Source organism: Emydura macquarii, unplaced genomic scaffold (assembly GCF_026122565.2).
Source record: "Emydura macquarii macquarii isolate MOO-44397 ecotype Brisbane River unplaced genomic scaffold, CSIRO-AGI_Emac_v2 contig_554, whole genome shotgun sequence".
NCBI classification, from domain to species: Eukaryota; Metazoa; Chordata; order Testudines; family Chelidae; genus Emydura; species Emydura macquarii.
Window position 1 is genome coordinate 5666739 of NW_027130691.1, and position 254635 is coordinate 5921373.

General features: G+C 41.8%; 7 protein-coding genes across 23 annotated transcripts; 4 read left to right on the forward strand and 3 right to left on the reverse strand.

Moving 5' to 3' along the window:
• The first annotated feature begins 309 nt into the window (after positions 1-309).
• On the forward strand, positions 310-98986 carry CLIP1 (CAP-Gly domain containing linker protein 1). 10 transcript variants are annotated; one of them, XR_010918219.1, is made up of 28 exons: positions 1712-2465; positions 26608-26800; positions 28278-28843; positions 40142-40266; positions 40825-41041; positions 47097-47294; positions 48371-48474; positions 51670-51730; positions 52901-52933; positions 57702-57806; positions 60130-61074; positions 62849-62965; positions 64055-64112; positions 64585-64668; positions 66308-66464; positions 67133-67298; positions 67398-67613; positions 68723-70987; positions 72383-72520; positions 75028-75134; positions 78646-78766; positions 85344-85396; positions 91987-92104; positions 92576-92735; positions 93563-93612; positions 95988-96112; positions 97183-98007; positions 98435-98986. XR_010918219.1 is itself a non-coding variant. In XM_067539563.1 (27 exons), exons 2-27 carry the CDS (start codon positions 26707-26709, stop codon positions 97403-97405), a joined length of 6606 nt encoding a protein of 2201 aa, XP_067395664.1. In that variant the 5' UTR covers positions 310-664; positions 26608-26706; the 3' UTR covers positions 97406-98986. The 10 variants fall into 10 exon arrangements, 9 of the variants coding, with proteins under 9 accessions (XP_067395664.1, XP_067395669.1, XP_067395668.1 ...); XM_067539563.1 differs by lacking the exon at positions 1712-2465 and adding an exon at positions 310-664 and having other exon boundaries at positions 97183-98986; XM_067539562.1 differs by having other exon boundaries at positions 97183-98986.
• Positions 98987-102650: 3664 nt separating this feature from the next.
• On the forward strand, positions 102651-119707 carry VPS33A (VPS33A core subunit of CORVET and HOPS complexes). Of its 3 annotated transcripts, XM_067539574.1 has the most exons (14): positions 102739-102808; positions 103035-103153; positions 104657-104722; positions 105066-105193; positions 105954-106143; positions 108396-108512; positions 109973-110147; positions 110967-111160; positions 115836-115962; positions 116166-116233; positions 117648-117785; positions 118365-118502; positions 118658-118826; positions 119255-119707. In XM_067539574.1, the coding sequence occupies exons 4-14, from the start codon at positions 105084-105086 to the stop codon at positions 119446-119448; spliced, it is 1620 nt and encodes a 539-aa protein (XP_067395675.1). In that variant the 5' UTR covers positions 102739-102808; positions 103035-103153; positions 104657-104722; positions 105066-105083; the 3' UTR covers positions 119449-119707. The 3 variants fall into 3 exon arrangements, with proteins under 3 accessions (XP_067395677.1, XP_067395674.1, XP_067395675.1); XM_067539573.1 differs by lacking the exon at positions 103035-103153 and having other exon boundaries at positions 102655-102808; XM_067539576.1 differs by lacking the exons at positions 103035-103153; positions 115836-115962; positions 116166-116233; ... (2 more) ...; positions 118658-118826; positions 119255-119707 and adding an exon at positions 114003-115822 and having other exon boundaries at positions 102651-102808.
• A 247-nt stretch (positions 119708-119954) lies between these two features.
• Positions 119955-124512, forward strand: LOC137147465 (uncharacterized). Its single transcript, XM_067539577.1, has 3 exons — positions 119955-122170; positions 122534-122819; positions 124107-124512. The coding sequence occupies exon 3, from the start codon at positions 124184-124186 to the stop codon at positions 124316-124318; it is 135 nt and encodes a 44-aa protein (XP_067395678.1). The 5' UTR covers positions 119955-122170; positions 122534-122819; positions 124107-124183; the 3' UTR covers positions 124319-124512.
• A 4741-nt stretch (positions 124513-129253) lies between these two features.
• DIABLO (diablo IAP-binding mitochondrial protein) lies at positions 129254-139537 on the forward strand. Of its 2 annotated transcripts, XM_067539585.1 has the most exons (7): positions 129264-129321; positions 130525-130620; positions 131379-131499; positions 134396-134527; positions 135864-135974; positions 136135-136231; positions 137126-139537. In XM_067539585.1, exons 3-7 carry the CDS (start codon positions 131452-131454, stop codon positions 137335-137337), a joined length of 600 nt encoding a protein of 199 aa, XP_067395686.1. In that variant the 5' UTR covers positions 129264-129321; positions 130525-130620; positions 131379-131451; the 3' UTR covers positions 137338-139537. The 2 variants fall into 2 exon arrangements, with proteins under 2 accessions (XP_067395684.1, XP_067395686.1); XM_067539583.1 differs by lacking the exon at positions 130525-130620 and having other exon boundaries at positions 129254-129321.
• Positions 139538-141786: 2249 nt separating this feature from the next.
• On the reverse strand, positions 141787-148409 carry B3GNT4 (UDP-GlcNAc:betaGal beta-1,3-N-acetylglucosaminyltransferase 4). Its single transcript, XM_067539582.1, has 2 exons — positions 146589-148409; positions 141787-143778 (listed from the first exon to the last, which is right to left on the reverse strand). The coding sequence occupies exon 2, from the start codon at positions 143749-143751 to the stop codon at positions 142648-142650; it is 1104 nt and encodes a 367-aa protein (XP_067395683.1). The 5' UTR covers positions 143752-143778; positions 146589-148409; the 3' UTR covers positions 141787-142647.
• Positions 148410-149454: 1045 nt separating this feature from the next.
• Positions 149455-165518, reverse strand: LRRC43 (leucine rich repeat containing 43). 4 transcript variants are annotated; one of them, XM_067539578.1, is made up of 12 exons: positions 165410-165518; positions 164286-164564; positions 162740-162850; positions 162445-162584; positions 160568-160806; positions 158923-159101; positions 158028-158157; positions 154584-154723; positions 154281-154400; positions 153454-153645; positions 152360-152447; positions 149455-149682 (listed from the first exon to the last, which is right to left on the reverse strand). In XM_067539578.1, exons 1-12 carry the CDS (start codon positions 165494-165496, stop codon positions 149555-149557), a joined length of 1833 nt encoding a protein of 610 aa, XP_067395679.1. In that variant the 5' UTR covers positions 165497-165518; the 3' UTR covers positions 149455-149554. The 4 variants fall into 4 exon arrangements, with proteins under 4 accessions (XP_067395679.1, XP_067395680.1, XP_067395682.1 ...); XM_067539579.1 differs by having other exon boundaries at positions 153437-153645; XM_067539581.1 differs by having other exon boundaries at positions 154286-154444.
• A 17810-nt stretch (positions 165519-183328) lies between these two features.
• MLXIP (MLX interacting protein) lies at positions 183329-252005 on the reverse strand. 2 transcript variants are annotated; one of them, XM_067539586.1, is made up of 17 exons: positions 251641-252005; positions 214347-214453; positions 213879-213964; positions 210256-210345; positions 209858-209899; positions 208353-208524; positions 207500-207589; positions 206363-206454; positions 205033-205696; positions 203128-203249; positions 201832-202012; positions 200897-201021; positions 196413-196514; positions 194945-195072; positions 193689-193812; positions 190786-190915; positions 183329-190018 (listed from the first exon to the last, which is right to left on the reverse strand). In XM_067539586.1, the coding sequence occupies exons 1-17, from the start codon at positions 252003-252005 to the stop codon at positions 189897-189899; spliced, it is 2742 nt and encodes a 913-aa protein (XP_067395687.1). In that variant the 3' UTR covers positions 183329-189896. The 2 variants fall into 2 exon arrangements, with proteins under 2 accessions (XP_067395687.1, XP_067395688.1); XM_067539587.1 differs by having other exon boundaries at positions 209864-209899; positions 251641-252003.
• Between the last annotated feature and the right edge of the window lie 2630 nt (positions 252006-254635).

The window sequence follows — 254635 nt, forward strand, 5'->3', positions numbered from 1 at the left end:
CTGCGGGTGTTGCCAGGATCCTGGGGGAGGGGGCTCCAAAACCGTCTCCCGTGGGATCTGCCTGAGGCGGCTGCATGGGTCTTGTCAATTTCAAAGCCAAAGCTGGGGGCGGGGGAAGGTGTGATGCTAACACACAGTCCTGTCCGCGCGCCTGGGAATGAATGACAAGATTCCCCCTCTCATCAGTAAAAGGGGACAGTCCCTGCGTTTTAAGGGATGTGGCATTTCCAGCAGGGTCTGACTCTGAAATTGTCCTTTCGGGCTGGAAAACCTTCTCCTCCCCAATGCTGTCACGCCTTCCATTGACGGGGACGTGTGTCTTCGCTCCTCTCGCAGCAGCAAAGGGGTGGGGGGCAGAGAAATCCCTTCCTTCACCCTCCCACCTGGGCAAGGGGGCCTGCTCCCTGAGGAGACGGCGAAGGAGGCTCCCCGGCTCTCGGTGTGTGAGCGAACAAAGGCGGGGAGGGAAGGAATGGGGGGCGGGGAGACAAAGGGGAAGGAAGAACAGGCGCCCCCCCCCGCTGCTGCAGTCTCCGCCTTGAAGTGCCTGAGGCCGGGCCGGGCGCAGACGTTGTCTGTCTACCCCGCCCCCTCCCGAGCCGGAGAGGCGCCGCCGCAGAGGGCCGGCTGGGTCGGACGGAGCAGCGAGCCGGAGACACCAAAGGTGAGGGGGGCCGCTGGGGCCCTGCCCGCGGCGGAGCCGGGGCGTTGGGACCTGGGCTCGCCGGGAAGGTGTCTGGCGGGGGGGGGTGCGGAGGCAGCTGTCGCCGTCTCTGGTGCGGCCTCCCTGCTGCGGCTTCCCGCCCCCTCCGGTGGCTCCTCAGGACTTGGCGCGCTTCCTGCCTGAGGGGATGGCGGGGGCCCGGGGGTCCGTCCCTGCCCCGTGTAGGCGGCCTGGGGATCCTTGCCCCGCAGCTCCGGCGTTGCCAGGGCGATAAGCAGCCGGTTCCGCTGGTTCTAGCGAGCCCGCCCGGCGTGTGCGATGGCTCCGCCTGAGCCGCTCCGCTGCGGGGGGTGGCGGTGCGTCTCCACAGGCAGCCCGGCTCGGGGCCGGAGCGCGGGCCGCCCTCCATGAACTCGGAGGCGGGCTGCGGCGGGGGGGGTGGCCCGCAGGAATCAACTGGTGGCTGGGTTGGGCTGGGATCGCTTCGGCCCAGGAGATCGGAGGCGGCCTCGTCTCCTACAGGCGGGGGCTGGGGACCTTTGAAGTCCACGCCGAGCCCGCAGAACCGAGGCGGCCTGCAAGGTGCGTCTGCCTGCGAGGCCCGCGCCCAGGAGTCTGCCCCGACTTTGTCCTGGAGGGAGCGGCGCTATGTCGAGCCTGTGGGGATTTGAATGTGGGTTTTTTTTCTCCTGGGGGGGGTTCAAGAGCTTCCGTTGGGACGCTGACTGTTCTCACACACCCCACGTTAGTACTGGCCAGGTGTTGAGACGTTGGTTATTTATCAGTAATCTGCTTTTTAAATTTTTTTTAATGTACCCTGACTTTCGTGATGTCAGCTTTGTTCCCTGCGTCTGCATTATTTTTGGAAATTGCTGATCTGCAGATGAGACGCCCACATGTGCCACCTCCCCGTGCCAGGGAGCTAGTAGTACCAGAACATATTACTGTGTTCCAATCACGCGTCTTCCCCCTTTGGATCTAGCACCACTTGATGGGTTTTGTTGGTCTCTTCCTAAACCAGACAAGGAGAGGAAGCATTGTCTAGTGGCTAAAGCATAGGCCAGCACTAGGAGACTTGAGTTATTTTCTTTTCTTGACTCTGGGAAGGCCACAAACTGTGTTGTGCCTTAGTTACTCCGGCTGTAAAATGGGTGTGGGAAGATGAGGACATTCACAAATTGCTCTGAGATCATTGGGTGGGAAGAGCTAGAGAAGTGTGATGTCTGTGTTGTAAAAACAAGTTATAGTAGGTAATGTTATAAATACCTTTTCGGGAAAGTAAAAGCAAAAAAAAAAGGGCTGCAGGAGAAGAAATGCAGGGAGAGAACTTTAATGGCTGTTGTTCTGTTGCATATTTTATTTAAAGAATCATGAGTGGTATACAACCTTAACTTTTCTGTTGAAACTCAAAGCCAGGGAGTAATTTCTTTCTTGTTCCTCATACAACATGAAACAAAATTGCAAATGAAGTAAAATGGAGAGAAATTGAGCAACATTTTTTTTTCTTTAACAACAAGCTATCTTAGGCTATGTCTTCACTGACAGTGGCAAATTGGCCGCCATCAGATCGATTTCTCTGGATCAACTGAGTGGTCAGTGAAGACCCGCTCTGTCAATCCAGTAATTGACGTATTAAGACCACCTTGTCAAGTGGTGCAGCGCTGCGTCGACAGGAACACGGTTCCTGTCAGCGCAGTGCAGTGAAGACGGTGCGCAGAACAGCAGCTGAGAAGTCGATGGGAATTACGCAAGTTTTTGCAAAGTTTGCGCAACTCCAGTCGACTGCCACTAATTCTACAAGGTAAGTGAAGACAAGCCCTTAGTCTTTGCTATGTGTAAGTGTTTAGTTACTGGCAAGGCTCTGGTTCTTTGCATACTTAAAATACATGATAGTCTAAAGTGCTAACGGAAAAAACAATATAAGGAAGTTATTAGTTCTTCTCTTGTTTAAAATAATCAGCATTACAGTCTTTGTTCCCCTTAATACATAGTGAAGGATTTCCTGTGCTGCATTAAACTTTAGTGTATTTGTGTATATCTCTGCATATATTTTTCTCTAATATAGCATTGTAGATAAATTATTTTTTAATTGTAGTCTTGAGAGTGGACTACCACTAGGATCAGCCTTGCTGATCGATGCATGCTTTTATTTGTATGGTTGTATTTTGTTTATGTGTGTGTATTTTGTCCCGCTCAAAATTTTTCTCTTCCTGGAGGTATAGTACATTTGTCTTTGACTGTGTCAATTGGGTGAGGTATGCTGAGGGAAAAGTACGAAGTTCTCTAGTTTTTTAAATGATCAGGTCTTTGGAACTGGAGGCTAAATCTATTTATACTGAATCAATATAAAATACTACATTTCATATTAATAAAGACTAGTTTAAAATGCTGTCACTGATACATCCCCGTTTCTGTGGTACTCATATAGGGCATTTGGTTTAACTGAATGTGGCTAATACCAATTAACACGAAAACGTTATTGTAGCTGCATTCTTTTTTGTTAAATTTTGCATGTCATTCCTGTGTAGTAATAGAAATTAGAGGGAGAGAAGGTCTCTTAGGTCCCATCTAGTCTATCCCCTTCTCACCCTAGTGCAAGATTGTTTTCCATGATATGCTCTCTAGACCAGTAGTTCTCAACCAGGGATATGTATACCCCTGAGGGTACACAGATGTCTTCCAGGGGGTACATCATCTCCTCTAGATATTTGCCTAGGCTACATAAAAAGCAAAGTCAGTACAAACTAAAATTTCATACAGACAGAATGTGAAAGTAAGCTATTTTTCAGTAATAATGAACTATGGCACACTTTTTTGTATTTTTGTCTGATTTTGTAAGCAAGTAGTTTTTAAGTGAAGTGAAACTTGGGGTACGCAAGACAAATCAGACTCTTGAAAGGGACACAGTAGTCTAGAAAGGTTGAGAACTGCTGCTCTAGACTAGTTTTAGACCTTTGTCTTGCAAACATGCACTGCCTTAAGCTCATACATATAAGTAGTTCCATTGATGTCAATAGGACTACTCACTGTTTAAAGTTAAGCATGTCTGTTAGAGGTTCTTAATATCTCTATTTAAAATGGGGCTTTCAACATTTCTTTCAGGAGATCATTCCATAGCCCTCAATCTCACTCTTAAATTTTTCCTGATATTTAGCCTACATTTTTCCTTGATTAAAGGGATGCTACTCACTTAAAAATATTATATTTAAATAAAATTTCTTTATTCATGTTACCAACAACTGTATATTAAAGGTGAAATAATTTTGCACTAATTTTATTTGTCACTGATTATGCTGTTTCTTTACTTTTTTGCATTTCAGCTTAAAAAATCAAGTAATTTTCAATTGTAGGTTTTTGCTTCAAAGTGTTGCCAACTCTTGTGATGAGCCTTGTGATATGTGGTGCTTTTCTTAAAGCCCCACTTCTTGGAGTGAGATGATTACTTGTGAATCTCAGTTTCCATTTTCTTTTCTTTTTTTTTTTTTTTTTTTTTTAAGTACATTTATAACCCTTATGATTGTGGAGAAAAGCTTGAAAACATGAACCATAATGGCTCAATGACAAGAAGTCAAATAATATTTTTATTTTTTTATTTTTAAAAAAACTTTTTTATGGTTTTTAAGACAATCACATTTTGGGGAATAGAATAATGATATTTGAATGCATATGTTCAGCAATATTGTATTCATAGTGCTAAGATGTTTTGGGTTTCAAACACTGCAAGGGAATGTTCTTTTTTAAATAAAGTGTAAAATAAAACAGTTTTTAATGTGTGGAAATGCTTCTGTTGATCTTAGCTTTCATAAAAGCTTGTTTGTTTGTTTGTTTGTTTTGTTTTTGTTTTTTAAAAGGGGGAGTCCTTGAGTACTTACTTGTGTGAAAACCACAGACTGCCTAGTCACATGGTAAAATAAAACCTTTTTTCCTACTGCAGAGGCAGTTTTAGGAGGAAGAGTGACTAGTACCACTTCCTGGGAGGTGTTCCTTGGGATTTGGGGATCTCCTAGCCAAGTACTGACACAGCCCAAGTCTAATTAGTATATGATTAATGTTGATGTATGTCAACACCTATGGCACCATGACTTTTCTTCCTTGTAGTTTTCACTGGGTAGACCATTTAGTGTCCTCTTCTTTGTTTCCTTAGTTATGTAAAGGTTTTTCGTGGGAGTGATTGAGAATATTTCACCTGAGATCTTCGTTAAGAAAAATCAAGTCATTGTGTTCCAATATAATTTTTCAAATCCCTCTTTCTTCATCTCTTTGTCTAAGAGATTCAGGTCAAATGTTAACTCCGTACCTTATATGCAAACTTTCAGATGTCTGAATTAATGCAGTGGTTTTCAAACTGTGGTATGCATAGCCCATGGGGTACGCGAGCTCTCGGCAGGGGGTACGTGAGAAAACCATATAATGGCAGACAATGCACTTTATTTAGTTAGACTTGGCAATCTAATTATAAGTATATTATGTGACTCTATCTCAGATGGGGGTACGCAATAGACTATATTATTTGGAAAGGGGTGCACAGCCTAAAAGTTTGAAAACCACTGAATTAATGCAACCACTGTTTAGATCTTTGACATTCCTTTAGTGTCGTTTCGCATTGTATTTTCTACATTGACATGTAGAAAAGTGTTGGGATCCTCAATGGTTATTTAATTGGTTATTTTAGCATGTTTAGAAATGCCTCAGTTGGATGCAGTTTTATTATTTGAAATGAAAGGCATGTTTATAGTGCAGGGTTGATGATCTCAGCTCTCCTGAGCTAGGTGCCAGTTCTTGGTGGAGTAACAAGGCACCACTCCTCTCTTTTTAATTACAATATCAGAACCAGCCCTGCAGGTCATGTAGTATCTATGTTCTTAAGCAGATCTTGGCTTGGGGGTCTTGGTGGTAGAAGGAGAGGTAAGGTAGGAAAATAGTGAGCCTACCACATTTCTTCTCTCCTTTCCTCTCCTCCCCCACCAATCTCATGTCAAGCCCCAATTAATAGCTTCAAATTATAATTAACTATATTCCTTGCTCTGCACTCTGAGCAATTCCTCATGTGTTCTGGGCTCTTCCAAAATGACTGCTGGGGAATATTAAATAAGAAACAGAAATTACACATTTTAAGGACTCTGAGTCTCAGTGCTAGAAGATTAAAGGAAAAATTTTCTAGGTAACTGGTTTTACTCTATAGCTGATTGAGACTCCTTGAAATTTGGATCCACTGTGGGAGACAGGTGCCATTTGTGGAAACATGAATGGAGAGACGTAAATAGCGGTCTCTCCCAGGGGCCTGTCCTGGGACCATTACTATTTGACATATTCATAAATGATCTGGAAAAAGGGAAAAATAGTGAGGTGGCAAAATTTGCAGATGATACAAAATTACTCAAGATAAGTCCAAAGCCAACTGCAAAGAGTTAAAAAGGGATCCCACAAAACTGGGTGACTGGGCAACAAAATGGCAGATGAAATTCAATATTGATAAATGCAAAGTAATGCACATTGGAAGACAGAATCCCAGCTATACATATAAAATGAGGGAGCCTAAATTAGCTGTTACCACTTAAGAAAGATCTTGGAGTTGTGGATAGTTCTCTGAAAACATTTGTTCAGTGTGCAGTGGCAGTCAAAAAAGCTAACGGTGTTGGGAATCATTAGGAAAGAGGGAGATGATAATACAGAAAATATCATATTGCCTCTCTATATGTCCATGGTATGCCCACATCTTGAATACTGTGTGCAGATCTGGTCGCCCCATTTCAAAAAAGATATATTGGAATTGGAAAAGGTACAGAAAAGGGCAGCTAAAATTATTAGGGGTATGGAAAAACTTCCATAGGAGGAGAGATTGATAAGACTGGGAATTTTCATCTTGGAAAAGAAATGACTAAGGGGGGATATGATAGAGATCTATAAAGTCATGACTGGTGTGGAGAAAGTAAATAAGGAAATGATTATTTATTCCTTCTAATAGACAAGAACTAGGGGTCACCAAATAAAATTAATAGGCAGCAGGTTTAAAACAAATAAAAGGAAGTGTATTTTTCACACAGTGCACAGTCAACCTGTGGAACGCTTTGCCAGAGGATGTTGTGAAGACCGAGACTATAACAGGGTTCAAAAAAGAACTAGATATGTTCATGGAGGTTAGGTCCATCGATGGTTATTAACCAGGATGGGCAGAGATGCAAAAACATGCCCGAAAGTGTCTCTAGCCTTTGTTTGCCAGAAGCTGGGAATGGGATGGATCACTTTGACTACTGTTCTGTTCATTCTCTTTGAGGCACCGGCATTGGCCACTGTCGGAAGACAGGATACTGGGCTAGATGGACCATTGGTCTGACCCAATATGACTGTTCTTACATTCTAGGAAAACTTCAGACTTTTAACAATTTAGACACTGCTCAAACTGATGCACACCAAAATCTCAGTGTCCATCACAAACTGTATGTGTTTAGCAAGGGTATAAATACTTCAGTCCCAGGAGAAAACCAACCACTGTTGGTAAACAAATGACCTGTTTGTGTCTACACACACACACACACTTGTAAATGTAGGGCCACAGCAAATCTTTGTATTTTAGGGGGGGTCTATACAATCAAAGCTTTTACAGTGTTCACCTTTCCCAGGAAGGTGAAGATATTTCAGGATGCACCTAAGGGATGGTTATTTTAGAGGTTTGTTGTTTTGTAAGTTGAGACCAAAAATTTCCCTTCTTTTTGATCTCTTGTCAGCATTCTGCTCACTGTTTAGTATTTTTCCCAGCAGGACTTAATATCCTACTTATGTTGAAAGGAAATTGTTTTAGTAACTCCACCTACTTATAGGTCAGAGGAGTGAGCCTCTTCTTTATCATGCAGTATCTACATGCAAAGCTATTGAGATTCCTCATTTGGTTCCCTTTGAAAAATTCAGAAGGAAGAAGCAGATGTTAACAAATGACTAATTAAAAGGACTAAGATCAGTGAAAAATTCTTCTGCTTCCCAATCCAAAAGCCTCAGTTGGACAGAATGATGTACGTTTAAAACAAGAGACTCTCTAATCTTTCATACACTAACAACTTGAACCAGAATGTTAGCTTAACACCGTACATTCTGCAAATATAGGCCGTTTGTCAGCTATTTCCCTTGTTAATTAGAGGTGGGAATGTTTTTCTTAAAATCTAGCAACTGTGTTTTGAAATAGCAACATAGCTTTACAAAGAATTACTCATAATGACCTTAGCCAAAAGTCTGTAACACTTCAAAATGACCCCTTATTTATCTTTCCAATACTTGATTATTGAAAGTGAAATGCATAATTCTTCATGGTTCTCTGGTGCATTCCGTCAAGGGATTTTATAGCACTTCAGGAATTTGAATTAAGTACGCTGGTAGATAAGTAACCATCCCTCTTTTACACATGGGTAAACTGAGGTGCAGAGATGAGGTGACTCACCCACAGTCCTGTAGGAGGAAGTCTGTGGCAGAGGCAGGAATAGAACTCAGGCTTATATTCTATGTAAAGATCTTTCTGGGATGCTGGGATAGATAATGTCTGTAAAATTATTTGAGATCTTGGGCCTTCTATTGCACCGTCCATCCAAAGCATCTTCTGGTGCCTTTACTGTGCCTTACCGTATACTTCCTCCCTACAAGCTTCTACTTTCTCCCACAAAAACAAATACAAATCTCTGTAGTTTACCCAGTTTTAAATGAGATGATGTACTACCCAGGGTGAAGAGAAAAGAATGCAAAAAATGGATACAACACGATCAAGAGTATGTTTCAAGTTTACAAACTCAATGAGCCGTAAAGAAGATAGCTAGAAAGATGAAATATATAGAGATATTCATAATTTGTAACATTTTGTTAATACTATATGTGACTGAGAGGTGTAGAATCTATGTAGATTGTTCATTGATAAGTAATGTGATGTGTTTGTTCACAACCTTGGACCTAGTCAGGCCAAGATTGTGGTGCTTTTATATGGTTAGCAAGGAGAATGGTTTTATGTAATCATTATACATTTATATCTGTTTAAACGAGAGATTCTCAGATCTTGGCTCTGCAGCCTCACAAGGCACAGGGCGCGGTCTTGCCTACAGACTGGGCGGCCTCATCATGTCTATGAGTCTGATCAGCATTCTCTTCATTCTCCATCTCTGGTGAGACTGTAGGGAGAGTGTTTTAAAAAAAACGGGACTATTGCTGCTTTGACCTGTCCTTCCAGGCACCAGGGAGAAGAGGTGGGAGAGGAAGGAAGCAATATTATTTCACCTTCCAGTATCCTGGAGACAGGCACAGGTGAGGGAGAGAGACCCTCTTATCGCCTGACTTTTCAGGAACTAAGGCTCCCTGAGTTACAGAGAAACAAGAAATATTCATGGTGCAATATTCTAATATGCTTTGTGATAATGTGGGATGAATTGTGACTATTATGTGTGTGACTACAACTCTATTTGATGAAGCGGCTCTTTGAGGTTGATTACACTGGACACTGGTTTAGACCTGTTACATAACCTGAAGATTTTCAGTATCTCTTCTAGTAATCATATAGATCATATAGATACATAATACAATTTGTAGCATTAAACTTTTGTGAGCATAATCCTTGGCTAGCATTATCATGGTCACCCTAACTGGTTATACTTTCTCTCAAGGTGTGCTGTGTTGGTGGAGAAATATCTTTGAAGGAGAAACTTCTTAACTTAATAGTGAGAATCTTTTGGTTTATATTTTAAAGACTATTTGAAATACAATGTACCCTAAGCAGTCTGTGCATATAATAAAAACCTTATGCAGCAAATGAGTTTCCTGCAATGGTCCTAATAGTGTCCAGTGTTTTGAGGGCAGTTCAGAAGTGCAAAAGATTGAAACAAATTTCATTCAGTTTACTTTAACTAGACATAACTTAAGTTATCAGAGGTGTGCACATCCAGGAATAGGTCCATAAAGAGAGAATATAAATATAAAGAGTATATCTTATCAAATACAGAATGATTCATAATGCTAACCTGGCCTGAATCTTACAAAATAGCAAGAGAGAAAAATCCTGCTTTGTGGTTCAGGCAGGATGGGTATCTAGCTCAGTATGCTTTGCGTGAAGATAGAATTCTTTTCATGCCAGGGATAGTGCATTTCTGGTTGGGATATGGTAAAGTGCAGTTATAGTTAGAAAAGTAGCTATGACAACTTATAGAAAAGTGAAAATGGCAACAGCCGATCTGTTTCTCTGTCTGAGAAAAGTATTTCTGCTTAGTTTACTGTTGAAATGAGGTTTTCATTCCTTGTGATCCTGCAAAGTCCACACAGTTATGGGAGAGTGAACTGGACCCTATTCTACCTTGTGCATCACCAGTTGATTCGTTAAGCAAGCTTCAAATGCAAAATATTTACTGTTGATGCATGAACTACAAAGAGCACAATCACATAGCGGGCTGAGTTTTTGGTGCTGGCAGTTACCAAAACATCTTGTAAACTGAATAAATGTGATCTGGTCTCAAAAAGAAATAAAAATGGAACTGTACAAAGCAAAATATTTAGTGTTACTTTTTATAGTAGAAAAGCTCTATAAGAACATGTCTCAAATCAACATGTAAAAACATTAGGATGATTCATAGTACCAGCATTAAATGACGTAACTGTAAAATGTAGAGAGACAAAACAAGAGAGAAGTCGTCTTCTGATCTTTGGGCTACTCATGACTATCTTTAGTTACCCTGTGTTGAATACAAGTAGCCAAACATGGACCCCAAAATGCCAGCCTATGTAACATGGTCTTGAATTTTATTTATGTATTTTTGATTTAAATAAAAACTAGAGATACTTGTCTAAGGCTCTACGTGTCCTAGTACATCATTAACAATATCATTAACATCTCAGCAGGATTAAAATAGTAAATTCAACAACAATTGATCAGTTTAAAAGTGACCCCTTCTACAAAGGCTGTTGTGTCAGTGCAGGCTGTTGTATTTTAGTTTATTACTTAAGATGCTTACAGCTTTTTTCCTGGCTAGCTTCCACCTTGCACTTGTTACTGTTTTCAGTAAAGGTTTGGAGCTAAAAATACAGACTGAATCTTGCACTCAGTCACATGCCCCTCAAGTACAGAAAAACATATAATTGCTAAGTAGCTAATTGTCTTTAGTGGGTATGTACTTTGAGACCCTGTTGTGATTTTTATAGTTCCAAAACGGTTGTATTTAAATAGTGAGTGGGTAAGAACAGAAAGTGTGTTCTGGATTACCTAGAAACAATTCTGTAAAACTAATATATGCAGACTTCCAAATTCATCTTTTGATTTAATTATCGTAATACTAGCACTGACTTTGAAGCTTAGTGGGATATTGTATACTGAAATATTCTTTCATTGTAAATGTAGGCCAACATTTTCAAAATTGTCTACTGATTTTGTGTGTCTCAATTTTTGGGTGCTCAACTTGAGACTATTTAAAGGGCCTGTTTTTGCAGGGCAGGTGCTTTCTTAAAATCAGGCCCCTTTAAGGTGTCTCAAGTTAGGTGCCTTAAAGAGCAATTACATAAATAATAGTCAAATTGCCACCCCATGCATTAAAAATAATGAATCAGACCCAAAAAATTTGTGAGATTTTAAAAATAATAACTAAGGCCCCCTTTTTATTTGCCTTCTGGTTTTTGAATGTAGGGTTCACATTTTTAAGCTTTTCTCTGCAATCATGTAGGTTAGAAACCTACTTTTTACAGAAGTTGAGGCTTTAAGAAGAACATCAAATATTGAGAGAGCTGGTAATGCAGGTGCCTCTGAGTGACTGATGCTGGTCTCAGCAAAAAGCAGCAGTAGACAGTTGAAAAGTAAAGCATATAGATGCAAAGGGGGGAAAGGAAACATTTTCACAGAGTTTAGTTCCTTACAGAGTAGTTATTGCAAGAAGTAAATACTAAATCGATGCAAAGAAAAATATTTTGTTTAGAATTGAGATTTGATGGCAGTTAGATCATGGGAAACATTTTCAAAGGATCCAAATCCCAAAGACTTTTAATGAGACTTAGATACCAAAGTCACTTGGGGCCCAGGTCCTCTATGGTGGGTCCTAATTTCCATTGATTTCAATACTTAGATACTTTTGAAAATTTTACCCTAGATCTTACGGAATTGTGTTTGTGGTCTCTTAAGGTAGCTACTCTAGGTAGTATAAACAGTAAATCTGAATAGTGCTGAAAACACTTATTCATTGTAAAGTGTTGGCCTTTGGAACTTTATTTTGTTGTTGTATGTAAACATATGTAATCGTACAAAGTATTGCTTTCCTGCGAGGGTTTGAGCTCTGTGTAATGCTTGTGAACCAGAAGATAACTCCTCACTCCTCCCCCCAACTTTCTGACTTCAAGCCAATCTCATGATTATTTGAGGTCTGAGTCATGATTTTTTTTTTTTATTAATTTTTTTTTTTTGAATGCTTGGCATTGGCAATACTGGTTTAATACTTATGTTTTAGAAAACACCACGGATGTGAAACTGAAAGTTAAGAAACTGCGTCCAGGCTGATGTTTTAAAGTACTCTTCTTATGCTGTATCATTTTAACTCAAGAAAAATGGATTTCCTGGTTTTGGTGGGCTGTGTTGAAATGCATTTTTCCATATTTTTACCAGTTTACACCAAATGAAATACTCCCTTATTCTGTAACATGTTGTTATGACTTCTTCACAATATGCTCGGAGTTTCCTTTTAGATATTTGCCATACAACCAGCACCCTGGTTAAATATATAATTCCCCAGTTTTAAAGACTCATGCGCCTAGTCTATTAAATACTCAAAAAGCTTGTGTAAAGTAGGTAGCTTTGTAGGCAACGGTTCTTAAAATTCATATAACTTCTGCAAAGTATTAGTATGTTCAACAAAATTAACAAGCTGAAATGATTTCTTCTTTAGAATTTGGAAATTTGGCATTTAAAGGCGTATGCAAAGGGCATTTAATCTCTTAAATAAGTTAATTATGATAATCTTCTTAATGAATCTTGAATAACTCATGCATGACTTGCTGTGGATGAATGTACACAAAATAATTTTCACACTGTTATTCTACATGTACCTCTTGTATGAGAAATAATGTTCCAGCATGAAAATATGACACAGAGGGTCAAGTATGTGTGTACAGATATATAATTATCGTGAACAGGAGACTGGTTTAGGCAGTGTGCATTTTGAGTTGATTTAAGTGGTAGACTGCTTCATTCTAAAACGTCCTGTTCCCTGTGGCTCTAGCCACATATTATCAATTTCACATTCTCCATGTAAACTCTATTTATCCTGTGGCTTAGTTAGTGAGCTGAAACGTTGGCCTAAAGAGGTTTCTACTTTGAACTGTTACAAAGCCAACAAAGGTGCAAATACAGTAATTACCAGTTAAAACAGTATACAACTGTGATCTGTAAGGAGGGAGAGTCTAGTTGTGGTAGAGTATTGTGTTGCCTTTCAAGTGATGTCACCTATGTTTTTATTAAAAAAAATTATCTATTCTGATCTCTCTTCTTGGCATGACTGTATGGATCTTAAGTGGACTACCCTGAGTATGTAGCTTTTTTAATCCAAGTGTTATACACTTGATCGTGGTGACAGTAGTGGCTGCTAATTTAGAAGTATTGTATATTAAAGAAGACCATGATGAGCAGCCCTTTAACCACAGGACATTTCATCCTTTAATTGGCTCAAAGTAAACTGTTTGAAACAATGTGAGCAGCAATGTTTCTGGATGTTAAATCATCTTATATTGTGGCTTACAATTGAGAGAGCCAATAGCTTAAGTGTCAGCGTTAAATACATATTTTAAGTTTAATTAATTAGCAGCTTATATGAGTGGCTGGAGCTAAGTATGCTTCATCTTCCTCTTTCTTCCTAGTATACTCTGGCTGAAATTTTCAAAAATACTACGGATTTAGATGCCTCAATTTTTGAATGCCCAACTTGAGGTGTCCTGAGGAAGCTGGATTTTTCAGAAAGTAGTGTGCATGTGCCCCTGGAAACTTAGGTTCCTTTAAGGAAGGATGAGTACAAATTGGAGAGAGTCAAGTGGAGGGTAACAAAAATGATTAGGGGGCTGGAGTACATGACTTAAGAGGAGAGGCTGAGGGAACTGGGCTTATTTTGTCTGCAGAAGAGAAGAGTGATGAGGGAGTTGATCACGGCCTTCAACTACCTGAAAGGGGGTTCCAGAGAGGATGGAGTTAGGCCGTTCTCAGTAGTGGCGGATGACAGAAGAAGGAGCAATGGTCTCAAGTTGCAGTGGGGGAGGTGTAAATTGGTATTAGGAAAAAGTTTTTCACGAGGAGGGTGGTGAAGCACTGGAATGAGTTACCTAGGGAGGTGGTGGAATCTCCATCCTTACAGGTTTTTGAGGTGTGGCTTGACAAAGCCCTGACTGGGATGATTTATTTGGAGTTGGTCCCGCTTTGAGAAGGGGGTTGGACTTGATGATCTCCTGAGGTCCCTTCCATCCCTAATCTATGATTCTATGACCAATAAAGATTCTTTTGCACAGGAGTGGAGAGAAATAGAAGTAATAGCAGCTAGTTTCCTTGATTTGGACACTTACATCATTTTAGTTACCACAAGAGATGTGTCAAAATTGATAATTTTCTAGGCCCTAACTGGAAATATTTTAATACACAACTGCTTAAGATCAGTTTGTGCAAAGCAAAACAAAAACATATTTCCACATTCTTCCCAACTCTGCTAGGAGATACTAGTGTGAAAATTAAGGTGCTGGCTCTTTCTAAATGTAGAATCTGCATGTTAGCTGTGAAGATAACACATTTTAGTAAATTGCTGCTGTTAAATTTTTTTAGTGACTTGTTGCATTAAGGTATAATTTCAGTAAAGCTAAATTGCGTAGAGTTAAGTATACAAGTGATTGTGTTACCCTTGACTTTTTGGAGGCTTGTTTATTGAAGAAAACAAATGACACAGCAGATATATAACCCATGACTGCAGAGAATGAGATTAAAATATGAATGAGCAATCTAAGCCAAGAAATACAATATTAGAATGTTCTAGCTCCCGGTCTGCTGAATGTTTGCCAAACTTTATTTGAAAATAACTTTGGGAACTGCCTGTGCAAAACCAAAATGTAACCTCTTAGGGTATTTTATAGAAGTTGGTAGAATAAGATTTTTAGTCCTCTCTTGGCAGAAAATAGACGACAGCTACAAAGTGTAGTGAGGTAATGAAATTAGTTAATGCTAGGAGTAAGTATGGATGCTAGAAGCTTAGCACCTATCAGTTTGCAAGGAAGCAAGGGCTCAGTAACCAGTGGGAAGAAAAGAAGTTTTATGCTTCTGTCAGTCCCTCTGTCGTCTTCCTGATGCGTCAGTGCACTCTGCTCTGGCAACGTGAAAAGGAAGTTTAGGGTTAGATGATACCAAGAGATACTCTCTCTCCCAAGGGAGCAAAGTCTGAGTACATCATGGAGCTTTTTGTATTTTTAAATGCCCCCACATTTCAAATCTTGCTAAAGTCTGTTTTATTATATTTGCTTAATAGTTTTCTACAATTGCAGTTTCCTGCGCAGTGAACACTGTAGAAGAAAAGCACAGATATTTACAGAAGTTAAGTAGCCCTCTAGGAACTCTTCCCCCTCCAAAAAAATAAAATCTAGTATGAAGAATACTGCAGAGCAGCTGTAGTTTGTTGCATTAACATATCTTCATTTTAATCTACAATACAATTAACACAAAAGCCAGTAGTAAGTATCCTCTTCAAATGAACATGTACCTTGGTTTTCTATAGATTTTAAAATATCTATATTTTATATACATTTCTAGTGGAGCCACAGAATGTATTCATGCTAATATCTTCTTAGTTTTATTAAGGAGTGAAGTAATTCTCCTCCCTGTAACCTACATGTCAAATAGTAGCAAATATCTGTCTTCAGAGCCTCAACAATAAATTGTTGCTTTTCAGAATTACATGTATTTATTTAACAAATAAATATTTCAGATTTCAACCAGGCACTGTTATTGTAAAATTGCACCAGACAGGCAAATGTGGCTCTTAATTGGAGAAGATAGGCCGATAGGGTACCTCCATAAAGCTAACACAGTCCTTCGTATAATTCCAGTAGGAGTTCTTATAGACATTCTGGCAATTGACTGCTTACTTGTGACATCAGAGACAGTGAGGTCACAATACAAAGAGGGGAAAAAATAAATGCACACGTTCTTAACTTACATGTTGGTACTGTCTGCATCCTAAGAGCCGAGTTCAGGGATTTTATGCTTGCAAAAGTTGATGCCGTCAGAAGCAGTACAAGGATCTGTACCTTTGGATCCTGTTCTAGGCACTAGTGTTGTGACACATGGGTACAGGAAAGAGACATCTCATATCTTTGCAGGTGAGAAGAGATCAGATTTTCATCTTTTTAAAATATATTTGTAATTTTGTATCAATATGTATATTTAGTTAATTTGGGATCTTAACACTTTTTAAAAAAAGCTCACTTTTAATCACTCACAGCTATTGTATCTCTAAACATTAATATAGTTAATACCACTTCAGATTTATAATTTTCCTAAACACAATACCCACAAGAAATTGGCCAACTAATAATGGAAAGGCTGAAGGTCAGTCATATATAGTTGATGTGTGTTAAAGGGAAAATACATATTAAAGATGTACAATATGTGGTTTGACTGCATTCCTTTTCCCTAACCCTTTGTATGTTGCTTGTTCTCTTAGGCCATGATCTTGCAATCATATATGCTAGTGTGGACTTCTGTACCTCTGGAGAGGCCCACTGACTTCAAGGAGCTTTTGCACAGGTGCATGCGTCCTTGCTAGTGGATTGGATTCCTGGATTGGAGCCCTCATTGGGGCAGGGATTATGTCTTCATGCATGTTTGGGCACTGCTGGAATACAATAAAAAATAACATCTATTTTCCACTACAGAATTTCTCTGTGGAACAGCTGCATACAACACTAAAAAACCAAATATAATTAACATTAAAGGAAAAACAGTTTTTGGAAATTTCAAATAATCTGTGTTAAGTACACTATTAAATAAATACATTTTCAAGAATGTATGAAATTGAACAGTTTCGTACAACAAGAGCATCCATAATGAGGCTGATTAAATGATGGATCTGTTGCCTTCCCCTGCTTTATTCTTTCCTTACTAACAATCAATCTCTGACAAAAGGTAGATCTAGCTAGCCAGACAGGGAAAGACCCCAGAATTCTGAAAATATCACATCTTAGACTGTACTTATGGAATACAGATGTTGTCAAAGAACATTAATAAAACACAAGTGCAAAGTTTTCATGGTTTAAAGACTATAACCCAAAAGATAGTTATGGCATATGTTGTATCTTTATCATCATTAGTAGTCTTAATACACTAAGAAATCAAAAGTCAGGTTTGTTCTTTCAAACATTCTGTTCCAGCTGCTGTCTCAAAATTACTCCTAATGTCGTACAGCATGTTGACTGAAATTAGTACACAATAACTAAACTAAGCTGCTCCACTTTGGTTATTTTGGGGAGCTTCCTTTTGGACAAAAAGGGCAGTTTAGTCTTCATACGTGTCATTTCTCTGGCCCATGTGCTGGAACTAAATAAGGTGCCAGTTGCAGGATATAAGCAATAGGGAATCTGGATCCAAAACCTTGATAGACTGTGCTGTCCTCCTCTGGCCTCATCCCATCTCTCAATTATACACCTCATTGAGAAAACTTACTGCTTCCCTATAGAGATAGTAGACCCAGGACATTTCTGGTGGAGAGATGTCATGCCTAACTCAAGGCACTGATTTAGACATACTTCCTCCAGAGCACTATTATTGCTTTTCTTTCCGTAACTGAAATGGCACTTTTACCTTCTGGGATTAGAAATAACAAGTTTGACATTAAATTCTGATCCAGGCATCATCATTTTATCAGATGTGGAGCTTGCCAAGCCAATTTGTGTCAGCCTCATCATCGAAGGGCAGAGCTCTGAGACCACCAACAAATTTGGTTAGAGGGCAGTTGTCCGTGATGTACGACGCTGTCTGTCTTTGGCCACAGCCATATGTGGGATCCTCTCATTGGCCCAGGTATGAAGGCTGGCTGCACACTGACCTTGGTCCATTCAGAAATCAGTTCAGAAGGGCTCTTGGGTGGCATATCAAATCAAAGTCAGGATCACACATGACCTGGTCATTTATAAGAGATTGGTTTCTGACATCAGCTGCATACCATTCTTTGATGTTGTACTCACATTGACATTGCAAAGAAACATGGGCAGGGCAAGTAGACCCACAATGGATGACTTGACGACCAGAATGCTCTTGGATGGTCGAAGAGGACTGTGCATAGTGATAGGTTTGGGTTTTCACTGATCTTCTCAACCATTCTGGGTGTAGCATCCTCACAATGGATGTATGGAGGAGTGATGTTGGTTAACATGGGGAGCCAGAGCATTGGTGTGAATTTAATTGTCCCAGTTGCAGTGCGTATGGTTGAATATAGTTGTGTGTCAACCGACTCAATGTGAGACAAATGGAGTCAGACTGGAGTATAGTATAGTTCTCATTCTCAGTTCTCAATCATCTCTTCCCATTGTGCCCATCTAGCAACATCCCGTCACTCGATTAGGTTATCAGCAACATCTGCATTACCAGAGGATTCATGCCTGGTAGTGTGCGTTGGTGCCACCAGCCCAGTTTGGACTCCTGCTGGCATTGGTAGCCACTAATGGGCTGGATGTTGAGGAGAAGCATTTTGGGAATCTCCAAGTGATACAAATGATAAAAGTTAGCTGTAGAAAACTATACTAGCCTTATTCAGGTACCAGTAAAAAGGCCTTAGTTTCTTGAACATCTAGCTTGTGGCATTTTCCAACTGAATGACCCTGTTCTTTGGTATGAACCACCTCTTATCTTTGGTTTGAGTCCAGATAAATTCAGAAGTGACTTTGTCATTAATCTCAGGCACTGTTAATTGGTTCAGGAAAAATGAGTTAGTAGGCTCAGTTCAGACCATCTCTGAGATTTGGAGCAAACCACGATGGGGGCCCAGGCTCACGTTAGGCAGTGGCGTACGAAGGGGGCCAGGTCACTGGCCTGTGGGGGGGGGTGCTGGGCTGGCCCTTCACGACGCGCAGGAGACAGGGGATGCAGGAGACTCTGAGGGGCGCTCCTTAGCGCCTCCCCCCTACGTGTCATGTATGGCTGCTCTGTCTGAGCTGGCGCTGGGCTGTGGGGCTGCAGCGGGAAAAGCGGGCGCCATGTGGCAGGTAAGTGCAGGGAGGAGGGGGGTGCGGTGGCGGAGTCAAGCCTGTATTTGTGCCTCCCTGGCCTCACATCGTCGTCCGTCCTCCCCCGTTTCCCCCGCAGGTACAGATCCCTCCTCCCCGGGGCAGCTGAGGGGTGGCACCCAGACCCCTCCTGCCCTGTGGGGGAGAGGGTGTGAGGCCTATGGGGGGCGCAAATGTAGGCTTGGCTCCTGGGCACCGGAGACCCTCGGTACGCCACTGACTTTAGCGTGTTCATGCTTCGGGAAAGGTTCTACAGTGTAGTGTGGAAGTGGGGCCGGTGGCTTCCTTTTTGACTTGCCCTTTATACAGCAGCTGGAGTCCTGTAGTTTGAACTAGAAAGCATATGGAAACTTCCACTTGCCAGGTTGGTGAGCAAAGGGCTGTGAGGATACATTGCCCACACTCTACATTTGGAAAAGGCCACAGGCTCTCTGCTTGTACGTATAGACGCTATTTTAAAGCTGGAGATCTACAAATAACGGTGGGAGGGAAAACGACCACCCTTTAAAGAGCATGCCACAGCAACACATTAATGTATCCGCTTGTTTTCTGGTAAAGAAAATGTGGTGATGGTGCATGCCCGACTCCTTCCACACACTTTCACCTGCTCAGTCCCTCCCAGAATAAATCTTATTTTTCATTGCTGAAATTGGCTCCCTGGAGTTTTGGGGCTTTTTTCCCCTTAGAAGAGATTTTCTCCAGAACAGATTGAAAATGAGACCACAGTGCTGCTGCTTTTAACCTGGATTTAATTAACAGTGCAGATTATTTGGCACATGGTGTGTTTGCCTTGCTAATGGTACTGAAATAATGCAAAGAATTACAATTTATTTTGCCAGCATGAAGATGAACTAAATTATAACCATGAAATGGGCATTGTGACAAGTCTGCTAAGCTTGCCTGACTCCAGGTCAGACAAGGAATAGCTCCAGTAAAGTGTGTGCTGTAATTTTCCTGCCCTACAAGTTATGGGTTTGCTGCTTTTGTTAATTGTCCCCTTGGGAAGAAGGCAGTGAACAGCACCACACTATGCAGCCATTGAGCCAGCTATTGAATCAATGTCTAGTGAAGCGCTTCGACTTTGGAAGGAAGGGGGTGGGGAATATTTTAAATATTCTGCCTTCGTGGGTGGGATTCCTTCTGAAGTTAAGGAGACAAGGGAAGGCATTTAAAAAATGTAACTTCCATTGTGAGGAAATCAACATATTAGGAACATGTCAGTGACACTGAAAAGCTACAGAATTCAGGACCCTGATTATGGAGCTCACCTGCCAACATTTGAATACCATAAACAGGGACATTTGCGCTCCAGGGCCTCTGCAAGCTTGCCTGTGTTTCGAGATTATTTTCAAGATCAGATGTTACATTTAGTCTAGCACCTCTATGCCACACAGATACTGACTTCTTTGTTTTTGTCGGCGTGTGCTCCTCTCCACCCCTTCCACCCAGGCACCCCCCCCCCACCCGCTGCTCCCTCCTTTCTGCCCCCTCCTGCCTTAAGGATGACCAACGGGGGCGGGGGGGGGAATGGAGAGGGGGCCCAGAGGAGTGAGTGGCGAGGCCTTGGGGGAAAGGATCAGAGCATGGATGGGGCCACAGTCCAGGCGCCTGTGGGGGGCCCCCCCACACATCTCGAGAGCTTCCAGCAGCAGTGTGCCAAAGGTATCTGGCCAGTGCGCCTCCAAAGGTATGTGTGCCCCATCCAGCATTTCTTGCCCTATTTGGGGAGGCTTAGCCTCCCAAACCTCTTGTACCTGCCGCCCAAGCAGTGGCTCATGGGTGCTGAGCAACTCCTATTTTTTTTCAGTAGGTGCTTGAGCCTGGAGCACCCACAGGGTCGGCGCCTTTGCTTATGCCATGCCATGCTACCTGAGGTGAGCAGTATGTGTGTGTACTCCATTGACACAGGAGGGGATAGCTGTGTGTTACTTGAAGTGGCTTTTAACAACTGATCCTGAAAACATAAACACAAGCTTGTACAGTAGTATAAATCTGACCTTGGAAGAAAAATAGATGCTGTTTTTAAGTTTAAATGAAGTAAAATGATCTGAAAAAGCTTTTTGGAAATTGGAAAAAAATGGTTTTGTTTTGAGAGCATTCACTCCTTAGTGGGGGTAATTGGCACACTTGCATTTTTGTTACAAACTTTCATCTTAACTAGGCACAAAATACTTTGATTAAATACAAATAGTCAAACAACCCCATTTAAATGAGTTGAAGGTTGAAGCACAAACCAACGAAGGGAAGGAATGTCAAAAAGTCCAAAAGAGATTCAACAACTCTGTGCTTCTAACTTGATTTTCCCTCTTAGGGCATGTCTACACGTGGCTGGCCCATGCCAGATAACTCAGGCTCACGGGGCTCGGGCTAAGGGGCTGTTTAGCTGCGGTGTAGATGTTCGGGCTTGGGCTGGAGCCTGGGCACTGGGTAAGAGGGTCCCAGAGCCCAGGCTCAATCCCGAGCCCAAATGTTTACACTGCGATTGAACAGCCCCTTAACCCAAGCCCTGCAAGCACAAGTCAGCAGGCACAGGCCAACCTGGGGTGTCTGACTGCAGTGTAGACATGCCCTTAGTTCTGTTATTTCCTTGATGACTATGTGTTTGCCTGTCACATTTGTTATTGGGTCCAGTGCTGCTGCTGGTTCTCTGGCTCAGCACAGTAAATGTGGATCAAGTTTGTTTTTATCACTGACTTCAGAAGCATGGCTGCCTTGTCCCCTGACTCTAAGATTTATTTTTAAAATCTTTGCTCATCCATCATCACCTCTGTAGATTTCATAGCAGCAAAACTTTTAACCCTCTACACTTGGCCTCTCTCTTCTGCCTGCCGCTGTTTCTTGTAGATAATCTCACAAAATAATCATCTTGAGGGTTTTCAGGGTATGCTTAGGTCAGGGATTTACACCACTAGCATTATATTAAACAGATTGTGGCTTTTAAATGAATACAGGATACTGTTGCATTGAAAAGACATAACATGCATCTTTCTTTATTCCGCTCCTGTTTACCCTACTCCCCTTCCCCCAAAGGGAAAGTGCTTATCTCTTTTTCTCTCTGCCTGTTTAGTTAATTGCACAGCAAGTCGTCTTCTTTTTTTATTATGTACACGTGGCAAAGAGCAGAAATAGAGGGTTTGGAGATGGGCGATGAAAATGTAGAGAGAGTGAAAAGATTAGGACTGTTCAATTTAGATGGGATGTGAGACCTGCATATGAAATAATAAACGACACAGAGAAAGTAAATCAGGCAGTCCTACTTATTATAATGTAGTAATAAGGGGGCATTCAATATAAATTGAAAGGCAGCTAATTTAAAACAAATACAAGGAAATAACTTTTTCTGTACAAACATATAACAAATCTTTGGAACTCACTTCCACAAGATATCATTGAGTCCAGGTGTTTAGGGAGATTCTAGGAAAGAATTATATAAATCATGAGTGTCCATTTGGATTGGGCAGGAAAGAGTAGGAGGTGTATAAAAGCCCCATGCTTCAGGTCATCAGTCAACTTCTAACTGCCAGAATTTAGGAAGCAACTCTCTCTGTGACCAGGTTATTTAGTAATTGTCCACTATGGGGTTCTTGCACTTTCTTCTTAAAACTTTTTTACTGGCCAGTGACAGAGAGGACACTGAATTAAATGGGCCATTGATCTGATCTAGTATGGCAAGTCCTATGTTCCTGTGTTTGTACTGAATCCTCCCTTATTGAAAACTTGGACTTGAAACCAGCAGAGTCAAACTGGCCATGATTATACAATCAGGTAGAGTGAGAGAATGAAATGTCTGATTACAACAGCTCTGTTAGTCTTCTGCAGTCATTATTGCTGCCTTTCTGCCCTGCTTATTTTTCTTCTATGTTAATTGTAGAGTTATTGCATGTCCTGGAAAGGAATAAAGATGCAGGTTATTGCAAGTGGGAACTGCTTCAGAAGAAGTGCGGTAATATTCCTTGTTCACGCCATGAAATTTTAGTAATGAGATCATTATGCAGAGTTAAATCTAGTGTATGTTTCAAGATACAATATCTCACAAATCTGTGCCTTTGTCAGTGACTGGTATTTCCTCTTTTTCCTCTTGCATTCCTCCCTTGGTCTCAAAGACTTAATGATCCAAAGTATCATGATCACCTTGCTGAGGACCATGTAAGATTCTCTTTCAAGCTAGTTGCTGATACTTGGTCAGAAAGAAGATTGCTTTTTAAGTTGAATTTCTTAATTTAATGCTGTCTGGTCCTTTCCCTCTTCTTCACTTTCCTCCAGGGGTTTTGGCTTTGAGTTTAGGTTTTGGCAAGATCATGTGACAAAGTTCAGGTAGTAATTTGTAGCTTTTCCAAAAAATACCTTTAAATCACAAATTAAAACTTATTTAGGGAGAAGAAAAATGGAGGTAGAAAAGCATATGAGCTGGCTTATTACAGCTAGCCTTGGAACAAGCTACAGGCATAAATCTTGATTTTAAAACATTTGTTTTTAGTGACGAATCAGTTTCCTTCTCTTTGGGCTCAACAGTAGGCTGTCTTATTCAGTATTGATGGGACCGCATCCCCTGTGAGAATACTGAAATGGACTATGATGTTACTGATACAGCTACAATTAATGAAGACTTTTGCAGTTGTAACCTGTAACTTGTGAGAGCAAGCATTGCAATGGTGGCATTGAGAATTCCTGTATTGCTGAAGTTGGCTACAAACCTAATCACTGATGTATTAAACTACAAGCCTTTATTTGAATAACTTTAACTGTCTTTGAAAAATTTAAATGAGCATGTATTCTAGTTGTTTAAGGTGGACCTAAAATGAGTCAGTTGTACTGATGGATAATACAGATTAGGTTTAGTATCTGTCTTGATTCTGTATGAGAAAAGTGCTAAATTATGTTGAAATTATGTCTGAATCTTTCTGAAAACTTTAATGTCAATGGAATTGAAAGTTGAGAACAACATGATTAGCCCCTTGTATCGGAAGAAGTGCAGAATGGGAGGGCACACATCTCCCTTGGCATGGGGGGGAGAGATGGGATACAGAGAACTGCTGACATGAGGGAGAATTAGAAGTGTGGTTGCAGGGAATCCTTGAAATAGAGGGGGATAGGAAGGTGGCAAAGAGGGAATTTGTGGGGGGAATGGATAGACACAAGGAGGCTCTGGTGTATGCAATATGCAACCCTCTAGTTATTTGTGTGTATAAAATGTATGCCTTTCTGTTCTTTCACAGCTTAGTCTGTATTTGTCATTGCTGTGTCTCTGCTTTAATTTCAGAGGGCTCTTTTCTGTTGTTCATGCGTGTGAAAGCTCCTGTTTCAAATTCATGGGTGATTTGTGTATGCCTCACTATAAGACTAGCTCCAGAGACTTTCTCTTCATTAGTCATAACTCTAACTAAGGGGTTGGAGATGTATTTCTAGGATCACTTGATGAAGACCTCCAGAGGGGGTAGCCGTATTAGTCTGTTTTTAGCAAACATCAGACGAAGTGGGTTTCTGTCCCCAGAAGCGTATGCCCAAAAATATTTATTAGTCTTTAAGGTGCCACTCGACTCTCACTGTTTGGATGAAGAAATATTCAGCAATCTGTAGAATGTTACTTTTAGAAACTTCAGAATTTTCTTATTTTTGTGCATAACTTAAACATCAGAGGTGGTAATTACAACTTGTTGATAAAGTGTAAATTTTTAGCATAGCGATTAGAACATGGTTTGAATTTGGCACTGCCAACCTTGAAATAGAACAAGAATGCTTCACTTAGTCACTAAGTCTGCAAGGCAGCGTGACTGATACTTTTTTGTTTCACAGTGAATTGATTTTCAGCAACTCTAGCATGCTGCCCATTAATAATACATGAAGAGTAAAATTTACATTGGTAGGTAAAAGACACTGATGTTGTTCCTCTTTAGTCTTCATTACTGCAGAATGAATTTCTCTCCTTCAATACTGCTTCTCCTGCTTTAGGATTTATCATGTGTGCCAGACTTGGAGGCTTCGGTGTTAGTAGTACTTGAACTGGTAGAACTAAAAGCCACAAGTTTCTAGCCTGTGCACATGCCCAGATTGGTGCCAAAACACTGAGGCTATTACACAGTGACGGCGGCAAATTCACCACCGTCAGATCGATATTCTCTCCCCCCCCCCCCCGATTGGTTGAGCGGCAGTGAAGACATACTCAATCGATCTGAAAGTTGATCTATTAAGACCTCTTCCCCAAAAAGCATAGGGCTGCGTCGATGGGAACGCATTTCCTGTCGGCACAGCGCAATGGAGGTGGCGGGCTAAAGGGAACTCACGAAGTCCACGGGAGTTATGCAAGCTACTCTGTGTAACTTGCGTAACTCCCGTCGGCTGCCGCCGAATTTTTGCCAGCAGTGTAGAGCTGCCCTCAGGCTATAGCTACGCTATAGAGCTTACAGTGACACAGCTGCATTGATACAGCTGTGTTGCTGTAGCACTGCTAGTGCAGACTCTCAAAGTCAACAGGAAATAGTCTCCCCCTGTCATAGCTGTGTCCACACCTGTGCTTAGGTCGGTGTAATTTACGTCGCTCAGGGGGTGGCTTATTCACATTCCTGAGTGACGTAATTTATACTGACATAGGCTATGTGCACACTACAGTTTAAGTAAACAGCAGGGTCAAGACCAGCCTTTCGGTTCTGAGGAAATAGTTGAGCAAGTAGAGTGCGGTTTCTACATATCTAAATTTCTTCTAACCTGTCCCAAATTATGGTTTAGATCCCTAGTGGGTTTTAAAAAAAATTGTCACCAGTGCTGTGTCAGTGTTTCTTTAACCAAAATGCTTTTAACTTAAATGCCTTCTTTGTAAAATTTAGTAAATATCCAAGGTATATTGACCATAGAACAGTGTGTGGTTTTAAAGAAGAAAATAACCAAAACACTGGCTTTAAATTCAAATGATATTTGAAGGAAGCAAATTCTAAAGCTTTTGTAATCAAGAGAAAAGATGCCTTCCTTCTCTTAGAGCAAAAATCTCATGACATGTCTCCCTGGAAAACCTATAGCTGGTCTCTGAGTCAGAGCTGCTCTCTATCCTAGCAACCTAATTCCTCCTCCTCCTAACTCTGGTTCCAAAGGATCGGAGCTGGGGCACTGTATTGGGGATTTTATGGTGAGCTAATGGGTCTCATGATCCTAAATGTTGGATGCCAGGAGAACTGTGGTGGGTGTTTACTTGTTAGCTCTCTGCGTCTAACAGACTCTTATGATCCATCTTCGCTTTTCAGTTCAAACCATTTTAAAAAGCTTTCTGTTTGTCCTGAGTCCCAAGTCCTTTACTGACTTGCAGTTAGCCCTCTTGCTAGTCTAAATTTGTTTTAACTGGGCTATTGCAACACTTGAAAAATACTTGATTTAACTGTAGTGTTCACAGAATGATTCTGTCTGTGTACAGTGTTGTTAAGGGCTTTGTTTTCCATTCTTAAAATAGCGCTTTAGTTTAAAGCTCAAAAGCTGGACCCATCAGTGTTGAATATCATGAATTCAGTGTGTTAGCCTCAGACTCAAGATTTTTTTTAGTAGGAAATAACTTTCTAAAATGTGGGAAGAGCCTAACTCCCTTTGAGAATGTTCATGGTTGTGGTTGTTGGGGGCTTTTATTGCACTGTACTTTCTGTACAGCAGTTTCTTTAAAAATTCTTTAGTCTGTAAAATTTAAAATATGTATTTTATCTTGTCTCTAACTTTTTTATATACAGGCTTAACCCAAAGGCAGAAACATAGAAGCACATACTGCATCCATGTTTGGGGAAAGATAGTTACCACTGACAAAGGGGATAAACATCGACGTAAAAAAGATGAGTATGTTAAAACCAAGTGGGCTTAAGGCTCCTACCAAGATCAGCAAGCCTGGAAATACAGTCCTGAAAACATCTGCATCAGTTGCTGCTGGTAATGAAAATTTTAACATCTTAACACTTTTCTTAAGTATTCTTTTAACAAAAATTAATCTGGAGGCTGTGGTTGAATGCATGTCTAATTCTCATATTTCTGATCTAACTGAACTGGTGTGTACAATATGCAATAAAATCTGACTTTATAAATTGGACATAATTGTGAGTTCATAAGAAAAAATGCCTTTTAAAAAAGTTAAAGGAATTAGTTTTTCTTGAATGTTACTCCATTTACTTAGTGACGTAGTACTCAAAAATTGTATGCTCTAAAGAAGATCATTTTATCTGAGTGTCTGCCATGCTTCCAGACTTGTGAATTGTGGACTGGTCACTCATAACAACAAATGAAGGATACCTTGAAGGCAGCTGACATGTCATGATGTAGCATGTTATTGGTTATGTACGATCTGAGCTGTGTGTTTGCCAGTACAGCCAACTGCTGCTTGTTTGCCCCCCAGTACAGTAATCTCTTAAAGTGATCATGCCATAATACAAGACTTCAAGCCTTTCTGCCAGTAATATACAATTTGACGTTCTAGCTAGTAAATTTAAATGTAGCGCCATAGTATTGTATAGTTTTATTTTTGATCTTTCAGAACGTTCTGGCTATTCAGTAAAAGATGCTTTAGATTCTTAGAAACGAACATTCATTTTTATATATATACAAATATTGTAAAGGCTTGAGGCCTAAAGCTCTAGTCTTCTCAAGGTTATTAAATCTATCCCCTTTTTAAATGATCCAAAGAGGAGTAATGACCTTATGGTTAAAGCATAGATCTGGGAGTCAGACTTCCTGGATTCTAGGCCTGGCTGTATGGACTTTCTGTGTGTGTTCAGTCTTTTTCGTACCTCTTTTTCCACACCTATCAACTGGCTAATACTACCTCAGAGAAGGGTTAGACTGAAGTTGTCAGACTGCTAGAGAGCATCTTGAGATGCTCAAATTAAAGTCAGAACAGAAATATGGCCTGGGATCTTCAGAGGCACCTAAGAAAGTCAGGCACCCATTTTCTGCTGAAAGTCTGCTCTTAGACACCTTGGACAATCCCAGCCCCAAAATGCAATTCTCAGTTATCCAGTTCTGATATGTTTTATAATGGAACAATTTGGTACATATTCAGAATATGCTTAAGCCCAATTCAAAGCACTGGTTCAAACAATTTTTCTTGAAGAATGAGTAAAACATTTTTTCATCATCATGGTAAAGCTGGGCAAGTAGATTTTGTGCTGGGCTGGTAAATGTTCATTAAAACATTGCAAGACTGGATCAAAGGCTATTTAGCTGTTAATCCCTTAAACTGGTCAAGGAAATGTGAGAATACTGCTATCTCAATATAGCAGTGAGAAAACACATGTTTATTTTCTTCCTTCAGAATTACGGACTGTCTATTTCTAAATGGAAATAAGCTCATGATGCATACTGGAATATAAATGTGTTTTGACTGATATTGCTTCCTTTTTGTGTTTGGCTCCAGCAGAAAAAGCAGTGTCCAGTGAAAAGCCATCAAGCACACCCACCTCAGAGGCACATGATGATTTTGTGGATGACTTCAGAGTTGGGGAACGTGTTTGGGTCAATGGAAACAAACCTGGCTTTATTCAGTTTCTTGGAGAAACACAGTTTGCTCCAGGACAGTGGGCAGGGATTGTTTTAGATGAATCCATTGGCAAGAATGATGGTTCTGTAGCTGGAGTTCGGTATTTCCAGTGTGAACCCTTACGGGGAATATTTACAAGGCCATCGAAGTTAACAAGAAAAGTGCTGGCAGAAGATGAAGCCAATGGTACACAGACAGCTAATGCTTCTAGAGCTACTTCACCAACCTCCACATCAGCTGTTAGTATGGTGTCTTCTCCCCCTGCAGCAACTCCCCCTACAGGAATTCCTCAAAAGACTTCTCCGCCAGCAGGCAAGGAACACTCTACTCCTACTCAAATTAGCACTCTTTCAAAAACTGCAAGTGAATCTATATCAAACCTCTCTGAAGCCGGGTCTGTAAAGAAGGGAGAAAGAGAACTCAAAATTGGAGATCGAGTTTTGGTAAGCTCCTCCCACCCTCGTATATCTTTTCAATCTAACAATTTACAACTTTTGGTATTATTAACAAAAAATAGATTTTTACTTCATGCTAAACTATAACCCAGAGTCAGATACAAGCTTTCTGCTCTGTTGAGTTATACAGGCTGGGAAGCAAGAAAGTTATAATGAGGTGGTCCGTGGTGGTGGGGTGGGGATGACTACTGCCCACTACTGCATGGAATCAGAACCTGTGGGTCATATAGGCTCTAAACTACTAACAGGCATAAGGCATTGGCTATTCTCCTTACCTTGTATGATGGGGAGCTGTGCTATTGGAGCAGGAGGACTACAATTATATCATGCCACAGATGTGTGATTCAGATCGCTGTGTAGTGTAGAACAACGTCAGCTATGAAGCTCTAGTGGCTGTGGATTTGTTATATTTCATGGCTTGGGCAGTCTTACAGATAGTAATCTCCAGTTTCCATTTTTGTGTAACATTCAGATTTTATATATGTAATTTGCTACTGTTTGTCTTTTTATGGCCTACCAAATCAGTTTCCATGTTGCTTTAATATTGATTTATAATAATTCATTAGATTCCTCTGATGATGCTGTTACATAATGATACCACTTGTCAACGAGATGGCTGCCTCCATCTGGAATTTCAGAAATGCTGATTTTTAACTGAAGCCTTCAAAATTAAAATACATTTCACTCTTGTTTTCTGTGCTTTGACTGCTGCACTAAGTAAAACTGTTGCAGCTCTCTAGTTTAGCTCATCCCATTATGCCAGAGTATCACAGAACATATGGTGTAGAATTTCTGAACCCTGTGTGGAGATCTCTGAAATACTAAAGCAGACCAGAGTCTGGTTTTGCAGCTTTCATTCTATTGTACTTTGTGAATGTTCAGTAAAACTCTTATTCGTGCTTTAACAAACTATTTATATTTTCATCCTTTTGCTCTAATTTTAAGCAGTATAGTACAGTAATGCTAAATACAAATTGCAGACTTGTCAGAGATTTCCATCCAATCTTCCTTTTACACATTCAGGGCTCAGTGTCTCCAGCGAGCTTCCCAACAGTAGAATGCTTAATGGCTCCCATTAGTTATGATAGGCAGCAACAGAAGCAGTCTCTTAATGCCAGTGATCACCTGGGGATTAGATGTTCTGCCCTGATCTGCAGGTTTAGTTGGATGCCCTTCATAAGTTTCAGAACAGAAAACTTTGTATCATAATTATGATTTTTATTTTTTAAAATAGCTTAAATGAAATGTGAATTTTAAAGTTTTAAAATGCTATGTACTGATTTTTGGCCTTAGTTTAGTTGAGTGCAATGGAACATGGCACCTTTTTTTGATAACCACTTTGATGTGCATGTGCATTATAAAAGACCCTTGGAGAAAGATGTGCACAGCTGTGGAAATGGTATTCAGCTGCTACATGCAGACACCAAGCCTTGGTTGTGGGAAGGCCCCACAAAACTGGCAATTGTGGTTTTACAGTACATTTTTAAAAGCTTCTAAGCACCAAAGTGGTGGATTTAAAATAACACTGAATTAATATTTGAAGGGCAAATCCCACCAGACTTACAACCATTTGATTATAGATCAGATTTTGGGCCTGAACTCCTGAGTGTGTCCCTTGTATTAATCACTCTTGGAGGAGGAGGTTTGGCTTGCTGTAACTTTAGCATTTCAAATATAGCAAATGAAGAGGCATCTTATGTTTGTTTCCATTAGCTAACACAGGGCAGAAATTGGTTCTACTGGCACATACAGCATCTCCGAACATGCTGTGAAAAGCTTGTAAAGAAAATTGCATGGACGTTATTGTTTTACTTGTGCTGATACCATAAATGTAATGATTCTGTGGTGAAAGGTGGGTTGACATTCTAGGATAGAATTTCTAGGAGATTATTAAATGCATCAGGTGAATGGTGAGACTCTTATCTCTCAGCTTGTCTTAGCTACTTAAACACTGACAGTGTAGTTGGTGCTGAAGTCATTCCCTGAGGAGCTTGCAGTTTAATTAGACTGACGACAGCGCAGAAACTTCCTCTGTCTTCCTATATGTTTTATCTTGAAATATATAATGGGATGGTGATAGCGTTTTGCAGACAAGGATTAACATGTTTGTACTTCATGGGGGGGAATGAGTTTTAAGGAGGAATTTGAGAGGAGAGGGTAGTTGCTAGGCATGTCAGAATGGGGAGGGAGCTCTAAGTATAGGGGCAGCATGGAAGAAGGTGTAAAAGATTAATATGAAGTGAGAGGTGAGACTTGATTCACTAGCAGACTGAAGCTGAGATGTTTTTGTTTCTGCAGTGTCAAAAAATAGTGATCCACCATTTAACACCCACATCTATCAGCTCTGATCTTATCATGAGGTTGACTCCTGCCTTGGCTCCTTCAACACTGCCAGCCTTCATTGCCCATTTGTCAGTCCACTTCTCTCTCAAGGACCTTTCTGACTTCCCCTATGCTGTCCCATGCATGGGAGAAAAGCTCCTTGTCAAAACTGTACTCCACTTTGTCTTCCTCAAGACTCTTGTCTGCCATGATCTCTACTGAATGCCACAGGTGGTGAGCTGAGAATGCTGCTTGTTATGCTCATCTTATCATTACCTCATCCTCCCTTCTCCTTCGTTTGCCTTTCATCTTCTTGTTGTTTTGTCAGACTTCTAGATTGTGAGCTCTCTATGGCAGTGAGTTTTTGTCCCTAGCACAATGGGATTTTGATCTTTGATCGGGCCCTACACAGTACTGTAATGCAAATAATTAATAAACTACAATAAAGTACATCATGCAAGAGTAAAATATAGACGTTAAATCATCAATATACTTTTCTACTTTTTTAATGTCTGTGGGTCTTTTGTAGCTGAGCTTCACTATTTGCATTAGTGATGTGTGTGTGTTTTATTTTTAAATCTAACTTCTTGGACTAATCATGTTCTGCACTCTTCTGGTTGCTAGACTGCTTTGCTGATGTCATCCCAAACAATACTTTTAAATATTTAAATCTCCAGACTTGATTTCTTTAGTACAAAAATAAGTAAACTCAGCTGAAAGCTGCAGCTGCAGAAGCCTATTTGGTTTTAAAGGCACTCCTCCCCTCCCATCCCTGTCCAATCTATGCCCAGCAATCTATAACTTTAGAGTTGATAGTCACCAACCGAGAGCTGGAGGCAGTCTTTAGAACTGTCGGTCAGCATCAGTTGCTAGGAAAGATCTGCTGTCACCTACTATAACATGCCTGAATGTTCATTCTCCATTGGGTGTTATGAATGCTGTCAGACGACTTGCGTTTGAGGATAGAGCATTGTTGTCTTACTCACAGCAGGGAGGCTACGCTGACTTCTTGGTGCCATTTATTGTTACACAGTAAGACAAGCTTTGTGGCACAAACGGTTTGTACTCTTGTCCCTTGGAAGAAGAACCACTATACTGTAGCGAGGTGACAACTTAACCTCCTAGACCTATTGAACACTAACATTGAACTAATTGAACATACTAACACACTCCAATTCAACCATGCCATCAGAAACATTTGATAGCTGTCGGAAACTTTTGTAAATGTGGTAGGAATAGTAATGACCTACTGAAAATTATAAGGAATATATCCTGTTCCCATTCCTGAATGGGCAAACACTCAGAATTACAGAACAAAAATGGTGAGCCTTCAGTAAGTGTAGGTTTGTAAAGCACAGGAGCAGTTGAGTTCCATTGCAGAGACTTATGAGGAGAGGCTGAGGGAACTAGGCTTGTTTAGTCTGCAGAAGAGAAGAATGAGGGGAGATTTGATAGCAGCCTTTAACTAGCTGAAAGGGGGTTCCAGGGAGGATGGAGCTAGGCTGTTCTCAGTGGTGGCAGATGACAGAACAAGGAGCAACGGTCTCAAGTTGCAGTGGGGGTGGTCTAGGTTGGATATTAAGAAAAAGTTTTTCACTAGGAGGGTGGTGAAGCACTGGAATGGGTTACCGAGGGAGGTGGTGAAATCTCCATCTTTAGAGATTTTCAAATTGCGGCTTGATAAAGCCTTGGCTGGGATGATTTAGCTGAGGTTAGCCCTGCTTTGAGCAGGGGGTTGGACTAGATGACCTCCTGGGGTCCCTTCCAACTCTAATCTTCTATGATTCTATAAATTGCTCATTTGGAAGTTTTTATGGATGATTTACAAAGGAAACCTAGTTTTTGGAAGGAAATTGAAAATAGCAGTCTTATGGAGATGTGGCTTTCAGCTTGTTAATTAAGATTGCATTCTGAAATGGATTTAAAATGGAGCATGCATTTCTGTTTATATGCAGGTGGTCCTTCAGTGGGAAAGTCTTGCCCCTTTTTATGTCCTTTACGTTTTCTGTGTAATTAATTTTTTTAAATACATTTTTAATGAGCATCGTTTGTAATTGGTCTGTCTGCAATTCATCCTTGACAGTCTTTTTTTGAGAGAGAGAGAGAGAACCCCACTGTTTTCACAAAAAATGGTAAAGAGGTGAATTTTTAGTAGATGGGTACAGTGAGAAAAAGTTTTAGTATTAAGGGTAATTTTTTGCTTTTACAATTGAAAATTTAAGCAGAACAGATGTTCTCTGACATGCACACAACTTTCTCTATCTTGTCTATCAGATTTTATCCTAGATTGGGGAAGGCTTTATATGCGGCTGCTGACAGATGTTGTATATGCCAGAGAAGTACAGTCATAGGTCTATTTCCCATCTGTACCTCATTTAAATATTAAATACACTTAAGAAATTAATATACCTGGTTTTTTGTTGAAGCACAGTTAAGATTATTGCACATACAGCATACCTAACACAAAAGCAAGAAAATGAAAAGTTTAGCCTATTTTATGATATCTACAGTCTGTTCCTTCTTTGCCGCTATTACATATCACATCTGACCCACATCACAACATTAACTCTGCCCTCTCACATTACTAGCCTTCCAGCACCAGTGCTACCAAATTACCCCATCATAACATCAACAGCCAACTGTGTTGGGAGGGGAAATTTGGTAAAAGCATTTAGACATAAGGGCATTTGAGGAAACAGAGTTAAGGTTGCGGTCCATCATCTGTGATACGTGCACTGGTAAATGTATACCTGTGGGTGGAAGACTGGCTTATAAGTTAGTTTTCTGTCTTCTGTGGTCTTGTTTCAGGTATGTTAATTGTTTCCCAACAGTTTTTTGTCTATTAATTTTAGAGTAGAACTTCGTAATGCTGCATGTTGCTATATTTGGATCTCCCAAATACTTCTGGGAAATTAGTCTCTGTCCAAACAAATACAGCTATAGTGATAGAAGTAGCTTCCAATGTACATCAGTCACACAGAGGAAAGGCACCCTGAAGGATCTTATCTTACCTCAGTGTCCATTAAGAAGGCTAGGGATGACAAACCAGATCATAAGTGTTTGGGGCACTCATTCAGAGATACTGCTTGTCAAAGGAAGAGAAATGCTTCTGCCTCCGTCAGGTGGAATTTTGAGGAGATCACCTAGCTATGTTGATAACGGAGGATTATCCGAGAGGACCTCATGCCAAGTTCATGTTGAGAAATATATCTGTGGCGTACCCGTATAAACAAGGAGCACAAGAGGCAAAACTCTTCATTGGAAAGGAGTTTTCTGCTTTTTCAATGGGCGGAGAACATCTTGTCCCCACATAAAAGATTCCGTGAACATCAAAACAAACAGACAATGCTTCAGGGCATGCAAAGTCTCAGCCAACTTGTATTTACATGGATAAGAGCTGTAGGAAAAGCTGTGTGTTTCAGCAGCCAACAGTGGGTTGTTGTTGTTTTTTTTCCCACCTTTTATTTGAGTGGCATGGACTCCAAATCACTAGCACTAGAAGCAAACATCACAACTGGAAAAATAATCTATTATAATTAGCTTTTTCCTTTCTGATACTAGTGTCCAAAGTAATTTAGAAATTAAGGTGGGAGACGCCCATAGTATATCATTCTCTCAGCTGCTTGCTGGCTGTGGTTTCTTTAGATGTATTTGAAATCATTTTGAGGCCCTGATAAGCCAGGATCTAACAATATGTCTTCACTGCCTTGGTGGCAGGCATTGATGCAGTGGCATCGATTGAGGGGTCTGTGTAGACCCACTTAGTCGATTGGAGAGTGCTGTCTGGTTGACTGAATTAATCCACCACCCCAAAAGGCAATACACAAGCTACGTAACATGTATCTCCCTTCGACCACTGCCAGATCACCTCAAAGGGAGCCAGATGCCTTATCTAGCCAGACCCAGCAAGTCTATGCTTAGCTGTCTGGTTGTCTTAAGGAAATTGCAATAATCTTCCAAATTTGTAGCCAGCCAAAGGAAATACAACATATTAGTATATAGATATTTGTTAAATACTGGACAACTAAAGTGACTTTTATAAAAGTTGATGATTTTGGTGTGACTCCTTTTTATTCGGATCTTTTTTTATTGTACTAGTGTTTAACTTTTCAATAAATAATAGTTAAGAAACCAAATGGATGGTTTGATTCCCTTATATTTTAGCACATTGCATCACTAAAACAGATTCTTCTCTTCGGCTTGTTTACACCCTTCAGCTGTAGCTTGCTTACTGCAGCATGAACCCATATTTCCCACTTCTTGATGTCCTATGCTAGTTTTCACAACTAAAGGCTTGATAGAAGAAATAATTATATGGAAAAAAGTTAACCGCCTTATGTACAGATTGCAAGAACTAAATATGAAAGCAAGAGAGATTACAGTGGTTTTGCAATTGTTAAATTTTATAACCATACCCCGTGTATTTACTAAATTTTAAGTAGATCGGTACATTGCAATCAGCCAGTCAAAGGACATTCAGTTGGGAAAAACAAAGCTAACCTTGACTTTGCCAATAACCTTGGTGATTGTCTATGTAAAATATCATTGTACTTTTGAACACACATTAGGGTAAGATGTCTTCCTTCTAATTTGCTTAAAGATAAGCCCCTGTGTTTACCTTGCCTTTTTAATTACCGGCACAGCAAGGTGACTCAAGTTGATTAATTTTAAATTCAGTGCGAGATACCAAGGAGGAATGACAATTAAGCCATATAAGCAATTAACCTTTTATATCCATTTATTGATACTTTAAACTTATTTCCGTATAGAGCCCTAAACTTTTTTTTTGCTAGGGGTGTGGGGGAAGTGGATTTTTTTTCTCCCAGGGGAAAGCTGTCCAGGGAGCACAAGGTCAGAATGACTTGTATTTAGTTTTGCTAGTTTACTTGTTGAATAGTTCAGAGTGTAATTCTTTTGTCTCACCTTGGAGCTTTGTGCTTTTGCAATGGCAAATTTGTATGTGTGAGACTTCTGTACCATGGAATCAGTCCAAGCATTTTCTAGACCATTTCCTCTTCTACAATTCTGTGGAATGTCTTCAGTTACTGACATTTGGATTCCCATGTAGTTGATGAAAGCCACGTTGACAGGAGTTTTTGTTTTGTTTTTTAAGCAAGCTGAACTATGGGCTTAGGTTCTTCGAGAATACTCCAGGCAACTAATCAAGCAAAAAGTGTTAATGTTGTGCCAATATTCAAAAGAGGGCAAGTGGGATGACTCCGTTAACTACAAGTCAGTTAGCCTGACGTCAATCTGGGCAAAATAATTGAACAGTTAATCTGGAATTCAGTTGACAACATTCCTTTCTTTAAAATTTTATTATTAATGCCAGTCAACATAGTTTTATGGAAAATAGGTCTTGTCAAACTTTTTATTTTTTTATAAGATTTATAAATTTCGTAGATAAAGGTAACAGCATTGATGCGATATACTTAGGTTTTTGTGAAGTGTTTCACTTAATACTATACAACATTCTGATTAAAATATTCGCACTATACAATAAAGCACATGTTAAATGGATTAAAAATGAGCCATCTGACATTTCAAAAAGTAGTTATCAATAGAGAATCATCTAATGGGTGTTTCTAGTGGTGGTCTGCAGGGTTGGTACTAGGCCCAATTCTATTCAACATTTTCAGCAATGGTCTGGAAGTAAATAGGAAATCACTGCTGTTAATAATTGCAGATGACACAGATTGGCAGAGTGGTTAGTCATGATGACAGGGCAGTCATAAAGAGTGATCTGGATTGCTGGCCATACCTCCAGAAGGGTGGTTGGGAAATTGCATTGTGGAAAGCAGTAACTCTGAAAAGGATATTGAGGTCATAGTGGACAAGCAACTAAACATGAGCTCCCAGTGTGATGCTGTAGTAAAAAGGGCTAATGTGATCCTTGAATGTACAGCCGAGAGTAGGAGTTGTGTTTTCATCTCTTTTTGTATGGTATTGGTGAGACTAATGCTAGTATACTGTGTCCAGTTCTAGTGTCCACATTTTTTGAAAAGGTGTTGGAAAAATGGGAAAAGGTTCACACAAGAGCCATAAAAATGGTCTGAGGGCTGGAGAAAATGCGTTACAGTGAGAGATTTTTAAAGAGCTCACTCTGTTAGTTTATCAAAAAGAAGACTGAGCATTGACTTGATTAGTGCAGTGGTTCCCAACCTTTTCTCTGGCACCTTAACTAGTCTGTTGTCCTGCTGCAAACTTCCCCGCATCTTCATGCTAGCTGCAGTGATGTCTTACTCTGGAACCTGGATTTGGAAAGAGAATTGTTCCTTCCAAATTTGTTTGTAAAATGACTTAATTTCTCTCTCTAAAGTGCTACCAGAACTTTGCACTTCTAGACAACCTCTCTCCAGGAAAATTTGACTGGCTGGATTGGCAGCGATATGTTGTTGCTTCTGGTGGGCTGTTGATGAGATTTTATCTGAAACAACTGTAATGGTACAAAAAAGCTAATTTGGGCAAACTTGGCTAAAGAAATTAATAAATTAGCACCAGGAATTTCCATAATTTGTTTAGTAAACAATATTGACTTGCAAAGGGACTAAGGTTGAAGTTTTCCAGTCTTGTAAGCCCTTAGATATTTTTGAGCTTATGTTTCGGCACCTGCATCCTCTATGTTTTGTTTTTGTATTATATGTCTTGCCCTTGTTAAATCCTGTGTAAAGCCTTGGGGGAAAAATCCTAAATCCAAAATGAACACTTGTTAACAAAGTAGTTATTGAAGGGACAAAGAGGGGGAGGGTAGGTTGGTGATGCTACTGAGTCAGAGCTAAAGTGATGGGTGCCTTTACTATACCTTTTCTTCTATATGCTTCTTTCCTTGAGGAGTGGTTAGGAGAGTCTAGTAGACTTACATCAAAGTAAAAGTCTAAACTATTTGAGCTTGGAAGACCATCTGTGCCACAGAGACTAGAGCGCTTTAGGAACAGGTCATTAACTTCACTTTTAATGCCTCAACACAGATAACCCTGCAGTTTATCCTGTGGTAATGAAAAAATCTGAAAAGATGTTATTCTAGCCACATGATGCTGTCTGCAGATGACTGAAGCTAAGGTTCATTTTCCTCATTGTAGGACGTGTAGAGTATTACCACACCCCACTCCTCCCCCTGTTTAGAAATGCAGAATTATCAAGATACCTATGTGTATAGTTTGGCTCACTTATACCCACCTGTTTTCTTCAGGAAGTGTTTTAAATGAATGCTTGTAAACCAGAGAGAAACATCTTTCATTCCTTAACATCACACTGTTGTAAATTCATGTGTCTTAGAATTTGACAAGTTCTGTGTAATCACTGTGTTTTCCCACATTTTCAATATAACCCCAGCTGGGTCCCCAGACGGAATTTCTCCATTCCCACAAAGGCCAGCATTCTAGATTAGCCACATTGGTTCATTGTTGTTTTATATTAGCCATCTTGGATGTGTGTGTGTGTGGTGATCAGCTAAAAAAAAGATTTGGCAAGTCTTCTCTTAGCTGCTCAATTCTTTAGTGACCTGCCTCAGTGCGAATGAAGGTCACAAAGTAGCTCTCCATCGCGTTGTAATGTTGCCCTATTATTCATTTAACTTTTAAAAAGTCTTGTATGAGGCTTTTTTTACTTGGTCATTTATACCCCATTGTGAAATAAACATGCATCCAAATACAACGAATCACATATGTTGCACAGCTCTTCTAAATAGTTCTCCAGCAACTCCTTTTCCACATTTTAATGACTTTTGAATTTTGGTTAGGGGTGTGATTATATATATATATTTACTGAAATAGCTATACCAGTAAAAGCCCCATTGTGGACCCAGTTATACCAATATAAGCTGTATCAGTATAAGAGTGCTTATGCTGGTATAACTACATCCACAGTAGGAGGTTTCTAGAGTTTTAACTCTACAGGTATAGCTGAAGTGCTACAACTTTTATGTGTAGACAAGCCCCCAGGTCTTGTGTATCATACAGTTGCAACTCAGATTGTCCCATTAAGACAACCTTTAGTAGCTGTTACTCTTTTTATTTTGTTTTCTACATACCTATTTTAAAACTGTTCATAATATTCTCTAAGTGCTGAGCACTTAACATTCAATATCTAAGGATCTAACTTTCAATTTTTATTTCAGGCAGACGTATCCTTCTATGCAAGACTAGAAATCTGCAAGATTGATACTAGAGATTTAGGGCCAGTATTTCTGTAAAACCAAAGACGTGGTGAAATCTCAGATATTGCGGTGGGGTTAGAAATAGATGGATATTTTACAACAATCTCAAAGGCTAGTTTTTTTAGTTCTCTGACACTTTTGATTGTATCTTGGTTTAAAGTACACATGGTTTTTAATTACAAAAGGTTGGGAGCAGCTTGATGAGTCTGGCATGCACTTTGTGGCTTGATTTTCTTTTTTCTTTAGATTTTGTTTTGAGAACAGCTTACAGTTGTGTGGTTGCTGTTTAGCCCTTGGAAAAAAGTGGGATGAGTAGAGGGAGGAGGAAACAAATTTGGACTTCATGGATAGTTCTTCCAATGAAATACTAAGAATGAAGCATGATTGTTAGACTGGAATGTACAAAAGGCTTTGGGATCCTGGTCTGTCAACTTAGATTTTTTTTTCTTGTTCTTTTAAGAATGAGGACAAATACTGGTTTTTCTATGCCAGAACACCAGATACCAAACATTTTCCTATTACTACATTTATTTGTGTTTTGTTAGCTGTAAATTTAAAGAGTTTTTTCACATGGCAAAAATGACTTGCTATACTAGCATAAAAGCAAAGATATAAAGGTACTCAGCATATTAAATGTTACTTAAAATGACCTATGAAGGGGAAAAATACAGGTCTGCCTCCTTTAGCATGTATAAAGACCACCAGAAAGGCATTTAATGTGGTTATGAATGGATTGTGCTCCCTATTGTTATATCTGATTTCAGGTTTGGTTTGGAAACTTGAAATGATTAAGCTTTTTCCCCCTTCAGGTTGGTGGCACCAAAGCTGGAGCAGTACGTTTTCTGGGGGAAACTGACTTTGCTAAAGGAGAGTGGTGTGGAGTAGAATTAGATGAGCCTCTGGGAAAGAATGACGGAGCAGTGGCTGGAACAAGGTTAGTTTATAACCCTATAATAATAATCTTCAGTAAAACAGAATTGCTTGGGGTTTAAATCTTGGGTTTATGTAACTTTCAGTCTATGAGGTCTTTGGGGTGGAGACCTTCTGTGTTGTTTGTGCATACAGTGTCTGGCACAATGATGCCCCAATCCCTGGCCTCTGTGTGTTATCACAATACAAATCATAATTAATTTAGTGCAACTAACAGAGGATCTTGAAAGGTTTCCTTTTCTCTCAAAGGCATGTCTCCTTGTTTGCTTGGAAGAATGCATGTGACAGAAGGGAAAAGGAGATTTAACTCTGCTAAACCTGAAAGGCATTTCTGTAGGCTAAGGGCTTTCTCCCTGCTGAATTCCCTGCAAGAAAAGTATTAGAACTTCTCAAAAAAGGGGTTGTAAGAATTTTATAATGGGAAGTGCTATCAGCAACCCCTTTTCATTATTTAGGCTGTTGGCTGTAGAATTCCTTAGAAGTTGCCATGCTCTACATGGAAAGGTAACTCTCTACAGTTTTTACTATTTAATGCCTTCATCTGTGTTTGTTTTTTCTAAAGGTATTTTCAGTGTCAGCCAAAATATGGATTGTTTGCTCCTGTCCACAAAGTTACAAAGATTGGATTCCCATCAACCACACCAGCTAAAGCCAAGACAACAGTAAGAAAAGTGGTTGCAACACCATCAAATCTGAAACGCAGTCCAAGTGCATCCTCCCTGAGTTCTCTCAGTTCTGTGGCATCATCAGTAAGCAGCAAGCCAAGCCGTACAGGACTAGTAAGATTCTTTTTCTATTGCATGCTTTACGTTCCCAAGCGGGAACCCGCATGGCACATGCCTATGGTTTGCTTATGTAAACTGAGGATAGACCAGATCTTGGGAAAAGCATAATATATGTTTCATTGTGCTGTTTTATTTTGCACTCAAAGCATGCACGTAGGAAATCTTAACTAGCCCTGAAGAATAGATAAATGATTCTACATTTACCTTTATATATTTAACAGTTAACTCAAACTAACTGAGGTTTTTGCAGTAAGAAAGGGGCTTATGCTACCAGCAAAATGAAGGGCATAATTTATGTATGGGATCCATGGTAGGCCAAAATGCAATGTCTATTTCTTTTTCCATTGACGAGATGGTTGTACGTAATGAGTCAGTTGGGAAATAATGGGGAAATTCAATGTCTCCCTTTGCTGATGAGAGGCCTCTTTCTTTTCCTAATTGATTTTAACTCTGTGAGCTTCTAAGGAGTAGAAACTACAAAGTGCAGCATTGAGATTAATTTTAACATAGTACTAATTCTAGCTAATATACTTTTATGTTCATTTTTTAGATGTTCGTTACATAAATGTCATAGTCTTGGGTCATGTGTAGAAAAAGGAAATGTAGGATTCTTCTTCGCGTGCTTGCTCATGTCCATTCCACTGTAGGTGTGTGCACGCCTCCGTGCACAGTTCCTGGAATGTTTTTTCCCCTTAGTAGATCCCGTAGGGCCAGCTCTGGCACCCCTGGAGCCCGGCGCACATGCCGTGGTATGTGAGGCGCTGCCGGCCCTACGCCCCCTCAGTTCCTTCTTTCTGCCCATGATGGTTGCTGGAACTAGCCTTGCTCGCAATCCCTTGTTTGAACTTGTTTGATATTCTAAGTTAGTTTTAGTTAGTTAAGTAGTTGTTAAGTATAATTAGAGAAGGCAAGTCTCTGCGGGGACTTAGGGTGGCAGGGCCATACCCCAGTCGCCAGGCTTCAAGCCGTGTGCCTCCTGCGGGAAGGCCTTCCTGCTCAGCGACCCCCTCGATCAGTGCCTTGAGTGCCTGGGGGAAGCCAACAGGAAAGAGAAATGTAAGATCTGCAAGGCTTTTAAACCAAGGACTCAGAAGGACCGAGAGATCCGGTTGAAAGCCCTGCTGGTGGAGGCAGTGCTCCGCCCAGCGTCCAAGCCGTCCCACTCCACCTCGGCACCGAGCGTGACCTCAGTGCAGAGCTCACTGCTGGCACCAGCCTCGACTCGGCACCACGCAACATCGCTGGCACCGAAGAGGAAGAAGCAGCATGCAGAGCGTGGACGCTCCCCTGCGCCGTCAGTATAGGCAGGGTCGAGGCGGAGATGCACCAGATCCAGCCCTTTGAGTCGTCTCTGGTGCCTGCATCTCCGGTCAGGGAGCCTCCCCTGACTCCTGGGAGTGGGAGAGTATCCCTGCTGACGCCGTCGACACTGGAGGCTTTTCAGGCGGCAAGTGCCTTGTTGGCCTTGCCTACATCACCTCCACACACACACACCCCCCCAGTTTCCCTCCCCGCTGAGGGAGAAGGGGCTGGTGTCATGGGGGAAACCCGCGTTGGGTCCCCCTGAAGGGCGGTGGAGATCCCTGGTACGGGGAGGAAGAACTCCCACTGGATGGCCTCCAAGCATAGAGCAGAGCCGCTCCCCCAACAATTGCTCCAGGTCAGCGTCGACGAGCTGACCTGCTCCGGCACAGGACGTGGAATCTCCCTCTCAGCGCCGACGTCGATCCCCAGCACCGGAGGCAGCGCATGCCATGAGGCGGCACCAGTCAAGGTGGAAGGCGGCGCTCGGACAGCTCCTGTTCCAGATCCCTGGCACCGAGGAGTTCAGAGCGGCACCAACCTCGGTCACTGAAGGTGTCTGCAGAGCCACAAGACGAGGGTCATTGGAAATCATCAGTACCGAGACGACACTCCGGTACCTCTAGCTCTTCGGAGCGCACCTCCGTTCGTCGACACCGCTTGTGGCGACGGAGGCAGTCCTCATCCTCCTCCAGGTTGGAGGTGTCAAGAGGGCAGTCCCTGGCACGGAAGGGCACCCAGGACCGAGGACAGACATGGCACCACTGGTCCAGTGACTCGGGGTCTCCCGGGGAGACAGTCGTCAGGAGAGCCAACGCCCCCACAAAGCATCACAACCTGTGGCGCAGTCAGCCCTGGGTTGGCCCCAGGGTCAATGGCCACAACAATGGCCTTATTGTGCTCCTTGCGGTATCCAGATGGGGCCAGGGCCCCAATCCCTTATGTCATTGGGGGTGCGGTCCATTCCTCCAGCACAGGAGAAGGCCCATAGACACCACTCCTCGGATGAGGAGTCGGACTCCATGGAGGGACCCTCAATGGGTGCAACCCTTCATTACGAGGGGGCACACCTGCAGGACGCGCCTCGGCAGTCCTCTTGCTCCTCACCGGACGAGGCAGTCTCCCAGGACCACAGCTAGGAGGGTCTCCAAGATTAGGGCCTTGACCTCGGAGCCCCCTTATACAGTATTCTATAAGGATAGGGTGCAGTTGAGACCACATCCAGCCTTCCTGCCCAAGGGGATTTCCCAGTTTCATTGTAATCAAGATATTTTTCTTCCGTGTTTCTTCCCAAATCACACGGTTTGGAGGAGGAGAGGAGATAGCATTTGCTGGATGTGAGACGAGCCCGGGCCTTCTACATCAAGGGTACAAAGCCGTTCTGGAAATCGATGCAGCTCTTCGTCGCAGTGGCTGACTGGATGAAAGGCTCATCTGTCTCCACCCAGCGCGTCTCCTTGTGGATTACATCATGCATCAAGTTCTGCTACCATCAGGCAAGGGTGCCACTTCCGGGAGCCATCACAGCGCTCTCAACCAGAGCTCAAGCCTCGTCTACAGCCTTCCTGGAGAGAGTGACCCTGCAGGACATCTGCAAAGCCGCCATCTGGTCGTTGGTACATACCTTCACGTCCCACTACGCTATCGTTCAGCAGGCGAGAGAGGACGCAGGATTCGGCAGAGCTGTGCTGCAGGCAGCTCACCGGTAACTCCTACGCACCTCCAAGGTATTGCTCGTTAGTCACCTATAGTGGAATGGACATGAGCAAGCACTTGAAGAAAACAAGGTTACTTACCAGTAACTGATGTTCTTCGAGATGTGTTGCTCATGTCCATTCCACAACCCACCCTCGTCCCTGCTTCCGGAGTTGGCAGAAAGTAGGGACTGAGGGGGCATAGGATCGGCAGCGCCTCAGATACTGCGGCATGTGCACCGGAGCTGGCCCTACAGGATCTCCTAAGGGGAAAAAAGGTAACCATGCACGGAGGCGTGCACACACCTATAGTGGAATGGACATGAGCAACACGTCTCGAAGAACATCAGTTACTGGCAAGTAACCTTGTTATCCTCTGGAAAAGCTTGATATCAAACATCTTCCCTAGCAACTAGGCAATTGAGTGTGGAAGTAATTTTGTATTGCACCATTCACCCCAGATGATTCCAAAGCTTTTTTTATAAACCCCAGAAATTGATATACAGATGATTATATAGGGATCATGTCAATTGCTATTTGAAATGCAGCCACCTCTGAAATGAAACTGAGAGCTAGTATATCACTCCACTGAACAGCTAGCTTAGGACAGGGAAGCTATTGTTACCATATTCATCTGAAACTGAAGCAGATTTCACATGGACAGAGGTGATTACCTAAGTCAGCGCTTGGCCAGTACAACAGGGTTAACTCCCTATTATTACAAAAAGCACATAGGATCTTTATTCGCCACAAGTGGATGGCACCTTTTTCTTCCCAGTCTGTTTTGAAAGATTCACTTCTAGCAGCACAGTGCCCCCTAACCTTATAGATGTGCATTGGTTCAGTGCTGATTCACAGGGAAGAAGACCTTTCTTCTCCAGCACCTACTTATTCTCTGGAAGGCTCCCATCAGACACTGACCTGTACCAACCCACTTTATCTTAGTGTTCTTGACAGGATCATAGCACCCGAGGGAATGTAACTATAGGCTATAATAGTCTTTGTAAAGTTACTTATTTTTTCAGTGTTGCCTCCTAGGGACCTTTGGATGTTTTGAGCCACACGTAATGCTTACATAGTTGAAATATTTTTGAAGCTTATGCTTTGGTCTCCCTTCCTTATACTCCATTCTGACTGAATGGTCCAGCCGCAGCAGAGACTCGGCTTGTCAAAATGTTTTGACATTTCCCTCTCTCTAAGGGTAAAATGCTGTTTATTGTGAGAAACCCCAAGTGTCTTGGCTCGTGCTCACATTGTAGTCACAGCAGATCTCTAGTGCTCTGAAATTCTAGACACTGTGTTTTCTGGTAATTTTATATCTTACCTGGAATTAACCAGGCTTCTGCCCATTCTTCTAATTTATCCAGGGCTGCTGTTCTTTTCGTTTGCATATGTAATGAGTGGCCACCACCAAGGTAGATGAGCCTCTAACGTAGTAAAGCTGCCTGTTGCAATTTGAGTCTATCCCCTAATCTGATTCCTTTTGATTAGCGCTGAAACCTCCTAGACCATTAATGAACTGAGGTGCTTTAAAAAGCTGGAGAACTGAAGAGGCGCGAGCCAAGTTTTCGTCATGCTCTTGGGAGCAATGAGGAAATAAGGCAGTGTCATCTAGACTTCAAAAGTCAATTCTTGGCTTTATTAGAAGCTGAAGTAATTCTTCCTAATACTTTTGAATCACTGGGGAAGTACAGTGTTTGCAGCCTTTCCTAGAAAGGTGGGCTGTGAATAGACTATTTGGAAAAGTTTGAATCTGTAGCAATTCCCAAAGGCCAGAAGAGAAGAAGGTGGATTTTTTTCCTAATACAAGAGAATGGAACAAACAATTCTTTTTAATTTAGTACATAGAAAGGGAAGTCTGGACAGTTGTTCTCCAATGCCAGCATTCCCTGTTGGATATAGCAATATTGCCCAATCTTTGGAAAGCCCATGAAAGAGACATGTTTCCACACTTGATCCATGACTATTGTGATAGAGCTTAATACTAATCTACCAAGGGAGAAAGATTGTGATTTTGAATAATTGAGATTTTGATAAGAACTGCAGGAGGTAGGATCAAAAATGCTATATCTATAGTTTTAAGATCTGGGAAGAAAGTTTGGACTACTAGATTTCAGGTCAGTTGTTACATATTATAACAAATTTACTATCTCAATACTTATTGGCCCCACAACTTGTTCAATAACTGTTATTCATAAATAGACATTCCAGTTTTATTTTCAGTTCTGCCTCTATCCCTCCCAGTGCAAAAAGTCTTGATTAAAATGGAGGATAGGGGCACACTACATTTTCATTGAGCATTGTAACAACCAATTCCATTAAGTGGATCAATGGACACATTTGATCAAGCAAAACTTTAGTCTCGTTTTAGAGATTTTACATTTGCCATATTGAGTCACTTATGTTTATATCCTTAAATTTTATTCCTTCCAAAGCGGTTCTTTTCAAAAGCTATTAGTTTAGCTCAACTCCTCAGAGTGATTCTGATCAGATATCAGTTATAATTTTTTAGAATGTACTGATGTGTAGTGACAAGAATTGCAGAACTTGCTCTTCTAGTCAAGGAGAATTCCCACTGGCTTCAATGGGAGATTGTCTCAAATGAAGACAGCAGAATTTGACTCTGAATATTTATCCGTCCTTTATAGACTTTACAGGTGGTAGTGGGACTTCCTAGGGAAGGCTTTTCACATCAATCTAACAAGCTAGCCTTTGACTGAGTCTACAGTACCCATCTTAAACTGAGGCCAGCCTTTTGTTTTCATTTGAACTCGTCTCCTACACACCACCAGATTACTGCCACATAAGTCTTGCTGCACAGTCATGTCCCTTATTAACTTCCAGAGCAACTAATTTGAAATTAGTTTTTATTTCCTGCTTTGAAAATTATTTTCCTCTTTTATTGATTTTAATATGTAATGTGTAGGAGGAGCTGCAGTCAGGTATAAATAGCATTTGCTTAGCTAGCAAGTGCCCCAACTACTTGTACAATAAGATTATATACTTTCTTTTAATTAGAAAATGAGGTATTTAACGTATTTCCTTTTTTGAAGTTAACAGAAACATCATCCCGATATGCAAGAAAAATTTCTGGCACCACAGCCCTCCAGGAGGCTCTGAAGGAGAAGCAGCAGCATATTGAACAGCTCCTGGCAGAGAGGGACCTGGAGAGGGCCGAGGTTGCTAAAGCAACAAGTCATGTAGGGGAAATAGAGCAGGAGCTAGCATTGGCTAGAGACGGACATGATCAGGTAGGAAATAATGCTATTTTGAAATGATGGTTATAGCACAACCGACTTCACACACTGGGTTTTATTATTTGATTGGACACGTTTGGGAGTAATGGGCACTGTTCTAAAATTGAATGTTGTTTGCAGCCACTGCTCTTCCTAGGGGCTCTTGGGATGGTGAATTTGAGACTTTTTTTAAGAAGTTAAATTTATAGTTCATTTTGAATTTTAAGAGGTAGTGTGTTAAAAACACTGTTAAACATTATACAGTGCCCTGAGCAGTTTGGCAGAGGTAGGGGGCACTCTAAAACCCTGTCTACATTTACCTCCGGGATTCAGCGGCAGTTACGCAAGCTACGCAAAAAACTTGCAAGAGGGAAGTACTTTTTCGCACAACACACAACTAGCCTGTGGAACACATTGCTGTGGGATGTTGTAATGACCAGAACTATAACTGGGTTCAAAAAATAACTGGATGAGTTCGTGGAGGAGAGGTCCAGCAATGGCTATTAGCCAACTTGGTCAGGGATGCAATGCAACCCCATGTTCTGTGTGACACTAAATCTCTGACTACCAGAAGCTGGTAGTGGAAGACAGTGGTGGATCGCTCCTTAATTGCCCTGTTGTGTACACTCCATCTGAAGCTCTGGTACATGGCAGTGTCTGAGACTGGATACTGGGCAAGATGGACAATGGTCTGACCCAGTATAAAAGCTTTTACATTCTTATGCGATAGAGCTCGCTTCAGTAAGCCTTAGTCTGATATTTAGCTTACATTTTCCTTTTCATATTTTATTTAATTCCTTCCAGTGAATCCCCTTTATACCACACTTCCCCTTACTGCTTATACCATTGGTATATTTGTAAATGGTTCCCATATCTCTAACCCCGGGTCATCATTTTACCAAGTGCTAAGTATTTTGTTCTTAATCTTTCCATGTATGCCTCCATGAAAAATAGTTGATTGTCCATTTTTCTTGTCCTGCAAACCATGTGGCTTTCTTCACCCTGAAATAGAGCTCTGTTTAAACTTTAAGTAAATATTGATTTGCCTAATCTGTTTGCTTACTAAATTCTATGTTATTCCTGCTGATTAGCATGTACTGGAAATGGAAGCGAAGATGGACCAGTTGCGGGCTATGGTTGAAGCTGCTGATAGGGAGAAAGTTGAGCTTCTCAACCAGCTTGAGGAAGAGAAAAGGTGAATCAAAAACTTCTTATTCAGGATTTCTCTTCATCACAGACAGGGCTTCGTGTTTCAAATGTGGTTTGTCAGTAACAGTCTAATTCCAAATGGGACAAATGTAGAGTGTTGTGGCAGGTGTGAAGTCACCCACATAGTTCATGCTATAGAGTTGTTTAGACCAACATCTTGCAACCTGCAGAGGCGGTAGTATTGAGAGTATTTTAATGTGCTGAATGTCCCTTGTAGCCTGGCTATTAAATGGTATTCAGCACACGTTTCTGAAGTTGTTGGAATTTTACATTAGTTTTCTAGCCATCTTTGAAAGGACTGGAGGGAAACAGGCTTTAGAGACTCTTTCTCTTGACTTAGCCAACACCTGAAGTGCCAACAGATCATTCCTTTAATTAGTGCTGTCTACTACTAAGTCTGTTTTATTTCCACACACAAGAAGTTGTATAGGTCATGTTTGATCTCTTTGAAACAATCTCTTCTCCCAGTTTAAAGTGTAGATTTTTGTATGACCATTTCTTAAGTATGCTGGAAAACTCAGTTTCTAGTGATTAAGTTATTACTATCAGGCATATGCTACTAGGTATAGGCTTCCTTTTCTGGAGAAACACTGAAGCCTTTAAGCTTAGTGCCTTTCCCAAGTGCCACCTGTAACCGTTTGTGAGGCATGAGCTGAGACTGCCATTTGCACCAATCATTGACTGAATAGAGACACTGGATTTATGGCTTATTACAACAATCTAACGCACTAACAAGCCCCACCCACAGCTGCCTCCTCTTCTTTCCTTTCCCCCTTATCACTGGAGGGGTCTTAAAGGGCCACTTCACTTTGAATGGTCACTTGACATAGGTGTTAACTACTTATGCTAAGCAATCTGTACTACCTTGTATTTAGCTGGCACACACTGGGGCCTGGTCTACACTATATGGGAAGGTCAACATAGTTGGGAGTGTCTTCACCTAAATTTGGCTCTCGCCAATGTAAGTGCCTCTGTACACCAATTTAGTAACACCATCTCCCTGAACAGCGTAGAGCCGTGGTAGATGTAATTAGGTCAACACAGTGTCAATGTAGACACAGTGTTGCTTACGTCGACTGTTACTGGCTTTTAGGAGCCATCCCACAATGCCCTACACTGACAATACACTCGATACAAGCACTCCTGGCGAGGATATACAACACCGAGCCAAGGGTGCACACACATATAAGCGATTTAATAACTGCAGTGGCTATAAGTTAGGTTAACATAATTCTGTAGTGTAGACATGGCCTGAGAACGTTTTCCAGATCTGAAGAAGAGATCTGTGTAAGCTTGAAAGCTTGTCTCTCTCACCAACAGAAGTTGGTCCAATAAAAGATATGACCTCATCCAACTCGTCTCTCTAATATCCTGGGACCAACATGGCTACCACAACACTGCAAATGCACAAATGTCCAAGGTTTGGTTGGTGTGTTCTGGTAGGTCTTTGAGTCATGCCATAACCCAAATTTTCTATCTTTGAGCATTCAGAGAACTCTTTGGAATCTCTTGGAAAGCAAGAGCCTATTTAGAGACCAAGGGGCAGATTTTTAGAGGCAGTTAGGCCCCAACTTCTATGGGAGTTAGGGACCTAAATAACTTTATTAATATGATCCCCAGTGAGGAGATTCTCTATCTTAGTGTCCTCCAGTGATGTCATCCAGTGATGACACACATACAGGTGTCAATTTCTGGGATATTGACTATGGAAAAGTGTAGAAAAAATGCCCTTTTAAGAACTGAAAATTCCAGGTGAGTAGATCACAGAAGAAAACCTCAGTCAGTTCCTGTGCAGTTCATGTGGTCCCACTTTACCAATTGCCAACCTGTTTAGATTTTCAGAATGTTTCATAAACTCTACCTGATTATTTTAATATTGTGTGAATCTGTTTCTACAGACACATGGGGCTTAAAATAAAAGCTCTTTCTAGCAGCCTCGCTGTGAGCCAGGGCAGTGGGGACTACTTTAATCCTGGTCCTCGTTGGCCTTGAGCTCACCTTCAGCATGTTGCCAAGCAACATAGTTATTGCTGTACGTGACTGATACACACAAACTGAAGTGGCATTTTGCAGCTTGGGAAATGTTCACAGCTTCAGCTGTGCAGTATTTCTCTCTCTTCCACCTAAATACTCCAGGTTTATTTACTTTGTAAGGTCTCTACACTATGTTAGATGCAGTCTCATGCCGTAACTTGAAATCTAAACACTTTAAATCCTTCACTCCCAAAATCAGGGAGGAGTTGTGTAGACAGCACTGTAATTACCGTTGAGATAAATACAAATTTAAATTTTTATTGTTCCTTTCCTTTACACACATTGTCCGAAAGATCCTGTATCGTTACAAGCCCTGCCTTTGACTGAAGAGACTCAATGTGGTTGTCTCTAGAGTCAGTCAGCAAAACTCCAGCCAGTGAGTGTCACTCCAGGGATATTAGGCACGCTTGTCTCTCCTCTCCATGTTTCTTGTGGAGTTGAGAGAACTGTGGAGCCAGTGCAAGTTGCTCGGAATCTAACTTCAGAAACCTCTTGCATTGGAAAACACCATCTAGTCCAGTGGAGTTCACTTAAAGTTTGACTAGGATAAAAGGGTAGGGTTTAAATCTTATTCGCTAGTGTGTTCTACCTCTGTGTTCTGAAACTTGAGTGTAGGAAAAGGCAAGCTGTGCTTTAGCACGTTAGTTATCCCCACAGGCTTCATCTCCATGAGCCAGCACATGCTAAAGATCAACTTGATTTGCCTATACTAGAATTTTAGAATGTGTATTCTAAAAATATCACCCCAACTTAATTTTTACACATTTTCTAATTTTTAGCATGAATCATAGAAATTAGAGGTGGCAATTGGATCAAGTTATTTGATTGGGTCATTGTTTGAGAGTCTAAAGAAGAAACAAATTAAATGGTGACTAGTTAGTTTAAATAAACAAAATATGTTTAAATTACTGTTTTCTTAGTTAATACTGTATCTTCCAATCTTTAAAGAACTTCAGAAAAGATTTAGGTGTCATGCTTTATTTTTAAAGAATTTTTCAGTGTGTTCTCATTTAAAATCTGAGTTTAACTTTTTCTCCTCGCTTTTTATGGTAACTTGATTAAGTAATTAAAATAGAATGTTGCTGTAGCTTTTAATTTCTAATGAAAAGTAAATACTTTCAAAACTGTCTTCATTTATGCCTCACAGGAAGGTGGAGGATCTCCAGTTCCGTGTAGAGGAAGAGTCCATTACCAAAGGAGACCTAGAGGTAAAACACCGCCAACTTTGTAAAAGTCACATTTGGTAGGATATTGCAATGCAAACAGTTGTAGAGGTTATATTGCTAGAAGTGTGACGACAATGAAAGGAAGAGTTGAAACTGCATGTTGATATTCCAGGAGTACACAGAGCAAATGGAAGGGGATCCCTAAACCTCAAGTATCCAATTCTGCAGTCCTTATGTAAGATTAAATGGTCAGATTGGGCCTTTAAGTGAATTGTATTCTTCAGCATGGCTTCTATAGCTGATTGGCTGTGGTTGTGGCAGAGTAATTTAATTTAGCCTTTGGTAAAATTTCATCCTTTTTGCAATTTTATCATCTTGCTAACACTTTTCAAATTATGTAAAAGAAACCAACAACTAGAAATCTGTTTTAAAGTTATAAAACTGGCAGTTAGTAGTTATGTCCCTGTTGACGTGGGAGCGGAAGACTTAACCACATCTGTCCTCTGAGTGATTCAGACCAAAAAATGAACATGCTTGCACATCTCTCAACGACAACATCAGTGTATATGCTTTAGCGAGAACTCAAAATGAAGCACACCAGTGAAGTGCAAAGTCTGTACTCTCACCATGATTTATCTTCCTACTTTATCTAGCTGGTATGGTGTAGTGAACTCTCTAGTTTAACATTATTAAATAATTCTATACACAGGGTTTTTATTATTAGTAAGAAAGTAATAAATTGAGACCATTTAAACACTGCCAGTTTTTAACCCAAATTTAAAATAAAAATGTTGAATGTCTTCTAGTTTTTTAGCGTTTAATCTGAAAAAGTTAGTTGCCCTTATCCCATTGTAAAGAACAATAGAAATGTAAACTGACTTGTAACCCTATAAACAATTAATGATGAAAGTGCTAGCCTTGTGATCCATTTCATGTGACATTTCCTTTAGTTCTTCTTTGTGTTAGTCTTCCATCCATTTTAAAGTACCTATCTATATTCTGCTCTGTTAGTTGTTCAGTCCATGAAAGTATTTTTTGGATTTGTTTTGTTAAATCATTTCAGGTACTTTAATTGTTTGTTTAACAAGATGCATATCTTCAGGAGTGCCAGCTGAATTCAAATGAATGAAATGCCCCCTTTTGTATTGGAGTGATAGTGTTAAGCATTTAGGTGAAATATATATATATTTTGTTTTTAATTTTTACTGATAGCAAAAGAGGCAGATTTCTGAAGATCCTGAAAATGTAAGAGGGCACTTAAATGTGTGAAGATATCCCACTTTAACAGATTGTGTACAGATAAATTGCTTATTGGTAGATTTAATCACTAACTGCATAATCTGCTATTGAAACATTGACTCTAGTATTTGTATGCATGTTGCTTTCAGAGCAATTACAACACTTTTCACAAGGAATGTATGTAATAACTAAATGCTGTAATCCCCTTTAATAAAAGAGAGGAAGAATATGTCATTAGATTTTAAAATAAAACCGCAAATTTAATACAGTGCATGCAATCAACTGAAAAGTAACAGGAGCTTGCAGGAAACTAGTGTCTTGGGCCCTGAAAAGTCTCTTATTTAAAAAGTAGGCCTCAACTTGCATTCATCACAAAATCCTGTGTATTCTCCCATGAGCTCCCACTACTGTTCAATAGATGGCACTGTACAGCATTTCATGAAATTTCCTTGAGAACAGATTGCGTAGCCTCCTCACCTTTTCTGACATATTGATTACTCTTTTTTTCTTTTTTGTCATGAAATGCTGAAAGGAAAGCATTATTAAAGGAAAAGAGGTGATTAAAAATACAAAAATTATCTCATTATTTACAATGTGCAAAGCTGTGGATTTTTCACTGTAGCATAACAAGATTTCTTCCTGAATCATATAGAGGAATGGTTTAGCATTGGCTAAAAGAAATATATTGCTTTGCAAGTCATTAAAATAAATGCCTTCTACACCTTCCACACTGCAAAGTAGATGAAATACAAAAATGTCCTCTGCTTTTGACTTGGTTCAAGAAGATCTTATAACAGGCTGCCTCCTGCACCCTATCTCCCAACCAGAATAGAAAGCTCTCAAGACTAAAACTGATTTCCTACTATGCATTCTTAGGTGTTCCTTTTGTGAAGCAGCTTCAGTGATCTGGGTGTCTCCTATTCTTCCAAATCAGACATACGGTGTGTTAGAAGTAAATCTGCATGTAAGCTTCCTCCTTCCTATTTTGTGCACTGCTCATTCTCCCGTCTTTATTCCAGATCTCTCTGTTTCTAATTTCTCCCTGAACAGACTTATTTCCCAAGAAAAACCCTTGTTGCTTTCCTTGAGAGTGATGTTGGATTATCTAATGGAGCACTAGATAAGAAACTATTCAGACCACATTCTGTGATGAACATCCCAGCACAGGGGACTGAAGATTTACTTGCCCCAGTCACAGAATCATTAGTCAGCATTATAGCTTCAACGTAGTTGTGCGGATGGATCAGTAGATAGATATAGGTGCAAAACTAAACAGAATATCATTTCAAAGAGCGAGAGCAAGCACAGTGCAATCACTGTACATTGGTAACTGATGACTCTGCATTTGGGACTTAGGGTCTGTCTACACTGCAAAAAAACCCAAAATCCCATGGCACTTGGGCTCATACAATGGAACTAAAAACAGCAATGTAGAAAATCCTGCTTGAGCCGGAGCCTGAGCTCTGAAACCCTGCATGGGCAGGAGTCCCAAATCCTATGCCTGCAGAAATTTGTTAGTCTTTAAGGTGTTCCAGGACTCTCCTTGTTTTTATTGTCTACGCTGTTATTTTTAGTCCCATAGCATGAGCCTGAGTCAGTTGACCTGGGCTCTGAGACTCTCTGCCACAGGTTTTTTTTTTGTTTTTTGCAGGGTAGATGTACCCTTAGTGGAGTTGATGAGGGTGTAAGTCAGCGCAGGATTTGCTTCTCACCCCTCCTCATCTAATTGTAATGCCCCAGAGAGCAGAGAGAGTCTTTCCTATCACTTATACATCTGGGTCAAGCTTTAGCATCAAATTCTAGTCTCCTTTACATTACACCAAAATAAATCTGGAGTAACTTCATTTAATCTTCTGAATTCATTCTGGTGTAAGTGAGAGGGGAATTTGTTCCTTAGACATCTCTCTCTTTGGATAATTGGAAGGGAACTTAGACTGATCCACAGTTCTTCCATGGATATCCCTATTTGGAACTGGAGCCTTTTCTTTGGAAATCAGACTTATTTAAAGAATCAACAAATGAAAACAAAAATAAATTAGCAAAAGTGTTGTTTGGAGATTATCTTTTAGATTGTGCCTCTATTTATATTTAGCTGAGCCTCTTAATGTATTTTCGTTTTAAAGCAGATAATATCTGCGTGGTGGGATATTTTTTGAATAAGTTCTGTTAACTCTGATCTTTGAAGGTTTTAGTATTATTGGATAGCACCTAGATATGTTAGTTATAGCTGCTGTATAAATAAAGGATTAAAAAGAGGTTTTGTGTCTGATGGGTGCTACAGAAAACCTTAAGATAATCTATTTTAGTAAAGATTCATGATGTAAGGAGAATTATGGATATGCCCTTCTGTATAGATCCCCCTCAGGGACTGTGGCAAGGTAAGTATGTTGGTTTATTCCAAATCACTATTTAAAAACCCCCAAAATGTTTCTAGAGCTGTTTAGTGGCTTGAGTTGTTTGTTTACTGGATCTGAAGATCACAGACACTAACTAATCCCACAAAGGCTCTGAATTAGAGCTATTGAATTTAAAACTTTTAGACATTTAAAATTTTTCTTAACATGTCTAATTCCCATCAGACTATCTAACCACATAATGGAAGACTGTTGGTAAAAGAATAGTTCTTATTCTTGTGCAGTCTTGTCAAGGCCCTCTGAAGATCTCCAGAAACAAAGGAGACAGAGAATCTCATAAAAACTTAATTAGCCCAAGTAACTACTGAAGGTTTATCTCTGAAGCACATTTAATACTTTTGGATCCCTGTGTTTTGGGGCCTATTGAATTATGTTGGTAGAAATGGCTTATCATTTTCATCATGATGGATACAGAACTATTTTGGTACAGCACCAGTCAACTGCCAGCTTTTGATATAGATAGAGAAACAACTTGATGCGATCAGAATGAAATACTAAGGTAAAACCATTTTTATATTAATTGATGGGTGGAAGAGAACATGCCTGAAGCAGAACAAAGACTTTTCCCCCATCTCACTTCCTCTCAAAGAGTACTTACGATCTTTATTTGATTGTTGGGGCCGCTTTGGAGAGCGTCACAATCAGCTTATCACTGTTTATATGTAACACTGCTTTACAAGGATTTCAAAATATCTTACTACAGACACTGGCAGTGATGACTGAGATCTACATTACCTTTGCCAGTGCACAGTGTACCCAGAGTGCCTGTGTGTGTACACACCCTGCCAACTGTGGAAACATTACAGTATGGGCATGCGGATGGTGATAGGTGGAATAGGGCCTTAATGGGATTCCACATATCTTACTTCACATTACTCTCTTCTCCCTCATATTCTATGGCTGGCTCTGCAAGCTGAAGACCTGTTTCTTCTAATTAATATTTCTTAGGTTAATTACATCCAGCCACTCTACGTCACACTAAATTAACAGCTGTAGCTAAATTACATAGAAGAACATTGCCCCAGTCTGGCACAGGTAACTTCTGAGAGTGAGAAGCATATCTTGCCATAATAATATTCAGTCTCCTTCAGGTGGTCACCCTGTTGTTGGAATGGTCAGGCCTCTTTCTAGGAAAGGTCATTTAAAAACCAACAGACATGAATATAGCTTTTTAAAAGATGGCATCTTTTAGATTAATGGTGATGCGTGTTCAGATTGACATAATGTACTAAACTGTGCAATTCAGACCTGAGTGTGACATGCAGTTCTTAATTCTGGATGTGTTTTTTCTTTCTCCCCCACTCTCACAGTGATGCAAGTCAAGAATGGAGTAACTTTCCATCTCTCTTAAACTCCATACTTTCTTGCAGACTCTTGGGAAAGTGTCTCCGCTTCTTTGTTGAATATTCAGTAGCTGCATCCTGATATTCCACAGTTCTTTATAAGACCTACCCCTTTGTGGGCAGACGGAATCTGGCTCTGCTTTGTGTGGTTCCTTTTTCTCTTTTGGAACACAATGCCTCTTAGAAGTACAAAGGGCACAAGTCCTCTTACTTCCTCTTCTTTGCTTAAGCAATTTAGACTTGAGTGATGTACCATGGTCATATCAACATTTCAGTTACAGAGCAACCAGTCTATATCAGTCCCATTTGCTCGCCTTCTGGAAAGGTGGGGAAGAGATTTCTGAGTAACTCTGTGTGTATTCACATCATTCATATGATAGCAACAAATGAAACCTTGACATGCCCAGGACTTGCCAGGAAGATTTTTATGGCACAAACTTGAAAACTATAGAGAGATTAAAAATAGTGTTCTACAGAAACTTGAATCAACATCTACGGCCAAATTCAGACCTGCTGTGAGCTGGTCCTGTCCAAGGTATTATTTCACCCACTTACACCAGGTCTGAATTTTGATCCCCTAGTTAATAATTAAATAATTGAAAACCTAACTCAGCTACATCCAAATAAATATACAGTATTAGTTGGGAATGATAGGGGAAGGGGCTTATAGTTTGTTTAAAAAGTATTAACTATTCTAATCTGTGCTGGTAATGTCACATACTGATAAATAACTTCTACTTGGCTGCATGAATCCACTTTACTTTTTGTCCGTATTTCTTCTTGTTTGTGGTTTTTTGTTTTTGTTTTTGTTTTGGTTTTTTACACATCAGTCCATTTACACTTTCAATCCATCTCTCTCATCCATAGAGTTTCCCTGTTCATTTTACCCACTGCATCTTCGCTGCTCATCCTTAGTAGAAGATACTGGCAGCACGGCCTGCATGTGGCTCCCTCTTCTTGTGCTGGCATGTGATGGTGGCACTGTTGTGTTCTCTTCCTTTCCCTTTTTACTAACAGACGCAGACCAAACTGGAGCATGCCCGCATTAAGGAGCTTGAACAGAGCCTGCTCTTTGAAAAGACCAAAGCTGACAAACTCCAGAGGGAGTTAGAAGACACTAGGGTAATGGTTTTCACTATTTAAATGAATGAGACCCTTTTGTAACATGAAGGATTTCTGATGACGCAGTCTGCTGGATATAATGCATATCGAAGGAGAGTGCCTGCCTTCTGCCATGATCAGTATGCTTTATAGAAAGTAGCCAAGAAAGACACTACTAAAACTACTATTAAATTTTGAGCTTTTGTAACATTTTTATTACATATAGTTCTGCCAAGGAATCCAGGTAAGATCTTTTCAAAATGGAAAGGTATCACTGAACGACAGGTCCAAAGCAGTAAACAAGGTTGTGGATCCATTTATGAAAATATTCAACAGTTCACTTGTAGCTGATAGTGAGGTTCTTTATGCTCCAAAAGCAATTCTGACTGCTGCAAATAGACCAATGTTCTCATCTAGATTTACTCTAATTCTAAATATTACCAGAAAGTCAATGACTGTGTGACAAAAGGATATAAAGCTCCCATTACACCATGAGAGTTTAGGTCACATGTTGCAAGATACTGTTGTTTATGAATTTCCTTGTTCCTAAATTCCCCTCATGTGGGTTGAGAATCCCTTACTGATGGCTTCTCTGTTCATGGAATCTAGTAGCTGGAGAAGGCAAATATCATCAACTGAGAGATGAGAATAACGTTAAAATATACTACAACTGTTCAGAATGTAGCATCAAACAAAATATTTGAGAACCTGTAAAACTGATCCAACAGGTGATTGAGTGAGATCAGCTCCCTAGCTGAATAATTCCACCTGGTGTGGAAATGAACCAATTCATGCCAGTTGTATTGTTCCATGCAACACAAAAGAAAATATTTCAAGGCCAATTGGCCTCCTTTAAAGAATCAAGCAGCTGGCAATTATCTTCACCCTGCTTCTCAAACTGAAAAGCCTTAAGAACGCTGGTTTGCTGAGGCTCTGAGGAGCTGTCATTTTTCTGCATGAGAAGATTACTCATTACAGCAGCTACTTTTTTAGCTTTGGGGAGGGCAAGGAATAATGGCTTTTCTTCCTTTCTCTTGCATCTCATCTATGTGGTCCTCTTTTCCTTTGATTAAGTGAACTTTGGTCTAAGAGTGTCACTGAAACAGTTACCTAATATGCTATATATTTTCTTCATTGTTCCTCGGGCAGGATTTTGTTATTTAGATTCTGCAATGATAAGCTTTAATACAGTATGTGAAAGCCAGTCATTTAACTTATTAAAAACTTTCACAAAATATTGCTGCCTTAGTAATATATCTTAGGTAGACTGCAAGGTTATTGGTTGCTCTGTCAAGATAATAACTTCCATTCATCCGGGCTTATTCCACTTGCTCTTTATTAGTAAGCAGCTCTTCTTCATTAGGTCAGGAAAGATCTTTGAAAGCTATGTCCCAGTATAAACTGCAAAATACATTGCTGCTGATGGGATTTGTTGGAAAGGTTTAAAACGCAATATGGTTTTGTTCTTGAGGTCATAGATGGAATAATATAAAACAGAGTGGGAACTATAGAAAATACTTAAAGAACAATTTCAGGTAAGTAATATCTTGAATCTTGATGTTGGTAATACAAGGAGGAAGAGAGACAGTAATTTCCTGATCAGGAACAACTGTTGGTTTTGTGATGCTTTTGAATGCTATAGGATTCATTAAGTCTTTAACCCTTCTTTGGCATTCTGAGAAAGACGTTGGATAGTGTCCGTATAATTTTTAAATACAGTTTGGGGCTAGATGTAATGGAAGTTTCACCCATTGGTACATCTAGATCAAACAAATATATTTGTATTTCTCTGTCAGCTTCAAAACGAATATGAATGGTAAAAGGAAGCAATTATCTGGATAAATGAAGACTGCAAATTCTCCGCTCCTCGTCATTCCACTTTAAATTGGTTCTTAGAAGCATTTTGTTAAACTTTGATAACCTATATACAAGATGCAATTGTAAGCTTTTGCTGAGTAATTTGTCTGTCTTTTAACAACTAACTTCAGAAAGTGAGTTTAAATACATTCCTGCTTAAATAAAAAGTGATAGCGGCGTAAACATAGGTATTGGTACTTTAAAAGAAAGGAAGTAATTTAATAAGTAAACAAAATCATGTATTTTAGATTGTCTTGTATTTTACATGGAAATCTATTATACAGTATTTGTTCTTATTTATGCTCCATTAACTGTATCGGTAGGAGTCAAAATTTGGATTAGACTAGATATTGTCAAAAAGGTTGGTAGGGATATACTAACGAAGTTAGTTTGTAATAGTTGAAGAATTTTCTTGAGATTTAAAAAATCTCTTCGTGCCATATATGTGGCGTAACTATTTCTCTTTTTAAAATGCTGTTGATCATAGGTGGCCACAGTATCAGAAAAATCTCGCATCATGGAACTAGAAAGAGACCTAGCATTACGGGTGAAGGAAGTAGCCGAGCTCCGTGGGAGATTAGAGTCTAGTAAACCAGTCAGTGATGTGGACACTTCTCTCTCACTGCTACAAGAAATAAGTTCTTTGCAAGAAAAAGTGGCAGAAATCAGTAAAGAAAATAAGAATGAAATAAATACACTAAAAGAGAAGTTTGGAATCAGTGAAGAATCTTATCAGAAGGAGATCAAATCACTTTCAACTTTACATGAAAGAATTGCAAAAGAAAATGAGTTGTTGAAAACTAAACTTGATCATGCCAACAAGGAGAATGCAGATGTGATAGAGCTATGGAAATCAAAGCTGGAATCTGCTATTGCTTCACATCAGCAAGCAATGGAAGAACTAAAGGTTTCATTCAGCAAAGGTGCTGGAGCTCAGACTGCTGAATTCGCAGACCTAAAGACCCAGATTGAAAAAATGAGATTAGAGCATCAAAATGAAACGTCAAATTTAAAACTAAAACAAGAAAATGAAAGATCTCATCATATGAAAGAGATTGAAGCTCTGAAAGTGAAGCTGTTGGAAGTCACTGAAGAGAGAGAGCGAAGCCTGGAGAGCCTAAAGACCAAACTAGAAAGTGCAGAAGATCAACATCTAGTAGAAATGGAAGACACTTTAAACAAATTACAGGAAGCTGAAATAAAGGTAAAAGAGCTAGAGGTACTGCAAGCTAAGTGCAATGAACAAACCAAGGTTATTGATAGTTTAACAACACAGATCAAAGCTGCCGAAGAAAAGATTTTGGACCTTGATGCACTTCAGAAAGCCAATTCTGGAGGTAAATTGGAAATCCAGAAACTTAGCAAGCAGCTTAAGGCAGCTGAGGAAAGGATACAAAATTTAGAGACTGAAAAGATTGATGGGAGTAGCAAGGTTTGTATCAACATCTGTCTTTTTACTTTGATTTGTTTTATTTTAATTTACATTTATACTTTTTTTATCTACAGTCATGAACTCATCACAGAGGGGAAGGGAGTCTTAAGAGACAATATTTTTTTTTATCATCTGAAGAGGTTCAGAGAAACTATTCGCCATATCAAATCTGAAAGGCTGTATCTTGTCTTGCATGATTGTGGCTTGGATAGGTGTGTGGTTTGCTTCCTTCCCCCAAATATAAGTTCTTTCTTTCTGTGAACTTATGAACCTTATAACCTCTGCTCTGAGAGCTGGGGGAGGGCACTCATGGTTCCAGTAAGCAAAAAGAATCCACGTATTTATCAATGTGTGATAATTTAAATAGTAGATGTATTGAGATTAAGTGAAGTGTAACTCTTGCCGCTCTGGTAAGCACATTGAGTTGCACAGAGGTTTCCTCATATTCTTTCAAAAGCTTCGGAAGAGCTGTGTACCACTTTGAAGGATGACCCTGTAGTTACAGCACAGGACTGGAAGTCAGGAGATCTGAGTCCTGTTCCTAGTGTTGCCACAAACTTCCTCTGTGACCTTGGGCAAGTCATTTCATCTCTCTGTTTTGAGTTCTGTCTGGGGCAGAGGCAGAATAAGTGGAGTACTTAATGCCTGTGAGACTAGTGCAGGGAGCTATAAATGATCACCTCGTCAGTGTGAAATCCACCAAAGGCCTCTGGGATTCATCTCCCTCTAGGTAGCGGGAGGAGAGATGAAGGAGAGACTCCTTAGCCCTTAATCATCCAGTAGTGGAATAACCATTTTCCCCTCTTAACTCCTAGTAGCCAGGAAGGGAAATAGGCAGGGGAAAAGGTGCTGTATCTAACAGGCTCATGAAGAGCCAGAAAATCATAAGAAGACAGGTTGGTGGGGCAACTGTACAAAATAGTGGTGTTGTGTGAAATAGTATCATCACATGAAATGTCTTGAAGCAAAAATTGCCACACAGCATGTGTCTCAGTGATTTTTCTGGTGCTCAGGTTGTTCACCACATAGAGCCATTTTGTCACTTGAATATCACTGTTATAGAGGTGGAAGATTATTCTGCTACTGTAATTTGGAAAGACAGGGCTGAAATGTAGCATCTGAGCTCCTTCCCCTTCACACAAGATCTGTCAAATCAGCTCTTTGATTGTAAAAGTAGAAGTAATAAGAGATCTCTTTCCTAAACCTCTCCACAAATGGTGCCAAAAAATTGGATTTACATGGACCTTTGGCATGATTTTCAGAGATCATGTTGAGCATCCTCAATTCCCATTCAAGTCAGTGGGTGCTGCGGGTGCTCAATACCTTTGGAAATCATGCCAACAATATGTAATGTTCAATACAGTCTGTTATTATGTGCTTACTGAATATTCCGGTAAGAAACGTTCTATTGATGTAATAAGCACAATTTAAAACACTTGACTTATACCCAAAATGTCTAGCATTAAAGAATGTTTGTGGCATAATTCTGAGAACTAAATTGAGACTACTTTCCAATTACAAGGATTGTCTCAAACTTATTCTGAGATGCAGTTAATATTGTGGTGCAGCCTCCAGTAGAAATCAACTATATTCAGTTAACACATAACATTTTTCCTTCAGCTTTCATTTTTTTTGGTTTTTTTTTTTTTTAATTTTTCTACATATTATGGTTTGAACATTCTCGTTATTTACTTGAAGCCCAAGATTTTATGTTCTTTATTTTTTCATTCATGTTTGTAAATTTTGTTTTATTCCATCTAATCACCCTTGTCAGGCTAGTAATCTGGCCAAAGAACTACAGGGCAAAGAGCAAAAGCTTCTTGACCTTGAGAAAAACTTGGGTGCAGTAAATCAAGTTAAAGATTCTTTGGAAACGGAGCTTCAACTTTTGGTGAGTAATTCTCAGAAATCTTGTTTCTCTACCCATTGGGTTCTCTTTAAGCTTTTTAGAGGGAAATCATCACTAAAATCCAAGGGTCCTTACTCAAACAAAAATCTCAGTTGTTTCAAATGGACTTTTGTCCAAGTAAGGAATGCAGGCTTTGAGTCAAAGTGCTTTATATATCTGATTTCAAAATGAAAAGTACAATAAGCTTAACTTTTATCAAGTTGTTGCATAAACAGAGCTCAGCTGTTACTGGTTTACAAATAAAACATTGAGCTAGATCAAGTACATCATACAACACATTTTTAGAATAGTCATTAAGGTAGGTATAGTCCTTTATCATTGTAACTGCTGTATGAGCTAACAGTACTTCACTGTATTATTTACAGGCAGCTTTTGAATAACAAGTTTTCACTTCTTGTTTTGCAACATAAAAGTTAAATTTTTCAGTGTTCTACAGTGGGCTAGCTCCTGCTAAGATTACACCAGACTAAGGAGGAAGCAAAATGTGTGTGTGTCAGTCTTTCCATGTGGTCTTTCTAAGGCTATAGCTGTGTTTTATGATGTTGATTGAGGAGGCCCCCCCCTGCTTTATCTATCTCTGTATCCTGGCCTTTCCTCAGATGTCCCTAGCTTTCCATCTCTTCCTGCCATTGTGGCTGGAAAAGGCTGGTGTGAGATTGGCCACGAGGCTGCATGGGGCCATTCAAACAGCAAGTCCACTACAGCCTGTGAGCTAAAGTTCATAACTTTTAAATTGAGGTCCAGGCCTGCTAACTGTGGGAGACACAGGAACTATGGCTCGCACATGGCTGCTATATCACTATCCTAGTTTACAAAGAACTTTCCTATGACGTCTAGGGACCCCTTTTAAACTAACGCAGGGGATTTTTTTTACTTTTTCCTGTGTTGCCAAATTCAAAATAGACTAAATTACAAGTCAAAAACTTTTAATACATTTGTGATTAGGAGGGGTCTTGATCAAATCGGGAAATGAAAAAATAGTGACACTGCTTTCAATGAAGTTCATATTTGAATAATAATGTGTCATTATCATATGGTTAAAACTTGTCTTGGGTTTTCATTCCCTTCTAGAAAGGAAAGTTTGCTAGTGCTGCTGAAGAGGCGGAAAGTGTTCAAAAATCTATGCAAGGTATGTTTCCCTAGAGCAGGGGTTCTCAAACTGGGGGTCGTGACCCCTCAAGGGGTCATGAGGTTATTATGGGGGGATCACAAGCTGCCAGCCCCCCCGTGAATGCCAGTAAGGATGGGATGGCATGGGATGGCATGGGGGGGGTGTCGTCAAAGCCTGAAATATTTCCAAAGAGGGTCCCAGCAAAAAAAGTTTGAGAACCCCCACTCTAGAGTCTAAATGAATCCCTTCAAAAACCTGCTAGGGAAAAAATGGTGCAGAAAAAATTGTTTTATGAGCCTAAGGGTCACATTTGGTAATTAATTTAGCAGGATTGGTCTTGGCAACTAGGAATAAAACAGGAATATTTGTCGTCTCCTTGTTTGATCTGAGAGTAATATGCATATCTTGTAAATGGGGTTTGCTTAGAAAAGGTGAGCCACAATAAATGGGGAAGTAACTTTATCTTTTAAATATAATTTTATTTCCATAGAAACTATTAAAAAACTAAACCAAAAAGAAGAGCAATTTGCACTCATGTCCTTGGAACTGGATCAGTTAAAATCTAATTTGACAGGTAAGGAAATGACCAAACTGAATGGTTTGGAATGTGCCATCAGGTTTATGCTTTCATGCCGCCTCCTGCTCTTTTCATCATATGGTGATGACTAATATGCACATAGTGAAAGACGACATGTCTGCAAACTAGCTTTGGGAAGCTAGAAAGTCAGATTCCTATTTGAACCAAAACCAATGCCCTGCCCCGAGCCAAAATATAAACCACATCTTTAGTGTAAAAAAAAAAATATATATATATATTCTCTCTCTCTCTGTGTGCGTGTGTGCAAAGTGATCATGGCATCAGAGAAGTAATGGTAAAGTATTTCCTGGCTCAGCTTGCTTCCTGATTGGACCTTTGTTGCTTGAATCTATACCAGGGAACTGGTTAAAGCTTTTCTTTAGGAATTTATCTGTTTTAACAGCACAAACAAAAACACACTACAAAAATATGTTAATATTGAAACTGATCTGAGTTGATTATTAACGGAGATGCTCTAGGGTGAAGGCTGGAGAATGAGAATGATATGCTCAGGGTACTGCTGATGACAGTGAGTAGGGTATCTGTAGATATATGCCACAGTGAAAACCAGGATGTGACCATGCTGCGTATAGCTACATGCGTCACATGCAGTCTCAGGCAGCAGGATCCTACAATGCTAACATATCAGTGTAAACCGGGGAGGCACAGCTTGCTCGTGTAGAGAGCTGTGTAGGGTACATAGCCTATAGTTTCAGGCATGTGTTTATTTGCTTAAGGAGTGTCACATCGTCTGCACTGCTATGTATAGCCATGCTAGAGGGTGTACATACTGTATACATACTGTACACTCTGCCATAAGGAGTGTGCAGTGGAAAAATACCCTCTGTGTGCCTATAATAGACATGTAAAAAGCATTTGACAACTCATAAAAAGAGTATGAACCCTGTTTACACGTGAAGAATCTTTTTTGGTTTGGTTGTTAACTTTTTCCTAATGTTTGTGACCTTCAAGCTAGCACATCGCCTTTCCCTGTCACATAACCTCTAGTACCATTTCCCGTTAGACACATCCACCAAATCTCCTCTTCCTGCATTCTAAACTGACTGTCTGGTTAGAAAAGGAAGCCTACTAAGCCCCGCTTCCTAGTCTCCTCCATGGAGGTAGTCACTGGGCTTCATGTATGTGGAGCCATTTTCTGCAGTGACGTGATGTAGCTCTCAGTGCTCCTTGTGTTTACACTGCTCTGAAGACCAGTTGGTCTAATATTCTCCCCTTGATAGAGGCATGTAACTTCATTCAGTTAAGTGAGTATGCCCAAATGCACCTGCTGGATTTCTCTCCTGATGTGTAGAACCCAGCATCAACTATTAACAGCCTGACACATAAAGTTAAGTGAAGCATTTACTGAAAGTTGTATTCTTGATTAATTGTTTTTCCTGTGTCTCTCCATGTACAACATGGTATTTCTCTATTGAGAGTTTTGCACCTTTCCATTGCTCCACAGCCTATAGCTTTCAGTCCAAACCCAAACGTGACTTTTAATTTTGGAAGTTCAGTGTGCTGATGTCATCGCACCAGGCTAACACTGATGTTTACTGTCTCTTGTTAGCTTCTAAGTGTATTGTGCATGGCCTGTGGATTAAATTTATTAGAATATTAACTTTTTTATGTTCAGTTATGGAGAAAAAAATGAAAGAGAGGGAAGAAAAAGAACAGCAGTTGACTGAAGCTAAAGCCAAACTCGAGAATGATATAGCAGAAATAATGAAGTCCTCGGGAGATAATTCTTCTCAGCTTACAAAGATGAATGATGAGCTGCGGTTAAAAGAAAGGTATCCCATTGCTATCAGAGCATTCCTGCCATTTGTTCCTATATTTTGTCCTTTTGTAAGCAGCTGTGAAAGCTCATCCTGAAACAAATCTGTTTCACATTGATGTGACAACAGAACTTGTGCCATCAGATTCATTCTGTCATAAATACTCTGTGCATGTTGGATCAAAGAGATGCTTGGTTTAAAAATTATTTAAAAATTTCTCATTTGTGTAACTAATCTTGCACTATTGAAACTAAATGAATATACTTTTTCATGGTTTGCTTATCATTGCATTTAGTTTAGCTTAGACACAGAAAGTAAACTATTAAATTTCTGGTTCTCATGCACTAGTACAATGCATGCAGCCCAAATGCTGCAAGGGAATGTGTATTTTTGTTTTAAACATAAATGTAATGCAAAAAATTGTTTTTGTAAAACCCTGAACTTTAGGGCCAAATTTACCCTGACACCGTTGCTTTTGTGTGCCTTGATCTTGTTGTTTGTCCATTTAATTTGATAGTAGAACATTCTACACAATTTATAGTGATTAAACAAACCTTTTTTTAAACTTTTGTTCTGCACTAAAGATTTAATAGAAGCGTGCTGTAACTTAGAGAGAGTTATGTGTCTGTATGTTAGTTTCATTATCGGCAAAAAGTCATTTTGCTATATTTTAATTTTTTTAGGAAGCTAGAAGAACTACAAATTCAGCTTACAAAATCAAATGAAAAGGCAGCTCAACTACAGGAAAATGTGGAACAGACAACATGTAAAGCTGAACAGAGCCAGCAGGAAACATTTAAGAATCATCAGGCTGAACTGAAGAAAATGCAAGATAAATTACTAGATCTGGTAAGAAGAACTGTAGAAAACTCTAACTGGTTGTGTTGGAAAGGTAGTAAAAAAACCCAAGATTTCTGATTGCATTCAAATTGTTCTAAAATCTGGCAGGAAAAGCAAATTGAGAAAAGCCAAAATCAGTATAAGGACCTGCAGATGATGCATGAAAAAACCAGTTCTGAGATGATTGCTGAGCACAATGCAGCCATGAAAGGGCTTAAACAAAATCTGCTGGATACAGAAGAGATGCTGAAAAGTGCACAAGAGAAAAACAGTGACTTGGAAAAACAGACTGAGGAGCTGAAAAAACAAGCAGAACTTGCCAAAGTACGTATGTTTCTTAAGCAAGTAATTGCTCTATTATCTCTTTTCTCACAATGACTCATTTAGCCTAACTCATCTGTATTAACGTGGATTTTTGTGTCCACCCAGTGAAAACTTATCCAGACTAGATGAGCATGTGCCATTGACTATTAACTAATCTTTTTATCCATATTTCAGTTTAATATAAAGTATGGTCCTTAGTGATTAATTTTATATATCCTCATAGATTTCTGGTCCAGTAGAGTCAGTTGGAATTAAATCTTATTTCTCTTTAATAAGGGATTTTTAAGCATCTGGATTTTAAAAAATTAAATATACTTAGAAATATTTTCTTTATAGGCACCTTACGTTACTGAAATTTTGTTTTGTAAAACAATTCCATGTTGTGTGTAACTATTTTGCCCTTAGCTTGTTTTAAATAACTTTCACTGATTTCTCTGTTTCCTGGACATTGTTGCTTGCTTTCATCTCATTCATTGTTTATTTGCCTTAAGCTTTGTGTTATGTTCTGCTTTAGCAGACTATTCAGTGTATAAATTGACACACGAAAGTTAAATTATCAAACATATTTCTGATGTATTATTTGAATAAATTAACCTTTTTTGTTATAAGGTATCATGGATAGATAACCTATATAGTATAAATGCTAAAGTAATAGAAGTCATCATCTAGTATAGCTCCCTGGATTAATTGTAATGCAACTCATCCAGGTATTGACTAAATCTTGTTGGTCATTCTTGTCTTCTACAATAGCTTTTTAAAATGACTACTTGCTTAATCTATGTATCTGGTACATTTAAATCACTTTGGAGGGAAAAGGAACTGCCTTAACAAAAAGCCAAACTCCAGTGTGGATGAACACACAAACTAGGGCATCTTTTAACATAACTATCATTAATTAGTTCCACTAGGTTGTCTCACTAGCTATTCACTTTTCTGTAATAAAAATGGATTGACGTTTTTCAGCAGTTGAGATTACACAGGGACTTGTGTGTCAGTATATACGCTTTTTTATTTAAACTATAATAGCTCTGTTTGTCCTTAATCCACATTTCTCATTTGTCTGTTTGACTTCATTTTTGTTTCCCTTCTCCCCAACTTTATTTCTTTAGTCTTTAACTTCTGTGTTAGCATCAGCCAAAAAAGAGATGAGGGATTTGATATCAGAGAAGGAGACTCTGGCACAGGAGGGAAATGCTTTAAAGTTAGAGAAAGGTTCACTATTATCAAAACTATTAGAGTTGGAATCCAAGCTTATGTTGTTGCAACAAGACCAGGAAAAGCTTTGGACAATAAATAAAGAACTTGATTCAGAAAATAAAAAGATCTTAAAGGAAAAGCAAGAAGCTGAGACTAAAAGTCAGCAGGAAAGCACAGAAAAGGCAGCATTAATTTCTGAGAAAGGAAAGTTACTTATTGAAATAGGGACGACACAGAAAGATCTTCTGAAAATAAGTAGGGAAAATGATGCTCTACGTTCTTCAGAGTCAGCCCTGCTCCAACGGCTGGAAGAACTTCAGACCAGCAAAGATGCCTTAGTTATGGAATCTCAGAAGCACGTTAAGGAAAGAGAAAAACAGGAGGATAATCAGAAAAAGCTTTCTGAGGAGAACACTGCTCTTCTTAAAGACAAGGATGATGTCATCCAGAAGCTAAAAAGCTCTTATGAGGACTTGGCCAGAGATCAAAAGGAGCTCCTGCAAGAATTATCTACTCTGGCTGCAGAGAGAAATTCAGTCGTGGATAAAAAATTGGCTCTTGAAAGCACATATGCAGCCTTAAAAAATGAAAGGGATAATCTGTTGCAAAGAAGCCAGAACCTACAATCCGAAAAGGAAGCACTCGTTCAAAGTCAAGAAGAGCTGCATGTGAGCTTAGAAACTGCTCTAAATGAGGAAAAGGCACTAAATGTGAAAACTGAAGGACTGCAAGCAGAGCTAGATGCTGTGAATAAAGATCTGAAGAAGGCTACCAACGACAATGTAGAGTTGCAGGCCTCCCATGCTAGTCTCTCTAAACTGCTTGAGGAGATTAAAGCCAGTAGGGAGACAACAGACTCCGAATGTATCCAGTTACTACAAGAGAAGGAAGCTCTCGCTTCGTCTAAGCGGAGGCTTTTGGCCGAAAGGGAGGAACTCGTAAATGAAAATAAGGCAATTGCTGAAAAGCTTGCCAAGACCTCCGAGGATGCCACCCTTGCTGAGATAGCTTTAAATGAGAAAATCAGCCAGCTGAGCAGAGAGAAGGAATTGGCTTCTCAGAAGTCAGTGAAACTTAAAAAGCAGAATGATGCCCTTTTCAAAGAAAAGGACATGTTAGAAACCAAGTGTGCAGAGCTGCTCACTGAAAAACAGTCTTCTGCAAATGCAATGTGTGACTTGAAAAGAAAACATGAGCTGGACATCTCAGCTAAGAGAGCACTGGTTCAAGAGAAGGCCAAACTCCAGAGTGCCACTGAAAGTCTCAAGAAAGAACTGGACAAGAAAACCCAAGAAAATCAAGAACTAGTAGCCTATAACTGTGAACTTTCAAAGTGTCTGAAAGAGGCTCAGAGTGCCAAAACCCTGTTAGGAAATGAACTTGCTGCTGTTTCGCAAGCCAAGCAAGTCCTGATGGTTTCCTTCAAAACCTGTTCCTCCAATAAAGAAATGCTGGTCAAAGAGAGGATTGAATTGAAAGAAGAATGTCAGAAATTAAATGAACAGGTCAAAATTATGCAGGAGAATTTAACAATAGAAAGGGAAGCTAGAAAGCTGGAAAATGATTCATTTTTATTGGAACAAGCAGAACTTCAGAACACCATCAGCTTTTTAGAAAGGGAGACAGAGCAGCTAACAGTTAAAAATAAAGAATTGCTGTCTGAGAAACAACTGCTGGTTCAGGAGAAAGAAAGATCTGAATCCAAAGTAGAGGAAATCATTAAAGAAAAGGAGGTGCTCAGCACAGAGACAGATCAACTTGCCTCCAATATTGAAAAACTAAAGAATGATTTTGCTTCATTGACTAAATCAAAGGCAGAACTCCAGGACTTGCATGCCTGTCTCTCCAAGATCCTAGAAGATCTTCGGCACAGCCATGAGGTGACCGAATCAGAGAGAACGAAGCTGCTCCAAGAAAATGAGAGCCTGCTTGCAGAACAGAAGAATCTGATCATGATAAAGGAAGAAATACTGAAAGAGAAGGAGAAGTTCTCTGAGGACTATTACAAACTGCATGAGGAAGTAATGCTTTTAGCACAAACTAACAGTGACCTTTCAGCCAACCTACTGATGTTGCAGAAGAAAAATCAGATGTTACTCATGGAGAAGGACAAACTTGCTTTGAAACTAAAAGACACTGAGGCTCTTCAGACACATACAGTAACGCAAAAATCTGAGGTATTGAAACACATTGTTAAACCAGTCAAGTACAGTTACTAACACCGAACACTAACTTCAATGGTTTTGATGTCTGCACTTTAATTGCACAACCAGCACTTCATCTTAATGTAGACAGACTGGAATTATCTTCCCTCTTGGTATATTATCCCGTTTGTCTCAAGTTGTCTGTAACAATGAGTGTGAAAGATCTTTTAACACCCATAATATAAAACAATTCTATGTCTAATCATAAGGAACTGTGCTCTCACTGAATGTAGCAAGAAAACAATTGTGAAACTGTGAATAAAAAGGAAAGGTGTTTTTCCCACCACTTCTTCCCCTCCCCCCTCCTCCCCCCCAAAAAATAAAATAAAAATAAATCCTATAGGAGAAATTATACATTAATAGAATAAGTATTTTACAGCTAACAACTAATGGTAAATGAGTACAAATGAACATGATTTTAGACTTGGGGCTCACAGTACCTTTTTATTAAAAAAAAAAAAAAAAAAAATGGAACAAAAAGAGTATTAATTTAAAATTACATGAGATAGAAAACAAAATCTTACTCCAATAAATGTAATTGGACAAAAGGAATTGCAAGACAATCTCCTAGCTGGCTTTTTTTTTTTTTTTTTTTTTTAGAACTTTCAAAGTCTGCTGTAACAATTAAATTGGCATCTCTGTTCTTTTTATTCACAGTAGCGTTTATATTCACCACCAACAAAGCAGTAATAGAACTTTGAGTCAGACCCTTGCTTGGCTTGTAAACTGTAAAACCTCTTAAAGTATAAATTTTGTGGGGCTTTTTTGTCTCCAATATTTTACTCCAATCTAAAGCTTTGTTTATGCTCTCCAAAGATTTAATTTCACATGGGCAAATCATAATTAACAATGTTAAAGTAACATATGTAACGTTAACTCGATAGCTGTATCTTTTTTGTTCTTCTATTTTAACTTTTAGGATCTTCTCACAGCAAATTCAAAACTTCATTACTCTATAATTCCACATCTTTCTAAAAGATCAGTCTGTTGGTAGTGAATATCTATTGAACTACTACGATTGTAAGATGTTTGGGGCATTTAAGAGAAATCACGGTGGATATAATTAAGGCTATTCAGGGATTCAATAAAAAAAAAAATCAATTCCAATGATGACACAAGCATGGGATTGTAATTCATTTCTGCATGGAATTAGAATTTTTTATATTTATTTTATTCTTTATGCAGCTTCAGAATGCAGATAAATTTCCAGTTTTAGTTATGAAAATGAAGATATTTAACATACTTGAATTAATATGGAAAAGAGCTGGCAACTAACTGAATTCTGCATAAAGTATACAGAATATGGTATAATGGCTGGTCTACTGCATTGGAGTGTTCCCCCCAGTAATAATTCTTTCTTGTATCTAGGCTGCTAAAATGGCAGAAGATGCTTTGCAGGTAGTGGAGCAGGTGACCAAAGAGAAAGATGCTCTTCATAAAGAAAAGATCGATACACTGGCCTCCTTGGAGGACTCCAGAAAGACAAATCAGAAGCTGCAAAATGAAGTAATCACTTTTAAATGTTTATATATGAAAAGAGTCACAAAGTTCGTCAGAGACTTACTGGTATTTCTTGAAATGTCCCTATATTGTAATTCATGTGAAATCTACATCCAAATAGTCAAAAGCACCACAATTTATCAGTGAATATGTGCTTTTTGAGCTACCTACATTTTCCATACAATTCTAGTCATATGTTGAATTGTACATATGTTCACTTTCTTCTGCTAGTCTGATCTTTGCAAGTGAGAGGCTGTTTGAACCCCATTTTTCTGTATATAACATATGACCTAAAAAGAAAAAACTGTAAGGGTAGGTTTCGTTTTTACTCTACAGTTCAGAAGTGTGGGTTTTTTCTTTTTTTTTTAAGTGACTAAATCAATACAAGCACAGCACGGGGCAAAAAAGAAGGGATAGGAAAGATGGGGGAGTGGGGAAAAGGAGAAGAATGGGCTGAATAACCTTTGTCACTGCCCCACCACAGAACTCATCATGGCATGGACTACTAGATAAGGTTATACATAGAGAAGCTGTGGGTCCTAATACACCCTTGTGGATTACATGCTTTTACAGCTCTAACTATGGTGTGTCAAGCTATAATTATAAATACTCTATTACATATATGCTCATGGACCCTAGCTTTCCAAGATGCTGGAGAAGCATTTATCTTATACATGATGAGAGATGCAGCATGGTACAGTAGACAAGACACAGATACAGAAGATCTAGGTTCTAAGCCTGGCTTCATCAGTGATTCACTGTGTGGCCTTGGGCAAGTTGCTTATAGTAACTCCTCTGTGTCTGTTTCCTCATCTTAAATATGTGGATAGTTCTTACACTCCAATAAAAAGCACTACAGAAGCGCTAAGTAAGAGTAGCATTAATAATCCACAAAAGTTCTCCTCTCCAAAGCTAGTCTACAAAAATTTTGTTAGCGTCTGTGCGTGGTTATTAAAAAATCCTCTCTATGACCTGCAATTTTACTGCAGCATCTTCATTTCTCCTGTTCTGCTTTATGTATTATTATTTATCATTTACTGTTTATTACGGCCGTGCATAGAGGCCCCTGTCAAGATTTAGGCCCTTTTGTGCTAGGTGCTGTACAAACACACAGGAAGCTGCAATCCCTGCCCTGAAGAGCTTGTAAGCTAAGAAATACCACAGTACCATCAATGATGATGTTGGGTCAAGGAATGCCCCCTCCCCCTGTTTTTCCCCCTTTGTAATACTGAATCTTTTTTTGGTAGTGGTGTCTTCACTAGCACTCTGATCCAATGGTTCCCAAACTTTTCTCTGCTGTGGCACACCTTGATACCTTTAATTATTTTGAGGCACACCACCATATAGTCTCCAAATGAACTCATAAATATTCATGAGCCAATTCAGAACTCTTCAAGTAGGTTTTCAAAAAATTCCATGGCACACCTGTTCAGGCCTGACAGCACCCCCATGTGCCACAGCACATGCTTGGGAAACACTACTCTAATCTTTCTTCCTCATAAGTTGCCCCCAGGCTGCAGAGATCCAAGCATAAACTGACCATTTGAAACAAAAAGATGTGGGGAAACATACTTGAGCGCATTGAGCATTTTGGGTACGGGCTCTGCGGATGATTCTCTAGAATTTTCTGATGTCATTAAGATAATGTTCATTTTTAATAGGTAATGCTTGGCTAAACTAATGCCATAGGCTTCTATCGAAACTTAATTCTCAATGATTTCGAGGCAGTGTTAATTGCTTGAGAGAGATGACATTATTAATGCCAGCAGTTGAATTTCTGGGTTGTTTAAAATAAAAATCCACTGTCCAGTAAATACCATCGAAGTAGCTGGAGATTATCTGTTACATAATATAATGCATTACTGAGTGCTTGTGAACAGAAGAGGTTTACAATCTGATAAGTGCTTGCATGATAGATGCAAGCACAGTAAATATTAGAAGACACTCTATAATTTGTACCAAAACAACAAGATCTCTCAAAAGAATGGATTTCCCATTATTGCAAACACAATATTCAGCCTGCTATTTCTCGCTGATTAAGGTACAGTAAAGCTTAACCATGTGATTAATTATGCATGTTTTTTCCTAATATCAGAAAAAGGCCTTTTTAGCAAATAGCACTCAATCATAACAAATCATACTAAATGAATTTTGCTAAAAGTGTTGAGTTGTAGATAAAGTACTTACAAATATAGGTGTTCTGTGTGAAATCTGGTGGATAGATTTCTAAAGTTCTTCTATTTATTTTATTGTCAGTTAATCTTAAATTAACCTTTGACTTTGCTATGTGGCTGGAATTGCACTGAACACAGGTTTGTTACACTTCTGTTTATCTGTACTGAGAAATATTTGATTGTCTCAGTAAGTGAAGAGTTAAATCAGTCTTTTTGAAGTGCAACAGTTCAAAACTTCAGACCTCTATTTTCACCAATATTTGACTGTTTACAAACATTTCATTTGAAAAGTATATGATTCCATGAATTTTAACAAGATTTCTGCCCCCTCCCCTTAAGCTGGACAAACTTAAACAAAACAACCTGAAAAACGAAGAGGAACTTAACAAATCAAAAGAGCTTCTAAATCTGGAGAACAAGAAAATGGAAGAATTTAGAAAAGAAGTGTAAGTATTTAAATGTTTGTTGTGCCTTTGAACTCTTCCTTATTTATTCTATGTGGCTATATAGCAATTTTTTCATAAATGAGTCTTTTTACCAGGTCATCTACAGTATCCTCATTTATAAAACAGAGGTAGTGTGTTATAATTCACTACTAACTTAGCTTCTGAAATATATAAAACATGAAAACAGAGCACCAATGTGGCTCCCTGAAGGTTATTGAATTATTTGTGGAGATGTTTTAAATTATAGTGTGTTAATTGAAATGATTGGTTTGAAGCTGTATACAGTACTGCCACATGGGGGCACCAATTTATTTAAAAAGCATCAATCCAAACAAATCTTGCAATATGTTTAAAACATGTTTGTGGTTAAAGTTAGTGGTTCAAGTGATTTTGTATGTATGAAATCTTGTCTGATTTTGATCAATGGCTTATTTATCAAATTTGCACGCACTGCTAGGCAAACCATGGTTTTTCTAACTTGTATCAGAGCAAACTCACCATGGTATGTGTAAATCAAGTTATAGTCTGTCTGCTGTCTCCACTCAGGTCCTGTCTAGCATAGGAAAATACATGGTGTTTTAAAATGTGTCAGCTAACGTTGTTAAACACCACTTAGCATCTAGTATAGACAGAGCTCAATGTGATAGCTGATCATGGTCCACTCCTAGTCTTCACAGCCTCAGCATAGATTCTGAAACTGGAATGTAGCTGGCAATGGGTGAAGCAGATTGTGTTGCAGGTTTGGCTCACATTTATCTTGACTCTACAGTGATGATATAATTCTTTGTTTTGTTAATAAACTAAACCAATAGGACGCAAAGAAAATGTGAGGAGTAGATATATATGTAGTAACATTGTCCCAGGGCAGTACTCAATGAAACATACAGTCTCTCTGGGCTAAAGCCCTCTGGCCACAATTTGATTAATGCATGAATAAAACTATTAGCACTTAACGGGCATCCAGCAGCCTACAACTGTGTCCCTCCCAGAACAAAGGCCCAGCATGGCTACTGGCCCCTTAGCGTCCCAAGGTTTAGAGACTTGGCACATAAAACCTCAGGTCTCCAATCCCACCCTGTCTGTGTGGAGAGAATCTGGTGACCTGTTTGGGAGATTCAGAACCTGGAACTTGGACTGAAGGGTGAAGGTGGTTGCTTGAGATTTTCAAAACGGTGCAGGGGATTTTGCTCCACACCTGACCAGTGCTCTGAGATCAAGGCAGTCCAGGCAAGGAGAGGCAGGGCTTCTTGCAGAACACATGCATTAATGCTGTGTTCCAGAACCTGCACAGCGGTATTGATTTTTCTATCCTTTTAAAAACTGAAATGGCTGTCAGAGAAAGGCCCCTTCTGGTGTGACAAGATTTCATTCCATGAGTAATTCCCACCTGCTTCAGTGCTTGTAGAAAATGCCAAGGCAAAGTAATTATTTCCAGACTAGTTGCTCTAATCCTAGAACACCAGGAAGTTATCAGATCTCATTTTTTATTAAAAATTATTCTTCTGTAACTTGTCAAGAAAAAATTATTTGTGGAAATTGCTGTTTAGGCTTCAGAGTAGGGGACTTCTAATTAAAGGACACTGATTTCCCCTCACTTGGTCCTTTTGTGATTCTGTTTTAAGGCAGTTGCCGATTGCTGAACATGGTCTATAATTACCTGTGATTTTGGACTTCATGTTTAGGGGGAAGCTAATCTAATTTGACTGATTATTAAATTAACTTAAATCAATATTCCTATTATAATACTCTGACACATAAACAAAGTAATTAACGTTGGTAAAGGAAGGAGTTCAACTGGCAGCTGCGGCTTTCCTTGAAATCCTCAGCAGTCTGTTTTGCCAGAATGACTTTGGGATGCCCAGTAGATGCTGGTAAACTCTTGCAATTGTGGAGGGGAATCATGCAGGAGAGCCCTTTTAATAGCTAGCTGTGGCTCTGTAGATAGAAAAATCTTTCAGTGGACGTGGTAACTGTTTTTGCAAGAGTGCTTAACATATAAAACTGGGCACCAGAGAAGCAGTGATATTGATCGCTTTTACTTATCCAATTAATAAACAGGTTGTCAAACGCTCTTTTGGACATCAATTAAAATTCTTTTTCAGTGGATTTCTGCAGTTTCACAAAAGTTCACCCCACTATTTGTGTGGCTTTAACATCAGGAATCTGACTTCCTCACACACTAATGCCAAAATCAAAAGTCAAAGCACTATTATGTACTGCAGCACAGCAAACAAGTGAGACTAAAATTAGATGTGTTGCTGCATCAACAGATTCATACCAAGATGATTTAATTCAGTGGTGTGATCCAGTTTAACTAGGCCTTATTAACCTAGAATAAAAGACTGCATAAAAATTGTTTACACTAGAGCCTGATCTTTAATAACTTATGTAGCTACAGCAAAGGATCTAAGGAAAAGGACTGGAAAATCTTTGCTTTGTTTAATACACACAACATCTGATTACTTTTAATGTTGCTTGATAAAATGTCCATCATAAATGTGAAATACTTTTGTTTAAACTGTAATTTAGTGAGTTAGATGATAATGCTTCGTTTTGTGAAGCCTATTACATAATTGTATCCCTCTGGGGCACATCAGCCCTGGGTCATCATCATAATATATTTTAGTATTCTAGTCAGTGTTCGACAGTGAAATGACTATTGAGTCTCCCTTTGGGAAAGTAAAATACAAATGGTAAAAGAACTGCCTAGATGAAATAAAATGCAACTTTTTTTGGAAAGACCCTGCCAACTTCTGTAGGAACCTGCTAAATGGCATATTCACAGAATATGTAACAGGCTTTTGTTTGTTTTTTTAAAATATACATCCGTTAAAAATAATTTTAAAAAATACAGTCTTATCAACAGCAACATGGATTAACAAAACTTCTTAACCCTAATTTGTTTTCACTGTTGGTGTTTATTTTGTGCATTCCATTGCTAGCACAATGAAAATAGACTAGTCATCTTTATATTTTGGCTCACCTGACCTCACATTCTTCGGTGTTTGGGTTGCAAGCCATTCCAGGGAATATTTAAATCTGAACAAATGGGGTTTCCTTGATAATTTTAATTTAATAAACATTTCTCTTTGTCTTAGCTTTGGTTAAAAACTCTGTGGGTGTGTTTGTCCCTATACACGGGCGTGGTAGGCTAGAACTACCTGACTGTCTCTTCAAACTGTATCATAAATTAGCATATTTGTAAATCTGTGGATTTTTAAACTATTGGAGCCATGTAGCAATGGTAATATGACTCTTAATAGACTTTCCTTTTCAGGGGTATCGGAGCATTTAAAGGCAAAGGAAGTAATTGTGTATTGTGCTCCCACTGCTCTCTCTTCAGGGTAAAGCTATCAGTCTGCATCTGAGGTATAGATTGTCACCTTTATCATAGCTCCTATTAGACACGTGACCTAGATTTATTTTTCCAAGCTGTGAAGCTGATTCTCTCCCACAGTCTTTTCTTGCCTGTCTTGTTCCTATGGTAACCATGCACTCCCTGTCCTTGCAGAGAAGCGCTGAGGCTGGCGGCTGCTCAGAAGTCCCAGCAGCTCACCACCCTGCAAGAGGAGAACATTAAACTTGCTGAGGAGCTGGGCAGGAGCAGGGACGAAGTAACAACTCATCAGAAGGTAGGGTGGCTAACCACTTACTGTTCTGTGCTTAGTGGAGGCTGCAATTGGATTGTTTAAAATAATCCATACTATTTCCACTGATGCTTGTGTGACCCTGTAATGCATGGATGATTTAGGGATAGTTCATTTCAGAAGTGGTTTAAATACATTTGCAAACCAACTTCATTAGTCGGTTAGAATCATAGACTGGTGTAGGGTTGTATGACCCATAGAGAACCTTTATAAGAGAGATGTCCATTTGAAGGCTTCATGTAAGTGTCACATAATGAAATAGGCTTTCGCCAACTCTTTATCCAAAGGTCATCATTTCTAGTAGGAGTATTTTTATTTTCCAAACAACTCAATTTGCATATCCTTTCTCCACTATGTTAAGAGAAACTGTAGTTATTTTTAAAAACCCCTCTATACAGAGAAAAAATTTTAAGGTGGTTTGGAGAATACCATTCAAAACCCCTATACTGAACTCTATAAAAACGCTGGTGGAAATGTGCATTTGTGTGTGCTTTAACTTCCACATTGCATGGGATTGATGGCTATTAGAGGGCTGGAATTGATATAAGGTTTTCTGGTGGCAGTGTAAAGTCAGTAAAGCACTTCTGCCTTGTACATGTCACTAGAACCTTAAAATACATTTATTGTGGATGGAGCTTATTACATTGGTACTTGCAAAAAAAGACCAGATTTAGAACTTAAATTTTAAGTGGCTTAATTGAAATTCTAGATCTTCACATAACCAGAATTATTCTGTTGGAACCTCTTCCTGAAGCATACCCATTTTAAATTACTTCTTTTTAAAGTTTGCATTTGAGAACTCTGACAATAGAGTATCTAATTCTAGAACATAACATGCTCAGAGCAGAATGTGAGCCACCCGTCTGCATTGCTTACGGCATGTGCCTTTGGGCAAGCACTTCATGTGTTCTGTGTTTCCAAGCTTCACTGGAAGTCTCCCTTCCAGCCCTGCTGCAGAACCTCAGACTCCACCAAGATTTGAGAGGGCAGACTTTCCCCAAAGCACCTGTTAGAGCTGAAGCCTGAGTAATTTCTAAGTCCTCCTGGATGCTGTGAAAGGAGTAATGCATGGAGTATTTCATCCTATAAAGTGCTTCAAAAGATGATTGAAGAGTGTCCCTGGAACACAGGCTCTGACCCTCCATCTGAGTAGTGGTGTGATGATAGGATGCTTTCTTCTTAAACAACCAATGGAAGCCTTTTTTCCCTTTCAAATTAGGTGAGAGCCTTTGGGCAGTGCTTAATTTGAAATGAAGGAGGTGCTGGGGCTCAAGCAATTTTTTTTACTTTCATAACCGATGCAGCAAGCCCTATGAACTGCCAAACCTAGAGATGCTGGGGCTCAGCCTTGGCAAGCCCTGGCACAAATTAAGCACGGTCTTTGAAGGCAGCCAGCTCCTTTCTTCAGACTTAACCACAACTGGAAAAGGTTTTCTCGGCAGCAGGGCCGTCCGTTGGGTCAAACCTTGCTCTGGGTGTGCAGTCCAATAACCAGGCTTTGGGGAGGTCCGAGGGAGAAGGCTGCAGTAGCCCACAAAGCTCCTGGACTGCCCTCCCAAGGGGATAATGCCTGTCTGGATTCACCTGCCTTGGCTCTGCTCAGCCTGCCCCACTACCAATTCTCCTGCAAACACACATGTTCTTTGACAGCCAGGAGCCCCTGTGGAGCTGTGCTCGTTGTTGCACAGAGGGATTGACCTCCTGTCAGGCTTCTCTAATCCTGCTGTCTGCACAGTGGAAATGGACCAGTTCCATTGTGTCCAGGGCTCAATGCCCACCAGTGAAGGGCAGGATTTGCCCCCACAATTCCAGTACCAAGAAGTCTTCCAAGGGCTTGGAGGAGAAACAGCCTAGATCAGTGTTTCTTAACCTGGGGGTTTAGAGGGGTCGCAAGTGCAGAGCTGGTATTGGGGGTGGCAAGAAAGGCAATTGCCTGGAGCCACAGGGGCACCATGAAACTAAGTTACATGCCTCAGCCCCGTGGGGGTGGGACTCAGGCTTCAGGGGTACAGTAGTTTGGAAAGGTTAAGAACCACTGGCCTAGATGCTTACTGTTGCCGTTCATATATCACTTGAAATTCTCCTTGGTGTGAGGAAAGAACCTTAGAAATAATCTGAGCCCTTGAAACACTGAAATGCTGACTGCTGGATTGCTATATCTGCTGGTCAGACCACATTGCTGCAAGCCATGTAATTCACAGTGCCTATTAGAGTACCAGGAGAAATGACTTCAAGGGTAATCATTTTGTAGAAGAAAGAAGCAAATGTGAACTGGTGCCATGGAAAATGCTGATTGTAGCACCATACAACTCTTTCATGCAGCGCCTCTCAGCTCAGCATTGCTTAGCTCAAGGTTGTGTAATGTGCAGGACCCCTGCTTAGAAAAACTTTTATCTGTTGCTTGCTTCGGATGGAGCCTAGCTACTTAGAATGAAGCCTAATAGTCTAGGGGTTCATAAACTAATAACAAGCCTCCAAAATCCTTCCCTTAAAAATAGTCCGTTCCACACCACTCCTGAGCACCTCTCAGATGTCTAATGCTGAAATCCAAGAAAACCTGTGTTCTCCTCACAGCTGATTCTCCAAATGAAATAGCTGTGAAGTCAACTTGCCTTCTGCAAGGATTCTAGCTCTGAAATCCTGCCCTGTGCTAACACAATCCCACCACCTTCTCCCTCTTACTCTCACTTGTGTAAATGTACCATTACTGTGACACTGCTGCTAGCATATAGGCCTAGTTTCAGCATTCCTTAGTGCAGGTCTCTGCCTTTCTCTGCCAATGGAGGTAATAGTGAAACTGCTTCAGAGCCCGTGCAAGGGGCTAGCTGCTGCTCAATGTGGAGTGCAGAATGTGGTTAACTGAATGAGCAAGTCAGGATAAAACCTCCTATCCTTTCAATCCTCAAGGGGCCCAAGCAGAAGGTGTAGGAAAGCCCTCCGAGTGAGTAACATTTTAAGGTGAACCCATAGAGAATTCACTTTAGAGTACAAAATAAAATTCCATCTTAACTAGGAGGTTAACTAACAGGTTTCATGTAGAGTTGGCCATAGACCCAGTCTGCCTCTTTGTACAGTGGATATTATTAGAAAAATAAGAAAAGACCCAAAATGTAGCAATATTTTGCTCTTTGATTTTTGTGCCTTTTTAAAATACAGTAAGACAGATATCAAACATATGTTGCAAGTATTTTGAGCAGTCACTATGGTAACCATATAAATTCTAGCAAGCGTGTTAGTCGACTGGGTTAGTGAATCTATGGACGCATATCACATTTTGCAAAATTCATGAATATAGTTTCATGAATGATTTATCCTGACATCTAAAGGTTAAAGTGGCTTATGCGGCACACTCTGAGGGGGTTTCATCTATATTGATCCATAAATAATTAGCTGTTTGTAATTAGTTAAAGGATTCCCAGTCAGATACACACTGAGCTTGGGGAGCTTTTCTGTCTTGCAATGTTTTTATGTTGCTGCTCTCGGGCTTCAGACCAACACATGAGTTTTAACTTCAATGGAGAGCTTATGGAAAGACCAGTTAGCTCAACTTATCCACTCATCTCTGTAAGTATGGTGTTGTCTTATTGAGACCGACTGGAGCAGATTATTGGAAGGTGAATGATTTCTGAGTGGAAGAAAGGGCATCTGTCGTGACCCTGGTTTCAGATACCTGCTGCCACCACCAAGCTTCTCACTTGGAAATTTTACCTCAGGACACCCCTCCCTCTGCTTCCTTGCTACAAGGACATTGTCCCCAGAAGCAGGGGTCGCTGACAGGCAGCATAGATGCTCCTCAAAGGCCACTGCAGAAATCCCCAATCACAACAGCTCCACTCCAGACTGAATTAACAGACTTGTAATTCATTATTTATCCTGTTGGAAGACAGGATACTAGGATAGATGGACCATTGATCTAAGCCAGCATGGCCATTCTTATGTTCAATTAAAATCTATGAACTAACTGTATTCTGAACAGCTAGATGTGTCCTCTATCCTTTTCAAGCCCCAGAAAGGCTTATTTCATACTTCAGTTTATGCTTCCTGTTTGTGAGCCAGGGACTCCAGTGTTCTCCCAGCATGGTTTCACCTTCTTGGCATTCAGGACCTCTGTCAGCCCTGATTGACAGGATAGACCCTTCTTGCCAACTTCAGCAAGCCTGCACAACACCCTCTCCAGCTGGTCAGTCTCCAGGCTCTCTCCCAGCAGTCCTCCTCCAATTGCTAACTTTCAAACAAATATTCTGGGGTGATGCTGACCAATGAATCCCTCACAGAATCCTTAGGATTCAAACCCCTCTCTCTCTTCCTCCCACACATTTTACCTTTCACACACTTCAGACCTAAAATAATATAAACCTAAAACACACCCTAACATTCTCCACAGTAATCTTTGTCTCCCTTTCAACCACCAAGCTGCTCCTTAGTCTATACAGAAGACTGCCTGGCTCACTACACCCAGCCAGGTAACGAGAAGGGAGGCCTAAGTTCCCTTCTTGACTTGAAACCCACAACTTCATTTATGTTTTCTTTTCTGTTTCCATCCCATCGTAAAAGCCTTGGGATTTGCAAAGCTAAATAGGAGCAAGGGAAACTTCTGCACCCATGGAACAGTCCAAAAGGCAGCTGAGCTCACAGCCAGGTGGTGGTGTGGCTTGGGGAAAAGATGCACGTTTGGGGGCATTGTGAACATGGCTCAGGGTAAGGTGGCTTGCAGGGATTTTCAAAGTCTGAAGGGAGTAGAGAGCATCAGAGAAGCTAAGCACTGAAAAATTAGGCTATCCCAGGGGGAACCTAAGCAATTGGATGCTGGACTGTGTTGCTTGTTGGTGCCAGGTTAATGCTGCACTGGCAGCCTACTGATGGAGGAAAGTGGGTCAATTACTTCAAGAAAATACAGCGCACGGGTTGTGATCCACAAGTGACTTACCTGAATATGAGGGAAGGATACAAAAGAGGGCAGGGGATTTTAAATACATATCTCTACAAAGAAAAGTGGCTGGCTGGGTGAATGATGGACTTAGAGAGAGCTGAGATTCTAGCCATAGGAGGACAACTGGAGGAAGTTATTCTATGTGATATGCTCAAACACTCATGTATTCAGTCCCCTAGCTGTGAGAGCCCTGGTTAAATATGTAGTTTTTTAAGGACACAATTTCTTTCAGGACTTTCAAATTAAACTCTTTTCCCTTCAGAATTTCACCACTTCCTCTCTTTGTCACCAGCTTATATAAAAGCACAGAATTCAAAGAGGTAACATAGCCTGCCTGTGTGTGGGAGGCAGACAACAAATCCTTAGAAGCAAGGCTGTGCTTTGTTCTGTTAGTGAAATTGCTATTTTTGACTTCCAACATGCTCACAGGAATATGATGGCATATAATCCAAAGCTCCCTGCTATTGAGGTCATTTAGCAGGATCTTGCACAGCTGCTGGCTCTCCCATATGATCAGTCTCCTATAAAGGAGATTTTATCATCTTTTGAGCCTTTAGATAATTCAGGGAGCCTTCGTTCTCTCTCTTGGTTCTACTGTTATTCAAATGAGTACATAAGCAAAGTCGTGTAAAGTTGTACCCCAGTAATAAGAGAACAATGCGTCGTAAAACAGGAAGCTTTACAGTATCAGAAGATGGACAATGAAAATGAATATCCATGTAACCTGTACTTATCCTCAGACCTGAAGACGACAGACAGACCTCCACTCCTTCTATAATTTACTTTGTTCTGGAAGCTCCTTTATCACTCTTCTCTATCTGGGCTGAACCTGAACATCTTTGCTGTGTTTCGGCTATTTGAGTAGCTCAATAGACACCAGTTCCTTCTGTTCCACTGGATTTTAAACATGAAGTTGAAGGTGTGCATGCTGCTTACCCTATGGACAGACATTACGAACTAGGAAAAATCTAGCTAGAGCCTGAATTCAAGATATGGGTGAGGTTGTTACCAGTGTAAGCAATCTCTTTGGGCAACCTCATGTGCCACTGGCATTCCCAGGAGTAATTTAATTTGATAGTATTCCACATCTGGTCTGCACTACACAATGAATAATTGTGGTTTGGTATAAAACAAGGGTCCACTGAAATGATGAAGAATTTCATTAGACTGAAAGTGACTTAATTGCTAACTTTCTAATAAGGTCTCATTTAATCCATGGTACCTTCTCTGTTGATCATTGCTTTCACACCCTGTTCAAATGAACAGCTTTTCCTGTTTGGATGATGGCTTGCCAGTTTACATCACCTATCATGGAGTTAGGTGATGAATTGTATAAATGTGCCTGAACTCTTGCAAACTAGTTGAACCTATTTGCACTCACTGACTTAGGCCACTGAAACCTGTGGAGACAGTTTTCTGTGCAGGGTGTCCCAGTTATGCCTGCAAGTGCTAGCTAACATCCCTGTTCATTAAACAATCTGTGATTATGTTGCCCCTGGAAAAAACTAATTACTTTGCCAAAAATGTTCCATGCTTCAGTAGCCTGTGCAAATGTGGGGAAACTCGGATATGTTAAATTGAACAAACCATTTGATTCTTGGTGTATTCACTCTATGATCTCTCTTGTTTTAGCTGGAAGAGGAGAGATCTGTACTCAATAACCAGTTGCTAGAGATGAAAAAGAGGTAAGCTTTCCCAGGGGTGGGTGTGTGTGTGTTCAGATATACAGTCCTATAGAAATTATGACAAAATGTAATATAAAGCTAGTAGTAGAGAAAAACATAATTCTTTCTTCCTATCCTACAGTAGTGAAATGTACTGGGACTGTTGCACATTTTGGCGTTGAAATAACTTTGCATATGGAATGCTAAAAATACATGTAAACACTATTTTTACTATTTTCAACACTAAAAATTTGGTGAAAATGTAATTGGCTTACTATTAGGACACATTCAGCAGCACTTAACCTAGTATTTACCAGCTTCTATTATTCAATTAGCTGTCTTCTATGTTTTGTTGATGCTAAATTCTCCTAATTTCAGTAACCAAATAATGTAGTGATACTTTTAGTCTACACTGGAGTATTAGATCACTTATACACCTGGCAAGTGAACACAGAGGCACCCCTTACCTTCAACACTGTTTTTACACACTATGAGATTGTTCTGGGTTACTGGGACTCCCCCATTGGAAACCATATCATCCGGTGAATGGTTCCAAAGTACAAAATGTACTCTGGTCCCACTTAATGTAGTGTTTGTAAAGGAAAATCGGAAAGCTCACTTGGACAGGTACCATCATATGAGCTGTGTGTAGGAAAAAAACGTAGATTTTGCTTGAGGAAATTGTATGATGCCTGGGGAAGGATCCTGCTCTTCACAGAACTGATTCTGGCTAACAGAGGGACAATTAAGCTGAACTCTATCAAATAAAACAGCAAAATTATATTTTTTTTGTAATTTTAGTAGCAGGTATAAGATGGAATCTTAATATTCATGCAAAGGCTCTTAGTTATCTTTTTAATATGTTGACCCCATTTTTAATCCCTAACAACTTGATTTCCTTTGGGTGTGCCATACTCTGTTACACTTTGCACTTTTCCAAAGGAAATTATATATTCCACAAGTAAAAGCTATAGATCTGATAGTTATAATAATGCACAGATGCAAGATCATAGCGTTAAGCTGACACTCAGACCTTAACTCATTCTGTTACTAGGATCACCCAGTATCTAGATACATACTCTAGTTTAAGTATAGTTTTTTTAAAAGGGTGGGGATGAGAAGAGAGAAGCTCAAAATATAGGTGGGGACAGATCCTCAGGTAGTGTAAATTATCATAGCTCAACTGAAGTCAATCAAACTGTGACAGTTTAACCCAGCTGAGGATCTGCTCCAGAATGTCTGATACAGAAGAAATGAGAAGGTGCAGGGTGTGTTGGCTTATTTTGAGTTCTTTAAGGTCTATCACTTAAGTACAAATTAAAATATAGATGATGTAAAAGCCTGTTTACAATTTTAAAAAACAATCTAGCTTCAATAGGAATCTGAGGAGGAGAGAGGTAATGGGGCCTCAATCTCTGACATCTCCTTTTGTTCCATAAATAAATGTAAGTTTTAAAACACAGGATCTTCACATAGGTTAAAAAAAAATTATTTAGTATTGCACAGCTCTGCATATTTTGGGTAATGATGATTGTAAATTTAGGAGAGGGGAAAATCAATCTAGACAGTAACCTTATAGGTTCCATATCAGGCTGGAACATACTTCTGATTGTATAGAAGCCCCTGAAAAGAGTTGATAGCGGAAAGGTGAACAGAGCCTGAATGAAAGCAGTATTTCTCCAATTTAAGAATTGGGCCCTTACAAGTCAGTTTTGAAGCAGTGTTATGAATGAATGTGGAGACTCCTAAAACCAACAGGACAAAATACTAGAAAATATACTGTAAGAAACAATTCAGACATTGGCAACTTGGGGAGACTAGGAAAAGCTTGGGGTTGTTATTCAGCTTATATTCTCTGATTTCAGGATTAGGAAAGTAGTAGTCTTTTACTCCTAATAGCTGATATAAAAGTTTGTGAGAAAACTATTACGCATTTAAAAAGTCAACTGAGGGTATGTCTACGCCACAGCAGCACAGCTGTGACACTGCCGCTATGCCATTGTAGCGTAGACACTTGCTGTGGTGACGTACGGGGTTTTTCCATCAGTGTAGTAAATCCATCCCCTCGAGAGCTAGTAGCTAGGCTGACAGAATCATTCTTCCATCGACCTAGCTGCATCTACAATGGGGGGTGAGGTCAAACTATGTCGCATAGGGTGTGAAAGCTTTCACAGCCTTGAGTGATGTAGCTAAGTTTCAGATGTAGACCAGGCGGAGAGAACTTCTTAAAATACACACAACCATTTTGAGTGATGCTTCATTGGCATCAGCCAGGAACCATCAAACGTAACTATTTGAAGCTACAGTTAGGTTTAGGATCCTTTTGCAAAGCTGCACAAGCAAGGATATCATTAGGTCCAATATAATAAAATATAAATGGTTCTCCTCAGATCCACATTGAACTATGCTTTTTTACATTGGTGGATACTCTCTGTATGACAGCTGGCAGAAATGAACACTGACACTTGTACAATCGGTAGGGCTAATTTTAACGTTAGTGTCTGCATTGCCAGATGTATCCACCCTTACATACTTTCAGTCACTTGTCCTAAAATGTCTACATTCAACACCAGTGTGTTAATAGCATATTTGGCAAACATAAATTAGGCTGTGACATGAAGACCAAAATAAGCACTAGAACAAGTCAGCCTGATTCAAACATAGAGCAAGCCACTTGATGCTAAAATATGCTGAAACATGACATTAATTTTATGTTAGAAATGATGTTAGGCTAACAAAGCCTAATTAAATAAAAAATGTCTCTTTCTTCATCCATTAAAAAAAACCACTAAAAATGATGTTGGCTGATGATTTCCCCCTGCCTTCCTTAGACTTTCAGAATGCAGCAGCTGAGACATCTTTTTATTTTAATTTGGCCAAAGACCCAGCTAGGAGCTGGTTCCCCACCTTCCCACCCACAGGAATTCCTTTAAATATCAGCGAACTATCTATGAAATGTTCCCATTAGGAATGACAAATGTTCGATATTTATGAATCTGGAACTAAGAGGGGATTCTATGTTACTTCAGCTCATTAGATTCATTGTGGATTGCTAACTGTCTTACTGTCTTTGAGCTTGCGCTATTTATCAATACTCATTTCACTCCTCTCTCTTCCCTTTCCTACCCTTGCTTCCTTTGCTATATCTGTGTGTCTTTAATGGTAAGACTCAAGAAAGTCTATCCACGTTACAATAAATAAATTTTTTAAATAAAGTTGTTGTACATATTTTTGGCTGCCTTTGTCCCTCAGTGTCTTGCTTTTGTTTTGTAAAATACTCAGCAGTATATATTTTCTATTTTTTACAACAAGAAAACCCTTCAGTGCAAATTTATTTCTTCTTTACTGTATTTTGCATTTCTCTCCCATGTTTCTAACATGTGGTTCTTGTTATCTTGCATTTTTAAAGCTTGCCCAGTAACACTTTAAGGTACTTGCTTCATTATTGAAATTTCTTATTTTTGTAGTAAGGGAAGAATCTGGGTAATTTGAAGTGAAAATCCATATACCATATGATTTTCATGTACTCTGTGCAGAGTGTAACTTAACCTTCCTATAAAGGTGTTTTACTTATAGCACTTGGGATTATTATATTAAACTAATAAAATCCAACATCTATGTGTTACCTAAACTATTTGAGATTTGTTGGTAAATAGACATTTGTGGTATGAAATGATGAATTTTATATGACAGGCCCCATTTTATTAGCAGATGATCATTAGTATTTTCCACCTGCTTTCTCTTGCAAATCATTATATATAGCTAATTCCAACTCAACATGCATCCTTCAAGTGTAACTAACCCTAATGCTACCCCATTTGCAGACGGTATTTAAGATTAGAATATCAAATGAGTGGATTATCTGGTGATGCTGATAAGTGAATGTGATTCAGGCCTAAGTGAAAATGCTGCTTAAAGCAACACACCTACAGTACTTGTAGGTTTTCTTTTTTACACTTTTAAGAATGCCTGAGTGGATCTGTGACAATTCAAGATTTTCTTCCCAAAGACACTGCCCTCTAAATGATAAGGCAATGGTCCATGAAAGGGATCTTTCTCTCCTTCATTCTGTTCCTCTCCTCTTTCTCCCTTGTATTTGTATAATATATAATTATTCACACATATATAGTATTTATGAATGCCTGCAATCTCTGCAATGATTTACCCTCCGTTAAGTCTGACTTCCCCAGTGCCCCCATTATCTCCTTCTTTTACCAATACTAATAAATGGTCTGCTATCCAGTCCTTTATTGATTTTGTACAAACTTTGAGACACACTTTGAGATAAAGATTTGACAAAGTGGAAAGGTTGGACAATATTTTGATGCAAGCTTTTGATGTTTGTCCCTGAGGGCTTCCATCTTCCTTTCCACCACTGCCTTCCAAGAGAAGACAAACCCAATGGTACTGAATCCCAGCACATTAAGGAGTTGGGAGCAGCAGTTCCTCAACATATTTTCCCTTCCTCCAATCTTCCAGGTTTACCATGTGGTCAGGGCTATATGAATGGAAGAAGATCCATGCAACGTATTATCAACCCTCTCCCCTTCTCCAAAATCCATTTGGTGTTTCTCATACAGTCTCACCACTCTGCACAGTGTTCCCAGTTCAGCAAAGCATTTATTTAATTTAGAGCAGTGAATAATCCCATTGAAAGACAATGAGATGCTCACATGCTTAAAATTAAGCACATGCTTAAGTACTTTGCTGAATCAGTGCCAATGAAAGCACCTGAGGGGAGACTCATTAAGTGCTTTTTGTTAATGAAAGTATAGGTTTGTATTAGTAGGAGAGATTCTGCAGTCCACACTTCAATTTGTGTTTCCTTGACATTAACTTTCATTGTAAAAACAGAAACCTTAATTTTGTGAGATGTGTGCATCAATCTCTATAAACCCCAGATTCACCACTTACTGCTTCCATTCATGAATATAAGCATAATCTTAACAATGAAAGAATTACAGCATTTGTACTGTCATTGTTGCTTGAGTTTTCTATTAATCTCTGAGTCGCTGAGAGTATTGCATTTCCTGGGCTGGATGGATATCGTGGGTCTCACTAACTGTAGATATCATGGATATTAAAAATCTCAAATTTGGGCCTGTTAGTTATCCTTATCTAGTGTGCATTGTTCTGTAAGGACATGTAGTGATATTGATCACTTGGATAGTCCTAATAGATTTTAGTTTAATTTGATTATTTGGCTGACAATCATTGACATTCAGTCTCCTTGAAGAATCTGCTCCTTCATGCTTGAAACAACATATTAAGTACTCCGTCAGCTAAATTAGCTGATCAGTTCTCTCAGAAATATCAAAAGAAGAAACAGTGAAGAACTTGGAAAAGGTGGCCATGATTTTCAGAACTGAGATGCCTAATGTTAGGCTCCTAATTCCACATTTAGGCACATAGAAAAGTGGTCTGATTTTCAAAAGCACGGTGCTCCTAGCAGTTCCTATCAAAGGGGATCAATGGAAGCTGATGGAGCATCCGTGCTTTTGAAAATCAGGCCACTTTTCTAGGTGCTTAAATGTGGACATAAGAACCTCACTCTGAGCTCTCAGTTTTGAAAATCATGGCTTGTCATAAAATGGTTACTTTTTAGTTTTGAAAGGGGTTTTGTTTTTGTTTTTCCCCCAGCAGTAGCCCTCAGAGCATAATTTCTCATTATATGGGTACATAAATTCATTGGGAATGCTTATGAATGTTACACTACAAGACCGTCAGACCCTTAACATTTTGGGATGTTATCCCTATTCTGCTTTACAGTTATGGGCCACTCTTTTCCCTTGCTATTGAGAAGAAAACAATTTCCTCAATGCTCAATCCATACACTCAATCAGTGATGTTCTGAGACCTCACCACTGTAGGGTTAATGTTAAATATGGTGCCCACAAGGTATCATTTTACACTACCTGCTAACCCATTGGCCTACTTTTAAAGTAATTTACTCAATGCATGAAAATAAATAGGAGTGGAGCGCTTTTCAGACAGCCTAGTCATTTATGAACTGTGCAATTTGCCATGTTGGGTTTTTCTTTTTAAAAAGTCTACTTCTGGGTAGTAAAAGAACAAATTCTGAATTGACTTCTGCTATGACAGTAGTTATTGCTAAGGCCCAATAGTTCTCAAAATACATCTCTATGGAAAACATGACATTACTGAAATAAGTGAGAACCAGCTGATATTTCCACCGTCATCCATGCTTTGCATGACAATTGTTTAATGAGCTTTGCATGTACTTTTTGTTGCTTGTTAATAGTTATTCCAAGAAGGTTCTGTGGCTCATTCTGTGCAACTCGGTTTTTGATTCTCTATCTCCCCAATCTATTAACTTTTTTCTTTAAATTCAAATGGATGCGATGATATGCAGATTCTGGCATGTATCTACGTAGGTAAATTTTTTGCTTTGTTTCCACAGTAGTAAAATCCAAAATGATTTTGCAAATATAAAATCTCAGTGAAATATAGAACTGAAACATGCTTTTAAGACAAATTTCTAATGGTAGTTTAATATTTTAAATTAACTATGAAACATAATTTTCTTGGTTGATTTAAGTAATGTGAACTGAACTTCAGATGATTTCTGGAACTCTTTGACTTTCTTTTAGAGAATCCGTATTAAAAAAAGAAATAGATGAAGAGAGAGCTTCTTTACAGAAATCCTTCAGTGTTACTAGTGCCTTGATCACAGAGAAAGATGAAGAACTGGAAAAACTCAGAAATGAGGTATTTTTTTAGAACCATAGTACTCAAACTTTAAGGTGTCATTAGCTTTTTAAAATGTTTTATTAATGAATTCTGAAACATACAGATTTTTCCAAACTGCTCCCAAAAGTTGAGCTTCTCAATCACTTCTTAGGTGTCCAAATAAGTGGCTGATATTCAGAGGAGTTCAGCACCTGCAGCATCTATTAGCTTTCTTAGGAGTTACGTGTGCTCTCAGCACTTCTGAAAATTAGGCCACTTGTTTACGTAGGTGTCTAAATAGGGATATAAAATCATGCTTTAAGCACTCACTTGTGAAGAGCTTGTTGCTATTTCTACTTTTTTCATATCAAAGTAGGTTTTAAACATTGGTTTTTGTGCTTCAGTGGTATGTTTACTGGCTTGTGTTTTTGGTGGTAATCTAGTATTTATTCCCTCATTGCTTTTGGTTTTACTCGAAACTGCCTAAGCATCCCCAATTAAATATTGCAGATCACACTGCTCCGTGGAGAAAATGCCTCTGCGAAAACCTTGCAGTCAGTAGTTCAATCACTGGAGTCCGATAAGTTGAAACTTGAGCAAAAGGTGAAGAACCTGGAGCAGAAACTCAAAGAGAGCAAGAAACAGCCTTCTTCTATAACTAGCTCCTCAGGTATCAGAAAGACTGGCCATTTACCCCATCCGTACACCCACTATGGTCTATTCAAGCATTTTCGTACCTTTCTGTTAACTGATGAATATTGTGTACCTGGAAACCTATCCCTTAGCAGGGGTCTTAACATGCTGAACTTCCTCTTACCATTGTTCAACAATCATGTGTAAAACTTTGAATGAAGGAAATGGGACTACATTCAAATCTCAAAAACTGATAATTCTATTGATATTACTAGTTGCTCCTGCTTACAGCAGTGATGAATTTGGCCTGAAATATCTACATGAATTCATTTCAATCTCCTCTCCCTACAAATAATATATTTTTTCCTGTGCAAAAGGGCATTTCTTAATGAAGTCTATTACGAATCCTGAAAATTTGTTCTCTCAAACTAGGAGAAGAAATCAGACGTAGTCTGAACACAGGACTGGGAGCCAGACCCTTGTTGAGTTCTAATCCCAGATTTTGTATGGATTCCCTTCTAACCTTTTTCCAAATCACTTAAAATTTATGCCTCAGTTTCTCCATCTGTAAAATGGAGAGAATACTTACCTCATAGGGAATTTTAAGGGTTAATTATTGCTTGTATATCACTTTGAACGTGTAGCGTATGACATTGAAAGTACTGCTCTATAACATACCAGTGCTCAATGTCAAATATATCAATGTAAGTCAATTATTGATGGCTTCTGCTTACTGGAGAGAAATATATGGACATAAGAGTATCCCAGAGGGTAAAGAACATAGAGGTTTTTGGTTTGTTACTGAATGTTTCATATGAATGAATGAAGGTTGCAGGATTTTTATGTCTTGCTTTTTTTTTAAAGGTGACACTGCTGCTAATCCACTCCAAGAAGAGAAAGCAAAGGAGAGCCAGGTATTGGATCTGAAATATCAGCACTCTAAAGTAGTAACATACCATTAGCAGCCTGGGCTTGAATAAAATCTCTTCCCAAAGATAGCTGCTAGATCCTATCTAAATAGGGTTGTAATGGATTGATTTCTAACACCTTCATTCCTCATTCTCCAAGTAGATGAGGGAGGGGATTAATAGCAAACACAGGAAAGAGATGATGAGGTGTGCGGCAGCTGTGCAAGTGGCTTGGAGATGTGTAGGCAGGAAGGAACCAGGGCAAGAGGGTAGAGGCAGAAGAACAGGATACTTTATGGCAAGTAGAGGGACCCAGAAAGAATGCAGACCAGCTGGCTGGTCAAAGGCAGCAGCAACTCACCAGCCAGCTGAGAACTGGTGGGGAGGGGGCTGAAGGGACATGCCTCTGTGGTAGGAGCTACCAGAAGGGCTGTCGCTTACTGAGTACAGCCAGTATCAAGGAAGGTGTATCTGATGGGCCACATTCATGGCATATCAATTAAAAGCTACAGCCAGAATTTTCAACCCTGGTTGGTAAAGTTAAACTTTTAATCCAATGAGAATTTGTGATGCTTGCTACCTCAGAAAAGCAGGCCACTTCTCTACAGGTATCTACTTCCAGGATCATGCAGTTGAAAACATTGGTCTTTGCATCAACCTAACTGCAGAATTTCACTCAAATTGGGAGGGGCGGGGAATTGCTCAGATATAATGGAATATTCTTGGTAAAAGGCTCATGAAAAACTCTACGAATTATATGATTATTACTTTAGCTAAAGAACCTGTGAAGTAAGTTATGCTACTTAATATGCTGTCCAGTTTACCATCCATGAGGATAGATGCTGCAGGAAACAAAAAAATAGCATGCATGACCATGAAACAATTTCACTTGTTTAAAGAGGTTTGGAATGTAATATGTTTAGTTGGTTAACAGTTAAAGTTATGGAATGGGGAATGCCAATCTGAAGCTCTGTTTCCTAGTAATATGGTGTGTGTATAGATTAGAAGCAGTGGTATTAACATACTAACCACTTTTTTTTTCCTGTTTTCTTGTCCTCACGCCCCTTGCTTTCATCTGCTGCTGGCAACATTTTTCTCCAATCAGCATATGGTTTGTTTCTGCTTTCTACCCTTTTTTATTCCCTGCATTAATTTGCTGTAGTGGCTTTCTATTTAGCTATGGGAAAACTCATGTGGTCTTTTACCAGAATGTTGTAAATGTCTCTGCAATCTTGTCTTGGAGTTCAGACTACATTTTGAGGCCCAAGTTCAGAGATAATGCATGCCCTGTATTGTTTCATTGCTGCCTTCGGAGAAGATTCTGGGAGTGTGCCCATTCACCTGTTATACCCATGGTGCATGACTAATAAGGCAGGTTCAAAGAAAAAGGAGATGAGATTTTGATACACTGTATACAGCCAAACTGCATCATTCTTATAAAAATATTTACATTTCTTCATAAAAATGGGTTAAAAGAATTATTGTAACATTGTCCGAGTAGCTGCCCCCCATCATCAGTTTTTTGGTCTGGACAGAGATGAACACTAATAGATACAGCATTAGTGTCTCGAGCTGTTACATAATTTGGAGGTAACGTGCAGTTCCATTTATTGGAGGAGTGAATGGGGACATGCTGGGTGGTTTGGTGCATGGGAATGGAGAAACATACCATTTATGTTTCCATTATGTTCATGGTCCTGGCCATCCTTGCTTCCATCTACAGTGGGATTATCAGATGTAGAGCAGAGTGCCCTGTTCCGATCCACTTTACTTTTCTTCCCTGGATTGTCAATGATGAATTTGTTCCTTGCCTCACAGTCTTCTCCTCGGATTCAGATTGACAAAACTGGAAACTAATGTTCTGTTTTAGCCACAGGCATGCGTAGTGCAGGCTTCCCTTGATCTGCTCCCGTCTCTGCTAGTACATTTAAGAGACATTCTGGAGGGGATTGATCTAGGGACAAGCCATTTGGGACTCTTCTGAAACTGTCAGTGAGAACACCTGATGTGGCAGTAGCTCTGCAATGTGGGCACTTGTCCACTGGAAACTGAGCTGAGACCCACCAATTTGTTTTGGACCGGCCAGCTGTTGGGTGGAACCATTTTTAGTTGCTGGGCAGAATTCACACAACTCAAAAATGCTCCTTAAAATATTTTTCTTGGTTTGAAAGCTCCCCGTCCCTTAATGTATTTTTCACAATGTGACTGTTTAATGGTAAAAGCTAACAGCTCTTTTCTGTGACATTCAAACGCCATTTCTGTGCTGCATATTGGTGATGCGTGGCAGTCTAGTTTTTGCTGTTTTCTGTAGAAGTATAATGCTAAGGCTTCGGAATATCTTTTTATTCTAAATATATTACTCTTTGTTTCAAACCACCCAGATTGACTTCCTGAATTCAGTAATAGTGGATCTTCAAAGGAAAAATGAAGAATTAAAGTTGAAGGTGGAAATGATGTCTGAAGCAGCTCTCAATGGCAATGAGGAGGAGATAAACAGTTATGACAGGTATTAATATTAAACGAAAAGGTGTTTGGTTTGTGTTCTACTGATTCCACTATAAATCATGTCCATCAGCTTATGCAGCAGCAGCAGGCCAGCCTGACTACCAGCAGAGACCTGAGCCCATGAAGTGCAAACGTAACTTGCCCGTATCTCTAGGGTGGCTGGATCCAGGTTTTTTCTGGTCAATCTCTAACTTCTAGCTGGTAGAACAAGCTGTTCCTCTGCAGCTCTAAAACAAACGTCAGCACATCTGTCTTATCAATTCCCAAAGTGAGGATGCCCCTTTACAAACAAGGAAAACACCCTTTATTTCAGAGGTCCCCAAACTATGGGGCGCATTCCCCTAGGCAGGCGCAGAGGAACATTCGGAGTGTGGGGGGGAGACACATCAGGGCCTGTGTCTGCCCCGAGCTCTGCTCTGGCCCCAATCTCCAGCCATGGTGCTCAGCCCTGAGTGTGGCCCTGCTCCTAGCCACAGCCCCTGGCCCTGACTGTGGCCCCGCTCCTGACCCAGCCACAGCTGGTGTGGTGGAGGGGTGTGGACAGGTATGGGGGGGACATGGGGTAAACGGTTTGGGGACCTCTGCTCTACTCCTAATTGCTGGAATCTGAGTGCAAATCTGAAGGGCCCAGTCAAACAAAACTCAGCTTTCTTTGAAATAATTGTGGCTTCATATCCCCTCTATCAATGAAAAAAAAAAACTGTTTTTATCCATTCACACAATTGCCTTTGAATTAGAGGGTTTGTATTTGTGCAGGTAAAAAAAACCGTAATTTTGTTTAATGGCTAGAGTGGCTATTATCACCATGTGAGGAATCTGAGCAATTGCAGAACTATGGGGAGCCCAGAAGCTTTGCTGGCTTTTTTCCTTTCTTTTTTGCAATGATTCTTTTCGCTGCTTGTGATCCACTGATATGCCCTGCTTTTAGCAGTACAGGACATTGTTATAAACTCTTTTTATAACAAAACAAAAACAACTGGATTTTTTGTAGAAGTTTATAATGATGTCCTTTGGGTTTGTTCTTCTTTAAGAGAATATCCAATCTAGCCTATAACAATTTTGATCTTGCAGTGAGGATGAAAACCAGTCAAAGAAAAAACCTCGCCTCTTTTGTGACATTTGCGACTGCTTTGATCTCCATGAAACTGAAGACTGTCCAACTCAGGCACAGGCAGCAGATGACCCTCCCCATTCAACTTACCATGGCAGCAGAAAAGAAGAGCGTCCCTATTGTGAAATCTGTGAAGTGTTTGGGCACTGGACAGCCAACTGCAATGACGATGAGACCTTCTAATGCAATACAAGGCCAGGAAAGCAAACTTTGTTTGTATGCACTAATTGGACAGTTTATCCCACCAGCATTTGTGTGTACAGACTTCAGGAAAAGGGACAATGATTCTTGACACATACACCCTCCAGTATAAAACCTATAGATATTTTGATCTTCCATTCAGAAATACCTTATTACCCCCTTAATAAACTAAAGTGAAATATAAATAAATTATTTAATAATGACTTTTTGCCATTTATTCCCAACTTCTGGGTTTCTACCATTTCTAACAAGTAATGTCCCCCTATGCCATTAAATTTATCTATAGGAAAAAATGTATAAAGCAAAGCACTATAGTTATGTTATAGATTATTTAAATACCTTAAAATTATGCTGTTAATTTTCATATTTGCACTAAAACATTTTAAGGCTGCATTTGTACATTTAGATTTTTTTAAGCTTTTGACACTGGAAGGAGTTGGGAAATATTTCATCTTTATTTTCATCTACTCAAACTATTTTACTGTGCTCTTGATCAAAGAACATGAGCTCTGTGCACTGCCTAGATATAAGTAGTGCCTTTCTTTCCATTGGACTAGTCTGAAATTTATAAAATCATGAAGCAGGTAAGAAAACATAAGCTACTGTGGGGAATTTTTAAAAACCTGTTTGCTGTGCACCCTTACTACCATTTGTGAGTTTTTTGCATTATTTCAGCTTCTATATAGTGTGTGTGTGTGTGTGTGTGTGTGTGTGTATATATATACATATATATATTAAAAATTATATTTTGGAAAAACATGTTTTGTTCACATTTTTAAATTTTATTAGAACTCATCACAGGATCTGTTTATGGGAAACTATACAGCACGACTACTTCATTGACTTAAAATATAAAACCACCTCAGTATTGGGAGATTTTTATTAATGTTTCTGTGAGAAAAATCTTACAGCAAACTTGTATCCTGTAGCAGGTTTTCAGTAAAGTCCATCTGAAATTAAGCATTTATACTAACTGTTTCATTATAAGTTTTCCAATTTTTTTATTTTCAGATGAATGTAACATGGAAAATTCAACATTAACTGTGGATTTTTCTTATAAGCAAAAACCATAAAAAGGAATGAAGAAATCTAAACCCTCAGAACACAACAATGTGGTTTAGTTTGTCACTCGTACTAATGTTGATATACCTTATTACATGGACAGTTAAATTAGTGTGAGTGGGGCTACTCGTATAGTAAGAAAAAACTCAACATGAGCAAGGGTGGACCCATTGGGCCCTAAATCATTTATTCAGGTGGTTTAAATCTATCTTCTTTTGAATGTCTTCTAGCATACGTAAAAAGAACAGACTCTACTGTATCTTCCCTGCTACCTTTACAATATATTTGGGTTTACTCTTGTATAATTGTATATAAGCCTTTGATGTATTTTTCTCAAGATTATCAACTAAGTATTTGGCACATGATAAAGTAAATTTTCTGTAATCATTTTAAATTGGGGCTGATGAATGTATTGTAGTAATAGGAACAAAAGCAGGGAAATCAGTATTAATTTGAAGAATTGTGTACTGTATCATTTAATAAATGGTTATTCTCTTGTTACCTTTGTGTTGCATTCTTGGTATTTCTCAGACACTGGGTAGGAGCACTTACTATTTAGAAATTAAAAAAAAAAGATAAATGGAGGAACTTCCCAGAGCTCTGACCGCATCCCTGGACCTCCAAATCACATAAGGGGAGAGAGCCCATCCATTATGGACTGTTGTGGGATTCTTCTAGTAGAAAGGAAATTAGGAAAGAATATTTCCATTTGGGTTCCTGGGGACCCAAACAGCATGTGTTCTAGAACTATTTATTTTTAATGTAGAAAGGCTGCATGAGATTTGTCTTTCAAGGAAGATATGTTTTGGGATGTCAATAGATGGTAGTAAACTTCTAAAATTGACAGTGGATTTACATTCAAATGGATACTTACGTCAATATAAAACTAAACTTTAGGCTGTTAAAAATTTGCAAAACAAGTTTAATAAAAATGTTTATATAACTCCAATGAAAACAAACACTGATGTGAATCTAAACACTGGGGCAGGGGTTCTATATGTACAGCACCTAGCACAACAGAGCTCTGATCAAGGCCTTTAGGGAGCACTACTGACATACAAATAATTATTAACTTAGTAGGGCTACCAGAGGGTCTTAAAAGGTTTTGTACACGCTCAAAGGCATTTCTCCAGAGGTTACAGCTGGATCATTTCCTTGTCTGCTAGAGTAGGGGAGCTTTGAAAGTTGTTGGTCAATAGCTAAACATCCACCATGGATTGTGCCAAAACGTCTGCTGTTGTGGAGGGAAACTGCCATGAAATCACTTTCCACCTGTCAGGAAACTTCACCATAGAATACAGCAATGGTTCTCAACCAGGGATGTGTGTACCCATGAGGGTACACAGAGGTCCTCCAGGGGGTATATCAACACATCTAGATATTTGCCTAGTTTTAGAACAGGCTATGCTAGTGAAGTTAATACAAACTAAAATTTCATACAGACAAAATAAGAATAAACAATTTCAGTAATACAGTGCTGTGACACTTTTGTCTTTTTATATCTGATTTTGTAAGCCAGTAATTTAAGTGAGGTGAAACTTGGGGTACACAAGACAAATTAGACTCCTGAAAGGGATAAAGTTGTCAGGAATGGTTGAGAACCACTGGAATGCAGCAGGATTGGAAGACATGCTGTCCTGTTGCATTTTTACCTGTTGAGTTTTGGGGCAGAACAAACCTGGACAGGAGGGGGAGATGCAGCAATAAAGAGTTGTGGCAACTACCTGGCAAGCTGAAATAGTGCTGGTGGAAATGGGTGAAGCATGCTTGGGTAAAAAAAAAGTTGTCGAAAGGCTTATAGCATCTTGAATGCACTGCAATGCTTTTCTCAAGGAAGCAGTTTCCAATGGGTCACATTAATGCCATGTCAAAATGAAAGGTTCAATTAAGAGCTACAGCCAGTGTTTAAAACTGGAAGGCTAATGTTAGGCCCTTTATGTATTTAACTTTAGGCTCCCACAAGTGAAAGATGCTACCAGCAAGGACCTGGCTGATAGGGACAGAAGGTGAGGGGTCATTTCATATGCAACTAAGGCCTCGTCTATACTGCCAGCAAAATTTGGCAGCAGTCAACAGGAGTTATGTAAGCTACACAGTAGTTTGCGTAACTCCCGTTGACTTTAACTTGTTTAGTGCATCATCCCCACTGCACTGCACCGATGGGAAATGCGTACCTGTCGATGAAGTGCTAAGCTTTTTGGGAAGGTGGTTTTCTTAAAACAACTTCCGGATCGATTGAGCATGTCTTCACTGCCGCTCAATCGAACCAGAAAAATTGATCTGACAGCGAAATTGCTGCTGTCAGTGTAGACATAGCCAAAGGCTTATTGTTACATGTAATTTCTTTGGCACAGGGCCCCTCCTCTAAGCAAGAGAAGATGGGACATTAGGGAATCTTCTAAACAATGTTCTCACCTGGAGCCATTCACCCCCTTCTCTTCCTTCAGTGTTTGAGAGGCCCCAACTGCCACTCTCTTCCGAGATACCAAAGAAGCAGTGACTTGGCATCATACTAGTGAAGGAGGTGGCTAGCTCTGGGGGAGAACTGCTCCTCCCAAGTCAAGCTAGTTGAACATTAAAATGCTACTGCAGCAAAACTCTCTCAGAAGATTCTGCTGTCTCCTCCACGCCCCAGATCTAGTGCTAGGCACCACACTTTAAGAAAGATGTGGACAAATTGTAGATGGGTCAGGTTTCTCAACCTCTGATCTACAAGAAAAAGTTAAAAAAACTGGGCATGTTTAACCTGGAGAAAAGATGCCTATGGAGAGGCCGGATAAATCTAAGCTATTTTAAAGAGGGCGGCGATCAATTGTTCTCCATGTCCATTGCATGTAGGACAAGAGATAATGAGCTTAACCTCCAGCAAAGAAAATTTAAGTTCGGTATTGGGAAAATTTTTCTAACTATAAGGGTAATAAGTAAGCCCTGGAATAGGCTTCCCAGGGAGGCTGTGGAATCCATCATTGGAGGTTATTGTTAAGAACAGGTTAACCAACCCCTGTCAGGGATGATCTAGGTACACTTGGTGCTACCGCAGTGCAGGGGCAGAGGACTGGCCTAGATAATCTCTTGTGGTCCTATATTTCTATGATTCTATGGCTGGAACTCACAATCATGAGGACACTGCTAACACAGCTCTTTTCACATTACTGCCAGCACTACTGATAACAAGGCTTTTACTTCTATCTCCAGATCCTGAAAAGCAACACATACCCCACCTTTATCAACTCACACTCTAGTGCAAAACTTTAACTCTATAAGAGCTAGAGACTTCTATTACTAATGAAATAAGGTATAGCAATATGACCATCACAGGGGCTGTGATTTTTTTTAACAAGGCCTTGTCTACATGAGAAAGGGTTTGCTGATCTACCTCTCCCTATGTAGACACAGCTTATACCACCACCAGAGTTAATTTGGTGGTATAGCTTGTACGAATTGTCCAAACAGAATACGCTATTTTAGCAGCGAACTTTCTCCTGGGTATGTGTACAGTAATAGTCTGTTACCCCAGCAATGGTGACTGGTTAGTTCAGATTAATTTCATCACCCAGGCAGTGGTGTGTTTACAGCCTGGACCTACCTTTGTAGTAGGGACCAGCCCACAATGGCTACCTTACAAGTTCTGACAGCCATAGCACATGGATTAGGACTGGGATGTTAGTCTCACTCCTAGCTGATGTGTCCATGCTGGCAACATTTTTAAGCCAGGACCAGCCCTAAGGTAGAGAGTCTAAGAACAACCTCCACTGCCCCCTCCAGGCAGAGGCCATTACCTCAGCTCTCCTCCCCCTCCCCTCCCCCCGGGCAAGGGCCATTACCTCAGCTCTCCTCCCCCGCCCCCCCGGGCAGGGGCCGTTACCCCAGCTCCCCTCCCCCCGCCCTACCTCCCGCCAGGGGCCGTTACCCCAGCTCCCCTTCCCCCGCCTCCCCTCCGGGCAGGGGCCGTTACCCCAGTACCCGCCCACTGGCTTCTCGTTACTACAGCCTGCCCCACGGCAGCAGCCCGCCAGTAGGAGCAACCTCCTCTCACCGCGTCACCTCACCTGGCTACCGTTGCTGTGGGTAGCGTCGGGGCAGCCTTTATAGCCGGGCGCGCGGAGGCCGCTGGGATGCTTTCCGGGGCTCCAGGAGGCGGGGCCTGAGATGGGAGGGGCGGAGGGGCTGGAGGGCCGCGCGGAGTCACGTAAGCGGCGCTGTCATGTGACCTGGCGGGGGATGGCGGCCCATCTGAGCTCGGGCCGGGTGAACCTGACGGCGCTGCGGGAGGCCGGGCGCAGGGAGCTGCGCGAGTTCCTGGACAAGTGCGCGGGCTCCAAGGTGAGGGGGCCCGGCCCGGCCAAGCGCTCCGCCCCCGGGGGCTGGGCGTGGGAGCGGCGGCCTCTCGGACTCTCTCCCCCCAACTCCCCGACGCCTCCCCACTCACTGCCTCCCGCCCCCCCCCCGAGCCCCTTGCGGGGCCACCTTCCCGGCCTTACCCCCTCGACGTGCAGCGCTGACTCCGGGACTCGTGCTGGCATTTCTCCTCTTCTGCCCTGGGCTGCAGTTCGGAGAGCCTGGCTGTGTGCGCTGGCCTCGCCCCACCCTCGTCTGCGGCTGTACAGTCTTTTGGGGGCTGCTCTCCGGAGCGAGGGAGGTGATTCGCCCCGTTTCATCCCCGTCCTGGTCAGTAGTTTGGACACTCCGGGGGGGGGGCACCTCTCCCGGTCCTCAGCCCAGTCTGCGGCTCCGAGATGCTCATCGGGCCTTCCTGGTCTGTCGGCGTTTCCCAGATAAACAGCGTAGCAGTGACAGCCCTGTCCGTCCCCTCTCCCAGCTCGTCTGTCTCCGCACCGCCAAGCACTGCAGACTGCCAGTAAACACACCTTGCCTCGTGCTCCAGCCTCACGGGGTTAGAGGGACCGCCAGGGTCATCTAGTCTAACCCCTTGCTAACACTGTTGTGTCTAAACAATCCACACAGCCCACATGGAAACATGCATCCAAATTAAAATAAGGACAATTCTTTCTCTGTCACGTTCACCCGGTACTAACGCGTACAGGCGGAGGAAGAGGGGTTAGGAACAACCCAGTTGCTTCTTTGAGACCCTGTGTGATCAAGGGACACCAGGAGTGAAGAGCCTCAGGATCCCATGGTAACATCACTGCAGAGGACAATTAAAGGCGGGCTGATAAATTATCAGCCCGAAGTGCTTTGCAAACTCGGACTAGAAACCAAGCCATTCTGGCCTCAGTGCTGTACAGTACTATGGACAGAATGTGCCAAGCAGATGAGTCCCCGCCCCACAGGCCTCAAGTACAGTCAGCACACTATGCAGGGGGTTTGGTCATTGCGTCTGGACTGCTCTATGGACCAGGGGAGTTCAGGAGGTTCCTGCCAGGAGTGACAGGTGCAATGTGGTATTTGTGAAAGACAGGCAGGGAGTAGCAGGAAGAGGGAGGAGTCGGTGCTGAGGGTAGAGTGAGCTAAGCATGAAGTTTGGTACGTGAAGAACAGGAGTCTAGCGGAAAGCAGCCGTGTTGGGCAGTGGGTGAAGTGGTCCTGACAAAAGGTATGAAGAGCCTGGACTGTTGACTCTTGGCAGCTTCGCAAACTATATCCAGGCTGTGCAGCATCATTCAAATGTAGCCACTTCTGTGGGGTAAGGCAGGCAGAACCCAGCATGTACCTGTCACTGCACAGGAAGTTTTGCTTTTGACTTGACTTAACAAGGCAAGTAGAAAGTTCACTTCATGCTCTTACCAGCAGCCCTGCTAAACTGGCTGATCGTGACCATGACAATGGATCACGTTCTGTACTTGCACTGAGTGGAATTTCACTGTCTTCAGGGTAGTCAGTGTAGCTGCACTGACTGTGCCCCAGAGTTCAGACACCCCAATCCCTTGTCGTTCTCCCCTTTGCTAGACTCACTGATGCAGAGCTGTGTGGTTTTTCCCCTTTGATAAAAATCTCTGGGGAGGTTTAATTAGCATATTTGAAGCACATTTGGTGAAAGGAACTAGAGATGGGCAAAGGGTTGTTGAAATTCACTCATTAATTCTTGACTTTTAAAATTGGCACTTCCTCGGAAGGCAAATGTTTGCGCTTCTGAGGGCATCTCGCCTTCAACAGGGTTTTCTTTCTTCCTTGTGGCACCTGACTTTTCTCCATGGCTTTTCTTCTTCCTAGGCGATAGTGTGGGATGAGTACCTCACAGGACCCTTTGGATTAATTGCGCAATACTCACTGTTAAAGGTAAGCCCTCCATAAACTTCATGTTATGTTTATTAAGACTGAGACTTTCAAAAGCTGTTCTGACCCTCAGTCTCATAATGGCCTCTGCACACTGTTAACCCAGTTTCTATAAACTGTACTCGTTTTTTGCCTTTCAAACCCTAATTCTTACCATCCACCGTTGTCACCAGGGTATGCTGGATTTAGACTGTTGCTTTATAGCAGAGAAATGAAAATGTGCTTCAAGAACAGTCACAGTAACACCTTGCAGATTGGGTATCTTCAGCTGATGTGGTCCTTTCTGAAGCCAATTTTCAAATTAACAGGGTGACCTTGGTTGAATACTATTTTTGTCTCCTCGTAGGAACATGAGGTGGAGAAGATGTTCACCCTCAAGGCGGGCCGTCTGCCCCCAGCTGATGTCAAGAATATTATTTTCTTTGTCAGGCCCAGGCTAGAGTTAATGGATATAATTGCTGAAAATGTGCTCAGGTACAGTTGGTGCTTCAGTGGAAAGACAACAGCTGCTTCCCAGAGCTGTGCTGGTGCAGTTGGGTTAATGCATTACTCTGCTCTCCCTATCCCCCCATGTTCATATCAGGTGTAAATTATAAGTGAAATAAGTTGGGTAGATTTCAGCCACTCAGGAATACTAAATCTTTCACTTCAGTATGAAACTGCTACAGCTTGGCAGGACTGGGATCAGAATCAGGGCCTGTACGTACTGAAATGCAGTCATTTCTGAGGTTGGAGGATGGGAAGCAGGGACATAGCAACGGGATGGGCGGGGGGAATTTTTGGTTAAGGATACCAAGGAAAATCTCTACTTGGTTTTGTTAATTGCCCTGGAACCATTCATGTTGATGTAGAGCAGACAGCTCTTGTTTGAAAGACCCATCCACAGTCAACTGAAGGATGGAAGGCCAAGTCAACCTTGCTTGGATTCGAACCTGTGCTCTGGGCAGCATAAGTATTGCTGAGCAGCTTAGACCCCAGACATAATGCTTAACCATTGAGCCATCCCCTTCACTGTAAGGGTGCTGATTTGTACAAAATATTCTGAAATAAAAGGCTGTGAATAGGGTTGCCTTTATTTAGGAACTTAAAAGCATCAGTCGGGAACTCTGTCTTGCTTCCGTTCAGCGCCTGTTTGTCTAAGCTGTACATATTCTGTATTCCCGATCTGAGTAACCACGGTCAGTATATCCTGTGTTACAATACTCAAGCTATACTTAAGCTGTCTCTCTTCCAGTGAAGACAGAGTCCGCTCCCCGCAGAGGGACTTCCACATCTTGTTTGTGCCCCGTCGCAGCCTGTTGTGCGAGCAGCGGCTGAAGGATCAGGGAGTTCTGGGGTCCTTCATTCATCGCGAGCAGTATAGTTTGGACCTCATTCCCTTTGATGGAGACTTGCTATCCATGGAGTCTGAAAGTGCATTTAAAGTAAGTGCTGATTTCTTCCTTCAGGAAAAGATAATATGCACTTTTGTGTTGCACCTGTCATCCAAGGATCTCAAAGCACTTTTCAGACAGGTTAGCCACAGGGCAATCAAAGAAGTTACAGAGCAAATGTGGTCTGACTTTAGCAGAACAGTGGACTGGGAGTCAGAACCCCTGGGGTCCATTTGACTGCCACTGTGCAACCAAGAACTGGTCACTTCACCAGGCTGAATGTCAGTTTCCCCATCTGTATAATGGGGTTAATACTTACATGAACAGGATTTATGAGGCTTAAATAACTAATCTTATAAAGAACTTGAAGTTTCTTGTGTCAAATGTGCTACAGAAGGTAAAGTGTAGTTGTTAAAGTGCCATACAACACAGCAGCACAAAGACTTAACACTTGTCTTAAGATGGGCAACATTGCTATATATATATATCCTGCATTGCCAGCACATCACATGTAGTGCCATTAAGTCTGTGTGAGGCTTTCTTTAGCCATTTCCACTTGTTTAGTGTATTGAATCTACCCAGTGTGAGCAGCAGAGGGGATGTCAGGACATGCTAAAACTTGCCAGCTTGGTGACACATTTTCTGATTGACCAAGTCACAGGAAAGAGACTTGTTGTTGTTCCAATTCTGTTACTCTGCGGCATTAAATTGGGAGCAGCACGTTGGCTAGAGAATTCTAAAATAACCGGTTTAATCTCATAATGGTTCCTGAATAGTAATTATTAACTCTAATCGCTCTTCGCAGAAGGAGCCCCAGGATGAAGCGTTGTGCTGCTTGTGAATCCATCTCCCCCTATTGCTGGCACACAGGAAAGTTGCTGCCTTGCAATCCCTGTTGCTGGACTGCCGGCCAGGGTGCCACAGCAGCAGTTTTTCCGGAAGCGTAATAAAGCTAGTCACTGTAGCTTCTGGCACCAGTTATAAACTTCCCCCTCCTCTGAATTCTTCTCACTGCTCAGGTGTCTCTCCTCTGGGGGAGAAGGTGCTGGACGTAAGCTCAGGGTCATTTTCTCACAAACAGAATTTTTGTTTGTTCTGTGCATGTCTTTAGACAGCCAGGCTTCACCTGCAATGCTGTATGGTAGTGACGTACTGTGGGTCTGTGGCACCCAGGGGCCAATGCTTTCTTTTGCACCCACTCCCAGTGGCAGCGCCCCTCCCCCCTATGGGCGGTGGGTGCGGCCAGAAGCAGGAGTGATGGGCAGATGCCCCCGAGCCGTCCAATGTTGAGAGTAATGGGGTGTGATGGGCTCTGCTCCCCGCGGCTCCCTCATTGCGCCCAGCGCGGGGGTGGAGGGCCAGAAGGACGCTTGTTCCCCTGGCAGCAGGAGCCCTCAGCCGTCAGCAGGCCTGAGCTGGGGTCAGCACAGCTGCCAGGCCCTGGTCGCTTGTGACAGCAGGGGCAGCTCCTCTGACGAGGGCCCAGCTGGCACCCACCTCCCAGGCCAGCGCCCGGAGGCATGCCCCACCCCCGATACAGCACTGTTGTATGGACTGGACTGTAAGGGTGGTTAAATACCATGGTGAGCTGTAGCATTCTTCTTTCACATTCTTACTCATTTTTTAAAATGAGTTTAGTGCTGGAAACGTCCCCAGCTGGCAGTGCTGGAGGTCACTGTCCGATTTAACTGCAGAACATGTAATGCACAGGGGGCGGGGCAAGATTCCTCGACCCTCACCTCATGTATGAGGGCAGGAAGGGATAGCTGAGTCTCCACAGCCCATTTGCTCCTTGGTACATCATCTGCAGGCTGCAGATGCAGGTGCATGTGAGCAATTGGTGCAGGGCAAGCTGGCGTATAATCCACCTCGCACTACCTTTGAAAATGGGCTAGATCAGAGCTCACTAGGGAGCTTTTAGTGCACGGCAGCAGGATCCTCGTGGACGGTTAGTGCGGGTAGATTTTCACCCCAGCTTGCTGTGCACTAGCTATTCGTACAGACAGCCCTTTAGTTGGACAGTTAGTGCTACCTGTGATGATGGTTTTGGTGACCTGGATGTTGTCCATTGGGACCTGCACTGAGGTCACCAGCTGGTATCCTAGTGCTCACTGAGCAGCCGTTAGCAAGTGATGACTTTGGATCACTGAGACCTGGGCCAGATTTGAACCAAGGACCAGGAGGTGAAAGGCTGGTACCCTCTTAGCAATCCCTTGAGCCAACCAGTTCAGCCAAGTTCTACTTTTAAGATGATCATGATAACTAAATAGCCTTCGTTTTGTAACCTTCCTTTCCTTGTTTAGGAGTGTTACCTGGAGAATGACCAGACGAGTCTGTACCATGCAGCCAAGGGGCTGATGACCTTACAGGCGCTGTATGGAACGATCCCCCAGATCTTCGGGAAGGGGGAGTGTGCACGGGTAAAACCAACGTAAAACATCTCTGCGTCTAAGCAGCTAAATCCCTTTGTGTGTTGGTAGCTGCCTTTAATGTGTGTTGGATTTCTTGGTGCTTTGGGTCACAGGCTGCATTTTGTAGAAATAATTCAGTCGATCTGTTGCTGCGGGTTTGACTCTTGAGCAGGCTGCTGAGAGGCTGACACCTGGTTTTATTCTGAATGTCTGTGTTTCACTGCAGCTTGGTCAGTTAACTTGGTTTTTATGAGCACTGTGGTGCTGGAATCCCAGAAATTAGTGTTGGTAAAGACCTAATGACCCTGACCAAAGCAAGATTGTTGTCTGCTGTACCGCCTTAGTGCTTTGTGCAGTTTAGTTTAAAATCCCAAACGGTCGGGCTTGCACGCCTTCCCATGGGAGACAGTTCCACAGACTAATGGATTTCACTGTCAAGAAGATTCCTTGATATTTGACATAACTTCATCCCTTTGCTTCCAGTTAGGGCAGTGGTTCCCAACCTTTTTTGGCTCGAGGGCCACAAATATCATTTTTACAACCCTGAAGGGCCACCAATCTCCACCAGTAGCGCGTCCTCCCCCCCCCTCCACTGCAGGCAGATGGAAGGAGTTCCGTGAGGAGGCTGCCTCCTTGCTGATCTCCCGTTCACCTGGCTCTAGCGGGGAAACCGCATGCGTCCTGTAGCCCTGTGCACTCCACCTGGGTCCCTAGGCAGTGGCTCCCTTCTGCAGCCAGAGGGATGGAAGATCAGTGCTCCCCTCCCTGTGACCCCAACGCTAGGGACCCAGGCAGAGCACTTTGCCATGCTCCCTGCTACAGCCAGGAGGAGGGGAGCGCTGATCTCCCACCCTCCTGGCTGCAGTAAGGAGCCTGCACCGGTCTTGTAACCCCGTGGCAACACGATCTGCCTGCATCCTTAGGTAGCAGCTCCCTTCTGCAGCCTGCGGGAGGGGGGCGACGGGCCACTTTGAAAGATCCCATGAGTTGGGAACCACTGGGTTAGACCCTTGCCACCACGCTAAGTCATTGCTCTTCCTCCTTGGCATTAACAGTCTTCTGATAGCGGAAGGGTGTGCCTCCATATTTATTCATCAACAGTCAAGCTACATGTGTGGTGTCCTTTTGATCCCTCCGCATAATTCAGTCCCTTACCACATCATTTTTGGTGCTGTTCTCTGAACTCCCTGCAGTTCATAAATCCCTTTTTCGGTAAGAAGGCATCTGGAACTGATGCACTGTTGCAGGTTCTGTCACTGTTCTGTCAGACTAAATTAGCAACTTTGTCATAGACTAATTTGGTTGGTTTCTTAATGACCCTTCCTCCAGTTGTACCAGTCACACAGCTGGCCTCTCCTCTCCTTCACTTCTTTCTTTCCCTGTCTTTGTGTATACAAATACAAAGAAGCTAATTGTCTTAGCCACCCTTTGTGGTCTGAGCCCTAACGAACCAAATATTATACTTCCAGCATGTGGCTAACATGATGATGAGGATGAGACGAGAATTCCCTGGAGGCCAGAACTCCATATTTCCTGTCTTTGATACCCTCCTGTTGCTTGACCGCAATGTAGACCTGTTGTCACCTCTGGCTACTCAGCTTACGTATGAAGGTCTTATTGATGAAATATATGGCATTCAAAATAGTAAGTGCGGCAAAACATGGGCAATGAAACTGTTTATAATGGAGCAGAATCACAGTCCTGGGTGCTAGAATAAATTGCAACGTGCCAAGTGGATTTCTGCTCCCTGAACGCTGGGATGAAGGTTAGAATAATTTAGCTAAACCTAAAGAGGGGGGCGGCTTAGTTGCTTGATGTAACTAGAAACTCTGGTTTAGATCCCAACAAGGTCACCTCAATTCATCTTCCTGGGAAGGATGAAGCACTGAGGACAGTGCTCTTTGCTGGGTGTGAGTCCTTGGGATGTGAGTCCTTGGGATGTGAGTCCTTGGGATGTGAGTCCTTTGCTGTGTGTGAGTCCTTGGGATGTCAGCTGTACATGGACATTAGTGATTCCAGGGCACTTTTCACCAGAGTAGGGATTTTAGCTAACATGTCCCCTGCCCTCGCTGTTCAACGTGCTGTTAATTTCCACCCTCGACTCAAGCTGATGCTCTCTGTATACAGTTTGTAAAGCAATTTTCAATACTTCTTTTAAGCTCCACGGGAACTGAAGCATGTGGAGCTTCCACTTAATGTACTGATGAGGGAGAGTAGAAGGCATCTCTCTGTACCATCTATATCTGTGCAGAGGCTTCTCTGTTTATATAGCAGTAGGGAATTTTACCCTTTTGAATGAGGGAAAATCATCTTATGTGGTAACATTTCTTCCAAGTTGTAGGATGGGTGTTTACACTAGGTCAGAGCTGCCTCTGGCTTGGGGAAAGGTTTTGCTCATTTGTTCAGTTTAAGTACTGGGGTTTGAGCTCTAAGCTGTCATTTATTTTCTTGCTTTGTTGGTAGCTTATGTGAAACTCCCTCCGGAAAAGTTTGCTCCTAAGAAGCAAGGTGAGGGCGGCAAGGATCTCCCCACGGAACCAAAGAAGCTACAGCTGAATTCTGCCGAGGAGCTGTACGCTGAAATTCGAGACAAGAACTTCAACGCCGTGGGATCGGTGCTGAGCAAGAAAGCCAAAATCATATCTGCTGCCTTTGAGGTAAAGGACGCTGCTATATCGCCCAGGAGCATGCGAGCTGGGCAGTCTGGGTTGAGAGTTGGGTCTGACTGTACTGCAGATTTGGGCATGAGACGAGTCTAAGATCCATGAATACCCCTTCCAGTGCCTAACCTTAATATTACGTGAATATAGCTTTTGGCGTTTTATTTCCAAGTAGTTTTCAGTAAAGTGATCACATGGGAGCCAGACTGTCCCACAGCTAGTGGGGTTCAGATTCCAGCTTTTGGCTTGAGCTCATCTTCACTGTAAAACTCTTTAGGGTAAAATGGCTTAAGCATCTGAAACTATTCTAAAGCCTCATTATTATTAACTTTATAGCGCCACCCAACGTGCTAGATGCTCCATAGTAATACCAGAAATAAAGACGTGTCCTTGCCCAAAAGAGCTTACAATCTAAATCAGACTTGGCATCTAAACTATCCTTTTCTAAGATATTTATATAGTGCCCATTATAATATTTACATGCCTCAAAATCTGGAGTGTTTTTATCCTCACCACACCCGTTATCCCCATTGTACAGATGGGGAAGTGAGCCACAGAGAGACTTCCTTTGACTACATTGGCAACAGGATTTCACCCTAAGTGACTTGCCCAAGATCACTGTGACATTCCCCAAGGTGCAGTCTGGACCACTAGACTGCTGTGTCCCCTTAGCTCTCCAGCCTGGGATGCCTTTTACACTGCTTTGCTGGTGAACAGCAACCCCCCAGAGCTCTGCTCCCCAGAAATGTGCGTCTTGTACTCCTCAGTAGCCCCCTAGACAGGACAAGCTCATAGATCGTTCATCATCCCAACAACGGGTAATGATTACACACCAGGCTTCTTGTCCTAAGTAGAGATTTCCAAGCACTTCAACCAAAATACGCTGATTTAGAGCAAACTACTTTATTAACTAGAGAAAGATAGATTTTAAATGATTACAGGTGTCGAGGCATAGAAGTCAGAATTAGCTACAAAAGAAATAAAAAGATAAACATGCAAGCTAATTTTTAAACATTACCAAGGCTCATAGGCTTAAAAGCAAAAGGTTTCTCACCATAAGCTGCAATACATTTCACAGGTTGCATCCCTTTTCAGCCTGGGGACCCCCCCGCCCCAAGCCCCTCTCCTTTGTTCACTCCTCCTTTTTGTTGAGCACAGAGATGGAAGGAGGAGAGAGGTGGCTATGGAAATTTTTTCTCCCCATTCTTATACCCCAACCCTTTGTGCCGAAAAAATCCTTACTGCCTTACTGGGTCATGGGGCCAGGCAGTTTCATTACATACCTGAGCTTCAAACCGGCCTTCACATGAATTATAAATTTCTTGTTTTCAACCCCCTCCTCCTTCCCTGACTGGGGAATGTCTGATTAAGTCAGTAATGGCTCTTTAGCACTTTGCTGGTTGCTAAGGGTCTTTGTCTCTGAGAAATGCGTTTCTGGGCATTGCCCAGAATTACAACATGTTTCAGTAACAATCATATAGCAAAATCTCATAATTTTACATGCTGCGTTGTTACACACATTTCAACAGGATAATAATAATCAGCAGATTGAGTTTTCAGATGATACCTCATGCTTTGTATAAAATATATCATAACCGTATAAAACTGGTGAACATGGGGTACAGGGTGTCAGTCACTCAGGGAAGTTGGAAGCACAGCAGGGAATTGAACCAGAGTGACTGGATCATCCTCCCTCTTTTAGGAAAACCGAAAAAATAGCAATTGGAGGAGTAGGAGACAAGACCCGTGGAGGGCTGACTAGAGAATGGGAGGCACTTATGCTGGTTTAAGAATTTCTTAAACTGCAGGCTCTTTGTGGCCAGACCATCTCTGTTGTGTGTACAACATCTAACACAATGGGACCCTGCCCAGGGGCTTCTAGCTGCTGCCCCAGTATAAATACACAATCACAGTGTACATGGCTAAGGACTAATAGATGCTAGTTGTCTTTTAGCCAGCTGGCACCTATTACAGGTGTGCAGTTTATTAACAGTGAGATCCCAGTTGGCATTTTTCAGCTGTTGCCATTAGCAGTAGAATTGAGCACTCTTCTTTTTTCCCTGCTTTTAAAAACAAATGCACACAACTAGGAAACAAGAGTCATGCAGTGTTTAACTGTGTAACCTGCTGTGCTGACGGTGTATTAATAGTTTTGTGTTCCTTCTGTCTGGTGTTAGTCACTTCTGTCCATCTTAAGGCCAGTTAGATGTACCAGATATCAAACTAAATTGTGTATTCGGGTTTGACTTGCAGTAATAGACATTTACTGGAGTGTTAGTGTTGGAAGCTCCCAAAGTTTAAAATACTTCACGCTGGAAGGGGGGAAGAGAGATGTGAGAGATTGACAGATGTAATAGGTGATAATGAAACAGCAGTTCTTCGGCAGCAAAGGGCTTGTAAATTGCAGACTTCATTATCGCTCTCCTGCCTGTACTTGCCCATTTATATAGCTTACATTTTAGTCAAGATAATTTTTAAGAGAACTTATTTTGTATTCATTGTTGTGACAAGAGATGAATAGTTTGACTGGATGAAACAAAAAGGGCTGGATTGTCCTGATTAAGAATTCATAGATGTCTGTGCTTCATCAGACCACGTTTTCTAGATGGCTTGGGGCAGACTTTCAAGATTAGGTCTTATTTTAAAAGTTGTTTCAAAATAAATAGGCTGCTATTCCGTTTTGGAGAGAGGGAAAATGCTGCCTCCATTTCCCCACCCTCAGGGTGTACCTAAAACTTAATGTTTCTCTGACAGCTTTCATCTGAGGAGCGAAGAGCTTCACAAATGCTAGTTAAAGTTTCACACTCTGCGAGGGAAATGTCTTCTCTCTTTTTTGCAGGTGGGGAAACTGAAGCATGGTGAAGATTGATAACATGCATAATTAACCATCAGTCAGGCAGCAAATCAGTGGCAGTACCAGCACCAGAATGCCCCAAATTTCTGACCCAGTCCCCACTTTAACTACTAAACCTACCTCCTTATGCCTTCTTGTCCAGCTCCATCATGAAAGTGACATTTTATGCTCTATTACCTTTTGACAGAACATCATAAGATTGCCTTTCAACCCTGGTTCCATCTTCATGGTTTCCTTTGTCTCTTCTCTTTACAGCCCTTCATGTGTAGCTTTTAAAATGTTTAAGGCAACACTATGCAGAGAGCAGGTTCCTGAAATGTTTTGGAGCTGTTGCATAAGATTTTCAGTCTCTCTTCTAGACTAGAACAAAGGTGGGAAAAAGCAGTGAGACTGTAGATTTTCTCCAAGGATTCTCTTTATATTTGAGAGAAATAAAGATAGGCATTTAAGCTAATATTTTACATTTCTGTCAAAAAAGACCCATCCAAGTATGTGGGTCAGTAGAATTTATAAGATTGGCTTATATCTACTGTATGTTACCTTATCATCCTAGGGATTTAACTCCTTAGCTACAGGCAGCTACGTCTGTCCTCTTGAGATGCAGTCACTCGACATATTATTTTTCAAGTCCAGTGACTCAAGATCCTATCATGAAGTATCGTGTCATACTAGATAACAAGGTTACTTACCAGTAACTGCTGTTCTTCGAGATGTTGCTCATGTCCATTCCAATATAGGTGTTTGCATGCTTCTGTGCACAGTTACCCGGAACTTTTTTTCCCTTAGCAGATCCCATAGGGCCGGCTCCGGAGCCCCCTGGAGCCCCGTGCGCATGCCGCGGTATATGAGGCGCTGTCGGCCCTACGCCCCCTCAGCCTCTTCTTTCTGCCCGTGTCGGTTGCTGGAACTAGCCTTGCTCTCTGCAAGTACAATTCCCCTTGTTGGACTCATTTGTATTCTGAATTTAGTTTTTGTTAGTTAAGTAGTTGTTAAGTGGTGTTAAGTGTAGTCAGAGATAAGGCAAGTCCCTGCTGGGACTTCGTTTTGCCGGGCCAGCCCCCCGCCGGTCGCCGGGCTTCAAGCCGTGTGCCTCCTGTGGGAGGGCCTTCCTGCTCAGTGACCCCCATGACTGCTGCTTTAAGTGCCTGGGGGAAGCCCACAGAAAAGACAAGTGCAAGATCTGTAGGGCTTTCAAACCGAGAACTCAAAATGACTGAGAAATCCAGTTGAAAGCCTGAAGAAGTATTTGTATGGAGGATCAGCAGCCATTCCTCTCATCTACCAAAGGAAATAAAACTTCACTTCTGTGGGTGCCAGTGTCCCTATCTGTGAAACAAAGATAGTAATGCTTTCCAACCTCAGAGGGCAGTTGAGGCTTACTTCGTAAATGTTCATTAAGCACTTTGGGACCCTTGGATGGAAGGTACAATAGTAGTGCAAGATGCTGTACTATTTTAATGTAATTGCATAGAGATACGTGATTAGCAGCCTCTATTGTAAAATAAGATATCACTCTGATGCCAAGGTTGGTTTTTCTCATGGTGCAATTACATGACATCTTTATAAACCGTTAACGCAACAGTGCTGTTCCAGGAAACAATATGTTTTTGTAAATGCTATCTGTCTGAAAGGTCAGATGTTACTGAAGATCAATGACAGTATTGTGTAATGAAGCTCACTGCTTTCACTTTTTCTTAAAGCAGTGAATATAATACAGAAATAAACAAACAAAACACAACACCCCTTTTGATGTAATGATTTACCAGGTGTTGATGATTGTAATGAATAAGCTCTAAACTATCATTGCTGGGTTTTTAGGAAAGGCACCATGCTAAAACAGTTGGGGAGATCAAGCAGTTCGTTTCACAATTGCCACACATGCAGGCAGCAAGAAGTTCTCTAGCAAACCATACCTCAATTGCTGAGCTAATCAAAGACATTACTAGTAAGTATCCTTTAAATATTCCACCTACAACTAATCTTGTATCTTTGACTGCAAGACATAACACTGCTTTGCTGGTTTCATATAAAATTCAGACACCCAGAGTGAAATACTGGCCTTATTTACACCTGGCCAACTCTGTTGAAGCCATTTAACCTTCTTTTTAAATACCAACTTACTAATGTATTGATTTTTCTTTTTTAAAGCATCAGAAGATTTCTTTGATAATTTAACAGTGGAACAAGAGTTCATGTCAGGAATAGACACTGACAAGGTGGGTGGAGAACAAGATCTTGCCTGTATGTGATTTTTATCTTGTTATAACTAGTGTCTCCTACATCACCTATCAAAAAGGGGGCGGGGGGAGAATAATAAAGAGAGAAACCTAGACAATGGCTGACTCTGATTTGATGCCAGTGCTGAAAACTTTTGTGTGTTCCTTGTGCATTCTGGAGATGTTCTTTCCAAGCGGTGCATACCACTTAGGTTGCAGTGGGCACAATTTAAGTAGCCTTTTTACAAGTGTGTTTTAGTCTGGTGAGCTAGAAGAAAGGCTTTGCCCCTTTACGGGCTCTCTTGCAACAGGGCAGAAAAGGGGGAAGCTTACAGGGATGGACAGGAAGGGCAGGGATCCAGGCCAAGATTACTGCATTGCCCTTCGTCCTGACTGGAAGAGGTATTTCTAACCACGCAGTCACAAAAAGGGCTTCTGGCTGGAAGTTCCAACCTACGTACACATGTACTTGGAGTAGGACCAGGTTCACTTTTGACACGCTATGGTGTTCGTGTAATTGCCCCTTTTCCTCGGGGAGGCAGGAATTTTTCCCTCACTGCCAGATTGGCCAAGGCAGGGTGGGTTTTTTCACCTTCCACACAGCTGATCTGAGGACTCAAGGGGGTGGAATAGAGGGTTAGGTTTTCCTGTCTCAACGTGTATGTAAAACTTGTGGTGGATGTCCAGTGCAGGTATTCATGAGGGAAGGGATATGCTTATCAGATCAACTGCATTGGGAAAGGATTAGAAGGAAAGCATCCCTAATGGGAGCTGAGTAAGGGGGGGGCTCCAACATCTGCATCAGTGGGAAGCCCATCCCCCCCCACACACACACTTGTTGCCAGATACTCCCAGACATTAAAGCAAATAAAGTCACGATCTAATTAAAAAGCATCCAGGGTCTCCTGTCTGTCTTCTGGCATGGGTGGGCAATAGTTGCTGTGCTGCATTTTCTATCTGGCATGGGAGACTAAGCTCGCAGTTACAATGATATGGTTCTGCTGCAGTTTTTCAGCATAGGAAACTTAACACAGCTTCAGCATGCTGCGCTTTGACTTGTATGGTGCTGTTCTGATGTGGGGGTAGGTGGGGAATCAAGGATGATAGTTTACAGAACACTTCCCATGTCTCAAATATGAGCCTAGATATCAATTGTCAAGGCAACGCAATTTACAAAGCGTGTTAATTGTAGCAATTCTATAATGCTGTTTTGCACATACCTAAGTTGCTTATGTAGCTGCTGTGAACCCTGTTTTCCCCTTCCCATAGAGATGGACAAGGAGGTAAAAGCATCTTCTGAGAACATTATCTTTGCTTTGTCATTAAAAGCAAAACTAGAACTTTTCTTTTCAACTCTTTTTTAATATCCTAACCTAGGTTTTGGTTGACAGCTTAGATATCTGTTTCTTTATAGGCCAACAATTACACTGAAGACTGCATTGCTCAAAAACATCCACTGATCAAGATATTAAGACTGGTTTGCCTGCAGTCCGTGTGTAATAGTGGACTCAAGCAGAAGGTGTTGGACCATTATAAGAGAGAGATTCTCCAGGTCAGGCTATAATTGTTTAACCAATAACGTGGCTATTTCATGCAAATTAAGGCCTCAATCCTGGAAAGACTTGTACACCAGACATATCTGTCCATGTATGAGTGATCCTATTGAATTAAGTCAGACTATTCACATGTGTAAAACTTCACAAGATCAAGGCCTACATACATTTTGATCACTACCCTGTGTTTTTAAAAATTCTAAAAAAACCATCTATTTTAATATATAAATATATTTAATATTTAAAACGTTTTTTGTTTTGTCCTACTGTCCTACTTTTTCTTTTGCATACAGCAAAAAGACATTTGTAAATGTTCATTTTAACTCTACACCCTTGCGTGTTTCCCTGTGAGTTGTCTTAATTAACTAAAAGCTGGGTCCCTAAAATCAATGTTTAATTGAATTCACTATTTAAAATAGTGTCATCTTCTTGCAAACCTTGATGGTGACTTGTCTATAAATTTCAAAACAATTTGCTGAAATTTGTATCAGAAATAAAAATAAGGTGATTTTTAACATCAATGTACTTGCTATTGATGCATAAATATGACAGTAAAGGCAAAAATCTTCATGTTACAGACTTACGGCTATGAACATATATTGACCTTAAACAATCTGGAAAAGGCTGGACTCTTAAAACTTCAGACAAGCAGTAGAAACAACTACCCAACAATCAGGAAAACGATGCGCCTGTGGATGGATGATGTTAATGAACAGGTAAACTGAATGCTTCATGCTCCAACTCACCTGTCTATTGATAGGACACAGCCTAGGGGGAGGGGACATCTTGAACATTTGCATGATTTTAATATGCTGAAGTGTCACTTCTCAGTAGAAACTCCACTGCTGTTCATGTCCCTCTCCTTCCACAGAATCCCAATGATATTTCATATGTGTACAGTGGCTATGCTCCATTAAGCGTGCGTTTGGCACAGCTGCTTGCTCGCCCAGGGTGGCGTAGCATAGAAGAAGTTTTAAAGATGCTACCAGGACCCCACTTTGAAGAGAGGCAGCAGCTACCTACTGGCCTTCAAAAAAAGCGTAAGCTTATTTGGAGTAACTTGATTATCCTGAGACGGTTCTACTGTTAAATTTGCTTACAAACCCTGATGTAGTGATCTACATCATCTATCTGTATAGTTATTTGATTAGTAATTCTAGGTATATTAACTTTAGTACAATGGGCCTTATCTGATCATTGCCCTAAGCTAGTAGAAATAATTCCTAGCGCTGATTTATATAGCACTTTTAATCAGTAAATGTCATAGTACTTTACAAAGGCAGTATTAGCCCCATTTTACAATGGAGAAACTGAGCCACGGACTTGCCCCAACAGAGGCAGGAATAGAGACCTTTCAGTGCTCTATCCACCAGCTCAGTATCTCTGGTGTAACTTGACTGAAACCTGTGCTTGAGTTTGGCCCTAGAGTGACTTCCAAATAAAGTTGTAACTCTCTCTGAATGTTCAGGTCAACAGGGAGAAAACAGAGTAACTTTGGTGTTCTTCCTGGGAGGTGTGACGTACGCTGAAATTGCTGCACTGAGGTTTCTTTCTCAGATGGAGGATGGAGGCACAGAATATGTCATTGCCACTACTAAACTAATCAATGGAACAAGCTGGATCAAATCCCTGATGGAGAAACTGGAGCCCCCACCTTTTTAGAAGCTACGTAAAGATCCAGTAAACTCTTACGGCGGCATGTGGGTGTTGGGCCTTCAGAAATGACTGCACGGGGGGTAGATAAATGTAAGTGCAGATGGAGAACATGAAATCATATTTGCAGCAGGGGGCATGCTCTCTGCCCTATTCCTGCTACATACAGAACTTCATACTAAGTGAGTGACGCAAAGAGAAAGGAGTATGAGGAAATAAAAGTCAGTTCTAGAGCTGTTGGTGTCAAATAAAAAATTAAAGGGGGCAAGTGTGTTATGCTGTCTGGTGTGTCCCTCTGTGATAATTTTTCTAGTGTCTTAAATCACTGTCACTTTTCACCGTCAACCAAGGGAGACTATCCCACCAGCCTCACTGACTGGATCTCTTTCCTGATACCTTTTTAGTTCTCTCTTTGTTGCTGTCATTCTATTATTCCTAGTCTCATCCCCTTCCTCTGCCCCCGTAAGAAGGCATAGATGGAAGGGTTTGACTACACTGATGTGGCACAGTTGCCACCATCACATCGATCTACCCAGATCGATTGAGCAGAAGTGAAGACCCCCCTCAATCGATCCAGAAGTCGATCTATTAAAACTACCTCCAAAAAAAGCGTAGGGCTGTGTCAACAGGACACATTTCCCCTCGATGCAGCACCGTGGAGACAGCACGCTAAATTGAAATTACAAAGTTGATGGGAGTTACACAAGCTCCACACCTGCTGCTGTCAACACTTATTACTTTCCTCTCTCTTCAGTATCTGGTGGATGCCCAGTAATAAAAATATTTCAGCTGTGCTTGGCTGTAGCAGGATTTGGGGAACCCTATTCCCATTGCAACTTCCTATCTCATGGGCTGTCTATCAATTATGAGAGAAAGGAAGGGATACGTCTAGGGTTTTTGCTCCTCTCTTTGCCCAGCTAGTGTAACAGTAGCTTGCACTTTACAAGTTGAATCTCTGTTTGTTGAGCTATGGTTCATTAAGGGCCTGGGAGAAAAACAGCTCGATTTGTAAATAACACATGAAGGAAGAGCTTTAGGGGCAAGTCACTTACTTTTCATTTCTCTTTGAAAGAGAAGGATGGTAAATAAACCTTGTAAAATATCAGGAAAAAAATGTTTATGCTCAACCTCTTAACTCATCTCAAAATACCAAACTATTAAAATGAACAAAAGCTGAGACATTTTCAGAAGACATGAGACATTTTCAAATGGTCTCCCGCCTTAGAATGCACCTTCTTCCATGGGGCACGTTATAGTTTTGTTACGCCTTTAAATAGTCTCAATTTGTGTGTTGAAGTGTGATCTAATTACAAAATTGGTGTTTTTAGAGGAGAATGTTCCACTATATTTGCTTATTATAAATCAAAGTTCAGTGAACATTTGTGAAACAGATCCTAATATTTAACCAAATCCTCACTTTAGTAGCTGTATTCTTTGAGCAGAAACACAAGACTTTACCTTAATGTGAAACTGCTTAGCCAATATCTAGATTTCTACTTTAACAATAATATACTCTTATTTAACAAGTTATTTCTTTGTAAGTATTTAATTTAAAGGAATATTTGCCTTTTAAAATTATGAAAAAAAGCTGAACAGGAAACCTATTAATTGATTGTTCTTACCACAGGTGTGGGTGAGCTCCCCAGTTATAAAGCAGCTATCACACTGACATTTCTTTATTACAGAATAAGGAGTTGATTGCCAGATGTATCGTGAATCTGAAGCCATAAATAATTACATATGGTACCATTGTAGAGTGCTTTGCCTTAGAATTTTAAACATATACAAATACATTTATCGTAATCAAATTAACTAGCAATGATAAGGTGACAAGGGTGAGAAGTTTAGGTAGAGTGTTTAAAAAAAAAATCAAAATTGACAGCTCCTCAACAGACTTTCATCATTCATTATTTAAGTGGAATTGTTTGAGTTTGGATATACATTTTCTTCCATAATACTGCATCGTTTTGATACTGCCTGAGCCCGAGAGAACAAAACAGAGGAGACAGAAGAGTGAACCTGACTCATCTGTTTTTACTAGCCAAGATAAGTGAAGTGTAAAAGGTAATAGCATAAATAGTTAAAAACCAAGCAAATGCTAGAGTGTTTCCCTTTTTCGTTTGCACTAAGTTGTTAGTAACTGGACTTGTTTCATAAGAAAATATTTTTACCCTGAGTATCAAATTTAACTTCAACTTTGACCAGAAAGAGCGCTATGTGTTAGCATTTCATTTCAGAATGGACTAGCAGCTAGGTTGACAGCCATGCAGACCCATAAACTACAGGGTTTCTTCCTGTAAATATGCAAGAAATAAAGCCTGGAGTTGACCAATTCTCCAGAGGAGCAATTACTACATAACAAGCTTCCTGAGCTTGTTTATGTTCCCTTATATCTAAGGTCTTGCTGACCACAGGGTAATAATTTGATAAGAGATCCTGATTAAATTAAGAGGCCATTTGCTAGATCATAATGTCTTTGTAGGTAAGAGATTTGATTTGCAAGACGCTCTTGCTTCTCTGTGCTGCATGCATTTGTCTAGTTGTTTAAAAGCCAAGCCAAACAACCTTTACCTTTTAAATAGGATTACTGGAAACCAATTTACTGAGACTAGCCTGACATCTTACATTTTTTCCATCATTTTAAAAACAAAGCAGTATCTCTCGGAGAGATTCTGTGGTGTGGATACGTGAAGTACAGTATGGACAGAACTAGACGGGTGATATTGCAGAGGTAAGCCTACCTTCATCCATCACTTTTGAAAACGGGGCCTAACTAGATCTACAGGCATCCCTCCTGGTATATCATGTTGATCTTAAGAGATTTCCCCAGCATTCCAGTATCCTCCTCCTCTTTTAATGGTCTGTCTGTGAGAACAAGGCTGTAAGAGTGGAAAATTATACAAAAAGCGAAATATGCACAATAAAGTCTCCAAAAACATAGGAAACTGCCTGGTGCAATAAGAGGAAGGAGATGACCCTAAAATCTGATGTAGAAAAAATAAGGGTATTTAAGAAAACAGAGTGTTAGATGATATAATGAGGGCATGCATTTTCAAATATACAATTATTTTGTTCACATCAAAAATCTCTCTAGGATTTATTGCAGTAGCAATGGTTGGATTGTTTTGTGCTGTCAGCACAGAGAAAGCACAGGATCTATGTCAAATATAATAATTGGTCTCTGACCACACCTAGTCCATTAGTACTGGTGCAGGCTGTAAATACAGCCTCATTACTCCTGGCTCTTCGGATTAGCAGACCAGAAGGGGATCAAACTACATCACCAACCTTTTAGAAGCCAGAAATTCAAGAGAAAGCTGCAAAACAAAAGCAGATAGAAGCAGAAACTTTAAGAAGGAGATACAATCATCTATCACACGGTAAGCAGTTTTTCTCTTTGTCAACATGTATTTTGTTCTATAATGAAAATCATGTAAAACATTGGTTAGTCAATAACTTCCATACTCCAAAAAACTATATCTATCAACAGCTTTTTTAAAACTGCAGTATTTTCTGTGACACATTAATACACCTAACCATAGAGGGTGAGGGAAATTTTAAAAAAATTAAAACTTTTTTTTTAAAGCTGCTGTTTAGATTTCACATCTTGTTTCTAATTAATCGCTCCTTTGTTAAGTGGTAGAATGGAATTCAGTTTGCTCCAACTGGATGTATACAATTTGGAAGAAAAATAATCCTTTTTGGTTAGCATTATCCTAAACCTAGTTTCATTTTCCTTTTGGTCATGCACACAAAGGTACAAATATTTTTGAACTGGTAATTTTCTGATGAAGCTTCAATGACCATAAAGTTGGGGGTGGGGGTAGGATTCTTTAGACATCTATCTTTACAGCTTAAAAGTCTAAATACCAAACAATTTTTGCAAATGTGTTGAGATTTTACACCCAGTTTACTAACTGGGATAACTCCTTGGGCAACACACAATTATAAATGTATATTTAAGTGCGGAGGAAGAAGTTTAAAACCTCTTATCCCTTCTCCTTTAAAAAAAGTTTATTTTTATGCAATTTTAAGCAGTTATGAAGCTTTCAGCTAAATAAACTTATCTTTAATCCCAAATTTTCCCCTGATTCTAAACAAAAGCACGCTCTGTGCCCGTCTGGCCATTAGAAGCAATTATAACATTAAATATTAACGGGGGCTTCTCTGGAGGAATTGACCGCTTTGATTAGAGCATTTTGTTGGTACTAATGCACCATCGGTGAATGCTCTAAATACAAAGCTCCCCGGTCACATGTCAATTGATAGAAAGGAAGAATTCCAGTAACTGGCTGGGACCATAGTTGCCTGCCCTTGCCCTAGTCCACCCACATATAAACTTTGCTTATTCTCCCCCCACCCCCCACAAAAAAAAAAAAAATCAAGACCTGGTTTATGATCTGATCCTGCAGCCCCTTTCAGCACTACACATCCTGTAAACTCTGAAAAAGACTTTCCAAATACACAAACACTGGCCCAGCCTGATACTCTCCCCTGGCAATTAACAAGCTTTTGACAGACTGTAGTCCATGGACTTTGTTTACACACCATCACCAGAAGCTATCTGAATCCAGACTTTTTTACATGTATTTAGCAGGCTCCTCTTCCACTCTGCAACCACCTGCTCAGAAAGGCTCATCCTGCTCCTTTGTTTCTCTTCCTTTCAGATCAGGATACTTTGGTGTGGATCAGAGTGTGAGACAACTGCAGAAATCCCATCTGGCTTGTAGTGCTTGGAAGAACCATGCAGGAGTCCTTCGCTGTCCACTTCCTGAAAGTGCTGAAGGAGCTCCTGGCCTTCGTGCTGTTCAGTTACACGGTGCTGATTGGGGCACTGCTCCTGGCTGGCTGGACAACGTACTTTTTGGTGCTTAAGTGACAGCTATCCTCTATCTCTGGGAGCCAACAAAGTAGTCCAGAATGTGCAACAGTCACTGCCACATGCCCTGCAGTGGAGTCTGCTCAACAAATAGAATGTCAGTTCCTTTTAGTTCCTCAAACTTTGCATCTCTTTGTTTTATTATTGGCTAAATACAATCTTATTTTCTTCTACAAGAACAAAAAATGATTAAAAAACACCTTGCTGACCCCCAGTGACTCTTCCATACTCGATCTTTGGGATCCATGCCTGAAGGATCAGAAAGATTGCTGGCAATTTGTCCTCTGATCCATTTTCTCCTTTTTGACATCACTCTTGAGAATAGCAGCTTGTTGAGGGTGGTGGATGAAAGGGGGAGAGAGAGCCCAGAAGCAGTGCAGAACCATTAGAGTGTGAGCTGTCCTCTGAGTAATCAAGTTCAGACATGTCTGCGTCAATCAGCCCTGTTATGGATGTGAAGGCAGAGATGCTGAACTTTTATTTCTTATCCTCTTATTCAGTCCTGGAAATGCTCCACTCAAATCAGCATAACCCACATGTCTTCTCTGTTTTTGTTTCTACATTTTTGGTGTCCAGTTTGGGGTTAAGTTTCCCAGCAGAAAGTGATATTAGCATATTTGGCAGAGTTGAAATCAACAAGGCAAGAGGTTTACTAGGACCATATTGTATAAGAAAGCACTACAAATATTCTGTGTGACTAACCTGCGCAGGGAGAGAGGGAATAAAGTGACCTGCTAGAAATTTCTATGGGTCAGAACTGTTCATCTTAAAACTGTGGTAAGTCTAAACAGAGGTAACTGGTAAATCAGCATCCTCCATTGAAGTCAGTGTAAATCAACCTTAAATCTCAAACGTGCTGAAAATCTGCACCTTCACAAAACTCTATTAATTTCTTATGCTTTTATTTAGGCAGATAAAAAGGACAACTGTCCATGGGAGTTTGTAAAAATAATTCTATGCTTTTTAGCAAGAAAAGCCAACCATTTAACTTCCATGACCTACATGGCATGTTTCCAACGTCTAACAAACATTTTAAGAGAACAGTTAAAAATATGTACAAGTAAAATATGGGCAATTCTTCTGGCCACAGAAGTTTCCACCAATTGCAGTGTTATAACAAAACTCAGATGTTGTTTGGTTTACGGATGTCAATGTCTAGGTCCCAGGCCTGCAAAGGCTTAGACATGTTTAATTTATGCACTGGAAATAGCCCTACTAACTTCAGTGGGAGTCTGAGACTAGTCACACTGTGTAAACTTTAGTATGTACGTAAGTCTTTACAGGATCAGGGTCCTACTGCGTAAGCAATTTCTCTCTGGATTTGTGTCACAGGATAGTCTACTGAGCTGATATAATGTTAGGGAAATCTACTTCTAGGTCCTTCTATCCTGATTTTATGCCACTTAAAATTTATTTCTGTACAAAAATGCTAGAAAAGAAGAGTTAAAGCAAATGTCATGTGAATTTAAGAATTTCCCCCACCACCTATTTCACAGTCCCTGCTCTTTTATAATGTAATCAGAAGAATGTGGGTCTTTGGTCATACACTGACACTTCGCAGGTTGTACCCTATAACTAAGAATATTTGTGACAGAGGGAAGAATTTTTCTCTCTCAGAATGTATTCCTAGCACACCTTTCTAAAATAGTGATCACTTTGGCATTTGTTGATGCACGTGACAATAACTGAATAAAAAAATAGAACATTTTATCACAAACAGAAAACATTTAGAAGCCCATAGTTAAAAGTTTGTCCATCTAATTTAAAAACTTTAGCTGCTCTCTTTGATTTCAGATCATTCAAATTGTTCATTAGTGAAAGACTGGCAACTTCACTCCCAAGAACAGATATAGTCACTTGACTTTATAAATAGCAAAGTAACCCCATTAAAATCAATCGGTGTTTGTGTTGGAAAATTATAGACTAAGAGTCAGAAAAGAACAAGAAAAGTTGCTCATTGTAGACTGATTTTTAAACTGGAAACATCCTCAAGGGATACAGCTGTGTCAATAATGTAAGGAAATAAAGGCCATTATTAGAAAGAGATCCATTAGGCAAAATTCACACGAAGGTCCTGAGCCTGCAAGCCCGTATGTGGCGTAAAGAAGTGAGCTGAAGCTCATTACACTCCAGCACATGTATGAGTTAAAGATACAAACAAACACAAGTAAAATTAAGCAATAAGGGCCTGAGCCAAAGCCCACCAAAGTCAATGCAAGGCTTGCATCAAGTGCAAAGCATAGTCCACTGAACTAAATGATAGCAAATTTCAATTCCCTTGCATACCTACTCTGTTAGAACAGCACAGCATGTAAAAGCAGAGTCAAAGAATGGTCACGTCTGAGGAGACAGGCTTAAATATAATCCTCATCATGCTAATGGAGTGTTCATCTACTTTCTTAGGCTTCAGTTCTGCTACAAACCTGGTGGTCACACAGAGACACTCTGATTAATTTAGGAGCACATTCTCCTACAGCTCCTGTCACTACTTTTTAATTGGATGGAGAAGATTCCATATGTGTGCTATCAGTTTCAACCCCTAAATTCTTTTTAAATATATGTATACTTTAAATCAGATGAGCAAGACTAAATTATTTCCCTTTTGAAAGAAAAATGGCCTCGTTTCTGTTGATTCCTACTAAATAATTTTTATTGCATTGATACATCTTGACAAAAAAAGAAAAGAGAAAAAACAGATCTATTTGTCAGAAAACCAAGTGATCATCATAGACAGAAGACATTGCTGTTACCAAACCAAACAAGAAAAAGGTGTTCAGGCGAGCTGACAATTTCTCAATGAGACAATATCAAAGGCACAACAGCAAACTATCTATCCCAATGCGAAGAACTAGACAGGATAATAAAGAGGCCAATATGACACCATCAGGCATTTTTTAATTACCTAAAAAAAATAAAAAAGAAATCCTACAATAAGTAAAAACATGGACAAATTGCTGAGCACAAAACAACAGCATAAACATGTACAGACAAAATCAGAACAGCTAAGGCACAAATGAGTTACACCTAGCAAGAGACGTAAAGAAACAGCAGCTGTACAAATACATTAGGCACAGGAGACAGACAAAGAAAAATGTGGGTAAAAATTAAGCAGGAAAGAAGAGCAAACAACAGATGATATCAAGAAGGCCGATGTGCTTAATGCCTCTTTTGCTTCAGTCTTCACTAAAAAGGTTAATTGTGACCAAATACTTAACTTATCTAAATTTTAATTATGTTAAGTCCATTCAAGTCAGCTGAGTGTGCTGAAATTCACCCTCGGGTTCTTAAGGAACTAGCTAAAGAAATCTCAGAACCATTAGCAATTATCTTTGAAAACTCATGGAGAAAGAGTGAGGTCCCAGAGGATTGGAGAAGGGCAAACAATAGTACCTATATTTAAAAAGGGAACAAAGAAGACCAGGGGAATCATAGCCCTGTCAGCCTAATTTTGATACCTGGAAAGATACTGGCACAGATTATTAAACAATTTCTAAGCACCTGTAAGAGAATAGGGTTATACGTAATAGCCAACATGAATTTGCCAAAAACAAATTATGCTAAACCAATTTCCTTCTTTGACTGGCCTAGTAGATAGAAGCCATACATGTGAGTTCTCTTGATTTTTTTTTAGTAAGGCTTTTGACACAATCCCACGACATTCTCATAAGCAAACTAAGGACACCTAGTCTAAATTAAATTACTGTACGGCCTGATTGACCGGCCTTACTCAGAGTAATTATCAATGGTTTGCTCTCAAACTGGGGAATGTATCTAGAAGGATGCCTCACAGCTCAGTCCTGGGTCTGGTCCTACTAAAAGGTTTCCATTAATGACTTGGATAACGGAGTGACAAATATGCGTATAGCTCTGTGGCTGACCCCATGCTGGAAGGGCAGGCAGGCGCCTTAGAGTCCCAAATTCAAATATCGTGCCAAACCGGAGCCTTGGCCTTCAACCAACCAGATGAAATTCAGTCAAGACAAGTGCAAAGTACCCTAGGTAGGAAGGAAACGTTCCAAGTGGCTGGCGGGAGAAGCAGCGGAAAAGGCCGCGCTGGGTTACAGGGGGTCGCCCCGTGACCGCGAGCCAGCCGTGGGATGCTGGCGTGGCGGTGCCCTGAGCTCACCACGGGGCGCACCGCTCCCACGAGTGGCCTTGTCTCACACCGGGCCAACGGTCCCGCTCTACTCGGCACAGGTCAGGCCCCAGCCTGGGGTCAGGTCTGGGCGCCACCCGCCAGGCGAGATGGGGGCAAATTGGAGAGACGGTGACAGGCCGGCGTGTGGAGGGCAGCGCTCCTGCCGGCAGGGGGCTTTGCTCGACAGCACGGCCGTGGGGGAGGGGAGCGTTTACACGCGCGGTACCGCAGTAACAGGAGCCCTGCAGCAAACACTTGCGCGGACGCAGCTCGCCGGCACCTGTCGGAGCCACCGCGCCTGGCGGGCGAGATGTAACCGCCAGCGCCCGCGGGCTGTGAGGAAACCAGGATCGACGTGAGCCGCGCTTACCTCACCCCCTGTGCGGGCCACGTCAGTCCGTGCCAGCGGCACCGCCTGTCACCAGCCGCTCCGGGGCGAGACCCCCGGCCCGTGAGGAGCGGCTAAAACCCGGGGCCGTTCAGGGCTGAGGCGAGGAGCCCGGGCCGGGGGGGAGGGGGAGGCTCCGCGACTCTCCGCCTCCACTCGCCGCCAGGAGGCGCTGCCCCGCTCCCAGGGCGACCGGCCAAGCCCGGCCCAGGCTCGGCTGAGGGAGGGGCGGGAGGCGGCACACAGCCCCGCTGAGGGAGGGGCGGGTTTCCCCATCCTGGGCCCCGCCCGCGCGACACGTCACCAGGGCAGAGGGAGTTTCCAATAGGCGGATCCACCCACGCGGCCCGCCCCCGCGCGCGTGTCCTTGGGTTGGATTACGTCATTTCCGGCGCGCCGCCCAGTCAGCCCTAGTTCCACGGCGATGGCGGCCGCTGGGAGCAGCCGGTGGCTGCGGAGCTGCTGTACCCTCCTCAGGTATCGCCTGGCCACCCCCCTCGCCCCTCCTCCCTAGATCTGGGACCCCCGCAACGCCGGGCTTCCCCCTGCTGCGACTTGGCTGTAAACCTCCCCCCCGCGCTCTGTAGGCCGCCTCCTCTCTATCCCCCCCCCCCCCCGCTTGTGAGCCTCTGTCTGAAACCTGGGGTCCCCTGAAACCCCTGTTATACCCCCCCACCCCTTCACCTGTCCCGAGACTTCGAGCGCCTCTCCGTGCCTCAGTTTCCCCTCAGGAAGGCGGGGGTGAGCCCCGCGCAGAGGTCCTTGGCACACCCGTGCTAGAGAAACTAAAGGGCCGTTTGAAAGTCTGACCTTTGTGACTCACCCATTTTGAATGCGAGGGTCGATAGTTACAGTGGCTACACAGGCTGCCTTCGAGCTGGGACTTCAGGCCGCCCCCTGTTTTTGTGAGACACCCCCCCCCCCCCCCGCCCCGTCAGATATTTGAAAATGAAATTGTTTTATCCCCCTCCCCTCCCCGGTCCGTGTTGCTGCAGGACTTTCATAGAGTTAGTGCATCCGCCAAGTCTGGCCTGGGGTCTAAAACGAATGGAAAACTATTTCTAAGATCGTGTCTATCCACCTGTTAAAGGGACATGTCTCAGGTTTTAATTAACATTTTAACAGATTAGGTTCCTTGTTTGGTTACTTAATACCACGAACCTTCAAACACTTATGCACTTACTTAACTGTTAGCACATGAGCAGTCCCATCTAAGTAAAAATATGGAAAGTGTTAGTGAAAATTAAGAGATTTTAAAATTATGTTTTACATTTTTGTAATCCACTCACTTTACATGGTGAAACTAGGCTGGTCTCATGTTTTGATTCCCATGAACTAGTGCAGTGTTAGTCATAAATAGTTCTGGAGAATGTTTACATCTAAAACAGTTTTTGTTTGGATAATCAAAAGAAAAAGTAATAAAATCATTTCTATTATTATTTTTTAAAGTTTAGGCCTAAATTCTGACAGTGTTCCTTTAAGGCTCTAAAGTGCTAAAGATGTTAATGTGGGGCAAATATTGTTTGCCTTACACAACAAAATAAGTCTCATTGACTTCTTTGTGGCAACTTGTGGAAGCGAAGTGGGTTGGCCCATACATTTCGTCCTCTATGCACTACTCATTTAATTTAATATTTTTATAGTATTTTAACATGATGGTACTCTTTCCTTCCTTTTCAGCTCTATGGACAACCCCCTCTCATTTGTGATCACATAACATCCCTGCACTAACTACAGCAATTGTTTATCTGGAGAAGTGATAGGACAGAAAAGAATGTAACTTGCTTTACTTGTCTTTTACTACCATTTAGCTGCTGCAATTGATAAACCAGCCCTCCACAGCTCTGTAGGCCACAATTTGAGAATGAGCTACAGAATAAACTGATCATGCATTCTCAGGCATCTGGCCTTAGAAACCATATAAATGTAGTGTGTGGAGGGGGGGATAGATGCTTTTCACTTCCGGTTTCGATACACTACCATACCATTTTATTTCAACAATAAGGCCCAGATGCTGCACACATTTACACTGAAATAATCTCATTGACTGCAATAGGACTACCTATGTGTGAAGTTAAACATGTGCATAGTATTCCAGGTTCAGGACCTTTGATTATAAAGCTGCTGTTTTGCTTACTTAGCCATGTTAAAGTGTATTTTATTTTAATAATCTGAATGCTTTGTATCCATGGTGCTTGATTATTATATTAAGTGTTGACAATATGCTTATTAGTGAACAAGACAAAATAAAGCCAGTCCTTCCTTTGAAGTTACAATACACAAATTGTTTAGCTTGTATCTTTCCTTGAGAGTGCAGTTAGGTAATTAACTTTAAAACAAATGTGAATGTATTATTTTTATTGTGGTAGTGCATAGGAAACCCAGTTATGGACAGGACCCCTGTGCTAGGCAAGCACATAGCCAAAAAAAAAAAAAAAAAAAAGTCTCTGCTCCCCCTTGTTCTACTCCTCCAGAATATTTATATCTCCCTCTACAGCTGTCTGTGTACTTATCTTAGTTTCTCTCATTCCCAGACAAGGCTTTCCTGTTTTGGCTAATGCTAGGAGACACTGTTTCTCCAGACTGAGTGGCCCATGGAACAAAGTGATGGGAATGGGTTTTGGAGTAGCCCTGTGTGCCGTCCCCATTGTGCAGGTACTGGAAGTGAATGTACATTACAAGTATTTTAACGTTCTAAGGCTTTTGGTGAATGTGTGTGCTTGTGGCAAATAGACCAATTAATTATATGGTAGATTGAGTTAAATCAAGGCGATTTAAATAATTGATTAAATCATGATTTAAATCATCAAGAAAATCATTTATTTAAATCATGTTTCCCACTGATACCACTTCACATATTTCTTAAACAATGATGCAAGTCTGATCACTAAAACATGTTAATTTACAACTCAATACAGCATTTTACATCACATAGGAGAGTGTACGTTGTGTAATTTTTTAGATAACTTGATTTTTATTAATTCAGGAAATAGTACATAATACTCATTACCTGTGTCAAGCTGCAGATGCAGCAGCAGTACATTAGGAATGGTAAGAACTAAATCTCACACACACACAAACACAATAGCACTTATATTTTATTAAACTAAATCTTAACTGTTACATAAATGTTTCACATTTGCAATTGCAGCAGTCTCCTGAGTTGCTGGCTGACAGCTGTCCTTAAACTTTTTTTTTTTTTTTTTTTTTTTTTTTTTTTTTTTTAATTTTCAAATTTTATTAAGTCTAACAGACAAGTCATCACAACGCTAACCGTACGCTGTCCTTAAAACTTCTACAACTAACTCTCACCTTCCCCACTCCCATTGTCATTTTTATTCAGACAAACAGAAATACGAGTTTTCCTGCTTTTTCAACTCCTAGTCGATTTCTTAGCTTTGAGTGAATAATACCAAACAATGAAAATATTCTCTCTCTGCCTGCAGAGGAAGCTACTGCTGTGAAAAGTTGGCTTAGCAACTGAAGGAACTCTGTTTCAAGGTGCCTGGCTAATGATTTCCACCAATTCAGGGGAGTGACTTTTTTCAAAACATCATCAGTAAACATGTACTGTTTAAATGGTTCCACTCCAGCCCTGAAATTTATTATGACTGGCATAACTGAGGAGTGATTTTGAGATGCCCATGCCATGACAGCATCATCATCTTCAGAAGTTAGGCATCTACCTTTATATCTGGGGTCGAGAATGTTTGCAAGAAAATGAGGTGGAGTTAGTGCTTAATCCATTTGCTTCTTTATTGCCTGCAGTTTAACTTTCTGGTGAGGTATTTCTTTCTTCAATGTCTCTTGAAGTGCCTTCCAAATTTTGACAGCATCAGTGATGCAGCAACACTTTCTCTGAAGTTTGTTTAAGGCTATGGATGGATATAGGCTTCAGTATACTGAGCATATCCTCTACATTCCTCTTTAACCCAATATTAGATACTTTGGATAAGATACTTCATCTATTATATCACAATTTTCTTCACAAAGTTTTATGAGAATAGGCCAGTTCTTAATAAATTGTTCAAAACAACCAACCACAGAATTCCATTGAATATCTTGAGGGAGAATTAGTTTGGATCCTCCTGCTCTCTTCAGTGAAGCTGAAGCAAAATGGTTGTTATAGAAGTATTTTGTGACTTCAACATTTTCTTTTATTCCTGGAGAAGATGTACTTATGTCTGGCTAAAAGATGCATTAAATGGGCACTGCAGCCAGATGTTATTAAGGAGCATCCTTCCGTTTCTTCTTCTAAGGATCTTCTCATCTTTGCCACGTTTGCAGCATTGAGTGAATAATGCCAAACATGTCTTAACTAACTCCTCTGCCTTGCTTGGCCCAGCTCCACCACTACATAAGCACAGAACAATCCAATCCAGCCTGTGTCTTTCGTTGCACATGTGACTTTAGTCTGCTGAGAAACAGAAACTGAAAGCCCAGAACTTTCAAGAAGCAAGAGCTGGTAATTAGGCTGGACAGACTAGAGCCATTGCTTCATTTTTCAGAGACTAAGTGTAGGTTTAGCAGGTTTGTGATGAGATTTAATTGTAACTCTTATTTTTTAAATGAGAGAAATTTAGTATTTTATTGATGTTTTTTAAAAAATCCAAAAAATTCAATTTAAATTAAAAAATCCAATTTTAATTTTAAAAAAAATCATTGATTTTTATCCACCCTGATTAATTATAACAACCTTTCAGTTATTGTATGATGTTATTAATATGCATATTGCAGTATGCCCCCTGAACTCTTTGGGGCATAGTTGGACATCTAGATATGCTCTGCATCTTAGCTGACTTTTAAAAGAAGCACTCATTTAAAGTGATTCCACTCTAAAGGTTATGACTTAAATCCACTCAGCAAGAGACTGCAATTCACTTTTAAAGATCAGTAGCAACATAAAATAGATTTGTCCTAGTTTCAGTTGTCACATAACTAAAATACTATTTTATCATAACTTTCTGGAAAATGACCTTATGATATCTCAAGTTGCCATGGCACATCATTCAGGAATCCCATTATTAACAGAGCAAACCCCATAATTCCTGGGGAGAAATTTACTTGTGGTCCTGGTATGGAATTAACAGAGTTTTAGCTCTTCTTGCACTTTGGATAGTGTGCCTGAACCTTTACAACCCAGTGATTACCACCAGACAGGAAGCAAGACAATCATATCAATATTTTGCATATATATTAAAATATCCTGACTCAGACAAATATTGGGAAAGAAAAATATAAACACTGGCATGAGCCTTCAAAAAACCTTGCAGGAAAAAATGGTTTGGTGAATTGCTTCCAGAAATGTGGGCGCTTCAGAGAAGCAACTATGGAATCTGAGAAGAAGAGAACGGACCTATTGGAGTAAGATTTTGTTTTACTTTTTTAAAATTAGTTATTTAAGTGTTAAGCTGGGCCAGCAATTCTTTTTTTTTTTAGCAATGGCTCCTGTGGGTTTTTTTGCTTACAGTAGAAGACATTTTTCTTATTATTATAAGTTGTGTGTCTTTGGAAACCAGTGTAAAAATTGTGTAAATCTATTGTCTTTCAGAAACACGAGCCCACTTCTCTCAGTCATGAAGCCTTGATTAGAAGAGCAATTTCCCTGGTAGCAGACAGTACTTGTACTCTTCTCTCTCAAACAACATATGCATTAATTGAAGCATTAACAGAGTATACAAAGGTAACATGAGTGACTGCCAAAGTTACTACAAAGTTAACACTGCAGCTGCTAGAGTATTTAACTCTCACACAGAGACAGGCGCTAACTGCACCTGTTAAATCACCTCTTATACCTAAAATGCACTTTGACTTCACAAATCAGTGTAACAGGGATGTAGAGGTTCTAGAGTAGCAGTTTAGCTTGAATTGATGCAATCACACGTGTCAAAATAAGTGAACTGAACGTGTCCCTGGTGGACAATAAATAGGTCATGATGTTGTTTTGGAGTGTTCGTGATCCAAGGCATGAGTGATTTTTCGAGAGTTATGAAACTCTCTTCAGGAGAGGCCCAAGTATGAACTACTTCCTGAAATGTGGGCCCTTCAGATGAGGAGTGAGGCTAACCTTTGCAAATAGTTGCCTAATACCTAGACAGAAAATAACCAAAGCCAGATATCCAGCATTCTTTAAAAATACATCCATCATTTTCCCAACTTCTTTTCTAGGCAAGAAAAATATGTAGGATCCCCCAGAAACAAATATTTTTCCAGTCCAGTTAACTGAGTTTGAAACTCTGCGTTTCAAATAGGACTTTCTAATGTCTTTAAATGCCAGATTAAGCAGAATAGTTGTCTGTTAGCTTCCTTAACTACTGATTAGCATTGCCTTTAATATATCATTGTAGATAGATAAATATAGAAATTGAAGACTTATATGCTTACAGAGAATTTATCCCCATTATATGTCAAGATTTCAATAAAAAAAATAAGCAGTTTGGCAATATTTCAATTCTAAAATATGTAATAAACTGGCTAGTTTGTGTGTATAAGTACTACTGCCCTCTGCTAGATAGAATCAAAGTGTGTATTGAAGGTCCATACTTCAAGGGAGGTTCTCTTTTAGCTCAAGTGATAATAGACATGCTTTTTCAGCAGGAGAATCAGAGTTCTATTTGTGCGGTTACTGTGAAGTTCTGAAGTTCCTAGGATATCACAACATTTGTTTTACCGGTATTATAACTGTCAATTTCTAATTTTTCTAGACTTTATTTTATTACCATGAAACCTTTCAATTTTCAATGCATTGTTTCAGATTAATTAAATTAACACTTTAATACAACACCAGCCAACGCAAAGTTTAAAAAGGATTTAAGACTATCCAGAAATTATATTTTCACTAAATATTATAGGGGATTAAAACAAGGGAAGTGTTAGATCTTTTCCCATTTTCTTTCTACTGTGTAACATAAGCTAATACCATGAGAGCATCAGCAGATGCAAAATTAGTTTGAAAATATGCAAGTGTTACTTAAAGTATTTTTATCAGGTAGCTGTGCTAGATTTATAATCTTTTCCAGGCGGTTTACACACTGGTGTCTCTCTATCGGCAATATACAAATCATCTTGGGAAAATGAATTCCAAAGAGATGGATGCAGTATGGCAGGTGATCATAGGAGCTAGAGTTGAGGTAAAGAATTAACTAACTTCTGCAGTCATCAATTTTGTCTCTCTTTTGTTGTTTAAGAAATTTCTCTATTCACTAGTTTAACATGCTGTAAGAGTGACTTTTACAAAAAGTGGGTTCAGATAGCGTTATAACAGTGTTACTTGGCCTTTTGTCTTTATAGATGACTACAAAGCAGCAAGAATTTCTGAAGTTAGAATCCAGTTGGATGACTGCTTTACATCTTTCAGAGATGGCAGCAGAAGCTGCATATCAATCTGGTATTCAGGCAATTACTGTAATACACTCTTCAGTATCAGTTGGAATTTGCTATTTTTAGCAAACTTTCCCCTGGCACTAAGGCAGCATTTATTATTAAAAAGAGAGGAGGCAAGATTAATGCTAAATCTGAATATGCTTAGTGTGAAGACTGAGAATCACATGGCCTAATTTTCAGAGTTGCTGAACACCTGTATCTTCCACTGAGGATAGAGCTGCTCAGTTCCACTGTATTTTCAGTTGAAGTGCTTAGTGCTTCTGGAAACCAGGCCCATAATTTAATACAATCATCTAATTATTTAAATTAAAAATTAATAATGAAGACCCGATTATTTCCTTAAATGAAATAAGGAAAATGGCATTAAAATTTTACTAAAATATTCTTGGAAACTAAATATAATAATGAAATAGTGAGAGGACTAGGTTGTTCAAGGTTTGGCACTGTCATTCACATAGACTGCAGGTTAAAATCCAGAACAGACCACTAGTGACTGAAAATTGCCACCATGTAATGATTATTCAGTCTTGGTTTGTTTCTCAGAGAGCATGTGGCCACATCACATAAAATCACAACCTAATTTTGTACGAATTCGTAACCCAACTTTATTGGCAGGAATGGCCTGAAGAAAAATTCCCTTTCAGGCATATGATGATACAGTCTAAAAATATCTACTATATCTATTAATGAACAGTAAAGAGGAGTAACAGTAAGTAAAGAGGATGTGCTGTATTTCCTCAAATTCACTGTGTTTTGAAAACTGCCTGATTTGCTTAGAGCATGAACAGTTTAGCAAAACATGGTATTTAATTTTTACCAACTTAATCTCTGCCTTAATTGGTGTTTTATCATAAATGCTGTTCTCAAAATAATTTACTTAAATTACTGTGTTTTTCAGGTGCAGATCAAGCCTCAGTGACAGCTCGTAACCACATTCAGCTGGTGAAAACACAAGTGCAAGAGGTCCGGCAGCTATCACAGAATGCTGAGACCAAGTTAGCTGAAGCTCAGATAGAAGAGCTCATGAAAACAAAGGAAGAGGAATCACAGCCATGCACTATGCCTGACACCACAGAGGAAGTTGATGAGTCTTATCTTCGTGAAGACTAAAAGCAAAACAAACCTTCTAAATAATCACCTTTGTAGTATTTGATAGCATGCCATTAACTCCAGGGCTCAGAGTTTCCCATGTCTTTAAAAAATAGATGTTGGATAAGGGAAAAGCACTGACAACAGGCACATATCTGTTGATAATTGATGGCAGTGGACAATAATTGTCTCCCCACAAATTTGCTATACCAAATCACTAGCCAGTTTTAGGTGTTTGAAACTTCTTTATTTTCTAAGTTACCATGTTTATAATATGCATTGGTAGTAAATTTTTATTTAAATGTACAACTATGCAAATGTGAAATCAGCTGTTAAAGATACTTTGAGTGTGTGGGTCTGCTGCCATGAAGGTTTAATTCAAATGATTTAATAATAAACCCTTGGGAATTCCCAATGTTTGAAACTAATTGTAGATTGCAACCAGAAAGGGACATTTAAAAATAATCATTTCTAGTCTGTGAAGCAAATTTACTTAGTATTATACCTCCAATCAAACAATAGAATTATATTTCATTGCTAACCATACTGACTTTGATAATATTGATTTTTTTTGTGCTGTTTTCTAATTATTTGGACTGTGACAATTCATAATGGAAACCGTAGTGTTTAATAAAACGCAAACTACTTCAGTCTAGTTCCACTTAACAAAAGGAGACAATTGATAGTTGGTTCTAATCTTGGGAATCTGTAGGCTCTCTACTCAATGATTACTGTAGTATAGATTATGGTAATTGTGTACACGCAGACTTGCTTGTAACCTAATAACACAACCAGCAAAGGTGCAATACAGCTGGTTTTCCATGGTAGTGAAGGAAGGTTTTTGTTGCTGTGCCACTGTACATTTAAAAACAGAGTGGTTGTGTCAATAGGGAACATAGTGTTGCAAAGGCAGCGACACCACAAATAGCTGCAGATGTTATTTGATTAGAGAACGTAGTGCTCCCACTGTGAACTTTCAAGCAGCATTGCTACAGTCTGCCCCAAATTGCAGGAAAAATGTAGCTTCCTTCTCTATTGTCAAATGAAAGCATTTCAATTCATGCTGGGTTTTCAAACTACATTACAACAGTTATCTCCTTTCTTACCCTTTATTTCATTTAAGGAGTTTGTTAAATTCTTATGGAATATATGGTTGTATTTCCCCAAATTCACATGTTGTAGTTTTACTGGCTGTACTGTAGAACAGTGGCTGGTAGATTTTTATGAAGAGCTCCCTTTAACATTTGTGTAATCGTGAATTACAAGACCGCTGGGTATTATTAGTATTTATTTAGCCACTACCTATTTATTTGTTTGAGGGAAACAAACTTCTCTGTGTATTAGTTTTTTAAAGTGCTACTTTCTACAGGACCAAGTCTGTGTTAAAGTTCCCTCCCTCAGCTTTCTTAAGATTCGTGTGTTAGATTGTAGGCTGTGGGTGGTATTTACATTTGTTTTGGCATTTATAACTAGAGTGTTTGGAAATCTTCCAAACCCCCTTCCCCCTCCACACACACACTATTTTTCAGAACTTCATTTCCATTTTACCAAGGGGATCGGATCCCTGTACCACTATGCAACTGCAGCTAATAGGGGGTTTTAGACTATAGTTACTCTGCACTCTTTTCTTGTGTAGTTTAATTTTGGGTAATTGTCATTTTCCTGCATTGTAAGAAATAAAATATTTTCTTGTAGACATTTGCTTTGAGGTAATCAGATGTTTGGGTTTGCCCTCTGTTTGCAAAGTGCATTGGTATCAAATGAAAAGATGTAATGGAAAACATTTTCACTGTCCCTAGCCAAAAGGAACCTTACAGTGTTACAAAAGTATTCACTTTCCACCTGTAAAACAGAGGTTAAATTAAGATTAAACCCTATGCATTGTCAGTGAGTCTCTTCCATCACCACCAAAATTTACACTTTGATTATGGATCTAGCAGCCTTTAAGGACTCCCAGCATACAGTTCTAGGATGGAGGATTAGGGGATCCCCCATTAACGGAGGGGGAAGTTATTTGCAGTTGCACTGTTGGCACAGGGCTCTAAGTCAGCTTCTCTCTGTAACTGCATTGTGTGAACAAAGCTGAGCAGCTGCAGATTAGGTGGTGGAGCGTTCTGGTGCCAAGCCATTTATATTTATCATCCAAAATTGCATGTATCAGCATTGTTGAGTATATATGTAATTGGTACAGCCCTCGGGCGCCTGCCAAGGTGCCAACGTAGCTCTCTGTCACATGCTTGTGTGGCAGAGACTATCAAGAAAAGATTGGATCCTATTTATGTAGCACCTTGGAAAGAACAACCTTCCCTGTCTGAGTCATTTCCCACCCAAACCAACTTCTGTTTTCTTCTCCACTGTAGAAGCGGCTGTAATGTATCACTGTTTTCTGCTGAAAGAGCACACACCCATTTCTGAGAGCAGAACAAAGTTGCAAGGGGAAAAAGGTAATCTTTTCAGCCCAATACTGTTACAATACGCAGTTAGCCCATTTTGAGAGGGTGATGAAGAAAGCCCTGCTAAGAATAGCTTCACCTTCCTGCTGAAACCATGACAAACAGCTTAGACAAACATCTTGCTTGTTACTGACAATAACTAATACCCCTTCCCCTGTAAACTCAGTCCTGTAACAGTCCCACCAATCTCTACTTTGCCGCTGGAAAGAGATATGGCAGAAAGGGATTTGTCTTGTTTAACTGCAATCTTAATTAAACATGAATGGAAGATAAGCCCCTTTCACATATATCCTGTGAACCATATTTGAGATGACAGGAATTTGGGTGGTTGGACTTTGATCTAGTTTTTATTTTTCCAACACTTGTTTGAATGCATTCAGAGCTCTTAAATTAATCAGCTCATAGATGCTGGAGCTTTTTACTGAATCAAAGTCCTTTCCAGTCCTATCTACTGATTGCAGCTTATCACCACATGCTTAAATAAGTTTGTACAGAGAGGCACACTGAACATTATTTCTACCAGTATCCCACTGAGTTTGCCTCTGGGATTATCTAGAGCAACAAAAAGGATACAGTGGCATTTCGTAAAGAGTACCAATCCCCAACCAGGACAGCAGCCCTGCTGCTCACACCTCTCTGGAAATGGTTGAAAAGCACCCACGCAGTATATCAGTGTCCAAAGAACACACTTCCTCTCGCCCTCCTCAAAATCCAAGCATTACATTTACTACCCTACCTTATGCCTTGGTTACAGATAGAGCAACAACCCCTACATCAGGGATTACTACACCTGAGTGGAAAGGGGGAGGGTACAGTGGTATGTGTGAGACACATATATTGTTCTTATGAAAAAAAGAATCTGTGGCCTAAAAGTGGAGAAGTTTCGGTAAAGATGAACCCACATTAGGGGCTAGTCTCTTAATGGCAGTTCTGCTGTCATACATGCTCATCTTCAACTGCTTGTCCATTTCCGTTAATCTCTTCCTAGATTCTTACACAGGAATTGCATGCAGTGTCCACCACAGGAACAGTGAGCAAGCATCTGTCATACAACAGTGTAAAGTGGAATAGACACCCCCTCTCCCCCCCTTGTTACATCCCTGGTGCCGTCAATCACAACCCTAAGTAAAATGGTGAGATTCTCCAACACCAAAAAGGAATTGACAAAGCCATCAGCAGTAACTAGAAAGGCTACTGTCCAGTTCTGGGTAAGCACGCACAGAAGTGACAGTGAAGACATAATGCACTGGCAAACAGGAACCTACAAAATAAGAATCCATTGATTTGTTGTAGTTTCAACAGTTATGTCACCAAATGTAAGAGAACCAGAAATTCCTTGCTTCTAATACCAGCTCCGTCAAACTCCTCGCTCTGGCCTTGTGTAAAGATGTAACACCCTCTCCCTCCCTCCGTTTCCCTATTTGTAGAATGTGGATAAGAGACCCCCCCCCCCGACGCAGTCTATCTCAAACATCAGTGAAGTACCATCTCACATCATCTGTGTGGTAATATTATCCCTCCAGTTGCAGCTGGAGAAAGCAACTTCGCCATGGTCACACAGTGATTTGAGACTAGAACTCAGGTCTCTGTCCTCCAAGAGCAGCACTTTACTACCACTTCCAGCTCTCCCTCATCTGCCACACAGCCATGCAAGGATGAATTGTTTCATGTGTCTGAAACGTCCTGAAGTTGAAATGCTCCATATTTGCACCCAGAAGGATGGGTCAGGGATTGACTCAGATAGCACCACCAAGGAGACATAGGACCTATGTAGACATTTATACTACACTCCACCCGTAGGCCATTCCTCAGGGCCAGTGTTATTTTACTAGAAGTGCAGTGCAGTGCTAATGCATGAAAGGTAGCAAGTCCCTCATCCCACAAAGCTTTACAGACATATCTTCCATTGGCAGCTGTGTAACCTCAGATGGAGGTAGCTGTCAACTAACCAGATTTCTTTTTTGATATTCTCATCTCAGGTGTTCTGCCAGTAGACCAAGAATACTCAAAAGGTAAACACTTTCACAACTGTATTTATTTATAGCTGCTGTTAAAAAAAGCCAGTGTTATTACAGCAATTAATAGCGATTTGTTTCTTCTCCCAATCCCATTGTCAAGTATTTTTATGCAAAAATTCCAGTGCAAATAATCTAATGCAAGTTTAGATAAAATCCAAAGAGAAAGAGCTGGTTAGAAGTCAGTGCTATTGGAACTCAGTTCCTTGGGGCGTAATGGCTGTGCTAAGGACAGACAGTTGAAAGGTTTCTAGACCGTTTTCTCTGTGTTCTTTCCCCCATATCCCCATTAAGTAAGTTTAGTGCTGGTGAAGTCTGCTGGATTGCTAGCCCTGGCTAGTGAAGTCCTTCACACGAGATGCACAGACCCAGCCGCGTAAGCTTGTCCACACGGCTCCTCCCTATGCCTCAGCCCTGACTTCCAGCGTTAAGAGGTGAGTCAGGCTCTATTGCCTGTTTAGTGACTGGCCTTCCTACTAGAGACGGCTAGTAAGGTGGGCAGCTGTAACGTGGACACTGGATGTCCAAGCACAAGTGACAGTAAGAGCACCACCTCACCACCTGGGCTGCATTCAAATCAGTGATCTAGAGAGGAAGAGATCCCAATCACAAGACTAAGTCCCTGAGTATCTAATCCCCCTGCATGTTTTCAGTTCAACCTTGTGATGCTTCAGTAACCCAACTACGTATTTTAAAGAGGCTCATTGCAGAACTTTACCCTACTGTAAAACTACAGTCTGTTAATAAAAATGCACCATCTTCTACAACTTTGTTTTGTTTCTGTTTTTAATGTCATTTTAAGCAACCTGGAGCTACCACCCCTGTCAGACTCTGTTCCCCCCTTAGCATCAGCAGTCTCATTTTCAAACAGTTCTGTAGTTGTGAGTTACTGAGACAGCACACCTAATATTGTCGTCCTTTACCAGCGTCCACATGATCCACATCTCAGTGGGGTTTAGTTTGTGCACGATCATCAGTTCTTTATACAGACATGGATCAAAAGGATTAAAAGGCCGCTGGATTCCAAAGGTCTTAAAGCCAGCATGATTCAGTGGGGTCACTGCCATCTTTGCCAGACACATTCCCACAAAGACATCATCTATTGGGAAGAGTTGGGTATCCTCAGCGGTGCTCTGGAGTCGCTGTACTGTTGTTCTGGACATCACATAGCCGCCACCACCAGCATAGAGAGGATAGTAGGGTGCTTTGTACATAGATTCTGGGATGAAATATTTGATTTTGGTGTTTCTTATAGGACGGGCCTGCCTGATCACATCCCCAACAAAGAGATCCTGCCCAGGGTTAAATTCCTCGAGGAACTCAATGATATTGTAGATGTTGACAAAAACATCGTCGTCGCCCTTCAGCACAAAGCTGGCGTGGGGACAGTCCACCATGAACCACCGGAGGAAGTGAAGTTCCTTCAGCGTCAAGTTGAAGAAGTTGTCGGTAAAATCCCACTGGATGATGTCATCAAACTCTTGGCTTTCATAAGCCAGCAACTGGTGAAGGGAGTGAGCCTGGACTTTGACCTCCGAGCGCCCAAGCAAAAACACTAGCTTGATTGGCTTGCTGCCAATGGCCACTTCTTTCCCCCATGTGTTCCTGATGGCAACCCGATGGTCTATGTTGATAGGGCGAGACTTGATTGCCAGCAAGAGGAATGTTTCCTCACTGCATCTCGTGGGCTTCAGCAATGTTGAAAAGTTCCTGCAGTGCTTGTACATTAAGAAGGTGTGATGAAGCTCTGGGAGTGCAAGAGAGGAATTGGCAATTGTCATGTCTGGCAAGCACTCGCTGGCTTCAGGTTGCTCTGGGACCCAGAACGTATGTTTGGGATTTGGTACATCTATCTTCCTGGCTGCTGGAGACACAGCCAACTTCGCATTCTTTGTGTACGTAAGGAAAGAAACTATCAGCGTGACTGAGACGGCATACAGTGCAACCGTTCTTATCCTGGGATACATCTCAAGCACTGGAGCAGGAGTCAGCCCCTGCACAGTTAAAGGAATACACACATTTATTAAAGGAGCATTTATGCTTCTTGGCTCAATGCTAAGCAAGCTTTTTAAAAAATCATCACAGGAGACCAAAGGGCAGGTTTACAAAGGTATTTAGGTGCCTAAAGATGCAGATAGGTATCCAGTGGGACGCACAAAACACCTAAGCAGCTCAGACAGCTAATTCCCACTGACTTCAATAGCTAAATTCTTGTTTAATTTAATGGAAGCAGGAGCTACCCCCTCATTCCACTTCAACAAGGCAGGACACAGGTTTGTCCTTGCCCAGCACATCATCCTGGTGTCAGGGCTGCTCACAGGAGCCCACTGAGAGCTGCCACTGTGTTCAGATGGGGCGAGGACAGTCAAACGTTGGACTGTGAGCTCATTAGCCTCTGAAGAAAGTCACTGCTCATTTTGGGCCCAATCCTGCAACATCCATCCTCTCCTTTGGGAAAGGAGGGTGCTCAGCCCCAAAATCAGCTCCGTAAATCCAAAGCGGACACTGCTCTGCGGCAGTGCCGAAGTGCCTAACAAGCATTAGGAGAAGATCTCAGGTAGGGCAGAGAAACCATCCCACGGTCACATGGGCCAAGGGCTGCAGTGCACACAAAGCTCTTGCAAGGACAGAACTAGCTTGACGCAAGCTATTCAGGATGCTCTTCCCATTAGAGCCAAATCCCTACTAGCATTATCTAGTGTCAGCCAATTTTAGGCATCCTGTGGCAACAGAGAAGCTCCAGCACGGATGCTTGGATAGCCTGGTAGTTTGGTCTGAGGGCCTAGCTGGGAGCATAGGTGGTGGGCAAGTCTTTGGCCTTCTTTCCTCCCTAGCCTTGTTCTGCCAGGGGTTGTATACTGTTTGCGAAGTCGATGCATTGTGGTGCTTCACATCTCCCAAATTAGTCTAATCCAGCTATGTGTTTGGCCAGCGGAAGCATAGCCGTCTGTTTTAAGTTTTGCAGGGGGATCCAGGTGCACACCGATGCCTGGAACCCCATAGCTGAGACTATACAATAGCTTTTTCAGTGCCATCATGTCTGTCAGCTGAAGCAACCAACCCTGCATAGCCTTTTAATGTAGTATTGTCTTACAGGCAGCCTTAAAAAGAATGCCATGGCGTTTACTCACAGACATCCTCAACTCCATGCAGGCAATAGAGCACAGAACAAGCCAACAAGTTTCTATTAGTCACATCAGAGGTAGGTGTACTTCGAAACACAGAGGCAGTTTTCTGTGCCTCCATCTATCAAGCTTGCAAATTACTGATGCTAAAAAATTCATCCACGTGAACAGCTTGTCTGACGTGGAATCCTAAAGCTTCTCTTTTGTTAATAAAACTTCCCAAGTAAGAGCTTGTATCCAAATTACATTAAAAAAAGGTGATACAGCAAATGGGGTTTACAATACCCTAATTCCTTTCAGCATCTCTTTGGCCAAAAGCTGAGATCAGAAACTACATGTAGTGACTCACACTCTTTTGTCTTGACCACAAAACTTTTTTCCTTTTAGCACATCTACGTATCAACCACACTGCTTTACAAAAGACAACTTTCCCTCTTTCTTTTAGAGAAAGAAAAGCACTTACCATACCCCACCCAACTCCAGTTCTGCCAAAGAGTTCTAACAGTCCCTTGAAGGCAGAAGGAATGAACCTAGTTTTCTCCTCACCACATATTCCCATTTAGCGCTGTAAAGCATAGGACAGACACACTGGCGTTTGCTCTGGCAATGTGAAACACATTTCAGTAGATGGCTACTCAGCCCCTGAGTTGAACATTAGAAGTGTTACAGGGATCCTGACTTTACCCAGGGGTAACACACCCTTTTGTAACAGCTAGAGAAGCTGAAGAGGAGGACGTTGTCCTAACTGGTATTTTCACAAAAAGTGTTTAAGTTTATAATGTTTTGTAAGGTCTTTAGTCTAGGAATCCAGCAACAGCCAGGTTTCAATGCTGCCTTACAAAACACTGTTATTGCTAGTTACTATTATTATTTTTTTGCATTTACATTTAGGGTGGAATTTATCAGCCCAGTATTTCTGAAACCCATATCCATATAAGGACTTGTACCAACATCTGCGGGGCATGCTGGAGGAAGGCACCTCAGAGAGAAGAGAATATTGGTTAAGGTTTAAAAGCTACATCCAAACCATAAAGCATCCTGTTACACAGGGGTGATTTTAGCATATGGGCTGTGCTCTGTACATGTGACATGTAGAACTGGTCACAACATTCACTAGGTATCTAGCATCAAATCAACAGAGACTTGAATTTTTTGCTGTCATATGCAAATGGATCATTTATACCACTCCCAGCTAGGGTGACCACATAGCAAGTGTGAAAAAGTGGAACGGGATTGGGAGCGGGGGTTGATAGGTGCCTATATAAGACAAAGCCCCTAGTATCGGGACTGTCCCTATAAAACCAGGACATTTGGGCACCCTACTCCCAGCCCTATAACAGGCCGACACTACTTGCAGCCTCCTTGTTGCTTCGGGTCAACAACTTCAGTGACTCAGAGATCTGACTTTACACGGGCTGCTACAATTAATTAAGTCCTCAGGAGTTATTAAAGGACCCAAACAGCCACCAAAGCCCGATCAGTCACGTCCCCACACCGTTGCCTGGACGGTTAATTTGAAGATGGCTGAGCGGAGACGTCCAGAAGAAAGAGGAAGTCTCTCAGCGAGCTTTGAAGGGCAGTTTGCAACTCAGGAGACAGCATCTTCTGCGGCGTCCCGCAAGCCCAGGTGCAGACCACCCCCGGCTCGGCAGTGTTAAAGGCTCTCCCCCGCCTCCTACCTTTTCTGCAGCACCGACTTCTCTCCTGGGGGGGCTGCTGCTTTCCAAGAGGCGCTCCTTAAATGCACCATGGAGTCCCCTCGCCTGCTGCGAGCAAATCTTTGCCAGGCTTCAATTTAAAGGGGGAGTGGCGGGGGTGGTGCATGGAAGGCTGGGCGCCGCTTGTCGCCTCCTTTTTTTTTCCCCCCGACGGGTCATTATTGCATCTGGTTCTGGGAGCCACGCGCGCCCGCTTCCTGCCGCCCTTAAGAGCGAGCGAAACCGCATCCAATGGGCGCGCGCTGCCCCAGAGCCCGGCCGGGGTCGCCATGGAAACGGCGAGCTGGCGCGAGCGGACTTGGAAAAGGAAACCCGGCTACAGCAGCAGATCGGACCCTCGGGGACACGGGGAAGTGGGGGGCGGGGGCGCGCCTGGTGCTAGCGGCCGCTGAATGGCGCAGCTAAGGGGGAGCGCGCAGCCCCCAGTTGGGGGATTATTTTAATGGGGGGGGGGATTTTATTCTCATGCAAACTAGAGCCTGGAGGCGTTCAAATCCCCCTGCCCGCGGAAGTTGCTGAGCAAGGGAAAGGTGCAGCCGGGAGCTCTGGGCTCGGCTGCTCGGAGCAAATCGGGCTGAGCAGGGTCAGAGCCGGCACCGAACCGAACCGCCCCGCGCACGGGCCGGTTCCTGCAACGCCAGGGCAGGGCGCTTTGGTTTGACCCTCACTGCTGGTTGCGGGAGAAGGAAGGCCCGGGTCTTTTCCCCTCATCAACCCCCTACAAGCTCTGCCCCCTGGCCGGGAACAGTCGATGCCCGCCGCGCCAGGCCTAGAAGGTAGGGGTTTGTTGAAGGCGTTGGGGGAAATTCTCTGCCCATCTACCTGTTCCCTAATCTTCCTGGTGGCTTTAAAGGCTGGATGGAGGCCGTGCTTGGTGCTGGGCCTTACAGAGTTTCTCTGCTGTCCTCTAAGATCAAGAGGGAGGAGAAACTCTGCTTACATACAGCACAAGCTCAGCCCACATGAAAACTTAATTCCTAGGGGCAAAGATGAGAAGTGTTAATATGTGCTCCTCTTGTGTAAGGCCTGGAGCCCAGCCCTAAGCGCCTTCATTCTGGCCCAGCCATAGCTGCAGCATTTAACATTTCTCTCCTTTTTCGCTTTTCTCTTTGCAAAGAAACTCATGTAACTAAAGTAGGAACTGGTGCTGGGCTGCCTTCCTGCATCTTCAGAGGACAAGAACTAGCTGTGAGGAGTGTGAGTTGGCTTAGAATGACTCTCAGCTGGTGTTAGTTCAGAAATCCACAGGTTAAATGTTAGCACTGTTAACTGTTTAATCACTGATCACTTTAGAAACAACCGTTTAGACTGGGATTGGAGGCAAAGAATTAATAGAACAACATTGGTCCCCCGTTAGAGCCAGGGTTACCTGGCTCTAAACATTCCACAACAGCCATCTCCTCTTTTTCTGTAGCATCCACCATCATTCACTGAAACATATTACAATGGATGTGGGTCTGGGGGACTTCCACACTTGACCCCAGACCTTCCAGTGACTTCCCTCTGCCTCAAGGAATTTTACCAATAAATCCTTAGTTTTCTTCATGTATAAGTAACACACTCTTTGCCCTTTTCAACAGCTGTTCTTCCTGTGGGGAGAGAATGTATGTATCACCCAAACCTCTTATTGCTGCTCTCCAACCATCTCTTCTTACAAGCTCCTGCAGCATAACTAGGTCTTTTGTTCGCTAGAAGACCCACAAGGGCCACACAAGCTGCTTTAATGATCTGTCTTGTCCAAGTTCTCCTCCAAGAGCAGTTATGCAGGTGGTTATTTTCTAGCCCAGCAGTATATCTCAGGCGTGCAGTTCAGATTAAACCATCTGGCTGAGAAGGCAAATAGACCTGCCACCTTAGGATTTTGTTTTTAAGTTTTCTCCTGGAGAAAGCAGAGCATTGAAGACAGCTGATCCTCAGCTCTCCATATTGTAAAAGATGCCACACAGCAGCAGCTCATGAATGAATGTTTCAGAAAATAAATTCACACCAGAGATGACCCGTAACTGTTGAAAGGGGGGTGGCACAATTTAAAGGTTCTGGTGGTACACAACAGGGCAGAAATCTGTGGGGCATGTGTCACCTCTGATTCACACCCAAAAGAGTTCAGAGGACACTAAGAGAGTGATTTGCTAATGGCAACAATTGTCAGCACCTGGCCTCCCTGAAAAAGCATTAAAACCAGTTTGAATGTCAATGTGGAGAGGACAGAAATAATTTTCAAGGAGATTTGAAATTGGTCACCACCTTCTTGTATTTGACTGCCATCAGTGACTACTGGTTTTAAGAAGTTCTCTATGGTCACAAGGCCTGCTCCTGCTCCCAGAGAGGCTGCTGGCCCATCTCCCCAGCCCAGGAGGGACCAACTCCACACCCAGCAGCCATTCAGGTCCTACCTTCTGGGTACAGTTTTATTTTTCAGTCACACAACTCATAAAGTTATTCCCCTGGCCAAAGCAAACAGCAGGGACCCAGAGGCCTTTCCCTTTACATTTCTTCCCCCAGCTCCAGGGCCAGCCTCAGCAGCCAGTGCCCTTCCCACAGCACTGTTCTCAACTGTGCTCTTTCAGCCCTTTATAGGAATCACCTAAGCACCCCTTCCCGCTGGTTCAGATAGTCCCCTCTCTCAGGCCCAAACACCTCTCCTTAAAAGGGACACAATCTCTGATCGGGGCTGGCTGGCTCCAAGTCCCCCGGCCCTTAAAGAGGCAGACTACCCTGTTACACACCCACTGCAGTCAATGGGCCACTGACTTCAGTGGAAGTTGAGAGTTCAGTATTGCCAAACCTCTCAGGATGGGGCCCTATAGACACTACGGGCGAACACCCAGCAAGCTCCAAGGTTTTATTTCAGTAACAGACTGCAAATTTTTTTTTGCCTTACATATATTACATGAACCTGGCTCATCAAGCAAGTGGGTCTCATTTCTTTATTGCTGCTGGGCATTGGATGAGGCTGTCCACTGAATTAACTGGACTTGGAATTCTACTGTCAGAGGCACAGGCTGGATTTCTTGGATTTCCTTCCCTTCAGGAGATTCTTTGGTTTTTCCTTTCCCTGAGGAAAAGAATTAGTCGGTCATTGCCCTTGTAAAAGAAACAACCCTAGAAAACGCCAATATTCTGAATGTGCTGCATGTGTCCTTGAAGTTTTTGCAGTCATTCCAGTTCTAAAATACAGATCTAATTGAACATAAATGTGTTGGATAAGAATCCAACAATGTTAACGTAAGTGTTAAGATGCTCAGGCAAGCTGGGTACACTTTTGCTGTATTGTTCTAGAATTACTCAATACCCACCAGTCAAAGAAGATAGAAACAGAAATTCCAAAGCCTATGGAGAATCTGTTCAGGAATAAAATGAAACCTGCATGCCTCAGGTTGAGAATACATCTTTCAGTGTCTGGTTAAAGCGTTCGTTGTGGATGAGACTCATTGTGCACTTAGTGCTTTCCCCTGTTGGCGAGGGATCCTGGTTTCTATAACAGTTTTCGTTATTCGTACAAATTTGTTGAATAAATGATGCAAACTCATTTCAGACTATACGTAGTTAGCAAATCATTCACTGGTTGCGCCTGCATTAGCAAACTCAGTAGTTATCATTCATCACTGGTGCAGCACCAAGAGTGGTAGCAATGGTGGAAGTTGTAGTATAGATAGAGCTCAGATGTCTCATGTGGACCTAAACTGCGGCTTCCATCCATGGAAGCTGAACCAGTGGTGAATTACTCCTACCACTATTAGTACTAAGCTTGGGAGTATAGTGAAAGCTTTTGATGCTTGACTATTTATGTATGTGATCGGCCATCTAAGTCATGTGACATTTCTGCTCCCTGAATGGCTGACTGATACTTTTTAAACAGCAGAATAACAAATAGTGAATAACCCATTTTCCAGTGTGATGATCTGTGATGCAATTCACGACACTTTCAAGATTTGCACACATTTTCACGAATCCCTGGCAGTTGTCTGCACAGCCATGAAAAACAACCACCAGCCCGGCTAATCCCACCTAAAATTATTCCACCAGCTCTTCTGAGATCTAATGGTTCAGATCTGCCTTGTGGAAATACAACCACCTCTTTGCCTACACACCCTCAACAAAAAGCAATGGAAACCCTCAAGCCTCTTGGTGTAAGACGCTGGCTGACCTAAGGTACAATTTATTGTTATGTCCCTAATCTTTGAAAGACAATCAGTTGCCTCCCTGCTCTGCCAGCCAAGGGAAAGGGCTGGGTAGCCTTAAAGTGCACAGAGGTAAGGAAAGGCCAAACTAAGCAAAACCCTCAGTTTAATCTCAGTGGGTTTTCCAAAGCAGTGATAACACTCACGGATATCTGACGCCATCCAGGCTTCACCTGGCTTCACTGAAAGGTTTCATTGTTGCTGAGACCGAAAGAGGTGACCTCCTAGTACATATCACAGTCATTAAAAAAAATAAAAACAAACCACAGGTGCTAAGTGCTGCTTGTAACACTTCAAGGCTGCCCTCTACAATAGTTACAACAGATTCAGTTTGTTACAAGTGGGCTGACACTAGCACTGTGGTCATGGCCTCCTTTCCTGTATGATGAGTGGGCAGCTAAGGCAGTGACCATGTTCAGTGCAGCTTCTGCACATGTTTAACACTTGTTTCAAATGTGCATCTCGTTCTGTGAGGTGAATGTTGCAGCTGGTTCAAGAAAACTCTTTTCATACAACTTTCTCTCAGGCAGGACAAGCCACGGGCTGGAAAGCAGCTAGAACCCTGTCTTCTAGGGCACTGGCAGGATCTAGGGGCATGGTGGAATCAGAAAGCCACCCTGAGGCTACAAGATACTCCTCTTCTCACAGAAATATTGAAAAGCCAGGACCTTGCATTGTGTTCTCACCCTTCAGATGGGGGGCAGATATGTCACAGATAGGGAAACTGAGGCAAAGAGGGGTTTAAGTGACTTTCCCCAGGTCACACGGTCAGCAGCAGGGCTGGGACAAGAGGGTAAGAGTATTGATGGCCAGTCCCTTACTCTAAAGCAGGGTAATCAAGAGGCAGATCACAGGCCATTCTGGACCACCAGTTGGTTTTGAATGGACCCCAAAATCTTTTTATTTACTTATTATTGTTGTTGTTTTCTCTGGACCTTGACTCATATGTTGACCAAGAAATTTGGACCTTGACACGAAATAATTGACTCTCCCTGCTCTAAAGACTAGTGCAGCACCACGAATAGGAGAGGCAGGGCTGCAAATCAGGAGCTTTGGCTTCTATCACTGGCCCTGTGTGTGTGATCTTGAGCAAGTCACTTCCTCGCTCTGTGCCCTGATACTTACCCTGTGCGCAGTGCATTGAGATCTACAGATGACAAAACACTATCAGATTGCCAAGGGTTAGTATATGCTGTGTTATCACTAGACAACACTCCCCTATCAGATCAGCTAGCCCATGCCATGCCCTGAATGTGTACACACACACACACACACACACACAAAAATAGGAACCGGTTGAGCAAGGTACTTGACCCTGTGTCTAACTTTAAGCATGTGTACAGTCCCGGGGAGGTCAGTGAAACTACTCAGATGCTTAAAATTAGGAATGTGTGTACGCTCCTTGCTGAATTAGAGTTTTTAAGATGCTTGCGGGCAACTTATGGCTGGACGGATGCTAGTGCTGCCTTGCTCATTCTGTATCTCAGTGATGCAGCCCCTCCTAGAGGCTCTAGAAATGCTGATCACTTATAGCTGTACCCCTGCTGTTACCTTTGACAGGCACTGTGGTTTTCTGGCTTGCAGGACTTTCTCCCCCAGCTTTCTGTTTTTTGTTCTTGTCTTTGCTCTTCTTACTATCCTGGGGAAAAGAAGTTTGTCTTTCTTAGCAGGGAAGGTTTGCGAGCAGCTTGTGCCAGCAAAGCTTAGCCCTGAAGTTATAATTTCCTCGCTGGGACATCATGGTCGCTTTCACACTGCTGGGTTACATCGCAAGCAGAGGATTCAGGTTTTAAAGAGCACCCACCAGCCGCAGGAGCTCAGCAAAGAGCCTCTGTGCTCAGAAAAGAGAGCGAGAATTGCAGAAAATGGGAAATGCCAGAGAGACTGTAAAATAGGAATATTTCCCATAAGGCCTCAGCAATTCTTTAGGGTTTATATCCTATCTAGGAGCAATGCATGAGGGGGCTTGAGTGAATGATTTCAGTGTAGGAAAGGGAGACTGAAAATAGATCAGTTCCTCTTTAACATAGAACCATGTTAATAACACCACCCCCTAGCTCTTATCCAGCACATTTCATTTGTCCACGTGGAGTATAAGGGTTTTTCCACCTTCCTCTGAAGCATCAGGCATGTGTCAGTGCCACAGGCAGGCTACAGACTTTATGGACCATTGGCCATATCAGACTGGCACAATCTTATAGGCCAGTTTGGCTTTATGTTGGCAAGATAATCCAGAGAGCCCAAGTGTGATATAGTTCCATCTCCAAAATCAAAACATTATACCTCTCTAAGGGTCCGAGCTCCTACTGCCCTTCCTTACCCAACTGGCCCTGCAATGAGGAAAAACTCCTCAGAGCTAAGGCGGCAGGCTCAGGTCCCAAATGACAGGCCTGGGCCGGGTATTGCACCCTGCGGAGATTCTGCACTCTGTGCCGAGATTCTGTCTCTGCTCCCTCTCAAGCTCTCTCCATAAGTTCAGACCAAATTTTGCTTCCCGTGAAACACATCCAATCCTATGAGGCATCCCACAGAGCAGAGCCAATCCCCACCCTCATGCATGCATAGTGCTCCAGCTGACGGCAACGGAAGCCTTTCATACCCTCGTCCTTCACGCAATTAGCTGCTCACATGAGAGTGGTTGGTACCTTCTCCTTAGGAGACGGTGGCTGAGTCGTTTCCTCAGTGATGAGGACCCCAAAGTCACACACCACAGCCACATGCTGGTCGCCTGTTAAGAGGCTCTCTAGGTTCACGTGCCCGCAGCCAAGACTTCTCAAAAGAGGTGGCTCACTGCGGAGTTCGACGGGGCTTTCCTTTTTCTTTTTCTGCTTGTCACCCTGCACAGCACGGATTGGGTCATGTCCAAGAATCGCACAGCTTAAGATCATGGTTCATTCATCAGTCCTCATGATACCTTGATACCACCACCAGATAGGAACCCCAGTCTGGACTTACTTATCCATGGACCCTACAACCACTGCCCCCCTCCCCGTCCAGAATGAAGATCGAGCAAAATGGCTGCATTGAACGCCTCTATCTGAGGGGAGGGGGCTCAAAACCTTGGCAAGAACTTTAGAAATAAGTAGGAGGCGTATCATAGAAAATGAGGCCCTGAATATTCCTGGCACAGACTAGTCAAGAGATGAAGTGCTCAGTGCCTGTGGGAACAACCTCAGGTGAACAAAGCCCCCTGGGGACAGAGAAATAGACATCATCCATGTGATCCACAACAGAAGATTTTTTCCTTTTGAGATTTTATAATGCAGCCTTTCCACAATCACCTGAATCATATGGCGTAGCAGCAGATGCACCCCATAGAGGGGGGGCTGTGTAAGTGAGCAGGGGGCACAGGTTAATTAAAGTGAACTGTGCCTGTAAGCCACATTTCCTTGCTCTTTGTGTTGGTTTGCTTAGCCACCTTAGTCAGTCTTCACAAAAACAACAGCCTCCCTCCCCCCATCTCTCTTATTACCTTACCACCGTCCTTCTGCTTCCCCTTCTCTGCTTTTCCCTTGTCTGCCTTCCCTCTCTCTGCCTTCCCCTTTTTCCCCGCATCTTCAGCCACAGCTGCAGCAACGGGCCACGAAAACACCTAGCAAGATAGAAGGACCTGGTTCTCACGCTATGGTGTTTGGGCTGCAGACCGTGGTTTGTTACACTGGAATTAAACGTATGCTAATAAAGGGGGAACATTCACATTGCCAGGCTTTCAGAAATTGCATTTCCCTCCCAGCCAGACCATGTCCCTCTACACCAGAGTGTGCCAAGAGTTTACCTTTTCCTCTACAACAGTGACAGTGGTTCCAGACATCAGGAAGGCTTTCAGTGCCACTAAATCCCCAGCGACATGCTCCTTTCTGTAGCTGCACTCAATGGTCTCAGCCCAGGGCTTCCGAAGGGTGAGGTGCCTGCTCACTAAGTCAGAAAACACAAACTGAGCAGTGAGGACCACCCTGGCGTCTCAGCTGTGCCACAGAGCATAGGCAGCAGTGCCAGCTTCCCTGAGACCAGCGATTCCCAGCCTTGGGCTCATGACCCCATTTGGGGTTCTAACAATTGCAAAGACGCTCAACGGCGTCATTCAAGTTTGAATTTTTTCACTTGCCATGTAATTGATGTACTATCAGTATAACGCGAATCGGTCTATTTGACAAATGTTTTCAATCAATTTACAATACCACTTATAAATCTGATCACTGTATAATCAATGAATACACTTCCTGTTTATAAATATGCAACTCGCGCGTGGCAATTAGTTCTTCACTCATGACAGATGCAGCTACAATGCAAGACCTGAAGCTGATGTAAAATTAGAATGTTGATACTGGCTAAATGAAATATGTTATATACCCCAGAGAAATTCAACATGCATGCTTTTCTCTGAACAGTTTCTGCTTTGGGCTCAAACAGTAAAATTAACAGTCAATGGGTTTACACCAGGGTTGAATTTGGCCCACTGTTTTAAGTCCAGTCTGGCTACAACAGAGGAGCTCACCCGTGGGGCGATCCCATGACAAAGATGATACCAAGAACAGAAATGAATGCAAGATACGAAAGTGTAAGTTTGACAAATCCTTCATCGAGTTTGGATTTCCAAGAACGGAGGTGAAAGGGGAAGAAAGGCCACAGTGTGTTTTGTGCCAGGCTGTTTTGTTTGCAGAGAGCCATGATATAATTGCAAGACGTGTTATAATTGCAAGACGTGTTATCGCTCTACTTTGGACATTACTTCAGAGCTGCAGTGTGCAATCTCTACCACTAAACCAGACTTCGACAAATTGTGTCGGGACTCTCAAGCCCAGGTGTCACACTAGTTCAGGTATTTAATAGTAAAGCTTTTAAATATGACATGGCACAAAAAATTCAAACGACATGTTAATCTGCTAAATGTTTCTACACTAGGTAGTCAGTTTAACATTCTGAGCTTCTTCTGCTGTTTGTCATTTAAGACTATAGTCAGAATTAGTTATTTGCATTGCTAAACTAATGCATATATAGGCTATATTTATTTTCTCTGACATGTTTTTGAAAATGGAATGGCACATTGTTTTTTTTTGTTAAAAGAAAATGTTCTATTATAATTTCTTTTTGCTTCATTTTTAGTGGCAGTTTAGAGGCAGTTGTATTAAGCAAGCATAGCAATAACTATAATGACTAATTTCCTTTATAATTTCTGAGGATTACACACTTTTAAATCTCAATTTAGCAACCGTGAAATCTAGGGTTATATAACAGTATGACCATACAGTAAATATAATCCACAGTTAAAGCAAAAGTAATAAATGTTAGATAAATAGATTTAATGGCTATTTTAGGCTTTGAATTCAATGTTGTATTTTTTTATGTAAAAAAACATTAAAATGATTTTAAAATGTTTTAAATGAAAAATATAAATACCATAAGCATTGCAATGCCATGACTTGTCTGCGGGGGTAGCCAAAAATGTTCAGTGTTTAAATGGGGTTACGCTGAGTAAAAGGTTGGGAACCCCTGCCCTAGACTGCTCTGCTCTGGACACTGTTAGGAGGGTGTGAGGAGTTGGGTTTCTATAATCCATTCAGTCCTTGGGCTCTTGGCTCACATGGCCAGCACCGGGGATGGGGGCAATTAATCCCAATTGTGGGTGCTGTTTGTTAGTCATGTGGACACTTGCCTGCCAGGAACTAGATTTTGAGACCCACCAAACTCTATCACACTTGCTCTGATCCCAGCATAGGGCATTCTGACTTCATCTCTATAATTAGGTGCGGCTCCACTGCAGTCAATGGGTTTACACCAGGGCTGAATTTGGCCCACTGTTTTAAGTCCAGTCTGGCTACAACAGAGGAGCTCACCCGTGGCACGATCCCATGAGAATATGATCGACAGTAGAGAAATGGAGCATCTAATGTACCACTGTCTGGGATGCAGCAGAGAGCTGAGTGCAGGAGGCAACAGAAGTCCCATTGCCATGCGAAGATGAGGAGACTATGGTGAGACGCACTACTCAGCCGGCTGCCTGGATCAGGAGCAGCCTGAAGTCATTTTCAAGCTACTGAGGTGGTCGCAGTAGAAATGTGTGAGTGAGCAAGTGTGTTTGAAGCAAGGAAGGAACAAGAGCATTTTAAGGGGAAGAGCCACTGTTGTCACGTTCTCATTTATGCCACAAAGTACAACATCCCCCCTGAATTAACCCCACCGGCTTCCCATTAATAGCAGAACCCAGTTCAAAACTGCCCAGCCCCTAAAGCCCTCCCCATGCCTTGCTCGAGCACCTATCAAGAATCTTGTCCCTCTCGCCCCTCCCTCATTCATCTTGCACTGGGCTCCCTTCTGTCCCTTCACAGCATCATTCCACATTCCAATTCCAGCATCTCATTCTGGGGCAAAAACCTGCTCCTCTGCAGCTCCTGAATCTCTGTTTCATTGACTCTCCATCTCATATGAGATCTCAGCTCTTATCTCCCTTACTTCTGCCCCTGAGTTTCTCTCCCCCTTTGCTAGTATTTATTTTAACTTTGTGACTATAAACCCAATCCCCAAATCACTCCACGCAAAGAACTCTTGCTGATTTCAGCAGAAGCTGCGTTCATTCTGATCAGCATGAAAACTCTTGCTCCCAAGTGTGGAGCTGACTGGTATGAGTAATCCCTTTGACTTCTCGCAACAGCCAGCACTCCTCCTGGCAGAATCAAGACCTGTTTCCTTTCAAGCACTGAAACGACACATTCTGTAGACATTTAGAAATACAAACAGAGGGTACAGACAAGTGAATACATATTCTGATATTTTGTCATTCAAGAATATCATTTTCAATTTTTTTTTAAATCCCTGAAATCCAGTTGAGATCAGGAACTGGCCTTTTTATTTCACCCGGGGTTTCTGGGATTTCAAATAATCACAGAGCACGGCTGTGAGCTATGCTCTGTAGTACTGTAATTATCACACCAAATGAAATTACAGATTCAAGACAATCACTGGGGAAGTGTAAATCCTAGAATCTGATTTGTGTTCATTGTGTTTATTTGGACAGCAATATCTGTCCCAGACCAGATGTCTTGCGGGAGAATAATACCACCAATTAAGTGGCGTGATCTTGATAACGGATCTAGCTGTGACCTACAGTACTGGAGACGTGTTGATGGCAACACATTTAAATGTAGCAGTTGATGACATTCCAGGGAGACTGATAAACACCCCAAGTTCAGGTTAAGGTAAGAATTTCTTGATTCTATGGTACCTTTGTTTGCTGGTGGCTTTTGTTTAAGCAGAGGAGACACAGCTGGAGACTCTTCTCCTTTTTCAGCACCCCCTGGTGGGCTCTCAAGGTTTGGTGTGGCCATTGTTTGACTCTGCTGGAGTTTTATTACCTGGAACAGAAAGGCACCAAAGATATCTATAGAAGGGGCCAAATGCTGGCTGAGTCTGCACACAGGCACAGGAACAAAGTACATGGAAACAGGGGACACATATGGCTGATCTCAGCCAGAAGGTGGACGCACGTCAGCACTGCCTTTGCAGCATGTGTTTATGCTCATCTCATGAGATTTTAAAAATAATACATTTGAAGTTCCTGTTATTTGCCTTTTGGCTTTTTAACCTGTGGGGTTCCCATTTTCAAGCTTATCTCCACAACCATGAAACTAGACATTTCCTCATTTGTTTGTTTTTTTAATGAAAGTGGAGAGTCTGGTGCAGTCACATGACTTCCGGATGTAGCGTTTTAAGAAAAGCATCAAATATCAAAAAACTCACAATAAAAATCTCAAGAGCTGGCAACACTGCAGGAGTCCCTCAAATGGTCCCTGAACCATGATGGCAGGGCAAACTCCCAAGGTGAAAGGGGAAGTTAACTTCCATGGCCAACTCATTTCTTGTGCTCTTTGCTGAGACTTCCAAAAGGAGGCCAGTTGCAGGGATGTGTTTTTAGTGATGCAGACAATGGCTGCTGAGAACTCACCAAACTCATTTCATACAGGCCTCTTAACAACCACTGGATGAGAACAACTTTCAGTCATTAATGACCTGGGCTGTGTTACACCAGCATCCTGGAAGTGAAAGGCTGTGTATCCCTCTTACTAACAACCACCTCCTAGCTCCCTTTATTTACATTTTAACTCATTGGAAAAAAAGACCTCAGCACCGTTAGCGTCCTCGGCTTTCTCCTTTTCCACAAACTCGTACATCACATAGTAGCTGTGAGTGATCATGGGGGGCTCTGGGCTGCTTTCCAGCTCCTCTTGTTTGATGGGGTTGGGGATGCCTTTGATTTTCCCAACACTCACCACCATTTGTGCTTCATTCACAATGAGATCTAAGAGGAAGATAATCCAATCAAGTTACAATGTGCATACTCCAGGATGGAATTTGAAATAACGTAGCAAAGCAAGTTAGGAAACCAAGGGATAAAATATTTTGGGGACGGAGGCTGTTTGGCAGTGGGGAATCCTTTAAGGTATGTCTACACTGCAGTTGAGAGGTAGGACTACAGCAAGTGTCGACACATCTGGCTAGCTATGTGTAAACATAGCCTAGTTCAGCAAACCCTCTGTTCCACCAAGGAGCACCCAATGTAGCTCCTGATCCGTTAATGCCAAGGCAACCATTGGCCACATGGGGTCACTCAAAAGCCATGCAAAGAGCTTCCTTTCCCATGTAATGGGCTGGCTGCCTTCACAGCTCTAGTTTAGCTCAATCAGGAGAGCAAATTCAATGCTTAATGAAGGGCTTCCCTTCTGAGGGAACCTTCTAAACATCTGACCTTAAACACCGTTATTGGGATTTAAGCAGATGCTTAATTATTTATACACTGAAAGTTAAATGTGTGTACATATTAGGGCCCTAATCCATCAGCATAGAGTGGCAAGCTTGAGTGGGAAAGGCCCAATCTAAAATCAAACACAAGTCAATGAAGTAAGGGCTCACTCATGGTCTGCCCAGCTGATCTTATTTCACTAGAGACAGTGTCTTCCTTGGATGGCACAAGACAGATGTCACAAAGAGAGAGGAGTAAGACTGTATCGCAGCTGGGCTGTGGGTCTGAAGTCCAAGAACTGCAGATCTTTGTGTTTAATGAATAGATAAAAACCAAATTCCCCCCCCCCCCCTCCAAAAAGCTGCCCATCACCATGGTGCTTGTTCTAGGATGCATAAGCAAAGTTCCGTTGATATCAATGGATGTTGTGCATGCACAATCCAGAGAGATTCTTGACCCAGGAAATACAGAGAAATAATAATAATGAATACCTAGCTCTCACATAGTGCTTCTCATCTGTAGCTCTCAAAGCCCTTTACAAAGGAGATCAATAAATATCATTATCCCCATTTTATGGATGGCCAATACTGTCCAAGAGAAATAATTGGTTATATAAAGTATCCTCAGCCATCTTCAATCTTGCCCAAAGGTGAGAATTTAGAGAGAGTTTTAGATGATACATCAACAACCTTAGCATTTAATGGAATTAAAAACATAATGCTCATACTTTGCGCTTACAGCTATTTATAATTAGACATCAGGTAATTAATCCTCACAGCCCACTCCTATGATGCAGGTATGTGGGAAAAATTATCCTCATTTTACAAAGGGGAAAAACTAAGGCGGAGGAGGGGGGGACTAACTTGATCACAAGCAAACAGGAAGCCACCAACGGGTCTAGAATTAGAACTGAGAAATCCCGATTCCCAGTCTCATGCTCAATCCACTCCCCAAACTGCCTTTTTTTTTTTTTTTTTTAAAAGATTACAGATGACTACAGAGATATTTAAGAAATGAAGTCTCACCTGGCTTACTAGACAGACCATGGAACTGATGCTTCTCATCGGGTGATATGTTCCTATCGTCCAGTACGCAGAGTTTGGGCAGGCTGTCTACTATAAAACCTCTGTAGCCAGGAATGAGCACTAGCGGATTACCCTGCAGCACGAGCGTCCTGAGGTGCCTCAGTGTGGCCACTTTAGAGACTATGCCCAACAGATCCGTAAAATTATTAAAACTTAGGTCAAGAGAGAGAAGATTTGGCCTGAAAGAAAACAGAACAGCTTTAGGGCATGTGACAGGCAGCATTCATATCAGTATTTAGGGCTCAGCCTGGAGTCTAAGCAAAGCTCTCATTGAAATCAATTAATCAAAGGTATTTTCCCTGGGCCACTGTATAGCAACAACTTGGAATTGTAGGGGAACTAAGATGGATTCAAACTGGGAACCCACAATTCTCAATATGCTACTGACAAACCCCTGAGCCAGCCAGGACATCACTAGCAAGCTATCTGACACACAGGACAGCTAGCTAGCATACAGTATCCTTTCCTAGCACTGGGTCTAATCCGCAGGTCCTTATTCAGGCAAGACTCACATTCAAGACCTCAGGATGTGACCCTGGAAAAATGCAGATGGAAACAGAAACACAGGAATTGCCATACAACTGCAGCCAGCCTCCACCCAGTCCCGTATCCTGTCTCTGACATTGGCCAGAACCAGCTGCTTCAAAGGAAGGTGCATAATTAGTAGATAATTTTAAATAACTGCACAGGGAGAAAGCTGTTTCCTAACCCCATTTGTTTGTGATTCATTTATGCCGTCAAGTATTTTATCTGTAAACTAGTTCAGTGCACCCTGCTTGCTATAGATATTAAGACAAAGATAAAACAGGATAACTCAGGTATGTGAGAGCAGATCATACCCAGGTGCTTTACACTAGCTAATTTAACTGATGCTGTGTGTCACTCTTCAGGGCAACTCCACCTGTATTTTCCCTCAGTGGTCCAGCAAGGTCCCCAGTCTCAGGCTTCCGGCTCCCCAGTCATTGCCTTTCTGGGAGGAGACCTACATCTCACTCCTTTTTGATTGGGGTGTTTCCAGGCTGCACAGTCCCCTGCCCACAGGGGGTTATTCCCAGCACTGACAGGCTGCCCGAGGACACCTGATGGATTTCTCTTCAGAGACAGACAACAGGTGCAATTGCTACAGTTATAAGATACCACACAGCACTTCCTATACAAGTCGACTTTATTCTTAAGGTAAAAACACTACAGAGAAAACGTATTTAAAACAAGAACCTACACGCATGCTAATAAGTTTACCAGAGATCACCTCAACCTTAACCTGGGCTCTGGCAGGAACAGTTTTCAACACCCCATCCACAGGACTTCCTTTGTGCCACAAGTTCATCAGTGCTTCAGCTCAAAACAGGCACACGGTCTTATATGGCCTCAGCAGACCAAGTCCTTCTAACCCTCACCTATGGATTGGGGCCTTCCCTGGGCCAGGGGTCCTGTCTGTTTGCTGGATCAAGAAGCAGGCCCTGAAGCAGTTTAAAACCAGGCTATTTATCCAAAAACCCTTTCTTCGTCTGTTGGTCCCTGGAGAATCCACTTTGAACTAGCACATGCAGCCTCTCCGAGGGAGGGCCTACGAAGGGCTGACAACAGAGGAAGCACATTAGCATCCTCCTTTCTACTAGAGAAGGTACAGATAATTTCACAATAACGGGTACACAAGTGTGTTTTTAATAAATGGACCCCCAAAGATATTAACTCTAATTCAATAAGGTGTTACTTAATGTAATAAAGTTTAGCTTAGTTCCATCAGATTTGTTCAGGATATTACAGGATATCGCCAGGCTGTCACGCTGTGGTCCTTCTTTAGTGTTGCGAGTTACCAGAATTCTGCAGTAAGATATTTATCCTCTGAAGAGCCCAGCAGCCTATTGTAGCCCAGCCCCAAATGCTGTAGCTCCGGAGGTGGGTGAGAACACAGATCTTGCAAACCAACAATCTCATTGCCACAAAGCTCCAAGACCTGCCGGGGAAAGAGGGAAGTTATTGGGGGAGGGAAATGACACTCTTCAGATTTTAAGTTTTGTATTCTGTGTGTTGCTTCTGCCATAGCCCACTACGGTTCTTTGGGTATGTACTAGGCAAAAGGGAGGCTCAGCTCATCATCTGCTTATTTACCTTCAGTGTTCTAGGAAGATGGGCAGAGTTTATTCTGCTGATTTGATTTGCACTGAGTATGAGTTCTTCCAGGTTATGAAACTTCAGCAGATTTTCATCAACTTCATTTACCTGGAAAGAAATTCAAATTCATCTTCAGTCACCTGTCTCTGAAGCACAGATGTATCTTAGCATAACAATACAAGCACACAGGGCCACATCAGTTCCTGATTCTGTGATCCTCACGAAGGCAAAACTCCCCCTGGCTTCCATGGAAGATTTCTATCTGATTTCCCCTAAACCAATCTTTTCAGGTTGCTTTACCATAGTATCCAAGTGCCTAAGTACATTTGTTTTGCCTGAATAAGAACTGCAGGATCACATCCATATTTTGTACAAATTGTGGGGCTGATCTTGAGAGGCACTGGTCACATGCAGCTCCCTCTGATTTCAGCAGAGGCTTGGGGTGCTCAGCACGTCACAGGATCAGGCCCGAGAGCTTCTAAAACAATTATCTTAAAAAAACATAGTTATACAAGGTGGCAGCAGAGGGAGGAGAGGCAGGGGCTAAGGAAGAAGAGCAATTTAGTGTACAGCTGAAATCTGGAATGCAGTGGAGTATGTGAGGTGAGGGGACACCTGAAGACTGGTTCAGCTGGCAGGAGCTGCACTCCAGTCATTACTGATCATTGGTTCTCTTCCTCCCTAGGAACAGGTAGACAAGACATACAACCAGAGCTCAAGGGGTGCAGCATCTACAGGATGTAGCCAGTATTCACAGCTATTGGAGGGCAGTTTCATTCCCTCTCCAGTATGTTTACTTCATAATCTGGTCTGGAGACAAACTGAGCATCTGAGCCCCTTCTGCCAAGTCTTAATGAGTTTTTAGCCAACATGTCTAACAGCACCTAAGCCTTGTTTCAGGAAAGCACTTAAACTTGTGCTTAATTCCCAATGAATTCAATTGGACACAAGCACATGCTTACAGTTAAGTATCTGCTTAAGTGCTATCCTGAAGAGGGCTGCTTTCCTCAGTCAAGGCCTTAATGTTGGACTTTTCTTACGGCTAAATAAATGGGGTGAAAAAATCACCACCCCTGGGATGGGATGGGTTTACTGATGTTACTGAGACGTATTTGAAAACTATAAGAAATAGATAACATTGTTTCTGAAAAGCTTTTGTGGGATATATATTTTTACACCTTGCCCATCACAAAGAAAATACTATGTTCAGCTTTTTAGAACAGGAAGTGTATGGCAGCATTTTATTAGAGCACAAAACTGTGAAGAAAGGGGCTGAATTTCAACAATAACCCTTAGCCCTCACACAGGATCAGGTACTTCTTAACTAAGGATGCCTCAGAGCTCTCCTGCGAGATAGGAACATAGTAGCAACTAATTTATATACGGGGAACCTGAGTCAGGAAGGCTACATGACTTGGCCAAGACCACAGAGGGAGGCAGTATCAGAGCTGGGATTAGAGCACAGGAGTTCCAGGCTCCTAATCTTGTGCTCAGTCTCTCTCTACATTTTAACAACAATGAAGATCCCGCTGGTTGAACTCACTCCTTTATCCACTATCCTTAAGGACATGAAGAACGAGAAGATGAAGTTGTCCCGGATGCGCTGTGGCGATTGTACTGCCAGCTCCCTCAGGTGCTGGTCCTCCGGGCCGCAGTCAGCTGGCAGAGCCCAGGGGGAATCTGGGCTGCTCACAAACTCCATTAAAGTCTCCAGACTCTCTTCACTGGGAGCTCCGATTTCCGGGTGCTGGGCTGCACCTGCCTCTCTCTGGGCTGCATTTCTACATGGTTTCCTTTTCCTTAACTCAGAACGGGACTTGTTCTACATAGGACAGAAAATTGGGGGGAGAGGAGAGGAGAGGAGAGCGCATGTGCAGAGGAGTGAGGGCAAACTGAGAATTTCTGGGGCTCTCTTAGGGTGCCCAGATGTCCCCACTTTATAGAGACGGTCTCAATATTTGGGGCTTTTTCTTATATAGGCACCTATTACCCCCCACCTCCTGTCCCAATTTTTTACGCTTGTTATCTGGTCACCCAAGGCTCCCTGGGACTGACAGGCCCTGTCTGCTGGGAATAAAAGGGCTGGGCTTTTTTAGACGAGGACATTTAAACCATCTAGTCCACTCCCCATTGGCCTCCGAATGCCAGAGAAGATAACCTCAGTCCCTTGAGCATTCGGTCTGCAGAACATCTGGCGCGAAGGGGTCTTTGCCGCCTCACACCGCCGGGGGCCAGTGAGCCTGGGCGGTCAGGCGCTGGCCTGGCAGCGTGAGGTGACGCTGCAGCCAGCTAGACTGTAGGCTCCTCGGCGCAGGGACCCCGTCGGCAAAGCCACTGGCGCTGGGCCCGGCGCTGGGCACACAATCCCAGCGGCAGCAGGGCCAGGCTGCATCCCCAGGTGCATGGCACCGGGCAGCAGCCTCCCCAGACACCTGCCCCCCCCCCGCCCGGACACAGCTCGGCGCCAGTGCAAAGGATACTGGGGGCACCGCAGGGCCGACCCCCACTTTTCTCCAGGCCCTGCCCAGGCGCCCCGTCCCGCAGGCCCAAGAGCTGTCTCCAGTCCCGACCCTCCTCTGTCTTTGCGGGGGGAGGGGAGGGGTCTGCGCGTGCGGCCGTGCCAGGCCCGCTCCCCCCCGCCAGGAGCGGCGCGCCCTGGGCCCTCACCCAGCTGCCGACGCCGCAGGGGAATTCACCCAGGCACAGCCGGCGGAGGTGCTCCCGGAAGGCGGCGGAGGCGCTGAGGCCGCCCATGGCTGGCGCCCAGCGCGGGGCAGGCGCGCGGCACCAGCGCGTCCCCAGTTGCTAGGAGACCGAGCTGGTTGCTAGGTAACACCCACGCCGGCCGGGTGAGCGCGCGGCGCGGCGCGGGGGAGGAGACAGGCAGGCCCCGGAGCGGCGCCTCCCTCCGGGCCAGGAGCGCGCGGCAGCGGCACGCGCGCCCTGCAGCCGCCGCCGGGGCCCGCCGCGCGCCCAGCGGGTGGGCACGTGGCCGCGGCAAGGCGTTCGCCTGCCGGTTGCAATCACAGCCCCGCAACGAGGAGCCAATGCACACACACACACACACACAGACGTGAAAAGACAGGGCGGGTGCGGGCTACGTTCCCTGGCAGAGAAGTTGCTGCACAGCTAGGGCGGGTTAGCGAGCCGTCCGGAGGAGACGTGCTTTGGCCCTGGCAATTCAATCCAGGTTTCCAGGGCTAGGGTAAAATAACAGTGCCGAGCAGATGGACACGGTATTGCTGGCGTCAGCCGGTGGCAGCTGTCGTGGTCCCTGCTGCATTGCGACCAGTGCTGTTGCTGTGCTCCTGGGGACACCGTGACTGGCCAACCCCCTGCATGCGGGGTGGGGAATATAAAATGTACAGCCTCTCTTTTCAAAAACAGGAGTGTGCACCCAGCTGCGATGGTTTTGCAGCCAGGGGGACAAGGGATCAATGGGGGTCCGGCTGGAGAACCAGCTGCCCCACACTCACCGGGCAGTCGGGGCTCCTGTCTGTGGGAGGCTGGACCTGGTGGCTCCCCGTTCTAGGCATGGCGACCAGGCGCACAGGGTCACATTGCCATTCAGATTTGGATTGGCCACCCCTCCATCATGATGGCTGGCCTAAATTTCAGCAAGTGGCATTGCGACACAGTGCACAGGGTCCCCTGGCACCACTTGGCAATGCTCAGAGCAGAAGCCAGGCCCTGGAGACAGGAGCTGCCGCAGCCGGGGCAGAGCCCTGTGAAAATTCGTGTTGTACACTTCTTTTTGTCAGTTGTATAATATGCTTGCAAAGGTGCTGCACATACACCGAAAGGCTGCTGGGGGAGAGGCACTGTGATAGTCTTTCTGCCCCCTTATCGGCTCCATCACTGCCCAGCTGCTTTTTGGTATGGAATGCATGGAGTCACGAGACGACAGGAAAGAACTCTGCCACATAGTCAAATGTGGAGATGAGTTGGGCCACTTGGGATTATTTATCATTATCAAATATTTCTAGTGCACAGAAAATCACGCTAGACAATGTATAGCGCAACTAAAAAGATTTGGGGCCCTCACTAGAAATTCTTGGTCTAATTAATAGTAAAATGAATACCCTAGATTGTGAATCAAATTAATCCATGGCTAGTATCAAATAAATTAATGTGGAAAAAGATGAGCATATCTGATCCACACTCTTTCATTAACGCATCACATTGCACTGCTTTGTTTTTTAAAGAATAAAGTCTGATTTTCAGTCCCTTCTGTAAATTGATCCTGTGCTTGTGTACTGCCTGAAAGCTTTAGGGAGTCTGTTTCTTTAAGCCCCAATTTCCTCAATATATTCAGCTGTGAACAATTAATCAGTTTATGTAGTTAACTCTTTAGAGAGATGCATGGTCTGAGCATGGGACTGGGAGCCAGGAATTGCTGAGTTCTAATCCTAGTGTCACCTACTGGTGAGTGTGTGTCACATGTCCTTCTCTGTGCCCATTCCACAGAATTATAGTCACAGTGTTTAAGGCCAGAAAGGATCAGCAGCTCATCTAATCTGACCTGTATATCACAGGTCACCAACATGACCCAGTACTTGCACACTAAACCCAACAACCGAAATGAGACCAAAGTAATACCGCGCACTGGAGAAAAGGCTATTATGTGCCACAGGGGGGCGTATGAGAGGAACCGAGACACACCAGTCCCCGAGGCCCCTGTGGTGGCAGGGAATTGATTAAGTGAGCTATACCCAGATGTTCCTAACAAGTGACCTACACTGCAGAGGAAGGTGGAAACCCCACAAGGTCGCTTCCAATCTGACTTGGGGGAAAATTCCTTCCTGACTCCACGTACAGCAATCACATGTGAGCCAGAACCAGGCAGCCATGCACCCGAGAGAGAGAATTCTCAGTACCACCTCAGAGCAAGGGTCTTCCGTACCCTGCCGCCCCTCTCTAGCTGTGGCCAGAAAAAGAAGACAAAAACAAGCCCCAGAATACACTGAGAGTGGGGCGCAGGGAAGGGTGCATGTTGCTACAGCCCTACCTCCAGGCTTGATTCCTTAGCTCAAGCCAGAGCAATTCATGCTTTTAGCTCTGTTGATCTTTCTCTTTCTGTGGGTTTGGGTCAGTTGCTTCGCTTCTCTGTGCCTCCATCTCCCCCTCTGGGAAATAAGGATCCAGTGCTTGGGATTGTAAGGATCAATGAATGAATGTCTGTACAGGGCAGCATCCCTTGTTAAAAGTAGTGCAGTATTCACTCCCAACGTGGCAGAGAGGCTCCTGTAAGATGGAGCGCTGTAATACGTTATTTGCTATAAGCAATGGCTGCTTCCCCTTACCCCCCTACAGCCTGAATGCAGCTCAGATGTCACAGGACCATAAGGAGGCAATTAACAAGTTCTCAAATTCAGTTAACATACAATGCCGATTACATTTATAGACAACAAATTTCCTGTCTTTAGGGAATCTTTCAAACAAGCTTTCTGGGACAGATGCTGATCTGTCACCTTATCAGCATGACAGAGCAGCTTATCACCATCGCATCACCATAGCTATGAAAGGATGTGCAAAGGAAGAAATTCGCACACACACACACACGAGATAGTGGTTTGGCGTGGAAGAACTAGGCAAATAGCTTATCTCCAGTTAAGTAGAACATGTAGTGAATCCTATTCATCTCTGAGAAGTGGAAACACCAAAGAACTTCAGTAGCATTGAGTGATTTTTCTGGATGTGAACCTGTTGTTATTTATTATCTGTATCATACAGCACATCCGGGCCCTAGTCATAGTCCGGGTCCCCATTGTGTGAGGCGCTGTACGAACATGGAACAAAAAACTGATTCCTGCCCTGAATAGCTTACAATCTAAGTATAAGACAAGAGACACCAGATGATACAATACAGACAGATGGAGGAGTGCAAGGAAACACCAAGACAACATGGGTCAGCATGATAAGCAGTCTCAGCACACCTGCTGCCTAATCGTTGTCACATTTTACGTGGGCCTCGCAGCAAAGGCGAGTTTTAAGGCAGGGGGTAGGAGGAGGTAGCTTTGCCGATGTTTGCAGAGAGCTCCTCCCAAGTGCCTGTTTGAAACATTAACAAGAGAGTGATGGAGGCTGGCTTCATGGGCAGCGGAGAGGCAGGACTCCACAGCTCAACAGTGAATCAGAGATGATGGGTAGGGTGGGGCTAGGTGGGTAGGGCCGGGAACAGCAAACGTGGTACAATTTGACAGTGCATGTTCTGTACCTTGTGAAATGAAAGACTCCATCCCCTAGAGTGGATAGGAAAGAATTAAACAACAGCCCAAGCACCCAACATCTTTACTCCCTTTCTCAGCTTGCCAGATCAGACCTGCCCTGTCGAACTGCAGGCACTCCTCTACGTCCTCATCTCAGACCCGCCTGCAGCGCTACGGGGACTCAGAAAGAGGGAGGATGGTCCAGGTTCAATTCCTTGCTGTACCACAGACTCTGTATGTGACCTTGAGCAAATCAATTAGGCCCAATGGTATTTAGGATTCCAACTTCCATTGATTTCAGTGGCCTTGGCCTTGCTTGTAACTCAGTTCCGCACCAGCAAAACCGGGATAATAGCGCTGCCCTGCCTCACATGGGTGTTGAGAGGTTAAATACATCCAAGATTGCGAGGGTCTCAAGTGGGGTTATAGAAGTACTTTAGATAGATCTCGTTGGTGTGATCTGCTGCCTGGGTCAGATGGGTTTGTGATGGGTGCCCGTAGGCCCCTGGTTGATCCAACTGAGCTCTTAATCTGGCAAAATGGAGCAGTTGCCCCCAAAAGTTTGTGAACCACTGTCCTAAAGCATTAGTTTGTCATCTTTCAAAATGCCAACACGCTCAGAGTTAAAGCCTAAGAAGTGATACCTGTGTACCGCAAGATGAGAAGAGTTACAGCCCTCCACTAACGGGTCCATTTCAGCTTTGGTTGCCTCTTTCAGGACAAGGATTTGCTCTGATGGTTGCAATGCTAGATGTCTGAGGTCTCTCTCGGAAGGAGTAATTGCCTTCCTCAAAATGCAACGTCTATGAGGGCTTTCAAAATGACCCCTGCCAAACTCCCATGCTCCCATGCTACCAGATACTATGGCCTTCGTCTTCTTCCTTCCGGTAATTCCAACCAATGGGATCTGCTCTATGAGCCCTCACCCTCCAAAGCCCTCTGTCCAGTGCCATATCTTCTATCGCACCACATGCTAATGTCTTCCTTTATGACATCCCACCACTTCTGCTTGGGTCAGCCTCTCTTTTCCCTTCATCCTTGTTCCGTTGAACTCTCTCCCCTACATAGTAGTCAGGACTGCACTGTACCTGCCCAAACCATCTGAGCCTGCACTCCCTCGTGTTTCCTTGTATTGGTGTTCCTTTGAGCACGTCTCTAACACACACGTTCCTCACGTGGTCTTGCTTACTTACACCACCCATCCTTTCAACATTCGCTTTTCCGTGGAACAGATCGTTTGGCCATGTTTCTTCTTTGTTGCCCAACAGTCAGTACCACACATTAAAATTGGGGGGGGGGCACTCTTTTATAGCCTTTCACATTTAATCTTACTGGGCTCTCCCTGTCATGTATGACACCACTTATCTCTGTCAGTTTGAGCCAGGCATCTAGCTCTAATTTCATCCTCCATGTCCCCATTTTCCAGGATTCTGGAACCCAGATACTTTAAACATCATGTTTTGGGTATTTTCTGACCATCTAGTTTCAAGGATAATTCTTCAGTGGTCACGTCATTGAAATGACATACCATATACTCTATGTTTCCTCTGCTTATTTAAAGCCCATGTCTTCCAACATCTCTCTCCATTTACCAAGATGATCTTCTAGGTGATCTTTTTTTCTCATGGCTTAGAATGATATGAACTGCAAACAACACGCACCAAACCAAGATGCCTCCCTCTGTTTGTTCCTTGTGAGGGTATCCAGGACAAGGATACAACAAAGGGCTCAGTGCTGATCTCTGTTGCCCTCCCACCTTTACCAACAGTTCATCTGTTTCCCCACTACAAGCTCTGACTATTGACGTCACACCTACATACATGGCTTAACAAACCGCACAAAGTTCTGGTGCCATTTTTCTCCTTCATACATTATGTGATGGGGCTTACAGCCCCCCTGCCCCACTAAACCAGAGCAAGGCATAGGACAGTACTGGGCTTGGGAGGCCATGCCTCTCAGCAGCTGTAGGGTGGGTCCAGCTGGTGGGACAGTTTAAAAGGGCACTGGTAGCCCTCGGGAAGGGGAAAAGGAGTTGCAGGCTGTCCCAAGAGGGTGGCTGACACCTGGAGCTGTGGGAAGAGTCAGTGACTACAGCCTAGGTTGGGCCATGGTGGAAGCAGAGAACCATAATCTCCCCCCACTTCTGGAGTTGGAAACCCACAAGAACGGGATGTTGTCCCCCTAACAGACAGCTGGTACCCCTTAGGCTGCCAGCATGCCCCAAATGCAGGAGATGTAGCCCAGTAGGAAGTGACCTGGGGGGGGGGAGGTGTAATAGCTGGGGTGGACCAATGAGTGGACTGGACACTGAAACATGCCTTTAGGGCCCTGGATTGGGACATGGTGGAGAGGGAGGGTCCCTCTGTTGTGACAGACCCCGAAGGGGAGAGGAAGAGACATGCAGGAGGGACTGAGGCCCACTGTATATGAGCCGGCAGAGCCCACTACAGAATGAGCAGACCGAAGACAACTGTGGAGCCACTGCCTGCCCGCCGCCCCAGCTGTCCAGCAGACTGACCCATGCCCAGATCACTTTTGGGACTCGCGCCAAGGACTTTTCCAGATCAATGAACACCAGGTGTAGATATTTCCTGTTCTCTCTCAAAATTTCCCACCAGCTGCCTCAGTCCAAACTCAGCAAAAATATCTACCTAGGGCTCAAATACTATGGTGATGGGTGTACTATAAATACCCACCTAAGTAAATAACTAGCTAGCTCACACCTGCCATACGAGTTCTGTCTCATTTAGCCTTCCTATCCTGACTGTTTGTAAAGGGCCTAGCACGCGGAGCAAGCACCCTAAGTCATCAACAGTGTTTCATGGGAGTGATTATAAGAACAGCTGCTTCATTTAAAGTTTTTCTAGCAATACTGGGCCAAAATTCTCATTTAATATTGGTGTAAATCATAGTATCAGAGACTTTAAGCCAGAAGGGATCATTTGATCATCTCGTCTGACTTCTCTCATATCACAGGCCATTACATTTCACCTATCCTGAGCCCAATAACTTATGTTAGACAAAAGCATTTCAGTCCTCAGAAGGCTAAACTGTTACATGTCACAGGCACTAGAACAGGAGACACAAGGGCCCTACAATGAGATCTGCCCAGATGAGCCAAACAAATGCTCCACGCTCCAATTTGATCCTGACCCCGCCCCAAGGTCCCTGCCAATTTGAGCCTGACCCCAAATCGGGCAAGCAGTTGACCCCTGAGCAAGAGCCAACAGCCAGATATGGAAAGAAGAAGATTTTGTGTAGCATCTGCGAGCACTGACTCACCCTGTCCACTGCCCTGTGTCCAGTTGTGGCCAATCCCTGAAGGGTTAAAAAACCCAAACCAAAACAACAAAACCCCCAGAATACAACTGGTCAATTGTGCATTGGGAGAGAAATGCCTTCCTGACTCCAGAGTAATTTCATCACCTTACACCAGGGTAACAAAGAGACAATATTTTCCTATTTTACTTTGTATCCCTTTTCCCCTTTCCTTTGGAAATTTCCTTTCTCGTGAGGCCATTTCTTCAGTTCTCCTTTCTAGGATCTATGTGGCCACCTAGCTGAAAACCATCCGTTCGGAAATCATCTCACTGGGATTTCCCACGGAACCCTGGAGTTTCTCTTTCGCCCCATAAGTACGTCACACCTTCAATTTTAAGTCACAATTTCTGATTTGGGGAAAATGGAAAGACCTGATTAAGCTGACACTGAAGAAAACGTTCTTGTCTTTGACTGGTTATCTCACATCTGAGCTCTAATCTGCCATTTCCTGTTAAGGTGCTCTTCTACCACAGATTTGTTTTCTTTTAGTTCCAGCACATCATTTTATGTTTTCTCACTTAACTTCATGAGTTCGAAGAAATTTGCTGCCTTTTGTTGTTTTCTCAATGGCAGTTTTCTAGTGCCCTTTTCTTGGTGCATTGTGCATACATTTTAAAACCATCCAGCTGGTCAGGCTGCTGATTCCCTACGTCACCTATGGCGCACAAGGCAAAAAGCAGCAATGGCACAGCAGATTCGGACTGCAGACAACGACACCGTCTGTGCGTTAGAATAAAAATTCCGTAGCGTTTCCATTTCAGCACCGAGCGCTTTGGTTAGCGTGACTCTGTTCTGATAAACGTTGACCCAGAGATGACTCAGATTCTGATTCCTACATTCAACCTGAACAAATGGCTTTGGTGGGAGGCTATTCGGCAGCCGTCAGGGAGGCTGGAGTTCCCCACCCCAGGCCTCTCTAATGATGCCCTTGCAGCTTTTCCAGTGAACTGTTTTCTTTAATGTCGTCCTGAGCCAGACTTTCCAGCAGGTGAGGGAGAGGTGGTGAGGGTGGGATGGTTCAGCTGGGGGACTCTGCGTGGCTGTGAAACCACTGACCCGCCCACATCATGGCCCTGTCCCATGTATGCTAGTGAAAAGAGAGGGCTCCCTTCCCCCACTTCTTGCCCCCCAAACATCAAAGTTACCCCAGTTCTGCTGTGCTCAGGCCCTCCTCTCTCCACGCACTGGGAGAGATTCGCCCTTATCATGGTATATGAGAACGTCCTCGTTCCTACCTTGTTCCCCAGGCCATCTGGATACGCCCTTTGAAAGCAGCCTGGGTCTCCCTACCACGCTGGATACAGGGCCGTGCCATTCCAGCTTTACTGACGGGGGAAGCCTTCCATTGGGCTAATGTTCGGTCCACCGCAGGGTGTGTTATGGACGCAGAGGCAGGGCTAGCAGGGAAGCGTTTGTCCCCTCTATGGCCTACAAAGCCTTTGGCATTTACATGTTGCTATTAGGTAACTGCTTCAACCCGGGGTTCGGTCTCAGTTAGCGAGAGCAGGGGAAGAGCTGAGGGAGGTGCAGGTTTATACAGTCTCACCTAACTCAGCTGGGCTTCTGGGGAAAAGATAATGCCCTGTAGTATTAGAGGCTCATAGAAATCCAGGGAATGGATATTTTCAATGCTGCTCCCAACAGCTGCATCACGTTGGATTCAGGCTCCAGATTTCTGTTTCACCAGCCCCTGACGACCAGTGACCTAATCAACCCCAGGCCTGGAATGCGGCTAGCTATGGAGACTCCAGCCTGCTTGTTTTCTGGCCAGGTTCTGCCGTCTTTTGAAAGGACTGAGATGGTGCCATTCTCCCTAAGCGCTGAGGAATCCAAGTGGCACACACTGCACATCATAGCCACCCTGTCAACACTGAGCAATCCCCTCTGAAAGCAGAGCAGAGGGGAATGTGTGCTGCGCTGAAGTGTAAACATGTCCTGGGACCTTGCATTTGCATGAGAGCTGTTCGTGAATTTTCAGTGAGCATGTCTGCTGCTGAGAGTCAGAGCAGTTGGTGGATGTCTGGGGCTGAGTACCTGGAACCCGTATTTGCTGAAGTGTTAAACCAGCTTTTGACAGCAGTAGCGAGACTATTCATTTAGGTTCAGTCAACTAACTCAGTATCAGTCAAAGCTGAGCCACCAATGGAGAATTGAAAAAGCAGGCGTGTGTGTTTTCCTCTTCCAAGCTAGGAGCAAAACAAGGTGTGAGAGGATGAAATCTACCAGGGCTGAACTCTTGGAGGACACGGTGACAAAAAGCAAATCAGTTAGTAAAGCTTAGTTTTAATGCAAAAGATGTTTAGATAAATTTACTCCCACCCCTTAGGTACGTAGTATAATTAATGGTAGTGCTAGTTAACTAATAAAACAATTTTAAAATGCTGGTTTTTATGGATTTGACTTGTATTCCCTTTTCGAAAAAAAAAAGAATCATCATCTAGTAAATAAGAAATTCATCGGTCACCATTTTTTCTGACCAACAATGTAAAAAAATACAAACCTGAATCAAAGTGTGTGAAGCTATATAATTGCTTAAACAAATGTGTAACACTATAATGTAGCCTCCCCTCCTGCTTAGCAAAAAGTAGCAAATTATGCCAAGCTGCGTGAGGCAATGTGACCTAGTGGCTACAGGAGTAGACAGGTACGCAGGACACTGGTGTCTTCGTCCCTTTCCAGCCACTGGCTTGTTGGACGTCATTGCCTGTTTGCGTGCCTCAGATTTCTCATCTGGAAAATGGGGTAATGGCAGTTACTTCCTTTGTAAAGCTCTTTGAGATCTTCTGATGAAAAGTGTTGGCTAGGGTATTATTCTTTAGGAAAATAACTGAAAGTAGAAACCAGATTAAAATCAAAGTTTCCTGCTTGCTTGCACTAAATGTCACAGATTTTTAGCATTTAAATACAACTCTCCAGGCCATGGCAAAGTCACACAAGGCAAAAATTTACTAGAATACTGAAGACCGTCAGCTTCTGGGCTGGTCAGTTACTCCTCTGTGTGCAGCATGAAACTCCAGACAGGTGCGTGTTCTTTTTACTTTGCCATGGTCTGCCATTCGTGTTAGGTGCGGACCAAGTTTTAAACTGATAGCAGCAGGTTGGAATGAGTGCACTTTGCAGGCTTAGCAGAGAGTGGAAAAGCAAAGCTTGTGTGAAAGAAATAGTATGAAATTTTAAGACTATTAATTGTATTTTTATCCCTTTGTACACAGAAATCAATGGATTTATAATTTTCCACTTCTGTTTACTGGCCACTTCGCTCTCAAAGCCACTGACGATGTTCTCAGAATTAGAAGTCAAGGCTACGGAACTGTTTAAAATCTATGTAAGTTCACTGCAATTCTTTCTGGGCAGAAAACACTTAATTATTATAAAAAATTGTAAAGACAATTAGAAACAATTGTCTCAAAAGCAACTAGAATTGGCTCTTTGTATTCCAGTCAACAATGGAGACACTAACTTTTTTTTTTAGCATCAAATAGAGTTTGTCACAGTTTCTATGGTAGTAAAGCCTGTGAAGTCTAGAAAGGAAAAGACAGGATTTTCAAATCTTGCTTCTGGTAGGTTCACTGCTTGGAAGGTTTTTGTGCTTAAGAAGAAATTCTGAACTTAGGACTTTCAGTAAAATCAGAATTTGTTCCTCTAATGTGTATATCATAGGCAGAGCTGGTAGAATAGGAGCAAAGGGGCAGGAGATGAAGATGGTGAGGTACCTGGGACAGGAACCTGGGACGTGTAGGTGGGAGCATAGAAACAGGGTATGCGTAGAAGTGTCTCTAACCATGAGACATGCTGTCCTCCAGAACCTGGAAGTGCTCCCAGGATGCAGAGTTTCTACATGCCTCTGCTCTCCGTAATTAGCTGTGAAACCCCGGGAACCTCTTTAATGGCTCATCAGAGGACAACAGTTTACTACTGCTACCAGCTACTGTTAACTCAAATGTAGGGAGCCAAACTGTAGATCAAAAGGTTGGACCCTTGCTGATGACATAAGCTGAGGGTCGATATCAGTTTGTTGCTCTTTTAAAGAGTACCTTAGATCTTAAAAAAAAAATAGACGAGCCATTAAGGTCGCAAAGTCAAGTGCTCAAAAGTGCCAGAATTATGCAACCTTCATTTGTCCCCTTTGTGCATATGTATGGTACAGGCTTTAAGCACAGTTGCATGTTATATTATTCCTACAGGACCCTCTGCCTCATAAGAGAATGGCCGGTCATTCTGTATTTCTTTTTATCCTCCTCTTTCAGTGTGTGGCCACCTCGCCTTATTTGTCTCACTCTCCTGCTTGCACTGAATACAGAATGATTAATTGCCTCCTGGGTGTTTCTGTGGGGCTCTCACTAGAATGCCTGAGCTATTCACAGACATTTATTTATTTTCACAATGCAGGTGAGAGGAGGGGCTATTATCACCATCCCCATTTTACTGCTGGGGAAAGGAGGCACAGAGTTTAAGGCCAAAATTGCTTAGTGTCCACTAACTACGGGTGCCCAATGTGAGATATGCCAGGGCCTGGTTTTTCAGACAGCTTAGCATTACATAGCACTGTATACGTTCAGCGCTCCACTCCCATTGACTTCAGTGGCAGCTGTGAGTGCTCAGCACTGCTGCAGTTCTGGCCCCAGGTGTCTCGTGTTAGGCCCCCAGAAAACAAGATGCACACACACACATTTAGTGACCACCCATGAAATTCAGTGTAAGTGACTTTCTTAGCATCGCACAGGGAGGCAGGGATAGAATCCAGTTCTCCAAGGTGGCATTCGACTGCATTAGTCATGTGACCATCTGTCCTGCCTTGGTCATCCCACGCCTTCCACCTCTGGCCACAGGGGCCCTATAGACGACAGCTTTATTCACCACACAACCCTGATTCATCCCCAGAGCCAGGCCAGCTTGTGCCTGAATGCGGCAGGGGGGGTCTTGTGGAAAAACCAGTATGTGATGCTGTCATTAAAGACGATGTCAGAATGCATACGCACAAGGTGTCCTGATGCAGGGTCTTAATCCAGCATTGGACCCTGCTGCTGCCTCAGTTTCCCCCTTTTTCACTCCTTAAGGACTGTGCCCAGTCCCCAGTGAGTCAGAGAACACTTCCTCTTGGGGCCGGGGGTATTAAAACACGTCACAGTTCCAATGTGAGCTCAAACCCAAGCCTGTCACTCCACCATTGCTCGCGCCCCTTGCCAAGCTCAGTGGTTCTTTCCCAAACTCTGCGTCCTGCCCTTCCCCCCGTCTTTGCCTTTTCATGTTTCTGCTCTTGTCTCTCACGGCAGGTAGCCCCAGCCAGACCTCATGGGGCTGAAGGGGAGCGCTCTTCCCCCAGTCCGTGCTGCTGCTGGACACCTTCTAGCTCCCCTGCCGGTCTGTGTCCTTAGTCACTCTTGTATCAGATCATCAGGCCCCAGCTGCCCAGATCCATGCAAACAGAGGAGCTCTGCTGGGCCTTCTCTGGGCAGACTTCCCCATGTCTTTTGCCTGTCTTCTTATAGGGGGCCTGGGCCGGAGCCTGTGGGGCGGTCAGTGATTGCTCAGTGCTGATGGTGCTTGCAAGAGTTCTCTTTTATTCTGTGACCGGTTCTCTCCCCACCCCCGCTGTGCTGCCCAGCCCCCCTGCCCAGCCCCTGGCTGGGAAGCTCAGCCCTTAAAGGCACAGGCCCCAGCAGCAGGTTACTATGGCGCACAGTTGTACACACCGCTGAGCCACCTAATCACTGACCTTGCTCCCAACGTTCAGTTGGCCTGAGGCACCCGGGCTGGGCCCTGCGGGGCCCCCCCAGAACAGCAGCACCACTGCTGGCAGGAAGCAGCAAGTCCACTGGCCCCGGAGCTCCTTTGTCTCAACCTGCTAGAACGTCCTGACTTCGGCGGGCCTGACTTTTCATGCTGTTAACTGACAACCCCCCGGCCCCTTGCCCAGCCAGTCCCACTTTCCCCGCCACCTCCAGGCTCCTTGTCCAGCCTGTCCTCCCTGTCACAGCTGGCACCAGGCCCAGTCTCTCCCCTGCGCTTTGCCTGGTCTCAGTCACCCCCCACCCTCGCTCCACTTTATTTCCCTGCCTCTATTGGCCCTACAGTTCCCAGTCCCAGTTTCCTTGATCAGCCAGTCCCAGTTTCCCCCCTCAGCTCCTTCTCCAATCTCCCCCCTGCTACGCTGGCTTCCAGGCCTCCCTTCTGTGCCTGTTTCCCCCAGGCCTCGTCACTCGCTCTTTGCCCAGATAGACCCTCTCCCACTCTATAGGCTCCTTATACCAGGCCAGTCAGTCCAGCTAATTCCTTCACCACTCAGCCTGAGGGTGATTGCCAAATTCATTGTCCGGGTGAACATTTCCCATGCAGGTGGTTAGAAGCAACTAAAAGCAGGGTCATAGAATGGAACGTGTTGGGCAATCTTAACTAATATTATAGGCAGTGCAGCTAGAAATGACCCTACTATATATTTAGTAAAAGGACTATAACTGTTAATAAAATTAAGCATGAATGAAAGCTTATGAAAAGGAGAAAACTACCAGGGAATCACATAAAATGATAAATTATACGTTTTCTCTTTTCCTCCCCATTTAGAATAGGTGTCAGCCTTCTATAAAAGAAATGATCAATCTGACTAATCCATCTATCAACGGGACGATGAAAAACATACCAAACTGCTCGGAATTTGATCAAAAGGTGCTTGACCCATATTGCAACGCCTCATATGTTTTCTACTCTGTTTTATCCTCTGTTTCATCCAAACACGAAACTTCTTCTCTCTATGCTTTATGTAATGATGTTAGCTTCAGGAACTCAATTGATACTAATGTAGAACAACTCAGGATCCTGCTAAATAAAGTCGTATGCTACTCTCCACAGCGTCCGAAAGAAATTGAACAAAATGAGCCCACCCCCACCATTGAGAAGCTAATTTATTTCTGGCGGGTTTTCCAGCAGTATGAACAATGTATGAAGCAAATGCATATAGTCAAGGAAAAACTAAATATGGCAAAGTGAAAGTATTTACCTTTAAGTCTTTCTGGGCTTCTGTTAAATACAATTGATTGTTATTTATGTGATGTCTAATACTAGGGACAGAATGGTTCATTTACCTATTGGATTAGGTTTCTGAATTACATGATCCTTTTAAAACTAAAATATTTAAAGTACAAATGTTTTAAATTATTCATTGTATTTATTGTAAGGCTATTTAGTCTGTATTTATTTGTGCTAACGTATCAATATTGTGTCTAGGACCCATGAGTTGCTCAATCCTGCACACCTTAACCAGGCAAGACAGTGGGTTTTATTGTTGGGGGGGTTGGTAGGAATTTGGCCTGAGAAAGGCGCACAGGATTGGGTCCCGAGTGTCTGGTGAATTGAGCATGTATTAGATTAGCATCCCAGCTGCATGCGCACTCTCCCTCTTTCTCTGAGCAGCGGTGAATGGCCCCATAATAACTTAGCTTAATTCAAATTCTGCTCACATGTTTTGGGAGCAAATGTCCTGTACAATGTCACGAAAACAAATAAAAGGACCACCGAGTGAGTGGGAAACCCATGGCAGTGTGCTCATTTTTCTGATTTCCTATTAGTACCGATGTCCACAGCTGCTTTGAAGTTTCATTTTTGAAAGAAATTGTGGGGTCCCACAAGTGCTTGATCTTCAGTATTTGATTAAAGGAGTTGATCTGTGTGGGCCTGACCGGAGACAGGATGTCACATGTTCAAAGGCTTGGGGGGTAAGAAGCGCTGGCAGGGTCTGAATGGAAAGGGGCCGAGGGATGAAATGTGAGCTGGCAGGGCTGCGTGTAGGAGCCGTGTGCCTGTGTATGTTGGGACTGTGTGGGCCTTAGGGAAAAATGACAACACGCCCATTTGTACAATCTGGTGCATCCCAAAGGCCGCACAATTGCTCCAGAGGAATAAGTGAGGCTATGGGCCTCTATGGCAAAAACTCCACAGTGATGACAAATATTGTTCAGCTGGGTGCTATGGGCAGCCTGCCAGGCGTGAGTGGGATGTGCCGCTGGCTGCTTGCCCTCAGACCCAGCGGCCTGGCTCCCCTGCTCCCGTGCGGAAAATGGCGGTGGCTGTGCATGTGCATCAGCTTCCCTCTTTTCCACCAGACCTCTTGGCTGGCAATCTATTGTTGGGATCCAGGAGCTGGGGAGGGCATAAAATGGATGGCTTAGGGTCAGGCAGTGGCTGGCGCTGATTGTGGGGGTGCGGGGAAGAGGCAGCAAGGGGAGAGGAGGAATGACATTTCCCCAGCCACAGCAGCTGTCCTGTGGAGATTTAGCCTGTGGACCCCTTTTCAGTGGGGATCCCCCTTTCTGTGGATCCTGGGGACACATGGGGACTTAGCAACTGTTACAGAAGCAGAGAACCTCTAGCCACATGGCCTGGGATCCAGAGGCTTGGTGGGCCAAACCAGCAGCTCCTTCCATGTGGGGGCAGGCCCCCAACTGAACAACATGGGAGAAACCAGTTGGGTTATGTTGTAACGTGCCCTTAGAAAAGGGTTTGGGGTTTAAAAGTGGAGAAGGGGGTTGGATCTGTCCCCCAAGGGCTGCAAGTCATATTCCAGCAACCTCTGGTGATGAGCGCAGTGTAAGAATCCACAGAGATCCAAGACTCAGGAATACGTCAGTGAAACTATTTATTTTTTACTTTCTACAGTTCAGCTATAATCCTAAGAGGTTCAATCACCGCAAGCTCAGCAGAGCAAAGAACCCAGCTCCCCAGCCACAGTCTCCTCCCATTATCAACCAGATGGGTTTGATAGCACCACTATAGAAATAAGGGTGCATTTGTTTTATTTTTTGCTGCTAGTCTGCACCACCTCCCGGGCTCTGTGTTTTTAACTCTGTGCCATCTTTGACCAAACAGGTTTTAAGGTCAGCCGAGTGATTCCTAAATGCCAGTTAAATTCTTAAAAACAACAAAAAATCAAAACCTTCTGTATTCCAACTGAAAAGAATCTCAAGAAGTCTCTGACACAAAAAGTTTCCATCATAAACTAATCATGATCAGAACCACAGTTCAGGAGTAAGATTACTCGGGAGTTGATGTTCGTTAATAAAAAATAATTTGCACTTATCTGTTTTGCACTTTCAAACATGAAAGTCCCAGAATGGGCCCGATCCATAACTCCTGTTCACTTCTAGCATGTAGAATATGGCACTATGGTGCCAATGAGATAGGCAGGGGTAAACTGAGCACAGAGATGAGAAGTGACTTTCTGAACGCCATGCAACCATTTAGGGTGGGCAGTAATGGAACCTTGAGGTCTCAGTCTCCTTCTATAACCATCTTGATCACATTTCTACAAAAAACACGGGTGAAAGAGAAGCCTGAGAAGTTAAAAGCAGGTTAGGAGGCAAATAGAGAATTATTCCAATGGGTTTCTGGCTGGTGGAAGTGGCTCTCATGCCATCTTGTTGAAGGGGAGAAAATAAAAGTAAGATCCGGATCCTTGTTGATGTCCCTGAGAGCAGGTTCAGACCTTAAACATATCAGGAAAATTATGTCATGAAAAATGTAAAGCATTAGCTTAGAGCCTCTGGGTCAGAAAGAGACTTACTAGGTCATCTTGTTGGTCCCCGTATTATTAGCTGAGCCATTTCTTGACTGCTTATGCTGAAGGTCAGATCGACTTCTAGCCTGTGTGATTTTAGAAACAGAGTAAATAAAATCTAGTTCTGCTTGGAGAAATTACTGTAAATGTGTTGCTGCCTGGCTCCATGGTTACTGTCTCTATATGGATTTAATGTCTAACGTATCCAGGTTACAAGTAACAAGGTTTGTGTTTTGTTTTTAAAATCATACTTGCAAATTGAGCCTGTGATCCCAGAGTCTAGCTGGGGTCTTTCCTCCTCATGCATCATCACCACCAGGAAAAGAAGTTCTGCAGATCATGCGAGGTCCCCAGGGACACTGTGCATTGCCATAGTTTTCAGTGGATTGTTACAGGTGTAACTGAGTAGAATTTAGTTAGCATTCTGTTGATGAATGAGCCAGAATGGAATCCAGCTTCCTCTCCCATGGCTGTATGGTCTCTGGCAGCACTAAGGGGAGCAAAAGCATTCATATTTATTTTTGTCACTAGAAGTGTCTCTGAATACACACAGGGAGTGGATCCGGTACCATTTTCAGTCACTTTTCAGAGTAGAACTGCACACTAAGACGCAAGATCTAATTTTATTCTCACACTGGGATAAATTTGCAGCAAATCAGTGGAAATTACTCTGGATTTACCTTTGTGTAACTAAGATCTGAATCTGACTGGAAAAAACAACAACGATGCAGTACACCACCACTTATGTGACAGTGTCATTTGTGGGTCTGTACAGAGCTCTGACTCTGCTGGTACAGGTTACAGGGCCCTGGCACCTTTCATGCTGCCTTCTTCTTTGCAGAATCTAAACTTTCATTCAAAAGTACGTCTCTAGCGGTTCTGACTGCTGAGATCGCCCCAGAAACGTGACCTGACTCAGTGTAACTGATGCGGTGACATTTGTCTTTGTTTGCAGGTCTGAAGCCGTTCTTGCAGTGTGGACTACTCCATTCATCTCAATGGCTGCTGACTCAGGACGTCCAGTGATAACACTTTAAATATCAGCATCATTTAAAATGTCATTGCTCATCCAAGCAGGTAAGAAAGGAGATAGAGGATGACGTTCTGTACAATCTACTGAAAGTGCCAGCTCATTCTGGCACCAGGAGTGAGCAGGGTTGGAAGATGCCTCCATTTTTCACCCCCTCCAATCAAGCAGCCAAGCCCCAGGGGCCCAGAGGGGCATGCAGATCCCCAGAAAGCACAGCCAGGCTTCAGAAACTCAGAGCATATGAACCTCACAAAGGAGAAATCGAGGCTCAAACCCCACTAAGGGAGATCCGAACTGAAGGAACTGAGATCACAATCACATTGTGCGCATCTGCACAACTACTGTGAGTGGCCTTTCCATATGGGTTAGCTTATTTTGGGGGGAGGGGGGAGGGGGAGCCCCTCTCCCCCCATGTAAGCCTCGGCTATATAAAGGCAGTAACAAAATATACAGTGAACACACGATGACCGGAGTTTTCTTCCAAAAAATAACATTTATTGTTTTGGTTGTAAATATAAAAAAATTTGCATTGCACGGTTTACCAGAGGTGCTTGAAAAGTGCTACATACCAGTAGCACAGTAGAAGTTGTGTCATACAGTGGAACAGAAAACCTTATACAACAAGGCCAAAGCAAGGGCACACGTGAAGCCCTTGTTCTTCCAAGCTTTTATATAACAAAACAAATCAGACCCATTCAGTTAAAAAGAACTGTAGCAAATGTTTATGGCAGCACATGAAGCAATTTGTTCAATGTATCATTGAAGAGGAGGAGGAGGATTGCTTCTGACGCTGACTGATTGACTTTGTCTTAACATTGTATTCATGCTTATGAGCTGTGCTTAAGTTCAGATATAAAAGCAATTCAAACAACAGCCATAAAACCATTATGTTAAAATGCCTTGGTATGTCACTCTATAACCATACCAGGTTTTACATATGCATCCAAAACCTACCTGCGTGCCTGCACTCTAGCAATGCAAAACACCATGCCATGTTTAATAAACAAGAAAATGGAGAGCTGGTGCCCCAGTTGAAGTCAATGGGAAGTGGGTGGACGGAAGGAGGGGATTTAATGCAGAAAAATCTTATGAAACACATGCACCCACATAGTGGACAAAAAATTACTGGAGGACAATGATGGGTGGGCCAAATCCCACAGTCCTTACTGAGCCAAATATCTTATTCAAGTCAAAAGACGCGCACTCAGCAATCTGCTGGATTGGGCCCCTAAAACTATGTGATTTAACGGCAACTGTACTTGGATAGTTTTACTTCGTTATCTTGGTGCATAATCAAAAGCAACAGCAGGCACTGGAAATAAAGTGTAGATAACATCAGAAAAACTATTCAAAACTGTCCTGATACTGGATAGTCAATCTCCCCTCCCCACAAGTAGCTTTCAGCTGGCACCAGCAGGGCGACAGTTAACCATCCAATAATGGACAGGAAAGATGGAACTGCTTCCAAGTAATCTGAACTACAAAAGCTTCATGCTGCTGAACATTTCTACTATTACCCAGGAATGCCCCTGGCACCAAATATGACTATAACTGCTCTCCGACTCCTGCCTGATCTCACAGAGATTTTTGGTTTTAAAACCAAACTCACGTACTGGAATGTCAAACACTGGGGCTGCAAACTGAATGGATTTACTCAAGATGGCAAGACCCTGCTTAGCAGTGTGATCTCATTGGTCTTTGCCTTTTCAAGCTCTTACAGATGCACAGTGAACGAGGAGAAAGCTGCTGACTGGAGTTTTGCTGGACTTTTTTGTCCACATGTCCCAAAATCAAGTCATCCCCTAGTCAGAAAATCACACAGACCCAGGAAGCTCCACTATTTAGATTCAGGTCATCCTGTTGGGAGGAAGGGATGGCTGGACTGAGAGGCACCAGACCTGTAGTAACCTAATAAGGCGTGGTCTACACTTAAAAATTAGATCTCCCATCAATCTAACTACATTGCTCCAGGACTGTGAAGAATTTTGTGCCTTGTGAGATGTAGTTAGGTTGACCTAACTCCCAGTGCAGACGGAGCTAGGTTGATGGGAGAACTCTTCCATCAATCTAGCTACTGCCTCTTGGAGAGGATTAACTACACTGATGGAAAAACCCCTTTCATCTACATAGGAACGTCTACATTACAGTGATGTAGCTACAGCACCGTAGCTGTGTTACTGAAGTGCAGACATAGCCCAAAAGCTTTGAGAAAAACTCCAAGAGTTTGGGGCACTCACAGAGGGCAGGCATGGTCACACAGAGGCTTAGCACATCTACACTCGTCCACAGAGCTCCCTTCCAGCTGCTGATATAGAATGTCCCCCTTCAGGGGGTATTTCCCTAGGTGACAGGAAAGCCATAGCAGAGCCTGCCTATAGGACCAGCATTATCTCCCGTAAAGAAATCCCAACAATTCTGTGAGGGGATCATGCTGCCAAGAGCATCCCTTATCCTTGTGTTCCTGCACCCTCAGCCTCCCCTAGTTTCTGTTTCCCATGGTTGTGCTATCTGCAGGGAACACAAGGCCCTAAGAGAACTGCAGCAGCTGATGTGTTGGGGTTCAGAGATTACAGAGTTTAAGGCCGGAAGGGACCATTATACCAACTAGTCTGACCCTCCTGTACATCACAGGCCATTATTTCACCCAAATACCCCTGTACTGAGCCCAATAATTTGTGTTTGGTTTTTAGGGAACCTAAGAATGAATCTGGCACTATGGATTCTTTGGGAACCAAATCCACACTATGAGGCTACTGAAGGCGGGATAGATGGTAAGTGTTACCTGAAATTCTCTGTAAACTGCAGACAGATAGTGGGGTCTGCTTGAGAGCTTGCATCTGTTTGGTACCACAAAGAACTGAACGAGCTCTCATTAAATTGAGTGGGAGTGTCACTGCTCTGGGCAGAAATTCTCTTTTGGGAGAGATGTGTTATTTAAGCCCCTTAGCTGGTGAACAGAAATAGAATACAAAGTTTAAGCTTATAGCAGAGAGGAGATTTATACTGCAATTAATATAAATTGGGTCAATCTCTTTTAATAACTTCAGAATACTACTTTGAGGTCTATAGAAAAGCTCTGTACAAATACTAACTGCTTTACAAAAGATAAGGAAGTATCATTATCCCCATTTTACAGATGGGGAAACTGAGGTAGAGGTACTTGACTAGGCCCACATTCATATACCAAAATAGTGGCAGAGGCAGGAATTGAACCCAGGTCTATAAACTCCCAATCCAATTTCTGAAGTGCCCAAAAAGCAATGTCACTGGACTGAATGTGGTAAAACACGGAGTCTGAAATAAACAAATGAGAGTTCAGATACAGAAATTAGGTGGCAGAGGGTTCTCAGAATTATAAAGTTTCACCAAAGGGCAAGATCTTATTGTTCAAGTCTCCGTGCATCATGGGTATTTGTTCAACTCAAAAGATTTAGGAAAGCAGATGATTTCTGGTAAATGCCAGACAAAATGAAAAGTCTTTATACTTTTTTCCTCTCCCTTGTACACTTTTTCCCCTCCTACCTGCCAAAGTCAGCAATTTTTAATTAAAAAAAAATAAAGTGCTGCCAATCTTTGTGCAGCAAGCAGAAATGTTCTGAGTCCATTTCCCCTGCAATTTACGAGATACACCCTATCTGTCCAATTTTAATCTGTTCAGATAGGCAGTGAGACTCAATGGTTTTAGTAGATGTCTAGATAAAAAACTGGCAACCTGCTAACTTTAAGCAGCTCAGTCTCAATATTCTTTCATGTTCCTTTAGGATACCAATGCAGTCAATGCATGTCTTTCTCTACACATTTCAATGAGAGTTGGACTAAACTCTAGGGTATGATCCAAAGCTCCTGGAAGTTAGCAGAAAAACTTCCAGCGACTTCAATGAGCTTCATAAACAGGCCTTTAGTACATCGTGCTTGTTGAAAGAATGTGGGATTATGATCGCACTTCACATTGACTTCAATGCAGTTACTCCCAGTTTACACTGGGATGAGGTAAGAACCACGCACAGTATCTACATTGCAGACTGGAGACAACTTCAGTCATAGAACATATTAAAAACAGTACTCAGAGACTAGATTTGATCTGTAATGTATCACAGAAAAGCGATCCAGTCCTGAGCATTTTATCAATAGATTTCTTTCTAAATAACCAGATACATATTTTAACATGCAAATATGCATACAGATATATGTGTATATCGATAAGATAGATATGTAAATGAGGAAGTTGACGGAGAACCCAGCTAATCACTGTGTCAAAGATTTTGTTAGATAGAAGTTCAAGATCATTGATAAAATGAGGGCTGAATCTAGGCATCGATAGAAAAGATGTTATATTTATATAGCACCATTTATTCAGATGGATCCCAAATAATATTGCTTATTTTACTAATAAATTGTACTAAACAGCTAGACCTGAGTATATATGCAGATAAGCCACTTCACTGTTTAATAACAACAGCCATCTCTATGTACTGTTTCAATAAAGTCTAGATCTAAATTTTCAAAGGCCTTCAACTGCTCGCTCTACAGCTGTAACTGCAGTTTTTCCACAGCTATAAACATATCAGTGTTGTGTGTGAGGCTTAGGTATATAAATATGGATAACAAAACGTCTCTCAATTTGAATGCACAGATGCCATTTCCACCACAACTGATGTTCTGCATGTGCAAAAACTCAGCTCTGAAAAGTTGAGGATGCAAAAACTCAGGACAGGAAAATCCTGCAGTTTGTTTCATAGGCAGCTTTTGAAAGCTTGATCCTCCAAATGGAAAGTTATATGCAGAGAAAACGAAGAGCTGCTTCCCAATATAACATCCCTGAAAACATTTAAAAATGTGTAATATCAAATTATTTTCAGTCTGTCTAATTAAACACTGTTAGCATACTAGGCCTGACCATCTCAATGCAGCTTGTGTTTGAAACTGGAAGGGAAGGTACCAACGGAAGCTGTTAGGTGGCTTTACCTGGATTATTAACATGGTTCCTAATAACTCCTCTCTAGATAGTGGTGAAATTCAGGGTTATTAATGAGTTGTGATAAGTTTAATTTTTTTTTGCCATGACAACTGACATGAGCATTTGTTAAAACTCCTTGGGATCGCAAATTTTGACCCAGATACAAAATACAGACAATGGCCAGAAGGCTCACTTCTTTTGCAGATGAAATTAATTGCTCAGCTGTGTAATCACATTATTGGCGTTAACTGTCACTGTGAAAGTAGAGAGGGCTAGGCATTTCCCTAGCTGTGCACAGTTCAGCTCTCCCCTTAGGTGGTTTTTCGTTAGTAGCTGAGCAACAAATCATTTAGTTTTTCAAAGTGCATTGAAAAGCAGCTCAGATACCACAGTGATACATCAAACCTAAAGAGAAGACTTAAACCTTATATAGTACATTTACACTAAGGTCAAGGGGGATAACTATAAGGGATAATGTTTTTAATAGACTTCATTACAGAAATGCAGCAGAGTAACTTGTTACCCACAAGCCAAGTCCTGTCCCCAGCATACAGGCTGAGAGCAAGACTGGGGCAAGGGTCTGTGCAGAGGCACTGTCAATGAAAAAACACCTGAAGCAGGGAGGGCTCAGAGCATACATTTTCGCTCCAGCTTTGGCTCCAACCAAAGAAGCCAGTTTTGCAGACCTTCCATGACAAGAGCCGTGAAGAAGACATTGCAAGACAAGGCCTACAAATCATAAATCAAGAGTCTCAATGTTTATGGCCATACTCCTCCTAATTCACCAGTAGCACATTCATACCTCCTACCTCCCAGAGATTAATCCTAATGTGAGCAGGAACAATCTGCGTGGGCTACTGCTGGCACTATAGTGATGAGCACACTGCTAGTGAATAGTGAAGCTCGGGCCCATCTCTAGTTATGTTAGACACTTACTGTGACAGTCAGAGTGAATTATGTCATGATTCAGATATCAAACAGGCTGTGTTCTAAGTTTTATGTTGGATGCAAGCCTCCTTTTAAAGATTGACAGCTGTGACCTAAATCTTTCAAGAGTTTAAGACTGAGGCAGGGGAAATAGGCAAAGAAGATACATGAGTGAGAGATCAATTATGAGTATATGTGGACTGATCTAATTTCTGCGACAACAAAAATGCCAATTTCCTAGCATTATAAACTCAGTGTCTGTCTCTAAAGCATTACAGCATCATCTGTGCTCATGTGTGTTATGATGGAGAGTTTAACTCTGCAGCATGTAGGAAAAAATAGCTTACAGCTTAAGCCTGTATGGAAATTCATGTCTATATTTACAATAAAGAATTCACACAAATTAAAGATAAACTGTTCTCTTGTACTTGCCAAACTGTCCTGCTACTTACTTGTAATGACTAAATCAGAAAAAAAAAGTTATATGAAAACATCTGCTACTTTATCTTCTAAGAACTAAAGCACGCCCTCCAACCGATCACATACAAATAATACACTGAACCAGAATAAAGATACATACACAACCTGAGATTTTAATTCTAGTATTTTACCATGATTTTTTGTATCTTTGATTAACTTTCTTCTCCTTTGGTTATTAATATGTTGATCATTCAGTTATCAACTTTTACTTTTCAAGTAACACAACAAAGAAACTGAACTCTAGGTAATAAAATGAAAAAGCACATTACCTTTCATGAAATCAAATGTGCATTTCCCTTTAACAAATTGTTCCTAGTAGTAGCAAATTTACATCTCATTTAGTACTTGAAGTCATTTTATACAAAGATGTTCACTGTGTATTTTATTCATGCTTCACTGATGGAGTTATTCTATTGCTCAATGCAGGACTCTAGTCTACTTACGTATCTGAGGTTGGCATTCTCACTTAAATCAACTTAACAGGTATTGAAGAGGAATCCAAACATTAGACAATGTTGCATTGTATCTCTACATGTTCAGAAGCCAGAAGCCTAACGCCCTGAACAATGTCCTACATGATAGAAAGAATCCTTTCTAAAGTGCACCACTGTAAGGAGACTCATAAGTCTGTGAGGCTGGGACGTTCTCTATGTCTTGTATAGGCAACTCCTCATCTTTGGTTGCTAGGTTTCCCCAGCTGTTTTGTTGATCTTACAAACTGCCTCAGTGGCTTGCTCTGGCATCCGTGATGGATCTGACAGAATCGAGGTGGTTGTACTTAGATGCCGAAGGGTGTTCAGCACCACTGGAATAAAGGGCCAGAAAAGAATCAAGGAGAACAATTAGTCTGATTGAAAACAGATTCACATAGCACACAGTGGAATTACAGCAGGGATGAATGATCATTTATGCAATGTATAAATAAACACACAGATATTCTTGCAGTATACATGCAGCCTCAACAATGAAACATCAAAGACACTGAAGTATAATGACTTTGCTGGAAGGACAATGTTTACAAAGTGGAGATCTAGTATTCTGACTGCACTTTTCAACAAAATCCCAACTTGTCTCAACGTAGACAGCATTATTTTGCAGTATTAACCACAGATATGAACTTGCGGCTTCATAATGGAGGAGGATTGAGAAATAGGCATCAGATTCAAATCACCCCCAAACTTCAAGGGCATTTGAAAACTGAGCATGGATTCAAACATCTTCTATCTTCATAATAAGACAAATCACTTTCCTGACCCCCTACCCCATCTCAAGAGTGTATGAAATCTGGATTAAAATGTTGTGGCTTGAATCGATATTTAGTTTCTGGTCTCTACAAACAAAAGTTAAATTATTTTTTCTCCTCGGTGCTAACATGCAAGAAATGCTCAAAGTGAATTTCACTGGCAACAACAGTTCTTAACTTTCCATTGCAACAATGCAACAGCGTTGAAAAAAAAAAATCACATTCTATATCATGCCTTCCTTTCATTTCCCATGCTGACTTTCCAAGAGGAAACTGTATGAGAACAATTATTATGGTATTAAATTCCCACCGGTTAGAACTCTACTTACTTGGCCTCAGAACAGGGAGCGAACAATGCTGATCCAGCCAAGCCATTGTGCTCTGATTCAGGTCCTCTAAGCTGGTCGTAGACACCATTCCATTGAAGGACTCAAACAATGGCTTAATGATAATACTAAACTGCAAGTCATTGAGGGTTAAGGGAAAAAATAAAAAGAGCACAGAGCATCTTAATAAAAAAAACCCTTATAGTTCAACGTAAGTGGAAAACAGAAGGCATTAAAATGGACTTCAACCAGCAAAGGGACACCAACATTTAAAGAAACATGTCTACTTGGGATGTTGAAATAAAACAAAAATCTAACTTCAGTGATGTGGTCTGTCTACTTTGTAATTCATTCTGTATGGATAGTGAAATTGGACTGATCTGCTTAGGGTCGCTTTCAACACTTGGTCCTCATGCACTAGCATCATGCTTTAGCATTTAGGTGGCAAACAACAGAAAAACATTTAAAAGAAATCATGAAAAATGTTCCTCGTTCTAGGAGTTTGTGTCCCTCTCCTTTTTATTATATTATTATTATAAAATGATGCAACTAACTTTAGACACAGCACATGAAACTTTGGGACATCCCACACTAGGGGACATCTCTGCTGATCAGAATCCTTTGGCAACCAGTGCTAACAGCAGCAAGCTATGGACATGCAGGTTCTTGTTTTCATTTCCCAAGCTCTACGGATTTCACCCCTTAACTCCTCTACTCTGAAGGGTGGGCACTGTGATGGCTACAATCCTACAAAAAGAGTTGAACTGGACAGGATTCTCAGATTGTAATGAGCTGAAAGATATTGAGCAACATATGATAATTTCCTCCTGCTAGCAGAAGGCTGCATTCTTCAAAGCACACACAGCCTCTGTTTGCCCCATGTAGCAGGGACTGGGAGCAGATATCAAATCAGGGTCTCCTATATGACAGCTAAAATTGTCACTAAGCTTGACATTCAAAGCAATTTGTTAAAATATTTGAATAATTCTAAACCAAAACCTACCAACAAGACCAAAACTTAAAATCAAACCAGCTTGTGAAATATGTAGCCATTAACTTGTCTGGAGCTTTAAAGGTAGTTCAGTTCTATGATCTGTGGCCTGGAGAAGCTACCACTATCTTTAGATCTTCTGACAGCCCCTCTCCCCCTCCCCCTCCCCCCCCCCCCAAAAAAAAATTGTTTTCAAATTCCATTACAGGAAATATGACACAAGTCTCAATATTGTAATATACTCCTGGATACCCTCCAACACTAATGATCAAGATCAATCTAGTAATTTCCTGTGATGTTTAAAGGGACTGCCTGTGCTTATAACCCCTTGTAAAATAACTGGAAAAGTGATGTAGCAAACTATTCTTCAGCAGCCCAAAATCAGATTACTTGTCTCCCTCCTTTACGTGGCAGAAACCTTAAGGTATTTTCAGATTTATGTTATGAACCTCTCTCACTGCTTTACAGTCATTCCACCATAGTGAAAACAGTTTTCATTAGTCATCACTGCTTTGAGCAGGGGTTGGACTCAATGAACCTCCTGAGATCTCTTCCAACCCTAACCTTCTATGATTCTATGACCATCACTGCAGACTATGGGTGCAGATAGCCTCCTAAACTTGCACTGGACAGTATTCTGGAAAACGTTTGTGTTGAGGATTAAGCCCAACTGCTAAAAAGGTACTTGGAGGGCACAGCCATCTGTGAGAGGTGGTTTGCTGAGAGTATCATTCTTTTCTTCCAACATTCCTGCCGCAGACTGCTTAAGACAATAGCACTGGTAAATATAAAATGCCCAGTTCATTTCATTAACTCCAAAACTTCATGCTGCCAATTTAGATGCCAGTACAACCATTTTACTGCTGGTCGTTTAGGAGAAATATCCAACAACCCCAAACTGCCTCAACATCTTCCTGAGTGCCAAAAGTCCAATTGTCCCCTCCCAAAACTCCCAGCTTTCTCCCTGACAACTTTTACGAGGCTCTTAAGCCTATAAAATACCAAATTCTGCAGCAACTGAACATTTTGGAAGCGTGTAAAATATAATATCCAATTAAGCAACACATGGGATATTGTTCTTAGTTTATCAATAATTTTCACAGGTAAATCAATTGCAGACCATTATTTTTTTACTTTATCTGAAGCTGCCCCAGTCTGAGGTACTAGAATGCTGCAGAATCCTGTGCTCTTCCCACAGATGTTAAGTCAAATTTGTTGCAGAGTACACGGAGGCCTTGCCTAAAAGCACTGCACAATTTGACTAAGAGTCCAATTGCTCAGGCCCAACATAGTGGCTTCATTAAGTAAGGGCCAAAATAATATTTTAGCTTTCTCCTAAAGTGTCTGCAACTCCACAGAGCAGTCAGTAAAGGAGAATCACAAAGAGAAACTGAGCAGTCTGAGCAAAGAGCAAAAAGAAAACCACATAAATGGTGGAAAGCACATGTGATTTTATTAAAATTAAATTTTAATAATATCAGTAGTTATCAGTACGGAATCGGTTATTTAAATATTATTTACCTTGACCAGGGTGCATTTTAAAAAATGAACAGATGAGCTATAACCTCAGGGACAATATTCACTTAACTTTAGCAGGTTTTAAACCATAATTATGAATAGCAATAATACTTTGCACTCCTACAACACCTTCCTTCCAAACCTCTTGAAGCGTTTTACAAACATTAATGGATTTGCACCTCACAACACCATGGGAAGCACGAAAATATTATTCCCATTTTACAGATAAGAAAATGGAGGAATAGTTACACAAGTGACTGGCTAAAAGTCACAGCATCAGTTACTGGCAGAGCTGGGATTAGAACCCAGTGTCCTTAACTCCAGTCCTGTGCTCCAGTCACAATTTATTGCTTTCTTTGATATAAACTCAATGTACAGTAACACTGTAAAAGGATACAATCCAAAACTTCCAGTTCTGGAGGGTCCTGTTTCTCACGTACTCATCAAACATGCTCCGCATGTGATCAAATCTCTGCCGGGTTATGGGAGCCCCAGTAACAGGGAGCTGCTGTTGACAAGAACTAAAGAAAAGCACCAGAGCTCAAAATCTCTTTGGAGAAAGGAGAAATTTCTCTTCCAAATCAAACACTAATACAAGACAAGCACGAAACACCACTACCATGGGAATGATGCTACCTATTAGGAGGTAATCTACTAAAATGGTGAGGACAAACCTCATTCATTTTATGACTCAGTAACCTATATTGTGTAACACTGTTTTCCTGTCCATTTTGTCCATATCCATTTAGCAAAGAGAATTTTCAAGCTGCTAAGCTTTTACTACTACAAATAATAGAACTAAAATCAAAGTAAAACCTCTAACAATGTAATTTTCAGGGCCCACTTAGAAAGGAAAAAAACCACAAACTAGCAATCAGATCAAAAACTCATAGGCTAATAAAAGCACTAATATTTTCTTCAAATTCCCATCATTTTAGGACACAGCCCAAATTAAAGGATGAACTTAAAATCAACTGAATAGATGTTATCAACTACTACAAATATAATTTATTGCTTTGCTCAAAACTCTAGTTACGTAACAGAGCATTTAACAATTCTGTAGATGGAAAACACTACAGACCTCAAAATGCTTTAAAATGGGGGCAATGATCACTACCTACCATTGTACAGGCGAGGAAACTGAGGCATAGAGTGATTAAAGTGACTTGCCCAAGGTCACACAGGACGTCAGTTGCAGGGCCAGGAAGAGATCCCTGCATCCTTGACTCCCAATCCTGTGCTCAATTCACGGGACATTTCTTCTTCCAATAATAAAAGCTTACATACAAAAGCACAGTTTCGTATGTAAACAACATGATTTCTGATTTACAGAATAATACAGCTTTGAACACAATCCTACCTGACCACTCCTAGGGAGTATTTGGACTGACCAACTGGGCCATTTTTTGGTGCTACCACCATATACACCAGTACTCAGAGTCCAGTGAAGGTCATCAGAAGGCCACTGTGTTGCCCATCCCATTGAGACTCTGCTTTTTCATAAGGATCCACTGATTTTCTGTTCTTCTTTAATGTCCTGCTGCCACTGAACATAATATCTGATGCAGACACCCAGTGTTATTTACCCAAAGGAATGCTCCCCATGCTCTGGTCATTATGGAAAAAAGGTAACAATTCCCCCCAAAACCTCACATGATGGTAGCGTTTAGTTCCTCAATTTCCTCACGGAGGCGCCTGGTTTCCTCTTGCAACTGCATTCTCTCCTGCTGCAGTTTAGCAATATATTCCACAGTCTTTTGAAGTGTAATTGCGTGGCTGATCTGTACCGAAGACAAACACGAAGTTGACTTTCTGGAGTTGATCTTAACAGCCTAGGAGTTCGCCCCAAACCAAATACAGCAACTACAGAAGCATTTCCTTTATTTCCTTTCTGATCCTTTATCATATTGCTTATCCACCCTGGTAAAGCATTTTGAGATTGGTAGATGAAAGGTGTTATGTAAGAGCAATTATGCTAGGTATTCATCCTGACTCTTATTAGCAATGGTATCGTAAAAGATGCATTTGTGTGCAACTTGCCCTTTCGTCCCCAAACTGGATTTTGACTACTTTCTCAATGGAAATACTGAAAATGTTCATTAATCACTTTCCTCCTTAAAAATATTCATAATTCTTAATGAGGGGCGTGATGTCTTCTTCGATATGTTTCACGTGTTACTAAGTTGTGTTAAAGAGATAATTCAGAATATTTGATTCTAAAGGGTTTAGTGTTTTCTCATTACCACTAAACAGATGGGAGTGTGGTCTAGTGGTTATTAAAAAGGCCAAACAGTTCAATTCTAGGATCTGCCTCTGTGTGTGCCTTTAACAGGATAGAAATAAATTACTTAGATTTTTTTATTTAAACACATTTTTCTTTTTCAAAAATAAACCTGTTTAAAACTGAATTTGAAATTATGACAACTGATGTTAAGGCCTACATTTATTATAACCTATTAAAATCATTTCAATAGATAAAAATAAGATGCTGCATCAATAAGCCCTCCTTCCTCCCTTGGACTTAAATCAACCCTCTTGGGGCTTTACACAGGTTACAATCTTTGTGTGCTATGATTTACCAATCTGTCAAATTTGTACAAGACCTGTCTCATAAGGAGTGTTGTGAGGATTAAGGAAACTTTGTAAAACACTCTTGAGATGGCAGAGGAAAGGAACCACACATTAAGTTCAAAGCATTACCGTGCTGTACATATGATCAAGTCTTTGTTACTGGAGCTCCAGGAACAAGGAGGAATGCACTGCCCAGTTACCTTTCTTTCCCTCCTCGAGCCCTAAAGTTGAAGCTCATGCTCAAATAGGACTCACTGAAATTTTGAGAATCGTACCAGTGGTACAGGTAAGAGAACAAGTGGCGGCATGCACTCAGCTACCTGGCCAGTAGCAATAGATTTTCTTCTACCCATCATGGGAACTCTCCCCTAAACTCCTATGGCATAGATGCGTCAAGTAACTTCACTTTGATTTGTACTTCACATTCTCCAGTGAAACAAGCGATTTTCAGGTTTATTAACAACCCTTTTCAGAATGGGTGATGGTTTCCATAACGTCATATTGAGCTTCTTGCCAGGTTAAAAATGCACAGCACTCATGGACAACTTACTGACTTAGAGTTAGCTGACACCAAGGTGTTCAGGGTGCTAAAACCAATCTTGATATTAAATCTTCTCTTTTGTTCTGCTGAAATATGCTTCATCCTTCGATTCTGTATAAACAAATAAAGTTAACTCATCAGTCTATGCTGGTTTCTCCACCACTGCCCCGTGGTCATTTTTGCTATTAAAATCTATGAATCTATATTTATAAATTGATATATTTATCTTTTGCTGAATTAAAATTACCATGGTATTCACAGCCTTCCTAATGCTGCAAATATCAGTGATGTTAATTACTTGCACATGCCAATTTAAAAACTTTCAGAAGTGTCCACTGTATTAAATACAAACCCAAAACTGATTGAAAAGGATTTTCTTCTTAGTTTTATGAACACTTTTATTAGTTTTATGTTTCATGATGTTTAAAAAAACCCACAAACCCTACAATTCTGACAGTCTCTTTACATCTTTAGACCTTTGAAATAACCTGCAAATTATAGACCTGACCCACCATTCCTAGCGCAGCAAAAACTCCCATTGAAGTCAATGGACTTTATGAGTGTGAAAGGAACCTACAGCTGGGCCATAACATTTAGGATACAAACTTTGGCACATATGAATGCTTTAAATCGTTGTTTGACTTACGTGCTACCACACATTTCTAAGCTGTCAAACATCTTTTTCCATCACAACCCTGAAAAAGGACTAATCAGATTTAGCACTTTCATAGTGCTTTTCATTGTGCTTTACAGAAGGCCAGTAAACTATCATTAGCCTCCTTTTACAGAGGGGAAAAATGAGGAACAAAAAGGTTGAGTGGTTACCTACATCACACAACAAGTCAGTGGCAGGTTCTGACACAGAACCTATATTTCCTGACTCATGAGCCACCACCCTACCCATTGGACATGCTGCTGCACTGTAATATAAGTAGTTTTGCTCAGCAAGACCATCACCTTTGATTCTGGGAACAACGACATTCCAAAAAGAGAAAAGAACGGAAGGCTAAATGTGGGCAAACATCAAACAGCCTGAAATAATTGCTGACCCTCTGCCTGCTTACCAACATATTGGGACTTAAAACATTTAAAATACAAAATATTCGGAGACACCAATATTTATGTCAAAATGGCTACAAAATTTGATTCACTATAGATTTGTTTTTCTCAAGGACATCACATCATTTAGTGGCTGCCTACTTCTAAACAAAGAAACAGAGTCGATAGCCTTCTTGGGCCGGTTGTGCTTTTCATTGTGTTTCTTGTATAATCAAGGAAAAAGTCTACAAAACCCAACTAGTTTAAGAGATGCAGCCAAGGTTGCTAGCAGTCTGATTTAACAACCAGCATTTCTACATTGGCTCTCACTCCAAAGTAAGTCTACACTACCACTTGGAATGGAGTTTGTAAGGTTACTCATATGGATGTCTCAAAACATTTGTGTTCATACACCACATGGTGAGGACTCTCTTAATAACCATAGCAGCTCAGTCTTTTGCCATTCCACAGTGAGGCTGGCAGATGGCTCTCTTCTGTAACTGGGTCAGTGCATTCCTTTTCCTATGCAAACAGGAACCCGTACCCATGTGCAACTGATATGGCCAGTCCTCCATCCCTCCAGGACATCCTTGATGGTAGATGCAGCTCCTGCCACTCCATGTGTATGCCCTCCAAAAACTCGATCCCCTGCTGATGTGTTAGATACGATAGTAGACACAGATGCACAAAATGGGATTGATGGCATAAGAACGGCCGTGTGAACACAAACTGAACTGTGTAAGTGTAACTGGTTACGGTGGCTGTGATGCTGTTTACAAAATCAAGGTTAGAAACCGTGGACATAACCTTACAGTGAACTTGGTTATAATGATACTCCTTGTGCAGCTGAGGGATTTCAGTGTATTTCAATGGGCTTTCATGGCAACAGATTCCATTGTGCTAATCCTCTTGGAATGCAGCAGTTGTCAGCTAGGTGTTGGCTGCTGCATTTTAAGGAAAGCACAGGAGGATGAGGAGAAGAGAAGATGCCACTGTCCCAGGGAGGGATTGATGAAGGGTGAGAAAAATTCCTAACTCCAGCTCATGCTGCAGCTGTTGCAAAGAGTGGAGAGGAGGCAGGCCAGTCTGGAAATACCTGCCCTCTAGTGGGTGCAAGGAGATGTTTTTGTGGAGGAATTTTTTACCAGGCTAGCCCTCTCCAGTTACAGTGAAACTCCACCTACAGTGACTTTTTTGTGTGGAAGAACACCCTCCATTACATATCCACAAGGAATCCATTTTGAAGCACTTGGAGGAGAGGAAGGTGATGAGGAAGAGTCAACATGGATTCATCAAGAGAAAGTCATGCCTGACCAACCTGATTGTCTTCCGTGATGAGATGATTGGCTCTGTGGATGTGCGGAAAGCAGCAGACATGATATACCTTGACTTTAGCAAAGCTTTTGATATGGTCTCCCATAGTATTCTTGCCAGCAAGTTACAGAAATATGGGTTGGATGAATGGAATATAAGGTAGATAGAAAGTTGGCTAGATCATTGGGCTCAACGGGTAGTGATTAACGGCTCAATGTCTAGTTGGCAGCTGATATCAAGCTTGGGCTAGTTTTGTTCAACATCTTCATTAATGATCTGGACAATGGGGTGGATTGCACCCTCAGCAAGTTTGCAGAGGACACTAAGCTGGGGGAAGTGGTAGATACACTGGAGGGTAGGGATAGGATACAGACCTAGAGTGACCTAGACAAATTGGAGGATTGGGCCAAAAGAAATCTGATGAGGTTAAACAAGGACAAATGCAGAGTCCTGCACTTAGGACGAAAGAATCCCATGCACTGCTACAGACTCAGGAACAAATGGCTAAGCAGCAGTTCTGTAGAAAAAGACCTGTGGGTTACAATGGACAAGAAGCTGGATATGAGTCAATAGTGTGCCCTTATTGCTAAGAAGGCTAATGGCATATTGGGCTGCATTAGTAGGAACATTGTCAGCAGATCAAGGGAAATGATTATTCCCCTCTATTCGACATTGGTGAGGCCACATCTGGAGTGTTGTGTCCAGTTTTGGGACCCCACTACAGAAAGAATGTGGACAAACTGGAGAGAGTCCAGCAGAGGGCAATGAAAATGATTAGGAGGCTTGGGCACATGACTTATGAGGAGAGGCTGAGGGAACTGGGCTTATTTAGTCTGCAGAAGAGAAGAGTGAGGGGAGATTTGATAGTGGCCTTCAACTACCTGAAGTGGGGTTCCAGGAAGGATAGATCTAGGCTGTTCTCAGTGGTGGCATATGATAGAACAAGGAGCAATGATCTCAAGTTGTAGTGGGGGAGGTCTAGGTTGGAAATTAGGAAAACGTTTTTCACTAGGAAGGTGGTGAAGCACTGGAATGGGTTACCTAGGGTGGTGGTGGAATCTCCACAATTAGAGGTTTTTAAGGCCCAGCTTGACAAAGTCCTGACTGGGATGATTTAGTTGGGGCTGGTCCTGCTTTGAGCAGGGGGTTGGACTAGATGACCTCCTGAGGTCTCTTGCAACCCTAATTTTCTATGATTCTGTGATAATTTATAAAGTAGGGAACACTTTTCCCAATAAGTGTAGCCACTTCTCTGGGAAAAGATGGCAGCTTTTTAATAGTACATAGCAACGCTACCGTTTTCTGTTTAGGAAAAGTGGTAAAGACACCATAACAAAATGAATCTTTAAGGGGAATGTTAAAGACTCTTGACCTAAAATTACCCCAAAATGAATTCAGCCAGGCCACCAAGGCTAACACCCTGCCAATGGTGTATGTATCACTGTGTTTGTAAAGGAGGGGGGGAAATGACAGAGAGGCACTTAGTGAAGTTCTGCTTCCACTAAACTGACTGGCTGTTTCATTAGCATTAAACTTCAATGAGAGGCCAGAGTATTCAGTCTTGCACTTACTTCAGGCACTGGGAAAGGACCAAATAGATCAATTGCCAGGAGCTACCAGAAAGTACCAGACACAGCCAGGTGAAATCACCCCAACAAACAACACTGAAGATCAAGAGCCCCCAGAACTGAGCAGCCAGAAGAGCTTGCAAAAGAACAGCAATAACCTGGATGAAAAAGCACATGCACAAACAGACAAACTAAAATAGCTTAGAAGTCTAAGGCTAAAACCAGCTGAGTATGGATTCACCAGTTAAAACCTAGATCTGTCTTAAGGGTTACATGAACCACAGTATCAAATGCTGTCATGCCTGATAAGGAGAAGCAGAAATACAGGCTCCTTGTGCATGTTGGATAACTAATCCCTGCTGAGCAGGGCAAGATCAGTACCATTACAAAGCCTGAAGCCATAATGAAAGGTTTAAAGTGAAATACAGCAACACAAATGTAATGCATGCTAAGCCATAGCCACACATGCAACCTCATTTATAAAGTGACTTATGGTCTAGTCTGTGTACAGTCTAAATCAATAAGCTACAAAGACAAATAAGAAAGAAAAACCGCGAAGGACGGAACATGTACCTTAAACACAGCCATCTGAGGGTCAGTTGTGGATTTTCCCGCGCAGTTGTTCTGTGGAGACTGAGGACTGGGGCTTTGTTCAGATGGGCAGGGCGAAGCCTGTCCTGAATTCGGACAATCTCGGCCTTCAAAAAGGAAACGTCAGATCGTTAAACAAACAAACTCTCTATACCAAACTGAACTATTGAGCAGCATTTTCTACCCAGATGACTTAATCTAGCTGCTGACTGCATTTCTAGAGCATCCAACACTGTAATATCTAAGTACTAGTAAGATGACCAGATGGCTAGGAAATCCAAATATTTCACAAGCGATGGCCAAATGTATCCATTGTGGCAACATGTTCTCTCCACTTCAGACAAATGTGTATTAGGGTATCTAGGATCTAAACCGACTACCCTACACTGACCTACAACACTCTGACAATCTAGGCTCCTAAAGCAGGGGAAAAATATTTAAACACTAATTTCTTACCATTCCATGGAAATAGACACGTACCTCAGAAATAGAGCGCTACGGGAAGAGGTAAGGAACACCTACTGTTGCAGGGAACCCTTGGTAAAATGTAAGGCTAGATTGTGCTTGGACACCCTCTGATGAAAGCTGTTGTAGAAGTAGTGCAAAGTACTTGAATTACATGTATTATATTCAATGACAGACTTCTCTAGCATTTTACGGAGTACTGAAACGCAACCATTCCTAAGGTGCACTGCTGCAGTTTAACAGTGCACGGAGACACTAACCAAAAAGCTTAGGACAAGAACTGAAGACTATTATAGCCAACTGACAATGTAGGGAACATGGGGCTCAAAAGTTATTTCTACAAAGAATTTCCCAGGATCTATAATAACCACAGCAGGCTGAGATCTGTTTTACATCCCCTTAAAGGTGGCTGTATATGGGGGAGTCAGAAAATATAGGTCTCTTTAACTTACTAGGTGAAGGTGAGGGAACTTGTGAGCAGGTACTGTGGGAAGGGATTTGCTCTCCTTTCACATCTTGGACTGCACTAGTAGAGAAGAGATGCGAGACCGTGGACTGGGCTTGCTGATTGCTTGGAGCTTGCTGTGCTTGACCGACCAGAATGTTATTAGGGAATTCTGTCACCCTGGGATCCTAGGAACAGCACAGGAATATTACAGAAAGATTAACTTGTCTTTCAACGAGAATTTATAATGTTAAATTAGTACATAACTATCTGGTGACAGGAAGTCCCCAAACTAGTGCTAATATATTACGGACCATCAGGCACAAAAGTCAGACTTCTGGTAAGAGTCCAACATCTTTTCGTAACTCAGTGTAGTATTAGATAGAGTATGTTATCAGCAGTGAAAAAGCAATTTCCTTCTTCTCATACACAAGGTACACTTAAAATTTCTCTCTCAGATACACCCAAACATATTGGACAAACACGCTGGCATACTCAACACAAACCTCTCAACCTGCAATTGGAAAGTCAAGCTGGATTCTTTTTGGCTCTTCCATCATCATCAGATATGGGCCTATCATAGGAGTGGGCTGGTAAGGTTCTCTGACCTGCAATGTGCAGGAGGTCAGACTAGGTCAGGGGTGTCAAACATCCGGCCCACGGACCGGATATGGCCCACCAACCTTTTTGGTTTGGCACCTGGCGGCAGCATGTGCTGCAGCCAGAGAGTACAACGCCATGAGATCTCACGGCAGCACGTGCTACCGCCAGAGAGTACAACGCCGCAAGATGTCGTGGCATTGCGCACTGCCACCAGAAAGTACGACACCACGAGATCGGTGTACTCTGGTGGCAGTGCGTACGCACAAGACACAGCGCTCCAAAAGTGCCTAGTATTTCAATTTATGGTATGTATGGCCCACTTGAAGTACATTTAATTCAAATCTGGCCCGCCATAGCAAATGAGTTTGACACCCCTGGCCTAGATGATCAAGATGGGCCCTTCTGGACTGAAAGTCTATGAGTCAAAAAACCCTTGAAACTGGTGTCTGTTATAAATTCTGTTGATGTATGTGTCACAAAGGAAACCAGCTCACTCTCCTGAAGCTGTGCAGATTATATAGTGCTAACAGCCAGACAATATAGATAAATCGAGCGCAGATAACTCTGAGTGCACCAACAGATCTGTTGAGTAATGAGGAGGCATCTATACCTAGTCGCTTCTTGAAGCATTACCACACTTTAAGGCTCTAACAACATGCAAACTCCAATCCCGAAAAAAGATGTTTGTTCTTTTCCTTACTCTGGCAATTCCAGCTGGTGCAATTACAACATTAGGCGGAGATATGGTTGGAGTCAAAATCCCTTCTCTTTTTAAAGGTGCTGGGGTTACGATCAGAGCTCTGGACTGTCCCTGAAAGGCAGCTGAAGAATACAACTGAAGTTAGAATAGTTATTGATATAAAAGATCTGAAGAATGTTATATAGGGAACAGACTAGTGTTGATTGGGAAAACGGACTAAATGAGACCGAATAGCTATTTTCTGTATAACTTCGCCAAATCACATTTCCTTCCAAGTTCTCTGAAAGATCAAGCTGCAACACAAACTGCCACTGCAAGGTGGCACTAGGATACAAAAAGGGCTTATAACAGCTTCTGATACCACACAGTATACAGATCTCTGCGTCGTCTATGAATCAATGCACACCTTAGCCCCAGCATATGAAGGCAGAGATGTACTCAGTGAAAAAGATGCTAGAACACATTTCACTGGGTCAGCAGTGCATTTCTTGGCTGTTGAAGGCACATGGCTTCTTGCTTTATAATTCCTTAGGTGCACATAGGAATGGCTTAGAAACACACCCAACAAGTGTCTTAATGCTATTTACCATGGATCAGGCTATTTCAAGGGACACATCTTTGTGCTAGGATTTGAGATGCAGAAGAATTGAGGATGCTAATGGGGTTTTCTGGTGGGCTGCCACAGCATCATGCCCAGGGCAGGCGCAGAGACAAACTTTTTTGCTTTTCAGTAATTTCCATTTCACAATGATCCTTCAGGCTGTGTACTTCTGGGGGGCTGACTATAGCATATTTTAGGTGACTGAAGTCACTTGGTCTTCAGCCAGGTGATTTTAGCACATCCCTGAAGGCAGTGTATAATCCCAACAATATATGTGCTGCCTGTTTTGAGTTATCATGGAGACTGTGTAACCCCCTTGCAGCTGTTCCTGATGAGAAGTTTAGAGCTCTCTCATTTTGCTCATGCTTGCTGCTCTCATACATCCGCAGTAGATGGTGGGCTGAACAGCACTGAAAACTCAAATGTAGCAGATTCTCACAGTTAGATTCTAAGTGGATTTTAATCTGTGTGTTACATCCTCATTACCATGAGCCAACAATATTTCCCCATGTCATTTGCATTCAAAGCAAATGGGCTGACATGGAGACATTTCAGAAACGGTCTCTGAAACAAGCTCAAAAGGGTATCTGGCTTCTGCTTCCTTTAGTGTTAACATTGTCCTGAAAACAGTGTGGACACAGCCTGCTTTTCACTGTGGAGTGTAGCTACAGGTGCCCTACACGCTGTGGCAAGAGTAGGCAAGGCGACAAAAACAGAGGAACAGCCCCATGTGATCAGACAGTTTGGTCTGTCTAATCACGTATATCCCTTTGAAAACAGCCAATACCTGAATGAACACTGCACCTGTTTAGTGACATTCAGCTGAGGATCTCTAAGAGCTTTAAGTATATTAAATTATAACTTATTAAAATTAATTAAATATCCTCACGTTACAGATGAAGACACAGCAGCAAAGAGGGGTGAAATGCCTCGCTAACGGCAACCAGAGGACTAAATGGCGGATTCTTTTCCTGGCTTTAAGACCTCCTGATTCCCAGCCCTACACAATCTTCAATGGGCCACGCTGCCTCACTTACGACCAGATTAAAATTCAGGGCTGGGGGAAATACCACTTTTTTTGTTGCCAGCCTGCATGTTTATTTGAAAAGCTGATTCTGAGAAGGCAGTGCTAGCAACAATAAACATCCTCACCATCATGACTTCTAGGGACCTCCAGCGACACTTGGGGTGCTGCAGACTAGCATATTTTTTGTTAAAGTTATTTTGCACACCAACAGCAACTGTGCCCCTCCCACCTGCTACTCCCTCCCAGCAGAACAAAAAGGAGCTCCCATGACCCTCACCTGGGGTGATGAAGGCATTTTTTAATACTAAGGACACAGTTTCGGGCTTTGGAGCAGGCACTATTTTTTGTGGCTGTTTGGGCCTCGTCCCGGCATTCGCCAGGGGAATGGGTTTAGGGAGTGCGAATGTCAGGTGGGGCTGCAGCTGAGGCCGGGGCTGCCCTTGCACAACCGCAGTCTGTAGAGTCAGGTTACAAGGCACTCCTCCCGCTGGCTGCTGCGTTGCCAGGACGAGGTTCTGGCTCTGGCTGAAGGTGGTGGCAGGAGCGTTGTGAGTCAGGGTGGCAGAAGCCGTGTGGGTAACAACAGAAGATGTGCAGAGGCCAAACTTTGGAGTTTCTGGAACTGTAAAGACAGACGGCTGGGAATTCAAGCTGGCGTTCAGAGGCACCGTGGACAAAGTGGTTTGGTGTGGTGGGGCACTGGGCTGCAGCAGCGGCCCTGGAGCTGGGAACACCGGCAGAAATGGCTGCTGGCCACTTAGAGATGACTCGGAATTGAAGTCTGATGGCTGGACGAAAGAGCCCCCACTCTTAATGCTGGAGCATCGGTTAGCACCAACGTCAGGAAGGACGGGAGCAGGTACCGATGAGGCAATCAATCCGTCACTGAGGTTCACCGTTGGTAGTGTGCTGGATAAAGATCCTGAGGGCAGGACAGAAGACTGGCAGGAGAAAGAAAATAGTATAGATTAATACTTGACATTGAAGATGGGCCAGCACCAGAAGCTTTTATCAGAACCTTTCCTTACTCCCAAATGTGAAAGGGGAGAATGAGGCTTAGATCTGAATTGCCCCTGGTTATGCTAAGCCAACGCCTTTCACATCAAGAACTGAACAACTACAACTACCTCTAGTTTTGCCCATTTCTCCTTGGCTCTCCTGTAAGTGCCTTTCAGGTAAAGATCTTCAAGGGTTTTGAGATTCACAGCTCTTCAGAGGGAGGCAGTCACCAATATCCTTGTTTTACAGATGGGGAAACTAAGGTATACAGAGGTTAAGTGACTGGGCTCAGATCCCACAGCTAGTCGGTGACACAGCTGGAAACAGAACCTAGCAGTTAAATTTCCCAGTCTCCTACTCTACCCACTAGACCACACTTCCTCCCAGTACATATGATTCTTTATAGGAAGGTCCAGCTCCGTTCAGAGACAGCATTATTTTACTCTAAGCACAAAACACTCTCACTACATAATGCAAAGGCTGTTACTCAAAAAACAGTTTGATGGAAGTTCTGTTCTGAACCTGACACAATGGGGGACAAAGATATTTAAGTCACAACAATGCAAGCACAGTATATGTACCAATTTTCACTACATAAAACCTTTTACCTGAGAAGAATGGCTGCTGGTATCTGTCATAGCGGAACTGGAAGCAGGGACAGAAGTGAAAAAGTTACCAGAACGACTGGATGAGAACAGATCTGAAAGAATGTGGGAACATAAATATTAAATGTTTTACCCCCTATATTATGGTAGAATACTGCTACACAGTACTAAGTAATGGGAGACTAACTGAGAATTAGCAAGTAAATGAATAAATAAATAATGAAAAAAAAAAAGGATACTACATCATCACAAAATGTACTCTGCTCATTTACAACTCAAAGATGTTTGCCCGTCTTATTGAGATTGATGAACTCATTGGGAAAGGGATTATTTCTTATCATTACTGGGAAAAGGCTATGCTTGTAAGATGCTGTGCAAATTTAGTGCATTCTGAGTGAAATTCAGCCCTGTGCAGAGGACACGCACAAGGTCCAGGCACCATTTAAGTCTCCCTTAAACTCTATTTTCATAGTGGTGCCTAGGCTTTGTGTTGGCTTTTATACAAGTGTGAATTTTGCCTTATATGAAAAATTACAATACATTTAACAGCTGTGGTTCAATGTCTTGTAATAATTCTTCAGTGCACCAGTAACTGTTCTAGAGTAAACAGTGAAAAAGTAAGGGAGGTTTCAGTAACATGAGACTTTGCATTTGGCTATTAAATCATTACTAAGAAATGGGGAAACCACAGAGATTGTATGTGTGACTGATGGGATGTGAAGATTAGCGATACACCAATTAGCAACATTCTCCTGTAAAGTCCTCTGCTGACACCCAGTGTTCTCCCATCCTATCAATGGTTAAAGGTTCAAAAGCCACTTCTCTGTAAACCAGGTTCTCTGAAAGCTGTATTCTTCCAAGTCTGAATCTTAGCGCACATGGAGTCTTATGAGTGCTTTTCAAAACCCAGTCAGGCAAAGAACTTGTCTAACAACAGTAAGAAGCTCTCTCTACAGTATTTTTTTAAAATTAGATTTCAAACACTCATGAGCTTTGGCTCAGTTTTCATGCTTTATAAAGAGGATAAATATATTGGTTTGCATAGTTTATTTTTCTATTCAAAACCCATTAGCTCTATAGCAGAAATTGGTGTGATAATATTAATAAATACAGTAAACTCATTTTTCTCCTTATTCTTACCCTGAAAAGGTTCAAAAGTATCCATGAAATCTAGATTTGGCTGAAGAGGAATAAGTCCTGGCTGAATCATGTCAGCATTTCCTAAGTGTGCTGGAAAAATCAAAAGAGACACAGATTAATTCTGCAGCATACATGCCACTTCAGTTTATTACAGTGTGGATATGGATTGCTCAAAGAAAGACTGGCACTTTGCTGGAACTGGATATAAACCTCAGGGCTGGATTCTGTAAGCTCTCTGCACGCAGAACTCCCACTGAGGCAGGGATCAGGTCCCACAGAATGCAACCATGAATTTTGGATACAAGAATTTGAGTTGAGTTCCACTAGGAGGGGGAACCTTCATCTAATAAAAAGAAAGAGGGTCATTTTTTTGAAGGTGCTAGACCCTTAATGAAAGAGTGACATGTTGATGGAACATCACTTATTTGGATTGGCTTTTACAGGGACTGTGACATTCTGCAAGTTTATGGTGTATATAAATTAATAATTATTACATTAAAAAAGGAAAATAAGATTTGAAGAAAATTATAATAGTCTTATAAGCAATAATGCTTTCTAGTGCTTGTCATGGGTAGATTTATTTGTACAGTAACTAGGTGCAATAAGAAAAAGAAAATTTTGGCTGAATATCTTAATAGAATTTCTGATCCCTTATAGCAGGATTTTTTAACTTTTAAGTTTGGCACTATTGTTAAACTGACACAAGTACAAACAGCCCAGGGAAATGCACTGGCAGAGAAAGATGGAGCCACCATCTCGCCCAGAAAAATGAATAAGTGAGGCTTGAAGTGAAACAACAAGCCTCAAGTCTCCTCTCACTGCAAAATTAACACAGCCAAAAGCAAACACATACCTATCTCTCTGGGATTTGGCCAGGCAATCAGCTGATGTGAAGAAAGTGTGGAGAAGAGAGTGTCCGTGAACTCAGACATAAGCATGTCTGCATCCAGAAAGGAGTCTTCCTCCATGGGGACTGGGGTTTCTCTGCCATACCTAGTCTGATGCCAGAGAACCAGGTCATCGTCCTGCCAAAGAAAGAAAGAAAAATAAGCCTGCTCATATGAAGCTAGTCACATGCAGTTACTATGGCACCAAACAGACAAAGCTAATTATTTTCCACATTTTAATAAAAAAGAACATTCTATAGGAGCCATCAAAATGAATCAGACCAATTTGTTAGCCTGCTCTAGTATCCTGCCTTCAGTCACATGGAACAGAGAACGCTCAATCTAATCTGGCATTCTACCCTCTGTTATATTAGTTCAGACCAACAGTTCATCTACTCTGGCTTCTTTTATATACCAAACGGACGGATAGCTCATCTAGTCTGGCATCCCAGCTTCTGCTTGTACTGGAATAGCTCATTTGTATATCTAGTCCAAATCTTGTCTCCATCAATGTCACAAACCAGATGTTTTATAAGTTAGCATAAAACCTCTGTGAAATACATCATTACACAAGACTACACTCTGGGGGAAAATATCTTCCCAATTCCATCTGATGATTAGAACTGCATAAAACCAAGGTGGCTCTGGCAATGCTTTTTAGTTTTTTTGAGTATATGTGGTGTTTTGCACCCAGAATTTCACTGATTTTGGGGTTTGAATGAACCCTAAAAACTATAAAGCAAAATTCAATTGAAACTGCTTAGGTTTCCACCCAGAACCATGACATGCTGAGATTTATCTGAATTTTAGCCAAGTTTGCTGAACAGTTAATGAACCTGGGGATTGTTCTGGGCATATAATGAAGAATGAATCCAGATTGGGTTTACATTTAGTTACAGGAGGTCTGAATTATTTTCTTGGTGACCAGTTTATGCCCAAAGAAGGCTCAATAGCACTACTAGTTTTTCCCCAGTATTTTAAGTTCAAATGCTGTTATTCATCTCAACATCTAACCCTTTCTTTTCTTTTTAAGCTTACCAAACTCCTTGCCTATAATCAGACAGCATTTGGTTCTGCTGTGTACTTTTCCACTTGTAGCCCATACATCCCTTCCCGATTCCACAAGGCAGGCAATGTTGCCAGTTATAACTCAATAACAAGCTGTAATGTGACTGCCTGCAAAGAGATGGCCCTGACTGGGCCAGCTGGCCTGCTCTCTCTCATTTCTCATGTCATAGCACTCTAGACCGAGACTTCTGCCCAATCTGATTTAAGCTGAAAAAGTTGTAGCGCTCTCTATTATACAATTTATTCTAAGCAAAAAGGTACCCTTACATCATAATAAACATTAAAGCTAAGTCCATGGCTTTAAGTTTTAATCACTGCAAGCTGTAATGCCCATACACCTTTGCCACTTATCAGAACTTCAACAAACAGAGATGCTGCCACTGCCTCCACAAAAATTACATACCCGCACCAAGCTTGAAAGGTCTTCATCTTTGTGTTTTTGTAACTGCAGAGATAGAACAAAGAATATTTTTAAAAGGAAAAATAGTTCCTGTACTTCCCAAACCCGATTTGATCCTGTATCCCTGACCTGGTGTGATTAGTTCTTACTCATCCAAGTCATTTTCTAGCTCCCATGAGGCTAATCATGAGTAGAGATGATTCACATGATAAGGGGTTGCAGGACTGGATCCAGTGTATTAATTTATTCTTATTATGTATCAGCGAACCCAATGTTTATACTGATATATTTGAATTTCCAACGTTTTTGCATGATTAGTAAAAATGACATTAGAAGTCCAACTATTAAATCAAAAACAATTATTCCAGTCAAAATATTTTCACTGTTGCAAACAAACAGACCCTTTTCTTGAAGTATGTTCTCCACTTGTGATATTCCCTGATGACTATTTCGATTCTTCGTTTCCAATATTTCCCTTCTGTTGCAATGGCCTGAGAACAAGCATAATACATCAGGAAATATACACAAATATTAAATAGCCACACAAAGCTTTCAGGCAGACTGAAGCTATAAAGGCAGGCACATTATTTCTGTTTCACCCCATAGTCCAGCAGGCACAATGTACTAAATCCAGCTACTAGAGCAAATCTCACCCAGGATCCATTTAGTCTTCCCCACATATACTAAACAAGTGATAATGTTCAATAATTGCACCAATACATCGCTACTTGGATCACATATAACCAAATTGCAAAGACAATATAGTCCAAAAGGAAAAAAGACAGTTATTTACCTTATAACTGTTGTTCTTCAAGATATGTTGCTCATGTCCATTCCATTGTAGATGCGTGTGTGTCCTGTGCAGGGTTACCGGAAAATTCTTCCCCTTAGCAGATCCCATAGGGCTGGCTTTGGCACCCCATAGAGCCCTGCGCACGTGGCGCAGTATGTGAAGTGATGCCGGCCCTACGCCCCCTCAGTTCCTTCTTCCTGACAACTCCAATAGCAGGGATGTAGGGCAGGTCAATGGAATGGACATGACCAAGATCTCGAAGAACGACAGTTAGAAGGTAAGTAACCGTCTTTTTTTCTTCGAGTGCTTGGTCATGTCCATTACATTGTAGGTGACTTGCAAACAGTACCTTGGAGGCGGGTTGGGAGTTCATAGGTTGGTTGACTGCTGCGCCACCCTGCTGAAGCTGGCATCATCCCTAGCCTGTTGCACGATAGCATAATGGGATGTAAAGGTATGTATCGAAGACCACATTGCAGCTTTGCATATGTCCTACATCGGCACCCGTGCCAAGAATGCTGCAGAAGACGCCTGTGCTTTGGTGGAGTGAGCTGTGACGTTCCCCAGGAGGGGACCCTTCACCTGCTCATAGCAGAAGCGTATGAAGGCAGATATCCAAGAAGAGATTTGTTGCGACGAGACAGGTAAGCCCTTCATCCTCTCAGCCACTGAGATGAACAGCTGCGTGGACTTACGAAATGGCTTCGTCCTTTTTAAATAGAAAGCCAGGGCTCTGTGTACATCCAGTGTATGCCATCTCCTTTCCTCCTTGGAAGCATGCGGCTTTGGGAAAAATACTGGCAGGAAAATGTCCTAGTTGGTGTGGAATTGTGAAATCCACCTTGGGCAAGAAGGCCAGACGAGGCCTCAGCTGGACCTTATCCTTATAGAAAATCATATAAGGTGGCTCTGAGGTAAGTGCCCTGATTTCAGACACTCTCTTAGCCGAAGTGATGGCTACTAGGAAGGCCACCTTCCATGACAGTAGCAGAAGTTGGCAAGTGGCCATAGACTCTAATGGCGCCCCTGTGAGTCTGGAGAGGAACAAATTCAGGTCCTGGGAGGACAGGATCCACCTGGATTGGCACCTGGTAGAGCGTGATCTGACGTGCTGCAGCCTAGCATGTGAACCTCTTCCACATGGCCAATATGATGACATCGTGGAGAGCTTCCTGCTACCCATTAGTACAGTTTGCATCTGTGACAAGCAAGCTCATTCCTCCAAGCTCAGCAATTCAGCCTCCACACCCTCAGGTGGAGGGACTCCAGGTCCGGGTACAGAAGGTGCCCCTGGTTCTGGGAATGTAGGTCGTGCCACCTTGGCAGTTCCAGGGGAGGGGTGACCGACAGCTCCAGGAATGTCGTGAACCAGTGCTGCCTGGGGCATGCAGGTGCAATAAGAACGACCTTCGCTTTATCTTTCTTGATCTTGAACAGGACCTTGTGTATTAATGGAAAGGGAAGGAAGCCGTACAACAGACCCTCCGAACAGGGAATGAGGAAGGCATCCGACATGGCTTCCTCATCCCGCCCCTGAAAGGAGCAGAACTGGCAAATTTGCTGTATCATTTCTACCAACTGCATCTGAGGAAGTGAGCTGACGCTCACGAAAGCTTATGCCTGCTGAAATTAAATTTGTTAGTCTTTAAAGTGCTACAGAACTCTTGTTGTTTTAACAGGACTACCTTATCTACTACTACAACAATAGCTAACAACTATCTAAACAACTACCTAACAAGTACCTAAGTGAAACCAAAGACTACACCTAAGAGGCATTCCCCAAAGCAAGCAAGAACACAGTTCCAGTAAACGTCAGCGGTGGAAAGAAGGAACTGAGTGGGCATAGGGCTGGCAGCTGGCACAGTGCCATGTGCGTGGGACTCCAGGGGCGTCGAAGCCAGCCCTATAGGATCTGCTATGGGGAAAAGTTTTCCGGTAACTGTGCACGGGCACACACGCACCAACAATGGAATGGACATGAGCAAGCACTGGAAGAAGAAATATTAGTTATGTTACAGAAACTTCTTTTTGAAGATATATGCATGTTAACACAGCCATGTGAAAGCATAATGAAAATTCATCAGCCAAGGTACAAAATTTAGTAGGTGGAATAAAATGTACTCACTGGAAAACAAAAACAAAAACCAACCTCCTCTCCTGAAGCGAGTAGGAGAGTGGAAAGTTGCAAGGCAGTATGAATGTACACATATCTAAAAAAGCTGATAAGGAATGCCACAAAACTACAAAAGCCAAGTAACAAAGCTCTAGGAGAAACTTCCCTCTTCAAGCCACATGTAGTGCAGTGGTACCCCAATCACAACAATGGGATCAGAATGTGGAGTTTTAACATGCCACAAGTACTGTCAAAACCAAGGACAACAGGGCAAGTTCACAAGAACTGAGATAGACTTAACTCATCCGTCTTGTCTGATTGGATTGTGTCTCAACCTAAAAGTTAGTCTAAAACTTTGCTTTACAAAAATTTCATATACAAGGACCATTCCATGTATGCTTTTGCAGCCCATTTCCGCTGCTGCTTCCTCTCTGTAGGTTCAACAAGGGGATATGGATTTTGAGTCCAATCTAAGATTACACAACACTTGAGAGCACCAAACTTTGCAACGTCATCAGCCCCACAGCACAGGAGCCAGAGAGGGCTGTAAACAGTTTGCATGTAAGTTTACAATAAAAGAAAAGGCAAATGTTCAGACCTACTACACTCAGTTGCAGTTACAATTTACATGACAGGTTTGGAAATTGTTTTTTAGTTTGAATTCAGATGAACAAAGAAAATTAAAAAACAGTATTGAAAAACCTTTCATAAAGCCACTTGGGCTTGATCCTAAAAGGTATCTTGCCCTCACTTCTCATTGACTTCAGCAACCCCCAGAAACGGGCCCTTTGAGAGGAAAAGTAAAACAGGCTCTGGCATCTTGGAATCACTGGCTCTTTAGGCTGCACCTTCACGACTTAGTTTTGTCAAACTAGTGGGCAGTCATGGGCTGCATAGTAGGACTCCAGCGACTCTAAGTCACCCTTGGGCTGCACCTTTATCACTCCAATACAGGTAGATATATAACATGTGGCTCAACAGCAGTCACATTGCATGAATGTTGGTATTTTTCACTACTGAGAGGACACCAAAGCATGGCAGCAGTGCAGAGTCTTCGCATCTAACCAGAGATAGGAGAGATATAGAGATGATCAAATCTACACTCAAGCTTTACATACTTCAGGCCGCCGATTTTCCTCTACATCAATAGAGCCATCTAGTGGAGTCACAAAATGGCACACTGGGTTCTTGCGTTTCTCCAGGTCTGAAACAAATGAAAACATGACTGTTGGGTACACCCATGCTATTTAGGGATCTCTTCTCCATCTCAGGGGCAGGATTTTAACACGGATTTTCCCAGAATCCCCTCAAACACACCACTGGGAATAGGCCATTTCAGACTGCACCTGGATTCAAGTGGCGCAAAGCCCCAAAGCACAGTGTCGAACTCTAGGGGAATGGTTTGGTCATAAGGTAGAAGTTCAGGACTGTCCTCTACAGGGATATAGGCCACCAGCAGACCTATTGGGTTTTTCCATCATAAGGGGGCTTGTGGTTTCATCTCTTGTCCATTCAACCTCTTATATGTATGGCCTAATGCAAACATTTTGTGGTTGCATGCAACGTTTACCATAAAAGCAACTTACACTGCATATACCATGCCCTCCAGATGGCATTGTTGAGACGAATTTTATCCCTCCATTGAAGTTTTAAGCCTTTAAAATTCTTCCATTTTGGTGAAACCAACTTCCCACTGAAACAGAAACAAAAGAAGTCAGTGACTTTTTTAAAAAAAGGCAAATACAGTGGCTAGTAAAAGTGCCAGGCTGACAGCTCGGGAGACTACAGAGCAAGTGAAGCTCAGGCAGTGACAGAGCAAGCTTCTCCCATGCACTACACCATGACAACATACCTCAGCCCTGGCCTAAAGGTGATAGGGAAATTCAGACTCCAAGGCTCTTCCAGTCCTTCACCTCTCTGCTAATAGCTGTGGGGAAGTGTTTTGTGATGTGGATACCGGTCATTCCGGAAATTTCACTGTGACCACAACTCATTTCACCCAAACACACTTCTTTTACCTAACACAGTTTCCCTGAACTCAAATACATCACCTTCCACCAACCCAGGGAATGAGACCACCCAAGATCATGTCTAAAATCTGGCACTTAGCAGGCTTGGCTGCGTTTTTGGTTTTGCCTATCTTGGATGTTGTGGAGCTGTACTGAGACAGTGCATGTTCATACCTGCAGCTCCACGTCACCTCTCAGGCCAGTAGCTTTGAAAACGTGACATGAAAATATTAACTCTACTCTACTCCAGCAGAGTTGTTGCCTTTAAACTTTGCAACGCTGCATTTGACAAACTAGATCTAGTTACAAGAGCAAAAAGTTTAACAGCAACCACAGTGTTATCAAGGGGGAGGCGGGTGCCAATAAAAAAAGCAGCTCATAAATAAAGGGTCTTCTTGGAAGTGAGAAAGACAGAGAAACAGAGACACTGGTAAAGGTTTATAACAGTGCTAAGCAATAACAAACATTGGCTACCTAACCCTCAGAAAACCTCTATGAAGTTTTAGCCTCATATTAAAGAGGACGCAGGGAAGGTTAGACACACTGTGATCAAGTCAGTTTCAATCAAAGAGTTAAAGTAGGCTTAGGTACTACACTTGGCCCCAATTCCTCCTATCATTTTTTCATGGTTTTATAGTCACACATTTTCATATTTTAAAGTGTTTCTTGTCCCCTGTTGTTGTGGGTTGTCAGATCTTGGACTACAATTTAGGAATGCCCGACTCCCAGTCCAGCACCCACTCATCCCCTTAGTTATTTTTAATGAAGCCAAGTACAACAGTTCTATATATGAGCAACTTATATGGGGCTAGCCTTAGAATAAGGATTTCCCAGTGACTACTGCTAATACAAAAGCTCAGAAAGCTCCACACCTGCCAACACTAAGGCATTAAATCACTGCCGTTTTGGGTTATTCAGCTCGCCTTTGTTTCTCCCGTTTGGGATGCAACAGACATTACCCCCCAGATAATCCCACTACTGCTACAGTGGCAATCAAACAGATGTCAGACCTCAGCTAAACTGTCTGGGAAGAAATAGCCAACCAGCCAGCTTTCAATTCTAGCTTCTAATGTATGCTGCCAGTTGTATCTGTATTTTACCCGTTAGGTGCTGCCCTAGGGTATAAAGGTTTTTCTCTGCTTCCTATCCTCTTTTTTTAAGAAAAACCCCTGTCTAGTGTTTAGTAGTGTACATGCAGTGAAGCAGGTGTGGAGACCAGACACCAAGTGTGCTAAAAGGATTAAGTTGATTCCATGGTCACAGCAGTGGTTCTCAACCTTTTCAAACTACTGTACCCTGAGTCTGGTTTCTTTTGTGTACCCCAAGTTTCACATCACTTAAAAACTACTTGCTTACAAAAACGTGTCACAGCACACTATTACTGAAAAATTGCTTACTTTTTCATTTTGCCTGCATGAAATTTCAGTTTGTACTGACTTTGTTAGTGCTTTTATGTAGTCTGTTATAAAACTAGGCAAATATCTAGATGAGTTGCTGTACCCTTGGAAGAAGTCTGAGTACCCCCAGGAGTATAGATACCCCTGTTTGAGAACCTGTCAGTGACAATTGCACAGTTGTTGCACTTAACAGTTCCCAAGTGAACCCCGTATGTTGTATTCTGAACCCTTCATGTTTCAAAATGAGCAAGTTTACTATAGTTTTGTTTACGATAAAAAAATCCCTGAAGCTGAGGCGGACTTTGAGTTTTGGGGGTGTGGCTTGTAAATAACAGAAGCCACAAATAAATGTATTACAGCAAATAAAACGAAGCTGATTTCCATCTGGTATTCAAGGCTCTTGGTTGAGTACAGTTTTTAAAAACATTCCAAGCGAAGTTATAAGAGTTTCAGGGATTAGAAAATAATGAAAAATAATGGGATTGTATATGGAGACCTCTCCTTATCTATGATAACACTGTATATATTTTATTTATACTCTTCACCTATTTTATTTATCTAAGGTTCTTATATGGCATCTATTGCTATACTACCTGAGCACCTCCAGAATCTCTTTACTTTGTTCTCCACTGAATTCCATAGTAAATCCTTGCTGCCATGCTCAGCTTTTGTTGAGACACCTGATTTTTTGCAAATCTACTCTGCTTAATGTTTTTTAACGAAGACATTTTTTCATTGCCAACACAGGAAGCAACAAGCACAGCACCTATCCACTTGCTGTTTCCGTGCCATTCTCAGAAATGAGGTGTGCTAAGAGATACATTTCAATGCTATAGGATCTTTATGACTGACAGAGAAGCCTGCAAATTAAGAATTATCCCATATCACACTGCTGCCAGAGAAGTGCTGCAAAATTCACTCCTGGTGCGCCACCAAATTCTGGGTTTAGAGTAGACAGAGATACTCCATCCATTTTAGGATCTGGTTTGTGTTTTCAAAACCTTCTGTGGATTTGCTCTTCCTCTGTTTGTTAGTGTCCTCCTTTCTATCTTTTCATGCAGTCTCATTAATTTTAGTATGAGCCTTTGCTCTGCGGCACCTGCTGCGTGCAGCAGCATCCTCCATATCTCATCATTTCATCAACTCTCCATTTCCTTTCAAATCTCAGATGAAAACATACTTTTTTTCTCTCTCACTTGTGCCTCAATTCTCTCTCTCACTTCATTATTTTAATATACATTCTCCTGGGATCCTTGACATTGCCACAGTCCCTACAAAATAAGTGACTAGAAAATATGCCAACCCAATATCAATCTCCAGAGTAATTTGGATTTTCAAGAGACAATGGTTGGATAGTTTAATAAACTAAATCCAAAGTGGCAGAACTCTATTATTTAACTTATCTGTACTCAAAATAGGTCTAATCTCTAATAAAAAGTCATAAAGACAAATGCATTTTTGCAGACAGCTCAAGATAACTTATAATGTATTTCTTGTATCCAGTTTGAGTCTTCTTCGAAGAGCAATTGAAGATTAGAATTAAGATAGAAAATATTTTAACCGATTTATGTAATTTACACTTTATTTACTATATTTTTATAGTGCATTAAACAAAAAAGTCCATCCAAAGAAGGAAGTGATTAATAACTTATCCACCCTGTAAGCCGATAATAATAATTATTTCTAGTTCTTTAAATACTAAATTCTAAGTCCAGCTTTAGGTCATAAGTGAAATGAGTTTTATAATCTCAGTTTCATCCTGCAGACAGGAATCACCATGAAGATAACAACTATAATTACAGCCTGGTCCAAACTCCAGTGAAGTAAACAGAAAGATTCCATCGACTTCAGTGGAGACTGGATACGGCCTCTAATGATCATTTCATCCTAACAGGTCATCACTAAAGGAGAGAGTGGTTTCACCAACTCAGAGTACAGTATTTGAGAGCGGTTGCCTGACTGTAACTGACCTTTTAATTTTGAAAAACAAAAACAAAAACCAAGTCCTTGCAGCGCTATTAGCCTTCAAGAGCACTAATATTCTCACAAGCAAACACATGCAATAAACAAATGCAGATAAACTTGCCTACCAATTACAGAGTCAAAACATAAACTTCAGTGGAAGATGCCAATGGCACACATGGCCTTCGGGCATTCAACAATCACTGGTTAATGTCATGGGAGAACTTTTCCCAAACAGGGCATAAGCAAAGTTCCCAAAAATGGGAGAAGAGGCCTGGATCAAATCTACTGCAACACAAACTGCAACGATCACCTGAACAATGACTGACACAATGGCTAGAAAGTGACCCAAGTCTAGAAGGAAAACGGATCAGGTACTGATTGAGGTGACAAGAGTAAAAAAGGATTTTCAGGAAAGAGACACAAGCTCTCCTTAATGTTCTGTAGTTCGTAGTCATTGATAAAAGAGAAAGCTGTGCTAGAGGGTGGTTCAGAGGCTTGGTGATGGTGGATTATGGAATTTTTAACCTCTTGATCCCAATATCAAATCCTCCCCAGGTCAGGAGTGACTGACGTGAAATAAATTCAATGGTTTTAATTCAGTCTCTAGTGACCAAGTGTTCATATAACAAAATCAAATAACAGAATCATAGAAATGTAGGGCTGGAAGGGACTTTGAGAAGTCATGAAGTCCAGCCCCCTGCATTGTGGCAGGACAAAGTACACCTAGACATCTCTGACAGGTGTTTGTCCAACTTTTTTTAAAAAGCTTCCAATGTTGGAGACTCCATGGCCTCCTTTGGAAGCCTTTTCCAGTACTTAATTGCCCTTATAGTTAGAAAGCTTTTCCTAATATCTAACCTAAATCGCCCGTAAGTAATTGGAGATGAAGCCAATTACTTCTTGTCCTACCTTCAGTGGACTTGGAGAACAACTGATCACAGTCCTCTTTATAGGAGCCCTTAACATACTGGAACACTTATCAGAACCTCCCCTCAGTCTTCTTTGCTCAAAACTAAACATGCCCAGCTCTTTTTTTTAACCTTTCCTCATAGGTCAGGTTTTCTAAACTTTTTTTCATTTTTGTTGCTCTCCTCTGCACTCTCTCCAATCTGTCCACATCTTCCTTAAATTATGGTGCCCAGACCCGGACACAGTACTCCAACTGGGGCTTTACTAGTACTAAATACACTGGGACAATTACCTCTTGTGTCTTACCATACAACACTCCTGTTAATACACCCCAAAACCATATTAGCCTTTTTTGCAGCTGCGTCACATTGCTGACGCATACTCAGTTTGTAGTCCACTATAACCCCCAGATCCTTTTCAGCCGTACTACTACCTAGAGAGTTATTCCCTGTTTTGTAGCTGTGTATTTGATTTTTCATTCCTAAGTGAAGTACTCTGCACTTGTCTTTATTAAATTACATCTTGTTGAATTCATACCAATTGTCCATTTTGTCTTGGTCATTTTGAATTTTAAACCTGTCCTCCAAAGTATTTGTTACCCCTCCCAGTTTGGTGTCATATGGAAATGTAATAAGCATACTCGCCACTCCATTATCCAAGTCATTAATGAAAATATTGACTAATACTGGGCCCAGGACTGACCCCTGTGGGACCCTACTAGAGATGCCCTCCCAGTTTGACAGCAAACCATGCCACAACAATCCTCCTTTTTAGCCATCGAGAATGAATTTCCCTCTGACCCCAAGAGGGGTCCTTACGTGTTTAGGTTGAGATCCCACTGGTGGGAAGGAGCTTGCACTGCCCATGACACAACTGTACTGAGGATAAACAGAGGACTTCATCTTGCAGGGCTATAAATACTGCACCTCTCGTCAACACTAAATTAACCAAATCAGAAAGGGAAAGTTATGGGCCCATCAAGGTCCTCACCAGTCCTTCACATTAAATAAGTGCTTCCCAAAGAAGCTGGACCGTGTTCTAAGGGTTTTCCTACATAATGCTTTTTCTGAATGTAGATATGGCTTTAGGCAGCAGTCACAAGACATGCTCAGGCAGGTATGCAGTGCTGACACTTAGATTGTGTATCAATGAACTCATTCTGAAAGCTAACAAAACTGTCTCCAGTTTTTTAAAAATATCAGTATACAACAGCTTTTTTCAGACAACTAACTATTCCCCAAACACTGCAGTTTTGTGCTAGTATATGAGAAACAGACATTTATTGTCCAACCTGAAAACACAAAATGTAAATAGGGTCTTTTAAATGCAGAAAAATATTAGATTCTTAAAATGTTTTAGTTTTCTAAGAGGTGATTAGTAACAGATAAAAATAGATTATCTTCCTAAACAGATTTTTACTATGACAGTGTCCCTTTAATTAATGCCTTTTCTCTAAGCATCTCACCACTGTGCAAGGGATTTTGTTTTACATTTAAAACAGAAGAAGATATTTACACTGATTGCTACATTATCGGCTGCATTCCCATGACTAAGTATTAATGATATAGAGGGAGCAGGGATTTAATCTTAATCCAAATTTCTGGCTGGCCTGAAAATTATTAATCACCAGTCCATGAGTCAAATAATGCTTTAGTTATATCTCCAGAGATGTTTTGGTTTTTTTGAACAGTTAACTCCAGCTATGCTCTAAGAGCTAGTCTTTAACATAACATTATGGAGGGAGAGTATACAGGATTTTTCCCCCCTCCTGCTTACATACTCATCGAAAAACTCAGAAGAGGAGAGTTGAAGGGATGTTGTTCATAATTAGCAATGATCAGAATATGAAATGCATGGTAACTGTAGATCATATCTAAAACTGAAGTTAATAAATGAGCCAACAGAATATTTCAGTGAAACTGTTGGCTTTGGAGGAGACAATGCAAATGGTTACACTTGCCTCTCTAAAAATTTTAGGGCATGTGATACAGCAGCTTATGCAAGAAATGATGTAAGCAACTGTTACATTAATCAAAACATAATCACAAGTAAAGTTTTCCTTATACACAACTTTGACACTCACTTCAAGTGGTTTCTAATGCAACGTGTATTTTCCCTTGTCTTAAAGAAACTAAATGCATCTTCTACTTCATGACTTGCAATTGATGTTGAAGAAGGAACTCCAATGCCGCCACTGCAATTTTGCTTTCACAATAATCAACTGAAGTCTTAAAGAAAAGAAAAACCATCTAGTGGGAGCCATGCTATTCTCAGCTGAGATGCTCAGTACAGCATGGACAGCTGCAGTAAAGATACCAGGGCTCGCTCTCTCCACACAACAGTTGGTAACAGGTGAGATGCTTGAGCTAACTGCACCCTGGTTTAATCATGAGGAAGTTAGGAGCAGGGCATTTTTAGTGAGAGACCTTCAAGTCCAGAACCTGCTTCCTCACTGGTCTAAACAAAGTTGAAGTCTATTGATCTTCTGAGAATTCTGCAAGAGCCATCTACTCTGGTGAGTTTTTGAGATGTGTTAAAGGTGCTATAGTGGGATCCAGGGAAATGGGTTGGGTGAACGAATTATATTTATGAGTTTCTAAAATTCTGAACTGGGTTTTGTACTGTGCATGTGTTAAGAGCCTGGCACAGGCATGTATTATAAACTGAATTTAAAATAAATTAGGCATTGGTGAAAAAGTCAGGTGGATGAATGGAAGGAACCTTAAAAAAAACTGGAGCACTTGATATAAATGTAACTGAGTTACTCTGTAAGAGGAAAGCTGCATTCCAATGACACACCTTGAAAGTGCTTTGCCAACCATCAATGCTCCCATCACCCTCTCTGAAGTAAGGAATTTTAATCATCCCTATTTTACAAATGAGGAAACAGAGACTGGGGAGTGAGGGGGGGGGGCAGCGTGTCAGTGGCAGCGTTGGGAATGGAACCCAGAACCCCTAACTTGCAGTTTTGTCCTTCAAAGTGAAAGCCTTTACGCCTTTACATAAGAGAAAAATACCTGAAATTAATCTGAATGTACAAAGCAAATGCTTTTGTTGGAGTTATTCTCCAATTCAGAAAAAAAGCTATTTTCTCCATTTGCATTCATGTTGAACCTAGCCTTACATCTATCCTAGGTGGAATTTAAGCATAAATCTCTGGGCATTAAAGATCAGATTCCACGGCACTGACCCAAATATGTTTTCAGAGTATAAGATGCAATGAAAAGTAGCTACTGCTTGTAAAACCCACTTTTCAAGCCACAAGTATCTTGCCTATTATAGCTGTGGGAGAAAAGGATTTAATGGAGAATTTAACTACCTATACAAATTCAGTTCTGAAAACCACATCATTTTCAAGTTATAGGAGCAAAATATAGGAGTATATTTTACTTTTCTATTCTTTATTTTACAGTGTCCCATTTTTCTTGTGCTAAAAAGCACTCTCTTCTGCCAAATCCTTTGTTAAAATCCACTTGCTTTCTGAAACTTTCTTGAGTGATCCCCTCCTCTGCTTGCTCATTTAGGATGTAAAGATCTTTAGAGAAGGATATTTTCTTCGCCAGTGTTTGTAGTAAGCTGTCCAATACTAAATAAAAAATTTTCTATTCCTTTAATTTAAAATAAACTAAACAGATTAGATTTTTTTTCCTGTGACAAAAGGAAAGGGCATTTTGGCTTTCACACAAGATTCATGAGAATGGTTTTGGTTTGTTTTTTAATCTCTTTCTATTTTATTGGGGGCTGAGCCTGTCACCTCAGCTCTGTAAGAGCCAAAACTAATAATATTTCCTCAAACAAAGGCTCATTCAGAGGATCAGATTGCAAGAACATTCACACATTGTGTGCCAGAATGAAGAGGCAAGCAAGTGGAACAAAAACATTCCTATATCGCATGGATAGAAATGATGATTTCTCTCCTATGTGCAGGATTCATATGAAGGCAACACTATCACAGCAACTGATGTTTATTATCCACAATAACCAGAAAACTGATCCTAGCCACAGACAACTTTAAAAGAAAGCACTGGGGTAGCCCTTTTTTTGAAGCTATGCAGTCACCATCTCATCTGAAAACTTCCTCTGAGAGAGCAGATTCCAGGACATGGAGGATGTTAACATTATCTACATTCCATAAAACTACAACATGGATCCTTGGGCTGATGCTAAATCCAACTTACTCTTAAACAATCCATCTATCCTGCTGTGCAGTGCATTCCATTTTAAAGCAATGCTTTGATCTTCAAGAGAGAGATTCCTGAAAAGATAAACATCTTTTCCCCAACGCGTCTCATATAAAAAAACACTGAGGTGCAAAATCAGAGTTCAAAGTATTCCATCGCTAGGTTGCAGTCATAGTACCTCATCAAGAATGTATTGTTGTCTGAATCACAGAGCTGACAATTCTATTCAGTCACTTCTTATCCCTCTACGTAAGGAAAGGCATCTCTCCAGCATACTCTACAAATAAGCTGAGGAGCAGAGATAAAACAGTCACTACAAAACTAGCGAAGAGCCCAGTCCTGTACATGCCTCAGTAAAGATCTGCAGGGTCTGGGCTCTTGCTCTGAAAAGAGCCACGTCTACGATAAATGCTTTGCAGGTAGGTATAGCTATATGAGCTAAGGGCCCTAGCAGGAATACAACTTATTCTGGCAACACTGCGAACTTTTTTGCTGGTATACTTATACTTTGCAAACTTTGCTTATTCTAGCCCCCCCAATATTAACTTATTTTACTTCAGGCTTACAACAGCCAGAAAGCAGGAAAAGCCAACTAAGCATCTGAAAGACACACTGTCTAATGATTAGATCAGAGGATTGTCATCAGAACTCTTCTGCTCGGAACTGACGCTGGCTCACTGTGACTTGGATAAACGGAGGTGGAGAGAAGGTAGGACAGCTTCTGAGACTTAAATAATTAAAGTTTGAAAGCAGCTACAGGACAGTAATATCTTGCCTTCACATAGAACGTACTATACCTCAAAGCATTTTACAAAGGAGAGCAAATACCAACCACCCCAATTTTACAGATAAGTAAACCGAGGCACAGGGGAAAACACAGCTTGTTCAACGCCAGACACACTTTGGTAGAGCTCGGAATAACACCCAAGCCTGCTGACTCCCAGTCCTATGCCACCTCCGCTGGGCAGGACCCTCCTCTGCAAACATTGCTTGTTTTCAACAATTTAATTATGTTTATTTAAGTTTTTAAATCAAATTTTAAGGGTGAAATATTACTATAGGAAAACCAGTGTTTGCTTTAGTAAAAGCAGGCTTTTAAAAGACTATATATTCTTTAACTCTTTCTAAGCTTCCCTACCACACAGGGGTGTTGGGAAGCTTACTTAATCTTTGTGAATTGCTTTAATAGAAGTACTTCTGAATGTGCTAGAGGAAGGGTAAAGTATTAAACACCAATACAGTATTCGCCAGTACAAACATTTACCCCAACACGTGTATCTTTACATCTTCATTTGGCTAACTGAACACTAAGACTAGACCTATTTTAACTTTTCTCCCAGTTGGCCACAGAATTGTATCCAAAATAGAATTAACTCCTACGTATTTGGCAATCAGACAGATGTTTTGCATATTTTCTCCCTATCTAAATAAAGGTACCACGCCTATCTATGTTTCCAGAAACTAAGAGGGACGTGCCAACCAGCCAAACATTGTGCTGGAGAAAAATATTAGATCCACATAGAGTTTTCCTTAGAGCACTGTGTTCCTGTGGTTGTGGTCAATAATCAGAGACATGTTAAAAGACATACACACTAATCCAAAATTTAGGTTTTAGGAAATTAAACTTTTACAAGAAATACAAGTCTTTCTATTATATTAGAAAATAAATTCCAATGTAACTTTTTTTGTTTTTAAACAAGGACTCCTCTGCTGTGTTTGCAACTCAAACATTTCAGCTTTGTGCTAGAACTGAGGACCCAGAAAATGAGATTACCTAGAAAGCTCACTAGAAACAAACGTGAAACCGGCCAGTCTATTTTCAAGATCCCAGGTGAAATGTAAAAAAGTAAACAAACAGTATAAATGGTGAAAATGAGGGCCCATTACTCTTCCCATTTTACAGATGGGGAACTGAAGCACAGTGATATTAAAGTCAAAAGTTCCACCTGCTTGGGTGCCAAATTTGAGATGCTTAGGACCTGATTTTCAGACTACTTAGCATTATATAACTTTTATGTTCGAAGCAAGGCTCCAATTGACTTCAGATGCATCTGTGAGTGCTCAGCACTTCTGCAAATAAAACCACAGGGTCTAAAGTTGGGCATCCAGAAAATGAGGCATACATAATTAATGATAATCTGTGAAAAATCTGGTTCAAATGACTTGACTAGAAAGTCATAACTCACTGGGACAAGCTGCGACAGAATCCAATTATCCAGAGCAGCATTCAACTGCCTTAACCATGAAACCATCTTCTCTCTTCATCCTATCTCCCTCCGCATTCACTACACACCTTCCAGTTTCTGCAACAAATGAGACTGGGGTCCTACAGACAACCACCTCCTTTACAACACAACCCTGATTCATCCCCAGAGCAAGTCCATCCTGTGTACTGAATGAGGCATGGGATTTGTGGAAACATTAGCATGTGATCATGTAATTAGACCATGATCATGCATATACACAAGGGGGGCAAATTAAGATCACAGAGGCAACCTTAATTCTGCCATTTCCTAACTTTTGGGTTCATGACTTTGCAACCTTAATAATGTTCTTTTAATGTAGTTTGTGTGTCATTTTCTAGTTTTGTAAAAAAGCGAAGGAAAAGAATTCCATCATGTGGCATTATTCTAATAATCACATCAGCAGGGTTGGAACCTTTAGCTCCACCACACAGGCCTCTGCCACTTGAGCTAATGGAGTAACTGATAGCAGTAAGCAGATTGTCATCTTTCATGTGCACCAGCACTACAGGAAGATGGGACACTTTGCCAGTGAGTTTCTCAGATGTCTGCTGACAGCAGAGGAATGGTGCGACTCATGAACCTACGATTCCATTCCAGGCTCTGGAAGGGAGTATTCTCTAGTGGGCATAGACTCTTCTGCCCACTCCTCCCAAACATGATCTGTTCAGCCCTGTCTCCTCCAACCTCCCTTGCCCCAGTCCCACCTCCGGTTCCTTGCAGCCGTTCCCATTCTCCTCACCTAGCAAGCCCCAGGCTCCATTCCTCAGGTTTCTCATCCCAGTCTCCTTGCCAACAAATCTTAGTTTCACTACTCTCGACTCCCCTTCACCATATTCCCTTCAGTCCCAGTTTCCCCTCCCTTCCTGCTTTCCCATCTCCCCCAGCCTCCAGTCCCCCTTACCACATACCCATTTTCCCTATCCCACTTGCTCCCAGTCCCAATCTCCTGCCCCAGGCTCCTCGTCCAATAGCAGCGTACAACTCCCCCCTGGTTTCTTGTCCCAGCTCTCTCCTTGCAGCCTGGCTCCTCACCAGATCTCACCTACCTACTCACCTCCTTCCTGCCACGCTCCTTACTTCTCAGTCCCAGTTTCCTCTCCCACTCACTGATCCCCCCCACTTCCTAGTCCAAGATGCCTTGCTCATCCCAACTCCCAAGCCCCAGTTTCCTCTCCCCTACCCTTCCTCCGCCAGCCTCCAGTTCCAGTCTCCCCCCCTCCCCTAAGGCTTCTTGTCCTAATCTCCTTCTCCTCCCTCATCCCCTGCTCACACTTTTGTCCCCTCTGCATTCGAATCAGGCAGCTTCCTCCCCCACAATGCCTGGGCCCAGTAATGGGGACACAAAGCACAGGATAGACAGTCTCGCTGTTCTCAGTTCAGGTGCCCACTCCTGTTAGCTTTAGGGTGGAGTGTGCCCATTGTGATTGGAGTCTTTGAGGAATTTAGCTGTTAAAAAAATCACAGACTCCAGTGAGCATTTTTGACCTGCCATTTTTCAAAGGCTTATAACTTAGCCAAATTTGAGCAGATTTTCTTGGGGCTGGCAAAAGACAGATCCCTGACACAAAGGCCACCTCACTGACAAATTTCAAATGCCTGCTCCAAAGTACAGGGGTGCTAGATCTTTTGAAAGAAAAGGTCAAGAATTTTTTTAATTAGATAAAACAATGTATTTTCCGCTAGCCTCATTCCTGGAAACAGCTGACCCATTCTGGTTGAAATTGTCTGTCTGTCTATTTATTTATTTAAGCCTGAGGCAGACACCCAACACAGAAAATTTCAGCCCAAAATGGCTGAAGTTTGACAGTTATATGCAACTGAAAATAGTGTCTTATAATGAGAAGTGTTGGACATCCTTAATAACAGGCTGTGCTATCAACCCCACCTATAATGATTAATAATGTGTAACATCAGGTGGGGAAATTAGGTTTCTTTTAATATGATTTTTAACCTTACAGTGTGACTTAGGTGTTCCATGTTTTATATGACTCATCCTTGTAACAAAGGAGCATGTTATCTCTGTATGTAAAGCAGTAAGTATGAGACCAGCTAACAATGTACCAGACAGCTGCTCTCAGCACTGCATTTTGCAAATGACTGCAGCTTGAGGCAATATAATTGGCAGTCAATCTACCAGAGATGTGAAGCTTCAAACCCACCTCCTGCGGAGATCCCTTTCTCTCTAGTGCTAGAACTGCACTCAGAGTTAGTCTAGGTCAGGCCAGAGTAACTGTTCTGATATGCCCTAGGATCAGAATGACAAGTAAGGTCTCTAACACTGGTGACTTGTATCGTTTTTGCAAATGTCTCCTGCTCAACCCATTCCTGACATGAGTTGGCAAAGCCAGAAGAAGCCCCTCTGACAGTGAGAAGCACTACATTCTGTATATCTAGATTATACCTGCAGTTTCAATTGAATATAGTATTCCTCTTACTTCCTGTCTTACTCTATTGTGTAATGTTGCTATTAAGCAATTGTCATATCTCTCACACACAGACATGCATGTGTGTGGCTGTAGTTCAGCTGGGTGAAGCAATCCCTAATCCTATTTTTTTTCTTATTAATCTGCAACACACGTTGGAAAGGGAGATAGGGACACGGACACACATTTATCTTTTAAGACTTTAAAATAACCCAAATCTAAGCAACTTGGTAACATTCTGTATTTAGTTTATCTAATAATAAAAGGTATTACATCAAAGTAGAGTTAAAGTTGAAAGTATGTACCTCTATCTTATGGGCAGGATGTAATTATCCCCAAAGTATTATAAACTCACGAATTTCAGACTGAGGGTTACACTTAAAAGAAAAGTAAGAAATGTACAGTTTAGGCACCCAAACGAATCTTAATTCTGCTCTGTAACTGCCACATGTAATAAATATTTTAATCATAATCATATGGCTTAATGTTTGTGATGGTCTCAGATTAAAAGACATTTTTTTTCATATTTTCTCCTCATAGTATAAGTATAGGGCACAGTTAAGGATATTTGGATGCCTTAACTGTACATTTTTACTATAACATATTAGATTTATTTTAAGTGTAACCTTAACTCTGAATTTCCTGTGTTTATAATGCTTGAATTTTGAATAATTAAAACATCCCTGTAATTATTTTCTACTCTAAGCTATTGATGCATGCTGTCAACCATAACTATCTTAACAGATTTTTATCTCAGAATTTTCATTTGGGGAGAATATGCTGTATTTTTCATAACAGAAGTTAAATCCTGCTTTAATGGAACTCAACCCTAAACACCAACTGTGATTTCACAATACTTTATTGACCACTGCACCAATTTCAATTTGAAGTTCTGTCATGGTGAGGGTGGGGAAGAAGGGAGAGGGGATGCACACTGGGATTTTCCCTGCTACATCATCATCAGAAGATTTATTTTTATCTTCCTTCCTGCCCCCCTCTTTAAAAATAGCCACCATAATTCCAGCCCCCTTCCTTTGCCTCTCCATTCTTTCTTTTCATCTGCACTCCCTGCAGCTCAGGCAAGATTAGAAGAGTTTAAGTGAAGCAAAAGAAAATTCTATATGGCTAATAAAACTGCAGTTGGTTTAGTGTCAGCTCTAGGATCAGTATCATCAAGATATATTTCACAAAAGCTGCTTTGGGAATAGCAGAAGGGTTTCAGTTTATATATTAAGTGTTTTGATGAATAACAGAGGAATCAGAATTCAGCCTTTGTACACATATTAACACCTGCTCGGTGTTACTATTTTACCTACACAACACTGAGATTAGTGCTTGATGAATTAATTTTGACTTCATTTGTATTGTGTGGTGTATCTTGCATTTTCTAATGCCCTATAAAAACACTAAATGTCTTTAAATTCTCTAAAAAAACCCATACCAATGCAAAGCATTTTAAAACATTTTTACTAGCTATGAAGAACTGAGAACTGTTTACCATGCTTAACAGGCGGAGAAATCTGAAACCAGCTTTTCTGTCACAAAGGATAATATAACATGTGCAGCATGGCAAGCCTATAAATATACTGTAAGCCTACAGGGATCTCATTCTAAAAGCGGTTTCAGTGCTTTAAAAAGAACATTGGGAGACTCTCCTCACCTCTCCTTTGCTGAACAAAGATTTTGTAGCATGCCTACAATTCAAACTATGAAAGACTCCAAGGCTTCATCATAACATCTAGATGCATTAATAAAAACTAAGAAACTGAAAAGGTGCAACGCAAAAAGGTACAAGTTAACCACAGGTGTAGTAATGTTAACACAAATCACCAATAAAGCAAAAAATGTAGAAGCCTCTATGTAATCCAGAGTTAACAAACAAAACTGGAATGTACCAAAAAGAAATCTGTTTTAAAACAGACTCCACTTCGTCCATAAACATCCTACAATAAAAGTCTCCCTTTAGAATAGCTTTATAGGTTTGGCCGAGTCAAGGGATGGGTAACAGGAAAACAGACACTTTTACCCCTAGTTCACCAATTCAAATAAAGTTCGGTTGATAGCTGCTGAAAGTCATCATCATCTGAAGGCTACTTTGTTGCCCCTTTCTGAAATTAATCATGAGGGTATCAATTCAATTCTTAATGTACCAATGCTAATGAGACAGAAATCGCCATCGTATTTGCCACGTCTCCTGTACTGTCAGTCAAGGATCGAACAGGCTATGGGAACTCCTGGTTCCTACGGGTCCTGGCTGAGACTGGCTAGAGGCAGAGCAGTGTGAACGAAGCTTGCAGGCTGGCTATGTGTTGTGGCCTTATTCTTTAGATAAAGGCATCAGCTCGCAGAGTTCGATGACTCACCAGCACTAAATTAACTTTCATTTTTTAAATGTGGAAATTTGCCATTTATTAACATCTTTAAAATAAGGAATCATTGTCAAATGATCTTTAAACTCCAATATTAATGGAAAAGTAAACAAAAGTGTTACACAGTGATTAGCATAAACAAAAGGGGGGGGGACCTCATACACATTTATACAAGTTGTAAATAGCTTTTCCCAGTCAGCTAGCTCCATGACAGATTTAATCTAGTCAGTGGTGCGCTGCCAAAATCTTTGGAAATTTAACTACGCTTACATTGATATAGCTCTCCACATCTTCAAAGTGCTTCATAAACACGAATCACTCCTCCCACCACCGCTGAAAGGTAAGGAAGTACCCTCTTTTACAGATGGGGTCAAATAACTTGACCACGGCCCCACAATGAGTCAGCTGGATTTAGAATCCATAGCGTCCTTAACAGTTACTTATCTTCACACTACAAAAATGCTGTTACGGTGTGCGCCCATGTTCTGGATGACAAGATCCCCACCTCACTCTCTTGGCCTCCACATGCTGATTAGGAATGCTGGGAACAGGAGTAATCTGTGTATGGTAGGAAGATGAACATACTGGGAACGGCTAGGACAGTGGTCTTAGGCAAATAAATATGCAGACCTAGGACCCTTCCTTGAACACCACACTCCGACATTTTGGCAGAGCAGCCTCTGGTGGCTGGGAGCCAGAAGCTGTTTGGTTTTTATTTTTAAATGGATGACTAGTTCAGTGTCCCCTAGCAGAATTTTGTTCTCAGTTTTATGAAATATCCTTGGAGGCAGCAATGGCACTACCCAGAATAACAGTGAAATGGGTGCTTAAAAGCTGTAGTAGCGTGTCTGTCTGTAGTTTCCAAAGGATTAAACAAAAAACCTACCCCCACCTTCAATTTCTACTTTGAGCAGCTGCATAAAGCCAAGGTCAGAGGCACCTAATCTAAACACTCTCACATTCTGGAGACTAGCACCAGAAGAGATAAAATAAAGAAAACACTGAAAAGCAGTGACAAACATCCTGGACAAGGTTATTTTGTAGATAACATGTGCTCTAGTTTTGCAAATGTATGAGAAAGACTTTCACCAAGAAGGTGCATCTTTTCTTAACAACTCAGAGAATGGGGAGAATATCATGAAGATAAGAGGCAGATAGTTGAGAAGTCTTGCCCAAGTTCTCATCTCATTTGACAGACTCCCTCTGCGACCTCGGAAAAGCCACTTCTCCCTGCCTCATACGTAAAATAAAATCATACTCTGGATGGATCTTAAACCCAAGAGCTTTGTCTGGTCAGCAGGGTCACTGAAGATCCAAGGTGGCTTTTCATAATGGCAGTGGTTTGGCCCTCTGCTTGAACCTCTTCCATTGATAGAGTATGTTGATCACTCTCTATCCCAGAGAGGTCAGGGTGACTCCTGTTTGTAAAGTTCTTTGGGTTTCTTCAGAATGAAAAGTCCTATGTAAATACAGTCTGTTTTTTCCTATTTTTATTTACTCTCATATGGGTAAAAAAACCCCAAACAAACAAAAGTAAAACAATCACTAAAGAATCCTCCATAGATTAACAAACTTCAGAATAAACCACATGATTGCTGGGCATCTGCACTTTAGTATTGCTCCAAAAATCTCAGACGTTGCATTTAGTCTACAGGCCGCAAGACACAGAGCCCTAGACTCCAACTGATTTTGTTTAAATGTGAGTCAAGATATCATTTTTTCATCATTATGATGAAACTGTGCCTGGGCTAGTAAATTTTCAGGTCCCTTGTGTTAAAACTGGCTTAATTAGGTGTGACAGTGGAGTAAGCAAGCAGAAGGAATCCTATAACACCCCTTTATTGCCTGCATGTTTCTATACTATAGTCTTCTGCATATCTAATTAACCCATTGCTGCAATATCTAGGCACCACGCTATCCTGGACAGAATTTTGAGGAGTGGACTGTTCCACAGAAAGCTGAAGTTGTGAAGTCTCGGGAGTTGCAGTTGTTCTTCTGCCTGACAGAATGACTGAAAAGAAGTTGACGTAGTATTGTCATTCAGTGTTCACAGCAGGCCAAGCTCTCAGGAACACTTCACAGCAATTAACCTTATCAAGTGGTACTTAATCACACTAGAATGTGATGAGTGTCAGAGAGAGGTATTTGGTTGTATTGTACTACCAGTTCATGAATCCAGGAATTCACCCACAGGCAGTTAGTAGATCAGTAAAGATATCATGCTGGAAATATCTGGTTATGTGACAGATTCACAAATTGAGTTAAGCCATTCACCCATCCACTGCTCCAAGGACATAAATGGACTGAGGGTCTAAATAGTTCAGAATAATCCTCCTCTCCAAGCATATACATTTCCAAATGGAGCAAGGGTGCTACATCTCCCAGAGTGGTGGTCACCTCCAGATTAAAGTAGGTAACAGAGTCAGCACTCTTGGGCCATATACCCAACAGTAATTCACGGAGTGACCTTAGGCAAGCTACTTCTCTCTGCATCTATCTTCCCAATCTACAAAATGAGGATAAAATTAAAGTCCAAAAACCCCTCTAAAATGATGTCTGTCAAGCACTCTGAAATCCTCAGATGAAAGGTGATTATATTACGCATTTATCATCAGGTAAAGACAGCGTGGATGTGTGAAAGGCAGCAGGAACGCTACTTTCTCTACGATCACTAGAATCCCGCTCCACAGTTTGGAAAGCTAGTTACATCCACGTGGCCTACAGTCATAATGGAGAGAGGCCAAATCTGTTCTGAAAAGCATGAGCAAGGCCCGTGTAGAACACACTAGGTGCATATCACTACAAAACCAGAATTTCAGACTGCCTAAACTCCAACTGCAAGGATTTGCTGGAGCTCTTCATACTCTTTTTGTACAATTGAGTGCTGAAGACAGCCTTAATAGCACAAAATGGAACATATGTGGGACTCCTGTCATGTATCAATGTGTCACTGAGCAAAATGAGTTTACTGGAAGCTGTAACACTTAAATTGGATTCTTATTTAACCTGTCTGTGTCCTCCCACAGAGTTCATATTCCATTTCTAAGCTCTTTTCAAATAAGACTCATTGATTTTATATGGTAAATAAGTAAAACCTCTAATATTACTGTAGGTGAGGAACTAATTATTTTTGTCTGGGGAAGAAGGAAAGCAGCTATTCATACGCAAAGGTCTCTTTCTCCATGCAACTCAATTGCATACCTCTTCTACACACAAGCTATGCATCAGAATAGGTGGATGCCCGCGTTTCATACATTCTTCTCCTTCTTCCACAATACAGTAGCATACCCTCCAAACAAAGGCTGCACCCGCAAGCAGCCAGTAAGGGGAAAAAGCTGCCTTCCAGCCTGAAGCGGTGGTACAGGACTAGAGTGATATCACAAAGGGCAGTTGGACAGCAACCCAAACTACACTTATCTACAGCCTTCTAGAACGCAAGGGTGACCTCCGACACACCCTTCCGGTACTGTCCTGAAGAGAACAAATAGCCAATGTGCATTTCTATATGAAGTCAGTCATTGGAGAGACGTACCTTCCACCTGTCAAGAGGCTAGTCTTTAGTTATTGCAGGGAAAGAGTTGGCTGGTTGTTAGAGCACAGGAGTGGGAGTGAGGACACCTGTTTTTTTCCCCTCATCTCTGCCACTGACTCCCTGGGGGATCTTGGATAAGCCAATTTTCTGTGGTTAAAGTTTCCTATTTGTAAAATAGGAATGCTGTTACTTACCCACTTCACTGACATGTTGGGAGGTGCTTTGAGATCCCAGGATGAAAGACACCAAAGAAGTAATATTTCTCCTTTGACATATATAGTGACCTGACTGTTTCTATATTCAGTCAGCTGGGGTGAGTGTGGAGTGCGCTGATTTACTGGGTTTTTATTTTGAAGAGGGAGGATGAAGTTCTTCCTAAAGACCAACCACTTGTTAACAACCACACTGTTTTAAATCTATCAGAATGCAGATGGAATTGCAGAAGGATTCTCAGATATTTCATGATTGCTTTTTTTAAATTACTTGGTGTGATGATCACTCAGATAAAGTTTGGTGTTTTTGTGCAGCTCTGAACTGCTGAATATTCAAAATAAGTTCAATTTCCTGCCTCAGCATAGAGAAGTTGTTTGATCAAGTTCTTCCTTCCATCCCAATACTGAGTACATTTTAATATGCTGAAAACATGCACAGAGTTCTCCAGGTCTGCAGCAGTCTTAAAAGTTTGAAACTATGTCTGAATTCCCTGAAATCTTGGATTTGATACTTCCTTTGCAAAAATGCAAAATCTTCCAACACCAGACAAGTCTCCATTCCTATCTGTTGCTGTGTCACTATATTTTCCCCTACAGTACAAGTACCCGCCCCAATTTGTCTCCCTCACACAAGCTTCTGTTTTGTAGAAGAGCAAAAGCAGACAACAGTCATTCCCGTTGCTCTGTTCTCGGTTTTCCACACATTTGTCAGGCTGCCTCCGTATTTTCTACTCAAATTCTCTCATCCTCTATCCTGACCAAACACATTATTTATTGACCAAACCAAAAGTTGAACAAATTTGGATAACTGATGCCTGGTCATCAAAAAGCAGCAGTTTGAAACTCCATGTCCTTTATGGAGCATTTACACCTTCCTTGGAAGTAGTTCTTGCATGTTCTCATTCTGTGGATAGCTTTGTTAAAAGCCAGATCCTCTCACACATCGACATTAGCCAGCTTCATAGCCCTTACCTGAACACCAATGCAACCCTATCTCAGTGGTAGCAACAGCAGAAGCTTAGTATAATAACTAGGACTCTGGTGTTTTTACCGCTCTGTTGCTCTGCCTACACTACAGCTTCCCAGTGGAGCTGAAACAGTGGTGATTAATGACTGTGAAGTGTTTTCCAATTCGGACAAGGCACATTCCCTTCGCTACCTCCCAACTGAACAATGATCCCCACCTTTTAAAAACTGCTGCTGCATGCTTGGGTACTGCTTGCACTGTAGAAAGCACCAATTTGGGAATGAGATTATATATGGTCGTCCCCTGACAGTTAAACTAGTTTGGTCTTGTTGCACAGATGGGACCAAACTGTATATTCTAAAATGATGCTACAGCCCTGCAATACACAAGAATGCAGCACACTTAAAACACAGCTTGGTCCTACTTGAAATGCAAGACTGAATTTTTTTTAACCATTTCAGTGGAGTACTCCTCTACAAACAAGTCTCCCAGCACACAATTTGCAACAGTATAGCTGTATCTGAGAATCTGTTCCTCTTTTTGCTTTGCTTTCTTCATTCCTGCTATATTTTACATGTATAAAGATGGACAGTTGAAGTCTGCTGTAAGTGCCTGTTACAGAGAGCTGGGAGCTAACATGTGAGCCTGTGCTCTGATGCCTATTAGTTCCCCCGAAGAAGGCTGACTGGCCTTTAGCTCGCCCAGCCACCTCTCCCGCCCAATTAGATAATTAATGTCCGTTACCCCAATTTGCCCATCAGCTCAAGACTGATGAGAAAGGTACAGAAAGGAAGGATGGAAGAACAAGGTTAGCTGAACCCAGTCTCACAACAGTCTCAGAGAAGGGAGACGTTTGCTCCTCTCAGGCCCTGAGGAAAGGGCCAAATGCACAGGAGACAATGTAAATAGCACTGCTGCATGGGACTGTAAAGGTGTTGGTGGAGGTAACATAAATAAATGGCAGGGTGAGGATACACAACCAAGAGTCTGAGCAGGTTTTTGTAGTGCAAGAAGGCAGGAGTGGAGTGCGCTGTGCCCTGCTACAGTCCCCTCCATCTTAAAGGATTCTAGCCTCATCTTACATGACAGTCAAATTTGGACCTGACACTGCAGTTCTGACAGGTCTCTCAGATGTCAGAATCAGCAGGACTCGGTCTTTAGTTTGACTACCACCTATGCTGAGTTCAGCATCCCTCTTTTTCCTTTTAGATAAAGGATGTTATGTTTCTGGCAAATTTAACCTTGAAATAATACAAGTGGGTTAAATAAAACCAGTACATATCATTTGTTAAATTTATTATTATTAAACAAATACACACAATGTAAGTGTTCCCACTGAAAGTCTTTTAATTGCATGCAAGTGGAACCAAGGCAATATGATGATCTCAGTCTAATTCCCAGTGAACAGGTGTCCACATCACAAAATCTGCCATTAGGACTGGCTTTATTGTTGATACTTTCAGAGAGGTCAGACTAATTAGGCCATGGGGACTGAACTCTATTCTTACTCCCTCCCCCCCCCCCCCCCCGAGTTGATCCTTCCAGAATAGGGCTACATGCACTTTGATTGGGACTATAGGGAGTTTGCTTTGCTGTTGCCCATGCTTACAGCTTCTGTTTTTCAGGGTTTATTAGTTTCATTTTTCAGGGTTTATTTTTAGTAATTTCAGAGTTTTATAAAGATGTCCAAAAATCAGGGTTTTGTATACACTATAATGAGTAATCTCTTTGTAATGCTCCCTAGTGCGCTTTAATGTAGTTCTGTTTCAAACAGTACTATGTTAAAGCGCAGTAGGGAACCTTTTAGTGCACACCAGCTGGGCCTATGCAGACCAATTACTGCCTAACACAGCCAGGCTCTTTAGCAATCACACCCCCATAGTCTACATTGTTGCTCTATGTAGACAAGTCCATAGATACAAGAAACCATATATGGTGTTTTTCCACTGTTTATTGAATAAACACAGATTTCATTAAAAAAATTATTGGTGATGTTTTATTGGTTAAAACATAGTCAGAAGCCCTACCTATGTTGTATTTGTTCCATGGATGCATTGGGGTCTTATTAATAGATTCTAAGATCAGACGGGCCCATGTATTCATCTAATCTGACTTACTGCATAACACAGACCATAGAATTTACCCAAAATAATTCCTGTTTGAACTAGAGCATATCTTTCAGAAAAAGATCTAATCTTGATTTAAAAATTGCAAGAGATGGAGAATCCATCACAACCTGTTTCAACTGTTTCAACAGACTACAGGGCTGTCAGTCAGTGCTAAATCAGTTTATACTGCTCTATACAATAATAAAAATTAGTAGAGACAAATTGTCCAAGAAGATAATGAATTAGATGGAATGCTCATTTGTTCTGAGATGCCTGGACAGCACCAGGATCCAATAATGGGCACAGGGCGGATAAAAATCAATGATTTTTTTTTTAAATAAAAAAAAAAATCGGATTTTTTTTATTTAAATCAGATTTTTAATTTTTTTTAAAATCATCAATAAAATAAATCTCTCTCGTTTAAAAAATAAGTTACAATTAAATCTCATCACAAACCTGCTAAACCTACACTTACAGTGTCATAAAAATAAATTAATGGCTCTAGTCTGTCCAGCCTAACTAACAGCTCTTGCTTCTTGAAAGTTCTGGGCTTTCAGTTTCTGTTTCTCAGCAGACTAAAGTCACATGTGCAAAGAAAGACAGACACAGGCTGGATAGGATTGTTGTTGTTCTGTGCTTATGTGGTGGTGAAGCTGGGTCAAGCAAGGAAGAGGAGTTAGTTAAGACACTGTCTTAAAGACAGGGACAAAAAGGACGGAGGCAGAGTAGAAAGGAACAGTGGAGTGGACTGGAAAGAAAAAGGGAAGACATTATTCAGTACACACATAGCTTCCTATATTCCCCCACACTTTTGCCACAGAAAAGCTGGAAGATTGCTCGGTTCATTTATGCCACAAATTCTCCTTTTTGCATGGTTAACAATCAACACTTCATTGATACGGTTAAGTCCTTAGGACCAGGCTACACGCCAGCCACCTGGTAGAGCAGACATTGGTGGAAGGTTCCTAGATACAATGTATGAGAAGGAACTTGAACAGTGTGCAAGAAATACTGAGGGGAAATTTGCCAGTTTAAGTCTTGATGGGTGGAGCAATGTACACAGTGATCCAGTAATATGTGCCTGTGTGACAACAGAAGATGGGGCTGCATATCTTTCAGAAACGACACATCGGGAAATGCCAGCACAACAGAATATTTAAAAGAAGGGGCAGTGAAAGCTGTAATAAAACGGTGAACAAAAATTCAACCATCATGTGCGCACTTTTGTCACAGACAATGCTGCAAACATGGCAAAGATGAGAAGATCCTTAGAAGAAGAAACGGAAGGATGCTCCTTAATAACATATGGCTGCAGTACCCGTTTAATGCATCTTTTAGCCAAAGAAATAAGTACATCTTCTCCAGGAATAAAAGAAAATGTTGCTGAAGTCGCAAAATACTTCCATAACAACCATTTTGCTTCAGCTTCACTGAAGAGAGCAGGAGGATCCAAACTGATTGTCCCCCAAGATGTTCGATGGAATTCTGTGGTTGATGGTTTTGAACAATTTATTAAGAACTGGCCTATTCTCATAAAACTTTGTGAAGAAAACCGTGATATAATAGATGGAAGTATCTCATCCAACGTATCTAACATTGGATTAAAGAGGAATGTAGAGGATATGCTCAGTATACTGAAGCCTATATCCATAGCCTTAAACAAACTTCAGAGAAACTGTTGCTGCGTTGCTGATGCTGTTGAAATTTGGAAGGCACTTCAAGAGATATTGAAGAGAAAAATACCTCACCAGAAAGCTAAACTGCAGGCAATAAAGAAGCGAACTGCAAACATTCTCAACCCCAGATATAAAGGTAGATGCCTAACTTCTGAAAATGCTGCTGCTATGGCATGGGCATCTCAAAATCACTCCTCAGTTATGCCAGTCATAATACATTTCAGGGCTGAAGCGGAACCATTTAAACAGTACATGTTTACTGATGATGTTTTGAACAAAGTCACTCCCCTGAATTGGTGGAAATCATTAGCCAGGCACCTTGAAACAGAGTTCCTTCAGTTGCTAAGCCAACTTTTCACAGCAGTAGCTTCCTCTGCAGGCAGAGAGAGAATATTTTCATCGTTTGGTGTTATTCACTTAAAGCTAAGAAATCGACTGGGACTTGAAAAAGCAGGAAAACTCGTATTTCTATTTCAATCTATGAATAAAAATGACAGAGGAAGTGGGGAAGATGAGAGATAGTTATAGAAGTTTTAAGGACAGTGTATGTTTAGTGTTGTGATGACTTGTCTGCTAGAATTAATAAAATGTGAAAATTAAAAAAAAAGAAAGAAAAAAGAGTTTAAGGACATCCGTCAGCCCGCAACTCCAGAGACTGCTGCAATTGCAAATGTGAAACATTATGTAACAGTTAAGATTTAGTTTAATAAAATATAAGTGCTATTGTGTTTGTGTGTGTGTGATTTAGTTCTTACCATTCCTAATGTACTGCTGCTGCATCTGCAGCTTGACACAGGTAATGAGTATTATGTACTATTTCCTGAATTAATAAAAATCAAGTTATCTAAAAAATTACACAAAGTACACCCTCCTAGATGTTGTAAAATGCTGCACTGAGTTGTAAATTAACATGTTTCAGTTATCAGATTTGCACCATTGTTTAAGAAATATGTGAAGAAGTATCAGTGGGAAACGTGATTTAAACCAATGATTTTCTCTTAGTGATTTAGATCAATCCACCCTGAATGGGCACATTATTAATCCAGAAAGACCTTTCCCTTTGGCCTCTTCCAGTTTGGAAATTCCTATGCCACACCAACTAGGCACAGAGTTTGGGTTTTTTCCTTTTCTTCCAAGCCTTTTTTCTTTGCTCATCTTTCAGTCTCTCTCTTTCTTTCACTGACTCAACATTATTTGTACTTGGAGAAGGAGGTCAGTTTTCAAGCACTAATTCAAAACAAAATGACACACCCCAGCACTGAAAACAAATGTCTCTCTATAGAGAAATTACAACATAGCACAGCAAAGGGCCTCCAAAAGGGAGTGGTCACTGGGCCCCTGACGATTCTGTCCTAACTCATCCTCCAATCTGTCTAAGCTCTTCTGAAAGTGGTACTTTAAAAAATTACAAATTAATCAAAAAGTCAGGGACAGACAAAAATTTCTGTGCAAGTTGTGCCAGGATTGAGTCTAGCTAGGCAAAGAGTGAGGGCTCTTCCTCAGACCTCACACGAAAACATTTTATTCAACACTAATGAAATGCAGAAGGCTCTCCGCTATTTTTAGAATGTACTGTACTGTGCAATCTTTATGTTGTTTCATTTCTTTATGGCAGTGGTTCTCAACCGGTGGTACGCGTACCACCAGTGGTACGCGGAAGACGGCTCGGTGGTACGCGAGGCAAACCTCGCCGCCGATTCCGCCGCCGAATCCCCCCCCTTGCCGCCGCCAAGAAACCGTGCCGCCGCCAATCACTCCCCCCTTGCCGCCGCCGAGAAAGCCCAATGCCACCGAAAACGGTCAAACGGCGGCAGGGCATCAGCGGAGGGTATTGATCCCTCCACGCAATCCCGCCTATTTACCGAGTTCTACTCGGGCCAGGTACAGTCAGGTGAAGCGGTACTTGACTTGACTGTACCTGACCCGAGTGGTACTCGGGGAAAAAAAGGTTGAGAACCGCTGCTTTATGGCACTCGAGCTGCTTCAGAGAGGCCGTACCATAATGGCTATTAGAGGCCTGACCAGGTGATCTTGTGGCTAGGGCTCTGCATAATCATGCCCTGGTTGATTCCTAGGTCTAGTCTCTTGGCATTCAAGGCCTGGAGTGCTGCAAAGGCAGTGTGTGACAGTTTCTGTGACATGAATCTTTGAGGGAAGGAGGTGATAAAGTGAAGGAAGGAAACATGTAAATACCTCAAACAAGGCAGTTCTAGAAAAAAGGAGTTCAGGATACTCCCCCACTAAAAATGGCTGTTAGACAGTTACGGCACTTTAGGGCCTTGTTACACTGGCATTTTTCTAAAAGTTTCCCACTTGCACGTTAGGCCCAATTGGCTTCGCTGCTGGAAGCCACAGAGTAGAAAAGCATTCAGCCTTTTTAGCACCACGTTGTAGAAGCTGCTCTGAGCAGGGTTAGATGATATGGCATAAACCCTTCATGGCAGGGATTGTCTGGGTTTGTACAGTGTCCAGCATAAAATGCTCCAAGCCCAACTCGGTCCTTTGGGTGCTATCATAATATTTAGTGCTGCAGATAATGTTGGTATAGCAGTGGTAACCATTTGTACACCAGCACTCTCTCAACATTGCTACCCCTGGAAAAGCTGCACATTTGCAGAAAATTGTCTACGTAGACAAGGTCTAGGGGAACCAGCAGCACAGAGGACCGCAAACAAATGCCATGCAAAGAGGTGAACAGACAGAGATAACAGGTGCTGGTAATTAATCTCCTGATTGCAACTGCAAACAAAGTGACTTCCATGTCACTTCCAAAACCAACAACATGATGTTTTTCAAGGGTGAATCTCTTAGGCAAGAGCAAGGCTAGTCGACTCCCCACAAGTCAACCCTGATGCTCAGCATTGTACAATAACTGTATAAACTGACATGAACCAAATCTAGTACTAGCAGACCCCATTAATTTCCCACCTAAACAACAAAAATGAGACAACCCTTTTCACTTCCTGACTCAAGATGAAAGAGAAAACCTTCTATGTGCATGCTGCAGATCTAGCCTTGCAGAAGCAGGAGTTATGATGAACATCTGATAAGAAACAAATGAGATTCTCATAGGTAGCACAAGAGCATTTCTCACTGGTAGACCTCTTGAACTTGAGCATGGCTCATTGAACTGAAATGGAACTGGGGCTCCTTTTTTCCTCCTCTTGATTCCCCTATATAAGATCTCCCAAAAAGCACTCTTGCAATTCTGGCCTGAATTTTTCTGCTTATTTGCCAGTATGCATAGGAAACGTTTCACACTTTGCTTTATCTGCAGCTAAAGACATCAGCACACAGAGCATGTATTTTCTTTGCTATAAAGTTATGCTTTGTTTGCTCTGGTGGCGTATAAACTATAGATAATACCAAGAGCAACCCAACACCTTATGCTACAGCATAAAAGGCAGCATTTATCCCAGCATGAAGCAGGACATCTTCAAACAGAACAATTTCAGGTAAGAAAGGCAGCAAATAAAGTTAAAAAACCCAGCCACTCCTACTGTTATCTAATTTTAGTCAAGCAAAAAATGTTTCACCCAACCTTTGGGGACAGATCAGGAAGCTGTAGGTCTGTCACTTATTGCGTTAGTGCAGCGCTTAATGCTGTGAGCACACAACTGGGAAGCAGAAGATCCAGGTTCAATTTTGTCTCTGCCCCCGACCCTCCAAGTAACCACAGGCAAGTCACTTCACTGCTATGTGTCTCAGTTTCCCAACGTTTGCACTTTATCCAACTCCCAGGGAAAGATGCAAATATTTATTTACTAAAGCTTGTAAAACAGATTCTCATAAAGGTGCTTCACAAGTGCAAAGTATTATTATCCTATACTGAACAATTTAAATGGTTATCAGAAGCAACAGGAAAAGCCACACTACAGATTAGTATTTTTGTTTCACTAACAACAGTAATCCCTATACAGCACTTTAATTCTTTAAAGTCCTTAACAAACATTAACTGACCAATTCACTGGAGAAGCTGAGGCAAAGATGTTAAATTATTTGCCACAGGATCAGCATCAGAGCCAAAATTAGAATTCAGGAGTTCCTAGCACCCAGTCTTAAGTTCAGACGACACCTCTAATTGTTGTTACATAATAATTATTATATAGCACCCATTTTAAAAAACAATGTCAAACCACACCACTGAATAGAGATGAGAAGTGTATCAGTAGTGGTCATATTTAAATACACCACACTTCTATTCCTAATTATTGTTAAGGAAAATCAGATTTTCTTTAATTAACATTCAACTATATCAACTACCTTATGTCTCATTATAATTTGCAATTAGAATAATTATCAACCAAGAAGCATTTCATGTCAAATGAGCTTAACTCAGCCTCCGAACTAATTATGTTTATACATATATTCACAAATAAGAGTGCCTGTGTTATGTGAATGTGAATAGCACTTTTTACCTGAGAATCTCAAAGCACTTTATATTAACACCAATTCTAACCTACTTAAAAGATATTGTGAATGTTACTGTACAGCCATTACAGATGAGTCACACTGAATGAGTGCCAGAGACGGAAACAGAACCCAGCAGGCTCATCTTTTAGATCCCTATTCTGGCCACTCCTTCACAGATCTGACAGGGGCTCAGAGATGTTTGGTGAGGAAACACCAATAATGATAATCAGAAACAAAAGATAATGTAATTGAGATGCATTCTCCCAACAGGAGTTATTCAGCAGAGAACAGACTAAACCCCATCTGCTCAGTATGCAATTAGGAGATGAGGACTTAAAACAGGAGACTGAGAACACACTTGGCATAGCATATCTTGTTACTAACTCATATCTGTATCTCTGGTCTCTTCAAATGGCAATTCTTGAGCTTGATTTTTAGATATCTCTATTTTATGTGGGAGGATTTTAATTGTAGAGGGAAAATATGTTGAAGTGTCAGGAACATTATAAGTTGGACCAACTAAAACATGAATATCATTAATATTAAGACTTCTATTCTGTGTCACTGGTTCTCTGCCCCTTCAGTGGCCTGAATTTATACAGACTCTCTGCTCTCCATGAATGAACATGGACTAGGATTAAGGGCACTGATTATTCAACACTCTTCACTAAAACAAAATTTCCATTAACTTCAATTGGGCCAAAAGCCAGGTTTGTGTAGATGAGTCTCTGCGGCATAGGGCTTAGAATAATCTGGAATCCCAGACTTCAATTCTGATTGCTATTTCTGATTCCGTCATTGACTCGCCCGGTGTCATTTAACCTATCTTGTACACATATATATCCATAGTCGGGGGTAACAAAATTTACAGGGGTGTTACGGGGCTTATTGATGAAATGCTTTGACATCTCCAGATGAGAGAGTCTGAATTTCTCCAGTGCCTTTTATCCAAAAGTGTCTGATCTGGGGACCTCAAAATGTTTAATAAACAAGCTTCCAAAAAGCCCTGTGAAATATGGTTTTATGGTCCCATTTTTGCACATAGGAAACAGAGGCTTAAAGTGGTTATGTGACTGGTACAAAATCATGTCATACAGTCCATGGCAGAGGAGGAAACAGAAAGTAGTTGTTCTGGCTCCCAGGCTCCTGTTCCAATCAACAGATCCCTCTGACAGTATTTTCTCTTCTGCATTTCTATTTGTGTCTTAGAAAATTCTAAGAATGTGCAGTGTTTAAAATGTACGATAAAATCATCATTGAGGCTCTGCTTCCTTTTGATACTAAGGTGATGTGCTTACTGAGTCTAATGATGAGATATGAATCCTCCTTTGAAAGACTACTGCATTACAGAATTGTAAACTCCAAATAAAACATTAGTAAAGAGAATAAATTCACCAGCAGCATATGAAGCAAGGTAAGAACAACATGCAAACAGCCTGATCATTTGTACTTACACAGTAAAACAAGTTTCCTGACTGGCAAAGACACTTGTTGAACTGGAGTCACATCCTAACATTTGTAACAAAATTCTCTTTCAGAAAGGAGTCATGCCTCACATGGAAATTCAGTTTGTGACATCTTACACAGGAGATCGCCATTGTGGCATCAATGCTCTGATAAATGGAGAGATCCCAGAGCCTAGCAGGCAGAAAATATAAGCTTCTTTATGAGTAACAGGGTCCCCCTTTGTTCTAAGATCAAAAGAGTTTTCCAGTATCTCCAGAATGTCTCCTCCCTTCACCACCTGCAGATCTCTGACTCAAGAATTAGCACTGTGGTAGCCAGACATCACATTTTCCCCACAGCAGTCCCAAAGCAGAGCAGTCCCTTACTTCAAAGAGGATTACTCTTTAAAACATAATTAATTTCCACCCAGAAGGGGGTGCCTCCTTGGGCACTTCAACTGATGTGGAAAGTTATCCACAGAGCAGTGTCCCCAAAAAGTGTTAATTATTATGATGATTATTATAATTATTAAAACATGGTAAAGTTTTATTAGGCAGTAATTTGCATTTGTATGTTTGTCTTTTTCGATCAGCTACAAAGGTTAACATTTATTGGAATTGACAGGTCAGTAAGCTACAGCTTTCTTTTTTCTTTGACCACTTATCTTTCCCCTCCCAAGTTCTCTCCTATTTTCTCTATCACTGAACTCCACCACCACTAATATCCTCCTGGGTACTCAGGCCCATAAATTAGATGTCATCTTTGATCAGTCCTCCCATCACACCCACATAATCAATCAGTCTGTTCCATTGTCTTGCCTCTTTCTTACACATCTCTAAAATCCAGCCTCTCTTTTGTGTCCACGCAGTCAAAACTCTCAGTCAAGCTCTATTTATACCGCTACTATTAATAAAAGAGACTCAGAATGAGCAAAGAGCATTTATTGATTATACTACAGATATTCAATATAGCATAAACAAAGGGCAGACAACTACAAACACCTAGCTATAGTTATGTTGATGAATGCTAACAATGAGTGCTTTGGCTGCTCTGAAAATTTGAATGAAGAAGTGGATGTTTTTCCTATGACTAGCTGGTAGGACCAAGTAGCGCAAAACAGCATCACAACACCTCTGTGAACCAGCCAACATTGTCATAATTTTACAGCTAGAGAAACTGAGGCAGAGAGAGGCTAAATGACTATATAAGGTCATGTAGCAAATCATTAGTAGAGCCAGAAATAGAACACGAGAGCTGGCTCCAAGTCTTCTGTTTGAAAGATTCGACCACACAAACTCCATGTTTAAATAAGCTGTGAAGACTACACATTCAATTATCAGCCCCATTGCTGCTTCCTGATTAGATGACTCTCAGTAACTAAAACATTTATTTCTATTATACATTGAATCCTTGAAGAGTGTTTTAGATTGGGTGTTTTTCTAAAAGACATGCTCCAGGAGTTATTTTAGAGAAGTTCCCTGGCCTGTGCTATACAGCAGAGCAGACTAAATTATCACAATGATCTCTTTTGGCCTTAGCATCTATGAACCACGCTAGAAAACATTTAATAAAAGAAATAATCACACAACTTCCATTTTGAGCACCAAAGGAGTTACTGAAAGTCCTATGTTTCAGAGTTCCAGCTTCAAACACAAAGCCTTTTACAGCAGCAAACCTACCAGAAGTGATATCTGAAAGCCTACATTTTCCTTAGATTTTCCTAACTTTACTTCCCTAGAAACTCTGACAATACCAAAAAACTGTAGTTGGTATTAAAAAAATTAAGATGTTTCCACTGTTAACTGGAATACAAACAGCCAATTCCATTTTCCTTGGAGACAACTGTTTAGTTGTCTTTATAATGTATAATTGTATTTTCTGCTCAAACAAAAAGGAAACAAATAAAAACTAGAGTACACTTACGCAGCTTTCAAACAGTTTAGAACCTTTGTCTTTTAGTTCTGAGAGGATTGTCAGTGGCATTGAGGTCACAGTGACAAATGAATAGAAAAGGAAAATTATAAACCCATTGAGTTCTGTGTACAAAGGAAAAAAATACAATGAATACAGTCTAACGCCTCTCAATATTTCTTTCACACGATCACTGCTTTTCCACTATTTGCTAAGTCTGCTATGGCGCACTTCCTCCAACTTGATATCAGTTTAAAACTTGGTCAGCATTTAACACAAATGGCAGAACATGGCAAAGTAACATAAAAACTCACCTGCCTGGAGTTTCCTGGCATACAGATGAGCAGCTGAATAAACCAAAAGAAGACTGTTTTCAGTTTTCTGTTAAATTTTTGGCTTGTGTTTCTTTGTGATGGATTGAAGAGCTGAATTTAAAACACTAAAAATCTGTGACATAGTCCTCCAAAAGAGTCAATGTCACCTCTAAAATCACCAATTTCTTCCACAAAACACCAATAGGGTCAAGTGGTAGGTTATTTTATTCTCTTTTTCAGAGTTTCATTTTCTGAAATGGAAGATCGAACAGCAACCAAAGGGTTTAGACAAGCATCTAGTGTCAATGTTAACACTCTAACCTAAAGTGCAACACCTGACATGCTCCTTAAGCTAAGACTTATTAAGGGATAAGATTGCTAATGCTATCTAGTAATAAAAGAAGAGCTTGTAAATGGGTCTACAAAGACCCTCTTCATTTACCCTACCACACCAGAGGATTCATTACTGGGTTAGATGGACTTCAATTGGCAAATAGTTTAAAAAAACCGAACAACTCAAAAATCAGACAAATTGTTTACCTACTTTAAAAAAAATACATCCTAAAATAATTGTAACAAAGATTAAAGCAAAATATTTCTCCATTTTATTTACACTGTGCTTCTGACAGCACTTGGTGTCCAGTTTTACCATTTTCCCATTTGCATAGGTCTTTCACATAGCAACAGGGGAAAATAACGTAGCTGGCAAAGAAATGAAGCATTGATGTGGTAACAGAGTCTAAATTCTCCTCTTTATTCAGAATGGCCCTTGCCAGAGGATGGTTGAGACACAATGGCATAGCAGCATGTGATACCTGCTCTGTCATTTGCTCATTTTATACCTGTTTTGTGGATAACTAAGGCCTCTGGTGATATCAACCCTTCTTTTAAAACAGAATCAAATTCACTTCCACTTCAGCAAAGGTCAAATCCTACTGGAATGACTATTGTAACCACCCAAAATCTACTGACAAATTCAGAGTGTCAGCAAAAAACAAAAGACAGACTATTCCAAGAACAGGGTTTTTATTCCTTACTACCAGCACCCACCAGTCTCACTTCTCAGAGCTAACAGAAAGTCTGAAATGCTATGAACAGATTTGCCAAAGAGAAGGTTGAAGGTTGATGCTAATGAATCTTGCCAAATGCACAGTTACCTACAAGAGAGTATTTGCTCTGAGAAAGACAGATTACCGGTATGTTCTAAGGCACCTATACCAGAGCTTTGCCCTATACCATTTTCAAGACTATTGACTGGGAGGCCAGGAAGATGCTGCACTTAGCCTGGTGAGTATGGAGCCCATTTGTAGTGTACAGAATATAGATACATATCTGCATTTCTAAATGTGAATTCCTGGTTTTGAACCTTCAATAAATTATGCTCCACTGTTTACAAGGTAAAACTTTCCACATGGAGCTTTCCAAAGTCACTATACTTTGGTTTATTAATGCAATAAATCCTTCCCAATGCCCTCTGCAAATTCTTTATACCAGAACTTTCTACTGCATGCACTTCCCCTTCCACTTTCTCAGGCAGTGGGACCTGATCCTGCAAAGGGAGGAGCACCCTCAACTCTCACTGAAGTCAGTGAAAGTGGAGGTTGCATTCCTACACCATCAGGCACAAAATCAAAGAAGGGAGAAGAGTCCTTCGTCCTAGCCCCAGAACATAATCCCAGTTACTCAAACTGTGGCTAGGAACACCCTAGAATACAATCCAAAATCTTGTGCTATTTTTGCTGAAGAATATTGTTTAAATAGTTCTAATAAGCCTGTAAAATAAGGGGGTGATGTAAAAAATACACAAATTAAAATCTGTAATATCAATTACACTTTGAATTTTAGAGGACTGAGGCAAAGGGCTACAGAAGAAAGCATCTACAGTCCATTTATCAGCCTTAAAAGAGGTAAGGTTCCCAATAAATGTCATGATGGTAGCAAGTGACAGTCAGATAAAATGTGCAGTACAGGACATGCAATAGCTGTAGTATGCTCCACTGTTTACAGGTAACATATTAATTTATAAAACGTTGTTTATGACCTGCTAAACTGCATATTGGAATGTGTGTTCTTGTCACACTTATCCCTGTAAAGTGGTTGATCTGACATGATATTTTGAAAAGAGCAATGATTTAAATTACTGGAATACAACTGAAAAATAATTTTAACTAAGGTAGAAGCCTGTTCTGTTCACAGAAGAAAGAAAAACAATCACTTCCCTCTCCCTCAGGTTTCTTCATGTGAAATGAAGCAGATGTTTAAACAGCACAAAGCAATGATGCAGGACACTTTAAGGTAGGAGACAAAATTAGAAGTTTGGTTTGGAACTCACTCCCTGCAGAAAATATGACTCAGCACAAACCTAGACACTTTTAGAATTATGAGGAAGATATACTTCTTTGTTCAGGCTTTCCCACATGATTAAATCCTGGTTTTCTAGCTGACTGATAAAGCTGTAAAATGGTATACAATTTAGTGACTCTTCAGACCTTGAATAACTCATCTTAACCCAGATACTAGTAAAGAGTCTCAAATAAACACAAATACAGTTTTGTCATTTGTTTTTGCATCTGTGTAGGCCATGTTTGCCCAACTCTGGGAATCAGGTTAGTGTTGGCTCTGCAATAGCCACAGAGCACAAACATTTTCCATAAACATCAATTTTTTTCTGTTTCATTTTCTCAGTTAAAAATTATACTTAGCAGTGGTGGATTTCTTGACAGTGAAAGTGCTGGATTGATAGCCAGGAGAATGAAATCTAAGGTGCTACAGGACTCTTTTTTTTAAAAATGGTATCTGTGTGTCTTGTGGATTCCTAGAGCAGATAAGGATGTAGAGAAAACTAAGGATGAGTGGGTGTAGCTCAGTCTCCAAGCTTAATCAATCATTCTTCAGCTGGTGATCAAGCACTCAGTTTTACTAATTTTACACGCACCATGTCCAACAGACAGTCAACTAAAGCCCATTTTAAAAAAAGAAATCCTGTAATCTGCAATCACAGAAACAAAGGAAATAGAGTGTTACTGTAAAATAATGAAAGATGCTTACTAATGGTTTCTTGTACCTGAAAGAGAAAAATGCAAATAACTGGCTACTTTTCATATGGAACAGGAAAAGAAAAAGAAGTAGAAACTTTTATTCTGTTCTTTACAAATTATTCAGCTTTGCCATTAAATGTTGCTGCTAAATTTGGGCTCAATCCCAAGAGGTGTTGAGCATTTGCAACTCCCACTGAAGTCTAGAAGCTGGAAGGGCTCAGATTCTCTTAGAATCAAGTCCTTTTATATTTAATTCTCATCATATACTGAAGCTAATTCTATTTGTTCCTCTTGCACCCCTATTAGAATGCAGTGAAGATCTCTCTTTGTTCAGAACCTTTATATGCAAAGAAACAAACTTGATCTCTATAATGCTAAGTCCCAAAAATTATCTACAGCTATTTTAAAGTTTTGCTGTTTCATTTAAACAAAAGTGATGTAGATACAAAGAACAATACAGAAAAGAAATAAATACTAGAAGTAAACAGAAAAAGCTTTACTGTCCATACACTGCCTGGCAGGTTCTGCTCCAACATTACTATATTTTCCACTGCACCACAAAAGGTATTGTCACCAGAGCTTCTGTGGTGGTGCACTAAAACTCCTTTTTCTGATTGTTGTCAAAATGCAGACTGACAAGATAGCTTTGGAAGGGATTTTAAGGCCAGTCACTTCCCAGGATAAGTTATTTAAGAATTGTTTTAGGCCCCATTGGCACCATCTGTCTTAAATATACTAGATTACTATGCAAGTCACCAGTTTTTAGACCTACATTTACCTCTCTCCCCCCACAACCCTTGTTTTCTCAATTTCTGTAGTTTATTTATATCAAATGTGGAGAAACTGAGGTTCCAGAAAACTCAGCTAAAACATTTTTCAGGTTTACTCTGTTCTTCTTCCACCCCCTTTCTTTTAAACCACCCCTCATTCTGTGTCTGACATCCATGCCTTCTGGAAGGGCTAATGGCCATACTAGACCAGGGGCTATGCACTGGGTAGCTATAGACATTACTGGGCATAACTACTCATCCACCTTAAACACACCGGAGGAGGAGCTTTCCTCTCTGGAGCGCTTGTGCAAGTGGAGAGTCTTGTACATAGGCGTTCAGTATTATGTTATCAGGTCCTACCCCACAACATGTTATTGTACCCTCTTCTGCAGATGACATCTGTATCTCCAAACCCCCACTAGCCCACTCGATGGCATCGCTCACCCCCCATGCAGTGTCCCCCCCCACTCCAGAGGATGTTCCATGTCCCCATTCCCTCCCCAAGTCCCTACAGGATCATAACTGGAAGAACCAGGGAGATCAACACGTAGCCATGCCAGCCCCTTTACACCCCACTGTCCCTATCACTCCCAGTCTCCCCCAACTCAAACACTGTATCCCAAGTTCCCCTACAACTCCCATATGTCTGGGCCTTAATGGGTTCCCTCTTGAACGAATGCCCCTGGATACCCCCGCTATCCCTGGGTACCCCCAGCCCCCACCAGCCTCCCTGGAACCCCTTCAGGCACCCCATCCCCCGAGGGGGCCCCTTATTGTCCTAGACATCCACAATCCCGCCCTCCCCCCCCCCCCGGAGCCCCCAGCCTCCTGGAGCTTCCTGTCACCCAGACACTCTCCGCCACGGAACCCCCAGGAGCTCGACACCCCCCGGTCCCGTCAGCCCCGCACCCCTCAGCTCCCCCCCCCCAATTACCTCAGACACACCTCCCCCGCCCCCTCAGGCCCCCCGACCCGGCCCGGCCGGCCCCCGCACCTGTAGGCCAGGCTCATGCACTCGAAGAGCTTGGTGAGGGAGGCGTCGATGCTGAGGCGGCCTCCGGCCCCGTCGCCGCCCCGCGCCGCCCCGAAGCGGTAGGTCTGGCACGTCTGCTCGTTGACCGTGTCGAAGTCGTAGCCCTTCTTGGGCGGGTGCTCGCTGTGCGGCGACGAGACCATGAAGTGGCCCGAGTGGATGATCTGGGGCCCCGCCGGCTGCCCCCGCCGCGGCCCGGGCCGCCGCCCCGCCAGGGAGCCTCCATCGTCCGTGTCCGAGGAGTCCTCGTCCGGCTCCGCCCGCCGCGACGCGGGCCCCACCGCCCCGGGGAGCCGGCCCGGCCGCATGAACACGTCGGCAGCCATGGCCCGAGCCTCCGGCTGCGGCCCCGGCCCCCTCCCGAGTGGCCCTCCGCCACCCAGCCCGGCACCGCCCCGCCCGCAGCCGGGCGCCGCCCCCGGCCTGCCCCCGCCGCTTAAAGGAGCAGGGCCCCGCCGCGCGCTCTGCCGACGAGCTGCTCGGGCCCAGCGACAGCTGGTGGCGGGGCTGAAAGCCAGGGACCAGAGCGACCACGTGGCTGAGGGAGGCCAGGCAGCCTCCCCTCCCCCCCCAGCACCGCTGCTCTCTGCTCCTCCTCCCACCCCAACCTGGGCCCCTACCCCCCTTCTTCCACGACTTCCAGACTCCCTGCCACTGCACCCCCCAACCAGCCTTACAGACCAGCTTCCTCGACCCTGCATTCCCCCTTTGAACCTCAACCCCTTCCTACTGCAAGCCCTGTGCTCCCCAAAACCTCCCCTACCCCCACAAAAACCTTTCCTTAATTTCTGCACCCAGTTCCTGTGCAGTCCTTGGTGTCCCTCCCCCCTACCCTGCTGTCACTCCAATCCCCTAAATGCCTGCCCACATATCTACACTATTATCCCCCTGCACCTTCTCTCACACCCCCCTCCAAGACCCATACTAGAATCATCCTGCACCTCCAAATGACACCTCCTACAAGGGCCTGCAGGCACTGCTCCTGCACATTATATTAGGGTCAAGTTTAGGAACCTCAATCAAGGATCAGGATTCCATGGTGCTAGGTGCTGTACAGAAAAACAAGAGAGAGGACTTTTTAGGGCTAATATTAAATATCACCCAGCATATAGGAGATGGGTTTAAGAGAAGGATGATAACAGGCGCTGAGTTCGTAGAGCTATCAGCAGCACACAGTACAACCACCAAAACTCGCTTGCCAAAGTCTACGATACGATGCACAGCTTCCTCTCCCCAGTGGTATAGGGCTGCAAGGCAGTTATGCTATAGCTTAATCACAAGGTGACAGTTGGATTATTTACAATAAAGATGGGCAATTTGTCTCCTCCATACACAGAAGGAATGGAGAAATTTCTGATGCAGCTGAGACATCCTGCCGTTGCAACAACCCCTACCTGCACTCCTATCCCATTCGTGATCATGCAACGCAGCCACCCAAGAGCTTACAGTGTTCTAGCCAGTCCTATTTATAATGAAGAGGGCATCATTGTTACTATAAGGCCTTGACTGCCTGTGATTGCCTTCCGGCTCTAGCCCATTGCAAATTGAATTGAACTGCTCTCTGCTCCTCCTAGTGGACACCAATTAAAAAACCAAATTAAGTTTAAACTCTGCTTTTTCTTACTTGTATCTGGACTGTATCATTGATTAGACTGAGGAATTCCTATTATTTTTATATTGTATGGGGCAGTTTACAACAGGTGGAAAAAGCTAAACAAAAAAACGCAGACCATAGTCCCTGGCCTACAGTTTATAGGGAATGGAGGATGGTGAATACCTCACTTAAGCTGATTAGGTGCTGGCCTTTAACATGAAAACTGTCATAGGACAACTACAACTGGCACTCACTAAATTTCTTGCTACATTTTCCTGAGAGAAGTGGCAGAAACCTCATCTCTTAAGACAGTTAAAAGTGGACTACACAGGACATAAGAAAAATGTGCAAGAGGGAACAATCCAGCACTGGTCAGGGGATGTGGTGTACCTGAGACAATAGATGTTTTCTAGGATTCTGCTGCCAATTATTTCTGGACCCACGTTAAAAACACAAAATATAAGCAACTGAAGTGGGGAAAAAGACCACTAGTCCCACACCACCAGTTAGCTGTCCAAAACATATATAATTTTGTTTGGACAGTGTCAGGATAAAAGTCACGAGTTATTTCTTTTTACAAATCTTTACCTGAACTGTTAATACCTCTCTCTATTAAAAGGTAACACTTTAAAAGTCACATTTGCTGTTCACCATTTATACTTGTTTTTTATTCATAGAATCAGAATATTAGAGTTGGAAGGGACCTCAGGAGGTCATCTAATCCAACCCCCTGCTCAAAGCAGGACTAACCTCAGCTAAATCATCCCAGCCAGGGCTTTGTCAAGCTGCAGCTTAAAAACCTCTAAAGATGGAGATTCCACTACCTCCCTAGGTAACACATTCTCCCTCATTCTTCTCTTTTGCAAACTAAACAAGCCTAGTTCCTTCAGCCTCTCCTCATAAGTCTTGTACTCCAGCCCCTTAATCATTTTTGTTGTCCTCTACTGGACTCTCTCCAACCTGTCCACATCCTTTTTGTAGTGGGGGGCCCAAAACTGGACACAATACTCCAAATGTGGCCTCACCAATGCCGAATAGAAGGGAATAATCACTTCCCTTGATCTGCAGGCAATGCTCTTACTAAAATGCAGCCCAATATGCTATTAGCCTTCTTGGCAACCAGGGCACACTGCTGACTCATATCCAGCTTCTTATCCACTGTAACCCACAGGTCCTTTTCTGCAGAACTGTTACCTAGCTTGTCAGTCCCCAGTCTGTAGCTGTGCATGGGATTCTTCCATCCTAAGTTGAGGACTCTGCACTTGTCCTTGTTGAACCTCATCAGATACCCTATCCTCCAGATCATTAATGAAGATGTTGAACAAAACCGGCCCCAAGACCAACCCCTGGGGCACTCCGCTT

Excerpts from the sequence above, each read along its gene's own strand:
- CLIP1 (XM_067539563.1), top strand. The coding sequence starts at position 26,707 with ATGAGTATGTTAAAACCAAGTGGGCTTAAGGCTCCTACCAAGATCAGC. Across the intron at positions 28,844-40,141 it reads AAATTGGAGATCGAGTTTTG|GTTGGTGGCACCAAAGCTGG; the intron begins GTAAGCTCCTCC and ends TTCCCCCTTCAG. Across the intron at positions 96,113-97,182 it reads GAGATAAACAGTTATGACAG|TGAGGATGAAAACCAGTCAA; the intron begins GTATTAATATTA and ends TTGATCTTGCAG.
- VPS33A (XM_067539573.1), top strand. The coding sequence starts at position 102,707 with ATGGCGGCCCATCTGAGCTCGGGCCGGGTGAACCTGACGGCGCTGCGG. Across the intron at positions 104,723-105,065 it reads CGCAATACTCACTGTTAAAG|GAACATGAGGTGGAGAAGAT; the intron begins GTAAGCCCTCCA and ends GTCTCCTCGTAG. Across the intron at positions 118,503-118,657 it reads TGGATGATGTTAATGAACAG|AATCCCAATGATATTTCATA; the intron begins GTAAACTGAATG and ends CTCCTTCCACAG.
- LOC137147465 (XM_067539577.1), top strand. The coding sequence starts at position 124,184 with ATGCAGGAGTCCTTCGCTGTCCACTTCCTGAAAGTGCTGAAGGAGCTC.
- DIABLO (XM_067539583.1), top strand. The coding sequence starts at position 129,269 with ATGGCGGCCGCTGGGAGCAGCCGGTGGCTGCGGAGCTGCTGTACCCTC. Across the intron at positions 135,975-136,134 it reads TCATAGGAGCTAGAGTTGAG|ATGACTACAAAGCAGCAAGA; the intron begins GTAAAGAATTAA and ends TTGTCTTTATAG. Across the intron at positions 136,232-137,125 it reads AGAAGCTGCATATCAATCTG|GTGCAGATCAAGCCTCAGTG; the intron begins GTATTCAGGCAA and ends TGTGTTTTTCAG.
- B3GNT4 (XM_067539582.1), bottom strand. The coding sequence starts at position 143,751 with ATGTATCCCAGGATAAGAACGGTTGCACTGTATGCCGTCTCAGTCACG.
- LRRC43 (XM_067539581.1), bottom strand. The coding sequence starts at position 165,496 with ATGGGCGGCCTCAGCGCCTCCGCCGCCTTCCGGGAGCACCTCCGCCGG. Across the intron at positions 164,565-165,409 it reads CCTGCGGCGTCGGCAGCTGG|AACAAGTCCCGTTCTGAGTT; the intron begins GTGAGGGCCCAG and ends TGTCCTATGTAG. Across the intron at positions 158,158-158,922 it reads AGGACGCTAACGGTGCTGAG|GTAATAAAACTCCAGCAGAG; the intron begins GTCTTTTTTTCC and ends TTTCTGTTCCAG.
- MLXIP (XM_067539586.1), bottom strand. The coding sequence starts at position 252,005 with ATGGCTGCCGACGTGTTCATGCGGCCGGGCCGGCTCCCCGGGGCGGTG. Across the intron at positions 213,965-214,346 it reads GAGGGCATGGTATATGCAGT|ACCTGGAGAAACGCAAGAAC; the intron begins GTAAGTTGCTTT and ends CATTTGTTTCAG. Across the intron at positions 206,455-207,499 it reads TACTTTTGAACCTTTTCAGG|ATCTGTTCTCATCCAGTCGT; the intron begins GTAAGAATAAGG and ends ACATTCTTTCAG.